This window comes from Mustela erminea, chromosome 8, assembly GCF_009829155.1.
Source record: "Mustela erminea isolate mMusErm1 chromosome 8, mMusErm1.Pri, whole genome shotgun sequence".
Lineage (NCBI taxonomy): Eukaryota > Metazoa > Chordata > Mammalia > Carnivora > Mustelidae > Mustela > Mustela erminea.
The window spans coordinates 13,062,755-13,343,525 of NC_045621.1; the positions used below are offsets into that span (position 1 = coordinate 13,062,755).

A 280,771-nucleotide genomic window follows, 5' to 3' on the forward strand; every position below is an offset into this window, starting at 1 on the left:
CTACTGGGTATTTACCCTAAAGATACAAACGTAGTGATCCAAAGGGGCACGTGCACCCGAATGTTTATAGCAGCAATGTCCACAATAGCCAAACTATGGAAAGAACCTAGATGTCCATCAACAGATGAATGGATCAAGAAGATGTGGTATATATACACAATGGAATACTATGCAGCCATCAAAAGAAATGAAATCTTGCCATTTGCGACAACATGGATGGAACTAGAGCGTATCATGCTTAGCGAAATAAGTCAAGCAGAGAAAGACAACTATCATATGATCTCCCTGATATGAGGAAGTGGTGATGCAACATGGGGGCTTAAGTGGGTAGAAGAAGAATCAATGAAACAAGATGGAATTGGGAGGGAGACAAACCATAAGTGACTCTTAATCTCACAAAACAAACTGAGGGTTGCTGGGGGGAGGGGGTTTGGGAGATGGGGGTGGGATTATGGACATTGGGGAGGGTATATGCTTTGGTGAGTGCTGTGAAGTGTGTAAACCTGGTGATTCACAGACCTGTACCCGTGGGGATAAAAATATATGTTTATAAAAAATAAAAAATTAAAAAAAAAGAAACAGTTGATTTAAATGACACATTGGACCAGATGGATCTAACAGATATATTCAGAACATTTCTTTCTAAAAATTCTTTGCAAATGTACATGGAACATTCTCCAGAATAGATGTTAGGCCATAATGTCAACATTTTTTTTTTTTAAGATTTTATTTATTTACTTGACAGACAGAGATCACAAGTAGGCAGAGAGAGAGGAGGAAGCAGGCTCCCTGCTGAGCAGAGAACCCGATGTGGGGCTCGATCCCAGGACCCTGGGATCATGACCTGAGCCGAAGGCAGAGGCTTTAACCCACTGAGCCACCCAGGGGCCCCAATGTCAACATATTTAAAAGACTGAAATCATATCATACATCTTTCTGACCACAACACTATGAATGTAGAAATCAATCACAGGAAAAAAAACATATATAAGAAATAAGTCAAGCAGAGAAAGACAACTATCATATGATCTCCCTGATATGAGGAAGTGGTGATGCAACATGGGGGCTTAAGTGGGTAGAAGAAGAATCAATGAAACAAGATGGAATTGGGAGGGAGACAAACCATAAGTGACTCTTAAAACATATATATGGGAGTAAAGAAAACATATATATGGAAGTGCCTGGGTGGCTCAGTGGGTTAAAGCCTCTGCCCTTGGCTCAGGTCATGATCCCAGGGTCCTGGGATAGAGCCCCACATCGGGCTCTCTGCTCAGCAGGGAGCCTACTTACCCACCCCCCGCCTACCTCTCTGCCTACTTGTGATCTGTCAAATAAATAAATAAAATCTTAAAAAAAAAAAACCATATACATGGAGATTAATTAACATGCTACTAAACAATGAATGAGTCAACAAAGAAATCAAAGAAGAAATGAAAATATACGTGGAGACAAATGTAAATGAAAACACAATGGTTCAAAAATCTTTGGGATGCACCAAAAGCTATTCTAAGAGGGAATATTATAGAATATAGGCCTACTTGAACAATTAAGAAAAGTTTCAAAGTACCTAACCTTATACCTAGAAAAACAAGAGCAAATGAAACCCAAAACTGCTGGAAGGAAGGAAATCATGAAGACTAGAAGAAAAGCAAATGAAGTCAAAACTTAAAAAAAAATACAACAGAACAATGAAGCCAGGTGCTGGTTCTTTGTAAAATCAACAAAACTGATAACTGTTAGCCAGATTCATCAAAAGGGAAAAAGAGACAACTCAAGATCAAAAATGATAGAGGAGAAATAACAGCCAACCACACAGAAATACAAAGGATTATAAGAAAATATTATGAAAAATTATATGCCAACAAATTAGACAACCTAGAAGAAATAAACAAAGTCCTATAACCATACAAATTTCCAAAACTATATTGGGAAAAATAGAAAATTTGAACACTGCAGTTACCAGCAAAGAAATTGAATCACTAATCAAAAAACTCTCAAGAAACAGAAGACCAGGACCAGATGGCTTTACAGGGGAAGTCTACCAAACATTTAAAGAAGAGTTAATACCTATTCTTCTCTAACTATTTAAAAAAAAAAAAAAAAAGGGCAAGGGAAGCTTCCAAATTTGTTCTATGAGGTCAGAATTACCCTGATTTCAAAACCAGATAAAGACAGTATTAAAAAAAAACACAAAATCCAATTTCTCTGATGAACATAGACCCAAAAATTCTCAATAAAATATTAACAAATGGAATCCAACAATACATTTAAAAAAATCATTCACCACAATCAAGTGGGATTTATTCCTGGGATGCAAGGGTGGTTCAATATTTGCAAACCAACACATCACATTAAAAAGAAAAAGGATAAAAACCATATGATCACTTCAATACATGCAGAAAAAGCATTTGACAAAGTACAATATCCATTCATGATAAAAATTGCCAACAAATTAATCTTAGAGAAACATATTTCAACATAATAAAGGCCATGTATGAAAACCCCACAGCTAATATCACACTCAATTCTAAGTTTTCCCTCTAATGTCATCCTTAAGAAGGATGTCCATCCTCACTACTTTTATTCAACATGTTACTGGAAATCCTAGCCACAGCAATCAGACAACAAAAAGAAATAAAAGGCACCCAAATTGGTAAAGAAGTCAAACTTTCACTATTTTCAGATGACATGGTATTATACATAGAAAACCCCATATGTGCTATGGTAAGTGCTGTGAAGTGTGTAAATCTGGTGATTCCTAGACCTGTACCCCTGGGGCTAATAATGCATTATATGTTTATAAAAATTTTTTTATTTAATTTTATTTATTTATTTATTTAATATATTTTTTAAAGATTTTATTTATTTATTTGACAGACAGAGATCACAAATAGGCAGAGAGGCAGGCAGAGAGAGAGAGAGAAGCAGGCTCCCTGCTGAGCAGAGAGCCCGAAGTGGGGATCGATCCCAGGACCCTGGGATCATGACCTGAGCTGAAGGCAGAGGCTTTAAACCACTGAGCCACCCAGGTGCCCCCTGTTTATAAAAATTCTTAAAAAATTATAAAAAAATAAATAATAGAAAAAAAGAAAACCCTAGAGAATCCACCAAAAAACTACTAGAACTGACAAATGAATTGAGTAAGGTCACAGGATAAAAATTCATATCAGAAATCAGTTGTATTTCCATGCACTAATAAAGAAGTAGCAGAAAGAGAAACTAAGAAAACAATTCCACTTACAATTGTACCAAAAAGAACCAAATACATGTAGAAATATACTTAACCCAGGAGGTGAAAGGTCTCTACTCTGAAAACTGTAAAACATCAATGAAAGAAACTGGAAATGACACAAATAAATGGAAAGATATTCCTTGATCATGGACTGGAAGAACCAATATTGTTAAAATGTTCATACTACCCAATGCAATCTACAAACTTAAGGCAATCCCTATCAAAATACCAACAGCATTTTTCACAAAACTAGAACAAATAATCCAAAAATTTGTATGGAACCACAGAAGACCTTGAATAGCTAACCAGTCTTAAAAAATAAAAACAAACCTGGAAGAACCACAATCCCAGGTTTCAAGGTATACTACAAAACTGTAGTAATCAAAATGGTATGGTGCTGGCACAAAAACAGACACATAAATCAGTGGAGCAGCCAAAACATGGAAGGAGAACAAATGTCTATCAGCTGATGAATAGATAAAGAAGTGGTGTGTGTGTGTGCGCGCACACACACACACATGTGATGGAATATTACTCAGTCATCAAAAAGAATGAAATCTTACCATTTGCAATGATGTGGAAAGAACTAGAGTGTATTATGCTAAGCGAAATGAGTCAGCGAACAAATACCATATGATTTCACTCATAGGTGGAATTTAAGAAACAAAACTGATGAACACAGGGGAAGGGAAGAAAAAATAAGATTAAAAACAGAGAGAGAGACAAACCATAAGAGACTCTTAAATATAGGGGTGGGAGAAAGGGGAAATTGGTTGAAGGGCATTAAGGTAGGCGGTTGGTGTAATGTGCACTGGATGTTATATGCAACTGATGAATCACTAAATTCTATTCCTGAAACAAATACTACACTATATGTGAACCAACTTGAATTTAAATAAAAATTTGAAAGTTAAAAAAAAGGATCAATGGAACAGAATAGAGGGTCCAGAAATAAACCCATACTTTAAAGGTCATTTAATCTACAACAAAGGAGGCAAGAATATCCAATGAGAAAAATAACAGTTTCCTCAATAAATGGGGTTGGGAAAACTGGAAAGCTACATGCAAAAGAGTGAAATTGGACTATTTTCTTACATAGTACAAAAAAACCCAAAATGGATTAATTATCTAACTGTAAGACCTGTAAGAAACCAAATTCCTGGAAGAAAACATAGGCAGTAATTTCTTTGAAATTACTTCTACCAGCTGTAGAAATATTTTTCTAATATGTTTCCTATGGCTAGGGAAATAAACAAAATTAAAATATTGGGACTACACCAAAATAACAAGTTTTTGCATAGCAAAGGAAACTGTCAGCAAAACATAAACCAATTGAATGCGAGAAGGTATTTACAAACGATATATGTAATAAACGATATATGTAATAAAACAATATCCAAAATATATATAAAGAATTTATAAAACTCAGCCCCAAAAGAATTTAAAAATGGACAGAGGAGATGAATAGACATTTCTCCAAAAATAGACACATGAAAAGATGCTCAACATCACCCATCATTAGGGAAGTACAATTCAAAATCACAATGAGAAATCACCTTACACCTGTCAGAATGACTAAAATAAAAAACACAAGAAATAACAAGTGTTAGTGAGGATGTAGAGAAAAAGGAACCTTCGTGCACTGTGGGGAATGCAAACCAGTGCAGCCACTGTGGAAAAGAGTGTGGAGGTTTTTCAAAAATTGAAAATATCATCATGTGATCCAGTAATTCTATTATTGAGTATTTACCCAAAGAATACAAAAACACTAATTTGAAAAGATATATGCATCCTTATGTTTATTGCAGCATCATTTACAATAGTCAAGATGTGCCAGTAACTCAAGTGTGCATCAATAGATGAATGGATAGAGAAGATACACAGATACGCACACAGAGGAATATTATTCAGCCATAAAAAAGAGTGAAATCTTGCCATTTGCAACAACATGAATGGATCTAGAGGGTATAATGCTAAGGGAAAGAAGTCAGTCAGAGAAAGACAAATAACATATGATTTTACTCACGTAGAATTTAAGAAACAAAAGAAATAAACAACAAAAGAGAGACAAAAAAAAAATAACAGACTCATAAATATAGAGAACAAATGTTACCAGAAGGGAGGTGGGTCAGGAGGATGGGTGAAACAGGTGAAGGGGATTAAGAGTACACTCACCTTGATGGGCACTGAGTAACGCATACAATTGTTGAGTCACTATATTATACACCTGAAACTAATATAATACTGTTAATTACACTTGAATTAAAAAAAAAAAGAGTAGAACCAATTAAGTCTCTGATTTTTTTTTTTTTTAAAGAGAGGGATTGTGGGGCGGGCAGGAGCAGCAGCAGGAGACAGATTCTCCCAGCGCAGATCCCAATGCAGGGCTTAATCTCATAATCCTCACCTTAACGATCAGAGCCAAAATCAAGAGTTGGGTCACTTAACCGAATAAGCCACCCAGATGTCCCAGGAGGTCTCTGATTTAAATCCTCTGTTGATTTTGCTAATTTTTATGTAGTTTCTACCATTTTATGTAGTTTCCTATGTTTTGTGCTATTAAAGAGGCCCTTTCATAGTGTTTTGAGTAAGTTCAAAGTGTTCAGTATAGGAGTCATCTCAGGAATTACTATAAAAATCTGATTAGCTTTATTTATAGTGTAAAAGTTGTACTATCAGAAACTGAAATTAAGAGATGTTCTCCAAGCCCAGAAAATGACATACTGTTGGGTCTTATAGTATAATTAGAGCTGAAGTATAAGAGTATATTCATAACAAATGGCTAAACATAAGTAATGGCAAATAATGACTCTGAGAACTGGGTGGACAGGAATCATTTAGAGAATAACAAAGATTTGGGAAATCAGAGAACTATCAACTGGAGTGATACTGCTATATAGTGAAAAGGGGGAAAAGCTGGGAAATAACACTTAATAGATATGAACTGAATATATATTTCTTGCTCTGTTCCCTAAGGTTCATAAACAAAAACACATTTACATCAAAAGTGCTTCTTTTTCATTTTAATTAAAACAAAATGGTTCTAACAAGTTGAAATTTGGTTGTTGACATCTATCACACAGAAGGACAGATCTCCAAACCATTTTGTTCATTGGAGAAATTGACTGTTGGCCTTAGATATTATTCTGAACTTTTAACATTTGTATAATATCACAGATGAGCGAACACTTTTCAATATTCTCTTTTAATTTCTTTTTTTGCCTCATTTTCTGGATTTCATAATCTGGGATTGCATCATTTATGTGAACTAAGCCTGCTGAAATCATTCGAGGACTTGTTAATTTTCCGTTGTAGTTCTCTCGCCGTTTGTGAACCTCTGGAGCGGTATTTGGTCTTGCAAAGTGTTTTAAGTGATTATGGTTATCATCCGGGCTTTTTCCTAAAAGCCTTGCTCTTGATTTTGCTTGCTCAACATGCTTAAATGAGGTCACGGGTATATCCTCAAATCTATCCGAACAATCCTAAATAGTAAAATAAAAGATCAGGTTGGTGAGTTAGTTTTCTTAAAAGTACATTTTAAATTTACAAGAACTCAAGTGTAGAATATCAATAGTTAAAGACAAAGAATGAGAGCATTTGAAGGAGCAGGAGGCTGGCTGAGGACAAAGCAAAGGCTGGCGCCTTGCACCCCCCCTACACCCGCTCCCCTCCATATGTGTAGCATTCCTCAGGCACCCCTGACTGCCATAAAACGATAAATAGTTAACTTGCAGAGATCACAGTCCTGCAAGGTGGGAGTCTCCCTTGGTTTGCAAATGTCCTTGAGATTTACAACAAAGAAGTTACCTTATCAATAGTCCAATTTCCAGGGACACAGAACTCAGTTCCTCAAGCCCTAATGTCACCCTCCCCTCCATGAAAATGGAAGGAGGCGGAGGTAGAAGGAAAAGTAAATAAAGTTCAATTTCTTCTAAACCTAAATCTCATTAACAAGGATGCTTGATAGCAGGAATGTAACATTCCACCAGGAGACTCCCCATTGTCTTTACGTGATAAGTAACCAGGCCTTCAATATCCTGGTAGTGCTTTTTTCGCATGCGTGGGCTAACCGGCCAGTTCTGCTTCTGTAAGATTGCTTTGTCTGCTTTCGCGCGGGGTCCCCTGACCCAATCCACTGACGCCAAGTATGCCTGTTCAAACTATCAATCAATCAGCTCAGCCCCACCCGAAACTTGTTTGTATCTGTCTATAAAAATCCTGCACCAACCCAGCTCTGGACCTCTCGGCGTTATCGGCAACGAGCGCCGCAGAGGTCCAGGTTTGAACCTGCAATAAACGACCCTTGCTGATTGGCTTTGACTCACGTCTCTGGTGGTCTTTTAAGGTGGGGATAGTACTCTATTGGCATTTCACATTAAATATTTTATAGGCAGTCCCCAAATTCAGACCCAACACCTAATGCTCCCTATTAGATACTATCATAGAAACCATGCTTTAAAAAAAAAAAAAAAAAGTCTTGTTGTTTCAATGGATCTGTTATTTTACTAGGGATAGAAGATATGAAGCTGGAAACCAGAAACACTTAGGAGAGGGGTCCTTAAGGGTCAGACGCCTAAAGGCAGTCTGCCTATTCTAGAATTCTCCAAATTATATTTTCTGCAACCCTCAATATAAATCATGATTCATACTTCATATCATCCAAAGTTTCATTCTTTTAAAGTTAATAAACATCTTCTTTAATACACTTTCACACACTCATAGCCTGGCATCTAAGGAGAGAGTTATACTGTTCATATTAAAGTAATAAAAATTGTTATGTACAATCTGAGAGTAAAGAAGTAAAACATTTAGGAAAATAACTGGAAGGATGTACACCAAAAAATTTAAAGAAGAAATTCTTTAAATTTTTAAAGAAGATGGTTGGGTTAGGGTGGTGGGATTATGGGCTTTGTTTTCCTTTTCTTTTTTCAAATTTATATAATATGGTTCTGTTTTATAATAAACCTATAATAACCTACAATTACCCCAACGAGGGTATGGAGTTATTAATCATTCTTAAACTAGTTTAAGCTAGTTTATTCTGCAGTATGAGCATCTTGTCCCTTAACACTTTGCAGAGATGACCACACCAAATGAAAAAACTACTCTGATTTAGAGAGAAGGTGGGAATGAATTAACAGAATTGGAGGGTGGGGGGAGGTTGTACAGGGCTGAGAATTAGGGCAGCAAGAAAGATTTACAAATATGGGGGCGCCTGGGTGGCTCAGTGGGTTAAAGCCTCTGCCTTCAGCTCAGGTCATTATCCCAGGGTCCTGGGATCGAGCCCCGCATTGTGTTCTCTGCACAGAGGGGAGCCTGCCTCTCCCTCTCTCTCTCTACCTACTTGTGATTTCTGTCTGTCAAACAAATAAATAAAATCTTTAAAAAAGAGAAAGATTTACAAAAATGAAGGTATAAAGAATCTAGAGATAAGTCGTACCTACTTTACATCTTTGCCTGGGTTGCAAAAATGCAAGAAAATATTCTCCCTCTCCCCTTTTAGGTACAGGCAACAATTAGGTAAGCCACATTATTAAGGGAATTTCTGCTACTTCGGTGAGTAATACCTAATTCTTGTTTCACAGATGAAATAACTGATTACTAGAGTACCAATAGGAGGGCATGGAGGCGCCTCCCACGACTGGTTACTTTTCTGGATGCTCCTACAGATCAGTTTCTCTGTGTTCTACTTTGATTCCTTTGGGAGATTCCTGGATTTTAGAAAAGAATCAGATGAGCCAGTCTTTCTGAGGATCTGAAAAATGCCCTCCTACCATTCAATTCTCTTTTGTCAACTTCACTGGGGAGAAAAGTTTAGGGACTGTTGGTTTAACAGAGGAAAATAAGGATAACTCTATCTCTCCTACCCACTCTTAGGACAGATAAAGTTTCTGAGATGCTATATGATCTCGTATTATACAATACAAACACAATTTATTGTTTTGTTTGGAAAACAGACATTAAAGATTCAATTTGTCTAAAGGAACTTTAGAAAGTCGGTTCCCAGAACTATGAACCCATCTTCTACCTCTTGTTCCTAGCGGATACACACATTTATGTGTACAAAACACACACACACACACACACACACACACCACTCAATACTAAATTACCAAATTTAAATAGAAAAGAGAAATCCAAAGTTGAGAGCATAAGCTAAAATGATAATATTTTTCCGGCTACTAATTTTACTATTTACTAAAGCTAAATATTTGCTGTACTACAGAAAGCAAATTCAAAGCAACTGTTCTAAATTGGAACTATTTTTCTCACTCAAAGGATTATGCACATCAAATTATCAATGCAATGTCATTTTGGGATTTATGAGTTCTCCCAGGTGTGGGGCATGCCTATTTATATACACAAACAGAGAATAGCAGTAGTCCAGAAAAGTAAAATAAGTCCCTTCCATTCTAGTTTTTAACCTCAGAATGGTTTGTATAATGTCTGGTAGCAGGTTTACCTTCATAATTGTTTTCTGTTAATAAATTTAAATTCCTAAGTTCCTCAGCCCATTATAGAGCAGAGGGGCAATGGGAATAGAAGAGACTTGTGAAGTCAAATTAAAATTTTTTCATTCATGGGGTGCCTGGGTGGCTCAGTGAGTTATAGCCTCTGCCTTTAGCTCAGGTCATGATTCCAGGGTCCTGGCATCGAGCCCTGCGTCAGGCTCTCTGCTTGGCAGGGAGCCTGCTTCCCTTCCTCTCTCTCTGCCTGCCTCTCTGCCTACTTGTGATCTCTGTCAAATAAATAAATAAAATCTTTGAAAAAAATTTTTTTCCATTCATAATCCAATAGATTATAAATTTTGCATATCCATAATACTTATCAGGATGACCGGCAGATAATATCTTTACTGAAACGAAGATAATTTAGCAATCTGAAGAATACTATTCATACTTATATCTGCACGAAAACAAAATCCCAGCTATGTTTCCATGGGACAGAGCCCCTGCCAAGAGCTGTATAGGTTGTGCTAGCCCAGCAGCCCCCGGGGTTAGGGCTGAGTCATAGCTGAGATTCAGCCAGTTCTCCATAGACAGGGCTCAGGGCTTTGGCTCTAGCCTGCGGCCCTCTACCGAGTCTGCCTGGAGGAAAGGGTGGCTTTTTCTGATTCATGCTCCAGAAGCAGTGCCCTTTATCTGTTTCATACAAAGGCAGTCCCTTGCTTCTGTGACTTCATTTCGATCTGGGTGAGGTGAATTTGAATGTCAAAAGAATTCTTGTAAGTTTGACAGTCTGTGTATCTTGGGACAACAAAGGTTACACACATACTTGCATACAGACATACACACCCTAAAGCAGATGATGGACAAACTTTGCCAAATGCAAAAGGAGAAGATTTAGAAAGACAGTATTACATGTATAGTTGTTCTTGCGGTCCAGTGAAGCAATGTCCTTGGAACAGATTTCCTTAGAATTCTCGCAGAGGGCAGTGAGGCTGGTAGTATCTTAACCATCTTGCTGAAGGACTTTTTTTGTTTGTTGCCATGGTCTCTTTCTTTTCGGAACTTGAGCTTTAGATTTTCTCTCTTTAATACTTCTGGGAAGAGGGATGGTTTTGAGTTTTTCTCAGCATCCACACCTTTGTATTTAAACGACTGTGATTCAGGGAACTTGGCATGCTTTTCATTACAAATTCCATTTGTCTGTACAGAAAGAGTATGTAATTTTTTGTATTGTGCCAATGTTACTAGATGTTTTTTATTATTATTATTATTTCCTTTCAACCTCTGAATATACTGGTCTTCTAGCTTTGATTTCTCCCCAACCTCTAAACTGAAATAACTTAAAATGTTATTCTGCCTGGAAGGAAAAGTGTATTTGTATATATGTTCTTCATTTTCACTTGACATTTCGTAATTGGGAATTCTTGGATATGAAGACAGTACTGCTTCCGGTTTTTCCTGTGCCATCAGTTTATAGAGATTATGCTCCCTTTTTTCAAGGGACTTCATTTTTAGTGTCCTTTCAAGGCAAATATTTGACTGAGTTGCTTTTGAGTCTTGAATTTCTGTTTTAAAATAATAGTTTTCTGCTCGAGGAAGCTGCATGAAACCATGTTCTTTCCTTTGTTTCTTAAGCACTTTGTCTGTAAGTCTTTCTGATGACATATTTAATGGAATCACTTGGGTATTTCTGATGAAAGAAGGTTGTACTTTAATTAATCTCAGAGGTTTGGCTCCTTCTTTAGGATAGTATCTTTTCTGTTCCCCAATTATTGATGGATTTTCCTCAATATTCTGTAAGGAAAAATATTCCTTTTCTTTCTTTTTGGTTAGTTCTGTTTCTACAAGTCTCCCCTCAGGAACTTTTTGTAGAGTAGTTTTTTGAATAATTTTTGAATATTTATTTTTCTTTTCTGAATTCTCCTCCATAAATTGATTTTCATTTCTAGAAGATAAATCTGGCTTTATACATTTTAATGGTATGGAACTAGAATTGATCAAATTTATACGCTGGTTGAGCCCCTCTAATTGCCTTTCTGTGATTAGTCCTGATTTTGAAAGTCTTTCTATAAAAAGGCTCTGGAAGTGTTTGCTTAAATCAGCTTTTAGATTTAATAGTTCATTTTCTGATAAACCTATAAGATAGTTTTGCAGAGATTTATTTAAAGGGTATTTCATGTTTAAGTCAAGTCTTTTCCCAAAACTCCCCCTTGAAATATCTTGTCCTAACTCATGAAATGATACAGAAGCACTTTTAGTTCTTAGAGAAGACATGTTTGAGCTGACAGTCTCAGATTCGGTCTCTCTAAATAAACTGCTTTCTGAAAGGTTTTTTAGGAAATAGTTTTGGAGAATTTCATTTAAGAAAGATCTTAGCTTTATTTCCAAATGTTTATCTATGAAATGATGATTAAAATTATTTACAAAAGACATGATTTCTTTTATAGTTTCTGAATATTTTTCCAGAAAAATATTTTGCCCTTTTGGTTCCACTTTCTCATTCATCAAATACAGATTTTGGTATATTTTTGGTAAGTCTTCTTTGGTGATGTGTCCAGTTTCTGAAAGTCTTTCTACAAGGTAATGTTGGATATGTTTACTTAGTTCAGATTTTAAATTTTTAATTTCTGACTCCGAGAGTTCTTCTAGAAATACACACAGCTTTGGACTCAACATAGGTTTTCTGTCTAATTTATCTATTTTATCAAAATTCTCTCTAATTTCTTCCAGGTCTTCTGTGTTATTTGGAAAAGGATGGTGAATTAGTCTTTCTAATTCTTTCCCTGGTTGTCTTCTTTCAGACTGATTATATTTGAAAAAAATTTTAAACATATGTTTTAAAAAGGATTTTAACATTATTACATCTGAGTCATTAAGTTTACCCATTAATGAGTTACTTAAATTTTCTAAAGCAGAATTTAGATCATTTTCTTCTCTATTCAACCTCTGACTATTATTTAGTGTATCTGTTTTTTTATCTGGTGTTGACTGATATTTTGAATCTTGTAGGGATATATTTTGACCTTCATCCGTATATTCATTGCTATTAAAAGAAGTGGTTTCTTTGGGAATGAGGAGTGTATTCTTCTCTGAAAGAGATTCTGCTCCTCTTTGGGTTTCTGAATAATCCTCTGTGGAATACTTTGGCTCTTCTTCAGCAAAGACTGTCTCTGTATCCTGTACAGAACCCTTCTGATATTCTTTATCTAACTCTATCACTTTGATTATCCCAGATTCCAAAAGAGTATCTACAGGAAATGCTTGTATTATCTGGCTTATGACAGATTTGGCCTGTGGCAATTCTATTTCATCATCAATTTCTTCATAATGAAGTAGAATATTTGAAGATAAGTTCTCCCAAGCTGTGGGTAATTGATTCTGCAAATTTACTGGTGTCTCACTCGATTCTTTCTCTCCTATTTCCAACTCTGAGAAGATAGGTGCTGTGAATATTTGCTTTATAACATAATCATTTGCAATGTCACTTACACCTGGTTTGGATCTAGACACTTCAATTTTTGAATGCTTCTTCTGGAGATTATTTTTTGTAAGTGGAAAATTGATCTCATCAGCTTCCAGGTGTTTATCACCTGGAGGTGAAACACGTGCTCTTCCTACCTCTGGAGAATTTCTTGGTCCATCTTCAAGTGATGGTCCACTTTCAAGTAAATCTGCAAGAATATCTTTAGTTACTTGTCTTAAAAGAGACTTTGAATGTACCATGTCTTTTTCTGGAAGACAGATATTTGAATCTTGGACTTTTTCAAATACTTTACTTTCCAAACTACTTTGTGATCCATCATGAATACTCAGAAGTGGAGAACTATGACTTTTCTTTCTTGCTTCAGGGTCCATAGGAATCTCTGGTTCAGAAAATAATTTATCTGCTAGGTCTTGCAGATTTTTACTTAAAATTGACTTGAGCACCATTGATTGCTTTAAATTTTCTAGGTGGGGAGTAAGACTTAATGATTTTGAGAGGAGATATGTATTCACATTTCCAGTCACTGATGATTCTCCTTCAAAATTAGGTAGAGATACATTTGGTAGTCTTTCTTCTAACTTATTCTTAGTATCTGAAGTCTTTATTGTGGTCATGTTAGGATCACAGGCTAAATTATTCTTAGTGTCTAAAGTCTTTACTGTGATGAAATCAGGATCATAGGCTGACTTTAACTTAGTCTTGGTGTCTAAAGTCTTTACTGTGGTGATACCAGGATCACAGGGCCAGGTTTTATTAGTAGGTGTTGCAGTTTTTGAGTATGTTGGGTAAGGAGGATCTTGGTCTTCATGCTCTATAATCTCTGCACTTGAAGTGTTTCTATATTTGGACATATCTTGGTCTTTCCTTTTACTGACTGATGTTTTGTTGCTTATATTCCTTAGAAAAGGATCAAAACCATTCTTAAGGTTGAATTTCTGGAACTGTAATATTAAAAACAAAAGATAAGAAATTCTGTAGTATTTAGTTGAATTTATAATAAATTTTCTAGTTAATTTTCTTTGAGCAATCAGTCAAATTATCTATTCATTCACCCACCTTCTACAAAGAGAAAACTGACTTTATTTTAAAATACTTGAAATTGGAATGATGAAAATTTTAATGTAAAATTTTAGAACTCTTAATTCTGATACTATTTTGTGTCCAAGAGCTTTTCATAACCTAGAATATTTAAAATACTTAAACAGTCTTCCTACATAGTTGTGTGTGTGTGTTTTTAAAGAACTTGATTTCCAGTGTTAGCTACACTTACTTAGACAATGGCTAACTTCAGGATCTAAGTCCTATCTTATAAGTATTTACCATTTTAGTGACAATACAATAAAAAATTAAAATGCAAAGCAAGTAGTAAATATCCCATCAAAAGTATCGCAAATAGTTTCTAAAGACTAACTTAGGAGCATGTATCATTTGCTTTTAAGTCTAGGAATTTCAACAATGACAATAAGTTCCACCCACTACTTAGCATGTCACAGTAGAATCTTACTTTTTGATGAATACCATACATGCCTTACAATGGTTATGAGAGAGCAGTACAAAAACGTTCTGGATTATAGTGAAATTTCAGTGTAATATCCACGGGCAGTTTTGTAGCTCTGGGATCAAGAAAGTCTATAAGTGAAATAGTCTTTGAGGTGAAGTCTGTTATTCAAATGTTTCAAACATATTCTTATATTTGTTCATACAACCTCTACATTAATCAGCTGAAAAGGGGAAAATGTGAAATATCAGCCTAATATTTCAGTTTATTTCAACTTAGCTGATCAAACTTCATTGTAGTAGATACATTTTATTACATCTGTTTTTCAAGTGTTAGTTGATATCCAGATGACAGTATAAGAGTCCCCTGGGTTCTTCTGAGAAATACAGATTCCCAGGCTCCATTTCCGGATCAAGATTCATCAGGTCAGAGGTAGAATCTGAGAACATGTATTTTTTCAAAGACAGCCATATGTTTCTAATGGGTAGTCTGGTTTAGGAACCACTGAATTATATAAAGTATTATAGAAGCCTAGTATTTAAATATAATTGTTATTGGGATAGGATAATTCAGGACTCACCTGATAATTTGGTTTGGATTCTATATATTCTGGTCTGAAATACGGTATAATGTTTTCCTTTGGTGAAAAAATCACCTTATAAAAAAAGAAGTTTTAATTTTAGACTGCTTGTAATACAAGAATATTTCCCAAGGTAACTTTATTCTTTCAATAGTTATTAAAGACATAAAAAACGTAAAACCTAAATATTTTTCTCATAGCTACTATAATTTATTTTGCCAATTATAAGACATCTATACATATATATTTACAAATATAACCTTAGCTTCCTTGATACTCTAATTTTCACACTATTGAATTTATAAAATCAAAAGAGTGCATAGCAACTTCAAGCAGAAACAAAAGTAAAGAAGAATTGGAATTGTCAGAATTAATATAACCTCATTTTAAAAGGTTGTAAAATGCTTTAGATAATAAATGACATTTGAGGGGTCCCTGAGTGGCTCAGTTGGTTAAGCGTCTGACTCTTGATTTTTGGCTCAGTTCATGATCTCAGGGTTGTGAGATCAAGTCCTGCATTGGGTTCATGTGCTGAGTATGAAGCCTGCTTGGGACTCTCTCTTCCTGTCCCTCTGCCCCTCTCCCACCCCTAGGAAAAAAATGGCATTTGATATTGTATTGGGCTAGAAAGCATTTTCAATAATTCCTTAACCTGTAATTGCTAAATGTGTACTTAACACTGCCTAAGGAAACACTTGGTGCTAGATTAAGGTGTATAGGAACAATTATCAGAGAATCAGAGAACCACTGAATTTTGGGAGACGAAAGGTGCTGTATAGAGATAATTCAATCCTACTCCTTGTTTCATACAAGAATCTGAAGTTCAAGTTTGTTGTCCCAAGTTAACCAGATGGTTAGTAGTCTAAATTCGAAGTGTCCTCAATTTTCATCTGATATTCCTTTTGCTACACAATCAAGACTGCAGTGACTGAGAATGATGCTTTGGAAGCATCATAACGTGCATGCACACTGCCCTCTTAACTAGACCAAATTTGATACCATCTCTCTGAGCGTACATAATACTACAAACTACTTTCAAATATACTCTCTTCTGTAGACAGCAGAAGGTTCATTATATATCATATTAATTAAAATGACAGTTCAATGAATGATCTTTCCATAAGTAATACTTTTGGTTTTAAGTGTACATTAATATTAAGCAGTTAATAACATGACTTTTCTTAAATTTTCAGCAGCTTCCCATTTTTGCTGCTATTCATTGCCCTAACACATTGACTAAATAATTTCTATGCGTTTCTCAGTCTTCCCCATTAGAGTTTCTCTCCTTCAGACAAACTGTGTCTAACTTTGAGTTCTTGAAATACATCTCAGACTTTTCCACATCAGTTCTTTTGCTTGTTTTTTCTTTGCTTGAATTTCCCCTAAAAAACAATTTTAACTCTAACATATGAAATGTCATTACTTTAAATAGAGTATAAAAATTAAAAATAAATGAAATATATATGGGAAGTAGAAGAACAGTAAAAACCCAAAACAACAACAAAAAAAACCACATGAACTCTTTTTTGTAAAAAACAAAAGAAAAAAAAAATTCTTCCCTAACATAAGCTTGAAAGAATGTGTGAAAGGACATAAAATGCTAACATCCCTGGAAGAGAGGAAACAGGACACTATTAACTTTTATTGTTTAACTCTGTATTATTATTTAGATGAACATGGAACACTTTATGAATAAAAAACTCTAGTACATTTATACTGAGGAGAAATGCTCTAGGCATTCTTCTCATGAAGCTAGAAAAGAACAATAAAACAAACCAATATAGGAGCTTCAGGATGATGGACTAAATAAACATGGGGCTCTCTTCTTTCCCACTTCCCAAGGTTCTAGTAAAGTAACAGAAAACAATATTTCAAAAAGAAAAGTCCCATGGCAATACTGGTAATCAATCAGGTGAGACACCAGGATTTAGAAAGTTGAGAAAATTCAGAAAATATGAAAGCAGATGAGACTGATTGAAAGGAAACTCGCATCAAGAAAATTAGAGCCTTGAACTACAGAAATCAGGTGGGCCTGAGAAGCAAAAAAATTCAAGGACAGCATATACAAAGAGAATCAGGTGATGGTGCAGTTGTCATAGTTATTAATTAGAGAGCTACATTCAGAACAGCTGGATCTTCTCTTTCTCAGCCCAGAGAGCACATGCTGTTGGCAGCGTTGTCTTTCCCAATCAGACACACAAAAGATTAAAAAAAAGAAAAACAAAAAAAAACCCCAAAGGGATTATGCTAAATGAAGTAAGCCAATTTTATGGTTTCATAAACCATAAAGACAATTTTATGGTTTCACTCATATGTGGAACATAAGCAATAGCACAGAGGACAATCGGCAAAGGGATAGAAATCTGAAGGGGGCAGAAATCAGAGATGGAAATGAACCATGAGAGACTATGGACACTGGGAAACAAACTGAGGGTTTCAGAGGGGAGGGAGTAACAGGGTGATGGGTATTAAGGAGGACACATGTCATGTGTCCTGAGTGTTATATATAACTAATGTAATGTGCTGAGTGTTATATATAACTAATGAATCATTAAACACTACATCAAAAACTAATGATGTACTATACAGTATATCATTTAGAAAGTAAAAAATTGCTTTCCAAAGAAAATGTGCCATCTGTCCAGGTGGAGATCCTGTGAATTTCATGCCTTGATAGGGAAGCAGAATAAAGCTTGCTGTCACTGACATTTCCACATCAGATAACAGCAGGGGTTTAAAAAGAAAATTCCATCAGGAGAGAAACACATAGGTTCTTTGGAAATGTTGTTGGGTCCTCAGCCATCCTGCCTACTCTCTACCATCGCCATATACACTCCTGGGAAGCCTGCCTGTCTCACAGAGCATACCTATACAATCGACATATTTCTTCATTCGCAAATATAAAATGAGCCAACAAAATTTACCAGATATATGAGGAAAATCGATATATGCAAATGAAGAATGAGTAAAAGCAAACAGAAAACTTCAGAGTAAATAGAGAGATTTCTGAGGAATGTGAGGAGAGGGTGACCCTTGGAAAAGATTCTAAATAGAATCTTGAGAAATTCTAAAAGGTATTGATTTCCACTTAGCTATATAATAGTCATTGCAAATTTAACATATCACAAAAAAAAAATTCTGGATTACAAATGCTTCTCCCCTCCCTCCTTCCAAAGCCCCACAAAACCTTGGCCTTTCTCATCTCAATTATTGGTGCTACCATCTACTAGCTAGTAACCCAAGTATCACTCTTTATTTCTCTCCTTCTCATTACCATATCTAATCCAGCATTAAGATTTCTGGTTACTGCCTTCAAAATATATCAATTACATCTCATCCACAACCCCACTACCACTACCCCACTACCACCTAGCACAAGCCACTATCATCTCTTTCCAAACAGTCTCCTAACTAGTCTCTTGTTCTCTGTGACAGAGACTAATAATTGCCTTCCCACAATATAAATTATTTCAAGAACATGTTTTTTTTAGCACTTAGGTGGAAATGTTCCCTGCTTTAAAATTTTTTTTAAAAAGGTACATTTTCCAGCCTCCGTTGAAGAGTTACCCTTGTAACTATAAGAGTAACTATACGACAAGTTTCTGGCCAACTACATATAACTGGAAGTTGTTGGAAGAATTTTCTGAGGGAGTATCTTAAAATAGAGGCAAACTCAGCTGATAGGAACCTAATCATCTGCCTACCTATGATAGAAATCAACTGGTCAGTCTTTCACATATCCACCCAGCAAGGTTAAAACATACATACACAATGATTTGCACATAAGGTCTTCCTTCACTCTATCTAATTCAATGAAGGTAACTGGGAACTGGACTGCCACTGCTCAAGACCAAGAGCACTGCCATCCAGTGAGGGAGTAGAGCAAGAGTAAAAATGCCATGAAATTTCCTACCATTTTGAAGATGACTTTTTCCTCATTGGGTATTTGCTTGGTTGCCAAAAACTTTGTCTTCCAGAGCTCCTATGAAGCTGGTTCAGACAGCTTCTGGATGCTTTTTCAGTATTTTTCAGAGGAACAAGAGCTTGGAGCTGTTTATTCCACCGTGTTGTTGTTGTTGTTGTTGTTGTTGTTTTTGTTGTTTTTTTAATATCACTTTCCTTTAACATTTCTTATGATGGGAGTCTTCTTGCAATGAATTCTCTCAGCTTTTGTTTGCTGAAAGGATATTTTAATTTCTGTTTTGAAAAATGTTATAACTGATTAAAGTATTCTAGGCTGGTGATGCTTTTCCTTCTATTAAAGGTGACATTCCATAGTCTTCTGCCTTACATAGTCTCTAACAAAAAGTCTGTTGTTTTTCTATCTCTTCCTCTATTATAAATGTGCCTTCCTTTCCACTCCCCGTAAGGTCTTCTCTTTACCACTGATTCTCAGCAATGTGATTATGATATGTCTGAGAATTTTTTAAAGGTCTATTCTCTTTGAGTTCATTGAGTTTCTTGGATCTGTGGGTTTACAGTTTTCATAAAATATGAAAAACTTTTGACTGTTATTTCTTCAAATACATTTTTTAGCTTCCCTTCTCTATAAGTCTCCAATTACATGTTCATTTTACCACTTGATATTTTCATACAAGTTACTGATGCTCTACTTTAAAAAAAATCTTTTTTCTCATTGTGTTTTGTGTAATTTCTATGTCTTCAGGTTCATTGATCTTTTGCAACACCTAATGTGCTGTTATATCCTTTTTCATCTCTAAAAATTCTGTTTTGTCTATCTGTACCTTCCATGTCTTCCCTCATTAGGTTTATGTTTATTCTACCATTTTGAATATAAAGAATATATTTGTAATAGCTCTTTTAACCTCTTTTCTGTTTCTTCCATCTTCTCTGTCATTTCTAGGTCTATTCCTATTGACTGATTTTCCCATGTATTATGAGTCATATTTTGCTTTTTTTTTTGAATGTCTGTAATTTCTAATTGGATGCTTAGAAGGATAAATTTTGCATTTTTGGGTTTATTCTTTAATCTAGTATTTGATTTATTTTGGTACATATTGAGATACTTGGAAACAGGCTCCTTCGAAGTTTACTTTTAAGCTTTATTGGCGGTGAGAGGGATATTGTCCAAAAGCCTTTAATGTAGGGCTGACTTAGTCTCTCTACTAAGATGATGGCCTTCTATTTGCTGTCACATGTGTTATGGATCTTTCCTCTCTGGCATACAGGAAAATGGTTTATTTCTAGCTATGTGAATTCCTAGAATGTTCTACCCACTCCTTTTCAGTGAATTCCTAGAATGTTCTACCCACTCCTTTCTTTTTCTTGCCTCCAGTATTTAACTACTTAGATTAATCTCAAAGACTGAAGTGGACCTCCTTCACAGTTATCTGGAGATTTCTTGCTCCACATTTCCTTCCATTCTGGTACTCTACTCCACAAATTCTGCCTCTGCCCACCAAACTCTAATCTCCATCTCTTCAATTCAGTGATAACTCCAAACTCTGTTTTGATTCTCCCTCCTGGTGCTGCTGTGCAGAAAACTGGTGCAACTATAGGGTTTACTTTGTGCTTTTTTCTAAGAAATCACAGTCCCATACTGTCATCTTCCCAATGTTTAAAAAAAACTTTTCCATAATTTTTTCTGGTTTTATTATTGTTTAATGAAGAAAGAGAAATCCTACCTCTGCCAGCTCCATCTTTATTAGAAGCAGAATTTGGACATTTACTTTTCATGGATCTATCACATACATTATTTTTTCCAGCAGAGATTTATATTTAAATTATAATAATATGATATATAATATATATTATAACAGTTATTAATTAACTTTTCTTAGGTTTAAAATAGACTCAATCTATAAACAAAGCATGGGAGATTTAACTAAAGCCATATAACAGAAGATATTAGAAACCTTAACAAAGAAATGATACTACAGGAATAACAACAACAAAAGCAAAATGGAAGAGACAGGAAAATGAAACTTTTAAAAAAACCTTTTCATATTTCATAGTAGGAAGTTAGTAGATAATGCCTCTTGGTTTACATGTCAAGAAATATTTTAAACATATTAATCGGAGCCTTAAAAAGAGCCATTAGAAAAATAAAAACTAATATTAATAAAACTGGGAATAAAAGTTGTAGAAGGAAGGTTTAAAATATTATAAATGCTCTAAATCATCTTTCAGAGTGTGACATCAACATCAACCCAACAACTTCTACCTGAAGTTGAATAGTTGGTAAATCAAATAGAATTTGAACTACATAATTTAAAACTGTAATAAAACGTACTATAAGAACTACAAACAGTTAAAAGTAGTTGTTTTGGGTAAACAAAGCTGATAGTGTAGCTATGGGTGGAGAAGGTTACATTTTTCTTTTCATTTTATACCCTTCTGCACAGACTGATGGGGGGGTACTGTGTAGGTATAATTTTAATTTAAAAAAATGGGGATGGGAAAACATAAAAGCTTGAAATTTACAAAAAACTATGAAGGGCATCGTTTTTTCCCCCCGAAGGACATTCTTAATAGGACATTGATTAAATAATTTTTGTACAGGCTTACAATAAGAGGCAGTAGAATTCAGTTGTTTGCAGCACAGACTTCAGAGCTAGTCTGCCTCAGTTCAAGACTCAGGCTTACCACTTGATTGTCCTCAGACAAATCAGTTAGGTGCTCTATGACTTAATTTCCCACATAAAAAATAAAGTAAAAAATAGCTATTTCACAGGACTGTTATGGAGATTAAATGAGTTAATGTATTAAGATACTATTATAAGAACCTGCAATGAAAGTACTGGGTATTATTACAAAAAGAATGAATTATGGAATATAAAAAACAAAATAAACAAACAAAAAAAGAAAACCAGACTCTTAAATATGGAGAACTCGTGGTTGCCAGAAGAGAGGCAGGTGGGAGGATGGGCAAACTAGATAAGAGGGACTCAGATGTACAAAATTTCCAGTTGCAAAATAAGTAATCATGGAGAGAGGGGGGAACAGCGTGGAAAACAGAGTTAAAGGTATTGCAATGGCATCATGTGGTGATAGATGGTGACCACACACTTAATGAACACTGAATAACATATAGAATTGTTGAATCAATATGTTGTACATATGAAACTAATATAACATTGTATGTTAATTATACTTTAATTAAAAAAAACTACTGGTTATTATTAAAATAAAAACATTATGCCACTTAAAATAATGAAATTGATATATAGGTTGTATAAGCAGTGTGTTATTAAATGAAAAATTAAGGTACAGATGATTAGCTGATTGTAATAAGCAGTCTGGGAAAGTGCCAGGGGTATATAGGGAAGTCTTTGCAAAACTGACTTAAATGGAATGGGAAAACTTCAGTAGACAATGATTTTTTAAAAATTTTTAAATAATTAAAACACATGATTATCCATTTGCCAAAATCAATTGTTCTGTGTTTCACAAAGAATGAACACTAATGAGTGTAAACTAAGACAATAAAAAACAATGTCGGTAGGCCAGAAATAATGTAGACATTGACAAATTAACCCACCTGTATTTATTACAAATGTAAGATCTATAACTACACTGAAGGGTAGAAGAAAAAAGGGAGTGACCTTAGTAACTTTGGAAAGTAATGTTTTGACTGGAAATTATAAGACTAAAGACAAAGTAAACTGTATATAAACAATGTGTGCTAGTAGGTAAGTTTGTACTTCATGAGTGTAGTATAATGTAGTAATTCTGACACTGCTTTGTATTTATACTGGGGTGGAATAAATAAATAAATGAATAATGGAATAATGACAACCAGGTTTCTCACGGCGGGAAAGAGAAGTTTCAACAGATACAAGCAAGAAAAGAGGGTTAGAATAAACTCAGTGATATTGGAACCGATTCAGAGATATCAGTATAAACTTATAATTAACAAAATATAGAGAGAGACAGATATATACAGAAACAAGTATAGATATATGTTTATACATGGGTTTGTATTCACACATATATTATTTAAGTGTCTGCTGAGAAGGCCTAGGCATAATAGCAACAATACACCCAATTCCCAGAGCCTGGTTTAAAAATGTCATTCTCCAGTAAAAACCAGGGCTCCTTGTAGAAATGATTGATTCTAGGACTGGGGCAAGAAAATTACAAGACAAACCTGGAATATCTTACAGACAAAAAGTAGGAAAGTACTCAAAAAACAAAAGGAAGGAAGCATGTCAAAGGGGACACAGGACATACTGAAAGAATTCTTATTGGCCAAAGCTGGAAAATTTTATGCAAAAAATAAATAATATCATTTTGGGTTATAACAAAAAATATAAAATATATTTATTTAGAAATAAAATACTTCATTAAAAAAAGAAATTAATTGGCTAATATAACTAGGAGATCCGATTCCAGGGACTCAATGTGACCAAGTCACGATCTCTCCATATCTTTCTTCCTCTGTGTTGGTTTTCTTATTTATTCTCTCTTAGATCACTGCTGGCTCGTGATGTAAAAGAATAAAGACTTCTCTTAATATTCTTATATCAAATTATGTAGTGATCCCTGTAGCCACAGAGGAAGTGTCAAGTTTGCCAGTTACACCCAGGATTAGAGTTGGGGCAGGGATGATACCCTCAAGAAGGGATAAATAGACAAAAATATGTTAAGTATATGGACAATTAAAATGTACAGGCATGCCTCATTGTGTTTTGCTTTATTGTACTTCCCATATATTGCATTTTTTAACAAATTGAAAGTTTGTGGCAATCTTGTATTAAGCAAGTGTATTAGTGCCATTTTTCTAACAGAATTTGCTCACTTTGTGTTTCTATGTTACATTTTAATAATTCTCACAATATTTCAGACTTCTTATTAGTTTACTTGTGATTTGTGATCATTTATTACAATGCTGAAAGCTCATATGATATTTGGTATTTTTTAGCAATAAAGTTTTTTTTTTTTAAAGATTTGTTTATTTATTTGACAGAGAGAGATCACAAGTAGGCAGAGAGGCAGACAGAGAGAGAGGAGGAAGCAGGCTCCCCGCTGAGCAGAGAGCCCGATGCAGGGCTCGATCCCAGGACCCTGGGATCATGACCCAAGCCGAAAGCAGAGGCCCCAACCCACCGAACCACCCAGGCACCCCCCACAATAAAGTATTTTTTAAATTAAGTTATGTACCTTCTTAAAGATATAACGCTATCGCACACCTAAAGGACTACAGTATAGTGTAAGTGTAACTTTTATATGCACTGGGAAACCAAAAAATGCATTTGACTTGATTTATTGTGATAGTCACATGATGGTCTGGAACCAAAACTGAAATATCTCTGAGGGTGCCGATCGTGTTGAAACAACTGCCTATCTTTTTTTTTTTTTTTTAAGATTTTATTTATTCATTTGACAGACAGAGATCACAAGTAGGCAGAGAGGCAGGCAGAGAGAGAGAGAGAGAAGCAGGCTCCCTGCTGAGCAGAGAGCCCGATGCAGGGCTCGATCCCAGGACTCTGGGATCATGACCTGAGCTGAAGGCAGAGGCTTAACCCACTGAGCCACCCAGGTGCCCCAGCAACTGCCTATTTCAGCAAAAGTATCAGTAAATTCTTACCTCATACCAGAAAAAAAATACAAGTGAATTAAATGTAATGTAAACAGAAAAAAGCATATACTAGGAAAACACCTAAGAGAATACTGACATAATCATGAGGAGGAGAAATACCTTCTAAAAAAGATTTAAACTAACAGCCACAAAGGAAAAGTTGTCAAATTTGACAACATGAATATTTAAAAGTGCTATAAGGGCCCCAAAGAAGTTAAAAAACATAGGTAATAAACAGCCTAGATCACAAAGCATTGTTATTCAAAATATATAAAGCATTCTCACATATAATCAAACCTACAACCCAATTTGTATATATAGGTAGAGATTATGAGAGCAGTTAAGTAACAGAAATACAAATAGATAATAAACACATGAAAATTGTTCCCTCATTAATAATCAGAGAAATGCCAATTAAAATAACAATGGAATATCATTTTTGTGTGAAAAATTAACAAAAACTAAAATGAATAGGGTATGGAATACTGAATTTTTCCTTACATTTTAGGTGAAAATGCAAATTAGTAAATCTGGTTTAAAGGATAATCTGGCAGTACATATATCAAAATTAAATATCCTCATTCATTTTGATCCAACAAGTCTACTTCTCATATTTATCTTATGGTATATTTGTACACGTGAATAAAGATAATACTTACCATTTAGCAAGTGACTATTATGTTCCAAGCCCTTTAAAATTCTTTGAAATAGATGACAGTATAATCATTTTGCAGATGACAAAACTGAAACTCCAATGTAAATTGCCCATAGTTATATGACCATGAAAGTGGAAGAATCTGGATTTGAACCTAGATATTTCTGTCTGTAAAATCCAAGGTCTTTTTACTCTATTAGTCTAATTCTCATACCATTGCCAAACAATGCCTTTAAATGGTAGGTAAGATCAAAATTCCCATTTTCCCCCCACTTTTCTTTCACCCTGACCTTTGGGGAAATGATTTAGCGTCCCATCATGGTCAGGGTTTAAACAGAAACTAATTATATCTTGAAAGTCTTAATTTATGAAGGGGCTCTAAAAATGTGAAGGAACTATTGAAAGACTGTCACCTGAATCAGCTATGAGTTGAAAGAGATGTTTGTTAGTCCTTTCCAATTCAGATTAGCACTCCAGATGTTTGTCTCAAAATACTGCATTTCTTTAACACACTGTCTACCTTGGTTCATAAAAAAACTCTTCTTTTAATTTCAAACAACTTCAAACTTTATTTCCCCACAGAATTCTGAAGATTTTGTGACTTTGTGAAGCAATTACCTTAGACTGTAAGGAATTTGTTCTAGAATTCTGATAGGTCTTCAGTTTACAAGCTTGTTGCCCTAGGTGATAGATTCTTTCAAACTTTTAATCTGTTAAATTGTATATAACCTATGTTTTATGGTTCACCAACTTAATTTATATTGTTCAATTTAATTAAGTTTTATCTATTTTATATAAGGTCTGACTACCACCCTAAAAGAAAATACTTAAGGTAAGATTTCTTTTTCTTTACTTTATAAAAACTAAACTTTTTATTTTGAAATACTGCAGTTTCCCGTGAGTTGTAAGAAATAAGAGAGAACCCACATATCATTTATCCAGTTTCCCTTAATAATAACATTTTATAAAACTAGTAAAATATCACAACAGGATACTGACACTGTATAGTCAATATCCAGAATATTTCCATAAGAATCCCTAATGTCCTTTTATAGTCACATCCACTTTCCTACCTCTACTCCCTATTTAATGCCTAATAACCACTAATCTATTCTTCCGTTTTGTAATTTTATAATTTCAAAAATATTATATAAATGGAGTCATACAGAGTATAACAGTTTGGGATTGATTGTTTTCACCCAGCATAATTCTCCAGAAATTCATCCAGGTTGTATATATCAATACTTTGTTCCTTTCTATTACTATTATTCCACAGTATGGATGTACCACAGTTTGTTTAGCCAATCACCAGCTGAAGGACAAACCAGATTGCTTTTCGTTTTGATTATTATGAATAAGGCTGCTAGAGAGTATTGTGCTAAGCAAATAAGTCATTCAGAGAAAGACAAATACCATATGATTTCAGTCACATGTGGAATTTAAAAGATAAAACAAATGAGCATAGGGAAAAAAACAGAGACAGACTAATAAACAGACTCTTAATTATAGAGAATAAACTGATGATTACCAGAGGGGAGGTGGGGTGGGGTGGGGATGGGTGAAATAGGTGATGGGGATTAGGGTGTGCAGTTGTTGTGATGAGCACTAGGTGTATGGAATTGTTGAATCACTATATTATTTACCTGAAACTAATATTACACTGCATATTAACTAAGTGGACTTCAAATAAAAACTTAAAAGATATAAATTATATTAAGTCAACAGGTCAGTCTGGGGAGAACTGGCATCTTTACTATGTGGAGTCTTTCAACCCACGAACATGGTATGTCCCACCATTTATTTAGTTAGGCTTTTGATTCCTTCTGCAAACATTCTGTAGTTTTTAATCATACAGATCCTGTACATTTTTTAAAGTATTTAATTTATTCTGGAGTTCATATAAATGTTATTGTGCTTTAAATTTTTGTTTCCACATGTTCATTGCTAGTATACAGAAATGTTATTGATTTCTTCATCTTGAATTTGCATCCTCCAACCTTGGAACTCACTTACTAGTTCTTGTATGCATTGTTGTTGTTTGTAGACTCTTTGGTATTTTCTAAATAGACAATCATTCCATCTAAAAATATACTCTTATTTCTTCTTTTCTAATCTGTGACTTTTCTTTTCTTGCCCTATTACAATGGATAAAATTTCTAGTACTATATTGAAAAAGAGTAGTAAGAACATGCATCCTTTCTTGATCTTGGAAGAAGAGCATTCAGGCTTTCATAATTAAGTATAATGTAAACTATAGGTTTTTGCAGATGTGCTTTATCAAATTGAGGAAGTTAACTTTTTTTAATTTATTTTTTATTTTCAGCATAACAGTATTCATTATTTTTGCACCACACCCAGCACTCCATGCAATCCGTACCCTCTATAATACCCACCACCTGGTACCCCGACCTCCCACCCCCCGCCCCTTCAAAACCCTCAGATTGTTTTTCAGAGTCCATAGTCTCTCATGGTTCACCTTCCCTTCCAATTTTCCCCAACTCCCTTCTCCTCTCTAACTCCCCATGTCCTCCATGCTATTTGTTATGCTCCACAAATAAGTGAAACCATATGATAATTGACTCTCTCTGCTTGACCTATTTCACTCAGCATAATCTCTTCCAGTCCCAACCATGTTGCTACAAAAGTTGGGTATTCATCCTTTCTGATGGAGGCATAATACTCCATAGTGTATATGGACCACATCTTCCTTATCCATTCGTCCATTGAAGGGCATCTTGGTTCTTTCCACAGTTTGGCGACCATGGCCATTGCTGCTATAAACATTGGGGTACAGATGGCCCTTCTTTTCACTACATCTGTATCTTTGGGGTAAATACCCAGGAGTGCAATGGCAGGGTCATAAGGAAGTTCTATTTTTAATTTCTTGAGGAATCTCCACACTGTTCTCCAAAGAGGCTGCACCAACTTGCATTCCCACCAACAGGAATGCAAGAGGGCTCCCCTTTCTCCACATCCTCTCCGACACATGTTGTTTCCTGTCTTGCTAATTTTGGCCATTCTAACTGGTGTAAGGTGATATCTCAATGTGGTTTTAATTTGAATCTCCCTGTTGGCTAGTGATGACGAACATTTTTTCATGTGTCTGAGAGCCATTTGTATGTCTTCATTGGAGAAGTGTCTGTCCATATCTTCTGCCCATTTTTTTGATATGATTGTCTGTTTTGTGTGTGTTGAGTTTGAGGAGTTCATTATAGATCCTGGATATCAACCTTTTGTCTGTACTGTCATTTGCAAATATCTTCACCCATTCTGTGGGTTGCCTCTTTGTTTTCTTGACTGTTTCCTTTGCTGTGCAGAAGCTTTTGATTTTGATGAAGTCCCAAAAGTTCATCTTCACTTTTGTTTCCTTTGCCTTTGGAGACATCTCTTGAAAGAAGATGCTGTGGCTGATATCGAAGAGATTACTGCCTATGTTCTCCTCTAGGATTCTGATGGATTCCTGTCTCACGTTGAGGTCTTTTATCCATTTTGAGTTTATCTTTGTGTATGGTGTAAGAGAATGGTTGAGTTTCATTCTTCTACATATAGCTGCCCAGTTTTCCCAGCACCATTTATTGAAGAGACTGTCTTTATTCCAGTGTATATTTTTTCCTGTTTTGTCGAAGATTAATTGACCATAGAGTTGAGGGTCCATATCTGGGCTCTCTACTCTGTTCCACTGGTCTATGTGTCTGTTTTTATGCCAGTACCATGCTGTCTTGGTGATCACAGCTTTGCGCGTCCTTCCCGTTGAGATCAGGAACACGACAAGGATGCCCACTCTCACTACTCTTGTTCAACATAGTATTAGAAGTCCTAGCAACAGCAATCAGACAACAAAGAGAACCCAAATTGGTAATGAAGAAGTCAAATTCTCTCTCTTTGCAGATGACATGATTCTTTATATGGAAAACCCAAAAGACTCCATCCCCAAACTACTAGAAGTCATACAACAATTCAGCAATGTGGCAGGATACAAAGTCAATGTACAGAAATCAGTGGCTTTCTTATACACTAATAATGAAAATACAGAAAGGGAAATTAGAGAATCAATTCCATTTACTATAGCACCAAGAACCATAAGATACCTGGGAATAAACCTAACCAAAGAGGTAAAGGATCTGTACTCGAGGAACTACAGAACACTCATGAAAGAAATTGAAGAAGACACAAAAAGATGGAAGACCATTCCATGCTCTTGGATCGGAAGGATAAACATTGTTAAAATGTCTATACTGCCTAGAGCAATCTATACTTTTAATGCTATTCCGATCAAAATTCCACCAGTATTCTTCAAAGAGCTGGAGCAAATAATCCTAAAATTTGTATGGAATCAGAAGAGACCCCAAATCTCTAAGGAAATGTTGAAAAACAAAAATAAAACGGGGCATCATGTTACCTGATTTCAAGCTTTACTACAAAAGCATATTTTTAACTATTTATAGCCTGCCTGCTTTGTATAGCACATGAAACTGTGCCAACCATATGCTATCCATAGATAAGATAAACCCTGGGGACATAAAGACCTCTGCTGCCTTTGGACTTCTCTGACTCAAAGAGTCCTTGCTGAGCTATTTGCATGAAATCACCTAGACATGCAACATCTTTTCTAAAAACCTTGTCCCCCACAAATTTCCTTGCTGTCCTCCCCTTCTGAGTGGCAGTATCTGTGCTATAGCCTCCAGATGGTCTCGTGCTGTGAGGGACTTCCCTTACATGCAAACCTATTACATTGTTACTCAAATAAGACTTGTGTGTGGTCAGAGAATACAACTTCTTATAGTTTTAATTATTTTTAATTTGCTTAACTTGGTTTTTTGAACTAAGATGTGGTCCATAAAATCTAAATATTCCATGGGCACTTGAAAACAAGTTGGGTAGAGTGTCAGAGCCTGTTGCCTGATTGTGTTGTTCAAGTCTTCTACATTCTTGCTGATTTTCTGTCTTGCACTTCTATAAATGACTGAGAGTGGGCTGTTGACATCCCCAATTAACTGTGGATTTTATTTCCTCTTTAAGCTCTATCAGATTTTGCCTCATGTATTTTGGCTCTTTTACTTTAGGATTATTATGTCTTCCTGGTGGATTGATACTTTTGTTATCATATAGCATCCTTCTGTGTCTCTAGTGATTTTCTTTGTACTGAAATCTATCTAGTTTATCTGATATTAATACAGCCATTATATAATCAATATATATATGATTAATGTAGCTTTTTATGATTAATGTTTGCATGTCATATCTTTTTCCACTCTTTTGTTTTAACTTTCATATTTAAAACAAAATATTTTATTTATATATTTTTTATAGAAACCATATTGTTGGATTATATTTTTTATTTACCCTGCCAACTCTATCTTTTAAATGATGTACTTAGACCCTTTGCTTTAAAATAGTTATCGACATATTAGAGCTTAAGTTTGTCATTTTATCATTTTGTTTTCTGTTTATTCCCTCTACTTCTCATTCCTATGTTTCTTTTTTCTTATTTTTTGTGGGTTAATATTTCTTAGAATTCCCACACTGATTCATGCATACTGTTTTTTAGTATGTTGCTTTTTATAGTTTCCTTAGTGGTTGTGCTATGTATTATATTTACATAACATCACAATCAATGATAATTGATATTTTACCTCTTCAAGTGAGGTACAGAAATCTTACTTCTATTTAAGCTCCTTCCTTTTTTTTTTTTTTTAAAGATTTGTTTATTGTAGAGAAAAAAAGAGAGATTGGCAGACAAGGGCAGGAGGAAAAAATTTGATTCCCAAACAGCCTAGGTGCTGAGTGCAGAGCCTGACATGGGGCTTGATTTCATGACACTGAGATCATGATCTGAGCTAAATCAAAAGTCAGTTGGTCAGCCCACTGCACCACCCAGGCACTCCTGAGGCCCCTTTATCTTTAAAATATAATTGTCTTTTTTTTTAAATTTTTTTTAAAGGTTTTATTTATTTATTTGTCATAGAGAGAGAAGTGAGAGCAAGCACACGCAGACAGAGTGGCAGGCAGAGGCAGAGGGAGAAGCAGGCTCCCCGCCAAGCAAGGAGCCCGATGTGGGACTCGATCCCAGGATGCTGGGATCATGACCTGAGCTGAAGGCAGCCGCTTAACCAACTGAGCCACCCAGGCGTCCCTAAATATAATTGTCTTAAGCATGTTCTCTACTTACAATGTGCATCACAGTAGATGGTGTTATAATCTTTGCTTTAACCATCTCATATTATTTTAAAACTCATGAGACGCAGGATAGTCTGTAATATTTGCCCATTCTCGTGCTCTTTTCTTTCTGAAGTCCCAGGCCTTCATTCTGTTCTTTTTTTTCTTTTCGAGATTTTCCTTTAGCCATTCATTAAGAATCTGTTTGCTACCGGGCGCCTGGGTGGCTCAGTGGTTAAGCCGCTGCCTTCGGTGGCTCAGGTCATGGTCTCAGGGTCCTGGGATCGAGTCCCGCATCAGGCTCTCTGCTCAGCAGGGAGCCTGCTTCCTCCTCTCTCTCTCTCTCTGCCTGCCTCTCTGCCTACTTGTGATTTCTCTCTGTCAAATAAATAAATTAAAAAATCTTAAAAAAAAAATCTGTTTGCTACCAACAAATTCTCTTGGTTTTCCTTTATCTGAGAATGTCTTTATTTTTCCTTCACACCTGAAGGAAATTTTTGTTGGGTATAAATTCACATATGTCAGTTCTCTTTCAGTACTTGAAAAAATATTGTGCCACATCCTTCTGGCCTCTGTGATTTTAGATGAGAAAATCAGTCATCCTTTACCCTATTATCCTACTCATCACTCTATAGGTCATGCATTCTTTCCAGATGCTTTCAATTTTTTTTTTTCAGTTTTCAAATGTGTAATGATGATGTGACCTGGTGATTTTTTTGGATTTATACTCTTTGAACTTGAAATCTTGAAATAGTTTCTTGAATCTATAGATTTATGTCTTCCACCGAATTTGGAAGTTTTCACAATTATTTTTTTAAATATCTTCTCTTACTCTATCATGTATTTTTCTTTTCCTCTCCACCTTCTCCCCTTCCATCTTCCCCTTCTCTTCCTTTTCCTCTCGCTCTTCTCTTTTTCCTTCCTCTCCCTCTTTCCCTGTCTCTCTCCACTCCTTCTGAAGCTCCAGTAATATGAATGTTTACTCTTTTGCTGAAACTCTGTTAATTTTTTTTAGTCTATTTTCTTTTTATTGTTCAGACTGTGTAAATTCTATTGATATTTTCTTAAGTTCACCGCTTCTTCCTCTGTCATCTCCATTCTATTATGAAGCCCAAACGGTGAGATTTTTATTTTGCAGTTCTATAATTTCCATTGGTCTTTTCTACAACTTCTGAGTCTCTGCTGATAATTTTTATTTGTTTCAAGAGAATTTCTGATTGTTTGATGAAGTATTTTTATGGTGGTTGCTTAAAATCCTTGTCTGGTTATTTCAGCAGCTGATTCATTTTGATGTTGGCATCTTTTCTTTATCTTTTCTCATTTATATTGTGATTTCCCTGGTTCTTGGTATGCCAAGTAATTTTCAAACATATCCTGGATACATGGAATCTTATATTATGAGACCCTAGATTCTTTAAAAAAAAAATATATATATATATATATAGATAGATAGATAGATAGATAGGTAGATGTGTGTGTGTGTTTGTATACATATATATAAGAATGATTATATACATATATATGAATTAATGATTATATATATGAATGATTATGAATAAATGATTATATAATCATTCATTCATTCATTCTACCCTGTTGAGAGGTAAAATGGGGCCAGCCTGGTGAATATATTTCAAAATGGTGAACTTTTGTGTGTATGTGTTTGTGCATATTTCTAACAAAGAAATTGCAGGGTTTTAGCCAAGTTGAATATCCCTCTCCCCACATGAACTTTCACTTCCTCCAATCTAGATCCTTGGGAATTGTGGCATGTAGTTCCTCACATCCACAGGTGATCTTTGGCCTTGGCTGCAAGTGATCTAGAGGGGGGTGAAGAGTGTAGTACACCTGGGAGTAAAAAATATAAAGTATGCTTGTGGTCATTTACCTAACACACTACCAACACCTTTGGAGGGATGTCACAGAGCATTTAATAGATAGAAGCTATTAGTGATAACAGCAAAAAACCAAAACCTACATGACAAATAGACAAAATATAACATCTGTTGGTGGCTACTTTTTATTACTGTGCCAGGTGCCAGAAGAAAGAAAGATACGCTAAATACTTTACCCCAGTGTAGTAAAGGCTATGTTTATACCATCAGCTATAAAGGATGGGATATTTCTTTTGGTGGTAATAGGCTAAAATGGCACTTAAAGTAATCAAGCTCAATCTGAAGCTATTTGTCAAATCATCTTTAACTGTCAGTGCTACTTTGCTTATGCCTATTGTACTTTGTAAATTTATCTCACTTAAAACAATTATTTACTGTAATATAATGGTGTATCCCAATAAGTCTTTCCCACTACCTCATTATAAGATCTTTTGAGCCAAGAGCTATATTCTGTTCATTTTTGTATCCATAGTTCCTAGTACATAGTAGGTACTCATTCAGAAAGTATTTGTCAAGTGCCTAGGTTTCAGACACTGTTCCAGATGAAAGGAATATAAGACACAGAATCTCCCAGCTCTCAATATCCTTATATTCAGGTAGAAAAGATGGACAGCTATGGTTAAAGATCTTATCTACCTTGGCATTTAGAAGGTGGTTTGCACATTGCTTTGAGTCTCTGAGTCCCTTGGCACCGGGCGCCTGGGTGGCTCAGTGGGTTAAGAGTCTCTGAGTCCCTTGGAGACCCTTATGGCTATAAATTTCTGATAAAATTTATCTTCATCAAAATACCTTGAGTTAGATAGACATAAAAATCTCTCTTTCTTTAGCTCATTGATTTTATCACAATATGAATTGTTTGAATGGACTTGGTAATACTACTGCTAGGAGGGTTCAGTTCATTTCAACCAATACAATGCAAAAATGCATTTGTATGTGTATGTGTAAAGCACTAGAAAGTATTTTATATATATTATCTCACTGAATCACAACTTTGGTTAAAAAGGCCTTTCACCCATGTCTACCCTCCTTTTCTGCCCCAGGTCTCTGTAAAGTACATTTTTCATGGAATATTCCCAATGCACCCTGTGTGTTAATCTAGTATGCTATATTATAATTCCTTTTTACTTTTATGTCTGATACATTCATTAATATACTTTTGGTTACTCAAAGTCAGGGGAAAAGGAGAAGGTGGTTCATTATATGTGCTCTAGGGCCATATCCCAACTGCCTTACTAACTATGTGACCTGATACAATTTATCTAATCTCACTGAGCTTCAGTTTCCTCATCTGCAAAATATAAACAATAACAATGCCTACTTTATTGTGAGGATTAAATAAAATAATGCATACAAAATGCTTAATAGGTGCCCATTCATATTATCATTAATTATTAATTAGCCATGGTGCTTGTTATCTAGTAGGTATTCAATAAATGTTTTGTAATTAATCCCCTTTTAACCTTCAGCCAATAGTGAAAAGACTGCTGCCAAAATTCAAGTTTTCTGACTCAAAATCTTGTTCTTCTGTAACAGTAGGATGTTTTGTAGATATTATGCCATTTCCTTCCTAAATAAAAGTTTAGGCCAGTAATCAGATGGGATTTTTGTGCTATTTTTAGATGCGTGAATCAGTCCGGAAGAGGTAGTTTGAATTCCAAATCATTAAAATATCCAATATTTCGATGGTTTATTGGAACAACCAGACTGAATATTAGAATCAGTAATGCCCTGGCCAGTTGGGATTGATGCCTTTAAAGTAACTAAACCTTTTTGCATGGAGTTCAAGATATTCATACATCAAATTCTACCATCTACAAAAGAGTATTAGTATGGGGTTCTAATGTGTTGGATTAAGGAGTCAGTCATTCATTAAATTACAAAGAAAAGCACTTAAATTCTCCCCTTAGTGAGAGATGGTTCTTATCTACTGAGTGCAAAATATGAAGTAAGCCAAATTTTTCTTTCTCTTCTCACCTTTGAAGTCAGTATTTCTTTCTTGCTAATCATTCCAAGCCACATAAGCCCTGTCCCATTTCTGAAATATTTATTATTAGCCTGGCATGGCATTTAAACAGCTGAATCTTAAGCAACTGAAAGTTTTCAAGATGTAGAAAAAAAGAATCCAGTATACTTAATTTCAAGTATTAATGGACAAATGAGGTGAGGAGAATGGATTCTTTAAAATTGCTCATATCAAAATAGATGAGCAACAAATGTAGGGATCTGAAGGGGCACATGCACCAGAATGTTTATAGCAGCAATGTCCACAATGGCCAACTATGGAAAGAACTTATCCATCAACAGATGAATGGATTAAAAAAGATGTGGTATACACACACACACACACACACACACACACACACACACACACACACACACACAGGAATACTATGCAGCCATCAAAAGAAATGAAATCTTACCATTTGCAATGACGTGGATGGAGCTAGAGGGTATTATGATTAGTGAAATAAGTCAATCAGATGATCTCTCTGATATGAGAAATTTGAGAGGCAGGGAAGGGGGTGTTGGGGGGTATGAGGGAAACATGAAACAAGATGGGATTGGGAGGGAGACAAACCACAAGAGACTCTCAATTTCATGAAACAAACTGAGGGTGGCTGGGGGGTGGGGAGATAGGGATAGGGTGGCTGGGTTACGGACAGTGGGGAGGGTATATGCTATGGTGAGTGCTGTGAAATATGTAAGCCTGATGATTCACAGGCCTGTGAGCAAATAATGCATTATATGTTAATAAAAAAAGATAGATGGGCAAAGTAGTCTATCCTTCCCTAGTGCTACTGTGAGTTGCACTAAGCAATAGCTATATGGGAGGAGGCAGAACCAAAGAATTCAAAAGTATAGCCTGCTAAAGTTAATGTTATGTTTATATTGCTTTATAATAATTTATAAATTTAAAATAAACTATTATAAAATATCTAACAAATTTCATTTATAATAAATTCATAATAATAAGGTATATGCTTTCTTGATGAAAGAATGTCAGTAAAAATTAATTCAAAACAATAAAAAAAGAATAGTGATTTTTAAGGGATATATCAATCTACTTACTGATTTTCCTTTTTTATTTGTATTTTTTTGTCCACAGGGATAATCTGAAAAAGAATGAAAAAAAATGATTATAAAAATAAGTTGGCACAGGTGGCACTTGACAAACATGTTCCACAGGCATATCTCTAACTAATGATGGTATAGCAAAGCAATTAAGAGGATAGGCTCTAGAGTCAGACTGCTTGGACTCAGATAGTCCCTGCAACTAACGATCTGCCTTTGGACAAGTTATCTTGGCTCTCTGTCTCAGTTTCCTCATCTGTCAACGGATAAAGATCCTATGTCAGAGAAATGTGTGACTTAAAGGGCTAAGGCATGTAACACTGGGTCTGGGACATAATAAGCACCAAATGAATGCAAGCTTTGTGGTTTCTGTTACTATCACTACTACTCCCTGTACTCCGACTCCTGACACATTGTACCCTTGGGTTTATCACCTAATAAGTCCAATTAGATTTTCAATAGTATTGTTAAAGTGCATACATTAAGTGATTAAAATGAAATGTCATCATGGCCTAGATTTTTATGTACATAAAAGACTGTCTTTTAGTCATATGATAGAAAATGTTTGTATGGAGTATTACTTTTGTGATTCTTAATGCTAGTTCAAAAACTAAAAACTAAAAAATCAAAAAACAACTTATTATTGCACTCTAAGTCGTTCTAAGTGTTTTTGTGGCTGTTAAATTTTATGCACATTATTCAAAGTGGTGCTTTACTGAATGCTTAAAAGACTGGTTTTACTCATCCTTCTAGGAGCACCTTTTTAGCCTATCCTCTAGCAGTCATTTGGGTAAACTTCGATCACACATTTCCTAAACATATCTACCTCTATAAAGTTGTATAGACTGACAATTTACATTCTAGAAAGCTTCCATGGATAATTCTGTATTTCCTCAAGAATTCATGACCATAGAAGAGAATCTTATGAAATAAACTAAAAAAATTTATAAAGTGTGTGTAATGGAACAACTATGGTCTTCAATGATTAATGCTGCTAGACTGAAATATATATATATTTATGTTCATGTTCAAGGGTGAACGGTATCTCTAAAAGCAGCTCCAAAGTAATGGGGCTAGGCACATTCCTCTAATTTGTTTGTAGATAATAATAAATCAAGGAATTCAAAAAGAATAAACTCTAAACGTACTGCTTTTCATCTTATATAATGTATGTATAGATATGTATTTATGTGAAAGCAAAACTAATCTGTGCTTTCGTTTTTATTTTTAAAAAATTTTTCAAGTTTTTATTTAAATTCTGATTAGTTAATATACAATATAATATTAGTATCAGGTATAGAATTTAGTGATTCATCACTTACATATAACACCCAGTGCTCATACTAGTACCTTCCTTAACCCATCACCTGCTTAATCCATCCCCCTTAACCGCCCCCCCCCACCATGTCCCCTCCAGTAACTCTGCTTCCTCTAGTTGAGGCTGTTTCCTGGTTTTCCTCCTTTTTTCCCCCTGTGTTATCTGTTTTATTTCTTAAATTCTACATATGAGATACACATTTCACTTTCTGACTTATTTTGCTTAGCATAATACTCTCTAGCTCCATCCATGTCATTGCAAATGGTAAGATCTCATTCTTTTTTAAGACTAATAGTCTGTTGTGTGTATGTGTGTGTGTATGTGTATATATATATAATGTGTATATATATATATATATATATATATATATATATATATATATATATATATTCACCATATCGTTTTTACCCATTCACCAGTTGATGGACATGTGGACTCTTTCCATAATTTGGTATTATTGATAATGTTTCTATAAATATCAGGGTGCATGTATCCCTTGGAATCAGTATTTTTTTATTCTTTGGGTAAATATGTAGTAGTGCAATTACTGGATCATAGGGCAGCTCTACTTTTAAATTCCTGAGGAAACTCCACACCTTTTTCCAGAGTGTCTGCACCAATCTGCATTCCCACCAATAGTGTAAGACGGTTCCCCTTTCACCGCATCTTCACCAACATCTATTGTTTCTCGTGTTGTTCATTTTAGCCTTTTTGACTAGTGTGAGGTGATATCTCATTGTAGTTTTGATTTGTATTTCCCTGCTGATGAGTGATTTTGCACATCTTTTCATGTGTCTGAGCCATCTGCATGTCTACTTTGGAAAAGTGTCTATTCATGTCTTCTGCCCATTTCTTAACTAGATCATTTGGTTTTGGGGTATTGAATTGTATAAGTTCTTTATATATTTTGGACATTATTCAATATGTCATATTGTATTCATATGTCAATGTATTCATAGGTATTCATATGTCAATGTCATATTATTTAATATGTCAGTATGTCATTTGCATGACATAATGTCATACAAATTATTCAATTATTCCATATGTCAATATGTCATTTGCAAACATCTTCTCTCATTCCATAGGTTGCCTATTATTTTCATTGATTGTTTCCTTCACTGTAGAGAAGCTTTTTAATTTGATGAAGTCCCAACAGTTTATTTTTATTTTTGTTTCTCTTGCCTCAGGAGACTTACTTAATTGTCTAAGTTTGCTATGGCTAATGTCAAAGAGGTTACTGGCTGTGTTCTCCTCTAGGATTTTAATGGCTTCATGTCTCACATTTAGGTCTTTCATCCATTTTGAATTTATTTTTGTGTATTGTGTAAGAAAGTGGTCCATTTTCAATCTTTCGCATGTTGCAGTCCAGTTTTCACAACATTATTTGTTGAAGAGACAGTCTTCTTTCCATTGGATTTCTTTCCTGCTTTGTTGAAGGTTAGTTGACCATATAGTTGTCATTTCACTCCTTGGTTTTCTAATCTGTTCCACTAATCTATAGCTCTGTTTTTGTGTGTGTACCATACTGTCTTTGATCACTACAGCTTTATAATGTAACTTGAAGTCTGGAATTGTGATGCCTCCAGCTTCATTTTTCTTTTTTCAAGATTTCTTTGACTATTTGGGGTCCTTTGCAGTTCCATATAAATTTGAGGACTGTTTGTCCCAGCTCTGTGAAAAATGCTGGTTGTATTTTGTTTCCTGTCATTAAATGTATAGATTGCTTTTGCTAGTATAGACATTTAAAAATTTTTTTTTAATTCAATTAACCAGTGTATAGCACATCATTAGTTTTTGATATAAAGTTCAATGATTCGTTAGTTGCGTATAATATCCAGTGCTCATCACATCACATGCCCTCCTTTTGCCCATTACCAAGTTATTCCATCCCTCTACCCAACTCCCTTTCCATAACCCTCGGTTTGTTTCCCAGAGCCAAGGGTCTCATATGGTTTGTCTTCCTCTCTTATTTCTTCCCCTTCAGTTTTCCCTCCCTTCCCCTATTGTCCTCTGCACTATTTCTTCTATTCTGCATATGCATGAAACCATATGATAACTGTCTTTCTCTGATTGACTTATTTCATTTAGCACAATACCCTCCAGTTCCATCCATGTCAATGTAAATGGTAGATATTCATCTTTTCTGATGGCTGAGTAATATTCCATTGAATATATGAACCACATCTTCTTTATCCATTCATCTGTTGAAGGACATCTCAGATCCTTCCACAATTTGGTTGTATAGACATTTTAACAATATTTGTTCTTCCAACCCATGAGCATGGAATGTCTATCCGTTTGTATCGCTGTGAATTTCTTTCATCAGTATTTTATTGTTTTCAGAATACAGATCTTTTACCTGTTTGGTTAGTTTTATTTCTAGGTATCTTATGGTTTTTGGTGTGATTATAAATGGGATTGATTCCTTGATTCTCTTCCTGCTGCTTCAGATGAAATATAACAGATTTCTATATACTGATTTTGTATCCCATGACTTTAATGAATTTGTATATCAGTTGTAGCCATTTTTTGGTGGAGTCTCTCTGGTTTTATATATAGAGTACCATGTCATCTGCATAGAGTGACAGTTTTCTTTTTTTCCCATGCCAATTTGAATGCCTTTTATATCTTTTTGTTGTTTGATTGCTGTGGCTAGGACTTCCAAAAGTGTGATGAATGAACATGATGAGAATGAACATCCCTGTTTTGTTCCTGATGACAGAGGAAAATCTCTGTTTTTCTCCACTGATGATGATATTAGCTATGGGGTTTTTGTATATGGCCTTCATTATGTTGAGGTATGTTTCCTCTAAACCTACTTTGTTGAGGGTTTTTATTGTGAACGGATTTTGTACTTTGTCAAATGCTTTTCCTGCATCTATTGAGAGGACCATATGATTCTTATCTTTTTTTACTGATATGGTATTATCACATTGACTATTTTGTGAATACTGAACCACCCTGGTAGCCCAGGAATAAAACCCACTTGATCATGGTGAATGATTCTTTTAATGTACTGTTGGATTTGATTTACTAGTATTTTGTTGAGAATATTTGCATCTGTGTTATCAGGGATATTAGCCTGTAGTTATCTTTTTTAGTTGGAGTATCTGTCTAGTTTTGGAAGCAGGTAATGCTGGACTCACAGAATGAATTTAGAAGTTTTCCTTCCATTTCTATCTTTTGTAATAGTTTGAGAAGAATAGGTATTAACTCTTCTTTAAACGTTTGCAGAATTTGCCTATGAAGCCATCTGGCCCTGGACTCTTGTTTTTTGGGAGATTTTTGATTACTGATTCAATTTTATTGCTAATTATCAGTCTGTTCAAGTTTTCTTTTTCTTCCTGCTTCAGTTTTGGTAGTTTATATGTTTCTAGGAATTTATCCATTACTTTCAGATTATCCAATTTGTTGGCATGTAATTTTTCACAATATACTTTTATAGTTGTTTGTATTTCTGTGGTGTTGGTTGTTACTTCTCCCCTCTCATTTATTATTTTCTTTGCATTCTTTCTCTTTTCTTTTTGATAAATATGACTGGGGGTTATCTATTTTATTATTTTTTTCAAAGAACCCGTTCTACTGTTTTGTTTTTTTAGCTTCTACATCAATTATTTTTTCTAATATTTATTATTTCTCTCCTTCTTCTAGCTTTAGGCTTTGTTTATTGTTCTTTGTCTAGCTCCTTTAGGTGTAAGGTTAGATTGTTTCTTTGAGATTTTTCTTGCTTCTTGAGGTGGGCCTGTATTGCTATATACTTCCCTCCATGACCATGTTTGCTGTAACCCCAAAGTTTTGGACTATTGTGTTTTCATTTTAACTTGTTTCCATGTATTTTTAAAAATTTCTTCTTTGATTTCCTGGTTGATCCATTAATTATTTAGTAGCATGTTGTTTATTCCAAATTACTCCAAATTTTTTCTTGTGGTTCACTGCAAGTTTCATAGCGTTGTAGTTAGAAAATATGCATGGCATGGTCTCAAACTTATGGCATTTGTTGAGGCCTGATTTGTGACCTAGTATGCGATCTATTCTGGAGAATGTCCCATGTGCACTTGAAAAGAATGTGTACTTTGCAGGATGCCTGGGTGGCTCAGTCAGTTAAGCATGTACCTTCAGCTCAGGTCATGATCCCAGGGTCCTAGGATGGAGTTCCACATGAGGCTCCCTGCTCAGTGGGGAGCTGCTTCTCCCTCTGGCTGTCACTCCCCTGCTTGTGCATGCACTCTCTGACAAATAAAAAAAATACCATCTTTTTTTTTTTTTTTAAAGGGTGTGTATTTTGCTCCTTTAGGATGAAATGTTCTGGATATATCATTTAAATCCATCTGGTCTAGCATGTCATTCAAAGCCACTGTTTTCTTGCTTATATGACCTGTACACTGATGTAAGTGGGGTGTTAAAAGTCCCTTACTAATACTGTATCATTATCAATGAGTTCCTTTATGTTTGTTATTATTTCATATACTTGGTACCTCTATGTTGGGGGCATAAATATTTACAATTATTCTTGTGGATAGTCCCCTTTATTATGATATAGTGTGCTTCATCTCTTGGACAGTCTTTGGTTTAAAATCTAGTTTGTCTGATTTAAACATTACTACTCCAGCTTTCTTTTGATGTCCATTAGCATGATAAATGTTTCTCCATTCCCTCACTTTCAATATGCAGGTGTCTTTCAGCAGTATATAGATGGGAGTTTTGTTTTGTTTTTTATCCATTCTGACACCCTATGTCTTTTCATTGGAACATTTAGTCTATTTACATTCAGAGTAATTATTGATAATTATTGATAATAAATACATGTAGCTCTGTATTTAGTACCATTTTATTGCCTGTTTTGTCATTGTTTCTGGAGATTTTCTCTGTTCCTTTCCAGTCTTTGTCACTTTTGGTTTTTCCTTCCCAGAGTCCCCTTTAGTATTTCTTGCAGGGCTGGTTTAGTGGTCATGAATTCCTTTAGCTTTTGTTTGTCTGGGAAACTCTTTATCTTTCCATCTATTCTGAATGGTAGCCTTGCTGGATAGAGTATTCTTGGCTGCAGGTTTTTCCCATTCAGCATTTTGAATATATCATGCCACTCTCTTAAAGCTTGCCAAGTTTCTGTGGATAGATTTGCTGGTTTTATTGGTCTTTCCTTATAAGTTAGGGAGTTTTTTGCTGCTTTTAGGGTTTATCACTGTATTTTTCAAATTTAACTAAAGTATATGTCTTGGTGTTGGCCTGCTTTTGTTGATTTTGATGGAAGTTCTCTGTGCCGTCTGCATTTGGATGTATGTTTCCTTCCCCAGCTTACGGACGCTTTTAGCTATTATTTCCTCAAATAAACCTTTTTGCCCCCTCCTTTCTTTCCCTTTTTCTGGGACTCATAAAGTACAAATGTTACTACATTTGATGAATCTCTGATTTCCTTAAGTCTACTGTCATGATCCATAATTATTCTTTCTCTCTTTTGTTCAGTTTCATTATTTTCCATTATTCTATCTTCTAGATTATTTATTCTTTCCTCTGCCTTTTTCATCCTTGTGATTATTACAACCAGTTTTTCAAATCTCAGTTACTGCATTTTTCTTTCTTTTTTTTTTTTAATTCTTTTAATTCTGAGGTAAGGGTCTCCCTGATGTCTTCCATGCTTTTCTCAGTCCAGTCCTTATGATTGTTGCTTTAAATTCTCCATCAGACATAAAACTTACATATGCTTCTATTAGATCTCTGGCTTGACATTTTCCTCTTCTTTCTTTTGGGATGAATTCCTCCTTTTGGCATTTTGTCTAGGTCTCTGTCTTCTCCTGTGTTAGAAAAGCCAGGTATGTTTCCTGCTTTTTAGAGTAATGGCTTTATGAAGAAGAGGTCATATTGTGTCCAGGACCTGGCACTTCAGGGAAAGTCTCTTGTGTGTGCTGCGTGCACTCTGCTGCTGTGTTTTGGCTTCTCTATTCCACAGGTTAGTTAGTTCATCTGCAGAGGTTCTCCTTGCCTGTAGCGGGGAGTGTTTAGATGTTGGGCAGAGTTTTGCGAGTTTCAATTAGGGGTGTTCTGATCTGCTTGTTAAATGAGACCTAATGCTACTTCCACTGGAACTGAAGTCTTGAGGAACTCTATGGTTGGTAGATGTGCTGTATGCAGGGGTTTCTACTGATCGTCTGGGGAAGGGGCCTGCTTTGCTCGTTCTTAAGCACACTCATCCAAGAAAAGCAGCACCAGCAGAGTGTAGGAGGTGGGACTTGGTGTAAGCAGGTGAGGCACCAGTGTTGGCATTGTGCTATTTATTGAAGTTTGTTTATGCTGAAAGGGGGAGGGAAATGGCGCCAGCCAGTTGCTTTGTCCCCAGAGTTGGGATTTTGTACTTGCTTCTCTCAGGGAAGCACTTCCAGAAGAGGGAATAATTCCCCCATGTGTGTTCCCGATGTTTTTCAGATTGCTATTTTCATGTTATCTGTCTCTGGGTTGCTTCCTTTCCTGGAGCCACTTTGGGTTCAATACCAGTCGAACCTGCCAACTTTTAAAACTCCAAATTTTAGGGACCTGGTGTGGTGGGGACATGCACTGGTCTTCTGGGGGCAGGTCTCACTGCACTGGAACTGATGTAAGTTTGACCAAGAAGGGAAGTCATGCTAGAGTTCAGAGACATGGGATTTGGAGGAAGCAGGCTAGATAGCCAGTGTCTGAGTTCACTGCCTTCAGCAGGTGTCTCTGCACCTATGTTTGGGGATGAGGCGGGGAAATGGTGCCCACCAGTTCATTTGTCCTCAGATAGGCAACTCTGTGAATGCCACCTCTCACAGATGTGCTCCAAGTAGATTGAAGTCTCTCTCCCTGTGTGCCTTAGGTGATCCTCAGATCATACCATCTGCCCTGGGATTGCTTGCCTGCCTTCTCTCCAGGGTTAGGGCAGCACCTTCAGGTCTCTATTCCAGCCAAGCCAACTAGCATCTAAAACTCTAAACTTTGAGCCTTGTTGTTTGCTAAAACACAAAGACCAGTCCCTTTCATTTTCCCAGCCAGTGGCTTTGGGGGAATTGTGCTCCTCTCTCCCTCTCACCTTTCTCCTTGACCAGGGCTCCCTCCCCACCATAGCACCTGTGATCCATTTCTCCCCCAAATCATGTCTCCACACTTCCTATCTTCCTTAGTGTAGCCTCTTCTCTCCCTCTAGATGTGCACTTTGTTGTGTCAGTCCTTGGGTCGATTTCTTGGGTATTCAGAATGATTTGGTAGTTATCTAGCTGTGTTCAAGGACTGAGGCAAACCTACGATCCTCATACTTAAGCCGCCATCTTAGCTCCTCCCTCATATAAAGTATTTTTAAAAGTACTGGGTTAATTATGTAAGACTGATCTGCATGAGTAAACTGAAAATTATAGTTCAAAGTACAACAAACCATTTTTTCTTGATTTATGTATTTATTTTAAAATTCCAGTATAATTAATATACAGCATTATTTTAGTTTCATGTGTACAATATAGCAATTCAACAATTCTATATGTTATTCTGTGCTCATCACAGTAAGTATACCTACACCTATTTCCCCACCCTCTTCTCCTCTGGTAACCACCAGTTTGTTCTCTATGTTTAAGAGTCTGTCTTCTTTGATTTGTTTCTTTCCTCCTTGCTTTTTGTTGTTGTTGTTGTTGTTGTTTTTAAAGATTTTATTTATTTATTTGACAGAGAGATCACAAGTAGGCAGAGAGGCAGACAGAGAGAGAAGGGGAAGCAGGCTCCCCACTGAACAGAGAGCCCGATGCGGGGCTCGATCCCAGGACCCTGAGACCATGATCTGAGCCGAAGGCAGAGGCTTAACCCACTGAGCCACCCAGGTGCCTCATCCTTGTTTGTTTTGAAAGTATAACAAAACCATTTAAAATGTATTTAGGGGCCCCTGGGTGGCTCAGTCAGTTAAGCTTCTTCCTTTGGCTTAGGTTATGATCCCAAGGTCCTGGGATTGGGTCTCACATTGGGCTCCTTGCTCTGTAGGAAGCCTGCTTCTCCTACTGCATCTACCTCCACTTGTTTTCTCTCTCAAATAAATAAAAATAAATAAAATGTATATTTAGGAATCTTAGTTTTTTTTTAAAGGCTCTATTCAGATATAAATTTAGGAATAGAGACTCAAAGAGTAATAGGAGACCCAATCATCTTAAAACCATTTCTCCCATTTTAACAATGAGGAAAAATTCAGAAAACTTAATGACCTGCCCAAGAGCAAGATAGAAGTCGGCAATAAGGAAATAAGTCCTGTTTTCTAAGAATTTACTTATTTTAAAAAAAAAAAGATATACTGTAGGGTTACCTCAGTGGCTCATTTGGTTGAGTAGTTGACTTTTGGTTTTGGCTTAGGTCATGAGCTCAGGATCCTAGGATAGAGCCCCGCATTAGGCTCCATGCACAGTGGGCAGTCTTCTTGTGGATTCTCCCTCTCCCTCTCCTTCTATTGCTTTACCAGCTTGTTCTCTCTCTCTCTCTCAAATAAATAAATAAATCTAAAAAAAAGATACAGATGTTCTTTCTAATCCTGTATTTGATTTGACGCTGCTTATAAAGGTTATTTACCCTCCAGAGATAACTGGATCACTGACTTGGCTCATATACTTCTTTTACATAATTTTCCAATTACTCAGCCTTTCCATGCCTCAGTTGCCTCATCTGTAAAGCTAGGATAGGTGCTCGCTTCGGCAGCACATATACTAAAATTGTAAAGCTAGGATAGTAGTGTGAACCCTACACAGTTGTGTGAAAATTAAATAAATATATGGAAAGCGTTTTTAAAAGTTATGAAGATTAAATAAGGCAATATCAGGCAATGGCAAGGAAAGTGTTGAAACATTTATTCTAGTATTTAGTTCTGCACTTTTGTTTTGAAAATGAGAAAATTAAGTTTTTTGTAAGACAAATGATTCCCTAAGGTTGCAGAGTTAGTACCAAGGCAGAGGTAAGGTCCAATTTATCCCCTCATTAATACTTTCTATTATTTGATAGAGTATTTCTTTTTTTCAAAGAATAGTTTGAAATAATAGAATAAGGAACCTGTTTGCAATTGTATCAGATTTACCCCAAAGGCTCTTTATGGTTAGAAGAATCCAAAGGGTATTAGAATAAAAGTTTTGTAGGAATCCTAATATGAATACTCAAGCATCCCACTCTCCCAAGTTGTCCTTTTTTAAAAAAAAGATTTTATTTATTTATTTGACAGAGAAAGTTAGTGAGAGAGAGAACACAAGCATGGGGAGTAGGAGAGGGAGAAGCAGGCTTCCCACTGAGCAGGGAGCCTGATGTGGGACTTAATCCCAGGACCCTGGGATTATGTCCTGAGCCAAAAGCAGATGCTTAATTACTGAGCCACCCAGGCACCCCCAAGTTGTCTTATTACTCCTGAATGTTAATCCAAATCATTTTTCTTCTAGAATAAATAATAATTTAGATGTACTTTAAAACTTTGCTGACATTTAAAATATTAGTTCCTGAAACTGACATCCTATGTTTTAAAATAGCTTCCTGCACCCCAACATATATTCTTAGAATTGCTATTGATGTATAGAATAAATGTATAAATACATATACATTAGTGTACATATATATAAACACAAAAACATATATGCCTAAAGTATTAATTTCTAATCATCTTTATTTCATTATATTCAACTATTCAAATAAGCAAAGTTTTCCTTTTGGGGGAAAATCTCTGTTCTAAAAACATAGTTGTCAATCACATTTTCATCAGATAGCCCATAAGATGGAGTGTTGGAGAAATTTTGCTTGTTACAAAGAAATGTGCTTGCTTTCTTATTTTTCCTGTCAAGAGTTCTTGTTATCTTATTTTCTCTTCATTTTAATTAGATTACTGTAATCTCTCTGTAATCTCTCTGGATGGATACTCAATCACTACACAATTATAACTATTCCAATTGTTAAATATTTAAAAATTCTGTGCTAATTTATAAGAAGTTGCTGCCTCACTGTGTTCAAATGCCCACCTTACATTCATTGCTTTGGTTACCTGATTCCCTTAGAAATCTACCATTTCCCTTAATCCCAGTACAGCACAGTAGGGGTCCTTCTAGAACTCTAACCCAAATTTGGTTGTTCCATGCTTATGTATGTAATGGTTGTTAAATATTTTGATTGTATCCTTTGGGTTTACTGATATGTCAAATATGTCTTCATAATGATATCATTGAACATCTTCAATAAGAAAAATATCTTCATTAGGTAGATTTACAGGGTAGATAAAATGTTTGTAAATACACATAAATCGAGTAAATTGTTTAGTAAATTATAATCATGTAAAGTAAGTATTATCCAGGATTTTAAGGTGATCCTTATTTTGCTTTGCTTGATTTCCAATTAATATTGTAATTCCCATAGGTTTTTTTCATGCAAATAACCACAAAGCATCATAGCATAATTTACATTTTGGAGGAAAGTCTTGATAATTATAACTTTATGTGAGTTCATAGTCTCTATTTCACTGAATATTTGAAAGTCTAAATAATATATATACAAATAATAACTTACCTACAGTATAAGGAAGTTTTATATTTTCATTCATTGTGCTAGTAGAACAATGAGGACTCTGAAATAAAAAACAAGGAAAAGTGAATGAAAAGTAACTAAATATCAGTATGATTTTTAAACAGCATTATTGATGGCTATAAGTAATAAAATGAGATCTAATGTTACCATTTGGCCTTACTATATTAAGGAAAAGAATTCATTTACAATTTAACCTCCAGTGCAACTGGAGATGGTGAGATAACTTGCATAGCTGAAACATTGTATTAGTAGGTTGTTGAGGTAGGAAATGGTAAGCATAAAAGAAAGTGCCATTATTTTATTATTAATTGGGCAGAACACACCCTCTACAGTTAATCATAGAGAGGAGTCCACATCAGGAAGGGTAGAAAGGACAGACATGGGGGGGGTCCAAACACCCACAGAGATTAACCACAAAAGGGGGACACCACAAACACAGAGAAGGAAGAAGAACAGATTCCACCCCAGGCACCCTAGGCAAGGAGGACACTTAAAAGACGAATCCCTATAACATTTGGCTTTGAAAACCAGAGGACCTTAACTTCACAAGTTTTTAAGGTCAGCAGGGCTTAACTTTGGAAACTTTAAAAATCAGCAGGCTTTTCTCTAAGAGAGCCAGAGGATGACCGGAAGCTGAGCCCCACCTTAAAGGTCCAGTATAACAAACAACCCCACTTGGATAACAATACTAGAGCAGCAGTTTGGAAAGATCATGGGGTACATGAGTAGGAGGTTTAATTTCTTTTTCTAATACACTACTCCAAAGTGACTCCTACCCTGGGAAGAGGGGAAGATAACCGCATACACTTATTTGACTGAAACCCAAACATATGTACTAGAGTTGGACATTGGATCTAAGTGCCGGACTCACCCAACAATGAAAGACTCTCAGGGGACAATTCAGGAAGAGCACCCTGCCATTTGGTGTGACCACAGTCCTGGCAAATGGGCTGAGGGCACTCATCTGGTTTGACTAAATTACAAGCCCAAGGCAACCCGAGACTAGCCTCTTAACAGCACTGCCCACAATAGAGTAAGTGGCCATTGCAGCTGACTGGACTGGACGCAAACAGGTTCAATCACAAGAGTTGGGCACACGCAACACAAAGAGGAGACACCCCTGAAGCTCTTGGTTCTGGTGAAGAGGGAACATCACTACAGGACACCAAAGTCCCTCTTCTTAAGGTCACTACTTTCAAGATCAAGAGATGTAGCTGACTTGCTTAATACATGGTAACATATACAGAGAGACAAATGAGGAGACAGGAAGATGTACCAAAGGAAGGAACAGAATAAAGTCACAGCAAAAGAGCTAAATGAAATGGCTATAGGCAATATGCCAGAGAACTAACTCAGAGTATTGGCCATAAAGATACTGGACTTGAGAAAAGAGTAGAGGATCTCAGACTTTCAACAAAGAGATAGAAAATATATAAATAGAACCATTCAGAGATTAAGAGCTCAATAACTGAAATTAAAAATACACTAGAGGGAATAAATCATAGATAGAGAAAGCAGAAAAAGGATTAATGAGCTGGAAAAAATAGTAATAGAAAACAACCATTGGAACAGAAAAAAAAGAATAATAAAAAATGAAAATGGATTAAGGGATTTCAACGACATCATCAGGCATAATAGCATTCACATTATAGGGGCCCCAGAAGAGAGAAGAAAGAGGGAAAAATTTATTTGAAGAAATAAAAGCTAAAACACTTGTAGAATCTGGGGAAGTAAACCAACAGCCAGATCCAGGAGGCATGGCAAACCCCAACAAAATCAATCCAAAGTGGTCCACACCAACACACATAATAATGAAAATATCAAAAAGTAGTTATAAAGAGAGAACCATTCTTCACTACTAAGTTGATCTCAAGGGGCTACCCAGGTAACCAAATGGTTTGGGAGCAGGGTGATCTCCTCCATTACTGTGGCACCTGGCAAGGGACTGAGTACAGAGGACCCACCTTTGGTTCCATCTAGCAAGAAGGCTTTGGTGGTTGTGCTGAGTGAGTTGGCCAGGTGCTAATTCCACGATCAAGGCATAATGGGCAGCTGAGCATGGAGGGTCACAGGCTCAGGGCCTGTGAGAATCTCTATTGCCAGTATGTGGCCAGCAACGGCCACCATTAGACCTGCTTTACCAAAAAATGCTGAAAATATTTCTTCAAAATGAAAGGATACTAATTAATAACATAAAAACATATGAAAATATAAAATATACTGGTAATGGTAAGTATACAGTCAAAATTAGGACAGTCTGATACTGTAATATGATGGTGTATTATCACTTAACTCTAGCATAAAATTCAGTTTTCTGCATGTTGATATCTGGTTGTCATAGTACTGCTAACTGAAGAGACTATCTTTTCCTCATTGAGTATTCTTGGTTGCCTGCCAATTGTTAGTTGACTGTATTTGTGTTGGTTCCTATCTGGGGATTCTGTTTTATTCACTTAGTCTATGCATGTGTTTTTATGTCAATGCCACACTATATTGATTACTATAGCTTTGTAATACAGTTTAAATTAGTAAGTGGGGGCCCTTTAGCTGGGTCCTTTCTCAAGTTTGCTTTCGTTATTTATGGTCCTTTGTAGTTCCACATGCATTTTAGGATTTTTCTCTGAAAAATGTTTTTGAAGTTTGATAAGTATTGTCCTGAATCGATGGCTTTGTAATGACATTTTAACAGCATTCATTTATCTGATCAATGAATATAGAATATCTTTCCATTTATTTGCATCTTCTTCAATTTCTTTCATTAGAGTCTTACAGCTTTCAATGCACAGCTCTCTCACCTCCTTGTTAAATTTATTTCTAAGTATTTTATTGTTTTTGATGCTATTATGAATAGGATTATTTTTATTTCTTTTTCATATATTTCATTGTTAATATATAGACACAATTGATGTTGTGTACTGATTTTATATCCTCCAAATTTACTGAATTACAGATTTTTTTTGATGACTCTAGGATTTTCTACATATGAAATGTTACCATCTGTAAATAAAGACAATTTTTCTTCTTCCTTTCTGATTTAGGTACCTTTTATTTCTTTATCTTGATTTCTCTGGATAGGACTTCCAATACAAATTGAGTAAGGGTGGTAAAAATGTCTTATTCCTGATGTTAGAGTAAAGCTTTTAAACTTTCATCAGTGAGAATGATGTTAACTATGGGATTGATATATTTTGATTTCTATTATGTTGAGGTATGTTTCTTCCATACCCAATTTGTTAAGATATTTTATCATGAAAGATCTTCTAGTGAAATTTTTTTTCGTCTATTGAGATGATCATATAATTTTTATCTTTAATTCTGCTAATGTGGTATATCACATTTACTGATTTGCTTATATTGAACCACCTGTGCATCCCAGGATAAATCCCACATGATCATGGTAATATGATCACTTTAATATGCTATTGAACTCAGTTTGCTAAGATTTTGCTGAGAAATTTTTGCATCCACAATCATCAGGGATGTCAGTCTACAGCTTTCTTTTCTTGTAGCATCTTTTTTTTAAATTTTATTTTTTATTTATTTTCAGCCCAACAGTATTCATTATTTTTGCACCACACCCAGTGCTCCATGCAATCCGTGCCCTCTCTAATACCCATCACCTGGTTCCCCCAAGCTCCCACCCCCCCACCACTTCAAACCCCTCAGACTGTTTTTCAGAGTCCATAGTCTCTCATGGTTCACCTCCCCTTATAATTTCCCCCAACTCCCTTCTCCTCTCTATCTCCCCATGCCCTCCATGCTATTTGTTATGCTCCACAAATAAGTGAAGCCATATGATAACTGACTCTCTCTGCTTGACTTATTTCACTCAGCATAATCTCTTCCAGTCCCATCCATGTTGCTACAAAAGTTGGGTATTCATCCTTTCTGATGGAGGCATAATACTCCATAGTGTATATGGACCATATCTTGTAGCATCTTTATCTGATTTTGGTGTCAGGGTAATGCTGACCTTATAAGATGAGTTTGGGAGTTTCTTCTTATTTAATTTTTTGGAGGAGTTTGAGGAGGATTTCTTTTCATTCTTCTTTAAGTGTTTGGTTTAATTCATCAGTAAAACCAACTGGTCCTGGGCTTTTCTTTGTCAGGAGGGTTTGATTATTTTTAATCCCCTTACTCATTATTAGTCTATTCAGATTTTCTATTTATTCATGATTCAGTCTAAGTTGTATGTTTCTAGGAATTAGTTCATTTCTTCTAGGCAATCCAATTTGTTGGCATATAATTGTTCACAAGAGTTTCTTATGAGTCTATGTGTTTCTGTGATATCAGTTGTAACATCTTTCGATTCCAATTTTATTTGAGTCTTCTCTTAGTTTATTTCTTCAAAAACCTGCTCTTAGTTTCATTTATCTTTTCTATTGTTTTTCTGGTTTCTATTTAACTTATTTCTTTTTGATCTTTCTTATTTCCTTTTTCTGCTTTGGCCTTAGTTTGTTCTTTGTTTTTCTAGTTCCTTGAGGTGTAAAGTTAGGTGTTTTACTTGCAATTTCTCTTTTTTCTTAATATAGGCATTTATCACAAGTTTAATTGGATTAAATTGTAGATATCTTTTTCTTTTTCAGTGTATGTTAATTTCCTCTCCTGCATCCACATTTTTTTTCCTTTCCCTTTTTCTTCTTCTCTGTCTTCACCTCTATTTCCTCCTTCTGCTGCTGCTTTTTGGTAAGACTATTTCTCATCTCATTCTATAAAACTAGTCTAAATTGGATATCAAAAGTAAGCTAATGCAGGGGCACTTGGGTGGCTCAGTCCATTAAGTGTCTGACTTCAGCTCAGGTCATGACCTTGGCATCCTGGGAGTGAGCCCTGCATTTGGCTTCCTGATCAGTGGGGAGTCTTCCTTCCCCCACCCCTTCCCCTACTTGTATTCTCTCTCAAGTAAATAAATCTTTTTTTTTTTTTTAAGACAGCAATGCAAGACATCAAAGAACATGAAAAATCACAGAAATGTGACACTACACACCAAAGGAAAACAATAATGTCTCAGTAACTGGCCAAAAAAATGGAGATCTGCAATCTTCCAAATAAAGAATTCAAAATAGTTGCTTTAAGAAAGATCAGCAAACAGCAAGAAAACACAGACAAACAATTCAACAAAATCAGGAAAATAATATAAAAACAAAATGGTAAGTTTCATAGAGAAATAGGTCATAAAAAAGAATCAAATAAATTCGGAAGCTGAAGAATAAGTGAAATGAAAAATGAAGTAGAGAACATGGAATCTGTGAACTCAGATAATTTGTAATTAGCTATGACACAAAAATAGAACATAAATCAACAGAATAGAATAGAAAATCAAGAAATAAAGCCACAATTATACGGTCACTTAATCTTCAACAAAGGAGGCAAGCGTATCCCATGGGAAAATGACAGTCTCTTCAACAAATGGTACTGGGAAAACCAGACAGCTACATGCAAAAGAATGAAATTGGACCACTTTCTTACCCCATACACAAAAATAAACTCAAATGGATTAAGAACTTAAATGTGAGACCCAAAGTCATAAAAATCCTAGAAGATAACACAGGCACTAATCTCTCTGACATCAGCTGTAGCAACATTTTTCTAGATATGTCTCCTGAGGCAAGGGAAACAAATGCAAAAATACACTACTGGGACTACAAGCAAAATAAAAAGCTTCTTGGGGTGCTACACAGCTCAGTCAGTTTAGCATCTGCCTTTGGCTCAGGTCATGATCTCAGGGTCTAGGATTGAGCCCCACATTGGGCTTTCTGCTCAGCAGGGAGTCTGCTTCTCCCTTTCCCTTCGTGCACTCTCTTAACTATATAAATAAAATCTTTAATTAAAAATATAATAGAATAAAAAGCTTGTACAGCAATGGAAACAATCAACAAAACTAAAAGACAACCTACAGAAAGGGAATATATTTGCAAATGGCAAAATCAATACAGGCTTAGTATTCAAAATATATAAACAATTTATAAAACTCAATGTCCAAAAACCAAATAATCCAGTTAAAAAGTGGGCAGCAGACATAAGACATTTCTCCAAAGAAAACACATGGATGGCCAACAGACACATGAAAAGATGCTCAACATCACTCATCATTAGGGACATACAAATCAAAACCACAATGAGAAATCACCTCACACCTGTCAAAACAGCTAAAATTAAAAAAGCACAAGAAACAAATAGTGTTGGCAAGGATGTGATGAAGAGGGTACCCTTGTGCACTGTTGGTGGAAATGCAAACTGGCACAGCCACCATGGAAGACAGTATGAAGTTTCCTCAGAAAGTTAAAAATAAAACTACTCTGTGATCCAGTAATCACACTGCTGGGTATCTGCCCAAAGAACATGACAACACTAATTCAAAAAGATTTAAGCATTCTTATATTTATTGCAACATTATTCACAATAGCCAAATAATGGAAGTAACCCAAGTGTCCATCAATTGATAAATGGATAAAGCTGTAAAGTATATATATTTATATGTATGGAATATTATTCAGCCATAAAAAAGAATGAAATCTTGCCATTTGCCACAACATGGATGGATCTGGGGAGTATAAAACTGTCTATTATCAAAGACAAAGAGGCTATTTTAAAAGCAGGAAAAGAAAAATAATTCCTTACATACAAAGGAATCCCCATAAGGCTATCAGCAGAGACCTTGCCAACCAAAGTGCTGAAAGAACAAAAATTTGCCAACCAAGAATATTTTACTCAGAAAAACTGTCCTTCAGCAATGAAAGAAATAAAGACTTTCCCAGAGAAACAGAAGCTTAAGGAGTTTATCATCATTAGATCTGCCTTACAAAAAATGCTGAAAGTAGTTCTTCAAAATGAAAGGATGCTAATTAATAACATAAAAAACAAATGAAAATATAAAACCACGGTAATGGTAAGTATACAGCCAAAAGTGAAACAGTCTAACATTATAATATGAAGGTATATTATCACTTAACTTTAGTATAAAGGTTAAGGAACAAAGTATTAAAAATAACTATATAATAATCTATGAATGGATTCACAATATTAGAAGAGGTAAATTGTGGCAAAAACCTAAAATGTGGCAAGAATGAAACTGGACCATACACAAAATAAATTTTTTTGTGTGTACACCATACACAAAAATAAATTCAAAATGGACTAAAGACCTAAATGTGAGACCTGAAACCAAAAAAAAGTCCTGTAAGAGAGCACAGGCAGTGATTTCTCTGACATTAGCCATAGCAGCTTCTTTCTAGATAAGTGTCCAGAGGCAAGGAAAACAAATACAAACTACACTATTTGGATTACATCAAAATAAAAAGCTCTTGTGTAGCAAAGGAAACAATCAACAAAACCAAAAGGCAACCTATAGAATGGGAGAAGATATTTGTAAATGACACATCTGATAAAGGGCTGGTATCCAAAATATATAAAGAACTTATAAAACTCAATGTCCTAAAAATAAATAATCCAATTAAAAATGGGCAGACAGGGCGCCTGGGTGGCTCAGTGGGTTAAGCCGCTGCCTTCGGCTCAGGTCATGATCTCAGGGTCCTGGGATAGAGTCCCGCATCGGGCTCTCTGCTCAGCAGGGAGCCTGCTTCCTCCTCTCTCTCTGCCTGCCTCTCTGCCTACTTGTGATCTCTCTCTGTCAAATAAATAAATAAAATCTTAAAAAAAAAAAAATGGGCAGACTACATGAATAGATATTTTTCCAAAGGAGACATACAGATGGCTGACACATGAAAAGATGCTCAACATCACGCAAAATACAAAATCAAAACTACAATGAGATATCATCTCACACCTTTTAGAATGGCTAAAATCAACAACACATGAAACAACACTTGTTGGCAAGGATGCAAAGAAAAAGGAACACTTGTACACTCTTGGTGGGAATGCAAACTGATGCAACATCTATGGAAAACAGTATGGAGTCTCCTCAGGAAGTTAAAAATAGAACTACCCTATGATCTAGCAATTTTACTACAAGATATTTATCCAAAGAATACTAATTCAAAGGGATACATGAAGTTTACAGCAGCACTGTCTACAGTAGCCAAATTATGGAAGTAGCCCAAGTGTCCACTGACTGATGAATGGACAAAAAAGATGTGGTGTACACACACTCATATATGTACCTACATATATATGTATATACACAGACACACAAAATGTGCACACACACACACACACACACACGCAAACAATGGAATATTATTCAGGAAAAAAGAATGAAATCTTGCCACTTACAATGATGTGGATGTAGCTGGAGTCATCTGACTGGACTGAAAGTAATATCATAGCCTGAAAAATTATCAACCAATTACCACCAAAGGTATCCCAAAGTCCAATGCTGAGAGGAGGTGGGATACTTGCAATGTAAGCTCTCCTACCAAAAGACAAATGGGTCAACATTTGGAAGGAATCAAGTTGGGCATTCAGTGGTAGCCTAGTCTACACATCAGAAACTTCACCAAAGTTGACTTCTTTACTTTGTTCCCAGCTATGAAGGTGGATATGTTGCTGTATCCAGTATAACAATAACTCCAGGCAACAAAGGTGGCAACTTGGGGAGTAAAGGTTCAATCAGCAGCTTGACTCCAGTCAGTCTAATCAAGAACATGCCCTTACTGTATACATCTGCATAAGTGACCTGGGTGGTTCTTTTCATAGTAGTAATTTAGTTCTGTAGTTTGCAGTCCCAAGAAAAGTATCTTCAATCTGGCAGTATGTGATTTTCCAAATGATGAACCAGGCAGCTAAGCCATTGGCATAGCCAAGAAGTAAGTAAAAATATAACAAGGTTCTTAAGGGTTGTACTGGCCAGAGTTCTGCCCAACTGAGTCAAGTATCCACATCCATTTTTGCTTCTGCATAGCTGACCCTTAAACAGCCATAGTAGCTAATTGACACCATCAGGTTTCAGATTAGCTGACCCATCAGTGAACTTTGCCTAGGTATATAGGGGTACCTCTGTGAATCCCAGGGCTCCCCTGAGTCATTGGCTTTGCTTCAGATGGTAAATGGAGGGTAAGTTTGGGGTCAAAACCAGTAGCTTCTACTTTTTCATGCAAAACCAGAATGATGCTAGGACCAAGTCAGATGCACCCCTCTAACATACTACTACCACTTGGCCAGTAAAACCAACTGGTTTATAGGCCCCACTCAAAGCATGCTGAATGCTTAATGATGTATATAGAGTGTCTCATACCCATAGTTTAAAAATATGCTGGGCCTCCTTTTGGGTGATAGGTGGTTGGAACAACAGCACTTTTTCTTTGACTGTCAAAAGAATTGAGAACTGTGAATCTGTCCACATAGTCCCCAAAAAAATCTATTTGGCAAGCAGGCCCTTGAATTTTTCAGGGTTTATCAGCCACCCCTGTAGGCAGCCATGGTTGAGAACTGAGCCACTGAGACGGAGACTTTTGACTTGCTAACCAACAGAATATCATTAGAAATCAGAGGGTGGAGGCACTCACATATATCCTGATCCACCATTGTGGCAAATGGCAAGGACTTCTATATCTGTGGCAGTAATCCTGAATGGGATAATGTCTTCTGACAATCTGTGAGTGTCTATGCTATGCATGCAACACATTAATTTCATTATATGGTTAGTGGTGAGCCCTATAACAGTACTTTGGATCAGCAGAGAGAGTCCTACCCATTAGGTCACTTTAACTTTTTCCCCCATTGCAAATTTTGCCCAAACTCAATCAGCTGATTTCAGGTATTTTTTTTTCCCCCTCCTGTAACACAGACTGCAAGTTTCACCCAAACTCAATCAGCTGATTTCAGCCCCCCCCCACCCCCGTAACACAGACTTTCCTTCATGTTAGGGGCTACCAACAGTTAGAATAGCCATCAGAAGATTATTATTTCCAGATTGGGAGCACTGGAAGAAAAAGGGTGTGAGGGAGGCTAGCCTATGGAGGACATCTAGAGCAACTAGAAGGTTTTTTGTTTCTTGTTTTTTTAAGTAGGCTCCATGGAGCCCAAAGTGGGGCTTGAACTCACCACCCAGAGATCAAGGCCTGAGCTGAGATCAAGTGTGGAGAGCCATGCAGCAGGAGCAAGGAGTCATGTACTAAGCAAGGCATGAGAGGCCAAGGCTGTAGATAGTTTGCCTAAGGAATGCGAGCAGATGCAGGGAGTCACGCACTAAGCAAGGCCAGAAGAGTGGGAGGAGTGAGAGATTAACCCAAGGACTGTGAGTGCATTCGCGGGTGACGTTTGATAGATACCAGGAGTCAAGGGAAAGGCGCATGATCTGTAGAACAAAGAAAACCTATGGAGTCACATACGTGCTCACGAGCACGATGCGTGCACATAGATAGTCCTTCTGATTGGTAGGTTTTGTTAGTCGTGGTATACTCTGATTGGATATAGTTCGCACTTGGTGGAGATATACTTGGGGGTCTTAGACTGGGGGGGGCCCCCGGCTGAAGATTGTGAATAAAGAAGTTTGCCACTCACCTCGCCTACGGGTCGTTCTTGCGGGTCGAGAGCGACAATCAAGAGTAAATGTTTATCTGTCTAGGCTACCCAGTTGTTCCTAGAAGGCTTTTGTTCCTATTTTGGCCCTTTATCTTATCTCAACATCAGAACCCCCACCTCCCTCATGCACCATCCTGCTTTCAGAGTGCGTCTGTGCTCAGGAGCTCAGACCCACTCACCGGTAGAAAGTAGCAGGTAAGTAGGTGTCCTGGCTAAGTATGAAAATCACATGCAAACTACCTTGACCCTCAAATGTCAGTGGTATGGCAAAGGTGGTGTTGGCAGTGTACAACACAGCATACCAAGTGCCATCACTCTTGTGTAGTAGATAGTTATAATCACGATATCTGAAACAGCTGGGACACAGATGCAACAAGTGGATTCAGCTGGTGATAATTCTAAGTCTCCAACTTCAATAGCGAATTCACTGGCCATACAGGGATGGGGTATTGAGATAACGCAGCTCTTACTTTCCCTGCTGCCTTTAAATCCTTAACAAAGGTTGTGATTTCCCTATTCCTTCTAGGATTTTAGTCTTTCTGATGGACCATCTGAAAGGGCACAGGGAGAGGAGTTGGGTAGCAATTTACATGTCCCACCAGCACTTCTCTACATGTGGCTCTATAAGATGGAGACAGACAAGTATATAACATAATTCCTACCACAAATTCAGATGTGGAAACAACAGTACATTCAATTGACCTACAGAGACCCATCCAGAAGGCAATATTAATTTCCTTCTCTATGGTGAACACTGCCCCAACCCTGTAAGTTGAATCCAGCTTATTTTTTCTTCCATAGATCTGGATAAGATAGAGACTTGAACATTCATAACCAACAAACCCATAAAACATTGGGTCCCTAACCTCTCTGAAATCCCCCCAGTGCAGTGGCTGCATAGAACCTTCTATCCCCTTTAGGGACAGGAAGATCTTGGCTCCACCTTAAATCATGTTTCTCTTTAATGCATCTGGGATCAGGTTAAGAGGAAAGGAAGGTGTCAAGGTATTCAGAAGTAGAAGACCACTCCATGCCATCTAATAAGACTCCATGTTTACTTTCGGTTTGGAGTGGTGTAATAGCAACTCGCGGTTCAATGAAATGAACTTCTAATGTTGCTGGTCTGTCCAACAGTCTATATCAGGCAACAAGGTCTTCATAGTTGACACCATCTACTTTGCCTTTGGGAATTATTTGATTTGAGAGCTGTAGCCATACTGCTTTCTGGATAGGTCCATGAGGTGTGTATGTCCTCAGGTGACTTAAGCTTGCTTGGCTTGCACAGTAATGATGCACTGTGTGAAGTCCACTTCAATCGAGGGCATCTGCGGTCCCTTTACCATGATGACATCTCAAATTCTTCCCTGGCTTCAACATAAGCGTTGAGGGAGCTGTCCACAGCACCAGAGCTGACTTCAAGAATTTCTATTTCTTTGGGTCTGTTGCTTTGAGTCAGTGGATCATCGTCATCAGTGTTGTGTACACAATTTGAGGTAGTAAGTGCCCAAGCACTAGTCAATGCCTATTATGATTTCCCACCAGGGTTTGTCTGTCTCAAGATAGACAAATCTTTTAGCAGCCAGAACTCAAGACAAAAAACTGAGATCTCTCACTGTTATTTCGGAATGGATACAAGATTATCACCATATACTTCAGGAATACTTACCCTCCTAAGATGGCCCAGCCATTGCTATCCTTCTTTTATAGATATTATATAGCCTACATCCTCATCTCCCAAGAAAACCAGCCAAAGTTTTAATGATTCGCTTGGTTTCTGTCCATAACAGTCATGAATTTCCACTCAATGATCCTGAGTGTAGGAATGCAACTCTGTAACTGTTGTCTAAGAGCAGAATCCTCTGCTCACTCAGGATTGACCTTAGGACTAATTGTTAAAATGGGACAGATACTGAGGTGGATCATCAGACTGGCAAGGAAGTCTCCCTACTTGAGGATAATTAGCAATATCCAGGGAACTGTTCAGGCAGCTGTTTTTAAGCCTAATTTCCAACACTTAACTTGCAACCATCTCTCCAATAGTCTAGAGTTAAGGACTATTTATTGACTGACTGATCATACAACTTGATCATCACTTTCCACCAATTCCTGTGGGCTTCCCCCAAATGCAACTGATCAGACCACAAGGTTCTAGTCCTTCATTCAGTATCCCATATTGTCACCAAAGCTGTCAAGAATGTACCATGCTTGTAAGCTAACTATTTAGCTTGCCACAGTTTCATGGAGGCTGATAGAAGAAATGAGTTTCCTGGATCAGAAACAGAAGTTTATTACTCAGAGCAATCACAGCAGCCAGAGTATAAGCATTTTTACATCAGTTCCCCAAGCCTGATTCCCAAAGTAATGCAAAGTGAGCCAGATAACAAGATCACATGCAACTGATTGTTACAGGAAAAGAATCCTATACCTCTCAGAAGCACCGTGGAGAATGTCTCCCCAAAATATGGAAATATTTATGAAATGATGCCACCAAATATTAAAACTGGTAATTTCTGGATGGTAGAATTATGGCTCTTTCTTACATTTGGGGGGGGGAATTTCTTGAATTTTAATAATAAGCACACATCATTTTCAATTTTGTACTTTAAAAATGCATAATGAACATTCAGATCAAAATGAACGTTTCAATACAAAGCTGCTGTGAAATGAGCAAAAAACCAAAAACACGGGAAACTGTGTATCAACTATACTGCAAATTAAAAAAAAATTCAGAGCTAAAAAAATAGAGGAAAATATGCATGCATACCAGAAAACTGGGAATATTACTAGTTAGAGTTAGGTCAGGAATTAGTATTCCTCTAAAATGGTTCAACAAAAAAAGACCTACTATTAATGAAAGTGTATTTATGGATAAGGAACCAATAATGAATGTTGAGGAAAACACTGAAAAGATGTTACCACTCCAGGCAAAGTCTGGTAATAGCTGTAGTCATGGAGCTGGGGCCACTCAGCTGAAGGTGTAGATATGAAGGAAAATTTATTGTCAGAACCACAGCAGCAAGGCAGGAAAACAGTAGGACAGAAAAACTTAACCTTTCTTTCCCTATCAACCTCCAATGTTCTGCCAGTGTTTGCCATTTCCTGGACCTAACAAGAAATCAGCCAGGATGACAGTCTCATAAGGCATCCCATAGCAGTCGTCTTCTTGGGGCATAAAACAAAGAAGGGCAGACAGCAGACCTAGGTGGGGACAAGACAGAAAATAAGCACGGGTGCTCAACTGTCCAAAAGTGTTTCTATTATGGTCAAGATGAAAACAGATTAAAAGGCTAACGAAACTGTAATTTACCATATTCAAGTGAAGACTGACTTGGAATAAAGTGGACAGAACTTTCTGCTCCTCAGTAGAGACACACATTTCTTCAAGCTCGTAGTACATGCAATTAGTCTAGGGTGCCCAGCTAAGTCAAGGAATGTTGGCTCAATGAATATGAAAACACTGAAAATTCAGTGATGTTCTCTGATATGTATTGCTTCTAATTTTTTATATATATATATATATATATATATATATATATTTCTGTTTCTCATAGGCAAATAAAAGCCTAAGCAATATTAAAGCCATTAAAAATATAAAATGACTCCTTTTTCTTTTTCTGGAAAGGAAGGATTTAAGAAAACTATCTCTGACAAAATCCATCTCAGATACTACTGGACAAACAGATCTTCCAGAGAACAATAAGAGCAGAGAAAAATGATGAGAAATTTTAAAATTACCTGTTTCAAAAGAAGGTCTATTTTGATTAATTGGAAAATTTCTCCTACTCCAAAAATCATGGAAACTATTTTTTATCTCTATTTTTATAGTCTTAATTAGTTTGAAGAATTCACAGATGAATTAGATTAGACAAACTTCTAGGTGAAAAAAATTACTGAGTTAAAAAAGAAAATGGATAAACTAATTGTAAAGGTGCATTTCATATATGCATGAGTTGGGTTGATTCAAAGAGAAGAATTAGCAAAGATAATGAATTTGAGAGATCATGGAATATTTCCCACCAGTTCCATCAATCATCATGCAGGGGTTTACATTTCATGAATGAAATTGATAGCATAAGGAAGGCAGTTAAATTCAACAAATTAATAAAAGGTTAGTGGCATCACATTACCCAATTTCATCTTCCTTAATCCTAGTTTTCCGTAGGCACTAGAACATGATTGCTCAACCTCCCATTCTTTCACCTGCCTTGATTTACATATGATGCCTAGGACTGAAACGAACATCTTGTGATCATAAAGTGACAAGCATGGACATGAAAAAGAGGAAAGGTAAGAGCCTGTTCCTGGTCTTTAAAGACATTGTTAAGCCACTGAACCAATGACAGAAATCCTTGCCTCCTGACTTCACTGATTGGGTTCCAATCAGGAAAATGTGGCTTCAAGGTCAAGATCACAAGGGTGTGACTGTAATTTCTCTTGTTCAGATCTCAGAAAGTTTTTTTTTAGTAAATATTTTTATTTATTTGATAGAGAGAGAGAGAGAGAGAGAGCACAAGTGGGCAGAGGTGCAGGAAGAGGAAGGAGGCTCTCTGCTGAGCAGGGGGCCTGACATGGGTCTTGATCCCAGGACCATAAGGTCACGACCTGAGCTGAAGGCAGCCGCTTAACTGACTGAGCCACCCAGGTGCCCCCAGATCTCAAAATGTTTTAAGATAGTGTTTCACAGACCCACTCAACTAAACAAAATATATTCTAAGTATCTTAGGATAGCCTGTTAGATCCTCTCGGCTGGTTAGCACAGCCTCTGTGATTCTTTTTTTATTTTTTTTTAAAAGATTTTATTTATTTATTTGAGAGGGAGAGAGAGATCACAAGTAGGCAGAGAGGCAGGCAGAGAAGCAGGCTCCCCCCCCCCACCCCAGGCAGGACCTCAATCCCAGGACCCTGAGATCATGACCTGAGCTGAAGGCAGAGGCTTAACCCACTGAGCCACCCAGGCACCCTGAGCCTCTGTGATTCTTAAGGATATTGTACTACAGCACCTTGGCTCTCAACCAAAGGTAAACTGTGGCTTGTCTTAAAGATATTCAGAAGTGTAACAGTTGGCTAAGATCATAACTTGATAATACAGGAAATCACAAATTCTTTAAGAATCATAGCATCTGGGACAGGAACAGAGACAATTTAAATGGAAAGAGGTTTCTGAACCCTGGGCCCTCGGCTTTCTACAGAGAAGACAGAGGCTGAAAAGTTACTCAGTTACCAATATAAGCTCTTTCTCATGGAAAGAGAAGGTAAAGCCAAGCCACGAGGGTAGAGGCAAGAGCTTCAAAATTACCATGACTCACTCACTGACTGCTGTACGCTTCACTTTCCCCTTTTTCCACCTTTGAAATATAAGTGCCCATGTGTTTTCCTGTTCCTTACTCACCGTGTACACAGGACACAGATAACTGGTCTCTTCAATTCAGATTTTAAGACTGAGAGGGGCCATACTCAAGCAGCCTCATCCACCTGGATCTGATTGAGATGCTTAAATTCTGTACTTCAAGGCCAAGCCTGATGCAGCAATAGTATGAGGCAAGGATCTTAGAAGGGGAGTAAATATAGTTTGCATGTGGGAGGCACATGAATGACTTGTGGGTAGAGATAGTTAATTTGTGGCAGTTAAATCCCCAAATGTGAGCCCCAATGAACATCACTTTCTAAGATTCCTGCCCTTCTGCAGTCCCTTCCCATACTGAATCAGGCTTGAGCATGAGACTTGCTTTAACTAACAGAATTCAGTAGAAATGACCCTGTGTTTGTTCCATGCCTAGCTCTTTTTTTTTTTTAATTTGACAGAGTTCACAAGTAGTCAGAGAGGGAGGCAGAGAGAGAGGGGGAAGCAGGCTCCCCGCCGAGCAGAGAACCCGACTCGGGGCCTGATCCCAGGACCCTGAGATCATGACCTGAGGTGATGATCTCTGGGGTGTGGCACTAAGCCCCACATGGGGCTCCAGCCCCATGTTGGGCTCCAGGCCCGCACTGGGCTCCTTGCTCAGCAGGGAACCTGCTTCTCACTCTCCCTCTGCCTGTCACTCGAGTCCCTTGCTTGTACAGACACTCTATCAAACTAATTAATTAAATTTAAAAAAGAACAATTCCCCAACTAGAGATATTTAATGAAATTATCTTAGAATTTGGAAGAGGATTTAGAAATGACCTGATATGATCTACCATTCAACAATGAGGAAATAGGTTTAGAGGTTTAGATGCCCAAGTTTGCTGAAGTATTTGGAGGCAGAACCTTACTTAGAATTCAGATTGTTTACCCATTGACTAGTATACATTTTTACACTGCTTTAGGAGCTACGTATAATAGTGATTCAAATAAGAAGTAAAGATCTAAGTAGAATAACTGTCATTTTGAGAAGTGGTTTAACCCTTTGAATTTATATTCAAAGCATTCTCATTTTAAACTATAAAATTATTTGTAATAAGAATGTTACTTTCTCTAACAGTTTTATTAAAAATTTCCACTGAAATAATTTCCCCAGATTTTGAATTTCCTTTGAATTTACATCTCCCTATTGTTACACTTTCAGCTGAATTTTATACCCACCCATGAGACTAGTTTGTACTACGGGTATCTCACGTCACTCTGCTTTTCCGTCAAGGGTTTTTTTCCCTCCTTACTTGAATCTAAGTAGGGTAGGAATGTTTAGTATACTTAGACATACTTCCACTTGGGGACTTTTGAATGCATTTTCGATTTATTTGTTGTTTTTAAATGAATTATTTTGTTTTCCCTAGTCTTATACTTTTAATACAAGGTCTTCCTCTGGATCTTGGGTTTGAGACCTACCTTTGGATTTTGAATCTGGTGAAACTAAGCTTGTGCTCTTCTTTCTAGCTAAGCTTAAATTGTTGCTTTGCCATCTAAGTTCTGTTGGTGATGACTCTAAGTTCCTCCACTTTATTTTACCTGGATATATATAGCTAGTTTTCAATTTTACCTCTGATGAAGATGAGTCTGTTTTTAAAAGCTTTGGATATCTATCTTTCCATTTTACATCTGGTGTTATGAACATATTTTTCCCCCACTCTGGTGCAGCTTCTGATTGGTATTCTAGAGGTGATGTTTGGTTCTCGTCTGTTATTGTCAGGATAGGAATGACAGGCCATGGAGTTTGCTTTGTTGGTTCATTTTGCTTTGTTGACTCATCTGTTTGTTTTGTTGACTCGTCTGTTTGCTTTGCTGATTCATCTGTTTGCTTTGTTGACTCATCACTTTCAGAAGCAACAGCACTTGAATTATCTTGATTTGACTGGTTCAGAGTTGGTAGAGTCAGGCTTTTCTTATCATCATTATCCAGCAACTAGAAAATATATCAATAAAGCAAGCTACCAATTAATCACTACTGACTAGAAAATATTTAAAACTAAGAAAACTGGACTTAAAAAATCATTTGTACCCTTATCCTTTATCATAAAAAGTGACCCTCAATATCTGTCAGTTATTACATTCCTTATTGAAAGAGTTAAACTCTTCACTTGCACGAAACCGTGGACTATAGAATATTATTCATTAAAATAATCACACAGCTTTTTTTTTTTTAAGATCTTATTTATTTGACAGAGAGAAATCACAAGTAGGCAGAGAAGCAGGCAGAGAGAGAGGAGGAAGCAGGTTTCCTTCTGAGCACAGAGCCTGATCTGGGGCTCGATCCCAGGACCCTGGGATCATGACCTGAGCGGAAGGCAGAGACTTAACCCACTGAGCCATCCAGGTGCCCCGATCACACAGCTTTTTAAAAAAAGATTGTATTCATTTATTTGACAGAGAGAGAGCACAAGTAGGGGGAACAGCAGGCAGAGGGAGAGGGAGAAGCAGACTCCTCACTGAGCAGAGACCCCCCCCCACCCCCGCCAATGCCAGGCTTGATCAGAGGACTGCAGGATCATGACCTGAGCCAAAGGCAGACACTACACCAACAGAGCCAACCAGGTGCCCCAATTACACCACTTTATAATGCAGTGGTTCTCATATATTCAGATTTTATAAATCAGCAACATCTTAAAAAAGATAATTCAGTCCAACATTTTGCTGTTATTATGCTACACCAATATATTACAATAAAAGAAATTTTAGGGTTGCCTGGATGGCTCAGTCCATTGAGTGTCCGACTCTTGATTTCAGCTCAGGTCATGACCACAGGGTCATGGGACTGAGCCCCATGTCAAGCTCTGCATTCAGTTGATTCTCTCTCTCTTTCTCTCTGCCCTCCTCCAGCACTCAAATGTGCACACTCTAAAAGAAATAAATCTTTTTTTAAAAAATAAAAATAAGGGAAATTTTAATAGCAAAATAACACAAAGAAAATATCATTAAATCAAATACTATGTGAACTCTATTTTTGCTTCTATCTTAAATATAGATTATAAATCCATAGAGAAAGTAAAGAATGTGGTTACGTCTGTAGCATCCACTTTCAAGATCACTGTGCAGAATTTCATGCTTTTACTTTTTTTTTTTTTTAAAGATTTTATTTATTTATTTGACAGAGAGAGATCACAAGTAGGCAGAGAGGCAGGCAGAGAGAGAGAGAGGAGGAAGCAGGCTCCCTGCCGAGCAGAGAGCCCGATGCGGGACTCGATCCCAGGACCCCGAGATCACGACTGGAGCCGAAGGCAGCGGCCCAACCCACCGAGCCACCCAGGCGCCCCTCATGCTTTTACTTTTGCTTGTTGCTCACTTTCTCTTTATCAACATCTTTTGTCCCCTATCTTTGTATGTATTTTAAAATATTATCATTTTATGTTGTAATTTCCCTTTTAAGAGTGTAACTTAATTAAATAAATAATGTAACTGTAGAGACAGTGCCACAACAGAAATGACTGTAAAAACCTGAATAACTTTCTGGGTGCTTTTTTTCCCATTTATAAATATTTCTTTCTTTATAAATGTTTCATCCCCTTATAAAATAGTGACTATTAGAAGTTCTCTTCCAAGTTCCCTTACCTCACTTGGAACAGTTTCAGCTTCCTCCATTACAAAAGGGAAATCTGTTAATAAATTAATAGAGTATTTCATTATTACATTATAAAACAAACACATTTAAACATATGTACACTAATAAAATGTTATTTTAATTTTTCTCACAAGAACAAAGAACAATTTAAATCAAAGCAGTTATTCAAACATAAATACTATTTAGTAAAAACAGGCTGATGAATCTCTGGGAAGATAGGGGATTTGTAAATTGAAAAAGTGTGGAGATAAAAATGAATACATGCATTAAGTGGTAAGATTTCAGATCCATCAATGTAAGATATAAAAACATATATACAGTATATTCTGCTATGAGTTAAGAGGAAATAAAATAAATCCCAGATGGTCTGTAATAGGGTTAGGATTGGAAGAAGAGACTGGAATAAAGTTGCATGTAAGCAGAGAAAGTAGGACCATTTGGAAGAGGCTGATTGAAGCTCTTGTAATTTTCCTATGAATATAAAGATTATATATTTAGCAAGTAGAAAAGGAAAACCTTAAAAGGAGACAGAATAAAAATTTGAGATACAAAGGAATGTATTAAGTCTAGGAATGTATTAAGTCTAATAACAAAGGAATGTATTAAGTCTAATAACACAAAATTTATTATGGTCACTGTTAGCTATGTGACTGTAGTCAGCTTGGCCCATTTTTCTGAGCCTTGGTTTTCTCATATGTAAAATAAGATTAATAATGCTTATCTTACAGGTATGATACAAGTACATGTAAGATGTGAGCAGCAATATGGCTAAATGCTTAATCTGTTTGGTCAAATGGACAACGTTCAAATTTAATTCCTATCCAGTTGATGGCTATGTGACTTCTGACTTGTTTCTTAATCTTTCTGATCCTCAGCTTTCTAATCTGTAAAACACGGATAAATAATAATAGCACTCTCCAGATGCCTGGATGGCTCAGTGGGTTAAGCCTCTGCTACTTGTGATCTCTCTCTTTCTCTGTCAAATGAATAAATAAAATCTTAAAAAGAAATAATAGCACCATCAAATGGCTGCTGTGAGGACTGATTTATATAATCTAGGTAAAGGTCTGCAACACAGTGGTCAATAAATGTTAGCTGAAGCTATAAGAAGCTAGAGGAATACCAGAAAAAAGAAGTCACTAGACTTGAAATAAACTCTTCAGATAAAAAAAAAAAAAAAAAGAAAGAAAGAAAAAAAAGAAAATTGGCAACCAACAGTGACTAAGGCATGTTAACTTCAAATCTTCAACAATGATACTGAAGATGGAAATTGTGATTCTCCTACACCTGAAAATTGAACGTTTCAAGGTAAAGAGTAGGCTAAAAACACCATAGCTCTGCTAGGCTGGCTGATTCTCAGAGGTTATGAAATGAAGATATCAAAGGCTGAGGTAGCCAGGAAGTAGAAGTAAGAAAGTAGGAAAGTAAGTCGTGGCACAAGTCTTGCAACAATAAGTTATTATTTAACACCTGCAGAATCCAAGATTTTACAGATATAGTTTATGCAACTATTTTAACTTACTTTCAATGAATTTTTAATGGAGATTTTTTAAAAGGATGCCAAACAATATCTTCCATTATCTTACTGATAATTTGTAAAAAGTTCTCAAATTTAATGCTAATTGAATTTCCCATTTCCCTCTCTCTGTCCTTCCTTACACACATACACACACACACAACCACACCTCTACTTAGAAGAGACCAATAGCCCTATAGCTAATGTTTAAGAAAAATACTTTTTCACAGATTATAGTGAAAGCTTAATATAAGAAAGATTTAACTTTTTTTTAATATAAAAAAGATTTAACTTTTTTCTTGTCTTTAAATGAGGAAAGGAGAATTTTAAAAAATAAAAACAAACACTCTTGGGTGCCTGGGTGGTTTAGTTGGTTAAGCATCCAACTCTTGGTTTTGGCTCAAGTCATGATCTCAGGGTTGTGAGATCAATACCCACATTGGGCTCCAAACTCAATACAAAGTCTGCTTGAGATTCTCTCCCTCTTTCTCTGCCCTCCCCCTGCTCACACACATGCTGTCTGTGTCTCATATAAATAAAATCTTAAAAAAAAAAACAAACCAAACAGCTCCTAATTGGGTCAATGTATTTTCTTTGGAGTGTAACAAAATAAATAGTACATACTAAAACTATGAGAAGCATATTTATTTCAAACAAAAAATGAAATCCACTTAAAGTGAATTACTAATTTTCTTTTTGTGATACAACTATCCTCTTTTTAATTATCTTAATAATAAACAAAATGTGAATAGTTTCTTAACCCGATGCTTCAAAAACTTCAGACTCTGCTTCACGTAGGCTTTTTAGTAACTTCTCAGTATCAATTTCCTAGAAACAAGAAAAAAAAGATATTGGAGAAATGTTTAGAGAGTCAATCTGCCTTTATAGCTTCTTTTATTATGTACTTTAGAATTTACAGAAGAATATGGGTTTATGAGGAAAACCATCCAAACAGCACTATTTTAAAGAGAAGCATATCCTGGAAAGGAGTTAATGTTTCAGGGAGAAGCTAGCTATCCAAGAACTGATAGGGTATTTGAGTGACAAATATATCAGAGAAAAAGATTATGAGATAAATAACATAATATTGTAACTTCAAGAGATAAAAGAGGATACCCCCAGAAAACAGATTACTTTTTTATTGGAAACCATTATGAGTTGCAAACTGATGTGGATCTTTAAAAAAATTCCAAGAGGAATTATAAGGTAGAGTGATCATTGACTCTTACAAAATACTGATCTTTTAATAAGAACCAAAATTGGAGTCAAGATGTCCGAAGAGTAGCAGACTAAGATGACATCTACATTGTTATCAAACCATTCCAAACACCTACAAACCCAAAAGGGGACTGAAGAGAAGAAGAGCAGCAATTCTAGAAACAGAAAATCAACCACTTTCTGAAAGGTAGGACATGTGGAGGATGTGTTACCCTCTCCTTCTTCCCAAACTATCAAGTAAAATCAACACTCTAAGAAGATGAGCCATTATTTATCCTGGGCTACTGACTACATTTTTCCAATTGCTGCTTTCTAAATGCACCTCGGTTTGAGAATCATAAATAAGTACTGGATGGATGGATGGATGTTTGGCTGGCTTTCTGGATGGATGGACAGATGGAGAGATGGATGACTGGAATCAGAAAGGCCTGGCTTAGAATCCTTGCTCTCCATTTTTAGACCTAGGCCACTCTTTTAACTTCGATGCAATAGTTCCTGTGTTAATAAAATGAAAATAATAGTGCCTACCTCATTCTCTTGATAACTAAAATACTTTTTGGAAACAGTGCCTGGGCACATAATAAACATTCAACAAACTGAGTATTAAAAAAAAAAAAAATAAATAAAATCCAAAGCTATGGGAAGACAGACCGTGGTGGGGAGGGGCCAGGTCCCAGCAAGTGGTGGAGCAATGGAGTACAAAATCTGAACTTTTAGAAGTCTGCTCCACTGAGGGACATCACTCCAGAGGCTAAGCAGGGGTGGAGCCCTTGTGGGGACAGGTGATCTCAGCTCCTGCAGGGTCACAGAAGGATCAGGGGTTTCTGATAGTAGCAGAGCTTGCAAGTATCAGAGCAAGGAAGCCGGCTACAGAGGCAGAGCCGAGGAGTGAGCTCTCAGCCTGGGATTACCTTAAACTGTGATCCACAGCACAGTCAGACCACTGCTCTTTGAGCAGGGACCCCACAAGTGGCAGATCCAGGGAGACCCACCTTCATCCACTGGAAAAGCGGAGCAGCAGGAATCTGCTGGGTTAGAGATTCCAAATGGGGCCGTGTGCCAGAGACAGAAATGCTTGGTCACAGGCTGGGAGAGCTCAGAGCACAGCTGGAGACCAGGGAGACAGGAATGATTGAGCATTTCCTCTGAGGGTGCACTGAGGAATGGGGCCATGAGCTCTTGGCTCCTCCGGGCTAGAGATTGGGAGGCTGCCATTTTCATTCCCATCCTTCAGAGCTCTACAGAAAGCGTTCAGGAAACAAAAGCTCCTGAAAGCGAACTCAAGCAGATTACTTACCCTGGCCCCTGACAAGAGCAGTGCAATTCCACCTTGGGCAAGGATATTTGAGAATCACTACAACAGGCCCCTCCCCCAGAAGATCAACAAGAACATCCAGCCAAGACTAATCTTACTGATCAAGCAGAACAATGGAAATCCAGAGACGGGGAAAGCAAAGTATGGAATTCATGGCTTTCTCTCCATGATTCTTTAGTCTAGCAAAGTTAATTAGTTCTTTAAATTTTATTTTTCTCTTATTCTAATTTTTTTCCTCTTTCCTCTTTAATGTTTTTTTAACTACTTTATCTTAACAGTACCTTTCTAAAAAAATCTTTTTGAATCTTCATTATTAAAGTCATATTTTATCCTTCATTGTGTCTAACTTTATTTTTTGTATACATCTAGGGTTTTTTCTTTGAAAAAATTTTGGGATACAATTTCTTCCAATAGATTAAAATATACCCTAACTTTAGCACAGGGCTTTGTTCTAGTCTCCAGCCTGAGCACATTTTCTAACTCCCCCCCCCCCTTTTTCTTCTTCTTCCTTTTTCCAAACAACTTATCAATTCCTCCTTTAGGATTCTTTTAAAAAAATTTTCATCTTTATAGTCATATTCCATCCCTTCATCATGTTTACCCTTATTTTTGTATATATATAGATAAGTTTTTCTTTCTTTAAAATTTTGGGAGGTAGTTTCCTTTTTAAAATTTTTTTTTTTATTTTTTAAATTTATTTTCAGTGTTCCAGAATTCACTGTTTATGCACCACACCCAGTGCTATGGACAGCACATATTGCAGGGAGGTAGTTTCTTCTAAGAGATCAAAATACACCCAAAATCAAGTGAGTGGCTCTGCTCTATTCACCAGTCTATCTATCTATCTAATTATTATTTTATATATATATAAATTTTTTTATAATGTGTGTGCACATACCTTTTAAAATTTTTTTAAAAACTTATTTTTATCCCCTTTTTTCTCCCCACAATTTGGGATCTCTTCTGATTTGGTTAGCGTACATTTTTCTGGGGTTCTGGGCACCCTTTTAGTATTTTATTCTCTTGTTCATATATTCTTATCTGGATAAAACGGCAGAAAAGGCAGAAAAACTCACCACACACAAAAAAAAGAACAGAGATAGTACCGAAGGCTAGGGACCCAATCAATATGGACATTGGTAATATGTCAGATCTAGATTTCAGAATGATGATTCTCAAGGTGCTAGCGGGGCTCGAAAAAGGCATGGAAGATATTAGAGAAAACCTGTCTGGAGAAATAAAATCCCTTTCTGGAGAAATAAAAGAACAAAAATCTAACCAAGCTGGAATCAAAAAAGCTATTAATAAGGTGCAATACAAAAATGGAGGCTCTTACTGCTAGGATAAATAAAGCAGAAGATAGAATTAGTGATTTTAAAAAAATGACAGAGAGTAAAGAAGTTGAGCAAAAGAAAGACTACAACTACTGGACCATGAGAGGAGAATTTGAGAGATAAGTGATACCATAAGATGAAACAATATTAGAGTAATTGGGATTCCAGAAGAAGAAGAAAGGGGGGGGGGCAGAAGGTATATTGGAGCAAATTATTGTAGAGAATTTCTCTAATATGACAAAGGGAACAAGCATCAAAATCCAGGAGGCACAGAGAACTCCCATCAAAATCAATAAAAATAGGTCCACATCCCGTCATCTAATAGTAAAACTTACAACTCTTAATGACAAAGAGAAAATCCTGAAAGAAGCCTGGGACAAGAAGTCTGTAACATACAATGGTAAAAATATTAGACTGGCAGCAGATCTACACAGAGACCTGGCAGGCCAGACAGAACTGGCATGATATATTCAGAGCACTAAATGAGAAAAATATGCAGCCAAGAATACTATATTCAGTTAGGATATCACTGAAAATAGAAGGAGAGATAAAAAGCTTCCAGGACAAACAAAAATGAAAAGAATTTGTAAACACCAAACCAGCCCTACAAGAAATATTGAAAGGGGTCCTCTAAGCAAAGAGAGAGCCTAAAAAGAACACACCAGAAAGAAACAGACACAATATACAGTAACAGTCACCTTACAGACAATATAATGGCACTAAATATCCCTCAATAGTTACCCTGAATGTAAATGGGCTAAATGCCCCAATCAAAAGACACAGGGTATCAGAATGGATAAAAAAGAAAACAACAAAAGAACAAACCATCAATATGCTGTCTATATGAAACTCATTTTAGACCCAAAGACACTCCAGATTTAAAGTGAGGGGGTGGAAAACAATTTACCATGCTAATGGACATCAAAAGAAAGCTGGGGTGGCAATCCTTATATCAGATCAATTAGATTTTCAGCCAAAGACTATAATAAGAGATGAAGAAGGACACTATATCGTATGCAAAGGGTCTGTCCAACAAGAAGATCTAACAATTTTAAATACCTATGCCCCTAACATGGGAGCAGTCCACTATATAAACCAATTAATAACAAAACCAAAGAAACACATTGACAATAATACAATAATAGCAGGGGACTTTAACACCCCCCTCACTGAAATGGACAGATCATCTAAGCAAAAGATCAACAAGGAAAGAAAGGCCTTAAATGACACACTGGACCAGATGCACATCACAGATATATTCAGAACACTCCATCCCAAAGCAACAGAATACACATTCTTCTCTAGTGCACATGGAACATTCTCCAGAATAGATCACATCCTGGGTCACAAATCAGGTCTCAGCCAGTACCAAAAGATTGGGATCATTCCCTGCGTATTTTCAGACCAAAATACTCTGAAGCTAGAACTCAATCACCAGAGAAAATTTGGAAAGAACCCAAATACATGGAGACTAAAGAGCATCCTTCTAAAGAATGAATGGGTCAACCAGAAAATTAAAGAAGAATTGAATAAATTCGTAGAAACGAATGAAAATGAAAACACAACTGTTCAAAATCTATGGGACACAGCAAAGGCAGTCCTGAGAGGAAAATATATAGCAATACAAGCCTTTCTCAAGAAACAAGAAAGATTTCAAATACATAACCTAACCCTACACCTAAAGGAGTTGGAGAAAGGACAGCAAAGAAAGCCTAAACCCAGCAGGAGAAGATAAATAATAAAGATCAGAGCAGAAATTTAAAAAAAAAAAAAGGTAGAACGAATCAACAAAACTAGTAGCTGGTTCTCTGAAATAATTAATAAGATTGATAAACCCCTGGCCAGACTTATCAAAAAGAAAATAGAAAGGACCAAAATAAATAAAATCATGAATGAAAGAGGAGAGAAAACAACTAACACCAAAGAAATACAAACAATTATAAGAACATATTATGGGAAACTTACGCCAGCAAAGTTGACAATCAGGAAGAAATGGATGCATTCCTAGAGATGTATACACTACCAAAACTGAAGCAGGAAGAAGCAGAAAACCTGAACAGACCCATAACCAGTGAGGAGACTGAAGCAGTCATCAAAAATCTCCCAACAAACAAGAGCCCAGAGCCAGACGGCTTCCCAGGGGAATTCTATCAAACATTTAGAGGAGAATTAATACCTATTCTCCTGAAATTGTTTCAAAAAATAGAAATGGAAGGAAAACTTCCAAACTCATTTTACGAGGCCAGCATTACCTCGATCCCAAGACCAAACAAAGACCCCATCAAAAAAAAAAAAAAAAAGAAAGAAAGAAAAAGAAAGGAAAAAAAAAAAAAGAATTACAGACCAATATCCTTGATGAACACAGATGTGAAAATTCTCACCAAAATACTAGCCAATAGGATCCAACAGTACATTAAAAGGATTATTCACCATGACCAAGTGGGATTTATTCCTGGGCTGCAAGGTGGGTTCAACATCCCCAAATTAATCAATGTGATACAATACATTAATAAAAGAAAGAACAAGAACCATATGATACTCTCAATAGATGCTGAAAAGGCATTTGACAAAGTACAGCATCCCTTCCTGATCAAAACTGTTCAAAGGGATAGAGGGCATATACCTCAATATTATCAAAGCCATCTATGAAAAACCCACAACAAATATCATCCTCAATGGAGAAAAACTGAGAGCTTTTCTGCTAAGGTCAGGAACATGGCAGGGATGTCCACTATCACCACTACTATTCAACGTAGTACTAGAAATCCTAGCCTCAGCAATCAGACAACAAAAAGAAATTAAAGGCATCCAAATTGGCAAAGAAGAAGTAAAACTCTTACTCTTTGCAGATGATATGATACTATATGTGGAAAACCCAAAAGACTCCACTCCAAATCTGCTAGAACTTGTACAGGAATTCAGTAAAGTATCAGGATATAAAATCAATGCAGAGAAATCAGTTGAATTTCTATACACCAACAAGACAGAAGAAAGAGAAATTAAGGAGATGATCCCATTTACAATTGCACCAAAAACCATAAAAGATACCTAGGAATAAACCTAACCAAAGAGGCTAAGAATCTGTACTCAAAAAACTATAAAGTACTCATGAAAGAAACTGCGGAAGACACAAAGAAATAGAAAAATGTTCCATGCTCATGGATTGGAAGAACAAATATTGTGAAAATGTCTATGCTACCTAAAGCAATCTACACATTTAATGCAATCTCTATCATAATGCCATCCATTTTTTTTTCAGAGAAATGGAACAAATAATCCTAAAATTTATATGCAACCAGAAAAGACCTCCAATAGGTAGAGGAATGTTGAAAAAGAAAGCCAAAGGTGGTGGCATCACAATTCCAGACTTCACGCTCAATTACAAAGCTGTAATCTTCAAGACAGTAAGGTATTGGCACAAAAATAGATACATAGATCAGTGGGACAGAATAGAGAGCCCAGAAATAGACCCTCAACTCTATGGTCAACTAATCTTTGACAAAGCAGGAAAGAATGTCCAATGGAAAAAAGACAGCCTCTTCAATAAATGGTGTTGGGAAAATTGGACAACCACATGCAGAAAAATGAAACTGGACAATTTCCTTACACCACACATGAAAATAGACTCAAAATGGATGAAGGACCTCAATGTGATACAGGAATCCATCAAAATCTTGAGGGGAACACAGGCAACAACTTCTTTGACTTCAGCCACAACAACTTCTTTCTAGAAACATCACCAAAGGCAAGGGAAGCAAGGGCAAAAATGAACTATTGGGACTTCATCAAAATCAAAAGCTTTTGCACAGCAAAGGAAACAGTGAACAAAACCAAAAGACAACTGACAGAATGAGAGAAGATATTTGCAAATGACATATCAGATAAAGGGCTAGTATCCAAAATCCATAAAGAACATATCAAACTCAACACCCCAAAAACAAATAATCCAATCAAGAAATGGACAGAGGACATGAACACACATTTCTGCAAAGAAGACATCCAGATGGCCAAAAGACACATTAAAAGTGCTCTATATCACTTGGCATCAGGGAAATACAAATTAAAACCACAACAAGATACCACCTCACACCAGTCAGAATGGCTAAAATTAAGTCAGAAAACAACAGATGTTGACAAGGATGCAGAGAAAGGGGACCCTCCCACACTGATGGTGGGAATGCAAGCTTGTGCAGCCATTCTGGAAAACAGCATGGAGGTTCCTCAAAAAGTTGAAAATATAGCTACCCTATGACCCAGCAATCGCACTACAGGATATTTACCCTAAAGATACAAATGTAGTGATCCGAAGGGGCATGTGCACTCGAATGTTTATAGCAGCATTGTCCACAATAGCCAAACTATGGAAAGAACCCAGATGTCCATCAACAGATGAATGGACAAAGAAGATGTGGTGTGTGTATACACACACACACACACACACACACACACACACACACACACACACAATGGAATACTACGCAGCCATCAAAAGAAATGGAATCTTGCCATTTACAATGACGTGGATGGAACTAGAGGGTATTATGCTGAGCAAAATAAGTCAATCAGAGAAAGACGATTATCATATGATCTCCCTGATATGAGGAATTTGAGAGGCAGAGTGGTGGTTTTGGGGGGTAGGAGAGGAAAAAATGAAACAAGATGGGATCAGGAGGGAGACAAACCATAAGAGACTCTTAATCTCACAAAAGAAACTGAGGGTTGCCAGGGGAAGGAGGGTAGGGAGAGGGTGGTTGAGTTATGGACATTGGGGAGGGTATGTGCTATGGTGAGTGCTGTGAAGTGTGTAAGCCTGACGATTCACAGACCTATATCCCTGGGGCTAATAATACATTATATGTTAATTTTAAAAATTAGAAAAAAGAAAAGAACCAGAAGTCTATAGTTCCTTTAATGAACGAAGAGCCCCCTCAAATTTTCCCTAAAATATTAATTCTATATAAGTGCTAATTAACTTATCCTAAGGTAATAACACTATGCCAAACTATAATGAGGCACTGAAAAACATTAATATATCAGTATGCTGTGACTACCATTTCAAGGCTATGATCTTAGTAATATTTTTATTAATTCACTGAAACTCCTATGAATCCCTATTGCCAGGTCAAAATGTAAAGGTCAGACTGTATTTATAAATATTAAACCTTACTTATATATCTGATAAAGGTCTAGTACTCCAAATACAAAGAACTCTTATAACTGAACAATTAAAACAAAACCAATTTAAAATCAACAGAGGATTTCAATAAACATTTATCCAAAGAAGATATACAAAAGGTCAGTAAACACATGAAAAGATGTTCACATTATTGGTTATCAGGCAAATGCAAATCAAAACCACAATGAGATAACATTTCAAACCCACTAAGAGTTCTATAACTGAAACAAACAAAGAAGGAAAATAACAAGTTTTGGAGAAGATATGGAAGCTTCATACATTTTTGCTAGTTAGATATAAAACTGTGCAGCCACTATAGAAAGCAGTTTGGTAGTTCCTGAAAAAGTTAAAGAGGAAACTACTATATTATCCAACAATCCTCATCCTCAGTATAGACCCAAGAGAATTACAAATGTATGCTCACATAAAACCTGCATGGGAATGTTCGCAACAGCATTATTCATGAGAGCTAAAAAGTTGAACAACTCAAATGTCCAGCAACTAATGAGGATAAACAAAATGTGGTACATATCCATATAGTGGAATATTATTTGGCAGTAAAAAGAAACAAAGTGTTGACCCAGGGTACAATGGGGGTGATCCCTGAGAACACTATGCTAAGTGAAAGAAGCAAGTCACAAAAGAACCATATATTGTATCATTTCACTCAAATGAAATGTTTAGAATAAGCAAATCTATAGAAACAAAGTTGACTGATTATTGTCTAGAGAACTGGGTATCTGGGAGGTTTGGTTAAGGGGCGTGGAGTTTCTTTTGTGGGTAATGAGAATATCTGAAAATTGATCATAGCAATCGACATACATCTCTATGAATATAGTAAGGGCCACTGAATTGTATACTTTGGGTTTTTTCTCAAGATTTTATTTACTTATTTGACAGACAGAGATCACAAGTAGGCAGAGAGGCAGGCAGAGAGAGAGGCGGGGAGGCAGGCTCCCTGCCAAACAGAGAGCCCAATGCAGGGTTCGATCCCAGGACCCAGAGATCATGACCCAAGCTGAAGGCAGAGGCTTTAACCCACTGAACCACGCAGGTGCCCCTGAATTGTATACTTTGAATAGGTGAATTACATCTTAACAAAGCTGTTCAAAAATCTTACAAATTATTAGTCAATATTTATCTAATGTCACATTACCAAAATAGTAAAGTTAATGAGCCATGAATAGCATTTTATATGTTAAGAATAAGCAACATCTTATCACTTTTAATTATCACAATCTTTTTAAAATAAAAAGTATTAGAAGTTATATGTAGAGAATGTATTATGTTAATTACCTTAAGTTCTTGATGGGCCATTTTTGGGTTAAGAACTCCTTCTAAATAGTTAGCTTTTTCTATCCATGTGTTCAGATTTCTGTATTCTTTTTTCATTTTTTCCAGCCTAAAGAAATAAATGAATTATACATTTAAAATGTGACAGAAGAACATATATGGTATGATTCACAAGAGGATACATTCAGTATGATCCACTTACAAAATTTTTCTTAGAGAGGCAAACCAGCAATATTTTGTTTAAGGATACAAAAGGAAAAGGAACCGTTACAACAGAAGTCAGGGCTGTAGTTACCTAAGGATGGGTTGGGGAGAAGATGGAATCTCACGAGGGCATACAAAACACATTTTTGCTACTGATGATGTTCTATTTCTTTCTTTTTTTTTTAAAAAAAGATATTTAAATTCCAGTTAAGATACAGTGTAATAAGAGTTTCAGTTTAGTGGTTTAGTACAGTTTAGTGGTTCAGCACTTCCATACAACACCCAGTGCTCATCGCAACAGGTGTGCTCCTTAATTCCCATCACCTATTTAACCCTCCCCCCAGCTCCCTTCTGCTAACCATCAGTTTTTTCTTTATAGTTAAGATGTTTCTTGTTTTGTCTCTCTTTAATCCTCCATGATCATTTCTTAAATTCCACATATGAGTAAGATCATATGGTATTTGTCTTTCTCTGACTGACTTATTTTGCTTACTCTAGCTACATCCATGTTGTTGCAAAAGGCAAGATTTCTTTATCCATTCATCAGTCAGTGGACTTTTGGGCTCTTTCCATAATTTCTATTGTTAGTAATGCTGCTATAAACAGTGAGGTGCATGTATCCCTTTGAATTAGTATTTTTGTAATCTTTGGGTAAATACCTAGTAGTGCAACTGCTGGATCATAGCATAGTTCTACTTTTAACTTTTTGAGGGAACTTCATACAGTTTTCCAAGATGGCTTACCAGTTTGCATTCCCACCAACGGTGTAAGCTGTTAGTAAAGGGGAATAAATTCGCCTTTATTCCACATCCTTGCCAACACCTATTGTTTCTTGTGTTGTTAAATTTAGGCATTCTGACAAATGGAGGTGATATTTCATTGTAGTTTTGGATTTGTATTTCCCTGATGATGAGTGATGTTGAGCATTTTTTCATGTGTCTGTTAGCCATCTGTATGTCTTCTTTAGAAGAGTATCTAATTCATGTCTTCTGCCCATTTCCTAACTGGATTATTTGGTTTTGGGGTGTGGCATTTGATGAGTTCTTTGTAGACTTTTGGATACTAACACTTTATCAGATATATGTCCTTTGTAAATATCTTCTCCCATTCAGTACATGGCCTTGTAGTTTGGCTGACTGTTTCCTCCACTACACAGAAATTTTTTATTTTGATTAAGTCCCAATTGTTTATTTTTGCTTTTGTTTCCCTTGCATCAGGAAATATATCTAGTAAGAAGGTGGTATGACCAATGTAATAGAGGTTATTGCCTCTGTTCTCCTCTAGGATTTTTTTAATGGGTTCATGTCTCACATTTAGGTTTCTAAACCATTTTAAATTTATTTTTGGGTACAGTTTTAAGAAAATGATTCAAGTTCATTCTTTTGCATGTTGCTGTCCAATTTTCCCACACTATATATTGAAGAGACTATCTTTCTTCCATTGGATATTCTTTCCTGCTTTGTTGAAGATTAATTGACCATTTAATTGTAGGTTCATTTTTCCATTTTCCATTAATCTAAGTATCTGTTTTTGTGCTAGTACCATACTGCCTTGATCACTACAACTTTACAAGTCTAGAATTGTGATGCTTCCAGCTTTACTTTTCTTTTTGAAGGTTGTTTTGGCTATTTGGGGTCTTTTGTGGTTCCTTACAAATTTGAGGATTGTTTGTTCTAGCTCTGTGAAAAATGCTTTTAGTATTTTATAGGGATTGCAATAAATGTGTAGATTGCTTTGGGTAGCACAGATATTTTAACAATGTTCATTCTTCTGATCCATGAGCATGGAGTGTTTTTCCATTTCTTTGTTTCATCTTCATATTCTTTCATCAGTGTTTTATAGTTTGAAAACAGGTACAGGTTTTTTACCTCTCTGGTTAGGTTTATTCCTAAGTATCTCATGGTTTCTGGTGCAATTATAAATGGGATTGATTCCTTGATGTCTCTTTCTGCTATTTCATTATTGATATATGGAATGTAACAGATTTCTGTATATTGATTTTTGCCTCCTGCAACTTTACTCAATTCATGTAGCAGTCCTAACAATTTTAGGTGGAATCTTTTGGATTTTCTATATAAAGTATCATGTCATCTGCAACTAGTGATAGTTGAACTTCTTCTTTGCCAATGTGGATGCCTTTTATTTATTTTCATTGTGTGACTGCTATAGCTAGGACTCCAATATAGCAATATTGTATTTCTTTCTTTCTTTTTTTTTTTTAAAGATTTTGCTGTTTATTTGAGGTAGAGAGTGTACAAGAGAGTGAAGGGGCAGAGGGAGAGAGGCAGGGAGAGAGAATCTCAAGCAGACTCCATGCTGAGCATGGAGCCCCTTGCAAAACTCAATCTCACGACTTTAAAATGACGACTTGAGCCAAAACAAGTCAGAAGCTTAACCAATCGAGCCACCCAGGTGTCCCAATGTTGTATTTCTTAACCTGAATCATAAATATCTAGGCATCAGTCTTATTATGTTTATTTAAGCTATATACAGTTTTAAAAGTTATTCAATATATACACTGGTCTCATTATCTAAAGTTTATATATATATATATATATATATATATATATATATATATATATATGTGTGTGTGTGTGTGTGTGTGTGTATACACACAATAAATTTATTGTGTGTGTACACACACAATAAATTATCCAATATATACATGATATTTTCTACAACAGAACAAAAGAAAAAATAGGAATTTAGCTTCTGATCCAAGAAATTTCAAAAGGCTTTGGTCATCTTGGTTCTTTCCAGTTTGGCAACTGTGGCCACTGCTGCTATGAACATTGGGGTACAGATAGCCCTTCTTTTCACTACCTCTGTATCTTTGGGGTAAATATCCAGTAGTGCAATTGCAGGGTCATAGGGAAACTTTTTTTTTCATTTCTTAAGGAATCTCCACACTGTTTTCCAAAGTGGCTGCACCAACTTGCCTTCTCACCAACAGTTTAAGAGGGTTCCCCCTTCTTCACACCCTTTCCAACACACATTGTTTACTGTCTTGTTAATTTTGGCCATTCTAACTGGTGTAAGGTGGTATCTCAATGTGGTTTTGATTTGAATCTCCCTAATGGCTAGTGATGATGAACATTTTTTCATGTGTCTGTTAGCCATTTTTATGTCTTTATTGGAGAAGTGTCTGTTCATTTTTTGACATGATTATCGGTTTTGTGTGTGTTGAGTTTGAGGAGTTCTTTATAGATCCTGGATATCAGCTCTTTGTCTGTCTTGCCATTTGCGAATATCTTCTCCCATTCCATGGGTTGCCTCTTTGTTTTGTTGATTGTTTCCTTTGCTGTGCAGAAGCTTTTGATCTTGATGAAGTCCCAAAAATTCATTTTCGCTTTTGTTTCCTTTGCCTTTGGAGCCATATCTTGAAAGAAGTTGCTGTGGCCGATGTCAAAGAGGTTACTGCCTATGTTCTCCTCTAGGATTCTGTTGGATTCCTACCTCACGTTGAGGTCTTTTATCCATTTTGAGTTTATCTTTGTGTATGGTATAAGAGAATAGTTGAGTTTCATTCTTCTACATAGCTGTCCAATTTCCCCAGCACAATTTATTGAAGAGACGGGTCTTTTTTCCACTGTATATTTTTTCCTGCTTTGTCAAAGATTATTTGACCATAGATTTGAGGTTGCATATCTGGGCTCTCTACTCTGTTCCACTGGTCTGTGTCTTTTTTTGTGCCAGTACCATGCTGTCTTGGTGATCACAGCTTTGTAAAGCTTGTAATCAGGCAACGTGATGCCCCCAGTTTTGTTTTTCTTTTTCAACATTTCCTTTGCAATTTGGGGTCTTTCCTAATTCCATACAAATTTTAGGATTGTTTGCTCCAGCTCTTTGAAAAATGCTGGTGGAATTTTGATTGGAATGGCATTGAAAGTACAGATTGTTAAAATGTATAGACATTTTAACAGTGTTTATTTTTCTGATTCAATGGCATGGAATGGACTTCCATCTTTTTGTGTCTTCTTCAATTTCTTTCATGACTGTTCTGTAGTTCCTCGAGTACAGATCCTTTACCTCTTTGGTTATGTTTATTCACAGGTATCTTATTGTTCTTGGTGCTATAGATTCTCTAATTTCCCTTTCCGTATTTTCATTGTTAGTGTATAAGAAAGCAACTGATTTCTGTACATTGATTTTGTATCCTGCCACATTACTGAATTGATGAATGAGTTCTAGTAGTTTGGGGGTGGAATCTTTTGGGTTTTCCATATAAAGTATCATGTCATCTGCTAAGAGAGAGTTTGACTTCTTCATTGCCAATTTGAATACCTTTTATTTCTCTTTGTTGTCTGATTGCTGTTGCTGGGACTTCTAATACTAAGATGCCCTTCAACCTACGAATGGATAAGGAAGATGTGGTCCATATATACTATGGAGTATTATGCTTCCATCAGAAAGGACGAATACCCAACTTCTGTATCAACATGGACAAGACTGGAAGAGATTATGCTGAGTGAAATAAGTCAAACAGAGAGAGTCAATTATCATATGGTTTTGCTTATTTGTGGAGCATAAGGAATAACACAGAGGACATGGGGAGCTGGAGAGGAGAAGGGAGTTGGGGGAAATTGGAGGGGGAGATGAACGATGAGACTGTGGGCTCTGAAAAACAATCTGAGGGTTTTGGAGGGGTGGGGGTGGGAGCTTTTGATCTTGATGAAGTCCCATCAAGGGTGGTAGTGGGTATTATGGAGGGTATGTATTGCATGGAGTACTGGGTGTGGTGCATAAACAATGAATTCTGGAACACTGAAAAGAAATTTAAAAAATAAAAATTAAAATTAAAAAAAAAAAGACTTTGGTTATCTAAAGATATAACCGACAAGAATTAAATAGAAAAGAGGGCATGTTTTCCAATTCATTTCATGAGGACATTACTACCTTGATGATAAACCCTAATAAGGACATTATAAAAATAATCTCATTCATTAACATAGATACAAATGTTAAAAATATAATTTTAATACAAAAAATCCAGTAATATAGAGAAAAGATAATATATTATGAACAAATTAGATTTATTCCAGGTATATAAGGATATTTTGACATTAAAATTAGAAAACATAAATACAATTTAACTGATTAAAAAAGAAACAGCATTTGGCAAAAATACAACATCTATTTGTGGCTTTAAGAAATTTAGAAAACTGGAACCAAGTGGAATAATTTACTTAACGTGGTATAGCATATCTATATATAAAAAACCTATATAATCAAATGTTCTTAACTATTAAATGCTAGAAGTGTAGCCTTTAAAGATCATGAACAAAAACAAGGATGTTTACCCTTGTCATTTACATGAGACATTGACTGGCATGGTCCCAGAAAATTCTAGAAAGCAACTCATATTTTTAAACACCAAATGAAAACATTAATAGTGGGAGTTCTGTGAGGCTCAAGAGGCTTTCTAAACTATATCTCCTATTAAAAAAATATTAGGAAAATTAATTCCATATAAAACTGAGTAAGATAAAACTATCAGCGCCAAATTCCAGAGTAGTTGTAAGAAGAGAATAAGGAGCAGAAGAACAACCCTTGACTTTGAAAGCATGCAAGAAAAATACATGTAGAGTCAGTAAACACAATGGCAAGATGACTCACTGGGACCCATTTTGCTAAGAAGAAGGGATCAGCTGGTGAAGCTACAGGAGGGAAATGAGAGCAGTAGCTGTCACTGTCGCTATGAGTCAAATAGGCAGAGGTTCTGCAGCTGGAGCCACTCTGTTTAAATGTGGAAGCAGTTATGAGGATCTGGTTGTGTACTATTAGGCAAGACATTAAAGAAATTTTCAGTTTCTAATTCAAGATGGTAAGCAGGCTCCTGAACTCACCTCCTCCCATGTATGCATGGTACCTACAGTTCTACAAAGAGCAATTCTCTCTGAAAGAAATCTAGAAATAGGCTGAGCAACTCCTACACATCATGCAAATGAGAAAATACGCACATCAAAACAGCTGAGAAAGGATGAGGCACATACCAGAAACTCCACCACTGGCACAGTGTCATACAAACAGGACAGAACTCTCAACTCCCAGCATCTCCCTGAGGAGAAAAAGGTTTGGACAACACACATAGCACCCCACCTTTCAGGACTCCCATCTGAGGGACAGGCCCCCAAAACACCTATTTCTGTTAACACAGTTAACACAGCTGTGACTACAAGACCCACAAAGCTACAGAAAAAAATAAAAAGTTTTTCATAGGTCTGCTATGACTTACCATGCTATCTGCTCAGCACTCAGCACAGAATAGGAAATTAGTGCAAAAATAAGTTCATCTCCCAGTTAGTCTCCAAAAAGGCCTACTGTATTCTTTAAAAGCTACTATTTGGAGGTCAGGCTTCTAATTGAGTATGCATCCAGGGATTGATTGCAATCCTTGTTAGAGACCTGTGGAAGCAGGAGACACTATCTCCTCCTCTCTCCGGCCCAACCCAGATCATCAGTAGCTCCCTGGAAGGAGCTTATACAGACATCTGGCACCCCAGACTTTGTGGCCATTGCCGAGGAGATGGGCCCCTAGGTTGTTTGGCTGTCATAACCAATGGGGCTTGGACTGGTGACAGTCCTACGGAACTTCAGCACACAAAGAAGCAGTTCTCAATGGGTGTAGGAATGACTTCCACACTAGTGGCTACACCCCCAGACTGGGCACAAAGGGAGCAGGCAAGAAAGCCCTTCTCCTGGTTTCTCCAAGAAAGGGCTCTAGGTACATACTTTCCCATCAGGTGACTTGAGGTTCAGCTTCCAGTCAGCCTGAATCTAGATGCTGAGATCTTCCTCTTTGGAATACTGAAAAATCACAACACACTCTCAACAACTGGAAGACATTAAGAAAAAAGGAAAGCTACTTGGACAATCACAAAGGTTTGAGAGACAGCCAAAATCTTGGGCTGGGTTCCTTGATAAGGTTCATTTCCCACCATGAGGTGACTTCATTGAGACTAGGAAAGGTGGCAGTTTCATCTAGTGCTCAGAAACCAACACAGAGAGTGAAGGTAAATGAGGAAAGAGAACAATGAGAACAGAACAGCAACACAAAACTCCAGAAACATTAAGTTCCAAACAAACAAATAAAACAGGCCATAATGAAATATAATGAGGGGCACCTGCGTGTCTCAGTAGGTGAAGTGTCTTCCCTCGGCTCAGATCATGATCCTGGGGTCCTGGGATTGAGTCCTGCATGGGGCTCTCTGCCCAATGGGGAGTCTGATTCTCCCTCTCCCTCTGCCCCTACTCACTTATGTTCTCACTTACTCTGTTCTCTCTCTTTCTCTCAAAAAAATAAATAATCTTCAAAAAAACAATTCAAAATCATGGTCATAATGATGCTCATTTTTCAGGAGAAAAATTCATAAATGAAGTGAGAATTGCAACAAAGAGATATAAAATATTAAAAAGTACCAAATAGAAATCACTAGAGCCAAAGAACAATAACTGGACTGAAATATTCAGTAGGGGGGCTCAAGAGCACTAGATGGTGTCAAAGAAAGTACTGGAAAACTCAAAGAGATGGCAAAGGAATTCATCCAATCAGAAGAACAAAAAGAAAAAAAATGAAAAAGCGTAAAGACAGCCTGAAGGACTCATAGGACACAACAAAGTGAACCACCATATGCATTACAGAGTCAATAAACATTGACTTTTCTAAACAAATACCTAAAGCCCATATGCCCCCCAAGCAAAAAAATAATAATGTTCCACTAACACATAAATAAGATGAAGATTGTTTGGGTTGTGTTGGTATATATGTATGTATGCATGTATGTATGCATGTATTTACCTTTCCCGAGGTTGTTGCCGAAGTTTTTCAAGTCGCACTACAGAGGACTGGTTGGGCACTACAGCTGGCGTCCCAACAGTAACATTCAGGTCTGGGGATAGGAATGCTGGATACTCTATCGGTTGTGGTGTAATAACATTTCTGCAAAATGTTTATAATGTTAAATATTGCAATTATACAAAACCACACTTGTAAAATCAGTGGTGGCTATCACTTTTGAATCATTCTCTCTTTTAGACTGTAAGCTCACCTGTCTACCTTGAACCATCAGAGGGTAGAGCTAGGGAAGAAGACAAAGGTCAGAAATCCTGACAGAAGTGCTCCACTGAATACTCTTACTACTGAGATGAGCAGCAGGGATGAAAAAGGCGGTAAGGACCTGGCGTTCTAAAGATAAGTAGCAGTGTTTGAGCCCAGGCCTCTCTCCCAATCTTTAGATACAAGTCTCTATTTTATGGCCCAGTCAAGTTGACATGTGAAAGTAATCTTCACAAGTCCACCTACCCCTTGCCAACCTGGCCCCCATAAGCAACTCTTTAAAACATATTTAATCTCCAAATGAGAACAATAAACAGGTCATAATTCTACCTAACATGATAAAACTATCCTGCATACAACCAAAACCTCACTAGCCTCTTCCCCAGAAAAGACTATCAAGTCTTGGGACACTGAAAAAACAAAATAAAATTTTTTAAAAAGTCTTTGGATGATGTTTACTCTTCTTAATATCCTGAAACTTAAAAAATAGTATGCTTAAGTTTAACAATACTTAAATATTACAATATAAAGTCAACAGACCTTATGTTACATGAGAAGGAGATAATGAGAGGGAAGAAGATACATTTATTATATAAATAAATTTTTTTCAGGTCACTTGGTAAATGGGCCAGAGTAGTACACCCAAATAAGGAATATGTTGTCTCCAAAATCCAAAAAGGCCCAACTGGTGTTGTGCCTCTGTTTTGGTTGTAGAAGGGGCCAGATACAACAACTTATCCTTCACCTTAGCAGAATTATCTTGACAATCCCCATACCACTGAATCCTCAAAATTTCAATGAGGTAGAAGAGTCCTGAATTTTTTTAGAACCCTTTCCACCCTCTGACATGCAAACGTCCTATCAGACAGTCAAGATTAGTTACTACTTCCTGTTCACTAGGTCCCATAAGCGTAATGATCATCACTCTGATGGACCTGTGTAATATCTTGTATAAGGGAAAGGCAAGCAAGACTCCTGTAAACTGTGGGGCACCTGAGTGGCTCAGTCTGGGTTAAGCATCCAGCTCTTGGTTTCAGCTCAGGTCATGATCTCAGGCTCCTGGGATGGAGCCCTGTGTCGGGTTCTACACTCAGTGTGGAGTTTGCTTGGGACTTTTTCTTCCTATCCACTGCTCCTCTCCCTGCTTATGCTCTCTCTTTAAAATGAGTAAAACTAAAAAAAAAAAAGTTTCCTGTGAACTAAATGAACTAAATGAATGACATAAGGCTGGAGAAGTTGATATACCTGAGATAAGACAGTAAAGGTGTATCACTCGGCCTTACCAGCTGAAGGAATCTACTTCTGGTTTTTACATGAGGAAAACAGCACTTGCCAGATCAACAGTTTTATACCATGCACCAGAGGATGTGTTAATTTGCTCAAGCAATGAAACCACATCTGGTACAGTGGCTACAATTGGAATCACTGCCTGGTTAAGCTTACGACAATCTACTATCACTCTCCAAGATCTGTCTTATGCACAGGCCAAAATAAGTAACCCAAATGGAGATAAGATGGGAATCACCACCTCTGCATTTTTCAAGTCCTTGATGATGGCCCTCATCTCTGCAATCCCTCCATGAATGTGGTAGTGCTTTCAGCTTACTATTTTCTTAGGTAGAGGTAGTTCTCTAATGGTTTCCATTTGGCCTTTCCCACCATAATATCCCTTTGTCCGCAGGTCAGGGAAACAATGTAGGGTTTCACCTACTGCTAAGTGTGTGAATTTCAAATATGCAATCTGGAACTGGGGAAATAATCACAGGATGAGTTTAAAATTCCATCAATCACCTGTCCTCCATAAGTCCCTAGTCTGACTGGTGTACAACAGTGACATTTGGATCTTCTGGAACTGGTGTCAGTTTAGAACCAGCATCCAGTAGACTCTGAAAGGTCTGATTAGTTCCTTTTCCCTAATGCATAGTTACCCTGGTAAAAGGCTCTCCTTCCCTTTTGGGAAAGCTTAGAGAAAGATCAACTTATAAACTTTTGTCAGCACACCAGCGTCTCTCGTTAAGGGGACCAAGTCTCCCCTACATTCAAAGGCTTTTGGGTGTGCAAACTGGCTCAACTCTGGGAATTGACTGAGGAGCTATGACTCTGTTTTTATGATCCAGGTCACACTTCTATTCACTTGACCTAGAACTTTTCTGCTTATACAGATTAAGAATTGGGGAGGCTTTGGGGCGCCTGGGTGGCTCAGTGGATTGGGCCGCTGCCTTCGGCTCAGGTCATGATCTCAGTGTCCTGGGATCGGGCCCCGCATCGGGCTCTCTGCTCGGCGGGAGCCTGCTTCTCTCTCTCTCTCTCTGCCTGACTCTCTGCCTACTTGTGATCTCTCTCTCTGTCAAATAAATAAATAAAAAAAATCTTAAAAAAAAAAAAAAAAAAAAAAAAAAGAATTGGGGAGGCTTTCTATATATTTTATTTCTAGGAACATCATGATCAACTAGCCAATGCTATAGGTCTGCATGAGTCCAACTATTCTGATTGCTGCTTTGACTTTACTGTCCACTACAGTAACCACACCCATCTTGCCTTAGGTGGTGGCGCCATCACTGGGCTCTCCACTGCTACACTCCCATCGCATTTGGGTTTCTCAGGTCAGTGACTGCGGCTCCCACTCCAAGGTCTGCCTAACAGAGAAGATCACAGAGCTCTTCAAGGGTGGGGCTCCCCTTCAAATTTAGTTCTCACAGTCATAGTGAAAGGTCTATCTTCTGGAATCTCCCTGGAGGAGTGAGCAGGTCTTAAAAACAAATCCTCACCAACATCACCATCTCTTTAACCCTTTGAATACCTTCCTTCTACATTAAGCCAAGGCAAGTCTGGCATTTCCAATCCACCCAAGTGGGCATCTTTTGGTACATGTTTCTGCAACCAAACAACCAGACTGAGTTTTTTCTAACCCCCTAATCTGTACCATTAAATGCAGAATCTCTGCTTAGTGAGCTCATATCAATAAATTTGCTATGACCCAACTTTATGTTCCTCCCATCATTACCCTGCACCCCATGTGCCAGGGTTCCTTATGCTCACTGGCAGGAAGGTTCTTATCCCATTTGTGTTATAGTTTCTTTTCACTAGTTATCTGTGCACACTAAACCATGAGCTACCAGAGGGCAGGTACCAGGCCTCATTTATTTTAGTATTTGCAATGGCTTGGGGATATAGCAGACATTCAATGAATGTTTACTGAATCCATTGGTGGATAAAGAAATAATGATTGGGGCGCCTGGGTGGCTCAGTGAGTTAAGCTGCTGCCTTCGGCTCATGTCATGATCCCAGGGTCCTGGGATCCAGCCCTGCATGGGGCTCTCTGCTCAGCAGGGAGCCTGCTTCCCTCTCTCTCTCTCTGCCTGCCTCTCTGCCTACTTGTGATCTCTCTCTGTCAAATAAATAAATAAATAAAATCTTTAAAAAAAAGAAATAATGATTGATAAACATAAAACATTCAAATTTTACTATTTCAACAAATGACCAATATCAAGTGGGCAAAATTTACTTTTAATGATAATACCCAGTATTGGTGAAACTATAGGACAATAAGCACTTCAGAATATACATTCCCATCCTATACCTAATTTCCTCAATCCCTTTTTTCCCATTTCTTAATCAGGGAAAGTACTACAGATTACACTCTTTAATCTATTTTTACTGTTGAAATTTGAAGTCTGGTTGACAAATTTTAAGTTACTTTTGGTTTGCTAATGACTTTTTTAATAAAGATTTTTAATTTGACACACAGAGAGAGAGATCACAAGTAGGGAGAGACAGGCTGAGAGGGGGAAGCAGGCTCCCTGATGAGCAGAGAGCCCAATGTGGGGCATGATTCCAGGACCCTAAGATCATGACCTGAGCCGAAGGCAGAGGCTTAACCCACTGAGCCACCCTGGTGCCCCACTAATGACATTTTTTGAACATAAACTTTGTGCTGAAGATTTGGGAAAAAACAATTAGAATGTGTGGAATGGAGGTAACACTACTATATTGTAGAGGAAAACTGACAAATATTAGACAATTTGATCTTAGAAGTCCCTCACCTCCTTCTAGAAAAGGATATCTCACTGGCCAACTTTCCTGGTCAGCCGAACCCCGTCTTCCCTCATTCAGCCAGGAAGCTGGCACTCTCTTCTCTTCTTTATCTTATCTCCAGAACTTCACATGTCCAGAAACCCAAAATTTCTCCCACCTTATTAAGCATAACAATTCACTGCTCTGTTTTCCTTAGAGTCTAGCCCATTCTGGTTATGTCTTAAGACAACCAAAATGGTCCATAAAATGGATTAAGTGTGTTAAATGTCACATAATCCAATTGTGCAAATAAGACTTCAAACACTTACGTCACAGGATCTATTCTTCCTGGAGGTGGTGCAATATTCATAAACATGGATGGCTTGTTAATTTTCTGAAGAGGTTTTAACTGAAGAAAATGGTAAGTGTGTTATAACACTGCTTAGTTACAAGTGTAGTTCACTCTAATACTAACATCCTCCAGGACTACAAAATAGGCCTTAAGATGAAGAAAGAACCAACATTTATTGAGCACTAGATATCTGTCAGGAACCTTTTATCTATAACATTATTTTTAATCCTCTCAATAATCCTATGATGTAGATAACTGTGGCTATTTTACAGAAAATGCTGAGGATCAGTAATTTGTTCAAGGTTACCCAAAAGACATCAGAGCCAGGATTTGAATGCAGCTTTATCTGCTCCCCCCACCAAGGGTAGTACCTTTTTTACATGATCAAGACAGAGGAGTAGGGGACTGTATTACCAAAAAGTTCACAGATATAAAATCAAAATCAAGAACTTTTGTATTTCCCACTCTTTTCCACACAATATCTTGGTTCCTTGTTTTTGGTAGAATCTACCTCCATAAAACAATACTTTCCTAATTTATCTGAAAAGGAAATATCTCCGTAAGAAGGTGATTATTACATGTTTTACTTATATTCAGACACAAAACCTACCTCTGAAGTTGGTGCTTATAAACTATGTCACGAAAGGAATTCAACAGTTACAAGACCCTATAAGGCCCAATTCATAACAAATATAAATAAAATAGGCAGAAGGAAAAGAAAGAAAAATCAAAGCAAAGAAGGAAAAAAGATGAAAAAAATTGTGCCTAGTGGCTTTCTTCTGTGTATTATTTATTTCTGATTTGAAATGCATTAAAAATCATTATGATATACCATAGGCAAAATTTTAGAATAACATTTTACCAGGGGCTGCTCAGTTAACGTAACAGTAGGTTTAATAAAAGTAATGTACCACTCTGAATTCCTAATTAAAAGAACAACCAATACTATAAAAAATAGCAAAAAATGGAAAAGAAAGATCATATCACAGTCCCTGTATAATAGCAGCACTAATGTGCTTGGATATATAAATGCCCCAAAGTGGTGATAATACCTGGGGATATGAAGAGTTCTTTCAAACACCTGGTGAGAATATATGTTGGTACAACATTTCTAGAACAATTCTTTGACAAGGTCATTGTTTTTGGACAATAATTTCCATTCTAGGAATCTAGCCTAGGCACATAATAAAAGGACAGGACACAGGTTACTACACAAAAATTTTCACAGGAACACGGATATATGTGCTAAATTTAAAGGCCGAGGACAAAGCAAGGAAGAGAACTTCAACATATTACTCTCTTGATAAATCAAGGAGGGCTCAAGTAACATCAGACATTGAAATACCATGGAGGTAAGGAGCATATGTGATCAGAATAAAAAATGTCATGCAAATATAATCAATGACTCCATTTTTAATAAGCATTTTTATATATAAAAATCCACACTCCTTATATACTTAAAATAATTTTGTTTTCACACATGAAAACACAGACACACAAAAGCAAGTTTCCTGATAAATGCATTTTGAATTAAAGATTATTTTAAAATGTATATGCAAATAAAAAATAGTAGTTTCATTTTTCCTTAAGTACAATGGAGAAAATAGCATTCTTTAAAAATGTTCTTTTAAAAATATATATTTTAAAAATTTTTATCAAACTGGAAAGCAAAGAGGCTCAGAAGAGATTTGACTGCAGTGCTGTAGAATAAAAAAGAAGAACTAACCTGATGTGAAAATCCATAACCAAAGTTTCCATAGGAGAACATAAATTCCACCGCCACCTTGCAGATAGGCTAAACACACAGCACATTTATTTTATTATTTTATCAGAAAGATATTTTAATGAAAAAGGGGTAGCAAGTAGTATTTCTATTTCACAAATCTATGTTAGAAAAACCAAAGTGTGAATCTCCTGGTTAAAAAAAAAAAAAATTTTCAAAAAAAAAAAATTCACACAAGGAACTACTAGAGAAGAATTATAGAGTTCCTAAAGTGTTAAAAAACTTTATGTTAAAGAATATATGATTATAATATAGAAAATATCAGTTTATAATTAATAGGATTACCCTGAGATACATATACGTGTGTGTGTGTGTGTGTATGTACACACACATGCATATGTTTTTATTTGCTCACACTTCCATTTACTTCCTACCTCCACTTCCATTTTCAGATGAAATTTTTATTTGGACAAATGATTTCAAGTCTCTGAACCCCAGCTTGCTCAAATGTGAAATGAAAGACAGTGTCAGAGATTATGACCCCAAATGTTCATCATTCTCTGTTCTGGCTATTGGCAGCAGAGTTCTCTCTGAAAAGATCAATTAATCAAAATAATAATTTTAAATATTTAAAAAGAAATTCAAGTGAGAACTGTAAACAACTCTTTAAAATTTCCTCAAGGAGAAAATATTTCCTCAATTAAAGCTGCACAAATAAGCAGATAGGGCATTTTGCTCCCTAATGCAATTATTTCAATTCTCCTGTTCATCATTTAGCAGTAAAGTAGCATCACTAAAAAAAAAGAAAGGTGAAGATGAAGATTTTGTGAATATTGTTCTTTCTGTTTAATATATTTCCATTAATTCAAACAGTGATTGGTAGGGTAACGGAGCATAAAAACACTACCAGGAGTTAAAACAGTATCAGAGTCAAGTTGTATGAAATGTTAAGTGTATGCACAAAAAGTTCTTAACATTTTTTAAAAAGATTTTATTTATTTATTTGACAGACAGAGATCACAAGTAGGCAGAGAGGCAGGCAGAGAGAGAGAGGAGGAAGCAGGCTCCCTGCTGAGCAGAGAGCCCAATGCGAAACTCGATCCCATGACCCTGGGATCATGACCTGAGCCGAAGGCAGAGGCTTTAACCCACTGAGCCACCCAGGTGCCCCTCTTACCAGGTTTTTATGCAACATTTCAAATTCTTCATTAAAGCACCCTTTCTGGAAAAAAGAAAAAGGGAAAGAACAATAAAATCCCCAAATACAGAGTCACTCATGTAGCCATCTGTATATAATCTAAAACATTTCACAAATTTTGAAAAATCAGGTAATGATTTTTAATGCACATGTTAACTTAATAGCTCCTGTGTCCTTTGATAAAACTTCATTAGTCTTTGAAGGCCTCCTTGCTTTTGCATCCTAACAAATACTCCTGAAAATCCTTCGGATGGTTTAGATTGGTTCACTAATCAGTTCTCTTCCTTTGAGTCCAGGGCAGTATGGCTGCTGGCAAGTGAGAGGGTAACCCTAGACCGGAGAAAGCAAGAGAGAAGGAACGACAAAATCTGTGTACAAACCTTGCCCCCAACTTTCGCTGACCCCTGAACAGCACAGGCCCAGGGCAGAAGGCAAGCAGCCCAGACAAGGAGAAAAACAACTGAAATCTGGGCAGTCAATTAAGAGACAGAGTTTGTGATTTGAGTCCTGTTTAGAAACACTCCAGAAAACACAACAGAACATGTGTATGTAGTCTCCTAGGTTGTACCATTGCCACACAATCAGTTTTTAAAAATATTAGGCTGTTCAAAGCCAACTCTTTTTTTTTTTTAATATAGCCAGAGCGAGACATAGGAGTTTGAAAGTAGATAATAAACCAAAAGGAGTCCATCAGATACAGATAAATAATAACAATGTGATACCACAGTGAAAGAAACAACCTTGATACTTACCTGAATTACATCATAAAGGTGTACCTTAACACTCCCTAGTAAGAGAGGATATTTTTCTGTACTTCTATATTGCATTAGTTCCAAGTATATATTATTCCGCTCATCATCTTGACGCCTGGGAACCTTGACATAATATGCATATGGAAAGAATTATCCCATTTTCAGTCTGAATTCCAGATATAATTTCTGAATAAGTACCTCCATAACTAGATCTTGTTATATACACATCTCGTGGTTAGTTTTCAGCTTTCAAGCTTCAGCTTTCAAGCTTCTAAATTGATTTGTCTGGTTTCTAAGTAACAGGCTTACATTAAGTGATATTTTAGTTTTAGATCCTATCAATTAACTGCTTATTGTGGAAGAAAAATATTAATTCTCAACACCCGTCCCCACAATTTTAACATTCTCTTCCTTTCGTTCCTCCAATATGTTATATATAGATCATACTTTTTTTATTAGTTCAACACTTAATGTTTGTGTGTATGTAACTATTTTGCAGAGTTTAGCAATATAATTACAACTATGTTTCTTTTTCTCTGTCACTTAATTTCCCTTAGAGTTAATAATGTGTTTTGCTTTTTAATATTTGTTTCCTTGTGCAGTTTTCTATGTACTTATTACTAAATTATTCCCAACTTTCCCTTAGAGTTCCATTAAAATTCTCCTCTTAATAAGCTCAAACTAATAGCTCCTCTTAAAATAGGGGAAAAGATTTTGATTATGCTAATAAAGATAAGCACCCTATTAATTTATACTATTTTCCAGGATTAATTTCAAGTGTTATTTAACTAGACATATACCCACAATATTCTTGAAAACCTGGCAAGCTCAGGAAAACTATTTTCAGAGTAAAACAAATAGTATAGATTGCCTTTAGCAAAACTATGTCGGGTTTTTTTTTTTAACTATGCTTGAAGAACTATATTCTACACTCAAGACTAAAGCAAAATAAAGCTTTGAAGATTAAAACTGAAGGTTAAAAAATGTAGAGCACTGAGGAAATGTTTTAGGATTTCATTAAAATTTAGCCAATATAATAAAACTATTAGGACTTACAACTGGACTAATCAATGTATCCTATAGCTACATGAAATAGTGTTGCTCACTTAAACTCTGAGATACATTTAAGATTCTAAGAAGCTTAGCTATAAAGAGACACAGACTCTTAGCACTGGAAGCTCGAGAGTGAGAGGAAGTTTAATAAAGTATAGTCTGAAGCCGGACTGTGACTCCACAATTCGTACGCTGAAGCCTAAATCCCCAATGTGATGTTATTTGCAGGTGTGGTGTTGGGGAGGTAGTTAGGTCAGAGGGTAGAGCCCTCAAGAGTTGGATTAGTGCCCTTACAAGAAGAGACCCAAGAAAGATGATCTCTTTGCTCTCTGCAAAGAGATGGTCATCAGGAAATCAGAAAGCAGGCTCTCACCAGACACCAGGTCTGCCAGCACCCTGATCCTGAACTTTCTAGCCTCCAGAAAGCTGTTGTTTAAGCCACCCCATATCTACGGTCCTTTGTTAGAGCAGCCCAAGCTCAGACAGGGTGGAGGAGGACAGAGGAGAGCAAGACAGAGAAAAATGCATGTTTCCTGAACACTCAGAACCACAGGCAGTAAGGTCTTAGGGAAGAAGAGCATCAGGATTATGCATCTTCTACTAAGTTGTTTATTTGAAAACAATAATATATCCCATAGTACAGAAATAGAACCCTGTAAAATATCAAAAAAGGCACTGCATTTGTTTCTTTCCTACCCCTAAGAAAAGGATATAGTTAGTGTAGATTATTTGAAACTATAAAAATGCATTCTTATATCCAGAATAGAACTTTAACATTTACCTGTACAGAAAAGTACTTTGTGTCATCAAAATTAACTGTAGTGTACTTTTCACCATTTGGGGATGCCAAGCTACACACTTTTGTACATTTCACAATGTTGTTTATAGAGATGCGAATGAACAAATTTTTGAAATGTTGTAAACTGACTGAAAATACACAGATATTAAGGAAAAAATTTGTTGTCATTGTACAATAACACAGTATAAAATTAATCCATTAAACAATTCAGGCAAAACTTAAGAATCAATCCAATAAAGAAAGAAAGAAATTGTAGAAGGGGAGGAGGGAGAGAATCTTAAGCAGACAGACTTCCTGCCCAGTGTGAGACTCTGAGCCAAAATCAAGAGTCATATGCTTAACAACTGAGCCACCCAGGAGCCCCGCTATATATTATTTTTAAGGTGACTAAACATTTGCAATATATAGTTAAAAACTTTTCTAAGCATAATTATACAGAAATGCAAAAATTCAAAAGTCACTTATTTTTAACATTAAGACAAAATTTAAAGCAGTTTTCTTTTGTGTGTGTGTGTAGCACGGAAATTTCTCTCTCTTTTTTTAAATTGTGTTAGTCACCATACAATAACATCCTTAGTTTTTCATGCAGTGTTCCAAGATTCATTGTTTACGTATAATACCCAGTGCTCCATGCAGTCTGTGCCCTCTTAAATACCCACCAGCACTCATCCCTCCAACCCCTCCCCTCTAAAACCCTCAGTTTGTCTCTCAGAGTCCGTAGTGGCACCTAGCGAATACACACAGTGATTGATAATAAAATGGTGCAGGGTTTAAGCCACTAAGTCTTGCAGTGTTCTGTAAGGCAGCAATATGTAACTGAAACAGACGTATATGATCATGGTACGACTCTTAAATCAAAAGAAAGGATACTCTTAGGCGTGAAATGTCTGCAGTTCTTTATATGAATAGCAATGCAGCCAACCTAAAATAATCAAAGTAAAAACACAGCCAATGAGTTTTTAAAAGTTAACTTTCCTTGCATTTTATTCTATACCAAACTATATATTTTTAAAAGCTCCAGTTTGCTAATTCTTTTCTTAAAAATAGTGTTTCCCATTAGAAATATCTCCTTGAGGGAAAACACCAGAAAACAGAAATACAGAAGAAAAATAGGCAGGATTTATTCAAAGTAAAACTAAAATGAATAAGAATACAAAGCAAAAAAAAAAAAAAAAAAAGCATTATTAACTTAAATCCAACCATCACTCTTTGAATCACTGTTATTTTATAGTAGGTGAGCATTGACAAAGTGTAGCATCCTGCATATAATAATAAAAAATATGCCTTCATTCAAATGGTCTTTTTTATCCAGTATCCTAAAACCACTCTATTCATTTAACAATCGTTCATCCAATACAATGTCCCAAGGACTGTGAAATATTCATTCTCTCTTGTACAAAGTATTTCCAAATGATAAAGAAAATTATATCTCCTGTTTAAGCATAAAATCAAATAAAAAATGAATACAGGAATATTTGAATACTGATTTGCATTATCACCCAAATATATTTAGCCATGTTTGGTCTTAAAAACCAAGTAAAAACAACAGCAATATTATATTAAACACTGTGAAGCAAAATAAATGGCCCAATAGTATTTTTAAATGTAAGTAAATAATTTTAAAGATTTGGTTTTAAAATAATACAGAAAAAGAAATTAGCATCCAGAGGTCCTGGGTGGCTCAGTCATTAAGCGTCTGCCTTCAGCTCAGGTCATGGTCTCAGGGTCCTGGGATCCAGCCCCTCATTGGGCTCCCTGCTTGGCAGGAGGCCTGCTTCTCCCTCTCCCACTCCCCCTGCTTGTGTTCCCTCTCTCTCTGTGTTTCTCTCTGTCAAATAAATAGAATCTTAAGAAAGAAAGAAAGAAAGAAAGAAAGAAAGAAAGAAAGAAAGAAAGAAAGAAATTAGCATCCAGTATTTAATTAAAAGACTATGGCATGTGAATGATGAAATCCTAAGAAGAAAGTACTGTGGTCTACTTCTTACAGAAACTTTGATATGAAATGTTATGTTAAAGGGAAGTTTCCAAGTTTTCAAATGCAAATGCGTATAATGCATATTACATGATCTAGGCAGGATTTTAAATGGTCCTGTCATAGGTGATACCATGAATCATTATTTCTTAAACCTGGAATTATATGTGAGGAGGGCAAAACACGGAAGTATAACTACAAGGTTATATTGCATAATGTTACACATTAACATTCTGTGCCTTGGGCAACTACCCCAACTTTCCTTATATTTCAGCAGCTCTTTATATTTTAATATCATAGATCCATATAAAATAAAAAAGAAAAATTTCTATTCAAATATATTCTAATTTAAACTCAATTAGCCAACATATAGTGAGCACATCATTAGTTTCAGAGGTAGAGTTCAGTGACTCAACAGTGGCATTTAACACCCAGTGCTCATCCCATCACGTACCCTCCTTAACGCCCATCACCCAGTTACCCCATCTCCCCCCACCACCTCCCCTCTAGCAACCCTTAGTTTGTTTCCTAGAGTTAAGAGTCTCTCAAGGTTTTTCAAATACAGAAAAATATTTAACACTTAAAAAGAAAATGATGACCATTCCGCTATGGGGGACAAATGTTGCCACAGACTCTGAGCCCCATCTGTGGCCCAAAGCTATAACCGTGTCACCAACCCCCAACATGCACGTACAATAGGAAAACAACTAGAAAGGTGTTTGCAAAAGCACTTTCGGCAGCCAATTTGAAGACAGGATTTTTCACACGTTTTCTGAAAAAGGGCTCTGACTAGCAGAAAGAGGAACAGTGGGTTGTGATGTAGCTGTCATCGCAGACACACTACAAGCCTTGCCAAATACCTCAGAACGAATCACAGAACTTTCAGAGAGAAAGTCGTGTGACAAATCGTACACTGAGTGGAGCTATCCCATGCCAAACGCCTGTCAAAAACTTCCAGCTGACTTTTAAAAGAAGGTTGTTAATGTCTAGCGATATGTAATTCAACTAAGGAAAATATAAACTACGAAGTCGGGAAGTGTGAATGAAATCAAAGTATCAGCTCTGAAGGAAGGAAGGTGCCTCACTCAAGAGCATTGGTGACGGAGATCAGTCTGTCAACACAGCGGCATGCATAATAGCTTACAGCCAAAAGTGATTTCAAGTTATTTCTTTTTCTTTTTTTTAAAGATTTTATTTATTTATTTATTTATTTATTTATTTATTTATTTATTTATCAGAGAGAGAGAGAAGGAGCACACACAAGCAGGCAGAGTGGCAGGCAGAGGCAGAGAGAGAAGCAGGCTCCCCGCTGAACAGAGAGCCTGATGTGGGACTCGATTCCAGGACCCTGGGATCATGACCTGAGCCGAAGGCAGTGGCTTAACCGACTGAGCCACCCAGGTGTCCTGAAATCTTTTTCTAATTTTAGATTCAAACAGTGACTTTGACCGTGATGTTTCATACATCACTATATAATTACATGGATAAATGCGCACTGTGCTTGTTTTGTAAAAACAAAACATATGCATGAATACAGTTTTACTTTTCCCCCCAAAAATCATGGTGTGAAATTCATCATATATTTTTTAATCAAGAAAATGTATAGTATATGATAGGATCTAGAGCAGAAGGCCACAGGAAACTCTCTCCCTTCAGACCCATTAACTATTCTAATGATGCTCAGGAAGAAAGATAACTGTAAAAGAATACCACAACATTTAATAGTTCTCAATGTACACAGAGCCTCATGTCCCACACTCCGTAGCACCCAAAAGAAAAACAGAGATTTTTCTGGTTCTCAGCCTAGTTCTCAGTTGGTCCTACCTGTGTGTTTGGGTGTATGTGTCTGATTCATGAGTATGTCTGCTTTTGTACCTGGAACTTGAAGGAAAGATGTGAGGTCAATTTTTAAATCATAGCTCAAAGCCTCCAAAATCTGACAATAAATATAGTCACCGGACCAGCACAATAAAAATACTGAATCTTGGGCCCCATGCCCAGATTCCAAGTTAGCAGATCTTAGGTGGGAACTGAGAATCAGTGATTTTAAAATGTATCCCAGATGATTCTGATGTAGTGAGACTTTGGGAACCCCTATATAGAAACAATTTTTTTCCCTGTGAATCAAAATGTCTTCCTTAATTTCAGTGATTACAGAATGATTTTCTAACTTGATGAAAAAATGAACAATTCACAAATGTTATCAGAGAGAACCATGTTCTATATATACTTTTTGATTATCAAATAATAAATAATAACTAGTCTTCACATAAAATAAGAAATAACTTGTACAAGTTTGTGGAGGCAAGTTTCACATACCACGTCCCCAAATGGTACCAAAGTCGGAACTTCAGGTGTTATTTCCGGTTCTTTAATTTCAGACCCTTTAAGAGTTATTCTCAGCATCTATGATGTAAATAAATTAACATTAGACTTTAGAAGGCAAAGAAGAAATAGATAAAAGTTCATTTCAACAAATACGAGTATCCACTAAGTAACAGGTATTATTCTAGGCAGTAGGATATTAGTATGAGTAGAAATATCATCCCTACCCTCAATTAGTTTATCAATAAGTTAACAGAGAAACAAAATGTAAACAATTAAATATAAAATGATTCAGGGAATCATGAGAGAGGAGAGAAGGCATAGTACCATGAATAATGAGCTCTGCTTGCTAACTAAAAATGACCGCCATTACCACATTTTAATCTTAACCTGGCGTGGACTAAAAACTATATCACACAGATGGCAGTGATCCTGCTCGCAAGTTATTCCAATATTCGTTCAGTTGATTAGCCTTGGAAGGGACTGCAATTTAATACTTTGGAACAGTAGGTAAAAGGGAATGGAGCAATGGACAAATGGCTTTTGGTTTTGAGTTGTGTCCTTTCTCCCGGAGTCACTTCACTAACAGATATTTGTGAGTTGGTCTTTAACTTTGTTTTTAAAGGCTCTGGTCACCACATACGATGACTAGCTTTTAAAAATTACAAGACACTTCAGTATAGACTGTAAAGGGAAGGAGAAGGAGAAGGGAGGTAATGGAGGGGAGGGGAGGGAATATGGAAAACACCGATGGCAAATCTAGCTTGAAAAGAAGAATTTATTTAGCCCCAACCTTTGCTAACTTGGATCAACATGGCCTGACTTATAAACATTAACTTCCCAGGAATCTGTTGTTTTGTGTCTTTGCAAGAATCAACTGTTCCTATTGTTGACATATATAATAAATCCTCAATTATGTTAAAAATTTTTGCTTCCAAGTATATAACAAACACTGTAGTTTACTGAAAAAAATTGTTGTATATATGTTGGGTCATTTTGCTAGTGCTGCTGCATCTTATTGGCTTAATGGGTCTTATACATATTTTTATATATTTGTATAATTCGTAGTTTAAGGTAACTGAGTGACAATTACTGTATTGTCACAAAAACACCAAACTGTGGTATATTATATGTGTATTCAGTGTGGACCCTCCTGCTTTCTAATGTTATGATAACCTTATTATGAAGTCTACTTTGAATGTGCATTTTAACAAATACAAAATAATTGGGGGAAAATCTTTTGGAACACACGTGCTTGATTTCTCTTTAGCTGGGTGGCAAAATACCAGCCCCAGCCTCAGGTCACTACCTTTTTACTTTCCTTTCCTTACCTGGGCAGAGTTCTCTTCAGCGGCAACATGAGCAAAACAACTCTTTGCCAAAATTCTGTTAGAATCTTGAACAAAAGTTCTAAAGAACGATCTCATAAGGCCTACTTAGACCACCTAGAATTTCTCCTGAACCCGCAGAGAATTTTTACTTCACTTAATTCCACTAAGCCTTTCATCTCTAAGCCTTTTCGTCACTTTTGGTCCCACTCCAAATAAAAGTACCTCATGGCACGTCTTTTAATTAAAAGTCTATATATTCACTTACATTGTTCTGCACTTCTTACTCTAATGACCTTTTGTACCTACTCTCCTCCATTCCAGTTTTATTTGGAAACCCACTAGCCTACACGCTTAGCTTTTCCAGTATATTCCTACTTCCTTAGTCCTAAAAGAAACCTCACTGACTTTAATGAACATTTACTATGTGCCGGCACAGCTGTATGCTGGGCACTGTAATGGCTCCACCCTGAAGTGTTCTTGCCCTTGAGAAATTCAGTCTGGTGTTGAAAACAGAGAGGTAAAAAAAAAAAAATTATCGTTTCTCTATCAGATAAACGATGACTGAAAAAGAGACTTTTATCTTTACTTTTTTTTTTTATCCAACCCAGATTTCCTACATGAGAAAAAGAATAATGTATTTGATTGTTCAGATATCCCCATTCATTCTGCAAACTAAAAGTACCGGGAATAATTAACTCTAAATGATATTTTTAAAATCTTCTTTTCCCCACCTAACTCAGGAGCAATGACTCTTTTTCATCCTCTGTGGTTCTGTCTGCCTGAAACAAGGACACTCACAACAGGGCCCAGGGATTATCCCCTAGATAGTGGAAGTAAATGTTAGAATTTAACAATTTTCTCTAACAAATAGGAAAGTGAGCACATACAACTATCTATAAGCGGTAGACAAATTCTGAGAAAAGGTGTGAGTTTTACACTCAAAGAGGTCGCATCACACCATCATGAGTTCAGGGTAGTGCATTTGCTAGTTAGGTGGGTAACTACCTTAAGCAGATATTCAGTGTGCTTTACAAATAGATGAGGACTGAGCATAAAAAATTTCCTGGCAAAATATTTTTAAAAGTTGGCAAACAAAGATATACTGTGTACTTTGTTCTTATAAAAAGACAAGTGTTCTAAATTTGCTAACATTTTCTGGGATAACAAATAACTATCAGCAGTATGTAAACTAACAAATATTTAAAAATGACTATTTCTTTTATTTTTGGCTACTATGAAACTATCTTTTTTTTTTTTTAAATTTATTTGACAGACAGAGATCACAAGTAGGCAGAGACAGGCAGAGAGAGAGAAGGAAGCAGGCTCCCCACAGCAGAGAGCCCGACGTGGGGCTCGATCCCAGGACCCTGAGACCATGACCCGAGCCGAAGGCAGAGGCTTAACCCACTGAGCCACCCAGGCACCCCTGAAACTATCTTTTTATTATGTTCAGTTGGCCACTGTATAGCACGCCATTAGTTTCTGATGTAGTGTTGGGTGATTCATAAGTTAGGTATAACACCCCGTGCTTATCATAACACGTGCCCTCCTTAGTACCCATCACCCTGTTATCCCTGCCCCCACCCCCTCCCCTCTGAAACCCTCAGTTTGTTTTCCAGAGTCCAGAGTCTCTTACAGTTCAATTCCCTCTCTGAGTTCTCCCCCTTCAGTTTTCCCTCCTTTTCCCTATGGTCCTCCGTGCTATTGCTTACCGTGCTATTGCTTATGTTATACATATGACTGAAACCATAAGATCACTGTCTTTCTCTGCTTGACTTACTTCACTTAGTATAATCCCCTCCAGCTAAAATAGATATTTCTTAATCTGTCTTTTCAGAGTAAAGTAATGACATTTTAATGAGTGTGAAAATAACTTTTTTGAAATGAACTCATGTTAAGATAAGAATATTTTGAAAACTACTAGAAATATTTTCATCCAATGTTATTTTCTGTGTGTGCAAATGTGCTATGATCACCTACAAGCTTGGAGTATCACACTTTAACAATTTAGAAACCATTTCCTCATCTGTTTAAAAATCTCACAAAGGAAAGGGTTCAGCAGATTAGGAGACCATTTTTCCTTTTAAATATAAAAATATGCAACACCTTCCAATTAGTTTGCCAGAACTAATTACTTAGAAAAGATGAAATCTTACGGATAAGATCTGACTAAAAACTTTGCAAAGTAGAGTAGAAATGAAAAATGAGAAATGTGGTTTTACTAATAAGCACAACCAGGGTGCACCTCTTCCATTTGAAATTTCAAATACTGAAAGTATCTTTTTCAAATACAATGGCATTAAAAACCATATGCCGAAATAATAAATTTGCCTTAGAATGAGACCTTCAAATTACTACATCACAAATATTAAATCGCACTTTTCAAAAATAGTAGTGCTTATTGAACTCTGTACCACTAAGAACAACATGGAAATCATTTTTTTGAAATAATGCTTATCATTTTTAATTTTTTGTATATTGTAGAATTTATATAGCAAATTACAGTACATTTAAGTAATGTATAAATAAATATACAAACATTGGTGATAGATGTTCATATGTTTTTTACTGATAAGACAGTGCAATCAAAGCAATTTGTGGAGACTACTTCTAGGGAGTCACAGCTAAAGGCCTATCATATGTCTCACTTTCCTCAATCTGCCTTTCTGGAGGCTGTAAGCTGCCAGTTCCCAGGCATATCCCACCTAGGCCCAGTCTGCTTAGAATGAAGCAGGTTGCCTTCCCCATTTCATAACATGCTGCCTTCATTCTGAGATGGAGGTAGGACTTCCACAATAGTTTCCAGTTTAGACTCGTTACCAGAAATCCTGAGATAAAACTGGTATTAATTTCTCATTTGTTAGTCCATTTTTTAGCAAATACTAATGGCCACAACCCTGGAGCAAAAGAGGAGCAGGAGGTAAGATTCCAGTACCAAGTCCCACCCAGGATGCCTACAAAGTATCTTATAAACCTGTGGCAGATAAGGGGAGTGAGGAGAAAGTGTTAGGGAAGGAGGTGATGATAACTCAAGTGAGCTTGAAGAGGAAAGAATTAAGAACTAGAGGGAGAGAAGCCTAGACAGAATAAGTAAGTGTAAAAGGATAAAGAAGAGAGCCACAGTTTAATTACATTATTATATTTATATAATACACATATAATATATATGTGTATTATACTATAATACACATATAACATATATATGTGAATTATACTGAGATACACATACTTAGGTATAGTAAGTATATATACTTACATGGAAATATATAAATACTATTATATACATGTTTATATTGTACTTTTATAGTTATATATGTAAATATTATTGCTTCATTATATACACATACACACATACAGACAGCTATCAAATAACATGAATTTGAACTGTGTGGGTTCACTTATATGTGACTTTTTTCCAATAAATATATGTATAGTAATATAAATGTATTTTCATTTCCTTATGATTTTCTTAACATTTTCTTTACTTTAGTGTAAGAATATAGTATATAATACATACAGCATACAAAATATGTGTTAATCAACTATGACATCAGTAAAGCTTCCAGTGAACAGTAAACATTAGTTCCAAATTTTGGAGGGAATCAAAAGTTATGCATGGATTTTCAACTGCATGGAGGTTAGTGTCCCTGACCCTCATGTTGTTCAAGAGTCAACTTTAAATAATTCAGCTCTTCAAATTGCACTATAAATTCAATGCAACCAAAATGAAAGTCCCCAAAAGTTTTCTTACTGGAATTGATGAGATTTTCCAAAAATTAATATGGAAATGGAAAAACCAAGAATAGCTTAGATCATCTTGAAGAAGAAAAACAAAAGTATTTAAAAATTGAAGAAATAAGAACATTTTTTCTTAACATTTTTGCTGTCTGAAGACATTAGCAAAAGCATAGATAAATACACCAAAGAAACTGATTAGAGTCTAGAAATAGACCCCAACACAGGCACTGCACTTGTGACAAAGTTGGTAATGCAGAATAGTAGAGAAAAAACACTCTAAGGTAGGTCAAGTGAAAATTACCATGCCAATAAAAAAAAAAAGAAGAAGAAGAAGAGGAAAAAGGTGAGAGAGAGAAAAAAGAAAAGAAAACATGACTTATAAACTCACACCATATACACAAAAATCAGTTACAGGTGAATTGTTGATCTCAGTGTCAAAGGAAAAAAAAATAACAAGATAATACATGATGAAATATTTCCATGAGGTTGGAGTAGATTTCCAAAACAGAACACAAAGATCAATAAGCAATAACCATAAGGAAAAAGTTTGATACAGTAAACTCCCTTAAATTTAATAACTTCTGTTTATCAAAAGATGTCATACATATTTGGAAGAAAATATTTACAACATATGTATGGTACAAGTGACAAAGAGCCCATAACTAGAATGAATATATATATATATATATATATATATATATATATATAATTATACAAATTAATAAGAAAAAGGTCAAGAGTCCAAGAGAAAAATGAGAAAGAAACTTCAATAGGTACCTCACAAAAGAGAATATGTAATGGCTAGTAAACATTTGGAAAGGAACTCACCCTTATTAGTCATCCAGGGGAAAAAAGTTAACACCACAAAAAGATAGAACCATTCTCTTACACTGTACATAAAGATAAACTCAAAATGGATAAAAGACCTCAACGTGAGACAGGAATCCATCAGAATCCTAGAGGAGAACATAGGCAGTAATCTCTTCGATATCAGCCACAACAACTTCTTTCAAGATATGTCTCCAAAGGCAAAGGAAACAAAAGCGAAAATAAACTTTTGGGACTTCATCAAAATCAAAAGCTTCTGCACAGCAAAGGAAACAGTCAAGAAAACAAAGAGGCAACCCACGGAATGGGAGAAGATATTTGCAAATGACAGTACAGACAAAAGGTTGATATCCAGGATCTATAATGAACTCCTCAAACTCAACACACACAAAACAGACAATCATATCAAAAAATGGGCAGAAGATATGAACAGACACTTCTCCAATGAAGACATACAAATGGCTATCAGACACATGAAAAAATGTTCATCATCACTAGCCATCAGGGAGATTCAAATTAAAACCACATTGAGATATCCCCTTACACCAGTTAGAATGGCCAAAATTAGCAAGACAGGAAACAACATGTGTTGGAGGGGATGTGGAGAAAGGGGAATACACTGTTGGTGGGAATGCAAGTTGGTGCAGCCTCTTTGGAGAACAGTGTGGAGATTCCTCAAGAAATTAAAAATAGAACTTCCCTATGACCCAGCCATTGCACTCCTGGGTATTTACCCCAAAGACACAGATGTAGTGAAAAGAAGGGCCATCTGTACCCCAAAGTTTATAGCAGCAATGGCCACGGTTGCCAAACTGTGGAAAGAACCAAGATGTCCTTCAACGGACGAATGGATAAGGAAGATGTGGTCCATATACACTATGGAGTATTATGCCTCCATCAGGAAGGACGAATACCCAACTTTTGTAGCAACATGGATGGGACTGGAAGAGATTATGCTGAGTGAAATAAGTCAAGCAGAGAGAGTCAATTATCATATGGTTTCACTTATTTGTGGAGCATAGCAAATAGCATGGAGGACATGGGGAGTTAGAGAGGAGAAGGGAGTTGGGGGAAATTGGAAGGGGAGGTGAATCATGAGAGACTATGGACTCTGAAAAACAATCTGAGGGGTTTGAAGTGGCGGGGGGGGTGGGAGGTTGGGGTACCAGGTGGTGGGTATTATAGAGGGCACAGATTGCATGGAGCACTGGGTGTGGTGAAAAAATAATGAATACTGTTTTTCTGAAAATAAATAAATTAATTTTAAAAAAATACATGGACACAAATGAAAATGAAAACATTACAGTTAAAAACTTCTGAAATGGAGCAAAGGTGGTCCAGAGTGAAGTATATAGCAATACAGACCTTCCTCAAGAAGCAAGAAAAGTCTCAAAAATACAATGTAACCTTATACCTAAAGGAACTGAAAAAAAAAAAAAAAAAGAAAGAGTAGTAAATAAAACCTAAATCCAGCAGGAGAAGGGAACTAATAAAGATCATAGCAGAAATCAATGACAGATATAAAAGAAACCAGAGCATATCAATGAAACTAGGAGTTGTTTCTTTTGAACAAGTCACAAGATTGATAAACCCCCTAGCCAGATTTCTCAAAAAGAAAATAAAAAGGACCCAAATTAATAAGATCATGAATGAAAGAGGAGAGATCACAACCAACATCACGGAAATACAATTATAAGAACATACTAGGAACAATTATATATCAAAAAGAGGGCAATCTGGAAGAAACAGCTAAATTCCTAGAATCTTAAAAACTACCAAAACAGAAAGAGGAAGAAATAGAAAACCAGAACAGACCCATAACCAGCAAGGATACTGAAGTAGTAATCAAAAATCTCCCAACACTATGGAAAGAGCCCAGGTGTGTATCAACAGATGAATGGATAAAGAAGATGTGAGATATATATATATATATATAGATAGATATATCTATATCTATCTATATATATATATATACTACTCACTACAATAGACTACTACAACTTCAAAAAGAACAAAATCTTGTTATTTGCAATAATATGGATGGAACTAGGGGGTATCATGCTAAGTGAAATAAGTCAGAGAAAGAAAAACACCATATGATTTCACTCATATGTGTAATTCAAGAAACAAAACTGATGAACATAGGGGAAGAGAAGGAAAAATAAAATAATATGGAAATAGGGAAGGAGGCAACTATATAGTTGAGACTCAACTATAGGAAACTGAGGGTTGCTGGAGAGGATGTGGTGGTGGGAAGGATAACTGGTGATGGGCATTAAGGAGGGCACTTAATGGAATGAGTACTGGGAGTTATATGTAACTGATGAATCTCTAAATTGTCTCTAAAGCTAGCAATAGACTATATGTTAACTAAACTGAATTTAAATAAAAAATAAAAAAAGAAGATATTCAGCATGCCAGCATTAAAAACAAAAAACAAAAAAACAAAAAACTCCCAACAAACAAGAGTCCAAGGCCAGAGGGCTTCCCAGAGGAATTCTACCAAATATTTTAAGAATATCTATACTTCTGAAACTATTCCAAAAAAAACAGAAATGGAGGGAAAACTTCTAAAGTTGTTCTATGAGGCCAGCGTTACCCTGATCCCAAAACTAGAAAAAGACTCCACTAAAAAAGAGAACTACGGCTAATATCCCTGATGAACATGGATGCAAAAAAATCTCACCAGGAGACTAGCTAATAGGATCCAACAGTATATTAAAAGGATTATTCACCATTACCAAGTGGGCTTTATGCCTGGGCTGCAAGGTGGTTCAAGATTTGCAAATCAATCAACATGATACACCACATTAATAAAAAGAAAGGATAAGAAATATATGATCCTCTCAACTGATGCAGAAAAGGAATTTGACAAAATACAGCATCCTTTCTTGATTAAAAACCCTCCACAATGTAGGAATAGAGGGAACGTATCTCAACATCAGAAAAGCTATATATGAAAGACCTACAGTGAATATCACCCTCAACAAGGAAAAACTGAGAGCATTCCCCCTAAGGTCAGGAACATGGCAGGGATGTCCACTCTTACCACTGATGTTCAACATAGTACTAGAAGACATAGCCTCAGTAATCAGACAACAAAAAGAAATAAAAGTCATCCAAATCAGCAAAGAAGTAGTCAAACTTTCACTCTTCACAAATGACATGATACTTTATGTAGAAAACTCTATGCAGAAAATTGATAGAATTGATATAGGAATTCAAGAATTACTATTGCAATTATGTTAGCATGACATAAAATCAATGCACAGAAGTCTGTTGCCCTTCTATATATTAAAAATGAGACAGCAAAAAGAGAAATCAAGGAATCAATCTTGTTTACAATTGCACCAAAAACCATAAGATACCTGAGAATAAACCTAACCCAATACGTAAAAGATCTGTACTCTGAAAACTATAAAACATTTACGAAAGAAATTGTGGAAGACACAAAAAATGGAAAAATATTGGACGAAAAAATATTGTTAAAATGTCTATGCTACCCAAAGCAATCTACACATTCAATGCAATCCCTATAAAAATAGAGCCAGCATCTTTCACAAAGCTGGAACAATTCCAAAATTTGTATGGAACCAGAAAAGACCACAAATAATGTTGATAAAGAAAACCAAATGAATAATGTTGACCACAAATATATCAAATATAAATAATAAAATAATGTAGATCACAAATAATTTTGATAAAGAAAACCAAAGCTGGAAGCATCACAATTCCAGACTTCGAAGCTGTAATCAAGACCTTATGGTACTGTCAACAAAACAGACACACAGATCAATGGAACAGAATAGAAAACCCAGAAATGGACCCTTAACTCTATGGCCAGCTAATCTTTAACAAAGCAGGAAAGAATATCCAGTAGTAAAAAGACTGTCTCTTCAACAAATAGTGTAAGAAAATTGGACAGCCACATGTAAAAGAATGAAACTGGACCATTTTCTCATACCACACACAAAAATACACTCAAAATGGATGAAAGACCTAAATGTGAAACAGGAATCCATCAGAACCCTAGAGAAGAACACAGGCAGCAACGTCTTTGACCGAGGCTGCAGCACTTCTTGCTAGTTAAGTCTCTAGAGGCAAGGGAAACAAAAGTAAAAATGAACTATTTGGACTTCATCAAGATAAAAAGCTTTTACGCAGAAAAGGAAACAGTCAACAAAACTAAAAGGCAACCTACGGAATGAGAGAAGATATTTGCAAATGATGTTATGGATAAAGGGTTAGTATCCAAGATCTATATAGAACTTGTCAATCAAAGACAAATAAGAACTCAACAATCAAAGACAAATAATCCAATCAAGAAATGGGCAAAAGACAAGAACAGACATTTCTCCAAAGAAGACATAAAAATGACCAACAGACACATGAAAAATTGATCAATATCACTCGGTATCAGGAAAATACAAATCAAAACCATAATGAGATACCACCTCCTACTGGTCAGAATGGCCAAAATAAACAGCTCAGGAAATAACAGATAATGGTGAGGGATGGGGAACCCTCTTATACTGTTGGTGGAAATGCAAAATAATGCAACCACTCTGGAAAACAATATGGAGGTCCCTCAAAATGTTAAAAATAAAACTACCCTATCACCCAGAAATTGCACTTCTAGGTATTTATCCAAAGGATACAAAAACAGTTACTGAAGAGGCATATACACCCCAATGTTTATAGCATCAATGTCTACAATAGCTGACCTATGGAGAGCCTAGATGTCCACCCACAGATGAATGGATAAACAAGACGTATTTTTATAGACTTTTGTTGTCACTCGTCTTACATAAACACATAGAAGTGGGATTCCTGGCTTATATGTTAAGCATATGTTTACTTTTATAAGAAATTATCAAACTTTTCCAAAGTTGCTATTTGGAAACTGTCAAGCTTTTCCAATATGAGCATTGGCACTCCCATTGACAACATACAATGGAATATTACTCAGCCATCAAAAAGAATGAAATCATGGCAATCTCAGTGACATGGATGGAACTACAGGGTATTCTGCTAAGTGAAATAAGTCAGTCAGAGAAAGACAAATACCATATGTGAAATTTAAGAAACCAAACAGAGGAACATAGGGAAAGGGAAGGAAAAATAAAGTAAGATAAAAGCAGAGAGGAAGGCAAACCATAAGAGATTCTTAACTATAAGAAACTAATGGTGGGAGGTGGGAGGTCAGGGTACCAGATGTTGGGTATTATAGAGGGCACGGATTGCATGGAGCACTGGGTGTGGTGCAAAAATAATGAATACTGTTATGCTGAAAATAAATAAAAAATAAATTAAAAAATAAAGAAACTAACGGAGGGTTGCTGGAGGAGAGGTAGGTGGGGAAGGGGGTAGTTGGGAGACAGGCATTAAGGAAGGCACTTGGTATAATGAGCACTGTGTGTTACATGCAACTGATGAATCACTAAATTCTACCCTTGAAACTAAATATCTTCTATATTAAATTGAATTTAAGTAAAAAATAAAAAGAAAAACACATACATAGATCAATAGAACAGAACTGAAAGTCCAGAAATAAACCATGATTATATGGTCAATTAATCTTTGGCAAAGAAGGCAAGAATATGTAATGAGAAAATGATAGTCGCTACAACAAATGGTTGGGAAACTGGACAGCTACATGCAAAAGAATGAAACTGGACCACTTTCTTGTACCATACATAAAAGTAAACTCAAAATGGGTTAAGGACTAAATGGGAGACTTGAAACCATAAAAATTCTAGAAGAGAGCACAGGCAGTGATTTCTGTGACATCAGCTGCAACAATATTTTTGTAAATGTGTCTCCTAAGACAAAGGAAACAAAACCAAAAATAAACTATTGAGACTACATCAAAATCAAAAGCTTCTGGGGTGCCTGGGGGGCTCAGTGGGTTAAAACCTCTGCCTTCGGCTCAGCTCATGATCCCAGGGTCCTGGGATCAAGCCCCGCATCGGGCTTTCTGCTCAGCAGGGAGCCTGCTTCCTCCTCTCTCTCTGCCTGCCTCTCTGCCTACCTATGATCTCTGTCTGTCAAATAAATAAATAAAATCTTTTAAAAATAAATAAATAATTAAAAATAAAAAGCTTCTGCACAACAAAGGAAACCATCAACAAAACTAAAAGACAACCTATGAAATGGGAGAAGATATTTGCAAATAATCTATCTGATAAAGAGTTAGTATCCAAAATGAAGAACTCATACAACTCAACAAGGAAACAAGGAAAGCAAGCAATCCAATTAAAAAAATGGACAGAGGACCTGATTAGTCATTTCTCCAAAGAATACATACAGATGGGCAAGAAACGCATGAAAAGATGCTCAACATCATCATCACCAGGGAAATGCAAAAGCAAAAGCACAGTGGGATATCGCCTTACATCTGTAAGATGGGCTAAAATAAAAAACATAAGAAACAAGTGTTGGTGAAGATGTGGAGAAAAAGGAGCCCTCATGTACTATTGGTGGGAATGAAAACCGGTGCAGCCAATGGGGAAAAGAGTGTGGACGCTCCTCAAAAATTAAAAATAGAATGACCTTATGATCAAGCAATCACATTACTGGGTATCTACCCAAAGGAAAAAAAAGACACTAACTGAAAAGATATACACACCCCTATGTTTATTTCTGCATTATTTACGATAGTCAAGATATCAAAATAATCCAAGTATCCATCCACAGATGAATGTATAAAGAAGATGTGGTATATACATACAATGGAATATTACACTGCTATAAAAAAGATGAAATTGTGTCATTTGCAACAACATGGATGGACCTAATGGTATAATGCTAAGCTAAATAACTCAGAGAAAGACAAATACCATATGATTCCACTCATAGGTGAAATCTAATAAATAAAATGAATACACAAATAAAAAGCAGAATAAGATCTATAAATATGGAGAACAAACTGATGGTTGCCAGAGAGGAGGAGGGGAAAATTGGAGAAAATGCGTTGACAGAGAGGGAGATACAAGCTTCCAGTTATGGAATGAATAAATAATGGGAATAAAAGTCACAACCTAAGGAATACATAATCGATGATATTGTAGTAACAATGTACCAGGATAGATGGCAACTACACTTGTGGTTAACATAGCACAATGTGTAAACTTGCCACATCACTAAGCTGTACAACTGAAACTAATGCAACACTGTGTGTCAGCTATACTTAAAGAAAACCATCTTTAACAGAATCATAATTGAACTAAAAAAAAAAAAAAAACCCTCACACAAGATATAACAAGGTGGAAATACCCAGTGAAACACATTCAATAAACCTTCTTTTAATCTCCCCGAGCCTCCAGCCACTCATCCCTCCTTTTTCTTTCACCCGCTTCATGAAACTCTTCTGACTCCGTATGCTTCCTTCTCCCGCCTACACCCTCAGTCCACACCCCCCACATCCATGCCTATCTTTTCCCACTATCTGTGGTAATCTTCAAACATGAACCTAAGAACCGTGGGAGTAGTTTAAGATTTGAGCACATTTCTGGGGCCCCAAACCTCTTGACTCAGTAGGTCTAAAGGAGAGGCCCAAGAATCTAGATTTTAATAAGCACCCCTGAAGGCCTGGATACTGGAGATCCAAGGATAAAATAAACACTGGTCTGGAGGAAGAGATGCCCTTCTTCTTATCCAAGAAGGATACTGCTTCTTGTGCTTTCAAGCCCATGCTTTCCCATCGCTCAGAGATTTTGCTGTCCTCACTGCCTACTGTTTCTTCATCTCTCCTTAAACCCTCACAGTCAAACATTTTTTTCAACACAGCCCATCTGATTCATGTCTTCCCCCTGCTTAAAATCCACCAGCTTTTCCTATCTCCTATAGCCATGGTTCTCAACTCTGGACATCCGTGAAGTCAAATGTATTCTAAGCATTATCTGCAAACTACTGCTTTCCAAAATGTATTCTGATACAATGTGAAATATAACTCAGCGATGTATTTGCTTCCAAGTTTTAAAAAACTTTATTTTGAATAGAAAATTCTAACCCATTTATACAGCTATTATTACTCTACGATAATCTGCTTTCAAGAAATCATGTGCCATAGGGCGCCTGGGTGGCTCAGTGGGTAAAAGCCTCTGCCTTCGGCTCAGGTCATGGTCACAGGGTCCTGGGATGGAGCCCCGCAGCGGGCTCTCTGCTCAGCAGGGAGCCTGTTTCCCTTCCTCTCTCTCTCTGCCTGCCTCTCTGCATACTTGTGATCTCTGTCTGTCAAATAAATAAAATCTTAAAAAGAAAGAAATCGTGTGCCATAAAGTGCCAAGAAATCATAGAAAGACTACATGTTGCCTAAATATACAATGTTCCATCTGTATACCAATGCACAGGCAGATTTATTAAAGAGGGCCATCCATTCTGTGCTCAATGGTCTACACTGTGTATCTTATAGCTATTATAATAATTTTAATAACATATTCTCATATTACTCTAAATTTGTTGTATAATGAACATCTATAGCACATGAACTCATTCCTCTGCATTTGGGTTTGAAAGGAATTCGTCCATAAGAGCATTACAACTAAATTCAAGTGCACATTTCATTTCCTAAGCTCTTTTTGTTGTTCTGTCAAAATATTAAAATATTCTATGGTCAAATATTTGGGAAACCAAACTTGGGTAAACACTGGATCCTGCATATAGGTGCACAACTCTGTTTTGACTGTATGTAGCTGGTGTTGTACTTATCAGCAAATTAAAAACAATGCTGCACGGTAGCTTTTCATCATTAAAGATTTTCCCAGTCAGTAGGCAGTAAAGAGCCAGTTATTCTTCTGTGAGGAACTTTCCCCCCCTTTTTTTATTTTTGCAATAAAAAGGAATCCTATTACTCAAAAAAGCAGTGGAAATCACCATTTTACAAAATAAAGTACATATTCCTTAAGACGACGTACAATAAACACCTTCTATGGCGTAAACTTCCAAGCACACCCCTCTTACACAACCTTTACAAAATTTTCCTACTATTCTAGCTAAATCCTAATATGCTCTCAATTTATCTTAACAATGCCCCAAGAGTATTCTAAGTTTCTGGAATTAGGAGGGTACTTTAGAGATCAAATTATTCAACTCCTTGATTTTACAGAAGACATCATCTTTTTGTGTACTCTTTGTTCCTGATACTTTTAACTGTACTATTCTTTTAATAACTTAAGACCAAGAGAGACTGTAAAATTTCCTAATCATCTTCTAACGCTATGAAAAGGTGAGTTTCATTGTGATTCTCCTTTTCCATTTCCTCCATCCTCTGCCTGTACCACTATATGGTAAACTCAAGCGTCTCACACATTTCAAATATAAATTAATCTTCCTAATTATTAACAGAAGACCAACAATTCACTTTCAGACATGACACAGATTTGCTCCTACAAGTTCATCTATAAGAACCTCAGGAATTGAAGACAAAGTAACTGAAGTTCCTGGAGTTTAGCCCTTTAACCATATCAATGAATTATAACCATATAAATGAATTCCTAATGATGGTCATGACAACAGCTGACAATGCTTTACTCTGCGCTTTGCATTGTTAAGCACTTTACATCATTATCTCCCTCAGATCTTCGGACGACCCTATAAGTAAGGCAGACTGTCATAATTATTATCGAAATTATTGTCTTATTTTAAGTTAATAAAACAAGGCTTTGACAAGTTAAATAATCTTCAAGCTCCCACAACTAAGCGCTTCCTCAGCTATGAACACCTTCCAACTTAGGGCAGGTCTCCTTCTCTCCCACTGCACTGACCCCTGGATCCTTGCCCAGCCCTCGAGGTGGCCAGGGAGGGGACAGACGCCACCGGCCGGGCCCCACTCACATTGAGCAGCCGGTACCCAGCGCCCTCCTTGTTCTGGTCCTTGGGCATGTTTTGGTCCAGACCATTCACGGTCTTGTTTTGGTCCTGGGTGTAACGAACCGCAGAAAATCCCGACGTTCTGCTGTGCATATTTTCCAGGTTGGCAGGAGGACTCCTCTGAAGTATAGGGGCTGTGTACAGGGAATGGACCCGCCCGCCACGGTTATCAGCTGCGTTGGAACCTCTGCGCAACTCTTGGGGCGACTCCATCCCTCCATCCTCTGCGGGACCGGTCTGCGCTTAACTGCCGGCCTGCGAGTGCGCAGGCGCAGTCCTCCAGCCGCCTAGCCAGGACTTTTCCGGCGCATGCGTGCACGCAACGTGCGACTCACCCCTTCACCTGCCGGAGCTGACTGTAGGAGAGTGAACTTAATGAACCTGGAGGGTCAGCTGCAAGCACTTGCCTAACTAAGCCATTTCAGTCTCCCTTAGAGGGGAGTGGTAGCATGCTGGAGAACAGCAAGCTTCTTCACCACTGTGATGGAACACCTTAGTTCATTTACTTGTCTGCCCTTTAAACCATCATAAGCCTCTTTTCCCTAAACCAGTTCCTTCTGGGGGGATTTACAATATCAGTAATCACCTCCTTATGCTGTCACCTGAGCTCCAGATATTATGTTTCCAACAGTCTCCTTGGATGGACATCTTTACTGTCCTGTACACTCATAACACACATTAATATTCATCTTCCCTCCCAGAGCTCTAGTATGTTGCAAACTCATTTAATAAGGCAATATCATAGCCACAAAGGCTGAAAACTTCAGACATGCTTTTTAATTCTAACCTTAAGTATTTGAACCCTACTCTTTCTTTTTACGGCACCTAGCTTTGGACACTTCACATACACAACTGTAATGATTTACTCCTGGATCTCCCAGCCTGCTGCCATCCACCCTTTCCACTGCCCCAATATTAATACAGTTTACCTTTAAAAACAAACAAAACAAAGCAATAAAAATGGATCAAAACCAGAAACTTTCAGAGCTTCTTCATTAGCCATAAATTTGAATTCCTTTGAAACCAAGGAGATCCAAAAATGCACTCTATCTCAGCATATTCTACTTGGGATCTATTTTTCTTTTATTCAAGAGCCAGCTCAAACTTCAGCTTTCAGTTAAATCTTATAACCCCATATACATACCCTCAAAGCAGAATTGACTGTTTTCTCTAAGCTACGACTTGGCGTATCACTATTAGTGGGCTCATGCTATGAGAATTAGTTAATTTTAAAAGCTAGTTCTTTGGGGGTGATAGGGCCCCCAATAATGGGTCCATGATCAAAGGAGTGAGACTGATACAAAGTGAAGGTCAAGCAAGGCTTTATTTCGCGCCAAGCATCAAGAATCAAACCGACCATGGGGCGCCTGGGTGGCTCAGTGGGTTAGGCCGCTGCCTTCGGCTCGGGTCATGATCTCAGGGTCCTGGGATCGAGTCCCGCATCGGGCTCTCTGCTCAGCGGGGGGCCTGCTTCCTTCTCTCTCTCTCTCTCTGCCTGCCTCTCAGTGTACTTGTGATTTCTCTCTGTCAAATAAATAAATAAAATATTTAAAAAAAAAAAAAAAAAAAAAAAAAAGAATCAAACCGACCAGTAGGGGCCTTCTCTTACAAAGAGGCAACCCCTCCTAGCCTCACAGACTAACTTTTATAGAGCAAAGGCCATGTGGTTGAGCCTGGCCCCACACAGGTGGCCAATGAGATTGCAACACAGAAAACTGCATAGTCATTGTAGGTCACACATGGGTGGCCAATTGAATTTCAATTTACCCCATAGTAGCTATTTGAACTAGCCTATCACCTTGGTCAGAATTGGCACCCAAAAGGCGGGGCCCACTCTCCTTGGTAGCTAGGGAGACAGTATGCGCCCCCCCCCCCCATTGGATGTATCCACCTGGCCTGACCCGCCCTTGTATCTGGACTTTGCTACCTGGGACTGGGTTCCCGGACTTGCTTTTAAGTAAAGGGGCAGGGTCAATCGATGTTTACTGCATAAACAACAAAATGGCTCCCTCTGGCTAAGTAGGCCCTTACAGGAGTAGAACTTGATCCTCACCTTGTACCCTTCAGGGTTCATGGCATAAGAGCCCAAGGCCCCCAGTACCTGTTTGCTGTTATCAAGTCTATGGTGTTTGGTGTTTAACTACTGTGCCCACCAGCTCACGATAACTTCCTAAGGGCTCATGTGACACAACATAAAAAATATCTAACCTGAATCTAGTCAAACTCCTAGACTTAACCTCCAGTCTACAGGAAATTCCGGAGATAGAGAACAAACTGAGTGATGTTACTAGGGGAAAAAAAATCAACAAAATTCAAAATGTAGATGGGACATTTGAAAACAAAATGGTTTGGATTCTTTAAAAAAAAGAAACATTAAGAGGAAGTATAGACAGTCATAGCCACTTGGAAAACAGTTTGGCAATTTCTTGAAAAACTAAAACTGTGACTCCCATACAATCTAGCAGTTGCACTCTTGGGCAGTATCCCAGAGAAATAAAAACATACATTCACACAAAACCTGCACACAAATTTTATAGCAGTTTTATTCATTAACAGCCAAAAATCGAATCAACTCAGATGTTCTCCAACAGGGAAATATTTCAACAAACTGCAGGTTTGTAGGTACAAAGTGTGTACCTACCTTGGAGTACAACTGAGCAATGAAAAGAGATGGTCACTCAGCTTGGATGACTCTCCTGGGCAGAAAAAAAAGCTAATCCCAAAAGATTACATTCTTGAAATGACAAAATTTTGGAAATTTGTATAGATACACAAACCTACCTAACTGGTAAACTGTAGAGAAATTAACACACACACATACCAGCTGAAGTAATATGAGGGAAATTTGAAAAAGATCAGTGTGTTTTATCAATGTCAATATTCCAGATATAATATTATACGACAGCTTTGTAAAATGTTATTCAGAGACACTGGCAAGGTGTGCAAAGGATTTCCCTGTATTATTTCTCAAGTATGAATCTACATTTATCTCAGGAAATTTTTCAGTTAAAAATGTCATAGGGAGGAGAAAAAAAGGTGAGAAGGCCATTTAAAATTAAGAGATAAAACAACCAAATGAAATGCATAAACCTTGACCACATCTTGAGAGACAACTGGGGAAATTTGAGGATAGACTATTAATGATACTGTGCTATGTAAACAAATATTCTTATTTTGGGGGAATGCATGCTTACATATTCCACTGCAGTGACATGATGGTACCAACTTACTTTAAAAAGATTTACCAAGAACAGGGCGCCTGGGTGTCTCAGTCATTGAGTGTGTGGCTCTTGATTTCAGCTAAGGTCATGATCTTGGGGTTGTGGGGTTGAATCCCATGTTGGGCTCCGTGCTGGGCAAAGGAGCCTGCTCGGGACTCTCTCTCTCCCTCTACTCTCCCTACCCCTGCTCTCTCTCACTCTTAAAAAAAAAAGATTTAGCAAGAACAAAAGGGGCGGGGGGTACACCAGGAAAAATAAATGAGCAAATGTGGCAAAATTTTAACAATTATTAAATCTAGGTTACTTTACATTACAGTTGTTGTAACACTAGTCTTTCAACATTTTTACATTTGATAGTTTCCAAATGAAAAGCCCGCAGAGCTCTCACATGCATATGGCCCCTTTCTTGTGTCCATCTCCACCAGTAGAAATCCCATCCATCCCATAAAGGACATGCCCATACTCAATCTTACCCACAGAACTTTTCTAGATTCTGTTTCTCCTATGCCTATCATGTCTTCTGACTATAAGTCTCTGGAAGACAGGTAGTCTGTTTTATTCATTTTCTCATCTTTTTGTCCTCTCACAAAACTAGCAATTTGATTGAAATCAAATCTGTATCATAATTTAAGCTTTACATTTCATAATTGATTATAAATGGTGATGTAGGCCAGAGGTCCCAAGTGCTAGTTAGTCTACTAGCTATTATCACAATCCTGGGACAGCTTCTAAAAAGTGGATTTCCGGGCATCACCTCAGACCTACTAAATCTGAATTTCTGGGGACAGGCCAAGGAGTCCCAATGTGTTGTTCTGCTTAAGGGGAGTGGGGAGAGGTAGGTATTAATTTCTGAATAACCTGCACCCCCCAAAAAACAAAAGCCTCACTGGGGATCTTGCTTGCTGACACCTCAGAAACTCCACTAAGCCACTCTACTGACATTGGATGCAGAGAGAAGGTGAGGAAAAAAGATGACTTTGAGCCACTTATGTAGACATGTAATTGGCAATGAACTTCCTTAAAGTTTCCCAGTCATCACGGCCAAAGCTGCACTTGATCCACTTGTACAGGTCCACCAGAGTATGTACTTGCTGGGGTGATTGGGAGATCTGAAGTCCAGGCCATACTTCCCAGGCCTGAAGAATTTAAAGGCACTATGCCCATGTCAGGTACACCATCATCAACATAGCCCATGTTCCCCATCGCATTCCATAGGATCAAAACTTCCTTCAACCCTGTATTAACTTTCTATTGCTGCCCTAATAAAGTCTGACATATTTAGGGCGCCTGGGTGGCTCAGTGGGTTAAGCCGCTGCCTTCGGCTCAGGTCATGATCTCAGGGTCCTGGGATCGAGTCCCGCATCGGGCTCTCTGCTCAGCAGGGAGCCTGCTTCCTCCTCTCTCTCTGCCTGCCTCTCCATCTACTTGTGATTTCTCTCTGTCAAATAAATAAATAAAATCTTAAAAAAAAAAATAAATAAAAATAAATAAATTCGGACATATTTAGCAGGTTGAACAACACACACTGGCTATCTTAGCATTCGGTCCATCAGAAGTCTGACATGGGTCACAGTAAATAAAATCAAGGTGTCAGCAGGGCTGAATTTCTTTATGGAGGTTCTAGGGGATGTTTCTTTGCTCATGTGGGATGTTGGCAAAATTCAGTTCCTTAAAGATATAGGACTGAGCCCACATCCATTTTCTTGCTGTCAGCCAAGGACTATTCTCAGCTTCTACAGATCCCCCACGTCCCTTGACTTGTGGCCCCCTCCTCCACCAAACGTTTTTACGACCTTGTTGACTGTATTCCCTATGCTGCACGCTCTATCCCTGTGACTTACTCTGTAACTGGAAGTTTGTAGCTCTTAATCCCCTTCATCGATTTCATCCATCCTCCCACCCATCTTCCCCTCGGGAAACCACCAGTTTGTTCTCTGTATTTATGAGTCAGGTTTGTTGTTGTTGTTTGGTCTTTGTTGTTTCTTAAATTCCACATGAGTGAAATCATAGAGTAATCATCTTTCTTTGACTCTTTTAATTTAGCATAATACCCTGTAGGTCCATCCCTGTTGTTGCAAATGTTAAGATTTCATTCTTTTTTAAATGGCTGAGTGCTGTTCCGTTGTATGTATTTGGCACATCTTCTTTATCCGTTCACCTATGGTTGGATACTTGGACTCTTTCCATACCTTGGCTATTGTAAGCAATGCTGCGATATACATAGGGGTGCATGTATCTTTTCAAATTAGTGCTTCTGTTTTCTTTGGGCAAACACCCAACAGTGGAATTACTGGATCATAGGGTAGCTCCATTTTTAATTTTTTTAGGAACTTCCACACTGTATTCCAGTGGCTGCACTAGTTTGCATTCCCACCAACAGTACACAAGGGTTGCTTTTTCTCCACATCCTCTCCAACACTTGTTATCCATTCTGATAGGTGTAAGATGATTTCTCATTATGGTTTTAATTTCCATGTCCCTGATGATTAGTGATGCTGAGCAGCTTTTCACATGTCTGTTGGCCATGTATATGCCTTCTTTGGCAAAATATCTACTCAGGTCTTCTACCCATTTTTAAATTGGATTAATTGTTTATTAGTGTTGAGTTGTATAAGTTCTTTATATATTTTGGATATTAACCCCTCATCAAATATATCAAATACTTGCAAATATCTTTTCCCATTCAGTAAATTGCCCTTCCTTCTGTTGACAGTTTCCTTTGCTGTGCAAAGGCTTTTTATTTTGGTGTAGTCCCAATATGAAACTTCTCAAACAGAAAAGGTACACTTTCTTTTTATTAGTTATGAAGTAAACCATCTTTCAAGCTGAATTACATTATGCTTATTACATGATACATAACCACAACCACCAAGCCAATCTGAAAAAAGATAAATTTCATATTTAATTTATTCAGTAAGGAGACATTAAAAATAAAGGTCTCTTGCCCTCTTCTATCCTAGTCCTTACATTTTATTTTTAAACCTGATGTATATTTTGTAACACTAAAGTAATGGCTGTTTCTGTAGTAGAGCTTTATAAGATAATGATTATATATGCAACTAATTTGAGAAAACAGGAAATAAACACCTCACCTGCTGGTTTCTAGCTCATTACCTCCTTTCTCATTAAGATAATAATGCTAGAGAGATTAATGTTTGGTTATGAGTTGAAGACTCAAGTTTTAACATTTTCCATAATATTGAGAAAATTTTCAGTACTATATAATCAAAAGATCAATTCCAAATATACCTGTACATATCTTATAAAAATACACTTAAAAACAAGAATAGGAAAAATTCTAAATACTGGGCCATTACTACACTGCAGGTGAGCTGCGTTACGAAGAGGCTTTGAGTCCTTTATCATTTTCAGGATATTCTTCCACATCAGAAGAGAACATCAACTCTGGGAGAGAAAATGAACAGATCATACTCAGAATGGTTTCCCAGTAACTCAAAAAGAATTTTACAGCTTAGTTTTAAACAGTCTCTCAAAATATTGACATATTTAATATATATAATAGAAAGCCCTCAAGTACAAATAAGAATTCACAATAATGAAATCTGATTTAAAAGGTAGTGAATGAGAAATGTGTAAGTTTGCATTTAAAAATGCTCAAGTTTTAAATGTAAACCACTGAAAAATAAAACATATATATAATGGAGACAAGATAATAACTCTTACCAGAAAATTTAAGTCACTTAGACAAGCCAGGTCACAAAACAGCGGAAAGGTCTAACTCTGTAGTGCCCACGACAATATACAAAGGAGGGTCGGACGCAGACCAAGCATGTGGAACTAACAGGAGGCGTGTGCCAGGATGTCTTAAATGTGTTACCCTACTTAATCACCACAACAACCCAATAAGCAAAGTGTTATCGTCCTCAATTTATATTTACTCTTTTTATCTCCATGGAAATAAAATGTTATATGACTCATATAGACAGCAGGATTCTGGAAATATTTAGTAAGTAACATGCGCTTTGTGATTTAGGCTCAATACCGCACAAGCCCAGCTGGATCCAGCTTCAATCCCAAACACAGCATAGAATGGTTTATTAGCTGACATTTCTACATTTAAACTATTACTTAGCATACATGTGTAATTTACCAAAATACTAAGAAATAGAGAAAAAGAAGACCTAAGGAATTTAATAAAAGAAAGTCCTTTGACATAAATATTAGATGAAAAATTCTACGAATGACTAAAAACGATGCTACTAAGTGAAAACAAAAAACAGCAAATATGTAAAGCCTAAGAGACCTTTAAAAAAATACTTTAAATAAACCTAAGGGAATAAAGCAACAGAATATTCACTGGAGGAACATGAGAATTCTGACGCAAAAAGGTACATTATGAATAAAAAGCACCAGATTATGTCTTTTGTCTTCATTTTTACAAATGGAAATACTGGGATGACTCTCAATTCTAAGACTTCTGAGATTGTAATTAGTTGATCAAACTGCAGTGAAAGGCTCAATATATTTAACCAATCAAGAATAAAATCATAACCAAAGTCCACAAAATACCAGAGACTCAAGGGTGAAACCGTGGAACATCTGCCAAGAAAACAAACGGACACCCGAAACACGAAGAGTTCTAAAGCAGCGCGCTCAAGGACTGTCGGTTCGCTCAGACGACTCCTCTCCTCCTGGTGTTCCAAAAGGAGGCCAGGGACTAGGGATTAGTAAATCCCCCCTTCCACTGGGCACACTAAAGCTGGGATTACTAAATGCTTCATTAGACAATGAAGGATGAAGAATTTGTGCCAAGTAGACGAGGAGGTAAGAATGAATATGGGTCTGACAAAGGCTACATAGTTGAAGCATGATTTATTGCAAACTAAGAGATACTTTGATCAGGAGGAAACGAGGAGAAATGAAGAGCAAAGACTCTACAAAATACCCGAAGGGTTCCAAGAAAAGAAACACCTCTGAAATATAAATACGCACATGGGTGACGCACTTTCTGTAAGTACTTTGAGGCTCCGGCCCTCCTAGACACTCTGTTTCTCTTGGCATTGTTTCCCTACTTTAGTGTCACTTCTCTTAGTTATTTTATTTTAAATAATCTTTGTTATCAGACTATCATAATCTATATCCATTAAAAGAACATTTAAAAAATCAACAGATTTCATGATATTCTCTATTATTTATTTTTATTTATTTATTTTTAGAAAGATTTAGTTGAGAGAGAGAGGGTGCAAGTGCCCACGAGAGTGGGGGGGAGTACAGAGGGAGAGAAACTGACTCCCCACTGAGCAATAACCCCAAGATCGTGACCTGACCACTGAGATCACGACCCAAGCTGAAATCAAGAGTCAGACATGTTCAATCAACTGAGCCACCCAGGCGCCCCACTATTTTTTCGTTAATACCTTCGCTAAGATCCATGCCTGGTCTATAAGACAAAAAAAGCCAAGAGAGTCCAACCAGAAGGGCCACCACCAGATTCACCACAATCCACGGCTGGAGAACCTGTTCCTCAACACCTGCTGCCCTAAAGGTATAGAAAATATTCATTAGAAATATCTACATTTGGGTTCATATATTTAAATATAACTATTTAATGAACTTTAAAAAATAGCAGCCCTCGCCTAGAGAAAAAACAAGTAAAGCATGAAATAAATATATCCTATATAATTTCCCTATAAAATAACTACATACAAACATACACACATACACACACACAACCATGGGAACAAAGGTTCAAATTACTGAACTCTAAACAAATCTGCTTTATACATTGACAAAAGTGAAAATTTAGTATTGCCAAACAATTTTTCTAAGTTTCCCTTCCAACTACTGTGATGCTACTCATGCCCCTAGCCACTCCGTCAAAAAACACTGCCCCTCTGAGTTTTGTGAATTGGACTCTCAACGTGCCCGTGAGCTTCATGACTGGCCACTGATCTGCAGGGGACGCCTCTCCCTAGACTGCTCTCTTTCCAGCATTGCTTGGTTTTCAGACTCCGTTCCAGCCACCTACTCCCACTACTAGGGGTATTAGACTCCCTGACTGGGAGTGGGGGTAGAAGGCTTCTCCAGTTCATTATGTATGACTAACCTTACAACCATAACTTAATAAATCTCAAATAGATTTTTATAAAAAGAATACATTTCGTTAAAAATGCAGGTGTAAGTAAAAATAGTTATCCATTAACCAGTGTAATGGGTATTTTCTTGCCGTAATTTTGGAAACAAAAACAGGGCCTTCGATGTTATTTATAAATGAGAAATGTAAAAAAGAGTGAAGGATAAGAACAGTACCATTACTCCCATTGTTGCTGTTATTATTACCATCAACAATTGCTAATGCTACTGTGGATCTTACCAGAGGCTACCATTGACAGAAGAAGGTGTGTAAAGATGGATTCTGTCACTTGTCATTTGCTGACTCAGAGATAATATAAGAGCAGTAAAGTACACTGAGAAAAAGACAAATGAAATTACTAATAATGTATTTTTAACAAACTAGTTTATTTTGAATTTATAGATCACTGTAAGGTCAAAAATAATCTATACTTTGGAGGATGATGACAAAAGAAATTCATCTGATCAATTTCAGTAAGTTAGCTAGCCTTCTCTTATCCTTAAAGAATATGGGTACAGAAGGGTATTTTGAGATGCTCACTATTTCATCATCAGACATTACAAGAACCTAGAAGATATTTTAAGAAATTAAATGACTTACTCAAGGTCTTAAAACTAATTTTATTCCTATTCTCATAACTTAGAACAAAATGTATCCCAAATTATCAAAAAGATACAAAACAGAATTTGTTACTGAAATGCCATGTCAGTTGAATCTGTCTGATATCAAGCAGAAAATATAAAACCAAAATATTAAGAAATATAGAACAAATTCAACTTTTTTTTAATTCAACTTTTAACAGTTATCTAGATCAACCTCTATAGAAAAATGATTCTATCAAAATTATGTCTATCATGTTTTTTTAACTGGAAATTCCACTGAACATCTGTAAGTAATGTTTATAAGTAGTAATAATATAAAATCATTCTAAAAGTAAAATTAAACTTTCCCTGGTTCAAAATTACAGTGTAATTCAAGTATTACACAATTATCAAATGAAAGTATTTACTCACAGAAAGATGCTAAAGCTGTTGGATCCAGGGCAAGGAAATTTCGGATCGCTACTGATGTTTTAGCAAAGTCGATCCTAGAAAATACAAATGCCTCTTGTTACATTGCACTGGTAAACTTCTCACAAAACTGTACTCCCTGGGGACGCCTGGGTGGCTCAGTTGTTGGTTAAGCGGCTGCCTTCGGCTCAGGTCATGATCCCAGCATCCTGGGATCGAGTCCCGAGTCCCGCCTCTGGCTCCTTGCTCAGTGGGGAGCCTGCTTCTCTCTCTGTCTCTGCCTGCCACTCTGTCTGCGTGTGCTTGCTCTCTCTTTCTCTCTGACAAATAAATAAATTAAAAAAACAAAACAAAACTGTACTCCCTGAATTATGTTTTTTCCTTCTCTATTTTTTTTTAAAGATTTTATTTATGGATTTGACAGAGAGAGAGATCACAAGTAGGCAGAGAGCAGGGGAAGCAGGCTCCCTGCGGAGCAGAGCCTGATGCAGAGCTCGATCTCAGCACCCTGAGATCATGACCTAAGCCAAAGGCAGAGGCCACATACATTGTCTATTATTAAGCTTTAAGTAACTACAGTTTATACTAAATACACATGAAAGAGCATCTTATTTACAAAAGCCACATAAAACATTTAACTACATTAAGCCAACATTGTTTTGGAGTAAGACACTCTAAAGAAACAAATTAAACTTGATCTGCAAAATTTCTTCAGATTCTACCTCTATTACCCGTATCATCAAGCTACAATTTTAGTATATGTGCTGCCGAAGCGAGCACTCATCAAGCTACAAGTTGCTATTTTTCTTAATGGGTTGAATTGTGTTTGCAAAGACATGCTGAACTTCTAACCCCTTACTTGGAAATAGGGTCTCTGCAGATGTACTGAGTTAAGATGAGGTCATTTGAAGGCCCTAATTCAATACAACTGGTGTCCTTAGAATAAGACACACATAGGGAAGACCACCGTATGACAACAAAGAGGCTGGAGTGATGCACCCACAAGCCAAGGAAATCCAAGGATCACCAGCAACCTGGAGTTCAGCAAAGGCCTGGAACAGACTCTCACACCAGCCCTCCAGAAAGGAACTAACCTGGCCAACACCTTAATTTCAGACTTCTAGCCTCCAGACTGAGAATAAATTCCTGTTGCTTTCAGCCACCCAGTTTGGAGTCAGTTGGCCCTTAAACCACACAGGTTTGAACTGCATAGGTCTACTTGTATGCAGATTTTTTTTAATAAATATAGCACAGTACTGTAAAGGTATTTCTCTTCCTTATGATTTTCTTAATAATTTTTGTTTTTTTCAGGCTTACTTTTTAATTTTTTTAAAGATTTATTTATTTGAGAGAGAGCAAGCGTGCAGGCACTGTGTGCACACCAGTGTGACAAGGGGCAGAGGGGGAAAGAGAATCCTTGAGCCCAATGTGGGGCTCGATCCCAGAATCCTGAGATCATAACCTGAGCTGAAATCAAGAGCCAGCCGCTTCAACAACTGAGCCACCCAGGCACCCCCTGGCTTATCTTTTTAGAAGAATAGAGTATATAACACATATAGTACAAAAAATACGTGGTAATTGACTATTTATGCTATTAGTAAGGCTACTGGACAACAGTAGGCTATTAAGTTCTGAGGGAGTCAAAAGTTATATATGAATTTTTGACTTGCAGGAGGTTGGCACACCTAACCCATGTGATGTTCAAGGGCCAACTGTACTTCATTACAGAAGCCCTAGAAAATTCATTCAAGGGGCACCTGGGTGGCTTAGTGGGTTGGGCCTCTGCCTTCGGCTCAGGTCATGATCCCGCGGTCCTGGGATCGAGCCCCGCATTGGGCTCTGCTTGGCGAGGAGCCTGCTTCCTCCTCTCTCTCTCTCTGCCTGCTTGTGATCTGTCAAGTAAATAAATAAAATCTTTAAAAACAACAACTCATTCAATACCGACAGTCTCACCCATACCTGATTCAGATGATTTAGAAGATATTTGGGGCTATTTTCATTGATTAAATTTGGATGAAATTTTAGACTTAGAGTTGATGCTGGAATGGGTTTAGATTTTAAGGATGTTTTCTGAGTATTTCAACCCCCTTTGCCCTCAACAATCAGAAACAGACTGGTTTTAAAATAAAGTCAAAATAATATTAACATACTATAATTCTATTCTGAAGACTGTCATAGTCGGGACATATTTTGCTCAACATTTCCACCTGAAGAAAAGTTAGAGGGATGTACAGTCACAATAGTCTTACCTGTCAAAAGTTGAAACTGTACTTAGAGCTAAAAGCAAGTAGAGAAGACTCTGGAATGGATATGCTAAGGACTTGTAGTGTTGCAGAAGGTTGGAGAGGTTAGAAAGCTGATCTCCTGCTAGAACATATATGAAAACAATGTTCCACACAGCACAGCCAGCCAAGAAGCCGTGAGAGAAGAGACCAATCATCCTAAGTGGAAAAGGGTTTAATTATTAAAAATGTATTACTAAAGTAAAAAGCTAAAATATGTTTTAAATCTCTTCAAATATAAGAATAAAACTCAACATTTCAACAAGCCTTTTCTTAGTATGACACTGACAGGCAGAAGATTTAACTACAATTAAATGTGTTTAAAAATATATATATTGACTATTTTAAGTTGTCCGTTTTTTTAAAACAATATTGGGCAATCAACACCTTAAAAGAAAAAGGAGAGCACATGAAGCAGCCACCTGAAGGCGCGGTGGACCGAGAGTGCGACATCTCTGGTTGTCCAGGAAAGCTTCATGTCCATCGACACCTCTATATTTTCTGTGGTCTTTATCAACTCTGAACGATCAGCAGCCTGGAATCGCCCTAAGTACACATTACACAATTATTAACAACTAGCAAGAGACAACCCTGGCCCTGTTTTTATCTTATTTCACACCGTTAGAACCCTGGGACTGAGATTTTGCTGTTTTCTATCTAAAAATTCTCCCTGATCCCGTACCAATTTGAGAAGGCTCTTTTCTTATGCTATCTTTTTATCTTTAGGGAAAATAAAGTCCACATACTTTCCTCTCATCCCAAAACAGATGTTAAAGTAACAGTTTAAGAAATCAATTATATTTAATGAAATACAGTAAGGAACTTCCCACTCAGAACAAAGTCTGGAAATCTTTAACATGACATAATCTACAGAAGTCTGATTTTGAGACTTCGGAAGTTTATTAAAGTTTAAATGTCAACATGACAAAGATAAGTCGATGTCTGAAAACCTTTAAATTTCTTAGGAAAAGATGCCAGTGTGTGAGGCATGGCATTCTGTGATGACAGAGAAGAAAAAGGTTGTTTCACAAACTTGAGAAGACTGTTGTGACAAGTATCAGTCCAAGTGCCAGCACAGCTGCCCCATGTGCACAGAGCTTTCCCCTCGTACTGGTCACCAGGCTCCTTCTTGCAGATCTACCAATGGACCTCAGGAAGGAGGGAAGGTTCCATTTCAATTATCTTTGCCAAATCTGGCTGCCAAGTATTTGGGAGGATGAAAGAGGTGTAACACCTAATTTTCCCTAAGAAAACACAACTTCTGGGCAGACAACAGGTGTCTTTTATGTGGTCAGTTATCCCAGTAGGGAAGTTGCTGAGCTGAGGCAAACAGGAGTAAAAATGAGGAATGAATGATGCTGCTTAGTAATCAGACTATTAAAAAATAGATATTGCTTAAAAATGAGGATTGAGTGATATGGCTTAAAAACAGAAGTAAATTAAATAGCAACACCATATACTAGTCAAAGCACGTGACCAGAAGCCATGAAACCTCCACTCAAGTCCCAGTTCCGCAGTAACGAATTGTGAGACCCTGGCGAAGGCAGCCTCCCGGGATCAGAAGTTTCTCATCGGCTAAGAACTTGAAGATCCCTTAGATGACATCTTACAGAACAGAAATTCTAAAATGGTATAGATGAAATCGAAATTGTAAATTTTTAGAACTAATATTTATGGCTCATTGAGTTCTTTAGGCAGCATACTCATAGTATATCCATGGGATACATATAGTTGTAATCATGCTTTATGTATGTTTTTCTTAAACACTGAAAATGCAGTCTTATAATCCATGCACACTATATAATGTCAGAACTACCTTCCAAAATAATCTGGAGCTATAAGGTTGTAATTCTTATTTAATAATATGTATCTTCTCTCATTTATTTTTAGTTATAAAATTTGTATCATTGCCTGGCCCCACCACCACCACCACCACTAATTGTGAAAAACTGATAAAGTACAAGAATAAGGGAATGGATTAAGTGGGGGTTGGGGGCGGATTTTCTAAATCACCCACAATCCTATAACCCAGAAATAACCAGCATTAATTTTTTGGCACATTTCCTTCTAGTCTTTGGTCCTACACGTTTTTCTGTAGTTGAGATCAAACTACATATGTGTGTGTTTTTCATTAAATCTTCCTACGAAATGAAAAATTCTCCCTAAACATTATTTTAATGGTGCGGATTTTATTCTATAAATATACCATATCTGACTGAAATCATACGCCTTCTATTTTATATTTATGTTGTTTCCAGTTTTCACTCTCAAGAATATGATGATCAGCTTTGTGTATAAATTTTTGTCCATATTTTTATTTTATCCCTAATTCAGATCTCCAGAAATATAATTCCTAAATCAAAGGATACCCTTGTGTAAATCCCAGAAAGCTCATGCTCCAAAACTGGAATGACTTACGGCTTTTTTCCACAAACACTTTGCCTACAGGCTGGCTAACTCCAGTGGGTGCAGTGAATACGGACTGTTGTTCTGGGCCACTTCGCTCGTCAGTAATTATGTCTTCATCTTCAACACCTAGCTCATTGGCATACTGTAATTCTGCTGGCTGGGTTTTCCTGTCATCAGGAAGAATATAAGAAAAACGGATTACTGTTGAATTTTTACAGACCCACATACCTATAAAAGAGCCCTGGATTGAGAGTTGAGAAATTTGGTTTTTACTTAAATGGATCTGTTCTTAACTGTTATGTGCAGTAAGTCACATACATTTATGTGGGCCTCAGTTTTCTCATCTGGAAAATGAAGTGACTGAATTAGACTTGTAAGGTTCTTTCTAAACTTAAAATGGTAGGATTCTATATAAATATTGATCACAATATACAGGGTTATTTCTAAAGACAAACCATAGTGTTATATAATTCCCAGTGTACTTTTTTAAACTATGCCATTCTATTTTATCCACAACTTAATTTTCTGTACTAAAATACACACTTTTATTTATTGCTGAAATAATCATAACCTGAATTCTATTAATATCAGAAACTATATCACAATAGCCTACTTTATTAATATTACCTTCAAATTTCAGTATCTTGCGCATTTAATTTTTGCTACTTATGTAATATTTTCTCTTGATGTTCCTCTTTTTTAGAGAGAGCTCCTAAGGTCCTTAATTAAATACAGTATCTTCCTTCTTTGGTTGCTTACTCTCCTCAAATTTATCATTAGTTGGTTTAACTGATATTTTTGTAATCCCACTTATCTTAAAGTGTTTAATAAGACTTAATCAAAAGGTACCTCTGAATTAAGTAGCACAGTATCCCTGAAGAATATTTAGAAGAACAACTAAATTCTTACTTTGTCTTCCTTCGAGGTTTTTGAATAACTGTCTCTTCAGCCGGCTCCACATCAATACCATTTTCATTTCTTAATAAAGACGAAGTCTTCTTTTGGGTTAAGGAAGTCTCCAATTCTGAAAATAAAGTAGATTAAATTTTCAAATGTCTATCATGCAAAAAGAAAAGTAATATATAAAACTTTTATGACAAGGTAACTTTAAAAATTTTAATGAGGCCCCAATTATTTCACCACTTTACTAATTTTTATAATTTTATACCTCTAAACACCAAAAAAATTGAAATTGTGATGCCAAAAAATATAGAAAAAATTAAATAATCCAATACACAGAGCACTAGGAGAGACCCCAGATTACCTGCAGTTCACCCAAAGGACTCATGGGATTCAGAATTCATTATACTCACAAGTCCTTACAGTCAGTTACCGTTATTAGAGGGAAATGACATAAAGCAAAATCAGCAAAAGGAAAAGGCATATAGAGCCAAGTCCAGAAGGAACCAGGTATAAGCTTCCAAGAGTCCGTTAATGGAGTCACACAGGATGCACTAATTCCTCCAGCAACAAGCTGACATGTGTGACTTTCTCTACCAGGGAAGCTCATTACGAACTCGGCACCCAAGGCTTTTAGTGGCACCTAAACACAGAGGCACCCCCTGCCTCACACATACCAAAATTCCAGACTCCCAGAAGCAAAGCAGGTGTTCAGCATAAATCATATTGTGTACACAAATGCACAGTAAATCGCCCTTATAATTTAGGGAAGTTTTATATCAGTGTAGGAACTATTTACCAGCCAAGTTCCAGAAGCCAGTAAAGAGGTAGCATTGCAGGTAGGCCTTTCTAATGAGAGCAGTTTCAGGCCTGCTATGTTAACTCCTTCCTGAGCACAGGGTATCAAGTTTAAGTAAGTCAATGGAAACTCCTCAGATGCTAGCTAATTCATCCCATCTGAAAATACTGGCAATGGCTTCCTAGAATGTCCTCAAAGCCCCAAAATTCTATTTTAATAAAACACTTACAGCTAAAATTGGAAATACAATAGAAGCTGAGCCTACCATAGTCATCCCAGAACAAAACAAAGTAAAATCAAAAACACAGAAACCTGTAAATCTCTACCTGCAAAGGTGGGTGCATTCTGGAATGACCATGACAGGTGCTCTTTGGCCCAGAACTTTGTTGGGTTCTGAATTTTCTAAAAATGGTCAACTCTTTTCTGTAAATACATTTTTCATAAATTGTGAAACTAGGTACTGGTAGCCATCTTGATTTTCACATTTGTACCCTCACTGAATTAACTAAGATGGTAGTTTTAATTCAACTATTTACTGCCAGTAATGAAATAAACCAAAACTATTTGAGCATCGTTTCTCTCTTCTTCCTCTCTTCTGCCCAGGCACTGGAGGATCCCACTTCATCTTGCCTCTAAAAACTGAGCTCCATCCTATGGACTTTCCAGTTTCCGCCCTCTCTTCCTGTAATTCTTTCATCCAATCAGGACTCACTATTTTCTAAGAGACTAAGTAACTGGTCAAGGAAATTATTTTGTAACCAATCATTCATCAGGGACTGATGTTAGTAAGAGCTATTCTCCCAATCTTTATTCCGTCCCTTTATTTTACTCAAATGAAACCCACTGTCTTTCTTCTAATTACTATAAAAGTCATAATGCTCAGTGTATGAAAAATTAATAAACTATAAATGAAGAAAGGAAGACAATAAAAATCATCCTTAGGGGTACCTGAGTGGCTCAGTCAGTTAAGTGTCTGCCTTCGGCTCACATGATTCCAGGGTCCTGGGACAGAGCCCCGCAACAAGCTCCCTGCTTAGCGGGGAGACTGCATCTCCCCCTCTCACTGTTGCTGCCCCTACTTGTGCTCCCTGTCAAATAGTAAATCTTTAAAAAAAAATCATCCCTAATTCTTCCTTCCAAAAAATCTAATGCTGTCAACACTTTGCTATATCCTTCCATTGTTTTTACTATATATATGGATGCATATACACGTGTTGTGGGTAGAATTGTGTCCCCCACGACAGGTATGTTCAAGTCCTAACCCGCAGTCCCTGCGAATGAGACTTCATTCGGAAATAAGGTCTCTGAAGCTATAATTAATTTAGGGTGAGATCATGGTGGATAAGTATGGGCCTGAAATCCAATGACTCGTATCCTTACAAGAAGAGCAAAATATGGGGGCACCCAGGTGGCACAGTTGGTTAAGCAGCTGACTCTTGGTTTTGGCTCAGGTGGGATCTCACATCACAAGATCGAGCCCCGCATCAGGCTCCACGCTCAACACGAAGTCCGCTTAAGACTCTCTTTCCTTCTCTCTCTGCCCCTTCCCCTGCATGTGCACATGCACTCTCTCCCTCAAATAAATCTTAAAAAAAAAAAAAAAGAGCAAGATATGGACACAGAAGCACATGGAAAGATGTGAAGACAGAGGTATAAAATGGGGTTAAACTGCCACAAGCCAAAGAACAGCAAGGACTGCCAACAAGCACCAAAAGCTAGAAGAGGCGAAGACGGATTCTTTCCTAGAGGCTTCAGAGGGAGAGTGGCCCTGCAGACACCCTGATGTCAGACTTCTTTCCTGTCAGACAATAAATTTCTGTTGTTTTAAGTTACTCTGTTAATGATAATTTCTTATGGCACCTGGGAAATTAGTATAACATATTTTATAAAAATAGGATCCTTAAAAAAAAAATCCATTGATATATACTAGTATATGTGGATGATGACTCAACAGTACATTACTTCACTATTCTACATCACTATTTCACCTTAATCCTTTTAACAGGGGATGCCTGGGTGGCTCTGTTGGTTAAGCGTCTGCCTTTGGTTCAGGTCATGATCCCGGGGGCCTGGGATCAAGTCTTACATCGGGCTCCCTGCTCGGTAGGGAACATGCTTATCTCTCTCCCTCTGTGTGTGTTCTCTCTAGCTCTCACTCTCTCTCAAATAAATTTATATATTTAAAACAAAAACGAAACAAAAAACAATCCTTTTAACAGATGCTTGGTTTCTATTTAATAGATCTGACTTACTTAGCCAGTATCACTTTGTTAGCTATTATTGGTAATTACCAGTTTCTACTCTTATAAATAAAGTTGCAGTCAACATCCTTTAATTATGGTAGCTATTGTCATTACTTCTATTCCTAAAAGTTCAGACCAATTTATGCTCCTATCAGCAGTATACGAATGCACTTCTTTCGCATCAACACTTACCTATCACTTTTGAATTTTATATGCTGAAAAAACCATTGCCAATTGATGGTATTTTGTTTCCCTTGTGAGTAGTGCCTGGGACAATGTAAGACTCAATAAATGATGACTCTTCTTTCATTGTATTATTGTTAATACCAAATCTATCCTTACCCTGCTAATCTGAAATGTCCATTTTTATCATATACTAAATTTTTATACATACCAAGTTCTGAACTTTCTCTTTTAATCCTGAATTTGTATCCCTTCCCTGAAAATATATGGACATATGACCGAAAGAGACCGCCTACAGTGTTCTTGTCTTAAGCTACTGGAATTACTCTAATAGTAAAAATTTTAATAAAGAAAAAAAAAAGGGGGGATGTAGGTGGGGAAAAATGGGAACATAGACGTTTTTAATCCTACCCCCAAAATCACAGCTACTATTACAACCTAACCTTGGTTTCTTCACATACCAAGAGGTAGCCTTGTCCTCTTCTGTCTCCTCTGAACAGGAGCTTCTTCTGGATGCTCTGTGGATTCTTTAGTCGGCGGCTCACCGCCCTCAGATGGCCTGTGAACAGCAGTCTGAACAAGGCCTTCCAAAGAAGCACTACCTACAGAAAAGCAGAGTGGGAAAACACAGGACAATTTGAGCAGAGATCACTGAGTCTCAAAAAGATGAAAAGAAGGGAACTGGAATGCTTCCTAAGTGATGACAACTTTGTTAACTCTTTGCCTATAAGAACTGGTCTTAACCCACACTTGTATCACAAGTTATAATAAATTCAGTACTTGCTACATCAAATCAATCATCAAAGTTTCTTTTTACTATATCACTACATACAAATCCTGATATTTTCACATCTTAAGACTTGTGAGAGGCAGCAGGTAGAGTGAAAAGACCAGTTAGAACTGAGGCTTCAAGCCTGAGTGACCAGGAGAGTGGGGAATTCCATTAACAGAAATCTATGAGAGGTAAAAACTGATATACTGCTGAAGGTAATGATTTAGAACATGCTAAGTTTAAGTCACCGATAAAACATCCAGGATTACTAGTGGATTAACAAAGACAAAAAGAAGTTCACAGAACCTACTCAATACAGAACCTCCAACACCTGGATGATATGGCCCTGCCTTCAGACTCTTGCTCTAATGAAGAAATGCTCTGACTAAAACGAGGGATCCAAGGACTGTGTGTGCAGTATCCCATTCAAAGGTCTGGAACCAATCATAGCCTAAGACAATTTATGTTATCTAGGGATTAAAGACCAAAGAGTCCACGAATGGTATAGAAGTAAGAGTTTAAGTGGCACAATCCTTTATTCCATGAATGCTTCTAGACACTCTTCAGGCTGTCCACAACCTTAGTCCTCAACAGCACTAGGAATCCCATTACTTTAAACTGACCTTGATTCTGTCCTCAACAGAGCAATTACTTGGGACTGCTGGGGACTTGCTTCTCCCTGATCTGTGATATCTGTCATTCCTGAAGTCCTGGAAAGACTTGTGATCCCACACAAAAAAGAGCAACATCTTACCTGGTGTGTTCTTTGTTTTGGGCTTCTTTTTCTTAGGACGACTAAGTGGAATATCACCTATAAAACAGAAAAAAACAACAACAACAGAAAAGTCTGCCTAAAATTCGATGCAGAAAACAGTCAAAAGGAACTTTTAGTAGGGAAGACCCTTCCCTCTCTTCCCGAGGTCCAGCCAACTTTAGGTCTTCAAGTCTCTCTTCCCTAGGTCCAGCCTACACATTAGGGAAAGAAGATAAGAAAATGACAAATTCAGGGGGTGCCTGGCTGGCCTATGGTAGAGCAAGTGACTCTTGATCTCAGAGTCCAGGGTTCAAGCCCCATGTTGGGTGTGGAGCCTACTCAAAAAAAAAAAAAAGAAGAAGAAGAAGAAGAAGAAGAAGAAATTGACAAAGTCAAAGAAAGCCTAAAGTAAGGTGCCAGTAGCTCAATGTTGGCCAATAATATTAGAAACTGTGACATTTCTAATATCAGAAAAGTGGGCTCACAAAATACTTATCTGATCCCCTACACTTCCCAGCCCTCTTGCACTTAGATGTGGAGGCCTGTGACTGGTTTGGGCCATATACTGTGAGCAGAAACAATCTGCCAAAACATTGAAAGAGCCAGATTTTTCTTCCTTTGCTGAAGCATGATAAGATGGCAGAAGCACAGAATGAAAGCAGCCTGAATCACTACAGCATTAGTGAAGAGTGGTGAAAGACAGTTGCCCTGGATCGCTGCCACAGCGAACTCTGCGTTAACCAGAAATAACCTTGTATGATATTAAGTTGGAGATTTTGAGGCTAATATAGCATAACCCAGTCCATCTTGATTAAATGAGACAAAAGAAAATGTTGTCTCTATTATAGAACTATAAGTTAGTCAGTGGTTATGTTCTAGGTGACTCCATTCAAGAATGAGTCAAGTATCAATCATACAACTAGTGTTATATATCAACCCTCATTTAAAAAAAGGGAGTCATAAGAGATTATTTTGATAAAAGAATACTGCAATATTATAAATTATGCCATTCAGATTCGACTTTAAGAAAAACATTAAGGATAAAAATTAATTTTTGAACTCCAAATTTTAAAAGTTTTACATTAAGAGTGAACTAACTCACCTTGATTAGCACTTTATATGCCACCGACCCAATTTAATTAGGAAAAGACAAAAAAAAGAAACTATTAATTAGAAATCTATTTTACTGTCAGACTGATAATTGATGTCATTATAAATTTAAAATAAAATAAGGTTTCACACAGCTAGTTTATAAACTAGCTTATTCTTTATAAGTAAAAAGCTCATAAAGCTACTAACAAAATAATCCTAATATTTTCTAAACTTACATATACATATTTCCTACTGTCTATTCATAAAGTGGATTAAGCAGATTAAGAATTCTTATTTTGTCACTGATTAAAATCAGCTTAAGCTCTGAGGAAACTATTCTAGCAAACAAAAGAGGATCAAAAGTCTGATAAACAAGACATTAAAACATTCAAAATGGATCCATTATCTTACTATGTTGACATTCAGGCTTTGAAACAAAACATTTAATTACAACCATTATCCTAATATTCAAGGATTTTTTTTTTTTTTACCTTTGAACTTTTTTTTTTTTTACCTTTAAACCTTTGGGAAGACTTTTCAAGAAGTCTTTTCTGAATTATTATAATTTTGCAATGATACTAGTCAATTTTTTCACTTTATTCATTGTGCATTTTTAAAACTCAATAATAAAATGACTGTAACTTATTTTTACCTTGGCACAGGTGGAAGGGCTCGTGGAGGACGCTATGGGGAGAAGAAAATTATAAGTAAAAGTCTCAAAACATCTTTACTTCATTACATCAAATCTTTTGCTAACCCTGTTCATCAAATGAAACCTAGGAAGTACTTAGGAGAATCAGATGGGCAATTCTAAACTTGTCCTAGCATTTCTAAATTTCATATAAAATTCCTTCCTTCCTACACTCCTTTCTATCCAGAGGCCAGGCTGGTTCAAAGGACTACAGATCCATTAATGAACAAAATAAAGAAATCCCTGCTTTTATGGTACTTCCGCTGTACTGATTTAAGTATTAGAGGAGACACACACACACACACACACACACACACACACACACACACAAATGAGGGTGTGGAGTGCTTCTTCAGTTTAGGGAGTCTCTCAGAGATATTTGACCCGAGGCCTGAATAAGAAAGAAGAAAGGAGACAACGGGGAGCAAATACAAAGTCTTTCGGGAGAGATAAAAGGTTTCCGATGATAAAAGGCCAGCAAGGCTGTGGTACAGTTACCAAGGGTAGGCAGGAGCCAGATAAATTAGGCTCCTGAAGACAAAAGGGGAAGATTCCAGATTTTGTTTTAATGCAATAAGAAGCCAATGGAGGTTTTAAACCACACAGTAACATATTAAAAAAAAAAAAAAAAAAAAAAAAAAAAAAAAAAAAAAAAAACACCTCACTGTGAATACAGCAGGAGGAATGCGTTTTAGGGCAGAGAATTTTAAAAAACACATACACCCTACAAATGATACTTTACATGAAAATTTGTGTTTGCAGTTCAGAGAGATTACAGTTGAGAAGCATTCTGAAATCTTTCAAAATAAAATACTAGCAGAAATGCTTTGAAATCCGTCTAATGTTCCAAGTGTCTCACGCTGCTTGCAGAGGACACGGACTCCAAAGGGTTCCACTGCAGACACTCTTAGTTCGGTCCACGACCGACCCATTTAGCAATCCGTTCGTTCAGTGGATGAATACCAGTGCTACGAGGTCAGGACAAAGCAGGCTGTCTTAACACTATCCGGTCGTTAAAATTACAACTGGAAAAGAACAACAGTCCTAAAAAGAACTACGGCAGAGATGCCCCGATCGCGTTCTCTCCAAGGATTCAGTCCACGCGACACTAACCATTTCAAAAGTCCCGCAAAAACGACGTGTCACCCAGCCACAAGGACAACCTTTGAGCCCTCAAAAGTCGGACGGCTCACCTGAACCCCAAATCCTAATAATTCAGCTCTAACTAAGGCTCGCTTACCACCTGCTTCTTCCCCATTCTGTCTAAAGCCGGGCTTCCCCGCAGCCGCCGGCAGCCACGCGCCGGGAGCGCACAGCCCGCCCCCCGCGGGCTCCCGCCGGGCCGGCCGCGCGCAGGCGCCGTGCGACATCGGACTGCGCGGCGCAGGGGGCGGCGACGCTCCGCCCCTTCCCTGCAGGAGGCGGGTGAGCGCCGGCTGCGGGAGCCGGTCGCGCCTTTGCGGTCTAGCTCTGCGGGCAAGGGGACGTCGGAGTCGGGGCTGACATGCCCGGGAAGAGAGATTCCACGGGGCGTCGGGGAGCAGCCACGGTTCTACCCATGGTTTCCCCAGTGGCCGCAGTGATGGGTTCGAGGGAGGCGGGAAAAGACCATGATGAAAAGCCTCCACTCGGAAACTGCGGTCCGTCCTGGGTGGCTAAACGCCCACGGCAGGAGTCCGCAGGGCAGGCCTCGCTGGCTGTCCCGAGACACCCCGGGGCGGGGAAGGCGACCAGGAGAGGCGTCGTCATAGCAACACGGACCTCAGGCCCCCGGCAACTTCACGCCCGCGTCCTGGCCTCGGAACGAACTGGAAGCGCCCGCTCGGGTGCAAGCCTGTGAGCACCGAGGGGGCGGACGCGCAGACCTCACGAGCGGGGCTCTCCCTCTGCGACCCCCAGCCCTGCGCACCGGGCCCGCCCCGGGGGCAACTGAGGCGTCAGAGCAGCACCCTCCGCCTCCGCCACTTCCCGTGGCCGCAGCGCCCCTCACCGCTCACCGGGAGGGCCTCCAGCCGAAGCCCCGAGTCCGCCCTCATGGCGCTCTCCCCGCCGGCCTCTGTCAGCGCAACCGCCGGCGCCCCGAGCCTGGCTCCCCGCGCCCCCGCCTCCGGGAGCTGCGAGCGGCGGGGACGTGCCCGCGTCTGGTTAGGCCGCAGCTCCGGGACCAGCGCTCCGCCGGCCTCCGCCGGGCCAAGCCCCGCCCTCCGAGGCGTCAGCGTTAGTGAGGCGCCGGGTGAGCCCGGCGGAAGCTTCGTGGAATCGCTGTTTTCCAGCGGTGACGTAATGAATCGGAGGCCGCCGAGGGCGGGGAGAGACTAGGTACCGCTAAAATCCAAGCTTGCCGCTGGTACCAAGAACGGATGGTCAGCAAGGCCAGGAATGCCTGGAAGAACCGAACCAGGAGCTGATAATCACTAGAACCAGAAGGTCTGGAAGGCTAAAGATCAATTAAACTCCTTTAAAAGTGGAGCAAACTGTCAGATTCTCCAGACGCTGACTGTTCTATGCCCGACAGCATTCTGCCGTCTAATCTCAACAAAAGACCCTTCCACTGCGTGAACATAATAAGCAGTAAGCACCCAGCTGACGCCTGCCAGACTGAGTTTTCCTCCAACTAGGCACTCACTGATTGACTTGGCGTTTGGTTCTCTAACTTCTTACCCTGTATCTCGTTTATTGTGTGACTTTGTATTTCTTATGTGGCGTATGTGAAGCCAAGTTAAACGGGTAGTGAAATGTCATTCAATATGGAATCCTACACCTGTTAAAATTCTGTAAACCTGCTTTATGAATGAATAAAGCTGACATTGTGGAAAGACACAACTCACGCACAGCCTTTGTAGGGTGCTAGAGACGCCCGCCACCACCCCCCCCCCCCCCGCCAAGCCCAATATTTCAGGATGGGTATATATGGACACAGACAAATAACAGATTTCTTCCAGTGTGTGTGTCTGCCTGTCTGTGTGTTGATACGGGCAATTCTCAAAATTTCGCCAATTGCTTATCCTCCATCTCTGTAATCAAGCTTGGAAAACTTTTTCTCAAAACAACATAGTTGTTGTATTAAAACAAGTTCATGTATTATTAAAAGTGACTTAATTTTCTTTGATTGGGTTTGGGGGGTTGGGTTTAATTTTTTTAAGATAATCACTTTAAGCAAAAAATAAAAAATATTTTGAAGTATGCACTTAGTTTGTTTTATAGTTAAGAAAGAGATTGGAGGGGTAGAGGGATGCTGTGGGTATGGAGAACATTAGAGAATGATGCAGAAGACAGATACAGGGGCAGTGAGATTGACTGGAAGTCTCAAGACCTAGGAAAGAAAAAAAAAGACTTCCTGGAATAGCATTCTCATCTTGTGCTTTTCTCAGATACGAGTCTCTAGGACTAAAGTCAATTGCCCTTCCTAATTTAGGCATGATGTGGATATTGGCTTTTAGGCAAATTAATGATTGTTACAACTCTGATCAGAAGAATAAATTTTTCCTTGTAGAACTGATGTATAAATGATGACGGCAGTGCCATGTCTATAAATTTTCATGTTAGATGTGAAATGTGTACATTAACTCTTTTTTCTTACCGAGTCAGTCAAGTAGGCACTTTTTGGAAAAGCCATTTTCATAAAACAGAAATTTCATGAGGTTAAATACAGTTTCTGGAATTAAGTACTACTTATTTTATTTAGGGAAGCTCTCTTACCTGAATTGTACAAAGACCATACAAAATCTATAAAAGGTTTTCATACTCAGTGGCTTAACATTGTTTGTATTCTTATCATTGCTACATATGAGGAAAAGGAAAACATTTTTTTCCTGAAAGCCAAGAAGGTAACTCTATATGTATACAATGCAATTTTTTTTCAAATAAGATTAATTAATAAATTGCACCACGTTTACATCTGCATATGCTATAATGGGGCAAATACTACTGTTTCAGATTGCCGCTGTTACTCCAGAGCTCTGTAGTAGAGGACTATTGTTAAAACTCCAGCATTAAGCAGGAGGCCTTCCTTAAGACTCAGTATCCGAGGAAATCCATGTTGCCGGTACCCACTGAGGCTCCTCCTGAGCCTTCTGAATGGCAGACACCAACTGGGCACATGCATCTTGCAAGTTGTCATTCACAATCACGTGATCAAAAAATTGGCCAAACTGTGCTTCCATTTTTTGGGCTAAATCCTCCATCTCTTGTAGATCTTCATCCTTTATGACAGGTAGAAAAATATGGATAGCACAGACTTAATGAGATAAATAGAAATGATACACAATTTGTTTTGCTGTGACGTTCAGTTGTGAAGCTATTGATAAAAATACTTAGGTCCAAAAAATGTCCTATATTCTAAACCTCAAAATTTATGTTTTCTATTTTTGCCCTTACTTAATGTTTCCCTGCTCAAGGTTTTGCAAAACAAAGAAATGGTAGCCAGAACAAGCCCTTCAACTTCCCATTTGGACTTAAATTATCTTATTCTATTATCTAAACACTCGAAGCTTTCAAACTGTATAAAACAAAACAAAACAAAAAAAAGAAAGGAAAGAAAGAGAAAGAAAAAGGAAAAGGAAAAAAAATTATCAGTTGAATTTATAACTTATACATAAATTTCAAAGATGGACTTTTATAAGGTAAAATAACAGCTCCTGAAATTAAATACTGGTAAGAATGACATTATTTTGCCACTTTTAGCACGAGTATGGTATGATCTGGTTCTATTGAATTAGATATACCCTAATTGTCCTTTGCTTCATAATGACATGACCTAATTCACCTTTAATATTGTCTATTTCCACTATTATGAAATGCTCATTTAATGAAGGTCAGCTGACCTTCATTTGGCACTATGCATTAAACTCATTGCTGTTATTTTCTTATTTGTCCACAACAATTAAAATAGTACAACTTGTTGCCTGTACAATCATAAACACATATACAAATGCAAGCACTGAAATGTTGTGACAGTACTCCTTTATCAGATGACCATACTTGTGACCCAGAAACAATTTTGTTAATTTGTTTAGATCACCATAAAAATGAGAACACAATTGTAAATGCCCATAAAATTCAGAGAATATATCCATGGACTCCACTGTCTGAAATGCAAACTAAAGAATCAGACTTTCATAGAATAATCACAAGAAGTATGAAGACAGAATTAATAACAAGGGATTATATAAATATACCTCTTGCTCACTTCAGCAGCACATGTATTAAATTGGAAACAATGCAGATTAACATGGTCCCTATGCAAGGAAGACAGGCAAATTTGTGATGCATTCCATATGTTTAATTTCAGTTTTATAAGATGAGAAAGTTCTAGAGATCTGTTTCACAATGTAAACATACTTAACACTACTGAACTGTACAGTTAAAAATGGTTAGGATGGGGGGAGCGTAGGTGGCTCAGGTGATAAGTGTCTGCCTTTGGCTCCAGTCATGATCCCAGGGTCCTGGGATCAAGCCCCACATCAGGATCCCTGCTCAGTGGGAAGCCTGCTTCTCCCACTCCCCCTGCTTGTGTTCTCTCTCTTTCTCTCTGTCAAATAAATAAATAAAATCTTTTTAATAAAGAATGGTTAGGATGGGTAAGTTTTGTGTTTTATGTGTTTTTTAACATACACACACACACACATACACACACACACAAAATAAGTGAATGTAGTATCTTGATCTAAGTGATGGTTATCTGACTGCAGGCACACGTAAAAATTCATTGAGCTGCTACATGTAAGATTTATACATCTTGATGAATGTTTATGATGATTTAAAATAGTTAAGGTGGATTTAATTTTTAAAAAACTGGAAAAAATTACCTATTCTAAGAAGAATTCACTGATTAATCCCACCTGTCTTAGGCCCTATATAATTTCCATCATTAATACATGTTTGCATTTAGAAATACATTTTATATAGATCCCTCATATTACAGATAAGATATATTCACTACAGAATTTTTAAAAAGATTTTATTTATTTATTTGTTTGTTTATTTATTTCTTTATTTGAGAGAGAGTATGCACAAGCAGGGAGAGGGGCAACGGAGAGGAGCAGAGGGAGAGGGAGAAGCAGATTCCCTGCCCAGCAGGGAATGGGGTGGGGGCTCCATCCCAGGACCCGGATCATGACCTGAGTTGAACACAGACACTTAACCGACTGAGCCACCCAGGCTCCCCCTTCATTCTTTAAAGTAAATTCTCAAACTTTTTCATACACTGAATAATGAAACATTAATGTCAATCTTATGCACACCCAATTTCCATGTGGTTTTGCAAACTGTGGTGGGAGTTCTTTTTTTTTTTTTTAAGCTAAACAAGAAAAAAGAAAAAAATAAGAGCAGCGTCATAGCATTTATTATACTTTATTTAATATCTACAAATCATGTCCAGTAAAAAGGGTAAATCATAAGGGCATTTTTAATTAGAAACAAAAATCACATACCTTAATATAGGGATGTTGTAGAAACAATATGGTGAGTTACTAGGAAAAAAAAAATATATTCATCTATTTCTTCTGTATCTTACCTTGAACTTCATGTCCACAAAGTAGTCTGTAATGATCTTGGCATTTTTTCGAGATTGCTTCATACGGCTCATACTAGATGGCTTTATAAATATGACATAGGGCTTCAGTTCTTGGGTTCGAGCTAACTGAATACCCTACACAGAAAAATTAAGTGCACATTTAAAAATAGAAGTCTTAAGTTCTTAGAGTCAACACAAATGTTCTCAAAATTTCTAAGAACAGAAATCAGCAATTATTTTTAGCTAATTTATTTTTATTTATTCTCCTTTGCCCCCAAGTCCTCAACTCTAAAAATAAACATTTTAATAATTAAGAGAGCCGGTTCTAGAATCAAAATTAAGTTCAAACTGGCTCTTCCTCTTACTAGTCATGACACCCTAATGAAATCTGAGAATAGGATTCTATACATAATTTCATGGCACAAAGACAAAGACAAACTCTAAAGGTGGATCAGTTCTGTTTCACTCTCACTTCCCTTTCCTCTTGCTATTATGTTATATTGGATACTACCGATACCTTCACACTGACCACCAGCCTTGACCCAAGGAAGAACAACTGTCTGGTCCCCTGATTCTCTTTAGCGCATGTGGTATATTTTTAAATGAGTACAAAAAACCCAAAATACAAGGATCAAGAAAATGGAGCCTACACATTATGTACTCTTTTTTTTTTTTTAAGAGTTTATTTATTTATTTGACAGACAGAGATCACAAGTAGGCAGAGAGGCAGGCAGGCGGAGAGAGAGAAAGTAAAGCAGGCTCCCCACTGAGCAGAAAGCCCGATGCCAGGCTCCATCCCAGGACTCTGAGATCATGACCTGAGCCAAAGGCAGAGGCTATAACCCACTGAGCCACCCAGGCGCCCCCATTGTGTACTCTTTGTCTTAACATGCTCGCATCTGCCCCATCCCACATATGGTCTCACAGAGGTAGCTGTAGGCGCAACCACACAGGAACCTCTCCTTCTGGTGTCAGGCAACATCTTTTTCCCCCTACCAATGTCCTTGATGCCTTTGTGATCAAGGTCAAAGCAGGATTCCAACTTTTTTATAGCCACCAGCTCAGTTTTCTTTTGGTATGTGAGACGCAAGACTTCTAACTAAAGACAAGATATTGGCAAAATGTTCCCTCACGTATGATGCTAGCCCTTAGATATGGTAAGTGGTCTTAACCCTAAAAGACTAACAGAATAAAATGTCTCAACCTCAATCTACAGTATGTGCACAAAACGCATGACATTCGTTCACTACCTTGGGCAGATGGGAAACGCTCCACCACAGACCTACCTGGGGCTCTAAGTCCATGACACAGATCTTTCCCTCATCAAGGACTGTTTGAACAGCGTCCACACTGGTGCCATACAGGTGGCCTTTGTACTCACCATGCTCGAGCATCCTGCAAGAGTGCCACAAGGAAAATAAGAACTCTTTCTACCAGTAAAATATTACTAGTAGTAACATAGGATATAAATATGTGGACTTTGCTAGCACAAGAAGAATGAGTGGAAAATCAACAGGAGAAAAAAAATATTAGGAGATCTAGGACTTAACTCTTTCTCCAAGTCTCTAAAATTTGCAATTCAATTCTGCTCCCACTCCAAACCCATGAGTTAGTGTACAAGTGTATCAGTTTACATTTCCTTGTTTAACTCTTCAGAAAAAAAAGGAATTATCCTGGGAGCTTTGGACAATGCATAAAAATAGTGGATCTCTTTTGAGGGTAAAATAACCAAAGGGGAGAACCAGATTCTGAACATCTAGTTTACCTGTGACTATACACGAGGCTTTCAAATACTTCTTTTGACACATAGTGATACTCACGTCCATCCACTTCGTAACTCTTTTTGGAGCGAGTGGTATCTATCAAAATATGGAATTTTTAAAAAAGCTTTAGAATCTATAAAATGTTTTGATTTAATACCAACATGCATTTGGATAAAGATGTCCAACCAATATAAATAAAGGAATACATAAACAGATGAATAAAATGCTAGAACCAAAATGAGGGATCCTGAGTTAGTGATAAGAAAGAAGTTCTCACACCAAAATCAGTTCATCCAGAAACCTTTTCTAAGGGCTCATAGTGTGGACATGAATGTGTCAGGTGTCAAGCCAGGTGGGAAGGCCCTAAGGGGTACCGGCTCTTACTTCAAAGCAGGGGTGAGTGAATGATGTGTGAGGCTTAAAGGCCCCAGCACATAAGATATCTTCTGTGTAGCAAGTCCATGTCCCAAAATTCCGTTTCATTTGTCACACATGTAGCCAGATAAAACGTTATTATCCAAAGTTTACTAATAAATAACTGAAGATTTTAGAGAGCCACTAACTTGCTTGTACATGCAGACTAATGAAAAGCAAAGTTGCAAACAAGAGCCTAGCTGCTCCTCCTAGACTAGTATTTTCTGCTACACCAGATTGTCTCTGATTTGAAACGGAGAGATCCCATGACAGTCTGCAGTCTTGCCCCAAGTATTGATGGCTAAGTGAGATGGTGATTAATTTGGGGGGATCCCCAGAAGGGAAGGATTGGTGGAGACTGAATTCAGTCCTATTCTTTTATTATATATTCTCCAACTCAAATAGTACTTGGTACAGAACACAGGAGCTCACTGAGTAACTAAAAGTGATGCATTGGGGCGCTTGGGTGGCTCAGTGGGTTAAAGCCTCTGCCTTCAGCTCAGGTCATGATCCCAGGGTCCTGGGATCGAGCCCCGCATCGGGCTCTCTGCTCTGCAGGGAGCCTGCTTCCTCCTCTCTCTCTCTCTCTCTGCCTCTCTGCCTACTTGTGATCTGTCAAATAAATAAATAAAATCTTTTAAAAAAAAATAAAAATAAAAGTGATGCATTATCTGCTCACCCATTTATTCAATGAATGTGCACCAACTCCTTCTGTTCCAGATATGTTCAGTTCTTCGAACACAAAGATGAGCAAAACACAGTTCCAACCCAGTGTCCTATGTATATTGCAAAGCCGGTAGTCCCTTCATCTGCATTACCACAATTTCTCCATGTTCATTGAAACAATGGTGTCTTTGCATTTGCCAAAGTTTAAGAATGAAATATATGAACACGTGATAACACCAGCACATGGGAATGACCAAGTAGGAGCTTGAAATAGGCCCTAAATGATGAAAGGCGTTATGAACATTCAAGAAGCTCAAAAGGCAAATGTCATCTGAGCATCATTTTTGGTTTTTTCTTTTTTTTTAAGGAGTTTGTTCATTCATTTTAGAGAGAGAATGTACATGTGCACAGGCAACTTGTGGGGGGCAGCAGTGGGGAGGCAGAGGGAGAGGAAAAGAATCTCAAACAAACACCACATTGGGTGCAGAGCCAAGGCAGGACTTGATCTCATGACCCCAAGATCACAACCTGAGCCAAAACCAAGGGAGACGCTCAAGCAACTGAGCCACCAGACGCCCTGGCTTTGTTCTTTATGCAAAGCCTCTCGGCAGATCCTTACAGTTCCTAGTTATGCCACTTCTCCTACAGCTTCGTACGGAAAAAAAATTCCAGTAAAACACTATAGCTCTCAGGTTATAATAAACTATGTAAATATAAACCCAAGATGACTCCTCTGTGGTTCTATCTATATTTTATACGGTGGGTTAAAAATCTGTGAACGGGTGCATACCTAGAGGTATTCATCATAAACTTAAAACTATACACTCAGTTTAAAAAGCAAAATATGCGCAACATTTTCTCACCTTGAAGGATGGCTAGCCATACTTCTTACAATTCTTCTATGTTCTGTGGGAATTTTATTTTATCTACGTTCTTGACAAATGGCACTTTCTTTTGTAGTTTTCGTGCTGAGGATCAATGCCCATTCTTACATGTGTGAACAGTGTTTGCAAAGCACAAGCTAAGGTATGTGACCATAAGGCAACATTTTCTGTCACCTACTGACCTTCTTCTGGCTCTGGATGAAAATCTAGCAGTTACCATGACTCTTTTGATTACTTTTAGTTAAAAAAAAAAAAAGGCCACCATCATTTGTGCCACAAAACACAGTCTCAAAGTAATAATAAATTTATTATATCTATATATTTAATATAACTTATACTAAATATATTTATATATTATAAATAACAAATAAAAATGGAATGAAATTCCATTCCCATGTAATAATCAAAATTGTGAATTTCATTCCTATTTTGGGCTTCTCCTCCTCCCCACATCTGCTCTGACTTGCTGCAGCCACAAAAGTTGCAGCCAGAAAAGCGAGAAGTCAGGAAAGGAAGTAGGATTCATTTCTTCCCTTCCCTTTCATTGCCTTTCTACTGTTCCTCCCCAGCTTTATGTCTGTCCAAGGCTGGAGTGCAGAGAGGAGAGGAAAAAGCAGGAAAATGATGCTGACGCTGATGCCGGATACTACAGGTGTCTTTTAGACTTGGCAGACATTTAAATGTGGCTCTGCTCTCCTGGAGGACGCATGGGTTATTCTGCAAACCCTACCACCACCGCCACCACCACCGAGTATCTCGAATCCATCTTTATTCCTGCTCGTCGTTGGTGAGTTCTAAAAGGGCAGCACCTCCCCAAACTACAGCCCCTGGCCACTCTAAATTCTTCAGATTTTTCAAGTATAATTCTGACACCAGTCTTCTGTGTGCCCTAAACTGCAGGGAACAACACTAAGCTTTCTGTTCGTTTCTCTAAGTTCCTCTCTGGAACTGAAGTGAAGGGAAAGCACCCACGTGTACTTGCTCTTACCTGGTATGATCACACTTACAGTTTACATAAAATTACCTTTGCTATATATTAAAATTTTTAAGATAAGATAGGGCATTTAAAGAGCCAGGCACAGTGCCCGGAAGATAGTAAGTACTATTATGACTTAGCTATTATTACTAAATATTGTTAGTTTTCCCAAAGGGTCATCTATATGATTGTTAAGAAATGGAAAAGAGACAGTCACCTTTTAAAAGCCTTGCCAACAACACGGCCATGAATCAACTCCCTCTATTTAAATACAGTTCAAAATATTGTATAAGGACTACCCCTTGTGTCTTTTATTTTTACAACAAAGATGGTATGGCATAGTTAAAATGAGATCAGTGCATCTGTAGAGGCAAAGACAGTTTGACCAACACACAACCGCTAGGAAAGAAAAGGCACACGTACGCGGCACAGCACTCTGGAAATGCTCAGGATTAAGTTCAATAAGTTGTCTTCTCAGTTCATTGACTCCAACCCCAGAAGGTCCTAAACATAAAAAGCCACATACAGAAATCATTAGACGTGGATAAATATAATTGTGTGGTGACATCATCATTTCAGTTCTTCTGCTAAAGACATCTGAGAGCAAATGTTTTTCAGGAAACTACATATCTTTTCCCAAACGGAAACAATTCCGGAAAGCTCTTGGGAATTTTTCTGGGGGTCCAGGGAGTAACCCACACTTCTTCCACATCCCAGGAATCAGCCGGGGAGTTACAGGAACCGGTCACCCCAGCGAAGTAATCTGATGTTGGGAGAATTGTCTGGCCTCGTTTCAGATAATCTGAGACAATCTAACTTTCCTGACAAACGAAGTGTTTATCACATCACAACCCAGAAATCAGCCCCTCGAATTACCGGTTCTGTGAGTCAGCACCCCATGTCTAACTCGAGACAGGGCTGAATTCAAGCAGTTACATAGGGTCCGTGCTTAGGCTTAATGCTCTTGCTTTGCCATATTTAAATGTTAAGCTTTTTTGTTTTTTTAAGATGTATTTATTTATTTCAGAGAGAGAGATGGAGAGAGCACGAGGGGAAGAGGCAGTGGGAGAGAGAATCTTAAGCAGACTCCATGCCCAGCGGGAAACCTGACGCCGGGCTCCATCTCACAACCTTGAGATCAGGACCTGAGCTGAAACCAGAGTGGAGGTCTTACCCTACTGTGCCACCCAGGCGCCCCGGAATGTTCATCATAAGCTCTAGCATTTTCCGTTTGCACGGAGCCCTGCTGATTCTGCAGCTGGGCCTGGCTGCAAGGCGCGCTATCTTGCTCCACAGCATCCTCTCTCGGGTCACAGTTGGAGCATGCGCAGACACGCGCAAGACTGGCCTTGCTACTGCGGCAGGCCCTGGTCGGCAGAGCTCGCGCGCGAAAGCAGGTGCCCCAGCACTGTACTTGCCCTGCTCCGCGGGGCCAGAGCCACAGGCCAGAAGACTCCAAACACTGTTCTACGGAAGGTGATTACAAATGTCATAGGGAAATAGATCTTAAAGATTCTTATTTCTGATACAGACTGATAATACAGTCTAGAGGATTACTCACCTACGCTTATAAAGTGAACCCTAAACAGGTTTTAAAGGGGCGCCCAGGTGGCTCAGTGGGTTAAAGCCTTTACCTTCAGCTCAGGTCATGATCTCAGGGTCCTGGGATCGAGCCCCCCATTGGGGGTCCCTGCTCAGCGGGGAGCCTGCTTCCCCGTCTGCCTTCCTGCCTACTTGTGATCTCTGTCAAATAAATAAATAAAACCTTAAAAAAAAAAAAAAAAGACAAGCTTCATTATAATACAGCCTGTTACTACCCCAGTACACATAGACCGAGCATATGCCGTTCCTCTGTTGTCGCATGGGACCACGGTTTTATTTATAAGCGCTTACACAGAAAACAGGTGTTTTTTGGTTTTTTTAGGTGTTTATATGGGAGTCACTAAAGAATGCTGCTGTTGCCACCACTCCCAAGGCCACATGGCCACACTGCCGGGTGGAGAAGGAGCCGCGCAGAGGGAGGCAGAGAGCCGCGGCGGGCGGGGACGTACCGACCAGCACGACGAGGCGGTGCTGCTCCGACGGGCGGCGCTGGTACCGGACCACCTCCTCGTAGGGCGCGCGGGGCGCGGGGAGGCCGCCGCCCCCACCGCCCAGGCCGGCGCGCAGCTGGCCCAGGTGCGACTTGCGGCGACAGAGGCGCATGCTGCGGCGGAAGCCAGCTGCGGGGGTGGGAAGGCGCGGGACGTCACGAGCAGCCGGGGGACAGCCCGATCCCGCCACGCCTGCCGGAGCCTTCGGGGACCGCGCGGCCGAGTGCGACCGAGCTTCCTCGCGGCCGTCTGCAGGCGGGAAGTCAGACGCGGCGCGAGCGAAGAAGAGCGGGTCGCGCCCCCTCCTCCCGCCCGTGTTGCCTCCGCGGCACCCAGTGCCCACCGCATGCGCCGGGGGCTGGGCCCCCCGGGGGCCGATCACCTCAAACCCGTTTCCTCCTGGTTTACGTTTCATGGAGGAGGAGAGAGGAAAGTAAACACATCGATAAAAATAAGTGCTTAGAAGGGTCCGGGCATCGAGAGCGACCGCGGTGGGGTGTGAAACTCGGCGGGAGAGTGAAGCCCAGGAGCCAGGTGAGGAGGCGTCTGGGGGAAAAGCAACCCAGGCTAGGGGAACAGCAAGTGCTAAGGTGCGGAGAAAGGAGGGCCCCGGGAATGAGGGGGAAGCACAAGGAGGCCCGAGCGGGGCAGGCTGGACAGGAAGCAGGGGAGGTGGCCGCGGGCTCCAGCCCGGTGTTGGATTGTGGTTCACGGGGACTGAGAAGTCACTGGGTGGTGGAGAAATGGGTGTGACATGGTTTATGTTTCTGAAGAAGTCCTCTGTTGCTGTTCCCAGGTCCTTCCCTGAGGTACAGCTCGGGACTCTGTGTATATAAACACACACACACACACACACACACACACACACGTGCACTATATCTATCTATGAATGTCGAACACCATGAGTTCGCACCAATACCAACAATGCCAAGTCAACACCACAGGATCCATTCCAGCCACCTGTCCCCACCCTCACCGCATGTGTAACTCCTTTCTCTAACACTGAGAAACCTAATCGTCCTCAGTACATTTACTTACTGTATTGGTCACGAGCACCTGTGCAGGACGAGGGACGAGTGACATTGGCAACCTAGCAGAAAGTGTCAGAGCCCACACGAGGTGAGGACGCCATCTTTGTAGAGGCTGCAAGGTGTCAGAACCCAAGTGATGGCCACAGTCCTCCTCACCTGGCTCTGGCCCTGACAACCTGCACCAGTCAACAACGTTCCCCACACAAATGCTCTCCTCACATGGTTCAGTGATGCCCCTCCCCAGGCTGCTGCTTCTCCACCTTTGTGTACGCCTGCTCCTGTGGCCTACCTAATGGCATTCGGGCTGAGTTATTCCAAAGGGATCAGAAAAGTGGCCCCATGGGTTTTTTTGTTTTGTTTTGTTTTGTTTTTAAAGCTCTCTCAATGATTCCAATGTATATTTAGGCCTGAGGAACCAACATTTCACTTTACAGACCCTGCTGTCTTTTGGAGGAGGCTCAGCATGGGTTTGCGTGAGCCTTTAAATGGGTCCTTCAGAAAGCTCTGCCCAGTTGACAGAAATGTGGCCATCAAAACCAAGTTTAGTAGTCAGAGAATGGGTCTCTTTTGAGTAACATAAGTATGTCATGGAACAGTCTGGAAGAGAACCAAAGATTTGTAATGAATAATTAAGATATATCCAGTGGAAAACGGATGAATTGTAATGAACAATCAACACAGCAGAATATTGATCCAAAAAAGGAGTTGGAGGATAGAGGGAACGCAGAACAAAGAACAAGTCTGGAAATGTTCATCCGCAAAAGAAGCTTTCAGGAGAGTCAAGATGGTATGAATAAAACTTGACAAGTGACAATGACCGGCCTCTTATTAATCATTACCTACCGATAAAGAACTTCTGACCAGAGCCAACAAATTCCTCCTTGTCTGGAACACAGAGAATGGCCGGAACAGAATATGTGAAGGAGAAGGAGAAGTTTACTTAGAACAGAGGCATGAAATTATCTTCAGATCTGCAAGTGACACATTTCAGTAGACGTCAGTACAGCTGAATTCATCTTGAATGGCTTCTTGCCATTTTCCAGTCTCTCACATGCACCAAACTATGTGAAAACTCTTCAGAATTTTACCAAAACACTAAATATATTCTGTCAAGTACAATTGAAACAAAAAGCTATTTTACACCAGTTTAAAGTGACAAGAAAGATACTGAGTCACAGAAAAACAAATAAAAATTAGGTATACATTGTTAAACAGGCCCAAAGAACACTGTCTTAAAGAAGAGAACAGGTAAACTGGCTTTGGCTTCAACTGTAGAAATGGTGTTCTGCAGGACCTATAATTAGTCCTTTTGTTAAAGATGGGTTTTTATTTTCTCCCTGATAAAATGGTTTATTCTGTACAAAATTAGTATTTGCTTTATGGTTGCTAATTGTTTCTGACTGTCCAGGAATCTGAGGGACAAGGCTGAAGAACACTGATCCCAGGGGGACTGAAGCACCTAGAACTTATTTAAATTCCACCTCTGCTTCTACTGGGGTCTCATAAAAATTCTTAAAACTCCAGGGGGAAAAAAAGCTGTTATAAAAATGTCATTTTCAAATTACTTTTTACAGATACATGTTCCTTTTCACTTAGGCAACTCTGTTCTGATCACTGAAATATATAAAGAGCCATTGTCTGTAGAATGAATTAACATATACAACCTTTTCTTCTTAACTTTTTAAAAAACATATATTTTAAAATACAAAGAAAACACACCAATATCAATCCCATCGTCTGATAAGTAAGCACATTTTTCTAACTGAAATATGTCAGTAAGGTTTTTTTTTTAGATTTTTTTTTCTTTTTCAAATTTTTATTTAAATTCTACTTAGCTAACATATCATGTAACATTGGTTTCAGGAGTAGAATTTAGTGATGCATCACTTACATATACACCCGGTTCTCAGCACAAGTACACTCCTTGATACCCATCCCCCATTTCACCCATCCCCCACCCATCTCCCCTCCAGCAACCCTCAGTCTGTTCTCTGTAGTTAAGAGTCTCTTATGGAAGCGCTCTGAATATATCCTTAATATATTAAGGATATATTCAGAGCTTAACTACTTTTTTTTTTTTTTTTAATTTTTTTTTTAAAGATTTTATTTATTAATTTGACAGAGAGAAATCACAAGTAGACGGAGAGGCAGCCAGAGAGAGAGAGGGAAGCAGGCTCTCTGCTGAGCAGAGAGCCCGATGTGGGACTCGATCTCAGGACTCTGAGATCATGACCTGAGCCGAAGGCAGCGGCTTAACCCACTGAGCCACCCAGGCGCCCAGAGCTTAACTACTTTTCATTGTTCATTTTTAAATATTCTTCTATGAAATTGAATATCTCACCACTGATTTCACCCTTAAAATACATCATCTTAAAAGGTATCCTGTCACGCACGCACATCGAAGCACTGCAAGATCTTAACTATAGTTCAAGGTGGCTTGTCCAGGACATGAAAACAAACAATTACCTTCTGAAAGCTCCTCTGGATATTTGCATGAGTGAAGAAACAGGAAAAAGTTAAGCCTTTGAGACGATCAAATTGACCAACCAATAAAGACCAACACAAAAGCGAGGCATTCAGGTCACCCCTAGAGCGGGCTGTAACTCGGGGGTCGGCCTGGGACGGCGAATGAGTGACATACATATGGCTGCGGCATACATATGGCTGGGGGCTGGGGACTCATTGGACCGACTCTGCTGCTCGGTGAACAATAACTTTTTCTGCAGCTTACCTACATTCTCTCTGAGGGCTTTCTGTCTGGGGAGACTTCTCTTTACTGGTTGGCACACAATAGGGCTTGAGAGGGAGAGAAATTATAGGAAGGCAACTGCTGTGAGCCTCCTCTCTCCTCTCCCAGAGGCCATACGCAGTCCTGTGAAGTGGCCCTCGGGCAGGGACCACGGCAGCCTCTGGCCTGAGCATTCTCCTTCACCTCTCACTGGGTCCAGTGACACATGGACTTCTCCAGCTGCTCCACTGGAGACGGGGGAACTGAACACAAAGCATTTTCTAGATGTCTTAAAACACCCATTGCTTTGTTTTTAATGGCATTCCTAATTAGACTATATCAACACCCCCTGAAAAATGCGAGGAGGTCACATTCAGAGAAGACTTGAGCCCCAAACCAAAGAGACGGAAGGACCCACTTAGAGCTCTAAGTAACAGAATTAAGCATCATGAATAAATATCAAGAGATACTTACTTAGGAAACCTGCCAGCTGGGGGCTCATTGTTCCTTAAATGACCTCCTCAGTGGGTTGGGTTCAGAAGGTACAGGGACATTCTCAATCTTTTGACTAAGAGGGGTCCAGAAGGGGCACCGCCCAGTCACTAAGGGGGGCTGCACGCGTTCCTCTGCAGTGATTAGAGACGTGGCTGCAGAATGCCCGTCCAGAGCGAGAGGCCCAACAATGCTAGCTGTGCTCGTGTACCGCTTACATCCTAAGCACTTTACTTGTATAAGTTATTTTTCTTGCTTTAGATGTGAGGCAGAGGGGTGACATGAAGGAAGACCCACAGGTAATGAGTCACGGAGAGGGATTCTACTGGGACAGCCTGGCTCCAGTCCCTGGCTTTACCCACTCCCCCGGACTGCCTCTCTGTCTACAGATGCCACAAATACCTCTGGGCCTCAGCCACGGTGTTCATGTGTTAGACTGTCTTCCAGAAAAATGAGGAGTTGAACATAGAGCAAAGGAGGACTATGATCCAGAGGCAATAAAAATTAAGCCAGTCCCGAACACGGAGCCACGTGTCCAGTGGAATCTGCTTCTCCCTCTCCTGCTGCTGCTTCCCCGGCTTGTGCTCCCTCCCTCTCTCTCTCTCTCTCTGACAAATAAACAGACCAACTATCTAACTAAAAACGGGAAATTTAGAATCAATGTAAGTGGGAAGTTATCCGGTTATGTGCATACTTCCCAGCTCTATCTGCCCATCCCACAGAGCCCCAAAATGTCCCTCATAAGAAGCACCAATGAGGGCAAAGAATATAATATCTCACAACCATACTGTTGAGATATTTAAACAATCATCGTATGATGTCCCTAAATATGGGTTAAAATATACCAAAATGTAGAACAGACTCTTAAAAATCAACACCAAAGACTCATTTTTTACTTACCGGATTCAAATGTTTCTTCATCTATAGTTTCCCACGGAGAAAAAAAACACCAAACGTGTGATTATAGTACAATCTGTACTGAGTCTATATTTTAATAGTCTAATTCCCCAACCCTATGTTTCTGCGGACACACCAACTTCTTGAAATTCTTTCCTAAATCAAGGCCAAGTCCGTGGGGTCTCTCTGGCATATTAGAACCTTAAATGAGATACATGGTGTTAAGCAGTGGGGCCACAACAGCAAGCACGGGTGCTGCAGGAGCTTAAAATAAATAAAATAGAAGAGAATAAAGAGAATGTAAAAGAGGCTCAGGGGAGAGAAAGGTAGAATGTCACAGGAAGTGCCAATGGACCTCAGACAGCGCACAGGGTTGCAGTGAGAAGGCTTGCAGGGGGAGAGGATCTCCCCACCTGAAGATTTTGGAGGGGGTAGGGCATAAGCAACAGGAGTGGGGTGAGAGAAAGAGTATATAAATGGTTTGACTGGATAGGCTTGTCTAGGTGTCAAGGAAAGATTCTATATATATCAACTTCCTCATCAGTTAAACAGTTCTCATTAGTGGGGCGCCTGGGTGGCTCAGTCGTTAAACGTCTGCCTTGGACTCAAGTCATGGTCCCAGGGTCCTGGGATCAAGCCCCACATCAGGATCTCTGCTCAGTGGGAAGCTTGCTTCTCCCTCTCCCACTCCCCCTGCTGTGTTCTATCTCTCACTCTGTCTCTCTCTGCCTAAATAAATAAAATCTTAAAAAAAAAAACAACACACAGTTCTTATTAGTAGTTTAAAGAGATATTAAGGACTAAGAAACAAGAATGTATGTGGAGAGCAGTTTGAAGTACGTAACGACATTACCAAAGCGTGTGTCCTTGGATCAGACCAGAGTGCACTGAGAACATATTCAGCCAGGTGTTAGACAATGTGTTTGCAATGCTGTTCATCGTAGCACTGCTTGTAATAGAAAAGACTGGCCATAACTCAAGTGTCTATGGATAAGTGTTGCATAAATGCACAATAATTAACCTCACCAATAAGCTATTAAAAACAAATGAGGAGGCTCTTTAAGTGCTATAGGATGAAATCATAGATAACACTAAGGAAAAAAAGCCAGGAACAGAACAGCGTGTAGTGTGTACCATCAAAAAAGTCTTTATTTTTAAAGGTGCTTTTTTTAAAAAAAAAAATGGTGAGGATGATGGTGCGGAGAGGAGAAAAAAATATACAGCATTGTTTTTATATGCACAGAATATGTCTGGAGGGATCAGCAAGAAATTGAGAGCATTTATTGCCTCAAGAAATAAAACTGAGTAAGGGAGCAGGGAAAGGGAACTCTCTACTTTTGTAGTTTCTACTTTTGTAGTTTTTGAATTTTAAAGCATGTGACTATATTACCTAATAAAAGATTGAAATTAGAGAAAGAAATGAATATTGGTGGAAGTTTAAAAAAAAAAACCAGAATGTATACTTGATAGGATGAACATGGTGTCAGCATTATTTTGTAGTTGTTCTGGGAAGTATATATGAATCTTTGAAATATCCACTATTTATTTATTTTTTTTTGTAGAAATATCTACTATTTAAAGATTTCATATTGCTCTTTAATTTCTAAAAACTAGATGAGCCCAGAAAGCCAAGACAAATTGACCTCTTAGACTAAAGCCTTTCCAATAGTCTTCTAGCGTTACCCTCCTGATTCTTTAGCCAATCTTAGTTCTGCCACTAAACTAGGGACATCTTTTCCCAACTTCCAAAAAAAATTAAGTGTAGAAACATAAAAAGTTTTCATACATTTCTCAAAAATTTGGAACCCACTACTAATTATCTATACTAGAATCTATCAGATGTTACCAAACAATAACAAAAAATATATGTTGCTTTTTAAAAATTGGCATTTCAATATTTTATAGTATTTTATAAAGAGCATGGCGGTTTCCAGACATTCCGCCTGAATGTTACTGAATGTAACACCTGAGTATTACTAAGTGTTCCTGTGATCATTTCCAAGACACTCCTTTCTAGAACACTTTCTAGAAGGTTGGTTTGGAGCCTGGAGACCTTTTCATAGCTGTGCCTCCCTTCCAAGTGCCAGGACCATGGGACAGGAGGAGTTCATTTTACACATTACTTCCAGAGGAAAGGCCTGGGGCTCCATTTGGCTAACTCTGCTTCAGAAAATCTACAGCTAAGACGCTTCATATTCCTTCTGGTGGTAAATCTGTCAAGAGGAAATGTTACCTGCTTCCACACACTTCTCATCAATTTTCATGTCATCTAAAAGAGGATGGAAAGGGAAAAACAAACTTAAAATGTATCCGTATCACAAACAAAATTCCCAATGTATAGACTTATGTCAGTGAAAGGCCATTTTATGATAACGATACTCTGACAACTATCCCTCATGCTCGCTCACTCAGAGAGAGAAAAAAGGACTCCACTGTAATAAATGAAAATGAAAATCTATGGTATAGAAGGCTACATAACAAAAAATGGTAAAAATTTTAAAAGCATCAACTTTTTGGGACATCTGGGTAACTCAGTCAGTTAAGCGACTGCCTTTGGCTCAGGTCATGATCCCAGGGTCCTGAGATCGAGTCCCACATCAGGCTCTCTGCTCAGCAGGGAGTCTGCTTCTCCCTCTCCTGCTGTTGCTCCTCTTGATTGTGCTCTCTCTCTCTCTCTCTCTCTCTCTCTGACAAATAAATAAAATCTAAAAAAAAAAAATCGTCTTTTTGAGTGAGCAAATTAGTTTATCTAAAGCTTCAGTTTTCTATCTATAAATGGACATGGTAGAAATACCTACCATATAAGAGAGGATTCATTGAGATAATATATGAAAAGCTCAGACAGATGCTAAGTGCTCAATAAATGTTAACTATTTGTACCTTTAGCTGAGATATCTATAACAGGATAAGAGAATATAATTTTTAAAACCACCCATCCTATCCTAATATCCAAAACCCTCTACAACATGACCCAAGCCCAAATTTGAAGGCTGTCATCTACTTCTTTCCTTTGCATGTCTCGTGCCCGCATTAGAGTAGCCATCATCAGGTCTCCTCTGGGCCTTTGCTTATGCGTACCATAGCTACCATTCAATTCCTTCCATTTATTGAGAGATTATTTTTCAGGTCAGTATTTTATAATAACAGCTGATCCATTAGTTCCTAAGACATCACTAGAGGATTTGTGTGTTATTGGTTTTGTTTTCTAAGCAAAGGAAAACTACAATTAGTATTCCTGTTTTACAGAGGACAGGAGTGAATTTCTAAAAATGGCACAAGGAACCCTGATTTTTCTAACTTGCAACTCGGGGATCTAAGACACTGATTTTACTCTCTCAAAATCAACAATTCCATACCGTTGGCACAGGTAGGTGTTATGGACTGATTTGTATCCCTCCTGAATTTGTATGTTGAAGTTCTAGCCCCCAGTACAGCCATATTTGGAGACAGGGTCTTTAAGGTTGAAGGAGGTCATACTATTGGGGCCGTAGCCCAAAAGGACAGGAAGTCATCTGCAACCCAGAAAGAAGCCTCACCAGAAAGCAGACCCACTGAATCTTGATCTTGGACTTCAGGCTTTCATAACTGTGAACAAATAAGTGTCTGTTGTTCAAGACACCCAGTCTGTGGTGTCTTGTGATGGCGGCCTGAGCGGACTAAGACAGTGGGTTAGTTACCCACCAAGGCCACAGAGACCCAGGCTCTCCAAAGCCTGCCCATGTTCCCTGTACCCTTTCTAATTTCAGAACTGAAATAGGGGAGTAGCTAGGGGACTGCTCCTCTTTCTTCTCTCCCCCTCCACAAGCAGATGGCACCTTTCTTGCTTTTCTTGCTTTTGTGAGTGTGTGTGTGTGTTTGGCATCATAATGAGTCCCCCATGTGTCTGGGCTTGGAGAAGGAGAAATAACAACTGGAAGTTCCATTGTCCCTTCAGGCAGCGCCCTCCAGACGGAAGCTTCAATCCCGACTACACTGCCTGCTACACCTCCCAAAATTCTTACTTTCTCTCCACCTCAATCTTTTCATCCATAAAATGGGAATGATCGCAATTCCTTACAGGGTTATTTTTAAGACCATGTATCTAAAACATTTGACACAAAACAGTGAACCAGTGTCACAGCTTCTACTGAATTTTTACCATGAGCTGCATCTAAATGTTCTCTCTCTTTTCTCCTATTCCTCAGTCCTAGGACAATTATACCATGTGTGCTCTCTGTTTACTGACATCTCTTTTGCAAATTAGCACACTACTAGGTATACAGGAAGAGCTTAATAAATAGCTAACCTGCACTGAAGTGAATTAAGAAAACTATACAGAATTTCTGTAAGACATTGGAGGTGAGGTTTTTTTTTTTTCAAATACCATTTCTTACCATCTTCCATAGAAATTGCTGGGTACAGACAAATAATGAAAACAGAAAAAAAGAGCACATTGGTTAATGCTATAGTTTTTCAGGTTAACTTATAATAAGAAAAGTGAAGTGCCAAAATTATAACAATTGATATTCTGGGCTTAATCTATAGAAATTTGGTAGAGATTTGGTAATGGAATGATAAATGAATATCCTACAGAAACTTATTCATTTATGGATCTTGTTGGAAATGGAGAACTTGCTTCCACTCCCTTCCCACCCTAAAGTTCTGTATTCTACTCATCTCTGAGTTAATGCACTTGCGTTGTATTTTAGGAATTCAAATTTTGACTGGAATAAAAGGAAGGAGGGAGGAAGAAAGGAAGGGAGGAAGGAAGGAAGGAATGGAGGAAAGGAGGGAGGGAGGGAGAAAACAGAGGCAACGGGTCAAGTGTATGTGCGTCTTCAGTAAATATATTTTTAATAGTGATCTGCACATTTTCCCTTAAAGTGAAATAAAATTGCCTATACCTTTGAACTCAATAACCTCCCCCTGAGATTATTTTCTCCCTATGGTAACATGAAACTGAAAGATACAAAATAATACTCTGGCAGCACCATCTACAACAGTTAAAAAGAAAAGAAACGAGGTAATAGTTTAGAAACTGATCACACTCTGTCAGAAACAACCCTGTGAGCCTTCAAGTCAGCAGCTCCATCCTTGGGGCTCTTGGACTCAGAGATATCAGAGTATAATAATAGGGGCTGCAAATTCTTTTTCAGGATGGACTTTTCCAAACGTCTAACGTAAATCGCACTGAGGCTACACAAGCAAATTAAACATCACCCGGGGGGTCATGCTAGATCAGTTGCTTCAGCAGCTTTTCCAGGTGCCTTTGAGAAATGAAGTAGGAAACCGAATTAAAGAAGCACTTCAATCTGGTTTGGTAAAAAAACGAAAACCAAAAACCAAAAGACTTTTCCAAAACACAGGAGAAATAACTAACATATCACTATGATGATCATATCATGAAAAATGTTTCTCATAAAATGTTAGGTTAAGGGCCCCTGGGTGGCTCAGTGGGTTAAAGCCTCTGCCTTCGGCTCAGGTCTGTTCCCAGGATCCTGGGATCGAGCCCTGCATCGAGCTCTCTGCTCAGCGGGGAGCCTGCTTCCCTCTCTCTCTGCCTGCCTCTGCCTACTTGTGATCTCTCTCTGTCAAATAAATAAATAAAATCTTAAAAAAAAATTAAGTTAAAAAAAGATAGGAAGCGGCACTCCTGCTGTCCACGAAGGCTGTAAGTAAGATATGTATCCATTAGGCCATATGAAAACACTACCAGGTTGAAGGACTCATGAGAGGGTTTTCTTCTTTCAAAACTCTTCTCTGTAGTTGTCATCACAAGGTTTCAAAAGAAAAAGAAAAGAAAACCCAATGCGGGGCCGAGACAAGTGAGTAATAAAGTGACCGAGGACTAGCCGAGGGCTGCTCTGTGACACGGACCCTAGTGTCTGCATTCTCTCCGCACAGCCTCCTGCCAGGCGCCTCTCCCTCCGCCTGGTGCATCTCCTTTATTCCCCCTTTCCAGGGGCCGGGGGTGAGGGCCATTTCTGAAGGGCCTCACCCAGCCGGTCCCCGCTGAGCTCTGCCGCGGGGCAGCCCCCACCTATTAAGGCAGGAAGGAGTTTACAAGCATTTGTCACCATGGATGCCTTACTAACCACCACCCCTCCCCCGCTGCCATTTGAATAATACTGTCTAGCCAGCAAGCTGCCTGGATTAAGTAATAATTCAGTCTCACATTTATTCATCAAAGACACACATCGCTGCTCAGCAGAGCTTCTGAAGAGCATGAAATTGACACACACACCCCCCATGCCTCCCTCCCCAGCACGGCTATAAGGTGCATGTTAGCTGCAGAATTGTGGGGGACTCCAAGCTGGGGAGCCATCCCGGAAGGTGTCACCGACATTGGAACATTTATTTGCATTGTCTTCTAAAGCCAAAGGAAAGGAGGTACAGAGTAGGACTTCAGATGGCCACAGGAGGTTATCTGGGCAGTGTGTGTGTGTGTGTGGGGGGAGCATTTAGGGATCCTCTCCCGGGCAGGAAGGCAGCCCTGGTAGAGAAGGAGCAGGCTTCCCGTGATGCGCACACTGGGTTCAAGCTATCAGCACACTCACATATGGTGGGTTTGAGACAGCTGGGGGGCTGGTACGGCTGAGACCACCAGAACTCGCGTTGCTTCCTGTGCACAAAGAAATACACCGTGAGGGGGGAAAAGTCAACCCAGGTGAATCAGATTCAGTGTTTCCTAGAATTCTGCTGCCTCCACCCATGGGAAGATGGAAGTTTCTTCTCCAAACACATCCCCAAATAGTCTCCAAATACACAGGCTTTCTCAGTACTCTTTTCCTGCCTCACAGGATCCTTCCAGAGCAACTCTGACTTCTGCTGAAAATCCTGCGGTGATGGAGAGCTCACAAGTCCCAGGGCTTCCGTCCCTGGCCCAGAGGCCCCTGCTTCTCCCACTTCTTCACCTGCCTCGCCCTTGCCTCTGAGTCTTCACAGCCTGTCCTGGCCCACCCCCACACCCCCGCCCAACCGCCCTGTCCTGGGCTGGGGGTGCTCTCCAGTTCCCTTAGAGCCATGTGGATTTTGCTCCTTGTGCACTAAGCCAGTAAAGTTGTCATTTCTGTGGGCGCCTTGCAAGGCCCCCAACCGGGCCGTAAGGACTAATCTCATGAGGTCTTTATCCTTGTTTGTGGCAGCTCCTACGGGTCATCCCTTATCCTCTGCACGTTAATTCCTGTCAGGCTCCGCCCACCCCCACCCCAAGCTCTTCCCCACACCGGGTAGATCTCGGGGTCAGTCCTTCCCCGAGTCTCCCTGACTTCAGCCTCTACCGCGAGTGAGTGAGCCCTTTGCCTTGCTCTAACCCAAGCCCGGGTCTCCTAAGGGGGCTGCTCCCCTGTACCTTTCAAGAGGTGGCTAGTTTCCTCTCCCACCGCCAGTGGGCTGCTGGTCAACCAGCTCTGCGGGACGGCCTGGAGCAGATGAGCTGCTCTGCTGATGTCTCTCAAGTTAGTACTCTCCTGGTGGCTGATTTCCAGCTGCCACCTGACCTCGCTGACTGAGGACACCAGGACAGAGCTGCCTCCAGCCCACCACTCAGTGCACTTGGCCTTGGCTCCGCGGGCCGGAGGTGGGGTCTTGGCCTTCTCCAGATCATGCCTACTCACTCTCACGCTCTCAACATGATTCTGGCATGATTTTCCTTCCAGGTCTTACTCAGGGTTCATTCAGCCTCAGCCAGTGCCTCCCAGTGTCCCAGCCCAGACCTTTTCAGTATCAGTAGCTCAATCTCACCTTCCAGCATCCCTTTCTTCTCCCAACACCCCCTGCCTTCCCAGCCCCAACAGTCTGCTAACCTCCTGTGCACCTATAACCCATTATCTTACTTCCTTTCCACGGACCCTTACTCCCTCATTTCTCTCCTTACTAGCTTGAGCATCAGGGTCCATCATTACAACACTCCCATGCCCTTTTCTAGATTTACTGTTAAATCCAATTCTGCCTCATCCGGACCTGCCCACCAGGAAGCGAACAGGAATCATTTCAAATGCATGACATTTAACCTTGTGTGGGCCAATCATGCTGACTGTACTATATTTACCTAATGCATCTGCTGGCAGGTTCTCATAGAAAATGTTGAACTTTCTACTCTCTTCTTCCCAGCACCTCCTTACCCATCCTTATTCTCAGCTTATGACATCACTTCTTATTTCACTGAGGAAATCACAGTGGTTAACAGAACTTCCACAAGCTCTCACAATATCCGTGTCCACACACTCAGGATTCTCTGCTGTTACTGTTACTGTTTATGAGCCCGTATAAGGTCAACCCCTCTGCTTGCACCTCGTTGACCTTTAAACAGGCCCACTTATACATGGATTTTTTTTTCAATAAATATAGTACAGTATTGCAAATGTATTTTCTCTTCCTTATGATTTTCTTGTGGATATTTCCTTTTCTCTAGATTAGTTCATTCTAAGAATACAATATATAATACATTTCACACACAAAATATGTGTGAATCCACTGTTTACATTACTGATCAATTGTAGGCTCTCAGTAGTTAGGTTTGGGGGGGGTCAGAAGTCATATACAGATTTCTGACTACATAAGGGGTCAGCACCTCTAATCCCTCCGTTGCTCAAATGTCACCTGTACTAGATTATCTCTCCTTCTGTCTGCTCAAAGACATTGACAATTCTTTTCTCTTTTTTCTCTATCATAAAAGTTTCCCTGTCACCGGACTGTTCCCACCAGCATTATGAACCTCATCTAAAACAATTCTCCCCTACCATTCCACTTTCCCAGCTGTATCTCCACTGCTCTGCTCTGCTTTGTAATAAAAGGTCTCATGCCATCAATTTCTTCAAATCCCACATTGCTAGGACTTTGGTCCCAACCCTCCATTGAAATTGCTTTTATTGAGATCCCCTGTGACTGTCATATTACCAGATCCAATGGTGACTTCTCCGTCCTCTCTACGGCAGCTGACGTGGTTGATTTTCATCCTGCCTCATTGGTCTCTCCTTCTTAATCTCTATTGTTGGCTCCCTTCCTTCTTTGATTTCTTAACATTCGCTGAGCCTTGGACCTTTTCCTATCTTCTACCCTTACTCATTCCCTTGGACCTCAAGAACACAAAAATGAGGGTCATGGGTTCAGATTCAATAGCCGAGGAGTCAGCTCAGCCTTGAATGACTAATAGAGAGAGTTAGAATTATCTTCTTACATTTGAGTTTCACAAGTGCTTTTCTCTCTTTTCTAGCCGATCTCCTTGGTATTTAAGATGCTTAAGGTATGTGGATAAGTTGACTTTTGGATTAAGAGGCCAGTGTATGTGTTTATCCATCCACTTCTCTCCCTTCACCCCATATTAACTGCAGTAACAGAAGCCTGAGAAAACATTTTATTTCCTGAAGGCTCAGTCCTGAGTCGAGGAGTGAGAATTTTCTTACCTCTTCAGAAGGTGGTTAGAAGGTATCAGGCCAGCACAGGTACCAAGGTCTGAGATTTTCCGGGCCTGCCACCAGAGGGCATCATTCTGGTCCACAATCTGAAGGATGTCCCCCTTCTGGAAAGGCAACCCTGCATCCATGCAGGGGATGGCGGGATCCTCCTGGGGCCAGTACTCCGTCATGGCGCGAACATACACCTGACAGCAGGTGCAAAATGTCCCCATCAAAAGAACGCTTGGCCATGGGTTGTCAAGACTTGAAACCATTTCCCCACTTCTCTACCTGCTGTTGCTGTCTTGTCTCCCCATACTCTCCAAAAGGGAGAACTTGCCTCTTTAACTGAGTCCTAAGATCCATGGAAAAAAGTGACTTTGGCAACAGAATCTTTTAGTGCCGAGAAGTTTTTGTTCCAGTGTTTCCCATTCTTGATGTTAATTTTTTTTTTTTAAATTCTTGTACCCCATCTCCTTTTAGCACATTCGTTTACTTATTTGCCTCTCATGTCATCAGTATTGAAAAATGGACAACACATTATAAAGAAGGGCACTATGAAACAAAATATTAAGTCACTGTCACTGGTAATTTACTGTGTGTGATTATGAAGGCACAGTACATTCTTACCGTCTTCTGGCTATTAACAGGAGGGGCAGAAACCGGAACCACCTTGAACATTATTGTGCCGCGAGACATGGCCTAGAAAAATGTCAAAAGGGAGGGGATAACAAGTCACAGGGTCCACTGGGTTACTGGGGTTCCCCACAGGGAGTTACAACACAGTGTGGCCAGCTTTAAGGATGACATCCCCCCACAGAGATTTTACAAGGGTTCAACAGCTAAATATCACCATGCAGAAGTGGAAATCAGGAAGAAATACAGCTCAGCTTCTGCCTGGCTGTGGGGCTCTGGAGTCTCTGGCCTGCTGAGCCCTACCCTGAGGCCCGGCCTCTCCCAGGAACACTCTATCTTACAACGTTATTCAACAAGGTCTTCTTCCTGCAGATGCTGGGGGAGGAGATGAGGTCTCAGTCGGACTTCCCTTCCTCAAAACTCCGTCAGTACTTACTTCCTGAGCCCCTGTTCCCGCACCAGGCAGCCCACTCTGATGGGGAGAGGGGGCTTCCCCAGTCTTCTGAGGGGACTGACAGCTCCAAGTTAACGATGGGAATGGGGAGCCCTCACACATTCTGAGGAGACAGGGAACCTCTCAGCCTGACGGAAAAAGTAAGATGCTCCTGCCACAGGCACTGTGAGTCCAGAGAGGAACCAAACCTTGTCCTTACTCAAGAGATTTCACAGCTCTGCCATCTTGGCTGTGCAGCTGCCACCAAAATGGCACGAGTGGAGCCACATGTGTCTGTGATGGAGAGCTTGTCGAGCTCCATTCGTGGTGGCTTCGTGCCATCCAACACCTTGCAGCAATGGTTATTTGTGAAATATTTCGGTGCTTGGTATACTCCTTATACCAACATGTCTCATCTCAGTCCCTGAGGCACATCTATGAAAATGTAGAATTCCCCCAAAACCCAGTTGGGAACCATAGTCTATATGATAGATAGTCATCTACCTCAGCCCCAGGCTCAGAGTATGCATGGGGTTGATGGCGGGGACATACCACTAGGACTGTGATTCAGACAAAGGTTTGAAAAGTTTCTTCCAGAAGAAACCATCATCCGGTCATAAATCCCCAGTCTCAACCACCAAGGACAGTGGCAGGGCGAGCAAGGAAATCCCCCTCCCCACAGGCCAGACTCCCAAGACATCTCTCCCATTCCAAAGCTACATCAAGGGAGATGTTAAATAGATTCCAGCTGTATAACGTTGGTGGAGTAAGGGTAGTTTGCTCAGGTTCAGACTCCCCTCCAGAGTCTCAGTCTGCCCACCCCAGGCTCAGTTTCCCAAGAAACAACCCAAACAACAAGGGACATGGGCTAGGGGAACTGGCAGCCTTCCCAAGGCCGGAAGAGCAGGTTGGCAAGAGAAGTCTCCCAGCAGAAACCAGATTGGGGTGTGGGTTTGAAGGTTGAGCTGCACAGAAGCAGGAAAGTCTGGGGGTCTGGAGGAAGGAAACTGCCCTGAGGGACCAAAGCCCCCTCACAGTACAATGTCTGCACCATGGGCCAGACAGGCTCAGGATAACCACAGCTTTGCACTGAGTCGCTGAGAAGGCAAACAGGAGACTGTTACCAGAATATGGATCACTTGCTCAGGGTCCAGACCCTCAACGGGAACTCCATTCACTTCCACCAGTTTGTCTCCAGCATATAACAACCCTAGGCAAACAGGAACACAAAACAAAGAAGGGTACAGGAAATTGGTTAAAAAAAAAAAAAAAAAAAGGGAGGTAGCTACACCAAAGACTTTTAGCACACTCACTAACCCAAGCATACTCTAACATTTAAAAATTTACTCTGAACTAATCCTAATCCTAATCAACAGACTGGTTATTCTAGTGGACACTTCCACAAAAGCACAGAGAACTGTGCTTTTAACACCTCTTCACTGGGTACTAAGTGATGGTGATATTTTCATTGTTGCTAAACTGATGTTGCAAAACAAGGATAACACTAAAAGTGAAGATGTCAGCGTCATGAGTAAATGATCACTGATGAAGAGAGGGGGTGCAGCATTCTCCTAAGAAGAAATGTGGAGAGACACGGGGGTGCGATCAAGCTTTGAGAAACAGGAAGGAAGCAGGACGGTTGTCAGAGGGAAGAGATGAGATGCAGGACGCCATCATGGAACAGAAACCCATGACCGTGAAAACGTCAAGCAGTTATGGTCAATGTCAAATGTGCTAGAGATGTAAAAATAAAACTGAGGCCAAAGGAAGGGCTGGGGGACTTAGCAACTAGGAACCCCTGGGGTCACTGCTCTAAGAATGGTGGGGTATGAAGCCCGTGCCAGGTCTGCAGGGCCTTGGGCAGTGGACAAGCAGGACAGCAGGCTCAGAAATGTAGCAATGAAAGGAAGAAATTCGGTTGACTGGTAGAAAGGCAGGCAACGGGCACTGCAAGGTGGGGCAGAGCTACGCCTGCTGAGAGCAGAAGGACCAGGGGAAGAGCGGGAGGTGGGAATATGGAGCAGGCACACCTGGACTTGCCTCCTGACTTGGATTGTGTAACCTCGAGCATGTTACTTACTTCGTCTTTTGGAGCCTCAGTTTCCTTTTCTACAGAATGGCATGCTAATATTAGCTTGTTGGGTCACCACGAGAATGTAAACCGAGTGGACACGAAAATGTGGCCTCAGTGAAGAAGAGGAACAGGATTCTCTGGAATATTTATTCCCTCCTTCTTAGTAACCGAGCAATGCCATGCGGAGAAGCCTTGCCCATGGTTAGGAGAGACGGGTTGCCCTGGAACGACCAAACAACTGAGGGTTTCCTATTTCTCTGGTCATGCGTGTGCCCTGCTTCTCCAGCTTACCGCTCCTCTCAGCCAGCCCGCCGTGGATGACTCTGGCCACCAGGATGTCCCCTGTCATCTCGTGGCGCTTGATGGTAGCTCCCTGGGGAGAGAGTGCAGTGGAATCCCTCTTTTACTTAACATGATCACTCTTCAGGTGGCTTCCTTCAGTATAGCTCTGGTTTGGTCACAAGAGGGTACATATACCAGCCAGAGCCATTCACTCAGCCTTGGCCGAACAAAGCCTCTATCCCACCACATAGATACAAAAGAATATTTAGATCCTTCCACGCACAAAGAAAGCTCTTACCATTACAACCTAATCAAAGAGACTATTCTTAGAAATCAAATTAATGCCTCACTTAGCTTCCAATTAATAAAGGGAAAAAAAGTTAGGTAAATACACCGGAATTTAGTGAAATTTATGTACATCAGAGGGCTAAATAATAAAATATAGGGCACCTGGGTGGCTTGGACAGTTAAGCGTCTGACTCTTGATTTCAGCGCAGGTCATGATCTCAATGTTGTGAGATCGAGCCCCACATTGGGCTCTGCAAGGGGCTCCGTGCTGAGTGTGGAACCTGCTTGGGATTCTCTCTCTCTCTCTCCTGTCGACCCTCCCCTGGCTCATGCTCTCACTCTCTCTCTCTCTCTTTCTCTCCCAAAAAATAAATAAAATAAAATAAGTCTTATTTCTCACAGATTTTTCAACAAAGAAAAACACAAAGCAGAAGTCTTTCCTTGTGAAAACATTGTAACATATAATGTGTTTGAAACCACAGGCAAAAATCATTAGGACGTCATGCTCTAGCCATTATCACGGATCCCCACGTTATCTGAATGCCTCAAACTATACCTGTGACTACAAACAAGAATATTTAACATTATATTAAATAACTACAGGAGATAATGTAGTTCACAATTAACCCTTAGCTCATAATTAACCCCTGGTTCACCCTGAGCCCCGATATCATTCTGAGAAGACGAAGTGATTTCCTTACCAGGGGCTGCTGGTTTTTCACTATGCAAACAATCCTCATGGCCTCCTCGCTCTCAGGGATATTGTCTGGCAATGGGGGGAGAAGGGGTTCAAAATCTTTCTGAGCCACGGTGTCATGGGCACTGAGCAAGGCCTAGGAACAGAGAAGGTAAGGGGAACAAAGGTCACACAGAGGACACACCCTTCTAGAAGAACGTGAGCCAACACTCTGTAAGACACACCACCACCATCACCACAACAACCAACACACGCATGCTGGGCATAGCCTTTTACGTGGATCAACTCAATCTTCACGATCATGCTGTGAGGCAGGTTTATTTATTGTCCTTCTTCATAAAGAGATGAGGCACAGACAGGTTAAGTGATACACAAGATATTCTTGCATTTCTCCTAAAATGTACTTTGTCACTTTCTCTTTTCCGGCAAACCCAAGTAATCCATGATGCTCCCATAAGCTTGAACTACAGAATAACTTTTGTAAGGTTTTCCCTAATTAAGGCAGAATGGGAGACAGCAATCAAAACATCTTGCTGGTTTCATTTGTCAGTGACTCCCAAGGAACTATGAGGAACGGAGTAAGAAAAAGTAGTTTCCTGATTTAGGGTGTGATCAAAGAGTTCCTTCTGATGGTCCATTATGTTAAATGTTTAGTTCTTTGGGTGGGGAAGTAGTCATTCTATAGCCCAACATGAGACTGATGGACAGAACTTCACTGGAACTCAGAGAAAACTGTCTAGGGTTAACTTGTGAACTGAAAATTTGACTTATAAATTCCATTGTTCCAAATGCAGAGAGTCTCTTAAAGTTCTCACTTGTTGATAAACTGAACTCAAACTCTATGAGTACTATGAGACAGGCTTCTGTTCTACAATCAAATGTTCTTTAATCAAATGTCCTTCATATACTCCCTCATTGAGTTGATCACCCTTACACTATATTTTCAGAACACTTTCACACTCTTTGTCCAAAACTTAAAATATTTCCAAGTTGGAAAGGAAGTATACTACCCTGATTGTCCCCCAGAATTTTGGAGGGACAATGGCTTTTCAGGGTGGAAACAAGACATCATGGAAAGTTCTGGACGTTTCATAAATATGGCAGGCTTGGCTCCATGGCTAACAACACAGAATCAGTCACATCTGAGTCCCACATCTTTAAGAACAATCTGTTGGTCACCCACGTACAGTAATAGAGCATCTATTCAGAAAGTACATTTCCTATCACCCTTATTTCTTCTTGCCAACTTTGCCCACATGCCAGATGGGCATATCTTGTGTATTTTAGCAAGCACTTGCCTTAAAGTGTGGGTCCTGGAGGATTTGTTTCAGCTCTTGGATCTCAGGTGATTTAGGAGTTTCACGTAATAGTCCCACTACCTGATTGGTGTAAAAGCATACACTGTAAAATTTTTAAAAATCTTCATCACCTAGTTAAGGCCACCCAAGCTGGATGACAGATACATTGACCAGCATATTATTGACCTAAGAAAAGCTTTTATTGAAATCTTCCTTTTTATCTTTAAAGTCAGGGTCTAGGATCTTCTCTCATTCATTCAACTTTGCTACAGCAGGTAGAATCCAAGATTTGGGGACGGTCTAAACCCCAATGCCTCCATCCTGGCATGCCGGAGTCTTGGAGGAAAAACAAATACAATTTTGTAATATGTATCAAGGCAATTCCCCTCCAGTGACGCTAAGACAACAGTTTGTGAATGTGAATCTTTACGGTCAGGTTAAGTTGTCTGAGTTCTCCAGGCACAGGCTCAAATACCTGAAGAACTCAGGGAGCTTAATTCCATGGGATGTTCCATTTGTCAAGTAGAAAATGGGAATAATAATTTGTTTTTTAGGACTTCCTATTTGATTACCAATTCTAATATTTGTTGCAGTGAAAAAGTGTTAAACATTCTAATTCTGATCTCTTTCCTGTTTGGGGTGTAGACCTGCTTTCGGGGAGGACATAAAACCTTTCAAGACTTTACTGAACCCCAGGAAACCCCAGCAGTTGAGCCTTATTATATACAGTCAAATGAAAACAGTAGTTTACTAAGCTTTATCCCCATTCCCTAGGATTACATGCAAATAAAATATCATTTGTATATTTTGCTGGGGACAACTGAGAAGATTTTGAATCGTTGATTACTGAAACTGAGGGTACAGGGTTTGCTTCTTTTTTTTTTCTATTTCTTTTAATATAGTTTGCGTAAAAAGTAATAATAAAAGGGATTACACTTATTCATCGATCAACAAATATCTATTGAGTATCTACAATGTGCTAGGCACTGTTTTCAATAATACAAATACTGTGGCAGACAAAAATCCCCATTCTAAAAAAAAAAAAACCTCCATTTTTACTTGATGAGAATTAAGAAGATAAATAAAACAGGAAAGTGGACAGAGAGTGCTCTGAGGGGTTGCAATTTTAGATCGGTGACCAGAGAAAGCCATAGTGAGAAGGTGACATTTGGGTGGAGACCAGGAAATAAGGAAGCAAGTCATGTGGCTATATGGGCAAGAACATTATTGACATGGAATAGCAAGTCCAAAGGGCCTGTGGCAGAAGTGTGTCTGGTTCACACAACCACAAGGGGTTAATCTTTTTTTTTTTTAAAGATTTTATGTATTTATTTTGACAGAGAGAAATCACAAGTAGATGAAGAGGCAGGCAGAGAGAGAGAGAGAGAGGGAAACAGGCTCCCTGCTGAGCAGAGAGCCCGATGCGGGACTTGATCCCAGGACCCCGAGATCATGACCTGAGCCGAAGGCAGTGGCTTAACCCACTGAGCCACCCAGGCGCCCACAAGGGGTCAATCTGACTAGAGCAGAATGAACAAGGGCTAGAGCACTGAGTGTTAAGTCAAAGAGGGAACTATGTTATGTTTGGCTATCTATGAACTATGATGTGTACCCTGAAATGGGAAGTCATTGGGAGGGTTTGAGCAGAGAAGTGACATGATTTGACACACCCTACAAGAAGATCAGTTCAATAGCTATGCTGGAATAGACTACAGAAGGGCAAGTGTAGAAGCAGACCAGGTAGGAGGCTGTATTGCAATTGTCAGTATATGAGATGATGAAGGTCTATTGGTGGCAGTGTGGAAGTGGTAAGATTCTGGATATATTTTGAACAAAGACGTCATTACTGAGATGGAAAAGGTTGGCAGGGGAGTGGCCTTGGGTGTGGGGAAGATTAGGAACTCATGGGCTACGTTGAGTTTCCAGGGTCCATCAAGCATGCATCTACGTATGTTGGAGAGGAGACCGTTGGATATGAGAGTCTGGAGTTCAAAAGAGCCCACCGAGAGATCTACATTGTAGAGAGATCTACATGTACCCTAACAATATTTACCCTTGGATTACATAGTTAGATAAACAGAGCTCAAGGTTTAGAGGAAAAAAAAGAGAAATGGGTACATGCTAGAAATGTTAGTTTTTGTGTTTAAATTTGAAGGACTGACCAATTTTCTTCCTTCTATTGAAGCGCAATTAGAAACACCTGTGAGATGCATCATCCTCAATCCAACTTTGCCATTAGATGCTTTAATCAATTAAAGCCCTGCTATTCTGTGAGTTAAAAACCACCTTACCTCGCAGGATAATGTCTGTGCATGAGTTGTGGCAGGAACAAGTTTCTTTTCTTTAAATTCCAGGAGACAATCATAAACCTGCAGAGAGGCAGTGCCAGGAGAATGACATGTTGATAACGGGACCATTAACGTCGGGGTCAAAAGATCTGCAAGCGGAGAGCCAGGCCAGCCAAGGCACCAGCAGTCGAGAGGCTGGTGTGCTGGCCTTTCCTAAGGTGTCTGTCACTGTCCATCAGAAACGGGCCAAGTCAGGGGGCTCCCACCCTCCAGGGGCTTGGTTATTGGCGGCCACTGGAATCTGACCTTCCCCAGCCAGAGTCATTGATGAAAAGAAATGCAGACATTTACTCTTGTTAAATTAACAAGTGGGGTCTCCAGGGTGGAGGCCAATAGGGATTTGGAGCCAGAGACCTGTAGGAACCTCTGTGCTGGGCAAAGGCCACGGCATGCGCTGTGTGGCTCGGGGTTCCGCGGAGGATCCGAACAAGAGGACAGGCACGCTGCAAGCGCTGATTGCACTCGGCTCGTATCTATTTGTTTCCTTTTCCTGCCTTAATCATCCAGAAAGTTTCAGTCACAAAAATTTCAGCTTCAGGGCATCTGGATGGCTCAGTCAGTTAAGCGGCTGCCTTTGGCTCAGATCATGACCTCAGGGTCCTGGGATAGAGCCCCGCATCGGGCTCTCTGCTCAGTGGGGAGTCTGCTTCTCCCTCTCCCGCTGCCCGCCAGTCCTCCTGCTTGGGCTCCCCACCTCTCTCTCTGTCAAATCAATAAGTAAAATCTTAAAAAAAATTTTTCTTTCAATTTCATCTCTGCTGACCTGAGGGATTTTTTCCCATACTGAGATCTGGAGTTGGCTTGAGGACACACAGCCATGCCTCGCTCTGTGGTCCCAACCTTCTTCTGGTAGGAATCTCCTTTCTCTCACAGATGGAGAGATGAGGCCCAGGAGGCAGCTAGGCTCAGCCTTCCTCCATCCGGATCTGGGCTGACGGTGCTTCCTTGGGCTGCCTCCAAACCCCTGCTCAGATCAGCCTGGAAGTGAGGAGGCTGGTGCCCTGACTCAGGGCCTGCAGGGGACACACAGCCTGCACGCATGAGCACGGGAATCCCTGTAGTGACAGAACTCCTGTGTGAGCTACTCCCAGGAGGAAAAAACATGCCTGAGAGGAATCAGGAGGGGCTTTTTCTCCCAGCTTTCTTGAGATGTCATTGATAGATAACACCGTGTGAGTTTAAGGTGCACCATATGTTGGGTTGATATCTGTATGTTCACAAAACGAGTACCCCAGCAAGTTAACATCTCTGTCACCTCTCATAATGACAACTGTGTGTGTGAGACAGACCGTTGGAGATCTACCCTCTTCACCACTTTCAAGTACATAATACAGTGTTACTAACTATAGTCATCATGGCCTACATTACATCCCTGAAGTTATTATTCTCATAACTGGTACTTGGACCCTTTGACCAACATCTCCCCATTTCCCCAACCCCAGCCCCTAGTCTCAGTCCCTACGAGCTCTACTTTTTTTAAACTTCACACACAAGTGAAAATATACGATACTTGTTTTTCTTTGTCTGACTTACTTCACTCAGCGAGATACCCATCCATATTGTCACAGAAGGGAAGATTTCTTTCTTTTTTATGGCTGAATACCATCCCATTGTGTATTTCACTTCCGGGTGTGTATTCAAAGGAAACGAAATTACGAACTCAAAGAGATGTCTGCACCCCCATGTTCACCACGGCTCTGTTCACAACAGTCATGACACGGAACCAGCCTAAGGTGCCCATCAGGAGAGGAACAGATGAAGAAATCAAGAGCTTTAAAACAAGCGCCGTGAGAGCACCTCTTAGTTCAAGCTAAAGATGTTGCCACTTTCTCTTATTTTGAAGAATGTATTAACATGTGTCAAAAGACTGACCACATTTCACACTTAGCTGAAGGAAACACCCATATCCCCCCAAAATAACTTTAAAATAATCTTTCTTAAAAATAGCATTTGAACAAAATTATAATCACATAGCTGATGCTATTGTAGAGTGCATAAAATTTTAGCCACAAATTTTTTAAAAAAGAAATTTTCAGGATTAAAAAAAAATTAAGATAAGTAAACAGGACTGTAGATCTCTCTTTTCCTGATTTCAAGAAACAAAAAGGAATACTTTTTTAAGAGTTAATTATTTATTGGGGGGAGGGGCAGAGAGTGAGAATCTCCAAGTAGACTCCCCGCTGAACAGGGAGCCCAAGGCCGGGCTCCATCTCACCACCCATGAGATCATGATCTGAGCTGACACCAAGGGTCAGATGCTCAACCGACTGGGCCACCCAGGCACCCCAAAGAGGAACAGTTTCTTAAAAGCATTTTTATTTGTCCTGAGTTTTAGCCTCAAGGAGAAAGGGTTGTAGACCGATGCTAAGGGTCCTGCCAATGGCCATTTGTGGCGACCACTTTGTGATCCCAGGGTCCTCTAGAAGCAAAGGAACTGGGGGAGGAAAGAGGAACTGCCCACCTAAATTAACCCTTCGTAAGCTTTGTGTAGTTCTTCTCTGAGGATTGCTGTAATATTGTGATTTATAATAAGAATTATGTATTTGGTCCTGACGCTGGCTTAGAGTTCTTAAAACCTTTGGAATTCCCGAAGTGAGGAAATTGACAAAGATGCCTTTTTTTATGTTAATGGGGTGACTTCTGGAATGCACCTAAGGTTAAGGGCAGGTTGCCAGGAGAACCAACCATGTAATTAGACTTCAGATTTTCAGTCCCTTCCCCTACCCCCACCTACACCTCCACCTCTGGGGAACCAGAGGGGCTGAAGGTTGAATCCATCCCCAGTGACTAATGACTTAATCAAGACCCCTATGTAATGAAGCCTCCAGAAAAGCCCCGAAAGACTGGGTTTGTTAGAACTTCTGGTTTGGTGACCTTGTGGAAATCTAGGGGAGAGTGGAGGCAGGCATGGAAGTTCCGCACCCCTTCCCACATGCCTTATCCTATCTATTTCTTCCATCTGGCTGTTCCTGAGTTATATCCTTCTATAATAAACTAGTAATGTAGCAAGTAAAATATTTCTTTGAGTTCTATGGACTATAGCAAATTAATCACATCCAAGAAGAAGGTCATGGGAATCTCTGATTTATAGACCGTTGGTCAGAAGTACAGGTTAACAGCCTGCACTTGTGACTGGCGACTGACATGGGCGGGGGGGCAGCAGTCCAGGAGACGTAACCCTTTCCCTATGGGATCTGATGCCATCTCCCGATAGAGAGGGGCAGAACTGAGATCAATTACAGACATCCACCGGCACCCCGACAACTGTTGCTGGGGGTGCCCCACACCCATGTTGGAAGTTCTCAGAACACACAAAAGAACTGCCTTCTGAGAAATGTACCAAGCTGAAATTCCCTGCCCGTTGACCAGAGAGTGGCCCCGATGGGTGAGCAGTTTCCAGCTCCCGCAGCAGCCAAGGCCTCCGGGAATGGGGCACTCACCTTCAGCAGAGCCTGCAGCCACGGGGAGTGGAGAAGATCGTACAGGAGACACACGCCATTCACGTCTCGGCTGTAGAACAGATTCAGCTCCCGCAGCACAAGCCTCAGGATCTGGGAGACACCTGGGAGAGGGAGAGGGCAGAGGTGGGCGGCGGGCGGCGGTGAAGAAGGGCAGGTGTAAGCGTGAAGAACTCCGACAGCGGGGACGAATGAGAGGACAGGACACTGGGTTTAAGGCCAAGAGCTCTGGTTCTATCACTGTGGGCACTTCAGAAAGTCATCCGTCGACCGGAAGCCCAGCGTCCTTGGGGCAAAATAATCTGCTAGCTTTCCCATAGGGTTGTTGCTAACATTAGATGAAATAATAGATCATTTACAGATGGAAGATTTTATGGGAGCAATATTCTTTCCTTTCCCCCACCTTATCAGCCTTTGGTTTATTCCAAAATCATCGAGTTGTTTTCTGGATCCTCTTTCTCTAATTCAAACAGTCATTTGTTTTCGCCTTTTCTGAAAGTTCTTACTGAAAGTGTTGTTGAAAAACTCTGACTGTTGGCGCGTCTGGGTGGCTCAGTGGGTTAAATGTTAGACTCTTGGTTTGGGCTCAGGTCATGATCTCAGGGTCCAGTCTCGCTCTGCCCTCAGCAGGGAATCTGCTTGAGATGCTCTCTCCTTCTCCCTCTGCCCCTCCCCCTGCTTATGCCCTCTCTTTCTCAAATAAATAATAAATAAATCTTAAAAAAAAAAAAAAGTACTCTAACTGCCAATAAGTGTTTAACACAAATCTCAGGATTCTACTGATTAAAGGAACTGAACAGATTTCAGCAAATGCTGGGTTTTGTTTTTTTTTTTTTACATGTTTTCATAGGCATTCTATTTTTGTAGTGATATTTTTAATGTGAAGTTCCAAGTTTAAATAAAACATTGGGGAAAAGAGAAAAAAGAGAAAAAAGGAGGTTCTGAATCCACTGTGCCGATCTCCTACCTTCGTGCCTTGGAAATTGCTTACACTCATCACTAAGACAGGTAGTGTCCCACAAGTTCCTCATAAGAATCACAATAAATATTTCTAGAAGCCCTGCCCCTAAATTCGATCTCACATCTAGAGTGACATTAGAAGACCTTTCTGGTCCAGGAAGGAGTCTGGGCACCACATACCATTCTCCGGATTGGTTGCCGTGGATGGTTTCATGTTCTTCTTGTCCAGTGGATGTGCTCCTCTGTCTGACTGTGTCCTTCCTGCCCAAGCTTTCCAGCGGAATTCAGCACTGGGAGCCGACCCGTAAACAGGACACTGCTCACTCGGTCACGCTGGCCCTGCAGCTCTCACGCGCTGGAATATATTTTCAACAACATTTATTGAGCAAGTGGAGCCCTATGCTACATCTGGGGACCCGTGTCCAACAAAACACTGGCCCTTGGTGCTTACTCTCTAAATTAACCAACCCTAGGAGAGAGCATTACTATTTCATGGAATACACCTCCTCCTTTTTTTTTTTAACAAGTAACAAATATTTGTTTATTTCTCACCTAGTTAATTTTACCATCCGTCAGAGCTCAGAAGAGCCTTCCCTGGCCGGACTCCACTCAAGGACCCTGTTCCCTCTCACTGCACCTACAGCTCTTCTTGCCACTGATCACAATGGCAAGAGGCGTGGTTATATCCAAGGCATACTCTCAGAGGTTATTTTCTCTGTAGCTTTAGGAAGGATTGGTTTCAAGAAACAGAAACCCAAAATAGTAGTGGCTAAACAGGGTAGAAGTTTATATCCTGCTTATATGAAAGTGTAGAGGCAGAGACAGTTCAGGGCGGGTAGGGCAACCTTGCTCCATGAAGTGCTCAGAGAACAGGCTCCTTCCAGCTCCCTGCTCTACCTTCCTGGGGTGTGCCGTGGTTCCCATCTTCCTGTTCCAAAATGGAGGCTGGAGCTCCAGCCATCACCTCTACTTTTCCGCCAGCAAAAGGAGGATTAAGAAAATGAGGGCAAAGGGAATATGCTCACTGTTCTTTGTGGAAATTTCACAGAAGTTGCCTTATATAATGAAACTTATGCCCTGGTATAACTTTAAAACACCTCACTGGACTTTCACGTTGCTTAAAAAAAAAACAAAAACAAAAACAAAAAAAAAACACACATACTTAAAATTAATTATCAGAGCCTAGAACCCAGCTTTTCTTTACCTAAAAATACAAAGTATTTTTGCATACTTTTAACATACATTGAATTTTCTGAAATGCTACTACCATAATTTAGAAATGAATTCACCTTGTTTTGCTTGGACTTTATCAAGTTGTTCACACTTTCCGAAAATCATGTCAATAATGGTGAGGCTATTTTGCTTGATACACCTTTCATTGGCTTTCCCCACCCTGCCTTGTCTTAATAAATATCCCACTCTGTTACTGGTGTTTCCTGGGATCACTTTCCCAACAAATTATCACATTAGAATCCTAAAAACTTAGCATTTAGGGCATCACTATAAATACCACTATCTGGCTATTATCTGTGTCTGCATTCAAGGCGGCAGCTGTGTCCCTGGTGGATTTTTTTAATAGGTGCAAACATGTTGTTTCATTATATCTTTTGGTGTAGTGGTTGTTCGTTTACCTGTTGAAATTTACAATGACTTATTGACAACATTTATTTAACATCTTTTTATTACTAGGGCACCATACAGATTTTTTCTTTTTGAAGTTGTGTGTAAGCAAGCATCTTATTTTTGGTTTCCCCAGAATTAGACACAGAGCAAGGATACTAGTGGGATGATTTGTTTGGAAAGTGATCCCAAGAAACACCAGTAGCAGAGTGGGATATTAAGACAAGGCCAGGAAAAAAAGCTAGTGAAAAGTGCATCAAGCAAGTGACTACTCTGGGCACTGTGGAGCTTAATCCCTTGGGGGCCTAAGGGACAAAAATGAAGGGTATTTTTACATCAATGTTGCCAGTCATTGGGTGAGGGCTTTTGTCAGCGAACGTCACTTCTAGTTCTTCCAGCCTCCTACATTCATCTTCTCAGATAGTGAGGTCAGGTGCTGGCCCTAGGAAGTTGGCCTGGAGGGCACCAAAGCCGTAAGGACCAAGGGTCTATGGGTAGGGCAACGACAGCATTTGTATCCAAGTAGGATAATAAAGGAGAAATTGGGATTAAAAAAAAAAAAAAAAGGAGTATTGCAAATTAATTTTTAGAGCCTGGGATATTGCATCTGATATGGGTGAGAACCGCGGTCTAGAATTTAGACAGTGGAGTTGAAGCAGGAGGGCGTCTAGAAGAAGACAGATCATTATTATGTTGTCCCTAAATTCCCAGACAGTGAGAAGGAAAGCAGTCATAGAATTTTAAACAACTGTCCCATACACACTGTCTCCCAGTCACACTGAAGAATTCTACCTTGCTAGATTCTACCAAAACCTGACATCACATGCTTTTGCCATGCCCAACACCACCCACCTTGCCCAGCCCCAACCAAGTTAGGTTAAACCCTGCCATTTTCCTGTGTTCTAGTGTCGAATCATTTAACGCAACATTTGCATGTATGACTTACCTCCCCTCCCTAAGAGGGGAGCACATGGAGGGTAGGTCATTGAAAAGGGAGGTGGAAGGCGCCTGGGTGGCTCAGTGGGCTCAGCTGCTGCCTTCGGCTCAGGTCATGATCCCAGGGTCCTGGGATTGAGTCCCCCATCGGGCTCTCTGCTCAGCGGGGAGCCTGCTTCCCTCTCTCTCTCTCTCTCTCTCTGCCTGCCTCTCTGTCTACTTGTGATCTCTATCAAATAAATAAATATAATCTTAAAAAAAAATAAGAAAAGAAAAGGGAGGTGGAGTATCTGCCAGACAGACAGACATCAGAGCAGACAGATGGGTCCGACACCAAGCCATCATATTCAGGCAAATGCTGGAAATGCTACCCAAAGCGCGGTTCAGAGGTCACATACTTGGAGAGGAAGTACAGATTAAACAAGCCTACCGCTATCTCTGCAACGCAAAGCCCATGTGCCGAACCAGGCTGTCCGTGCAGCAGCCGGGGGCACCCGACTGTGCATTCCAGACTTGACCTGATTTGTGAGGGACGTTTACAGATAGACTGTGATTTCTATAGTGAGTTTTAGTTATTAACATAGCTTCCAGTAAATCTATGCTGACTCCAGGGTTGCAGAAAGTGAATTCATATATACTAAAAAGCTTATGTTGAGTAAAACCTCCTTTCCCATGAAGTCATAAAGAGCGATTTTCACCTCCGTGACTTTTAGGGGGAATTCTAAAAACAGAGTCACTGTCAGGTTCCTGTGACAAATTGCTGGGGACTGAATGGTGTTCCCCCAAATTCAGATGTTGGAGCCCTAACCCCACTGTGCCGGTATTTGGAGATGGAACCTTTGGGAGAGAGGCGGCTGAGACGAGGCCACGACGGTGGGGTCCCCATGATGGAGTTAACGCCCTTGTAAGCAGAGACATCAGAGAGCTTGTCTCCATCAATGTCTCTGCCAGAAGAAGACAGATAGAGTCGTCTCTTTGAGCTAAGAAGAAGGACAGCACCAGAACCACCCATGCTCGTACCCTAATCGTACCAGCCTCCGGAACTGTGGGGGGAAAGAAAACCTCTGTTGTTTAAGCCACTGAGCCCCTGGTATTAGCCCAAGGCAAGACAAGAAGTTTAGAAGGAAACTAGGAAAGTGGTTTTCCCGCTCTCCGGATGTCTCTGAAAACTACTGCAATGCTTCGGTTCACAATCTGCTTCACAATTCTCTTCTGCATTAACCTGTTCGGGGCCTGCCTTCTGTGTGGGTCATGTCTGCAGAAGTTCTGGAAGGCGGACCCCATGGTCTCCAGGTCACGGTGAAGCCTCAGCATGTGCAGCAGGGGCTGGGCTGTATGTCCAGTCGTTGAGAAGGGGTGGAAAAACGGGAGACCGAAATATGGAAGTCAGAGGCTGATACTTGCCCTTGGAGTTCAAAAGCAGCTGGGACGTCAGTCCTCAGGTGGAAGCTGGGGATACCAGAGGCCTGTGCGCTTCCTCTCTACCTCAGCTTGCTTATATTGACTTCAACCTCCTTCCCTACAAACTTGGAAAAACTTTCATTTTTCAGACGTGGAAATGGACATTCAAAGAGGAATTCGGTACACTTAACAAGTAGCAAAATCAAAAGTTCTCCTCTTGTTTCTGGGACTAGCCGTGACAAATGCCTGGCAAAGGACTATAATCGCTCTTCCTTGCCTTTTCTCGACTTTTGGACCAAGTTTGTCAGTTAGAACTTACCTATTTCTGCTGTCAGAGGAGAAGTCACGATAGAGGCTGCAGGTAGACATAAAACTACATGCGATTCTGGACTAATTAAGTAAGAGGTGAAGGGTCACCGGTTCTTACTCACTGAGAAGCTGCATTAGTGTTATGGACTCATGAGGAATTTGTCCTAAATATTACTTTAAAAATCAGTATTTCCATGAACTTATTAAAATGCAGTGATTACTATTAAATGTCATTCCCCTTACCCCTATTAAGTTCATTTTTCAAAACAATGCTTCCTACTAAACAAAGCCTGAAAAAGCACTTGAAAACTTAATGCCCGTACAAAAATGGCCCAGCTTCCTCTGGGTAAAAATGCCATTGACTGGGCTAGAACAAATGCTCAGTTTTACTCAGGCTGCGTGACAATGCATTATTCCATCCTTAAGAAACAGTTTCCCAAAGCAAAACCTGCTCTTTCAAAATCACAGAATTCTCCATACGATTTGGGTTACAATGAAACTAAACCATTCAAATTAAATTACCCAGAATTTTATCTGTAGCTATTAAAAATTCACAGAAGCACAGACATTTATAGATCTCTTCTGGTAACTGAGGATCCTTTGGTAGAGTCTCTTACCCGCAAGACTGCAAACACACAATGTTACTCCGATCCAGAGAAAAGCTTTGGTAGAAAATACGAGTGGGCTATTAGCTGCCAAAGTCACCTCACTGTTCTAGATAAAATCTCTGCACATCCTCTTTGATTTAATCCACAGAAGCCTAACCCAGCCTAACCACTCATAAGCTTCCCCTGCCACAAATCTTAAGTATTCCTCACACTGAGAAGTACAATTTACATCATTTTCAGTCATCGCTGTGGTATTTTCTCTCAAAATGTCACCACGTGGTTAACCACGACAAACATTATTTTTGTTGACCACTCCACGGTAACACACACCCAACAGATGATAGCATTTTTAATGAAGGAAAACCCGGAGACACCAGAGAGTAAGCAGACCTCTTAACTTTATTGTCTCATGTAATGAGAATATGATGGAAGACCCTTGGGCCAATAATAATGAGGCCTGGAAAAAACAGTTCCTTCTGGAAGGTTCCCTACCAAGTGACTGTCAATACCGATTCTCTCAGATTAGAGTTACTCATTTGAAAATCTTCTATTGCAGCGACACACAGGAAGTGCGAGTTGGTGGGAAGCACACTGGCAAGTAGATAACCTACAAGAAAACTAAAGGTTCTGCTCACAGCAGGGCAGAGCAGAATAAAGACAAAATGGCCAGTCAGAAGTTTATCTGTCCATTTACTTGAAATTAAACAGATGGGTTTTCTTTGCTTTCCACTGTTGATGAAAATGGATGCTGGGACTATGATAGATCAGTGACCATTCTGAGCACACCATATCTCACCATAAACACCTAATGTTATGAAAAGTTCTCATTTCCGGGTGCCTGGGTGGCTCAATCATTAAGTGTCTGACTTCTACTCAGGTTATGATCCCAGGGTCCTGGGATCAAGCCCTGCATCAGGCTCCCTGCTTCTTGGGAAGCCTGCTTCTCCCTCTCCCACTCCCCCTGCTTGTGTTCCTTCTCTTGCTGTGTCTCTGTCAAATAAATAAAATCTTAAAAAAAAAAAAAAAAAAAAGGTTTTATTTTCAACTCATTTTTTACTTTACAATCTTTAAAAAAAAAAAAAAGGATTTGAGAAAGAGGGCATTCATGAGTGTGTGTGAGCAGGGGTAGGAGTGGAGGGCGAGAGACAGGGTGTCTCAGGAGACTCCCTGCTGAGATGTAGGGCTGGATCTCACAACCCTGAGCAGAAATCAAGAGTCGTCTGCCCAAACGACTGAGCTGCCCAGGTGCCCCTACTCTATGCTCTAACACATAACCCAGCTTCGAAGTGGCATCTCTGGCAACAGTGGTGGGAAAGAGCCCTGGAATTAGAGATACTCTCTCAGAGTCCCAGCTCAAACAGTGAGCAAATCCCAGTCACCGTCCGTGTCTACATCAGTGGGGTTAATACCCGCCCCTCAGGGCTACTCTCAGCATTCACCACACATAGGAAAGATCTGTAACCCGTTGCATGAGAGCTAGGTATTTCTATTTAAAGACAGTGGCCTGGAGATTTAGATTTAGAACTTGAAAATTTATGGTTTTGCTATGCTATCTGAAAGGTATAAATAACAGGATCAAGGGCCTAAAGTAACTGGAAAGTTCCATCCAAACCTCCAAAAAAGGGATGAGTTAAAATATGATTTTCTTAGGACTGAAACAGTCTACCATCATTTGAGAATTTCTCCGTGGGTCTCAAGTCTTTCTTCGTTCATTTTCTAGAACTGTCTCTGTCTCTCTCTCTCAAGGGATCCAAGACACTGGGTAAATTTGCCTTTAAAACCAAAATGTGGAATCTGTGTTTATCCTAAAATCAAAAGAATCTCAAATGGAAATGCAAGGTGTTTAACATAAACTAATCGAGTGTTGGTTCCTTTCCTATAATGGGGAGCCACCTTCCGGTAGAGAGCAGTGGTGACATGGAAAGCCTTCTTGAGAAGACATAGCTGGGAAATAGCTAACTCATGTAATGTAGTAGGTCCAATGATAATTTTAAACCCTCACTCTTCCCTTCCCTGAATCTGTTCAGGAGAAAACAAAACAAAACAAAACAAAAAAACAGTGACTATGAAAATATGCCTTTTATTCAAAGAAATAATAGATTTAAGACCCCTGTCCTTGGGGTATTAGGATCAGAAAGTCAATTTGCCAGTGAAGGGGCTCTAATTATGAATTTATGTTTGTTTTAAAGACAGAGATCTCTAAAATGCCAGAGGGACCTCTGAGGCCAATACGAAGAGGCACTGATTACACTTCAGGCAAAAAATAAATAAGTAAAAAAAAAAAACAACAAAAACAACAAACAAACCACTAAGTCTGGATTTAAATTTCTAAGCTGCCCCTGAGTCGTTTCTTACATAGTCATAAAACAACCTCATCGAGATGAATGTTTTTTATTATGAAAATTGCTGTTACATTACAGCCAACATTCCGAAACAGTATTTTAATAAACATGTCTTGATTATAAAGTAGAGCAGAAATCATGATCCTTTTTTTAAAATTGATTAACACCTGCTGATGTTAACATAAATCGGAGGACACTCCACGTGCTCCCCACGGTGTGCAGGAGATGAGATGAGGAAGAGCACCTGTGTTATTCAAAACAGCTCCTAGTGTTACTTGTACAGTGTAAACCAACCATTCACAATAGGACATTAAAAAAAAAATGTGAAAGGCAAAACACTAAAATGTTGAGGTGTTACAATACTTTTGAGCTGGGAAAAGCCAAAGCTTGTTTCCTTCTTCCCTTCTGTGAGTTCAGTGCGAGGTACAGGGAAGAAGCAGAACGCCAGGCCAGGGATGGATGCAGTCCCCTGCGTCGGAATTTCCCGGAATTTCGTCCTGCTCCAAAACACAGCCCACATGCACAAGCTCCTCGGGCTCTCATTCACGGGCCCCGAGATACAGCACTTGCACCCGGACGAGGGAGGGGCCCCAGCAGCTCGGGGTCAGTGTGTGAATTCCAGTGTGTTCACTCTGCAGCACTGAAAGGAATCCAAGAATATTCTAGTCGGGAGGCAGAAGACTCCTGTTTAGATGTTCCATGGTGGGGGTCGGGCTGCGGTCGTCACGGCATAGAACCTCTCCCGTCATGAATACCCTGGTGGAAAAGCTTAGAAAAAGTTAAAACTGCAGTTCGAGAAGGTCCTCTTTCCCCTCCCTCAGCCAAGAAGCACGATGCACTCGTGACTGCAAGGGACTCAGGAAGGCATAGTGTGGCGACTAGTTTCAAGTACAATCTGCTCCTTGCAAAGGGGTCTGGGGTAACCGCAGGCAAACCCGGAACTCAAAACAATTTATTAACTTCTTTAATGTAAGAAGCTATACTGGGAACTCTTCTGACAACTTCAGGTAGCTGGCATTCTCTTTACCGCAGGAAGGGGTGTCCTGGTTTCCCGAACAGCAAATGTGTGATATCTGGGGGATTTAACATAGGCCAGGGACTGGTTTAATTGAATTTGATCTGTGTTCCAACCCTCTCTTTGAGTCATACAGTCTTTTTGTTTTTTTTTCTGGGAGCAGGGCTATCATCATTAGTAAGGCTCAGAAATAGCCACCAAAATAACACAACGTCCTAATTTCAACACCATTCGTTTTCGCCACTTCGGGAAGACGCCAGATGGTGCAAAAACATCCTACAGATAATCCAGTTGGCAAGCTGTCGTGTATCCTAGTTAAGCTTCTCACGCTGGATCTGGTAGTAACATGCCTGGAAAAAAAAGTTCAAAACCATTTAAAATTTACTTGTAAAGAAACCACATAAACACAGCAATGCACAGGAGACAAAAGAAAGGGAAAGTCTGATTAATACCGAAAGCTCCAACAAAATCAGTTAGGTGCTTTATTTTTCCCTGCTTACTTCCAGTTCACCTGTCCACGGTCTCTTCGGCCTACTTGTAAATTCGTAGAGAGAAGATTTTGCACACTTTCTTCGACTTCTAAAATAAACAAGCTTTTTACAAGCTGTTTAATATTCTTCACTAAATAGAAATACCTTAATTGCTAAGCCACTACTGAGCGGACATTTAGAATATGCTGAACATTATAAGGTATACAAACAACTGTAACTGGAATCATCTAATATGTTTAGGAAACTACAAATCAAGAGTAAGCATCAGTGAGTCAGAATTCATTTCCAGGAATGAATTTGGTTTTTTTTAAGATTTTATTTATTTGACAGAGGGAAAGAAAGAGAGAGAGAGAGAGAATGAATGAGATGGGGGAGGGTCAGAGGGGGAAGCGGATTCCCCACTGAGCAGGTGCCCAATGCGGGACTCGATCCTGGAACTCCAGGATCATGACCTGAGCCGAAGGCAGTCACCCAACCAGCGGAGCCACCCAAATGTCCCAGGAATGAATGTTTAAGAAGCATTCCGAGGTGATCCTGAAAGTATCCAAGTTTGGAAGTTACTCACGCTACAAAGAATACCTCAGTCAAACCATGTATGTTTTCCATTCCTCAATTTCTCGGGATAGATCTCCAGGAGCTGGATTACTCAAGCCCCAAGAACATTTTTGATATTGATGATATCGATATTAACAACAGTTTTCTAAAAGAGTGACTGCTATTTAACCCAATATGCCCAGCAATATGAGCACATTCCTAAATTCACTATACCCCTATACCAACATTGGCTATAATTGGCTATAATTTTAAAAGATCCTTGCTATTTTAGTAGGCACAAAATGCCATCTTGCTTAAATCTGCAGTACTCTAATTTTCAGTAAGGTTGAGCATTTTCCTACATATAAACGTATCAGTTGTTTCTCCCTTGCAGATATGTTGAGAGAAACTCTTCTTATAACATAAATACTAAAAATTTAAGTTCTAGGCGGGCAATATTTTCCCTAGTTTCTGTACCTTTTTTAGTCTATTTAATGGAAAATGTTAGTGATATTTCATGGGAAAAGTTCAAACAACTAACCCAAGCCCTAAATCTGCCATTAAATTCTAGGATTTTTTCTCATCTTAATTTGCCTGTCTCTCCTCTCTTCTTTTCTCTACACTTAAATTCTCCAAAGCATCTGCCACTAACAATGGGGGTGATGTTACCCTGATTCCACCCTCCCTCCAAAACATCTAATAAGCATCCCAATACATTAACCATTTATTAAATAATTCCTCTTTTCCATTTTTGTGTTTGATGTTTCCAATTTCACATGGGAAATTCTTACTGTAACACTGCTCTTGTGAGGGCCGTCCCTTCTGTTAGGGTCACGTCCATTCTTGTGACAGTAACGTACTGTCTTAATTATTGTAATTTTCTATTTTACTAATTGGCAGAGTCGGTTTATTCTCCCTTTCTTTCAGGAGTGTTTATGCCATTTTGTATTTGTTGTTGTTCCAATATACTGCAGAATTATTCTAAAATTCCAAGAAAAGTCAAGGCGAGGAAATACAATGACTTGCAACAATCCCTAGAGAGTACTCAGACTACAGAAGCTCATCCGTAACACACTGGTTACAGTAAGTTCACGGAGAAAAAAGAAGATGCAATTCACATTCACTATATATATATACTGCCTTCTCTGTGTTACCTCATTTCTGTTAAATAGCTCTAGTGCTGGACACTTTTTTGGACACTACGAGTCCTTTCTGCTTTTTTTCTAGAGTTAACATTTACATAGATGGTCTCTCGTTATAAGCATTTCTAATGATTTGCTTTATCAGTTTATAGGGAGGATTGGGTAATTTGCTTTAGTATTTTGAAAAATAACTAACTGATTCTACTTTTATTATATTTTAAAATAATTCACAATATGTGCTCTAAAGGTATTTAATGTTTGCATTAAACCTCTGTATAAAGATGACAGTGGTTAATCACAGATTTATAATATGGTAAATTAAGGACAGACTTTAAGATTAAAAAATATATATTAAATACTACCTATACTTACCTTCAGGGTGGTGAACATTATTCCCTGTTCCCCATGCTGAAGATAAGGGTCCATTAGATCCTCAATGAGGTGTACTTCAGAGCCTAAATTCCTAATCCTGCCCCAATGAGAAAAAGACATTGAATTATTTCTGTTTATATGTACATCCTCCTTCTGAATATACATAAGGGAAAATAAAGAACAGCTCACCACAGTGGAATGGGTAAAGAGAAATGGCTCATCAATTCAGAAAAACACTTATTAAAATAACGAGTCTCTAATAATCAAGTCAGAAAAGGTTGGTCACCTGGCCCGTAGCACCACATACAAGAAAACAGGAAACAAGTCATCCATGGACCACAAGAAGTCTTCCTGAAGTGATGCCAGCACACTCTGAGAGATCTCTTCAAAAGTTTGCTGGATGACCTTAAGTTTGTCTGACGGGGTAAATGTTGTGCTGTTGTTTAAAAAAAAAAAAATAAATAAAAAAAAGTTCTGTAATTTTTCTTAATAGAAGTGTTTAATATTAAATATTAATTGCTTGACAATAAGCCCTTCTAGGGCTTGGGTGTCTTAAGTTGCACACATCAGGCATAATGAGTTGCTGGAAGGGATGACCACGGTAATCCCTTGGTTCCTTGAGAAAGAATGCCTCCAACTCTCTATGGTTCACATGGAAGAATTCACTAAATCGTAAGATTACCCCCTTTAACCATGTAGAACACTATTCTCCTAACACTTCTCTGAGTAATAAAGTTTGGTTAATTTCCATCTGGCTAAAGATGTGATTACGTAGATACATTTCTGGGTAGGCTCTCTACCTCTTTTGAAAACACAATGGCCTTGTAGAGTAAAAGGTAAGCCAAATGTCTCAAGAGAGCCTTTTCTGATCTCCAGGCTGAGTGTGACACCTTCTAGGAGTGAAGGGGAGGCACTTAGAGCTTAGGTAAAGATAAGATCTCAATAGTATCTTAATAGACTATTACTTCGATTTGTGTGATTTTTCAACAAATCAGCAATTACCTTATCTGCTGTAGACATTCTACAGCTGAGGCAAAACAAGCATCTTTTGTAGTTGGCAAAACCTGCAAAAAAGAGAATTTATGAAGGTCAGCGAGGAAAGCTATCTTCCACAGTAACAACAAAAATTAAATGACAGTGGTAGCAAGGTGTGGCTCTTCAGTGAATAACTCATGCTTAGCTACTATTCTATCAGAGTAAAATGGAAATGTTTTGTTATTTTCAATATCCCACGTCGAAGAAAAATATATTTACTGAGGAAATTAAAATTTACCATAATTTACTATACCTTTTTACTTTCTCCAAGGATTGACAAGGTTGCAGGCCAGAATTTCCTACAATGGAATCCAGACACTGTTAGCGCAAGTTGTTACTTATGATAGTTTAATACCCATTAAAAAAAGCTGATGGCTATACTGCCTTCCCTGTCCCCATTTAAAATAATTGTTCCACAGATACAGTTTTAATAAACATTCCAGAAATAACTTAAGAGTTCCTATCACGTTCTAAGGGATCTGTCAATGTACCCCCATACATTATGGATATTACCAAGTTGGCCAAAGTCTTTCCCTCACTCAGTTTTATTGTATTTTTACTGTCAAATTATCCTACTGAAAAAAATTCACTTTCTGGTTAAGGCTTGGTCACTTTTGATTGCACATATGCATAGTTACTGGGTTCGGGGGGACCAGCCTCATCACAGCACTAAGAAAAAAGCATAATGTGTTCCCTTGGAATAACAAGAAACAATGCTCCACAACAAAGAGCATTTCTAAAACTTTTAATTAGAAACTGGAGAGGGGGAGGAAAGAAAGAGAAGGAAAGGAAGACTGTCGAAGACAAAATATAATGAATTTTTTCTGAAACTGTAAACGTATGTATTCTGTTTTAAGGACTGCAAATAGGATAGGTAAAATTTATATATACACACACACATTTTATACACACGCACACATTCAAATACAACACAATTCAGAAGGATAACAAAGTTTTACACTCCACTCCAAAAATTCTCAAAAGTAAAGGTTAAATATCACTATTTTGCTGAATAACAGATAAGCAAATAAGGGAAGAAACTGCAAATAATATATTCCATTGGGTAGTAAAGTACCAAATTCTTGATAATGCTGTTTGCATTTTAAATTAAAACCATTTGATTGTACTCCTAACTACTGTACTTACCTCTGTACCCCAAGGAAGCCCAGAAGAGCAATATCTGGCTGCTTATTCAGCCGCAGAACACATTCCCAGTAAATGTCTTCCTCGCGATCGTTATCCAGGGCATAGAGCATGAACAGTGGTGGGTAGAGCCGAGGCAGCAGTACAGGAAGCAATAACCCAGAACTTGTTACCACATAACTACAAAATATTGGAGAAGCATTCATATTAAAATGGAATACAGAATCAACGAGCTTCAGTTTCTAGAGCTGAAAGTAAAGATGGGACATTTCGAGGAAAGGCACAGTTATAAGAAGGGCACCTGGGCGGCTTAGTCAGTTAAGGGTCGACTCGATTTTGGCTCAGGTCAGGATGTCAGGGTGGTGAAATTCAGCCTCCAGTCAGGCTCTGTGCTCAGCAGCGAGTCAGCTTAAGATTCTCTCTCCCCCCAGTCCCCCTACTTTCTCTCTTTAAAAAAGAAAAAAAAAGAAAGAAAGATATGGACATTGGGGAGGGTATATGCTATGGTGAGTGCTGTGAAGTATGTAAACCTGGCGATTCACAGACTTGTACCCCTGGGGATAAAAATACCTCCTATGTTTATAAAAAAAAATTTAAAAATTAAAAAAAAAGAAAGAAAAGAAATAGTTATAACTTTATTCTATTTTCATATTTGGAGCTAACAGGAGGGCCTTACCTATATGGGCCCAGAGTTTAATCTTGGACCGACTGTGAATACTTTTCATTAACTCAAAATCTAACTGAAAATCTAGTTGGTTCCATTGTGAAAAGAATTCCCTGTGGTTATTCTAGATCAGCATGATGTCACTTTGCTCAGCAGTCTTTGCACCCAGTCATCTGGGACTGTGCTTCCGTGGGGTTTGGCTAATACAATGTAATACTGCCTAAAAGGGATCTAGCTCAAACACATTATTTGAAAAATAAGGAAACTGAGATCAAGAGAAAACTTTTCCATGGGATTCTTTGTGTTTGTTTGCATGGTTGGTTTTTAAATATTTGATTTATTTGACAGAGAGAGACACAGGGAGAGAGGGAACATAAGCTGGGAGTGGGAGGGGCCGGGGGAGAAGCAGGCTTCCTGCCGAGCAGGGAGTCCAATGCGGGGCTGGATCCTAGGACCCTGGGAGCATGACCTGAGCCAAAGGCAGATGCTTAAAGACTGAGACATCCAGGCGCCCCTCCTTGGGATTCTTTGGCTAGGACCGCCCACCCTCTTCACTGTCTCTACCCAACTCCATTTACCCTGGCTCTGGCGACTCGGATCTGGAGTCTGACTTGCCAGTGCAAAAGGATTTCCTCTCCGTTGGCAAAGGGGCAGAGAGAGGAATTGTGCTGCCCTCTTCAGGAAGCTCAGGAAACAAGAATCTAAGGAATAACAGAAAATACAATTATAAAATGTTGTACCTCGAGAATGGTTAAAAAGAGTAAAATGCATTTTTATGCATTTCTATTATTTCATCTATTTAAAGGATCTATGCAATCAAATTTTAAATCAACTAATTTTTTTAGTTCCCTAAGATTCTTGACTGATTCCTTGTAATTACAGGATAAAATTAAGAGTGTAGCTAATGAATAATAATACCACTAAAAAATCATGTGCTTTTTTTTTCTCTGTCTGGTTATTAAAGAGTGAGAAATTCTTATCTCTGTGTTTTTCTTACTGGCAAATTTCATCTGAGGTCAATCTGTATTGACTCTTCAAGCAGAGACCATTATTCTCACAGCACAATTAGTTGGAAACTACTTAAATATTCAACACTAAGAAAAACTGAAAATCTAATCAATGTAAAATTAAAAAAAATTTTTTTTTGTTTTCATTCAAGCTGCTGCAGCGTCTGGGTGGCTCAGTGGGTTAAATGGCTGACTCTCCGTTTAGGCTCCAGTCATGGTCTCGGGGTCACGAGACGCAGCCCGCTCGGCTCTGAGGCAGAGTCGGCTTATCCCTCTCCTGCCACTCTCCCTGCTCTCTTGCTCTCTCTCAGTAAAATCTTTAAAACAAAAATTCAAGTTGCTAAAAAATATTTTTCCAAATTATCAGGATGATAGATAGGTTACTGAGAATTTTTTCCCCTAAGTTTTCAATTTGCCCTAGATTTTATCTCTGACCTCTTCTATGCAATGGTGGGCTCTACTATAAACAAGTTCATGGTCCTCTTTTAGACACACAGCTTGACTCTTTAAAGGGAGCTTGCAATCTTTTCTATTTTTGTAGACTTATATCTCACCCCTGTCTCTGCCCCTAATTTTATAGTTGGAAAAACTAAACCAAAAGTCAGAAAACTTATCTTCATTATACTCATCTAAGTAACGTCAGAGTTGAAACACTCCCAGCCAGCGGTCTTTTAGTGGATTACACTGTCCCCTCAAAACTGAAGACAGTTCCAAATGCATCTATCAATTCTGAAGTTAATAACAGAAAGAGGTTTTCCTGGAAATTTCATAAATTTTTGTATAATGACCTCATTATAGTATTTACATGTTGGCTTAACCCCAGTAAAAGATCTTAAATTTCACAAGTTCCAAATTTCCTACCTAAACTTTCTTTCCAAAGATATTCTACTTGCTTGCTTTCTCACCTCTTTTCAAGTCTCTGCTCAGATAGTACATTAGGCAGGTCTCCTGGACCTTCTATTTAAAATAGTAGCCTCTTACCTCCAGCCCCATCTTTTGCTACATTTACCATCCCATGACACACTACGTATTTTATTTAGTCTGTCCTGCTAGAATGGAAGCCTATGAGAACACACACAGTTCCCTGATGATTAGTGATGTTAGGCATTCTTTCAGGTACCTGGTGATCGTATCTCTCCTTTGGGAAATTGTCTATTCTGGTCCTGTGTCCATTTTAAATCAGATTATTAGTGGGGTTTTTTTGGTCTGTTTGTTTGTTTGTTTGTTTTTTAGTGTTGAGTAAGTTCTTTATATATTTTGGGTATTAACCAAATCATTATCAGATATATCATTTGCCAATACCTTCTCCCACTCAGTAGGTTGCCTTTTTGTTTTGTTAATGGTTTCCTTTCCTGTGTTTATTGCATAAAGTAAAAAAACATGTTTTTTGTTGTTTAATCTATTTAAGAATCTGTGGCACAAAAACCATTTTCTTGATGAATAATTCCTTCAAGGAGGAGAAACCGTAATGATTCTTCACAAAGCTGTAAATCTCTAGACTCAGGACGAAGACACCTAAGCGTTAGTACTTGCAGACTTCAGCGAGAAGGATCTCTTACCTCACCAGCTGGAAAATTCGCTTAAGGTAAGACTTGATCTCCTTCACAGCCTCCTGCAATAACCGGCGATTGGCTCCCACACCCACGTATGTCATTCTGTAAACTGCAACCAGGGTCTCCACAAGCCTGCCCAGGGGGTGCAGGGGCGTGTCACAGGCCTGAACAGGAAGAGGATCACTGAAACCAGTCAAGGACTAACAGCAGAAACAATCAACCAACAAATAATAAAACAATTTCATAAATGATAAGCAATTTTCAAAACGGCAGGAGTCAACTTTTGGATCGGGAAAATTCAAATACTTAACTTTTCTGAAAGTGTTGAGTCTACCCAAATTATATGGAATAGGAGTTTCTAATCTTAATCAAAGAATCCTTTTGGCATCTTGGAAAATAGCTCTGGATATACTGATAAATATAATTAAGCTATAAACTTCACCAAAAAAATTGCTCAAAAGTAACCTCTCCTATTTTTTTTGGTGAAGTTTATAGCTTAATTATATTTATATAATATATATTATATATTGATATAATTACAACTACGTGGCAGTTGATTATGCTCCAATATTGTCACTCTCTAGTTCCCTTGATTTCTCTTGATTCGGCTTCCTGCAACCCCATATCAATGCACATCATGCTTTAAAGTGTAGCTAATCGTATGGGGTTTGAGAAAGACGCAAAGAGCATAACCACGGGGTAAGGGCAACATGATTTATTCAACCTCTAGTCTGCTCATGTTACTAACAAAAAGCCATTTTAAACTTTGACCCTTGTTCTCAAGAACTCCCTTGAGCAGGTCACAAAACTTTAAAAAGTTCTATCATCACAACAGGACAATATTCAGTGGAAATGTGCTTTTAGTAGTCAGACAATTAACAAAGGGAATACCTGGACAGCAAAGATAGGAACAGAGTACCAATAAGCTTGAGCGCAATGGAATGATACAGGGTAGTAGCTGCATCATTCATTCACAAGACCACAGTAATTTTGACTCTACCTTTATTAAATATTTCTTGATGTCATCATATTTCTCCACAGAGAAGGCTCCAACATGCTGAGGAATGAATTCCAAACTCTCCAGTGTCTGAGTCTGCGAACGACTTAATGTCTCTGGACTGTAAAAAAGCAAAAGAAAGCCCATTATGTATTTCATATCAGAAAAACAAGGCAACTGTAATGTGCACATGAAACACTGTCATCAAATAAGGAGGAAACGGACTACCCAGCAGTGTTTGGCCCAAATGAGCTCATGACTGGTAACTGACCTGCTAGGAGATTTTTCTAACAGCCATTCTTGTGTCATTTAAATGTTACTTCATACCAACTACAATTAATTAATGAGGATTTTGCTTCAGTATCAATGATGGTGTCAGGAGGTACTATAATGTTAGCCTGAACAGAAAACTGGTGTCAGACTTGTTAGTGACAAGAGAAAAATGGAATAAGAGAGAGAAAGTAGTGAGGAAAAACAAAAACATATGAAAAGGCGGGGCGCCCGGGTGGGTTAAAGCCTCTGCCTTCAGCTCAGGTCAATGATCCCAGGGTCCTGGGATCGAGCCCTGCATCGGGCTCTCTGCTCAGCAGGGAGCCTGCTTCCCCCTCTTTCTCTCTGCCTGCCTGTTTGCCTACTTGTGATCTCTGTCTGTCAAATAAATAAATAAAATCTTAAAAAAAAAACAAACAAAACCAAAACACATGAAAGGGCAGAGGAAGAAGGGAACTGAGCTCAAACAAGGAGATAATGAGGACGGTGTAAGGGCAGTGAGGTAAGCACAAAATGGGTAAAGGGAAGCTTTGGATGAAGAGGCCACGGTAAAACACATACTCAGTAATCAAGAGACATTTTTGGTAATGGTATCCCATTATTAGATTACAGCCAATTAGAAATGGCATGCAATCATTATTACTATCCTATTTTAGATAAACAAGCCCTCTGTGGTTGCAACATGTTTTATTATATAAAAGTTCATTCAGGGGCATCCGGGTGGCTCAGTGATTAAGCATCTGCATTTGCCTCAGATCATGATCACGGGGTCCTGGGACCGAGCCCCGCAACGGGCTCCCTGCTCAGAGGGAAGCCTGCTTCTCCCTCCCCCACTACCCCTGCTTGTGTTACCTCCCTCGCTGTGTCTCTATCAAATAAATAAATAAAATCTTAAAAAAAATAACAAAACAGTCCATTCACTCTCATCTTCGGAAACACCCAACAACAGCTAACCAAGGTCAACCAGAGGACCAGAGTCTCAGCATTTAGACAGACAGGCTCTAACAGTGAAGGCGCACCATCAGCATCACACACAGGGCAGAGTCCACAGCTTTCATGATCCTAAGAGTCTCCATGTCTTCTACTAATAGAAAGAATATAAGGCAAAAATCATGAACTTCATGAATGAAACACTATTATCCGCTCCTGTTTATCCCCAGTATAGGAGGGACCAAAAAACCCCAGACTTCTTTCTATACAGCAGGAATCATCAAGTTCTTTGGGTCCAAATGCCAAGCAATGCTGTGGGAGTTTCCGGCCAAGTTAAAGAATAAGGAAATATGCAGAAGAGCAGACGGAGGGAAAACAAAAAAGGAGAACAAGAGAGAAAATAAGGAAAAGGAAGGAAGGAAGGAAGAGGTGCAGCTGTAACTTGCTTTCAGTGCTGCAGAACTGCGGGGCCACCTGCTCCGGATCTCCAGAGGATGCTGATGACAAACACGCAGGCTCGTAAATGGCAGTTGCCCTCCAGGTAGTGCCTCTTTTTTCCCTAGTTGCTCTCCCGATTTTGTGTCTTTCAATTTGATTCTGAGGTGTCTGTTCACGGGTATCTTCCTTTGTGGATGCAGTGTGCTCAGCCTCTTGAATCAGCACATTTGCCTTTCACCAAATTTGAGAAGTTTTCTACTATTATCTCTTCAAGTATTTTTTTCATCCCCATAATTTTTCTCCTCTCCTTCTGGGATTCCAAGGACACAAACATTAGACTGTCAGGTCCTTAAAGCTCTGTTCCTTCTCCCCCCGCCCCATGTATTTTCTCTCTGTTGTTCAGTTTGGTTAATTTCTATTCATCTATTCTCAAGTTCACTGACTCTTCTGCTGTCATCTCTATTCTGCTACTGAGCTCACCCACTGATTTTGATTATGAGATTTCCTCATAATTCTAAATTCTGAAAATTTAGAATTAGAATCCTCAATTCTAAAAATTTGATTTGGTTCTTCTTTACAACTTATTTTTCCTTGCTGATATTTCCAATTTTAATAGTTGTTTCAAGTGTGTTTGTGATTGCTCATTTGGGCATTTATATATTAGCTCCTTTAAAAAGTTCTTGTCATTCTGTCAAAATTTATGTTGGGAAGTCATGGTATCTATTGACTGTCCTTCCCAAAATGAGGTGGTGGTTCTTTGATTGCCAAGTAGTTTTGGTTTATATTCTGGACATTTTTGAGTATCATGTTATAACACTTTAGGACTTATTTTTATCCTATGAAGAATATTGACAGGCTAGGGGAAGGGAGGGAAAAATAAGATGAAATCAGAGAGGAGACAAACCATAAAAGACACTTAACTATAGGGAACAAACAGGGTTGCTGAAGGGGAGGTGCACGGGGGATGGGCTAACTGCGTGACCAGCAATAAGGAGGGCACGTGATGTAACGAGCACTGGGTGTTACATGCAACTGCTGAATCTCTGAACTCTATCTCTGAAACTACCAATATACTATATGTTAATTAAATTTAAGTAAAATTTTAAAAAAGAATGTTGATAGGCGTAATAAACATAGTAGAGTTGAAACTATTATCTTTAGAAAGATTTGCTTCCTGAATGTACCCTAAAAAAACATGCAATATTCCCTAACTAGTCAGGATATTTTGCTGTACACAAGGCGGCTAACAATGTGATTTATGGTGAATATCGGCTTTCCTTTGGGGACTGTGGAATCCTGACAGTTGCTAAGCACAGAGAGTTTATGTGACCAGCCCCCAATAAAAACCGTAGGCACTGAGTCCCTAACGGGCTTCCTTGGGCAGAAAGACTGTACATGTGTGGCTGAATTTTACTGCTGAGGACAGAGAGTGGGCTCTGTGGGACCCTTCAGATAGCAGTTCCCCTCCAGAAAAGTGCCTCTTTTTTTCCCTAGCTGCTTTCCCGATTTTGTCTTTCAGTTTGATTATGAGGTGTCTGTTCATAGATGTCTTTTTTTTAGGATGCAGTTTGCTCAGCTTCTTGAATCAGCTTCTTGAATCAGCACTTTCATCAAATTTGAGAAGTTTTCAGCCATTATTTCTTCAAGCATTTTTTTCACCCCTAGAAGGAAGAGAGCATGGGAAGCTCGCCCATGGATTCCTCCACACTCTGCCTGGGTCTCCTCTTACGATCCGGCTGTAGCTCCTCGCTGAGTTGCTGTAGGAACTCTTACATGGACGACTGAGTCTTGTGAGTCCCTCTAGTGGATCACTGAACATGTAGTTGATTTTGGAAACCTCTGAAACAGCTGACATTTTTGTTTCAGCCTTCTGGGGGCCGTGGTTTCCATGTCAGTTCACTTCTCAAAGCCTCTGCAGTCCTGTTTAGGTCTGTCGGTGAGCATGCCCCTCGGCGGGCAGTAGTGTGGGGCCTGGGTGGAAATCTACCTATTAGCTCAGTTCTCAAAGTGTTTGTGTGCTAATTAGGACCAAATCCACACAAAGCAGGTGTAGGGTGAGTCTAGGAGTTCAACAACCTTACAGAGTTGCTTTCTCAAGCTCTTTGCTCTCTGTTACTTCCCCTGCATTTTCTGGGCCCCTATTAGATCCTCAGGCTGGAAAATGCCCACTTCTGAGAGTGTACCACATTGAGGGCGAAGCAGTGGGAGGACAGAGCGCAAGTCCAAAAAAACTTTGGGATTTGGCCATGACCACTGGACCTGAGGATCCACTAACAGAGGAAGAAGTTTCTTCTCCCCCAAGAGTTCTTCCTGTTCCTGGCTGCTCTAGCAAACGCCAGTGCCATCCCTGCCACGCCCGCCAGTGCCATCCCTGCCACAAACGCCAGTGCCATCCCTGCCACGCCCGCCAGTGCCATCACTGCCACAAACGCCAGTGCCATCCCTTCTTCCTGTTCCTGGTTGGTCTAGCAAACGCCAGTGCCATCCCTGCGGGAGCCTGAGAACTGAAGGAAAAAGAGAGAAAGAACAAAGTGTGTCTCCTCCATTTCATCTGAGCTTTAAGAGTCTCTTTTTTGCATCCTGAGCCAGGAGCAGAAGGTTATTTCTGGAGCTATGTGTATACACCACAGTGCTTATGCCAAGATTTCGGGTTACACTGAATTCAGGCTGAGGGATACTGAAGTTAAAAAATTCATAACTAAAACAAAAACAAAAACAACTAGTAACTGGTTCGATGGTACTTGGAATTCAGGTGTTTTTCCTCAATATACCGGCTGATATTTTCTTTGCAGAACAGCTGTCCACGTAATTCTGCCTGGTTTTATAGTTCAGTTCAGTAGAAGACAAAGGGAGGTGTATTGTATCTATATTACCAGAAACAGAAAAACATCACTGACTTTAAAATTGTATTTTGAAGTTAAATATGGCAAGGCTTGCCTACTTTTTAAGTTTCAACTTCCTCTAACACGCTGCCGGGTAGGCCTTCACTCACCTGTCTCTGTGTTGGCGCCGACTGGTGGTCAGGGCCACGGCAATATTGTCCCAGGCTTTCCAGACTTCCCCTTGGCCTGGGTTCTCACAGCCCAGTTGATGCCAACATTCATCAAATACCGCTTTCCACTTTTCATCAGCGGATACTGCCAGGTTTCCCAGCTTCCTGCTAATAAAGTCACATCAAGCTTTTATTAATCACTTCTTTTGTGCAAAAATTCTGAAGAACAGAAACTTTCTCATATACAACTGGGAACGCTTCTCCAACAAATCTGCCGAAACTGGCAGTGGTTCTATTTTATAAACACTGAATGGAAATTTTAAAGGAACGATATTTAGCTACTTAATGTTTATTAGGTACTAAAGTGTATAAATGGTTAAGTACGAAGCGCATCAGAACGGACTCCTTTACTGTCTACATTTCCACATAACTGATTTTGTAAAATTGATTTCTGTTAAAACAAGGACTTCTATGCTTTGCCCATCTCATAATGAGAACTGTAAAATGCATTATACAATACTGGGTTCTAAAAATATATCAAGCACCATCAGAACAAAGAATAGGAGAAGCTATCAAAATACAAAAACAAAGCTAATGCTGGAATCAATAAAGGAGAATAGATATGTGCCAAAAACATGGAGGCAGAACATAATAACCCTTAGAGATATAGATCTTATTTTCTTCCCCACATGTGCAGAGTATATATAGGCTATATATAGGTTTGGCCTTTACTTTTCAAAATCAAGCTGTGTAAGGATTCCATTTACGAACACTCTCTTTCAATCAGTTTGGGTATCTGCACCATTAGCAGTAAAATTAATCCCACACACAGAACTTTTATTTTAAACATCTATGCTCTGAGGCTATAATCTTAACCAAGACTATAGAGCCTGTTATAATAGCAGCAGTTGGCAATACAAAGTTACACTTTGTTAAAAAATGACTTCAAAAATTCTTCTGCCTTAAAAAAAAAGTTGTTCTGTAATTAAAATATTAACCAGCTTTGATAAAAGCAAGACAACTCAAAACACTTAATGATCAATCCACAATTAACACCAGTTACTCACAAAACTTTGGGTCTGTCTTTATCACTCTCATACAGACTAGGCTTGAAGTAGGTTCCAGTGATTTTTATCCCAGATCCCCATTCTCCACTAAAATAACCTTCAATATAATCTCCATTTGGCATAGTCAGTGTTCCCTAGGTAAAGTTAAAGAAAATGTCAAATTTAGAAGAATTTCCAATTTAAAAATCAAAAGAAAAAAAAACACCAATTAGTTAACGTTTTCCCTTAATTCTACAGTCCCCAGTACTCTAAAAAAAAAAAAAAAAAGTATGTGTATATACATGTGTAAAGACTGTATGAAAATAATCCATGGGTAAAAGAAAAAAAAATCACTGAAAAAACAGATAAAATATTTTGAGCTGAATGAAATGAACACAAAACTTCCCAAATTTATCCAATCTGGTGCCCAAAGACAAATTTAAAAGTATAAATGTCTATTTAGAAAATAAGAAAGCCTTCAAATCAGTAATCTAAAATTCCACCTTGGGTTCCTGGGTGGCTCAGTTGGTTAAGAATCTGCTTTCAGCTCAGGTCATGATCCCAGGATCCTGGGATTGAGCCCTTCATTGGGCTCCTTGCTCAGCAGGAAGTCTGCTTCTCTTTCTCCCTCTGCCTCTACCTCTCTCTCTCCACAACCCCAGCCTGTGCTCTCTCCTCCTCTCACTCACTTTTTAATAAATAAATAAAACCTCTTAAAAAAAATTCCACCTTACAGAATTAGAAAAAGAGGAGCAAAGAAATCCAAAACAAGAAGGAAGAAGATAATAAACAACAGAGCAGAAATCAATGAGATTTTCAAAAAGAAAAATCAATGAAACTGAAATTTGCTTCTTTGAAAAGATACACAAAATTGCCATTAACTAGATTAAAAAAAAAAAAGACATGAAATTCCAAAATCAAGAATGAAACAGGGGGTACTACAGTAGTCTTACAGAAATTAAAAAGGTCAAGGGAATACTAAGAGAATAACTTTATGCCAACAAATCTGATAATTTTGATACAACAGAAAAATTTCTAGAAAGAACCAAATTACCGACTGACTTGAGAAGATGTGGAAAATATGAATAGGAGGAAACTGTATTAAAAACTAAAAATAGTCTCACAAAATAATGCTCAAGACCAGATGATTTCATTTGGTCTCAAAAACATTCAAAGAAGAAATAATACCAAGACTTCACGAACTCTTTTAGAAAACAAAGTAGGAAGGAACCTTTCCCGATGCATTCTATGGTGCCAGTTTTGCCAAAGACAAAGACATCATGAGAAAAGAAAACTATAGACCATTATCTCTCATAAATATAGATATAAAAATCTTCAACAAAATATTAGCATTAAACCCAGCAAAATATACAATTATACATCATGACCAATTATGATTTATCCCAGAAAAGCAATAAATATAATACACCATATTAATAAAGGACAAACATCACATGATCGATCTCAACAGACACAGAAAAAGCTTTCTGAGAAAATCTGAGATGTATTCAGGACAAAAGCTCTCAACAAACTAGGAACAGAACTATCTCAATCTGATTAATCTATGAAAAATCTTTAGCTAACATCATACTTAATCGTGAAAGATTTAATGCTTTTTTTCTAAAATAGGAAACAAGGCAAGGATATCCACTTTTACCACTTCTCTTCAACATTTTACTGAAAAACCTAGCCAGTGTAATCAGACAAAACAAAACAAATCCTCCATATTGCAAAGGAAAAAGTAAAACGGTCTTTAAGTTGACATGATCCTGTATAAAAAAATTCCTAAGAAATACACACACACACTTCACACCAAACTCCTAGTAGAATAAATGAGTTCAGCAAGGTTTCAGGACACAAGAACAAAATACATAAATCAATTTTATTTTTATATAATAGCAATGAATAATCCAAAAATAAAATTAAAAACCAACTCTCTTTACAATAGCATTAAAAAGAATACTTAGCGAGGTGCCTACGTGACTCAGTGGGTTAAAGCCTCTGCCTTCGGCTCAAGTCATGTTCCTAGGGTCCTGGGATTAAGCCCCACATTGGGCTCTCTGCTTGTCGGAGAGCCTGCTTCCCTTCCTCTTTCTCTCTGCCTGCCTCTCTGCCTACTTGTGATCTCCGTCTGTCAAATAAACAAATAAAATCTTAAAAAAAAATAGAACACTTAGGAAAAAAAAATAAGATACACATGCAAGAGATACACACTGAAAACTACAAAATATTGCTGACAAAAAATTAAAGATCTAAATAAAAGATATCCCATGTTCATGGATTGGAAGATTCCATATTATTAAAAAGAGCAATTCTCCTGAAATTGATCCACAGATTCAACACAATCCCTCTCAAACTCTCAGTAGGCTTTATTGCAAATATTAAGAAACCAGTCCTAAAATTAATATGGAAAGGCTAAAAGATCCAGAATAGCCAAAACATTTTTAAAAATAACAAAGTTGGAAGACTTACATTTCCTGATTTCATAACTTACAAGAAAACTATAGTAATCAAGGTACTGTATTGTACTGGCACAATAAGAGATAAGTAGATCACTGGAATATAATTCAAGAGTCCAAAAAAAACAAAAAACAAAAAACACCCCACACATTTTATGGTGCTTAATTTCAGAAAAGGCATCAAGAAAATTCAATGGGAAAAGTTGCTGAGGCAACTGGATACCCACATGCAAAAAGAACAATTCTGGTATTTAACCCACACCATACACAAAAGTAATTCAAGATGAATTATAAACCTAAATACTGAATGTTGAAGAAAATCTTTTTTTTTTTTTTTCTGCATGCAAGCAGTGGAGGAATAGAAGGAGACGGAGAGGGAGAGAGAATCTCGAGCAGACTCCACACTGAGCATGCGGAGCCCAACACAGGGCTCGATCCCATGACCCTGGTATCATGACCTGAGCCAAAACCAAGAGTTGGACACTTACCCAGTTGAGCCACTCAGGCGCCCCGAGAAGAAAATCTTAATAATCTTGAGTTAGGCAAAGATTTTTTAGATATGACATCCAAAGCCTGATTCATAAAAATTTCCTGATATACTGGCCTCATTAAAAAGTTTTGTGCTTCAAAAGGCACTAATAAGAAAATAAAAGGAAAGCCATAGACTGTAAGAATTTGTGAATCCTATAGCTGATATAGGACTTATATCCAGAATATATAAAAAAGCCTTATAATTCAATAAGACTACAAAAAGACTATATAAGCAAATTCTTAAAATGTCAAAATATTTGAAGTGTTCCACCAAAGATGATACAGGAATCACAAATAAGAACATGACAGTAGGGGCACCTGGCTGGCTCAGTCATTAAGCATCTGCCTTTGGCTTGGGTCATGATCCCAGGGTCTGGGGATTGAGCCCCACATCCGGCTCCCTGCTCAGCAGGAAACCTGCTTCTCCCTGTCCCACTACACCTGCTTGTATTCCCCTCTCTTACTGTGTCTCTCTCTATCAAATAAATTAAAAAAAAAAAAAGAACATGACAGTATGCTCTACATCATTAGTCATTAAGAAAACGTAAATCCAAACCATGAAATAGCATTTCACACCTACTAGAACTGTAGAATGGAAAAATAAAATAAAATAAAAAATACTGTCAAAGATGTGGGGAAATTAGATTCCTCATAAATTGATGATGAGAATGTAAAATGATGTAGCCACATTCTGGAAAATAGTTGGCAGCTTCTTGATATGTTAAATATCAATTTACCATAAAACCCAGCAACTGCATTCCTAAATATTTTCCCAAGAGAAATGAAAACATATGTTCAAACAAGAAGTTGTATTCAAATGTTTATAGCAGTGTTATTCCTAATAGTCTGAGAAATACAAAGAAATACAGAAAAATATAGAGCTATAGAGAAGTAAAGAAATAATCCCATGCCCATCAGCTGGTGAAGGGATAAACAAAATGTGACTTTAGAATACTGCTCAGCAATAAAAAGGAATGAACTGCTATATAGGCTACAATACGGAAAAATCTCAAAAACATTATTCCAAGTGTAGGAAGACACAAAGAAGAGCCCACATATTGCCTGATTCCACTAAAGGACAGACGTGAAAAGACAAATCTACAGAGTTACAAAGTCCACTAGAGGTTGTCTGAAACTGCTGGTAGATACAGACAGTGACTGAGAATGAGCAGGAGATGGTGACAGAAATCTTTTTGGCTAATGTGAAAAGATCTAAAATTGGATTGTGGTGATAGCTGTACAACTCTATATTTACTAAAAGTCACTGAAATGTACTCTTAAAACAGGTGAATTTTATGGTAAGGTAGACTTTTTAAGTCAAAGAAAAATTAGTAGAAGATTATATTAGAGGAAGAAGAAAGTTAGTTTCCAACCTTTCCACTAAGAGTCCAGTCATCTGAAAATTCTCCCTCATATATAGTATCATCTTCGGAAAGTAAAACCCCATTTCCCTATGGGAAGAAACAAAACAAAAATCACAACAGACAAAATGCAAAGTAACTTAGAGTTCTTAAAAGTAAGAACTCTAAAAGTAACTTAGAGTTCTAAGTTACCTAGAACTCTAAACTTAGAACTCTAAAAGTAACTTAGAGTTCTAACTCAAAGAACTTAAGAGTTCATACAGCCATATCCCCCAAAGCCTTAAATAATCTTAAGACAAGAAAAATACTACCAACAACGTAGAACATTAATAAAATGATTATTTAAAAGTTAAGGGCATGGAAGTTTTAAAAAGTCAATAACTATAAGTGAAGTATTCTACTACTCACCATCATTTTATTAAGGTGAAAGTTGCCTTCATAGTATAATCCAAACTGGGTAACTACCACACCATTCCCTTGACATACGTCATCTTGCCACATTCCCATATACTTTTCCCCCCTATATAGAAATAGAAAAGAAATGAAATGAAAAACTGATGATAAGGATGAGATTTAAAAAAAAAAAAAAATTATAACATGGAAGATTCCAAGCATCACTCCTTCGTTAGTATCTGTTCCATTTTTCTGATTAAAGTGTTTAACTCTGTGTCTCCTCAAACATGGAACAATGTAGTACAAAGATGTCTTACTCAGAGTAACATTCTCTCAGGAATTTAATTAATATAGTCTACCTGACATAGGTTTGCATATATTCCATGTATGTCCTTGATAATTGAAAATAGGAATGCCAAGAATTCAACTCAAAATAATTCAAAATGTAATACACAGGCTCAAATACATGCATACTTTTTTAACTCCAAAACTTCCTAACCTTAAAAAAATAAATGAGGTTTATCATATAAGAAGTCTCATTCTTCACAAACTCAAACTCAGGGAAATCTTACTAATCTCCACTAAAAAAACAAAGTAGGTATGAAGTGCTTGTTAAATAATCATGGAATTTAGTAATAACATCTAAATTTTAAAACCCCACATTATAAAAATAACATGAAGGGGAAAAAAGTATATATTAAGTCCCAAAGCAAATCAGGCTAAATCAAATATGGAGGCAAAAGAAATACACTCCTCCCCAAGGTTTAGTTAATTGAATTTAAGCTTGTCTGCTGGGTTGCTAGCATGGTAACAAGTCCCTGACCTAAAGAAAGACCTAAGCAGAAAGGTGTTTGGATGCCATCCTATGACCCCAAAAGGGAATTTCCATTGGTTGCCTCTGACCTTTTACTCCTCTTATCTACAGATTGTTTTAAAGGTTGTTTTTTTTAATAATATTTAAAGATTTGGTAACCTCCATAACACTAAAAGCTTTGTACATGTGGAGCTTTAAGAAAATGGCTCCAAGGTTAATTTTGAAAGATCTTGATCTTGTAAAGAAGTAACCAATTATCTAGTTTATAAGCAAATGGATAAAATGATGCCTGACAACTGTGTCGTCTTACTGAAAAATGTCTCAATACTGTCTAATTAAGATCTTAGCTGAGCCTTCATAAAAGCATCGCTGTTACTGGAGAAGCACAGGAATTTTATCCTCTATCACTCAATGCTGAGATTAGAAGCAGAATACTGTACCTAGTGATATCATCAAAGACACCATATCCTGCTTTCTTATCCATTACCCATTGGCCAATGAACATGCTGGGAGAAGAGGAAGTCAATTTTCCACTTCGCAGGAGACCATGACCATGACGCATGTTATCTTGAAAACAGCCTTCAAACACTTCACCAGAGGCATAACTGTGGTTACAAAGAATGGATAAAGATCACAAAAACACTGAATTCTGATGCTAATTTTTACAAAGTTTAGGAAATTCAAAATTATACTCATGCCCCACTGGTAGCTATAATTATTTATTTATATGATTATTTTTCACCAATCAAAATTTTTCATATTTGAATGAATGAGGCTTAGAAATTAGACATCATGGATGGTATTCCATGTTAACACAGGGGAAAACGTGTATTTTTTTTAAAGATTTTATTTATTTATGAGAGAGAGAGTGAGAGAGAGCATGAGCGAGGAGAAGGTCAAAGGGAGAAGCAGACTCCTTGTGGAGCTGGAAGCCCGAAGCGGGACTCGATCCCGGGACTCTGGGATTATGACCTGAGCCGAACGCAGTCGCTTAACCAACTGGGCCAAAGAGGTACCCAGAAAATTGCATTAATCCCTCAGGGGAAAATTAAATAATGAGTAATCTCTGAAAGAATGATAGGCTTTGTACACGTTAGAGTTATTTAATAAATATAAGATAAATTTATAAGGAAGACATTTAGCAGATTTTATGATAAAGTAAGATTTCTAAGGTTTGTACAGTTTTGTTGAAAAATAAAAAATAACCTAATATTTTCATCTTGTGATAGATAAGAAGTTACCTTTATAAGATTTTTTAAATAGTTTCAGTCCTAAAAAGAATAAATAAAATTTACTTACTCCTTGGAAATTATGGCTACACAAACATTTAAGTCTAAATGAGTCTTTGAAAAAGCAATACCAGCCCAACAACCTTTCCAATGTTATTACCTATAGACTCCTTGACCACACATTTTTCCTTCTTTCCAATGGCCCACATAATGGTCTTCTTTGTTCAATGTTTTGTTTGGGATTCTGTATTCTCCATATCTATCACAGAGGGAAAAAAAAGGATCAAACGATACATTTGGACATATTCACCTTTTCTACAGATGCACCTGTAAACATTTTAACAAGGAGAACAGGAAAAAGAACTACCTATGGTGGAAAGGGGTAAATGGGGTTTTGGTTTAAAATGTATCTATTGTGATCCCAAGCTACCAGCAAGTTTAAAGGAGTGAGCACTCAACCCCACTACACAGAGACATGTTTCAGCCTAACTCCAGTGAAAAACAGAAAACCTATGTCCTAAGCCTTTCTGCTACTAAGGAGCCACATCACCTTGGATAAGCGCAGATACCCACCTCCCTCACCCATGCATTGTGTGCGGGGGCGGGGGCGGGGGGTGGGGGGGAGTTGGGGGGGTGTGTAGATGAGATTATCTGAAGTCTCCTTTCATTGTAAAATTCCATTAAAAGGAGATTAAAGACATTACAAAAATTTACATCATCACACACACAAAAATCTATCCAATTTGTATAGTAATCTTTTCCATATAGTAAAGTAAATTACTTTTCTTACATAATATAAAATACTTCACTGCCGTAAGTTTATTGTGCAAATATTTTGTGTTAGAAAACATGACAAGCTTATACAAAAATAATGTCACTTAAGTACCATTAGGATAATATATCATGTAGAAGATCTCTCCTTTAGCATATCCCAGAAATTAAAGATGACTTAAAATTACTGAAAGGAAAAAAAAAGTATAACTACTGAAAGGAAAATCTGTCTATGCCTTTGTGTAAAGGGCACTACTATCTCAACAGTTCCCCATCAATATTACCCCAGGTTCTCAGTCTTCACCATTGAGAAATGGACAGATGACAGTCCCACTTTAACATACAGAAGGGCTGTGTCACTTGACGTCACAAGGCTATCAAGGTAAATGATTCACTCCAGGTAAACCAAGGCTGCTTCCTACATTCCCAGCCCTCTTATGATCACACACCCACATTGTAAGCCCTAGTACGCTGCATGCATTTCTAAAAGAGAAAACAAAACTATTTGCTTTGAAAATAACTCCTAATACATTAACAGTATCATCAATGAGCTAAAGCTGAATTCACTCTTATGTTTTATACAATCTTCTTACCCATCTTCCAAGCCATTCCTGAACATGCCAGAATACATCTTCCCATCTGGCCACTTCAAAACCCCTCTGGAAAGCATAAGCAAAAAATAATACACATCAATGAATGTTTCAGAGAACCGATCCTTTTTCAGTATCGAATCAGGCTATCATCCCTTCACCCCACGCATAAATCTTAAAGGTTTTCACCTGCCATGAGGCTTCCCTGAAAGCCAGCGTCCATCATAGGTCGCATCCTTCAGGCGAGGATCCTTGTAGAAAGTGTATTTGGCACTGCGTGAGATGGGTGGCTCCTGCCTCTGAATACCGCTGCCACTTCCATAGGGCGGAAGATCAGATGTTCCCCTCAAAGCCTGATCCACAGCTTGGCTTATAGCCCGCAGCCACTTAGTCTAGGAACAAAAAAGTAAGTGTCAATAAGCCTAAGGCAATACCTCATTCAAGCACTGCTTTAAATCCTGATAGCTCTCCTTGCTTGGGAATAATTTGTCCATCTCCGAATGCTTTTCTTATTGAGTAATCCTGACTGGTTCTTGGATTTCACTGCTGGATGTTCCAAATTAAGTCACGTTAAAAAACAAAGAAAACAAACTTACAGTCTTGGTTTAACGAAGATTTACCAGATAATTATGGATCATTAGCCAAGGAAGAACAATTTTTATCTTTTCTTTCCTAGCATAAGAGACAGAAGTAGCCAGGCCAAAAGATCAAAAGAAAATGTCCTCATGGACTAACCTTTTCCTGGGGTGTTGATGAAACGAGAGAGAACTGCTCCTCAGGTGTAGTTATCTTTAAGCCGTTCCTAAAATGTTCACAAGGATAAATACAGATAGGTATGACAACCCGTCATAGTATCACTCCTCAAATCTGAAAAGCAACTTGTCTGTTTCAAGAGGAGCAGAAATCAATTAAATGTAAATGCAGACATGCCCTGGGTTTGGTTCTCACAGTAGGAGACAGAAAGGCCACGGAGTCAGTTTGCTCTGTGTGGCACAACGGGGTTGTGAGCAGTGGAGAAGCCCTTCCCTCACTTATGATAGCCACGATCTTCCCAACAGGCCATTTTACTATCTATAGGCTGAGAAAATGAGCCTCATTATGCAGAATGGGGAGGACTCCTGAGCTTTTCTGCATGTCTAAGGAAACCACCTAGGTAGCAGAGGGAGAGAATGAGGGGAGGGCCTGGGAAAGGGGACACACTTACACACCACCAGCTTCTTCAGAAAGTGGCTCTGCCCATAGCGTAGCCAAAGGGAAAACATGATGTGTGGAAAACTGAAAGAAAGAACACGGAGACATATCTGAGAAAGCTCATGTGGGCGCTGGAGTCTCTGCTATATAACCCCTTTCAAATGGTTGAGTCCACATCGGTGCCACATCTCGGACAAAGTCCCCATAACATAGCTAATCCCAGTGGGTCTTGTCATCTCTGCTACAAGGACCCCTTCACATGACTGATATTCATTTCAAGCTGGAAACTAAAAGAGCTCCCTGAAATGTGGCTCATACCACAAATGCAAGCTGAACATTTTTTTTTTAATTTTATTTATTTATTTGACAGAGAGAGATCACAAGTTGGCAGAGCAACAGGCAGAGAGGGAAGCAGGCTCTCTGCTGAGCAGAGAGCCCGATGCGGGGCTCAATCCCAGGACCCTGAGATCATGACCTGAGCTGAAGGCAGAAGCTTAGCCCACTGAGCCACCCAGGTGCCCCTGAACATTCTCTTTTATTCAACAGCTTCAGCGAAATCACAATATTTTTATTACAGACTGATGGCTTAATTAAGTAAAAGTTACAAATCTGGCATACCTGGGCATGGACTAGGGCATCGTTAAAAAGAATGAACCAGTTCACAGAAAACCTCCCGGCATGCTGCAGAGACAGGGCTCGGTTACTGCTCTCGCAGAGCAGCCGACGCTCTGGCTTCCTCAATGAATCCTGGAATTGAACACAGACACATAAGTGAACCATCAGAATTATGTTAGCACACAAAGAGAAAATGAAAAAGACACAAATCACACTTAGGAGAATGTGTGCCTCAGCTTAGTTTGGTGTTAAACCTGAAGTTAGACAGGATCTGAACATTTAAAAAAGGCACTCGAAGGAAATGAAGAAAAACACAGGAACAAACAAAAAGTGTTATGTGTTCAGAGAGGACTCCTAGAAATGAGGGTAGGTGCTGAGGTCTAGAGCTCCTATTGCTGTGCTCCTTTGACCACCCTTAGAAGAGGGCTCATTAAAACATTATCATAAACAAGTGAGGAAAGGAGAAAATTTGACATTTGTTAGGGATACGCCTGCTGTTTGCTGGGGTAATGACAATTGGCATGGTTTACCGTCATCTTCCCGGGAAAGGTCTTCCAGAAGCCCAGTGTGTACTCAGCTTCCTTCCTTCTCCTGCCGAGATGGAGAGCAAGAGACTCGTAACAAGAACTGGAATCCTGTAGTTTCTGGTAGTCCGGAGATGTCTGAAAGCCAATAAAGGGGGAAGGGGGAGAAAAAGAATATAAAACAATTGTCCAGAATCTCAGTGTGGTGTTGATACAGTATTAAATTTAGGGAAGAAATCCAAATGAAGAACAGACGCGGTGCACTAAAGGGGGCTGAGCAGAAAGAAGATTGGTTCCAGAACATTCTACTATACACATGTATATATGAAACAGAGGCATAATTCCAGGGGAGAGAAACAAACAAACTCCTTAGATAGTTATCAGTGAGGAAAGCAGCAGAGAATTCAGAATATGGGAGGAATTCTCCAATGTTTTGGTCTCGGGAAGGCCCTCTATTTTGCTTATCTGGGCTATATGTACTGACATTAACCATATTAGAAAATAAAGTTGAAAAATAAAAATAACCTTTAATCTTTATTAACTCACTTCAAATACAGTAACAGTTTAAATGAAAAATATATTTTCCAAAACAACAACAAAATGCTTAGTGAGAAAAGCAGCATTATTCTACATTTTTTCAAATCTACTTATTATCTGGCTGACAAGATAATAGATTTCCATTTGTTATTGACTTAATCTGTTAGTTGAAACAGATGCAGAAAATCTTACTTTATAAGGATATATAGTTGGAAGGCTAGGATTATTTTTACAGCCATTTCAAATAATAGTGGACGTCTTTGAAACTAAACCAAAAGTTGTTAAGTGGTAAGTTCTTAAAGAGTAATGGAAATGTAGGGACGCCTGGGTGGTTCAGTTGGTTAAACAGCTGCCTTCGGCTCAGGTCATGATCCCAGCGTCCTGGGATCAAGTCCCACATCGGGCTCCTTGTTCAGCAGGGAGCCTGCTTCTCCCTCTGCCTCTGCCTGCCATTCTGTCTGCCTGTGCTCGCTCTCTCCCCTCTTTCTCTGATAAATAAATAAAATCTTAAAAAAAAAAAAAAAGAGTAATGGAAATGTGGAATGTGAAACTATATTAATCAAACTTTTTCTACAGTTAAATTAAATCCACTGATCAATCTTACACTTTGGATAGATCTTTTACTTACACATGACTTTATAACATGTGGATTAGACTTTTGGAAAAATACTGGTTCACTGAGTTATGCAGACCTTCCAAATGCTGATACATTTTATTATAAAACATCAAAAATTCTATGTTAATATTATCATCAATCTCATCAGAAAAAGTTGTCAAGTACTGGGAAACTGCCAATCTCAACAGTGATACATACACGCTTCCCACATTTTACTTTTTGCTTCAGAGTTCAGATTTTATCATTCGCCACAAATAGTTGTTCTCCTTGAAGTGACAGGTTCATTTACTCATTTTTGAGAAAATATCTGCCTAATACCCAAATCTGAATAAACACAGTTATCTGTCAACTGTTCTTTCAAGTTAGAAAACAAAGACAAAGACAAAAACAAAAACCAGCTCTCAACTCAAACAATAGTGATCTTGAGCTTTTTTCTTGAAAAACCTCTCTACTCCGATATGCAGCAGAGCTGCTCTGGTACTCCCAGCCCATCACACAGAATCTTAAAAGATAAGTACTTCTGTGTGTGGTGATGGATGTTAATGAGATTTATTGTGGATGATCATTTCACAATACATCTCTCTAGCGAACTATTACATGGGATACCTGAAAACCGAACGTAACAAGTCAATTATATCTAGAAAAAAAAGAAAGAAAAAAGTCACTGGTTGAGGTTAAATAAAATTAATAATTTTTGCTGTGTCACCAAGAGTATTTTTAAGTGAAACTGGCATATTTTTACTGCTTTTGTTTTTTTAACTGCAAGCACACGGCAGCATAAGAACACAATGATGAGTCTGGTGCCACTGCCCTGATTCATGCTAAGGAGCCAGTAGTTTTGTCCATCCTTACTTCTGCACCATTGGTGCAAATGACACCAATGGAAAAGCAAATGTCTTTCTACTGTCCTGAAAACAGTCTGATCTTGTGACCCCTCTGAAAGGGTCTTTGGAACCCCCAGGGCTTTGTGGGCCAAGCTTGGGGAACCAAATACAGGGCAGGGTATAACTGCTATGCTAGGTAGAAAGCCAGCAGAAGGTAAAACAAAAGGATGACCCCGTCACGTCCATGAGTAATTATTTACATTCCACAATTCTTACAGTGATTCATATTCATTTTCCATTCATTTAAAAGACATTTAATGGCCTGTACTACATACAGAATATTCTGCTCAGTGTCAGGGATAAAAAAAAATAAGGTACAATCGTTGTCTTCTGGGAGCTTAAAACAAGGCAGAAAAGAGAAAAATATACAACATAGCAGAATAATGCAATGGTTTTGTTAACAGGTTATCTATCAGAAGAGACGATATAGTAAAGTGGTTAAAAGACAAGACTCTGGAGCCTTTGGATATAAATTCTAGCTTGACCAATTGTCAGCTGTGCCTCAGTTCTTTCATCTGATGAAAGGGGATAATATTAATAATATCTATTTCACAGGGTTGACATGGGGATTAAATGAATACACATAACATGCTTAGTACCTGGCACATGGAATGCATTTAATAAATATCAGGTGTTCTTACCTAGAGAAATTTATAGGTATATATCATGTCTAAGCTGTACCTGAGATTTACTAAATAATAACGTGCAGTGTTGGGATATGGCCAAGTATTTTGAAAAAAATTTCCCCAGATGATTTTGATCCCCAGTCCTATAGATCATAATAAAAGAATAATGTTGAGAGAGAGTACTAACAAAGCACAGAGAAAGGAGTAACTAATCCAAAGACTGGAAGAGGGGGGAATGTGGTATAGTCAGAGAGGGCTTCATTTTCATGAGAAAATGACTTTTGACCCAGGCCTTGAAATTTTCCCATAATGAGGATAGGGGTAGAGTGTCTCATGAAGGAAATATAAAACATGTATGATGTTCAGGGATCTAAACAAACCAGATAAGACTAGAAACAAAAGATGGTATCAGATTATCAAGAGCCTTGAATGCCACACTAAAAGAGTCTATTTTTTCACACAGATTTAGGACCCTTCAGACTGGAAACTGTCTTACCAGACCCCCTGAATAGTTCTTAGCTGGTCTAGAGGGGGAAGATCTTCGATTAACTGAAGATACATTGAGATGACATCAGCAGCTCAGGGGGTTACCGGTGTAGCTCAACCCTTCATTGTTAAAACTACATCAGTTTGAGTTAACATTGAAATCAGACTAAAGAAAGGATCTATGAGACCACAGGAGAATCAAATGTAAAAAGCCCACAGCACTTTGAGGGTCACTCTAGAGACGCAATTTGTCCAGATCAGGAGGTAATTTCCGGGACTTAGAAGATTCTAAGGTACAGGAGACCCAAGAATCATCCTGGTTTCTCTGGAGCACTTCAGAGTGGGAATAAAATGAAACTACACATTTTAGTACAGTTTCAAAGGTCAATGTCTCAGGACCAGCTTTAACATACACCATATCCTGCAGTGGTACTAATTTTCTAGGACTCTACTCAACTCATTTCATACAGAAAGTGGACCACTTAACCTCTGAGAAAGTCCTGTAACACTGTGATTTCTCAGAGCATATGCTAAGGTGACCAAAATCCCTGGCGTGAGTCTATCTTGAGTCCTGGCCAGGATAACTCCACTGCCTTACAGGGATCTCATTACACAGAAGGCCAGGGTTTTAAAGAGCTCTGTGCAACCTGGATTAGTATGCACTCAATACACTTCGACAACTATTGAGCAAGTAGCATAGCTGGGTCTCGACTTTGGACACAGTTTCAAAAAATGAATATAAAATTAATCTTGGGAAGATTCCGAAAAGAAACCCAATCAACAGCAAAGAGAACTTGATTTACCTACAAACTTTCTTCTTTCATGTTCTTAAAGACAAATAAATTTAATTAGACACATACAAATAGTAAATCAGTGGAGTCTGAGGTCTTGGGGTAGCACAATCCAAACAAACAACCATGATCCTCGGCTTTCCCAAGAGTTCAAATGAGATATTTACGGGAGCTTACCACTTCAAAACAAGTAGCAAGCTTTAGCAACACTTTTGCATAATTATGAAGTCGTCTGATTGGCAAGAAAAACAGAGTATTCAGTATTTCCATCAATTGGGTGTTCTCATCATTTACTTCTGATAAATCTTGTAACAGCTCTTGGTTTTTATTTAGGAAATCACTGGAGATAGAGGAAAAAAGGAAATTTAGTTAATCTTTTTGGTATTGAAATATGCACGATATTGAATAGATATATTTCACAACTTTTTTCAGAATGCACATTTTTAGGTGCTATGACAGTAGACTATAAATACAATGAAATAAGTAGGTAAAATTAACAGAATTTCCCCTGCCTATAAAATAGATTTTTGCATATGAAAAGCAGCATATGGTAGCAATAGTAACTCTATAATAGAGATGGTTAATCATAAACTACGCCTTGAGTTCTAGGAAATGAATCATGCATCCCGCAGTTTCAGGGAATAATTGGAGGCCAGCTGACACCATTACCTGTTAATTTCCAAGCCAAAAGTCACAGCAATAAATGGCAAGACTAATTGCTCTAATCAGTGGTTCTAAACAGAAATAATGGAGAAAAACAAAGCTCTTTGCTCCAACACAACTGACATGTAATATTAAAATACTTCTATTTAGTGCTTGCTTTGGCAGCACAAATACTAAAATACTTCAAATTTCTTCTTTTTTTTTCCTACACCTAATACAAATTTATTACAAGAGAGTAATGAAAAGCTGTAGGTACCAGTACTACAATTAACAGGAAACAGGAGAGCTAGTACTATGTGAAGACTGCAATGATGAAATCTTCAAAATCCTTTTAAACTGAAGTCAACATTTAGTTTTTATATTTAGTTTCATTTAAGTTCATTACTAAAATTTTTTGCAAATTTTAATATTGATCAATAACCCACTGAGACAATGATCAGACCAAAATACATAAAAGATGTGAAAGAAGAAAAAAGAAGTGAAAGAAATAAGAGTTAGTGGGACAGAATAGTAGTTATTATCTGCCCCTTAAAAAGCAATAATTATGTGCCAGGTACTACCCCGAGTGCTTTATAAGCATTATATTACAATTCTTACCCACAAGGCTTCATATTAGACAATGTCACACAAGACTATAAGCAAGAATGAATCATTTTACAATCTCTTAGAGAACTAAAAAATAAATGTTTAGCTCTGAAATTATGAAATATTATCTTGGAATGGAAAACACGTAATAATTTCCAGGAGCCCAGAAGTTCAACAGCACAAAGTGGACTGTCTTATAACGCAATTAAGAGATCTGAGGGTGCCTTGGGGAACATGACCCAGATTATTATTTGTATTTGGCTTGTATGGATGTTCCTTCCTCCTACATGTTCTTCCTCCTACATATTCTGTTGCTGAGATCAGCTAAGGACACTCACTCAAACCCACAGAACAGCTCTGCTTTAACCTGCTCCCGAGAGCCTGAAATAGCCCATGTTGAACACATACCTACTATGACCATGTTTCTTCTGGATGCCCAGTATGACACCAGAAATGTTCCCACTCTTTTAAGTCCTATTACTTTTCAGCATTCACTCAGGTCCTTGGCCTATGGACTTTCCCCAAAAGGGCCTTGTGTGTTCTCAAGAAACCTGAACCAGGGACTGTTCAGCTTATCTTCTCTTGGGAGTTTTAATCCAATAGTGGCAATACTGCTTTCCCCTTACATGGCTGGGTTTGTATGTGTTACTCAAAAATTAACACATTAGGGGCACCTGGGTGGCTCAGTTCATTAAGTGTCTGCCTCCAGCTCAGGTCACGATCTCAGGGCCGTGGGATGGAGCCGTGTAAGGCTCCGCACTCAGCAGGGAGTCTGCTTATCCCTCTGCCCTCCACCCACTTGAGCTTGCTCTCTCTCTCAGATAAATAAAATTTTTTAAAAAGGGAGAAATTAATGGAATAGAAAACAAAGAAAGAAGTAACTAAAGCTTAATCTTTGAAAAGAAAATTAAAGAGGGTAAACTGCTGACAAAACTAAGATAAAAAGAAAAAAGACTCAAATAAGAAGAATGAAAAATAGGGGATAAAATTGCAGTTATTATGGAGGTAAAAACATCTTAAGAAAATGGTAGCAATATTATACCAATAAATTTGAAAGCTTGGATGCAATAATTTTCCAGAAAAATATAAATAATTAAAGCCACAAGAAAAAATAAAGTCCTGAACAGATCTATTCATCCAAGAAATTAAGTCAGTAGTTTAAAAACTCCCTTTAGAAATGCCCCCAAGGCGCCTGGGTGGCTCAGTGGGTTAAGCCGCTGCCTTCGGCTCAGGTCATGATCTCAGGGTCCTGGGATCGAGTCCCACATCGGGCTCTCTGCTCAGCAGGGAGCCTGCTTCCTCCTCTCTCTCTGCCTGCCTCTCTGCCTACTTGTGATCTCTCTGTCAAATAAATAAATAAATAAATCTTAAAAAAAAAAAAAAAGAAAGAAATGCCCCCAAGAAGCCATATGTTTTTACAGATGAATTCTACAAAATCTCAAAGTACAGATATTCTCTATCTCATACAAACTATTCCAGAAAAACAAAGTTCCCACACCCACTTTATAACGGCTAGTGCAATCTTCTTACCAAAACTTCAAGTTCAGAAAAGGAAAACCTCAAAAAAAAATAAAAAAATAAAAAAAAGAAAAGGAAAACCTCACATTCATATAGATGCAAAATCTTAAGTATCAGCAAATTGAATCCAGCAATGTACTGAAAAACTAATACAGGCAGATCACTGAATTTATCTTGGGAACTCAAGGATGTTTACATTAAAAAAAATCTATTGCTCTTCAACTTTCAGGAATGGAAAGGAATGCTCCCCCCTTCCTTTAAGAAAGGAGACCTGTAACACTAGAAATGATATTTACCAAAAACCTAAGGCAATCATCTTTTTTTTTTTTTTTTAAAGGTTTTATTTATCTATTTGACAGACATAGATCACAAGCAGGCAGAGAGGCAGGCAGAGAGAGAGGTGGAAGCAGGCTCCCCGCTAAGCAAAGAGCCCAATGTGGGGCTCGATCCCAGGACCCCGAGATCATGACCCGAGCCGAAGGCAGAGGCTCAACCCACTGAGCCACCCAGGTGCCCCATGAGGCAATCATCTTTAATGAGGAAATACTAAAATTATTTTCCTTGAAGATCAGAAGTAAGACAGGGTGTTATTACTATGTTAGGATATAAGATTAAAGGCAAACATGGCAAGATATTAACATCTATTAAATCTGGGTTGTGAGTACATATTTGATATACTGACTTCTAAAATATAACTGAATTTTTTAAACTTGCTTTTGTCTCTAGGTTAATTTTAATTCTAGTTAAGAATCTACATTGTTCAGAATGATTAGCCTCATGTAAGGGGCCTTTTAGATTTATTACCCAGAAGCTAAATGCAAAATCTTTATATTTGTGTAACACTTTGTGTTTTTCTCTATACCATCACATACATTATTTGTTACTCACAAGCAGGGGAAAAAACATTTCCATTTTTCAGATGAAAAAAATTAGGCTCAATTTGGTTAAGAGAGTTGTCCACCGTCTCAGGGATAATAAAGAAGGACCCAGATTCTGTTTTGTCAATACCATATGACTTCCAGTGATAATCAGGGGCTAATAATACCTGTCTTTTGTAAGAGTTAGTGAAAGTCTACACTTCGATTCATTTGATAAAATGATTATGCCAAAACTTTTCCTGGGCACTCAAAAACACAGAACACTATAAAATACGATCTTTGTTTGTTAGAATGGTAATTGGAAGGTAATGTATTTGCTTACATGGCAGGCTTAGCAAGAAGCTGGAATCCTCCCATAACCAGGAAATTTGTAATAGATGTGCAATACCTTGAGCAAAAAAAGAAAACACACATACATTAGCGTTAAATGAAAATTCTGAAGGACAAATTTACATAACAAGCATCTGGAGCAGGTACTTCTTGGTCTCACCAATAACTTTCAGAACTTTTGTGATGTCAACATTACAGTCATGAACGGACTTGACTGAAAAGAAGGGCAGATTATGTGATAATCACAATAATGAGGAGGGGAAAAAAACATTTTAGTAAAGATGTTAATATAATTGTGAATTTAAAATACAACTAAAATTATGCAGAAGACGCTAGGATTTGCTTCATAGATTTTTTAAATTTATTTGACAGAGAGAGAGAGAAAGTAAGCAAGCGTACCCAGCAGAGGGAGCAGCAAAGCAGGTGGAGAGGGAGAAGCAGGCTCCCCGTGAAGCAGGGAGCCTGATGCAGGGCTCGATCCAGGACCCTGGGATCATAACCTGAGTGGAAAGCAGATGCTTTAACAACTGAGCCACCAAGCACTCCTTTACTTTGCTAACTTAACAAACTTGAGAAAATATAATTAAAAGAGTTGATTTTTAATGAAAATTAAGTCTTCAGAAATAAATGAGAGAAGAGAAGAAAATATGTTAAAAGAGCTCAAGTGAAACTATTAGAAAATGTCAGTTAAGTTTTGATCTACTGTTACAGAATGTCTTGATACACTGTTTGATGCATGTACATTTCTACCATACTCTCAGAATGGCAAAATGGAATCAATGGATTTCAAGAGAAGGCAAATTCCTATTCAAAATAACCCAAGGTACCTTACACTTAAAAATGATCTTGATGTGGGGAGCCTCTGTGGCTCATCAGGTTAAGTGTCTGCCTTCAGCTCAGGTGATGATCTCCGGGTTCTGGGACCCAGCCCCGCATCAGGCTCCCGGGGAGTCTGCTTCTCCCTCTTCCTCTGCCCACCCCCACTCATGTTCTCTCTCTCTCTCTCTCAAATAAATGAAAAATCTTTAAAAAAAAAAAAAGTGGGGGGTCCTGATGATAAATTAAATGTTATGTGTGTTTTACCACAATTAAAAGTAACTTCTAAAATTCGTAAGTGGCACCGGGGTGGCTCAGGTCGTGATCCCGGCCAGGGTCCTAGGATCGAGCCCTATACTGGGCTCCCTGCTCAGCAGGAAGCCTGCTTCTCCCTCTCCCACTTCCCCTGCTTGTGTTCCTGCTCTCACTGTCTGTCAAATAAATAAATAAAATATTTAAATAAATTTTTTAAAAACTCATAAACAAATCAAGATTTTTTTACTTGCCTCATCTATATGAATAAATTACATTAAAAGATAGTTCAATGTATCAAAATAAAAGCATCTCTAAGTCCTGAAGTATCAGAGAACAAGAAATTTTTTAAAAAATTGAGATAAATAAGACAAAAAAGAACTACAATAGCAAAAGCTGAAACCCTCATGCAAACAAAATCTATTTTAAAAAAGTAAATTGGGGGTGCCTGAGAGGCTCAGCCAGTTAAGCATCTGACTCTTGGTTTTGGCTCAGGTCATGATCTCAGGGTCAGGAGACTGAGCCCTGCACTGGAGTCTGCTTAAGATTCTCTCTCTCCCTCTTCCCACCCGCCAAAATAAAAAGTACACTGGTATCAATTTATGTTATTTTTCATGCCTGAAAGAATACAAGAGACTGCAACTAGGCTACTTCCTCTCAGACAATATCTTCAAATATATTCAATATTGCTTACAATTAAAATCACAAGCAGCTCTCCACATATATATGCATAAATCTGAAAGGAAGTACACTAAAATTAACAATGGTTATTTCTGGTGGTAGAATTGCAGGCAACTTTAAGTATCTTTTTGACTATTCTTATTTGTATAATTTTTGGTAATAGACATCATCACTAATATTAAAAATAACCTAAACAAAACACCAACAGAACATGAACTCCTTTTCACTGGCTCCTGGCTGTGGCTGTGTGATCTTAGAGAGCAACAAAGTGCCTGGCACTTAGTGGGTGCTCGGTCCATACTTGCTAAATGGATGAGGTACTAATAAAGAATAAAACTGTCACTTCAGATCAACAGCACTGATGTCATTTTAATATGCATTAAAATAACAAATTAGGCCTCACATCAAAATGGCAAAGAATAAATGAAGAAAAAGTGATAATTTTTAAATCTTCAAATACACTTAGGATATTTTATTTGAAAAAATTAAAAGAATCTTGGATAACTTATGCTAGATTTTATTAAGGAAATATCCTTATTTTGAAGATAGTATGGTCTCTTTAAACCCTCCATTTACACAACAATAAAAGAGACACTGGAACAACTCCATATTTACCATTAGCAGTTGGTCTTAGAATAGTTTAGTTACTTATTTCTTCTAATTTTATCATAATTTACTAAAGTAAGCGAAATTGCTCTCTAAAGAACCATATTTATTATAGTATAGAACCATATTTATTATAGTATATTTTATGTAAATTAAGAATATTTCATTCTAGGGGCGCCTGGGTGGCTCAGCGGTTTAAGCCTCTGCCTTCAGCTCAGGTCATGATCTCGGGGTCCTGGGATCGAGCCCCGCATCGGGCTCTCTGCTCAGCAGGGGGCCTGCTTCCCCCTCTCTCTCTGCCTGCCTCTCTGCCTACTTGTGCTCTCTGTCTATCAAATAAATAAATAAATAAATCTTTAAAAAAAAAAAAAAAAAAAAAAGAATATTTCATTCTATGAGACTGATGCGCTAGGAATATTTCATTCTAAATTAAACACTATCAATCATTCTGCTAGACTACAAAAAGAAATGTAATTCATTATTTTTCAACCTTTTTTCCATTTAAAGAAAACTGAAACTTTAGCAATGCAGAACTATAGTTGGCTTAAGATTAAAATACTGCTTTGCAATTTCTATTACCTTATATCCCTGTCCCTAATCTAGTCTCTTCTGATTAAGGAGCTGTTCTCCTTGGCAGAATAACCCTGCAGAGATTGAACATGACACGGGACTGGATACTTGCTCTGTATAACTATCCAAGAAGAGACTTGCATGCTTCAGAATGACCAAACTCCGGGCTTCCTTTATCCCATGGAGGAAGTTGCTCAGTGAGGCTCCGTGCTGACCGATCAGGTAACACAGCTTGCTGAAACGGCTTGCCACCTCCTGCAACAGCTGGACTGTGCTTGCGGTGCCCAAATTTTCTGTAACACAGTGATGATGATGATGACACAACCTGAAGACTCATGACTGTGAACACCTTCTCAAGATCAAGATGACGAATCGCCCTTTTCTAAAAATACTTAACAAGCTGAGATGTACTCTCAGCTGTGGAAATCAAATCATCACAATGCTGAAGGAGCTTCAGAGACCAGAGAATCCAGTCACTTGAGAAACTTGTTACGAACACAGGCACAGGGTTCCCATAGCTTCTGACTCAGTAGGCCGAACATGAGAACCGCTGGGCAAATCTCACTCTCCTCCCATTTTGAAGATAAGTAATCTGAAGCTGGGGAGAAGGAAGTGAGCTATCTGATTTCACACAACTGGTAAGTGACAGCCAGGAACTCAGTGCCCTTTTTTAGTTACATTTTCAACTTTTTGTACTGACTTCTGCTCTACTGACCCTTGGACAAGCCCAACACTTGAGTGAAGAGAGGGCAATCCCCAAATCAGACTGACCAGGTTGCTCTGAACTTTATAGAGGGTGCCAGGGGATTATGTGCTTTTTCCCAGTCCAAAGTTCCTAATTTCCAGGACTTCTCTCTAAGCAGTGAGGCTGATGAGCAGATGAGGCAAGAAGAACATAAAAATCACGAATCAGGACAGGGAAAAGGACAGTCTCACTTTTCTTTCAGAGCAATCCAGAAGCTTCCAGCTGGGACAGCTGCTTTTCCCCTGCCAATCTCCTGTGCTGTTATGCCCACCCACTGGAAGAGAATTTATAGAAGAGGCACTCTACATTTAAAAAAGGCAAAACAGAATAAAAACTGAAACTACCTAGGATGCCTGACAGGCTCAGTCAGAGCATGCAAACCTTGATCTCCAAGTCATGAGTTTGAGCCCCACGTTGGGTGTAGAGATTACTTTAAAAAAAAAAAAAAAAAAAAGCTATAAAAAAATAAATAAGATAAAATAAAATAAAGAAATTTTAAAATGCAGACAGACCCTAACTTACAAAGGTCACATTCTGAAAGACTATAAATTACTTATTTGAAAAAATAAGTGTTTTCCCATTGTAAAAATGGGCTGACCCACACAAGCCAGTGCAAACTTAACGTGGAAAAACTGATATACTAAACAAGGCAGAATTTAAGCACTACAGTATTGATTTGAATTCCAGGTCCTCACAGGGCCCTCACAGGGGCCACAGAGTGCAGGAAAGAGAGAAAAACTTCCTCTCCGTTTTCTACGCGCAAGGCCAAACCTACAAAAATTCTTGAAAAAAGTGAACTCTGATCTTCAAAAGTCATTTCTCCCACTTCCATCTGTATGCCTTTCTAACCTCCTGGAGACCCAGGGAGCTAGTGTACCCTGACAGCAGACCCCTCTAGAACTACTGCAATTCCCCTGTATTATCGCTTCATCTTCAATCCCTCCTCTCTGTTGACTGCAGCTAATGAAAGGAATCGGATTTAACCAGTTCACGGTAATGTTGGGTAAGACCCTGACCACTCTCGTCCACAGTTTAAGAGACTACTTGTAAATCCAGATGAATCTCCACTTGATGTAATTCTAAGAACTACAACCAAGAAAATGAAAAAGTCAGGTAGTACAACATAAGATCTCTTAGAACTAGTGGGGCCAGAAGTGCTGTTTTGAAGTCTAGCTCCTAGATCAACTTTCCCAAAGCTGTTTCTGCTTCTCTACCATGAATATTCTGGAAAGCTCCACTTCCTATTTCCACAGGGGAAAAAGAGCTCTGGGAGTGGTAGAACACTCAGGGGCAGCTGGGCTCCTGGCAAAGTGGAAACAGTTTGTATGTGGTTGACAGCCTGTGTACAAAATTAAGAGAATGGAAAGAAAGAAACCCTAACTCAAGTTTTTTTTTTTTAATTTGTGCTACAGGAAGAACAGATAAAGAGTCCTGATAACTGAGGGGGTGGGGGGAGGTTCTACTTACCTAAACTGAGAAGAGGCCTGAGAATCTGAGATTTGATGTCACTTAGTTTTGAATAGAATCGTCTTTCCGTAGTAGCCAACTCATGGAGACTGGCAATATATCCCATAACATTTTTGTCCACCAAAGCTAGATAGCGATCTTTCCCTGCTGTCACTCTGCTTATATATCCGAGCTGAAACAGAGGAGGAGAAAAAGATTAAAGATAGAATATAATGTACTAGCAGTAATCTGGGTGCTAAAACTGGCTCATATCAGCTGGCAGAAACCAAATGGAATATTTACATTCAAGAATTTCGCAAGTTAGTTATTAAATCACCCGTAGCTTGAAACTGGCAATAGTAAAATTACCCCCCCAAAATGGCAAACACTACAGATCGGGACTTATTTGTTTTGTTTTGTCTTTTTTTAGAGCTGGTTTACCAGTACAACATTATTATATATGTGTATCTGGACCTATGTATTACCACATATATCTATACTTTTATTGCCACAGTATCTTTTATTTCATATTACATGTATTTAGAACCACAGACACCCTAAATATACAAAGATCCAAACGAGAGAGATACATGTCTCAGGATCCTTTTTTGTGAAATAGGTTAAATGACAGCAGAGAGGATCTCTATACTGTGTACTGGAACATCAAGGGTCTAGAAATTATCTTGTCCCTTAAAAGTGCACCATAAAGGAATTTTCTTTAAAAGGGACTTTTTGTCATTTATCCACTATACCACTTGACAAAAATAATCAGTGTATACACAGATCACTATAAACCCAGGAAACCAAGCTGCAGACCACGCAGACTAATATCCATGGTAACTGATGATACATACTAAAGCCTCACTCCTCTCACCAGCGTATTTCTTCATTTATCTGGACTGTGGGATCTTTCATGGGGAATGTGGAGCAAGGGCCAACAGCTACGAAGAGTAGAGTACATCGGAAACAACAGCCTGAGTATAGGTCAGCAGCCAAATCTTGGCCAGTGTTGCCTTTACCAAGAAATACTTTGTCCCTATACATTCATAGCTTATGCATTTACCCAGAAAAACAAATATGAAAGATTAAAAAAAAATCCATAGACTGTATTATCCAGTAAGAATAAGAAATCCAGAATGTACTAGCTTTGAAGGTAAATCATGGCACTTTGGGGATATGAGTTACTTTAATGAGAAAAAAAGAAAACCAGGAACAGGCCAGTCATTTTAGGTTCATGAAAAAGAGATAGGAAGTAGGAAAGCAAAGAAATACAAATCAACAAATGAAAAAGAAGAGAGTAAATAGCAGTAAATAAAACAAGTTAACAGAGGAGAGAAGCACAGCTGGTGGCCTGTCAGGTCTGCCATGAGCCCACCTCGGGTCTATGTCATTTTTACTTCCCATTTACAATTAAAACCTCATCCACTCCAGGGATGCCTGGGTGGCTCAGTCAGTAAAACATCTGTCTTCAGCTCAGGTCATGATCTCAGGGTCTGGAATCGAGCCCTCTGTGGGGCTCCCTGCTCAGCGAGGAGTCTGCTTCTCCCTTTCCCTCTGCCTCTCCCCGCCAAACCCACTACACACACTCTCTCTCTCAAATAAATAAAATCTTTGGCAAATAAAACAAAATTAAAAAACCTCATCTACTGCATTTCTATTCTAATTCACCTCTGAGGGCTCCATGAACATAGTTAGGAAACTTCATTGTGAAATGTACTTTTTAATATTCCTACATGAGGGTGTTAGTTCAATGAGTATTTGTAAAGTACTTGCTATAAGGATACAGCAGTGAATGGGAGCACCTAAAATCTCTACTCTTCAGAATCTTATAGTTGAGGGCAGAAAAATAGACCAAAAAAAGTAAATTATATAGTGTACTTGATGGTGACACGCACTGTGGAGAGAAGTCAGTCAGGAAGAGGAGGTAAGGTGAAAAGGGGGGTGGGCAGGGTTTGCCATTTTAAATCCAGTAGACAAAGACAAGTCATAACAGGCATATATACAAATAATAACCAAACAAAAAGACTGCTCATGTGTTACGGAAGGCCTTAGGATCCAATGCCCGTTCACCTTACTACAGGAGAGAAGTACTGGAGTCTTAGTACCACTGTGATTCTCTGGAAGGCTGTCACCTTCTGCAGGGTCCTGTCGGCCACTGTAATATAACCCAGGCTGGAAATCTTCTGTATCCACTAAAAACAGGGAATAATCCTGGCCTGCAGCTACGCTCCAAACTCCATTTTCACTGTTCACCTGTAATGACAGCAAGATACCATCTGTCCAAGATGAAAGAATAAATTAAACAGAAATTCAGATCCACCAGAACGGAAACGCTGGGTTAAACAGATGTGGTTGCACAGTCACTAACATCTCTACTGGCAAAACTCATCCACGAATGTGCCCTATCAACCCCAGCACCCACGCATAGATAAGAAGGAATCCTGTGTTCAGCTTTTAAATTCAGAACTGGATTGTTTTTATAAAAATCTGAAAAACTAGGATTTAAAAAGGAGAAACTGTAGATCTAATTTTTAACAGTTATTTTTGGAAGTCTCTATAAGACTTAAGACTTAGGCTATACTACAATTAGGAGCCGCAGAAACTTCTAGAGCCCTATTCTGACAGCTAGGACACACCTTTGTCCATTCATATCCAACTGTGTGTACAAAAATCAAAAAGAAATAAATTCTAACAAGGCACAACTGCATTCTAGCCAACTAGACTCTTGCGCGCTAAAATTTAGTTGTCCCACTTGGAATTCACTACCTCTCTGATGTGACTTCACTGTACCAACTCCCAGGCTGTTGAAACAGGCAAGGCCCCCTCGAAGCCCATCTACAGGGATCCCCAAATCAGAGGTTCTCAACAAGCAGTCTTTGTAGCAGCAAACACCTACAACATGTCAGAAATGCGAACTCTCAAGCCACAGAGCTACTTGGGGTAAAGCCATCTGGTTTGACACTGATGTGTGCAAAAGTTTAAGAGCCACTGCCTTAAACCAATGGTTTTCAATCCTCTCAGGATTCCACGTGGTGATTCAGGAGGCCCCATGGAAAGGCAGGTGTCAGGGCTCTGCCCCATCCCCCTCCATCCTTCAACTAAAGTAGTTCTAGCTTTATCCATTTTGTGTATGGGATTACACAGAAGATTTCACTTGAAGAAAGTATTCTGCTATGAAAACTCCTGCCCCAACCACCAGCCCCAGCTTTAGCTGTGACTTCAATACTGATAAGCAAAAACCCTCTTATCTGTCTGATTCTTTGTGTCTAGACAGGCTCCAAATCCTAGGTGATTGGATGACTGTGTGAGTGTGTGCACATGTCTCCACTACTTCATAGCTTCTGGCATGACATTATCTTCTCAAATTCAGGCTCTCCAAATAACTGGCTTCCTGTTAATTCTGTAAGGAATGGATTACAATTTTTGCAGGAGACAAAAGTCTTCTTACTAGTCTCTAATCAAAACTAATTCAGATCTCCTTCTACTTTGACTTTTATTTCACAGATTAATTAAAATGACATCAGAATGTTTCTCTCATCCTTCCCACAAATAAAAAAAAAAAATCCTGATGCTGTAATTTTTATCTGTACAGTTAATGAGTAATGAAACTAAAATCTTATTCTCTCTAGTCTGACTGTACAGAGTCACATAAAAACTTGATTTCCAGGGCCTCCATCCTATTACAGAACTTTCCTTGGTAAGAATAAATGTACAATCTATTTCATTGAAGTGAAAAACAAGGAACAATGATCTACCACATTTTTTTGTTATATAATATCAGTAGTTGAATAGCTTACCACTGAAATGCTCTATAGTGAAAATAAATATTTAAGATTGGAACTAGAAAGTAATAACTGTTGCCTAATGTTTTATCTAAGTCTTTTCCTCTCGGGGAAATGAAGTTCCCTGGAAGGAAAGGCAGCACATTTAAGTCTTATGAAGCAATGGATCACAGTGTACCCTGAAAACATGTATAACTGTAATATATATTATCTGAAGTTTATATGTCAATTGTGCTCCTGAACTTGACATAACCACCCTTTTTGTCTCTGCTGCTCTCAGTAGAGGGAGCATGTCTTGGGCTGGGCTGATAGCAGAATCAAACTACAAAAGGATGAGCTCCATATCTCATTCTGTTAGGCTGCTGCCATGTATAACTCCCCGCCCTCTACCCTCCAAAAAAACAAATCCCATATAAGGAGTCAACACCATTGATGAAAATTTAGTATTTCCACATGGTTTTGGAGAAGAAAAAAAGATTGATAAACAGTCCTCTAGAATTGCATCAAAGGGACCAGAAGTTACCAACCTCTGAATAGCACTGCGTAAACCAAAAGCAATTTATACAACAGTGAAGAAATCATCTATACTTTTAGCTTCACTATAGAAAATGAAAAGATTTACAAAAAAGTTTTACTACTAGGACTACATATGTAAAAAAAAAAAACAACAAAAGCCCCCGCCCCCACAAAATACCACCAACAAATAATGTTATATAAAAAGGAATATGAATATTCAATGAACAATAGAAGCTAAGAACAAAAGAAATATAAACATGTTATTAAAAAAAATTTAACTTGAAAATAAGGGGCTTCATGGCTTTTTTTATAAAAAAAAAAATTTTAAGTATACCAAAATGAATTTAGGTCACAAATACAGGATGCTACTAATTTTTCAAGCACAAAATGGAGATATATAAAGTGCTATAACTTAGAATTCTGAAATAAGTTGCTATAAAAATCACCAAGTTCCCAAAAGTACCTTTGCAAGACGAGGAACTGTTGTTGGAAAATCATAATGCCCAAGCTGACCAAAGGTATTGCTTCCCCAGGAGTAAACCTATTACAAAATCATAGAAATGTGGTAAGAGTTGTGAATCTGACTACATGTCATTTCTGAATGTCTATAACAACATATCCATATATACGTGTATATATGTGTGTATGTATAAACACACACACACACACACACACACACTCCTAATAGTTATACACATATCACTTACATTCTTTAAAATACTTAAAAAATTCATCTTTAAACAAGGCCAGAGATAATGAGCAAACAGTACATAGATAGAGTCCAAGGGTTAACAAAAACTATCATTTCTCAGGTGTTTACTACCAGCCCAGCATTGTTGTTGACACTTTGTTTGTATTAATTAATGTTTAATTCTCAAGACAATCCTTTCTTTACAGATAAGGAAACTGGCTCAGAGGAGTCACAAATTTATAAGCGGCCAAGCTTATAATCATCCCAGGAATTATCCTACACTGCCTCTTACAAAGAAGGTGATAAAAAAGGTAAATGCTATAAAGAAAAATTAATCATGATTCTTTTTCTGTAGACAGGAGTACAGTGAAATCACTAGAACACCTTTTCATACTCAAAGAGTTATCGAAGAGTTATGTATAAGGTACACAAGTACCTATGCTCCATTACAGACAAAAGAAACTAGATGACAGTGACCATGTTTATGCAAATGGTTTGGTTTCTCTATTCATTGTCACTGTACAAGACTGTCACAGAACAAAGAAACAAAAAGAAGTCGGAAACAGTTGATGAACTGACCACTTAGAGACAACTGCTATTTTGTTTTGGGAACACACTCACATACATACTTCTAGAAATTTTAATGTTTATGGTATATAACGTAGACACAAAACACAATGCTGTTTTGCAACCTGATGTTTTTCCTTAATGCTCTTCCTTGACATTTTTCAGTAAGTATCGAGCTACAACTTTCTTTCTTTCTTTCTTTTTCTTTATTTATGAAAGACAGAGCATAGGAGCAGGGGGAGGTGCAGAAGAAGAGAGAAAGAGAATCTCAAGCAGACTCAGCACCAAGTGCAGAGCCAGAGGCAGGGTCCAATCTCACAACCCTGACATCATGACCTGAGCTGAAATGGAGTCAGACGATTAACCAACTGAACCACCCAGGCGCCCCAACCTACAACATCATTTAGAATAACTATGCAGAACCCTGCAGGTGTAGTTTAATAAAATACCTAATAAAGTAACCATATTTGTTTATAATTTCTAATTCTTTAATAAAAATATTAAAAATCCTTGAATATACATATTTGCATATCTTAGAATAAATTCCTAGGCAAAGAACTCTGGGTCCATGAACCTGTACATTCTGATTTTTGATACATACCGACAAACTGTTTTCTAGCAAGCTCCAATGTACATTCCTGCCAGCACTCTGGGTTTCCTTCCACCCTCACCAGCACCCACTATTAAATGGGATCTTTGCTCATCTGGTAAGTGAGAAAATATTTTACTGTTGTTTTCATTTATATTTGTCTGCTAAGTGGCTGACCATCTTTTCATTCATTACTGGTCATTTCTAGCTCTTTTATGAATTGAATAGAAGCACCCTTTGACAATTTTTCTTTTGTATCTTTAGCAGTAACACTTTATCACATATATCACAAAAGTTTTTTCCCAGTTTGTTATGTATTTTAATTTTGTGTGTAGCAGTTTTGCTATTTAGGAGCGTTGAATTATTAGGTAGACAAACATATCTTTACTTTCTAACTTCTGGTTTTGGTATCATGTCCTTTTCTACTCCTAAGGTTATTGGGGGAAAAAAAGAAAGAAAGAAAAAGAAACACCCAAACTTGTTCTTACACATGTAAGGTTTTATTTTTTAACATTATATCCTTAATCCATCCAGAAGTAGAATATGTGGTTCTCTTAATTTTCTTCTGCAAATAAGAAGCCAATGGTTCCAACAGTATTTATTGAATATGCAGTCTTATTTCCCCAACTGATACAAAATGTCCACTTTTATCATATACTAAATTCTCATATATACTTGGGTCTATTTCTAGTCCACAGGTATATTTCTATCTCACTCATTTGTTTGTAGTCTGGTAGTATATATTTTTTTAAAGATTTTATTTATTTATTGGACAGACAAGAGATCACAAGTATGCATAGAGGCAGGCAGAGAAAAAGAGGAGGAAGCAGGCTTCCTGCTGAGCAGAGAACCCGATGTGGGGCTGGATCCCAGGACCATGACCTGAGCTGAAGGTAGAGATTTTAACCCACTTTTAACTACTGAGCCACCCAGGTGCCCCTGATAGTATATTTTATAAGGCAAATTCTCACCCTTCCTTTCTGTTCTTTTTCAGAATTTTTTTTTTTAAGATTTTATTTATTTATTTGACAGAGAGAAATCACAAGTAGATGGAGAGGCAGGCAGAGAGAGAGAGAGAGAGGGAAGCAGGCTCCCTGCCGAGCAGAGAGCCCGATGCGGGACTCGATCCCAGGACCCTGAGATCATGACCTGAGCTGAAGGCAGCAGCTTAACCCACTGAGCCACCCAGGCGCCCCTCTTTTTCAGAATTTATATGATTTACCTTCTGTATTTATTCTCCTGGAACAGTTTTGGGATCATTTTATCAAGCTGTAAATCTTACACTGAAATATTTAATGACCTAGGGGGAAATGGCATTTTTGCAACATTGATTCTTTCCACCTAAAAATAACATTTCAGGGGGTGCCTGGGTGGTTCAGTCAATTGAGCAGTCAATTCTTGATTTCAGCTCAGGTCATGATCACAAGTTGTGAGATCAAGGCCTGTGTCAGGCTTACACTGAGTTTGTCCCTCTCCCCCTGCTCCTCCCCCTGCTCATGGGCTCTCTCTAAAATAAGTAAAATCTTGGGCGCCTGGGTGGCTCAGTTGGTTGGATGATTGCCTTCAGCTCAGGTCATGATCCTGGAGTCCCGGGATAGAGTCCCACATCGGGCTCCCAGCTCCATGGGGAGTCTGCTTCTCCCTCTGAACTCCTCGCTCATGTTCTCTCTCACTGTCTCTCTCTCAAATAAATAAATAAAATCTTTAAAAAAAAAAAAAAAAGAAGTAAAATCTTTTAAAATAAATAAAATCAGGTCGCCTAGGTCGCTCAGTGGGTTAAGCCGCTGCCTTCAGCTCAGGTCATGATCTCAGGGTCCTGGGATCGAGTCCCGCATCGGGCTCTCTGCTCAGCAGGGAGCCTGCTTCCCTCTCTCTCTCTCTCTCTGCCTGCCTCTCCGTCTACTTGTGATTTCTCTCTGTCAAATAAATAAATAAAATCTTTAAAAAAAAAAAAAATTCTTATTTTCCTAATACTTTTGTTGCCACTGTGAACAGCTTCTTTTTCCCTATGTCTTCTGTTTTACGTTATGTGTATAAAAAGCTAGCAACTTTCATGTTTGTTTTGTAACTGACCGTCTTCCTAACCTCTTACTTTAAAGTCTTTTGAATGATTCATCGTGTTAATAACAATAAATTATACTTTTCTTTCCTAATATTTTCATTTATTTATTTGAGCTATGTTAGCATTTTGGCTAGCCTAGTATGTGAAATTTAAAATATTTAAGGATTTAGATTTCTTTATTGACTTTTTTAATAAGATGAAGGGACTGATGAAGAATCATTAGGACTACATTTAAGAACAACTTAGGAGCACCTGGCTGGCTCAGTCCACATAGTGTGCAACTCCTGAGCTAGGGGTTATGATTTCAAGCCCCACACTGATTGTAGAGATTATATAAAAATCCTTAAAAAGGGGCGCCTGGGTGGCTCTGTGGGTTAAGCCGCTGCCTTCGGCTCAGGTCATGATCTCAGGGTCCTGGGATCGAGTCCCGCATCGGGCTCTCTGCTCAGCAGGGAGCCTGCTTCCTCCTCTCTCTCTCTGCCTGCCTCTCTACCTACTTGGGATCTCTCTCTGTCAAATAAATACATAAAATCTTAAAAAAAAAAAAAAGAAAAGAAACCAACTTAAAACAACTACTTTATGTATTTGGATGTATGATATAAATAAAATTTATCATGGTGTGGTTTTAAATGATTCTGGAGGTCACTTTCAAGTCCCACAATTTTAAGAAAAATACCTTTGTTTTCTTTTCTTAGTGTCTTATCATAGATTTTCTTCATCAAAAAACATAAAAATTCATCAATACAAAAAAAAATCATCAATATCCCGGAAAATCTTGAATTCTATTTTTTGATAAGAACACATTATAGAAACCTTCGTTAGGTAGACCAGTGTTCAATCAATCCTCCTATCATATGTGTAACTTTACACAAGTTACCTAATTTCTCTAAACCTCACTTTCTTCCTCTGTAAAACAGAGGTAATGCAAAATGATGTCAAATATTAGGAAGATCAAATGAGATATGGCATTATTGCCTAACACACAGCAGAGACTCAATAAATGAAGGTCTAATTTGATCATGTTAAGCTTCCACAAAATTAAGATCAGCTTTCGACATTTTTTCCTACCTGGGATTTCGCAGTAAGTGCAAGAGAATGGTAACCACCTGCCTCCAGATAGATTACTTCTTTACCATCCAGACATTTTACACACAGTGGTTGAAGCCTTAAAGAAAAACATACACACACAAACTCAAAGTAAGGAGGCTCAGAAAGAATCATGACCTTTTTCAAATTATAGAGCAAGGGCTTTCAAGTAAAAATAAACATTTCAAAAGAAAGCATTAAAATATTAAATATATGTTCAATTTACTCCTAAATATTGTAAATGATTTTGGATGGTTTTAATTTAATCTCTGTCCATCAGTCACTAATTAACATAGTTCAGAATTTGTTAAGAATCAAAAACAACTAACTGATTTGTTACAGCAGAATATACTTAGGACACAATGAACTATAAAGTCACATAGAGGTCTTTTTGTTGTTTGTCTAAAGCTACAGTTGCCTTCCGCTTTGCTACAAGGAGACATTCACATTAACTGGCTATTTTAGATAATCATCCCATTTACACACTTTCACAAATATCTAATTTGTTAACATTATGAGTTCTTAAATAAAACAACAGTTTTTCCTTGATGTACATTAATGGTTTAATATTGCTATTACAGTTATTTTGGAAGCCACAAAGGACATGTTTCAGGTAAAAAAAAAAAATTGTTGGCTCTTTAAGTTAAAAATTTGAGTTATTTAAGTATCCTGATGAAATACAATCTTATCCCAAACATCACTTTCTGTTCCAAGATGAATATACATCAAAGAGATGGAAAAGTACACCAAAGATATCGAAGTCCTTTATTATTAGGTACAAATTCAAGGCTAACATGACACTGCCTTCACAGGAGAGAGATTTATTGGTTAACGCCAACTTCTACCCGTGAACAAAGCCAGCACTCACCGAGGCAGAACATCACCATGGCCCAGCTGTCCTTCCTTCCCTTTCCCCCAGGTCCACACCTCTGTCCTCAGAGAAGGCAGAAGTGCATCTGCTTCTCCACTGTATGTAGGAGTCAGAACCACTGTCCGTGTTTTCACCCGGGCAGCTTTTCTTAAGAGCCTGGGGGAAACTGAAAACAAACCAGAGATGGAGTGAGGAAGTAGATGGGTGGGAAAAAAGATATCATTTTGACCAGATGTTGATTTTTCAAAGAAATACACTAACGTGGTATTTGTGAAGCATATTCTATAGGTTCTCTGCAAAAATGAGGATTTAATAGTGAGATGAGTTTGGTATGAATGCTGCCTACTACATTCTATCCTCCACACTATCTTGCCCTATAGATTCATACACACATTATTAGCAAGCTAAAGGCCCTGACAAGTCCTGCAATTAAAAGGCCTGTTTAGATTTATTTAACTTAGCCCCACTTCCAAGCATTTGGTCACAGAATCCCTTTCTGTATAATATTTTTATTACACAGAATGTCTTTGTGACATCCTATGGAATTTGTATTCTACAGAACATGCTTAACAAAATACTTCGCTAAGGCTGACAAATATTTTTCCCATTTCAAAGCAGAGTTAAAAGTTAAGACTTTCCAAGTTAAGGTCTAAGTTCAAACATATTTTAAATATTTTTTATTTAATCTATTTATTTATTTTAGATTTCATTTCTTTATTTGACAGACAGAGATCACAAGTAGGCAGAGAGGCAGGCAGAGAGGGGAGGGGAAAGCAGGCTCCCGACCAAGCAGAGAGCCCGATGTGGGGCTTGATCCTGGGATTATGACCCGAGCCGAAGGCAGAGGCCTTAACCTACTGAGCCACCCAGGTGCTCCCAAACATATTTTAAATATGGTAATAAAGGACTTACTTTAGATATAAAATTTTCAAGTTTCTATGGTGGGAAAAAGATTATGAATATAAGTACTAAATAACTTTTGAATTTTGCCTATTTCAAATTATTTTATAGAGGACTTAATGTTTTAAAATATCTTTATAATCATTTATAGTATTTAAAATTATAATAACGACATGTAACACTATGTAAATGTTGTTACTGATTTGGTGGCAGGATATGTTTTAAAGAAAATCATCAAATGTCGCTTAAGTGCAGACTTGGTCATTAACTTGAGGGCACAAAAAAGTGATCATCACTGGCTAAAATCAACATCTTTTCTGATAAATGTGCCATCCATTTATACACACAGACACTCAAATAAACCTACTTGAAGTTCCCTCAAAGATGTATTTCAGGTAACTTTAAAATAGAGAAAAAGAGTGCATGTAGGGGCACCTGGGTGGCTCAGTTGGTTAAGCAACTGCCTTCAGCTCAGGTCATGATCAAGTCCCGGGATCAAGTCCCGCATCAGGTTCCCAGCTCCTCCGGGAGTCTGCTTCTTCCTCTAATGTTCTCCCCTCTCATGTTCTGTCTCACTGTCTCTTTCTCAAATAAATACATAAAATCTTTTTTTTTTTAAAAGTGCATGTAAAATTTTTATAAAGATACTTTGGGTCACTAAGTAAAATTTAACCAAAAGGAAAAAAAATCTATTAGCAGTATTGCATATTTCAATGACCTAATGACGTGACAAAAATCAATATTCCACATTTGTGGTTCCAGGAGATCTCAAATATATTTATGCTACAAATATGAAAGGACATTTCACAACAAGACAATTTTGGCACAAAGTCCTCCTTCAGACTTGACAGAATCCATGGGCTTTCTTTTTATAGACAAGCAGTCAATCAAGACTAAGGGCTTTATTTGCAAGCTAAAAATCTAGTGGCAATAAGAAATAGAAGACAGGGTAACAGAAGTACTCTGTGGCACAACAGAGCCCTAAGTAAGGAGATAAGAAAGGTAGGATTCCCCATTTTAGAGCTTTGTACAAAAATGGTGTAAAGACTGAGGGCTGGAAACCATAGACCACAGGTCAAATAGAGCCCACTGAACTGGAACATACGGCCTTACTCATTTGTTTTTACTTACGGCTACTTTTAAGCAACGATGGCAAAATTGAGTATTTATATAAGAGAGACCACATGGCCCGCAAATCATAAAATATTTCTCTTTCATTGTTTACAGAAAAAGTTTACCAACTCCTGGTCTAAATCCAATGCTGCTCCAACTTTACTGTGCACACCAGCCACCCGGGAATCTTGGTATAATGCACATTCCAATACAGTAAGTTTGGCGGGAAGCCTGAGACCCTGCATGTCTAACAGATTCCCAGATGCTGCTGCTCTTGTTTTGGGTCCGTAGGTCACAGTTTGAGAAGCAAAAGTGTAGAAACCAACCGAGAAATGCTGAAGAACCAACTGGGTAACGGTCTTAATATTCTAAGAAGTTTGTTGCTATTTGTATCAGAAAATGAACTTTCCTCTTCTTGAAGTTTAAATTATCTCCACTTTGAGGTCAAATACAGTAGACCCTCCCACTTAACCACAGTCACATCTGCAACTTCATCTCTCTGGGTTACATGCCCCAAACTAGGATATACAGAGGCTGTCACTGCATTCCAGAATAAAATAAGATTCATAGTAAGGTTCAGAAGCAAAAGCAGACATCACAAAAAAATTACGTTCTATGGTTATTTTTAAAGCAGAGGAATACGTAACTTTCTTTTTAAACCACCCAAGTCACCAAAATTAAATAACTGTTGACATTTGAATATGTCAGTTAGCAATTAGGAGAGCTACGGATTTATAATAATATAACATGTGATGTCGGAGCATCTTGGATTTTCACCTGGTTATCTCCTTACCTTGAGACAACAAGCCAGGGAGGGAGAGTCTCCGGCTGCCTCCCTCTGATTCCTCTTCTCGGATATCCACAAGACTTGAACTCTTCTTTCCTTGCATGGATTCCTGTTTAACCTGTTCTTCTCTGCTATCTTTCAGACCTTCTGGGCCTATGGAACTACTGCCTGCCTGAGTTCCAGGTTCACAAGGGGCCGTACTATAAAAGTTCATAACTTTCTTAAGAGACAAGGCCCCAGCTTCGTATGTAGCAGCCACTCTCACACCAACAGCAGATGCACAAGAGACTACTAGGCTGTTTAGGGCTGAGGTGCTTGTGGTTGGTGGGCTGTGAAGATTAGGAACTGCTTCTTCTACAAGAGGCTAAAATACACACACATAAAAAAGTATATAAAAATATAATCCCTTATACAACAAGCAATCAATAAAAACAAAGTTTAACAAAAACCACCACTACTTGCAAATTTAAGAATCTGAAACAAGGGCTTCTAACTTTAACTTAAAGGTATTATCTGCTCTCCTTACTGGATTTAACATATCATATGGAAATGAGGACTCAAACTACAGCTCCTTATCAAAAGTACTTCCTTTTGTTTGAGTGTTGTGTTTTTCCAAGTTATTCAAACAGAAGCCCCAGCTGCTTTAATAAAATTAAGCACAGAAGGGGAGAGGGAAAGAAAGGTCTGGAAAACACAGCGTTTCATATGAGGTACAATGTATAACAGCCCTGGATATAAGCTTGAAAAGGTTAACAGTACATAAAAAAAAATAATTAAATGTAATATTATTGATCGCTTCTAAGAAAATTTACAGGTTGCTACTAAGAAATACCAGAAAAAAAGTATGTCTAAAAAAGGCTTTTCCTGAAATATTTAAGAAAAAGTACTTTAGCTGTTATATATATATATACAGGCAGAAAAGGAAATTATACCTCTGACCTATAGTTATATACATACTGCATAGGCAGTATGTAACTGTCCCCAAGTTAAGCTCTCAAGTTCAAGCCCTTCCACTGCCTCATGAATGTGTTATTTTCCATGATCCATGGGCTATGTCAGCTGAAGGATTACTTTTGCTCTCATTATGATAAAGTAAATGTGGTAGGTTAATAATTAAACATTTGGGACCAGTGTTTTCTGTGTTATTCATAGCTCTATTTGAAAGTCAAACTAAAGTTGTCTAGTATCTTAGTAAAAGATCAGTTGAAACTTACTCTGAGCAGTCAAGCACCACTGTTTAAAGGAAAATCATTAAATGTAACTACTAAAAACACACAAAAAAAGCTTTTAGCTTATCAGCATAAGTCACTACAAAAAATTTACTTCCTAGGCTGTACAAAGGTCTCAAATGGTATATATACATTCCTTAATTTGTCCTGAACTGGAAGCTAAATGAAAACAAATTTTTTAACATTGACTTCTGATTCTTTTAAAGGAAATAATCCCCGTTTCCTGCACAGTACCTGATTGCAGTAGGTACTCAATACATTTTGTTGAATTAAATACTAAATTCAGAGGAGCAAAGGAGTCTTTAATTAAAATATTCAACAAAACAAACAAATATGCCATATCAAGCAAAAGATAAATACAAAGCCTATTAATTCCTTGGTGCCAAAGTTCCCTAAAAACTTGCTGAGAAGTAACATCACTCTTTTCACCCTTTGTGTATGAAGTCTCATAACAGAAACAGTGATAGGTATTTATGGGTCAATATTTTAGGGCCTTCTTACCTAACAGGAAAGTCATAAAATTCTATCTTCAATAAACTTTAAATTATTGTTCTTACTGGCTGCTCTATTTAATTATGTTTAACAATACATAAATTAATAAAACAAAAATATAGAGCCAGCAACTTTGATGAAACACATAATTTTAGGAGTCCTGGTCAACCAATAATAAAATTCAATTATGAAGTATATGCTTCATGGCCCAGTATTATGGTTTATTTCACAAAAATGAGATACTTTCTCAGTTATTTCTGGTCAGAGGAGAAAAAACTTGTCCTAGACTATATAAATTCCTAGTGAATTAGCTGTCTGAGACACTATTTGCAAAAACTGAATTAAATTTAGTATAAACAGACATTGCCAAATTTAGCATAGGCAACAAAAATGTACATGTTTAACAAAATAAATCCAAATGAAAATGCAATTTCAATGATAATTATTTAATAATCAAAATAGTGTATACAATAAATTTTTACCTTCAAATTTAATAAATTAGCAGAATGACTTCTAAAAAGTCAAAGTCCAAATTTTTATAAGCATGTTCAAGTCTAAGAATGTTCTATGTACATTCCTATTAAATCATTACTTTTGTGTTTAGGTTTTAATAGTATCTTTCTCCAAACAGCTTATTCTTAATTTTTAAAAAAATCAGATAGCCACAAGGCTCGATGAGTAAACTGTGAAATAAAAACTGTTTCTAAAAATACCTCTAAGCCATGTTCTCATCCTGACGGAGTGAAGAAAAAAAACAAAGAATCAAGAGGTACGTGGTTTCAAAGGCCTGAAAAAACACCATGGTATAGTTCTTACATGACTAGAGGTTTTTGTTTTGTTTCATTTTCTTAGAGTTTTGGTAAGAACAAAATTGAAAGGCTTACATGAAGAGTAAAAAACAAATTATCCTTTTAAAACAATTTGTTTAATCAGGGAGACTCAAACTTTACTGTATGCTACTGGTCAACAGCTTTTCTCCATTTACACGTTTTTAAAATGAGAGTAGTTCAAATAAAATGAAGAAAACATTAATCCCCTGTCCCACAACAAAGCCCAGTAAGGACTACAGGTATATGCTGAAAAAAATTCAAACAACATATAACACCAGGAGTTTGTTTGTTTTTTAAATCTGCCTACAATTGAGGGATTGACCACATGGCAACTTTCCCTGATAAAAAAGGAAAGGAGTACTCTCTACAGAATCTGGAGTCATACAAATACAGGTGAGATGAATCTCTATGAATGTATAGTTATATTAAAAGTATTCGGGGGGGGCAGTATTCAGGAGCCTAGCAAAATTTAGTATAGTCAGCCACGGGAGAAAAAGTACTAGAAAAAAATAAATGAGATTTTGCTACTTAAAAAAGAAGCCCAGCATGACATCTTTCGACATCTTTCAGCCTCTTAAAGGGTAGAATTTGAACATAAAGAGTAATTTTGGAGTAATCCGGGTTTTCCCTTCTCTAGGATTGCATGATAAAAGAGATTTAAAGTCAAGCTCAAGACAAGCATTTTAAAGTTGCTAAAGAAAACCTCCTAACTCCAGAAACACCTTTATATTATAAAATTTAGCAGGTACCTGAGATGGCACTGGCTTTTCGCCGTTCTCTGAGTTCTCTCTTACTGAGCGATCTGAGAGTTTTGCCATGTACTCATTCACTGCCTGAGTATCAGGGTATGACGGTACATTTCTGGCCGAAGAAATTTCAGTTGTTCCCACGACATCTTGTTGGGAGGAAATGGCATCACCACCCGTGGTCTGAACATTTCCAACGTGCGTGTCAGTAGCAACAGGCGGCTCCTTTCCTCCCAGCGTGTTCTCGAACACTTCTCCCTGACTGTCCAGGGTTTCAGTGCAGGGGCTGATGGCAGTGCTGACCTGGTTTTCTGCCTGGGATTCTGACAGTGTCACCCCTAAGGGGCAGCAGTGACTGTCTGATATAATCACATGGTCTTCTTTGTCAGTCATAGTAATCAGGAGTTGGCTGCACTGGTTGCATCTTTCTGGGACTGGCTTCAGCTCCTGGGAAGGGAGGCACTGCACAAGGGCCAAGCTGTGGAAGGCGCCACAGGCAACTTGTAGCACGACGCGGCCGGCAAGATGTTCCACCTTTTGTGGCTTTGTCACCGGGAAGGTGGTGGTAATGAGACCCAACTGACAACCAGTACCCCATGCCCAAATCTCTCTGCTTATTGACAACGCCAGTGTGTGCTCCTCACCACACGCCAACTGCAAAATCCTGACCGCAACCAAAGAACTGGTCTCAGAGTCAGAAATGCTGACAGGATTCGGTTCTGGAACATACTGCTGATTAGCTACTGCACACTGGCCTGCAGAGTTCTCCCCCCACATGTACACTACGCCACTTTCCGTCACTGCTCCACTGTGGAAACTCCCTGATGCCACGGTAACAACATATTGCCCAACCAGGGCATTTTCTAGAATGGGGCTATTCGGACAAATCTCTGCTGGTTCACTTCTCCAGGGAAGCGTCCCAAAGCTGTAGACCTCACCATCTAAATGTTTAAAAAAAAAAAAAAAAAAAAAAAAAGGAGTTAGTGAGTTAGCTAGAAATCTTACCAGCAAATTTTTGGCTCCTCTAGGTTAACAAAATAGGGCTGTTTTTTGTTTAAGCGCAGTTGTAGAGATTTTAGTTCAAGCATGTAATATCCCACATTTACTCATCTTTTAACAAGTATCATTTTTAATATTCTGAAAAATAGTGAGAATTTCTACCAACTACAGGGGGCTACTTCCAAATGAAGCAATCTTGCTCCTCATCCTACAAAGTCCTATACAGATCCACTACTAATGGCTGTCAATGCGCGCTACTACAGGAATGTGTTCAAAGACAAACTAATGACTATAAGATAAAATGAGCAGAGGACAAAACAGATACATTCGTTAACATCTACAACATTCACGGCTACTTGAGCAGCAGAAAATTATGCTGTAGCATAAAAATATCAGAGATTCATTTTGGCCAAAACTAAGAAACCAGCTTTATACTTCTAGGTTGAACAAAAGCACCAGCGTTAATAAGACATGGCTGTCTTTGTGATGTGTACAGTATCATGTATAATTTTAAACGTTATATATCATATATATTGCGCACTATACAGCATTTCTAAGGTGTCATTTGTTTAAAAAGTAAATCACAGAACGAAGCAAAAAAACAAACCATGATAAAAACTATGACAGCTCGCTTTAGAATGAAGGGCAACTTGGCTGGCCAAGGGCAACTTAGCCATGGGTGTTGAAAATACTAAAGCAAGCCCACTATTTCTTCTTTTCCATATGACCAGGGACTCATCCATTTTTTTTTAAGTTAATAAAGAAATAATGAAGTAGATTTATAGTAGTATTTTTTCCCTACAAAGCAGCAACTGAGCTGATAATGAAAAAAAAAAAAACGCATTCTTTAGCTTTGGCCTATTATTTATATAAAATATATTTATATACTCAAATTAACTAAACAGAACATCTCCCTAAGAAAGAACACAACAGTGGCTAGAAGGAAGACATGAGCTTTTATTAAGGAATTTCCAGTTTGGATAGAGTACTGATAAAATCAGCTCATAGGTTAAGATATTTAAATTTTTCTTCCCGACTGATACAGCGATATACATTTGCAACAGCTCACTAGTTCTTTCAATGATTATCACTCCACTAGAGAGAGAAATCGAGCAAAGAAATGGATATTCAGACAACTCTTCCCTTTTTTCAACCTGGAATACCTCAAAAATAGTGATTCAATGAAATGTCCTCACTGAATTATGAGCTGAGAGTCAAACTGAATAGAAAAAAAGAACTTGAAAATTTCCAACATTCCATCAGTAACATTTTCTCATCTGGAAAAGATAGCACTGGAGATCTTTTTGCTATTTCAAACACACACTTATGTAAGATTTCTTTTTTGTAGCTTTTTTTTTTTAAGACTTTATTTATTTATTTGAGAGAGAGAATGAGAGAGAGAGAGAGAGCATGAGAAGGGAAGGGTCAGAGGGAGCAGCAGACTCCCCGCTGAACAGAGAGCCTGATGCGGTACTTGATCCCAGGACTCCAGGATCATGACCTGAGCCGAAGGCAGTCACTTAACCAACTGAGCCACCCAGACATCCTGTAGCTTTGACGCTTAAAACCAGGACACTGCTTAAACATGAACAATGATAGGCTATTCATATATTTTTAAAATGTTTTCCCTCAGTTATCCCACTTAAGGTATGATTCTAGAGATTTAAAGATCATGTTCATGAAGGGTTCCTAAATATCTTACTGAAGGGTAAATAAAACAACAGAATTCTACTTATAGGTGCTTGAGAATGATAGATTTTGAAGCCTCCAGGGCAGATGGTGATTGAATATAGTGCACATTTTTACAATAAAGCTTTTTCCAAATTCTGGCCTAATAATAAGAGTATTCTATATTATTATAATAAAAGTGATATAGTAATAAGCAGGCTAGAAAGAAATTCATGTTTACCCCACAAAATTACCAAGGTCAGAGTTAAATTTGCCTTGTAGAATTTGGCTTCCCTTAGTTCTTACGAAGAAAATAGCAAAGCATTACTGAATACTTAATAAATGCTTGTGGAATTGAAATTTAGAAATTAGTTGATGGCAGTCCTGGCTCAAGCCAAATTTGCCATGACTGAGTTGTTAAACTGCTGTCAAAATTAAAGGCAACTCTCTCTATAAATTGTAGCTTCTGTTCCTATCTGTTATAGATTTATAGATTTCATTATATGTTCTTATAAGCTGCTATTTATGCCTGAGAAAAACCATACTGACATAGTACAGCCAAGCCGCATAAAAAGCAGGCTTTGAAATCAGACTCTGAATCCCAATTCAGACTCTGACACTCCAAGAGCTGTGGGGGCTTGGGGAAAATCATTTCATCTCCTGACCTTCAGCTTCCTCATCTGTGAAGAGGGGACACCAACAGTGGCCTGCCTCGCAACATGGTTCTGACGACTCGGCGAGGTGGTACAAAGCGCCTGGTGCCGTGCCTGGCATGCAAGATTGTGTAATAAACACTAGCTAGTATGAGCATGATTCTTCTGATACACTTAATGAACAAAGGCACAGCAAAAGAGTTTCTTAATAGGTAATATTTCCATAGTTAATTCTTCATTACTAATTACTATAAAACTTACAAACTGTACTTCTCCCTTTTATGCTAGATATGATGAAACTTAAATTTAAGAACTAATCTGATTTTTGACGAAGGGAGTAAGAACATATTTTGAAAACACAAAGAGTATAGGCTCCAACAATCTTCATTAAGCATTTCTGATATCCAGTAACTCCCTTACCTGACCTCACACACACAGGTACTATTAGCACTTCAGTGAGTATTTGTTAAACGAAAGAACCTTTAAGTGAAAAGGTTCTTTTCACTACCTTCAGTCAGAAGAACTCCATGCTTCACTCCAAGGGCTGCTTGAAGAACAGCCTTTCCTCCCCAGCCTGGCAGTCTCTCTGGTGCTACAGAATTGGATCCTGCCTGCCACACGTGGACCAGGCCTCTTTCTTTGGATCCTTCTGCTTCTGTTGAGCTACAAACATTAAGAAAAATAGCTTAATTGGTCCTGCAATTAAATCTGTATTTGGGGATTTCTTAGTAATTTCATTAGATCTGTATCTTTTACCAGCACATGGGTGACTGGGTCAGATCGCTTAGCACCTACCTTTGGTTGGGACACAGCAGCAGAGATAGAGCAACTATTTACAGACAAGGCTTGAGGATAATCTAAACCCACAAATTACTTATCTCTATCTAAGAAACAAACAAAACCTGGACTATTTTTTGACATTTTAGAGTTAATAGCATAAAATTTTAAGATTCTACCTTCTCCATTTATTAAATCATTGTTTAGATGATAAAGTTGGAACATGTCCCAAGTTGGGGTCTTATTTCAAAATTTTCGTTTTGAACATGCTAAAAAAAGTGTTTGGTAAGGAATAGAGATCCATATTTTACTTTATACTGGGTAAGCTCTGTAATTGTTAGTTTTTTGAGAATCAAATTTGTATCAGGAACAATAGAATCCTTCATGCTTTACTCATGTTCAAGAATTCTATCCATGTGATGATTCCGGTTCAAAGGACACAAGACACAAAGCTTCATGATAATGACCATACCATAACTGCCTACCCTTTGAAGAAAAAGGTCTATTAAGATACGCTGGGTTTCCTTTATAGCAAATTTCCCTCTGTTGCCAGTGATGATACATTCTTTTTTCTAGAACACTGACGCTAATTTTAATAAGGCACAGAAAGTTTTTTGGTTTTATTTATTTTATAATACCTATAAATTTCTCTGCTTTTGCTAAGTAATATCCCTCTCAGTCATGATTAGGCATAACCATGGTTATATGACAGGAGAGCCACAAACTCAATCCTGTTTTCTAAGGGTAGAAGAGGATTAAAACTAATAAAGCTACGCCTGAAGACCTGAAATTATTTGTGAGAAAAAATGGCTTCAAAGGCTTTAAAATGATGAAGACACTTTCTGCCTTTTTACAAGCATAAGAAAGAAACCAGCAACAAAGCTTATCACCAATCAGTTTTATTATAGTATCTTTCTCTCTTTACCAATCAACATAAACATCACTATTCCTACTTAATAACCACAAACGAGAAAATTAAACCAAAGAGAAGCTACGTGTATGTGGAATAGCTTGTTGTGTTTTCCTAGAAGAATAAGGTAAAAGAAGAAATGCTTTTACCTTCTCTTCTTTGAGTCCATCGGTCAGGGGAAGCACTCCATCACCAAATCACTTCTTCTTTGTGAAAAGTATATAAAGACCTAGATGGCAAACACAGGTAAGCACAAAAAGCAATGAAAGCATACGGTGCTACTTCATTCCTCAGATTTAAAAAAAAGGGGGGAGGGGCAGCTCTCTAACAAGTGCACATTCACTAGGCAATAAATATGCAGTGAAACTATTTCAACTATTTCATATCCCGCCTGCCAAAGTCGAATATCTAGACTGAGCCTGCCCACTGAGCTTATAAAAATGCCTGCTGACCATCTAATGTAACGTCAAAGGAAGACCAGACTACGTATAATTAAGCTGTACTTTGTCAGGCACTGGATTTTATTTTTTTATTATAAATAAGGAAGTTCAATCTGAAAATTCTTTTTCTTACCCATTTCACACACTTTAAGGGTTACTTTTAAAATGCTTCTGGAACACATAAACATATAAACACCAATTAAATAAGAAAGAATTTCTAAAATCTCTTCAGTAATGTATCCGATTCAAGTAGTTTTAATTTACAGTTTTCAGCAATGCACACAAAAAACTACATTATTAAAGTTAGAAAGATTTCTATTTATCAGAACTAGGAGTATTTTCCTCAAATCAACCTCAACTCGAAACCATAGTACAAAAGGCTGGAGAAAATGGGGTTTTAAAATATCTGTTTCTGGGGCGCCTGGGTGGCTCAGTGGTTTGGAATGCTGCCTTCGGCTCGGGTCATGATCTCAGGGTCCTGGGATCGAGCCCCGCATCGGGCTCTCTGCTCCGCAGGAAGCCTGCTTCTCTCTCTCTCTCTCTCTCTGCCTGCCTCTCTGCCTACTTGTGATCTCTGTCTGTCAAATAAATAAATAAAATCTTTAAAAAAAAATAAAATAAAAATAAAATAAAATAAAATATCTGTTTCTGTTTCAAAATCCACCATTTAATAATAAAGAGTTATATGAAATTACGGTACAAATATCATGACCAATCAGTTTAGAAACTCAGTGTTTAATAAAGAGACAGAAATATAAATAAGCAGACAGAAATACTCAGTGCATTTCAACCAAAAATTCATATTTTTAAGGGCACCAAAACTCATGAAAATACATAATGGCAATGAAGTTTTGTTTGTGTCAACCATAAAAAGACCAAAGCCAAATTTATGATTTTCCTGCAAAGGATATGGCATGGTCACTGTACTCTGAAAAGAGCCCATACCAGCAGGAGTGATGTAAGACCCATCTGTTTACTCCAGGTTGCCTGTGAATTCTTACCGTTTGCCATCTGTGTATCTGGAGGAAATTACTCTCTACCTAATGCTTATTTTAGAAAGATTTTGAATCATTCAAAGTTGGACGAAGGGTAGCATGTAAATAAAACATATACCTGAATAGATTTAATAAGTGCTATTAATTTAATAAGTGATTATTTTTAAATAACTATGATTATTAAGTGGTACTACGCCTTGTGTATGATAATAATTAACCATTAGGAAAATGTATAGTTCATGGTATACAGAGACATTCTTGAAGCCAGATCTAACCTGTGTTTATCCATCAGAGATCAAGGAATAACTGCTCCCTTGATTAAAGTTAAACACTACCCAGCACAAACCAGAGAACACCTCTGGGAGGGTGTGGAAGTACATACACGAGCACACTCTGCTTCCATCACTGACTGACTGAATGTAAATTGAATTTTATCCTACTGCCTGACAATCAAAAATGTTGAGACCCTTTTGGTGAAGTGAACAAAACAGTCAGCCTTTTTCCTCTTTTAGTGTTAATTTTTTTAATACAGAGTTTTCTTAAAGTAGATTTCATCTTTTGCCATATTTTCACCACCGCGCATTTTTCCAAATCCAAATGGAATTAAAGCCAGAAAAACTGTTTTGTAACTTCCTTTTGTTACTTACTATATATGCTAGGCAGAATAATGGTCCCCAAAGATGCCCACAACCTAATGCCAAGAACCTATGAATAGCTTAGGTTAATGGCAAAGGGGAACTCAAGTTGCTAATCAGCTGACCTGAAGACAGGGAGATTACTGGGTTATCCTTGTGTTTATCACAAGCCTCCTTAGAAGTGCCGAGAGGGAGGCAGAAGGAGAGTCCGAGAAAGAGATGTGCTGACACGGTCAGAGAGACTGCCGGCTTTGAAGATGGGAAGGCGGGGAGCATAAACCAAAGAATGTGGGTGGCCTCTAGATGCTGGAAAAGGCAAGGAAACAGATTCTCTCCTTTTCGCCTCCGGAAAAGAATGTAGCCCTGCTGACACCTTGATTTTAGCCCAGTGAGACTCGTGTCATACTTTTAATCCAAAGAACCGCAAAAACAATAAATTTGTGTTATTTTAAACCACTAAATTTGTAGCAATTTGTTAAATAGCAACAGAAAGCTAGCTAATGTACTATTTCATAGACATCTTTCTATATCAGTATTTATAAATCTGTCTCATTTTGCTTTAATATGTTTGACTTCTTCCAAGAAGATACATCTGAGACTCAGAGCAATGAGAAAGAAATGACCGCTAAGAAAACTGTAACTGGAAAAGAATACTACAGCTAAATGTGGAAAGCTTGTGTTACAAAGTTTTATCTCACATACTTAAATGTAACTCTATTCAACCTAACATTCTTTCTTGGGCATGAAGCCTACATTAAAAACAAAACAAAATAAAACAAACCTAACATTCTTCTCAATTAATGTATCTGTAAGAAAAAATAAACCTGAAATTTTTGTTTTTCTAATATTTTTATGATCCTCTATAAGGAAATCTTTAAGATTTGCCTCAAGCATTCAAATAGCACCTAAACTTCCTTTAAGCTCTCTCATTGCTTCACATGTTTGTTATAAAACTGCCTAATCATGGGGTTTCTTCTGGGGATAGTTCTCTCCAGATAAACTTTAAGGTTCTCATTCTACATTCCTTTGGGAGACAGAATCCCTAAACTCTGCTTCTTTTCTACTATTATAGCAACTTTCCTTCAGATGCCTTTATTATATTAATTAGCTCTGATAAAGAAACCATGTGATGTTGTACAGTCAAAATATGGAGTCCTCAGGCGCCTGGGTGGCTCAGTGGGTTGAGCCTGTCTTCGGCTGGGATCAAGTCCCGCATCGGGCTCTCGGCTCAGCGGGGGGCCTACTTCCTCCTTTCTCTCTGCCTGCCTCTCTGCCTACTTGTGATCTCTGTCTGTCAAACAAATAAATAAAATCTTAAAAAAAAAAAATATGGGGTCCTCTTTTGCCTTGCATGGTCTTTCAGAGATCAAGGACATCTGTAAAATGAGCAAAACAGACTCAAGCATCCCCTCCAGCTCTTAAATTCTATGAGTCCCAGAACAAAGCTAGATTCATGTTAAGGAATGCCATCTATACTTTAAATTATCTCCCTTACAGTGAAAGGTAAAGCAGTTAAACTCTCAGATGGCCCTTTAAAACAAAAACCAAACCCTGGTTCTTAACAATCTGACTCCATCTTTAGATCCCATTGGAAACAACCTCCTGCTACATTTAAGAGAGAAATAAGCTACCTTGTACGAGCAGAGGGTATGCTTTTAACACCATGATCTGAGAGTGCCCCCCCAAAAATGTGATCTAGGCATCCGAATTATTGTTAGATAAAGCTACAAATGATCTACAGATCCACAAAACCCTAACCAGAAATCCAAAGTATTCCCCCGTCAAATGAATAAAATCTTTAAAAAAGAAAAAAAAGGAAGAAAGAAAAATCCAAGCCCAAAAAACTCTGAAAACTAAGTTTTTTCATAATTCAAACTCTGGCAAAATCTAATCTGTTTTAAACTTATCTGATAGCAAACCTGACCTGAACTAATATGAGGTTGGTTTTTGCCCCTTTAGTGTGAATAGTCATATATTTTGCTGTAGAAATATTAATATGAAAGGGGTGACTGGTTGGCTCAGTCAGTAGAATGTGTGACTCTTGGTCTTGGGGTTTTATGTTCAAGCCCCACATTGGATGTACAGATTACTTAAATAATAATTTTAAAATCTTTTTCAAAAAAACATTAATATGGTTATGGGGTGGTACCAAAGATCCCACAGAAAGTGTTACATAATACACGGTTTATGCACAGCACTTTAAATATCAAAAAATTCTGAATTCTAAAACATACATTGCCTCAGGGGACCCAAGAAAGGCACTTGGAACTTGTATTTTTTTTTTTTAAGATTTATTTATTTGCGAGAGAGAGAGAGAGAGAGAGAGAGCGAGCGCAAGCTTGAGCAGGGAGAGAGACAGAGATAGAAGGAAACAATCCTCAAGACTCCCTGCTGAGCACAGAGCCTGACAAGGGGCTTGATCCCAGGACTCCAATATCATGACCTGAGCCAAAATCAGGAGTTGGAAGCTTAACCCACTGAGCCACCCAGGCACCACAGGAACCTGTATTCTAAAACAAACAACTATCATTTTTGGTAGGGGTCCCCAACTTTTAACTATTTTATATTTCCTTTAGTTACTTTTATGTACTTTTAACATAAACTTCATCTTGACCAGTATATTAGAAAGTTGCATTGCTTACAAAACATTCTATAGGTGCTTTAACAATGTATTCCAGTGGTGATGATTTACATTCGTCTCAGAAGTTTTAAGTCTATTTTATGGTAAACATATTCACATACAGTGCCCAAATTAATTTTCCAAGGAATATCCTTGCAAATACTGACCTGGCTCATCTTCTCGGTAGAAGAAGGAAGCCTAGGTTCTTTAATTTCATACAAAGTTACCAATTTGGTAGAAGAGAAAGAGGTAAACAAATGGGAGAGGTATATTGTCCTAGAACAACTAGGACCTGGTGATATATTAGATATAACTGGAATATAAAGAAGGAGGTATCAAAAATGATTTCTAGGTTCTCCCTTGAACTGTGTATCGGTGGTACTATTTACCATGATGGAGAAGAGTAAAAGACAGGATTCTGGGGGCGCCTGGGTCGCTCAGTGAGTTAAAGCCTCTGCCTTCGGCCCAGCTCATGATCCTAGGGTCCTGGGATGGAGCCCTGCATCGGGCTCTCTGCTCGGCAGGGAGCCTGCTCCCCAACCCCCACCCCCCCTTGTGATCTCTGTCAAATAAATACATTAAAAAAAAAATAGGATTCTGAAGTACAAGATTCTGGTTAAGATAAGGGTTTTTTTAATGTTTATTTCAAGATGCCAGTGAGAAATCCTAGGGTACCTAGCAAAAGCAGCTAAATACATGAGTACGAAGTTCAGGAAAAAAGTCTCAGCTATTGATACAAACTTGGGAGGCATATGGATAATATGTGAAATGAAGACAATGCAGAGTATCACTGGGTGTGTCCTAAGAGAAAGGGAGGAACAAAACCAAGCGGTAAGGAGGTCCTGCACCTAGAGGTTGGTCAGGACGAGGAACAAGCGAGAACAACTGGCTGAGAAGTGACCTGAGAGGTGGGAGAAGCATGAGGCTATGTGCGCCCATAAAAGCAAAGGAGAGTGTTTCCAGGAGAAAGGCCTGGTCAATTAGGTCAATGCTGCTGGGGTCTCATAGGATGAGAGCTGAAAAGCGTCCAGTGCATGTGCCAACACAGAAATCAAAGCTGAGCATGGCCACAGTTTCAGTGGTGATAGGGGACTGAAAACCAGATTGTAGTAGGTTGGCTTTAAATGCGAGGTAAAAAATAAATAAAAATAAAAGGGAGGTAAAGCACAAGAAAATTAAGTTCATGTAAAGAACTCTTTTGGAAAACACTGTCAAAATGACAGAAATGGAGCAATACCTAGAGAAGAATGTGAAGATGAGGGTGTGTTTTTTGTATGTGCAGGGCTGGGGAGAGGAGAGCATAGAAGCATGTTTGCATTGACAATGACACCAATCCTAGATGCCAGGGACAGAGGAAGAAACAAGGTCCTGGACAAAGTGAAAGAGGACAGCGTCTGGAACACGTGTTTCAGAACTGATCTTTCACAGGAGGAAGGGTCTATGTTTTAATGAAAAAGGAAATAGATCTAGAGTACAGATACACAGACACAGTTACAGATATAGACAGGGGTACAGATTTCGTGGTGAGAGAGTCTCATATGATGCCATCTGTTAAGTGACTAGGACTTCATAGTCCATGTGTGCTATGTATTCCAATCTCACTCCTGGCTCCAGTCATTCTGTTTCTTTATTCCATCTTGCCATATTATACATTTTTGCAAACTGCCTTAAATCCCTTTATGACAGCAGAATATAAATTTTTTAAAAATTTAATGTGCAACAGAAATTTGCAGTGAACTACTATCTCACTTGCAAAGAGAAAATTAAATCATGCAGGATTCTCTTTGTTCATCTCTAGTAAACTTTACTCTCTCGATAAAGTCCTTTTCCCTTAACGATTTAGTGAAAGATAAATTTGTAAGTCATAAATACATCAACTTTCAAATGCTGAAATTTCCACAACTAACACCACACATGTTTGGTTTTGGTTTTTTTTTTTTTTTTGTCTGTGTTGTTCTGGGTATGCCAGTCTAAAATTTCTGTGAAAGCCAAAAATGTCTTATTCTCTATTACAGCCCAGCTGCTTAACATAGTCCTGATCTATAACAAGTACTCAATAAATATCTGTGGCGAGATTAGGCCCACATAAAGGAGCTCCTGTCCTTAAGGAGTTTACATGCTATCATGTTCTGTCTTTCTGGCTAGAATCACGGCTCTCTATAGACACCACCCTCAAAGAAAAAGCCAGTAAAACAGCACTTCCAGGCTTACTCTCTTGTCTCACTTACTGTTTTAAAATAGCTTTATTGATTAGACAACTGCAATAATTGTAGCTACAAGAGTAATGATAATTAGAGATTAGAATGACAAGACATTAAGACAGGACAATAAACAATAGAGTAGTAAATTGTATTTTGTGTCCACTGCAAAATTTTAAAATTGCAGGCGCTTACACTTTCTTTCCAAAGTTTGAATTGGCTTCATTTTATTAAAATGTAGTAAACCAGGGGCACCTGGGTGGCACCTGAACGACTGGCTCAGTTGGTTGAGTGGCCGACGCCTGGTTTCAGCTCATGTCATGACCTCAAGGTCCTCGGATGTAGCCCCCATGTCATGCTCTACACACAGTGCGGAGTCTGCTTGTGGATTCTCTCTCCCCCTCTGCCCCTAGCCCAGCATGGGCACACTCTCATTCTCTCTCTCTCAAATAAATAATCTTTTTAAAAAATTTTAAATGTTGTAAACCAGACCTTATATCATGAATGTAATAAACAATAATTTAAGACACTATACTATTTCACACATGGCAAATGCTCAATGAATATTTTTTTAGAGACTCAGTCAATATATTTATACATGGATCAAAGCAAATTATGACCTGACTTACTATACTATCTATACACCAATAACTGCTGCTTCCTGGGTATCCCACCATCGAAGCCTTTCCCAACACTGATGAAGGTTGGGGAACACTCACCTTGCACTGCAGCCTTGACAAACCAACCATCACCAGGGGCGGAGGCCACTTCAAATCCCGGTCCTCTTAGCCTTAATTACAACCCAGAAGGCAGTCTGTGATACAACTATGGGAGCTGACTGGCCCGTTAAATACTGACCCAGAGCTCAAGGATTCAGTAAATTAACACACTGAATAAAGCTAGCCTAGAAAGTACTTATTATTTATTATGTTGTTACTAATGGGATAATGCACTCACTAAGTCATTGATTCAAAATATATTATAAACTTCTGGAGGTCAGAAACTATGATTTATTCATTGGTGCATTCTTGTAACCATAGTAACCACTAGGTACAAGTGGGCTACGTTTAAGTGAGGACTCAGTGAGAGACGCCACTTCCAAATGATGTAGATTTCCACCACCTATAATTAAAGTCAATATAGGACACAAAAGCAAAGTGTCTACTTTTGATAAAAACTCTCAGTTTGCTGATGGTATTTCCTAACAATGAAGATGCTTTTATTTCATGTCAGTTCACAAATATTATACAACCCAGGAAATAAGTCTCTGTCTTAGTACATGGAGACCGTTTTCAGTGCCATCAGGGACACGACACTTCACGGTCTCTCTCTCTCATGGGCTGCTATTTTCCCCTTGAAAATTACTAAAACTACACTCTTCTGATTGTGAAAATCCTCTAAAATGGATATTACCCACGGGCGGAGGGGGAAGGAGGGGGGTAAATACAGTAAAACAAACGCCCAGCAATGCCCATTTAGCTCCTTTTTGTATCCACTGCAAAATTTTTAAAATACATTTTCCCAAATTAAAATCACCATGAAACATCTTGATGGATATTATACTAGGAACTGAATTTCAAATTCTCAGGTACTGTAACAATTTGTGTCTGTTATTACATGATAGAGTATAATTTCTGATACAAATTGTTTATTCCTTTAATATTTTGCTACTATTCTCTCATTTAAATGGCCACAATTTTTTTTTAAATAAGACAATACTACACAAATACATTTCAAAGTATGTTGGCTTATTTTACCAATCAAAAACATCTGGGACTTAAGGTCATCATGGGGCCATATAACTGAACAGGGGGTATACATGCCAAAAAATAGTGTTCTGGAGACATAAATCCTACTTATTTTGAAAATGCTAGTAACAGGTATTCTTTTTTTTTTTTTAAGATTTTATTTATTTATTTGAGAGAGAGAGGAAAGAGAGAGAAAGCAGGGGGAGTGTAGGCAGAGAGAGAAGCAGGGCCCTGGGATCATGACCTGAGCTGAAGGCAGATGCTTAACCGACTGAGCCACCCAGGCGCCCCACGTAACAGGTATTCTTCATTAGGAATCAAAGTTTATTTAACTCAAGTTTAAATACTGAGGTTAAATAAGGGATCAGCTATTAAATTTACTATTCACTACTTGAACCATTTAACACATGCTCATCATGTTTACTTATTAATACTTATTTAAGAGAGAATTAGATTTTCTTTGAGCAGTAACTAGGACACCTGCAATCACAGTATAAATTCAGTTTCACCACACTATAATAAAATGTAACCAACCCAACTTTAAAAATAAGTGTTAATGTCCACATGATATCTGTGGTCATGTCATATCTGAGTCACTCTATCCAAATTCCTTTTAGGACTTTATGATATATTCTGCTCCCCGATCCTTTGAGAGATCATGATCAATGTAAGCTTGCATTCCCCAAGAGTCTCTAGAATGTAAATTCCTCTGTAACCTTTTAAGGAAGTATTCCTCATCTTAAGAAAAGCATTTTCACAGGAGCACAAGTCAAACAGCAAAATAAAATTGACTAAATAATTGGTCTGTCTCCTCTCCTTAGAAAAAGCTTTACACGGTGGAGCTGCAGTGGCACATCCTTTTCCTATTACAAAGAAAAGAATTATTTTTCCATAGGCAACTACCATGAGACTAGAAAGTAAAATAAAGAAAGCATACCAGAAGAGAGCCCTAATTATAAATAAAAAATTTATTTTTAAATTTTTTCTCTAATTACATAGAATTTAAATGAGAATAGAATTAAAGTTAAAATTTAAGTGCTAGTTTCACAATCTTATACATAAACCTGTAAAAATAATGATTAACTCCCTGTTGATCTCCCATCATTCAGTTTTAAATGTTAACATATTTTTATATTTGCTTCAACTATTTTTAAAATAGAAAGAAACATTACACAATTTTCTGAAAGAGCTCCACCCAAACTTACCTCCGAGTTAGCCACTATTCTTAATGTGTTTTATTTTCCATATGTTCTTGTACTTTAATGTATTTCATTAGATACACATGTAAGCTATATTTTTTTTAAACTGCATAAATGCATCCTATTGTAGACATCCTTTGGCAACCTGCTTCTTCACCCATTATTATGCACTTGAGATGTATCCACATTGATAAGTATGGATCTTGTTCATTCATTTTTACTTGGGGATAGGATTTCATTGCATGAATAAACCATAGTTTATCCATTAACCTACTGAAGTACAGCTGGATTGTTCTACTTCATTGCTATTTTAAGAACTGCTATAATCTTTGCTGCATGCTTGCCTGGGCAGTTGCCCTAAGCTTAGTTAAGAATTCAACTCAACAAAAATTTGGTTGCGGAAGAACCCCAAAACGAAAGTTACCCATCCAGATGCCATCATTGGGTTTAACCACCATGTTCCTAACAGAGAGATCATGTGAAATGAAGAACTGTATGAGGATGCTAAAGAACAACATTTATTTAATAATTTTTATTTAATAAATAAATAATTTTTATTATTTACATTATATGTAAAAGAGAACCATGAGTTGATTAGTGAAATTAACGATACTAAAGTTTATCTCTATGAGCATAATTCTCTGGTAGCCAACTGAAACTCTATGGAACAGCCCCAGTCTGTACATTTTCTCCAAAAAAGAAGTCTCTATTAGGGGTGCCTGGGTGGCTCAGTCGATTAAGTGCCTGCCTTGGGCTCAGGTCATGATCCCAGAGTCCCAGTGCTGAGCCCCACATTGGGATCCCTGCTCTGTGGGGAGTCTGCTTCTCCCTCTGCCCCTCACCCCACTCTCGTGTGAGTGCTCTCTCTCAAATAAATAAAATCTTAAAAAAAAAAAGAAAGAAAAAGAAAAAGAAGTCTATATGAAAGAGAAATCCTGCAAGAGTCCAAACAAGTACTCATTATCTCACTGATTTAAATATTTTTGCTCTACCCTTGTGGATCACTTACTTCAGCTACTGTACCAATTTCTCAGCTAATCTACCAACTGTGTGATGCAATGAACATCCAGACATAATGTAAAGACAGCACCTGAACATATATAGTATAAGAGATGGGTATAGGAAAATAAGCGCAACATTCAAAAGAACCATGTCACAGTTTGTTACTATTTTATTTGTGGTTACTGTGCATTTTCTTTTTTTTTTTTTTTAAAGATTTTATTTATTTATTTGACAGAGAGAAATCACAAGTAGATGGAGAGGCAGGCAGAGAGAGAGAGAGGGAAGCAGGCTCCCTGCTGAGCAGAGAGCCCGATGCGGGACTCGATCCCAGGACCCTGAGATCATGACCTGAGCAGAAGGCAGCGGCTTAACCCACTGAGCCACCCAGGCGTCCCTACTGTGCATTTTCTTAAGGACTGATAACCTACAAAGTCGACTACTCTCTTATTACTGATGACTGAATTATCTGGTTTTCAACAGAGAAGAGTAACAAGAAAGAAAAACAGCTTTTACAAAAAACTCTACAAGTAAAATCTCTAATATAGTTGGACTATGTGCTAGGTTTAATCCCACTAAGTTATAAAAAGGGCTAAATGATCTAGAAAGTCATTAAAATCCTCACAGCACTCCTCGGAGTGTCTGAGAAAGGGGCTCAACCTCTTACTACCTAAAAGCACACCTTCTTTTACACCATCTCAAAAATCACCAATTTTTACCTTTCTTTGTAGTTTTTTAACCCATACCTTACCTAGTGTCCTATTCATAAAAGATTATAAAAGGTTTTTAGAAGTCAGTCATATTCTTCAGAAATACCCTTAAAATGGACTCAGCAGTACGCATTAAACCCATATTTTTGTAGAAAGATAATTAATAGAACTCTCTCCACCTAATCACATAAGAGTGAAATCACGTGTCAGTGAAGTTCTTAATACACTCTTGTGTCTTTAACAGTCAAAATGCCCAAAATTAAGTGTCTCAGAAGAACATAAATTCTGAAAGGCTGAAATCTGAACAGAAGAATTCCCATTGGTACTGCTCCAATCTACTTAAAAAAAAAAAAATAAGAGGATTACCTGATACAACTCAGAATCCCCCACCCCAACACCAGATGACCTTTTGGTACTTTATTTTCTGGATCATTATCTTTTCAAATGTTAATATTGTGAAACAGATTTGAATTTCTCTTGCTATAACTATGAACCCTGAATATGCCAATACTGTTCATAGTTTGCAAACTAAGTAATAAGTGTAAACTAAGTATAGATTCCAAAAGCATCTTTCACACTAAAAAACCCTTACTGAATACCAAAGTTACTACAGACCAACCAGACGACCTAGTTCCTGTAACTATCAGATATCTGTATCAGTAAATTATCTGGAAACTATCCCTTGAATTTAAAAAGCGAATTATATTTTTCTAAATATATTCAGTTCTCTTTCCCACTTAGAAAACAGTGAGTCAGTGTGGGTCATGAGATAGTGGAAGAAGAAATAATTATAAAAATAGGAAATATATATGTACTGAATATTTACCACAGCCAGCACTGTCATAATACACGAACCATTAAAAGTAAAGTTACTGGGGCGCCTGGGTGGCTCAGAGGTTTAAGCCTCTGCCTTCGGCTCAGGTCATGATCCCAGGGTCCTGGGATCGAGTCCCACATCGGGCTCTCTGCTCAGCAGGGAGCCTGCTTCCTCCTCTCTCTCTCTCTGCCTGCCTCTCTGCCTACTTGTGATCTCTGTCTGTCAAGTAAATAAATAAAATCTTAAAAAAAAAAAAAGTAAAAGTACTTTTATGAGAAAGGTACTTTAATCCTCAATTTAGAAGAAAAATAATGTAGAAAAGTTAAGTAACTTTCCCCAAATCAAAGAATAAGTGAATGTGATGTCAGGTATGTCCATATCCAAAGCCCATGCTTGCTTACATTACTAAGATTAAAATACTGCAATTTACTGCAAAAGCAAATTTTTCACTGCCTTAAATACTCATTAACCCAAGAGTCAAGTGGTCACTCGAAATCATTCACATTCATGATAAACCAGGGGGGAGAAATGGACCAATATCTTGCTGAATTTTGATACCTGTTCCGAATAAACACACATCGCACAATTTTATTCTATAAGGCCTTTTAAAGAACATATACAGCCACCAACAAATTTAAAAGGCAAGAGACAAAGATCTGTGTTTGCGTTTAACAGTTATTTCTTTTTCCGTCCTAGAGAGAATACTGTATTTGAATATGCCGCTTTAGCCGGTGTGTTTTTCCTCTTCCCTCATCATCAAAGCCCTAAGTAAGCCAGAGTACAACACTCCTGCCAACCTACAGTCGCTTGTCTCCAAAGTAGTCCTACTACCCATAGGACCAACACCAGCGTCGGGACCATTTCCTAATGACAGACCTATGCTACTTTTCCGTCTTCGGCTCTTAAAAGAACTGCTCACCCTCTGATGCTCACTCGACACGCCAAAGGACTCGGTTAAACGACTCATTCTTATTATCAAAGTCATTGTCTTTTTCAGCAACCGCCCTTTCAAGCCCACGAAGCACCAGGTCCACCCTCCACTGTGATCTGCATCCTTGGGGCAAACCCGCCTGGGACACTCACCAAGGTTCGCGGCCAGGGACCCCGGTTTCGGTGCCGAGCGCCTAGAGCGGGCATTCAATAAATCCTCATGAATGGGTGAAGGAAAGGACCTGTGGGTGGAGGCGGGAAAGGGGTCGTGAAAGAACTTCCCGCCGCTCCGACGTCTGGGGAGGGAAGTAAGGGGGCGAGTGGGAGAACCTGGGGCCGGGACAGGGGGCCGCGTCGGGTGCTCCTTGGCGGGCAGGAGCCGACGGTCGGACGCAAGCTTTTTGGAAGACGCGGGCGCCGTCTCTGTGGGTCACCAAGCGCGCTCCCGGGCCTCGGTCTGAGCCTCCGCCTCTCTCTCCTACCCCGGTCTCCCGCACACAGGACAGCCGGGCCGGGGCCCTGCGAAGCCAAGGGCCGACCGGAGACTCAGCCTCGCTCACCTGACGCTCCACCGGCAGCACCGCAGTCTCCATCCGGCGCGAGCTTCCCAGCCCAGCGGGTCCCTGAGATCAGCTGATTCACGGGGGGGCGGGGCCTCTGGGGGGGCGGGGCTGCGCGGCGGCCGGCTAGTGTGAAGGCGGGCCAGGATTGCCCCCTGAAATAGGTGGAGGTAGACGCCGACGGCGTCTGATAGGGATCAAAATTATCCAAGAGGCCTTAGGCACTGTGGGTAATGTCCTCGGGAGTATTGCCCCTCCCTCAGGATAGGGCGGAGCCACCAGGCCTAAAAAAAAAAAAAAAAACGCGCTTGGACGGTGACGTAACATGGAGTCGCCGGGGCCTAACTACCCAGGAGCTTCCATGGTAACAGGTGGTGAGGAAAGTGACCCGGAGCTGCAGGCATTTTGCTGCCACCTCAAACTGCAGAAGTCAGAAGGATGAGTTCGCTACTCTTTACAGGGAAAAGGCTAGATATCTTCTGCTTCTACGGGCTATACCCTAACGTAGTCCCGTCCGCCCCGCAAATGACGTCATTGGCAGGCGGCACCAGTTGGTCCTAGTGTCCACGCTGTTTTTACTTGGTTGCAACCCCGAAAGTTGCAATGGGGTAGGAGGAAATAAATTGGTATCTTTTATGATTCCCCACAGCGTTCCCCAATGTACGATCTGAGTAAAACTAGTCTGAAGGCTCAGCACACAGTTTCGCAACAATCTGCTCGTCGCAGCCGCAGCCCCACCCCGACTCAGCTCGCGGCTGGTAAGTCCTCTCTGGAAGATTTTCCCGAGCCGCCACCTTTGGCACACAGTGCGTGCGAACTTTCTGCTGCCAGGCAGTGTGCCATCTCTGAGCCTGCAAACCTGCATTCAGTCCATCAGTGACAGAGATACAAAGTCTGAAGTTCCTTTGCATAAACGTTCTGTCAGTTCACCTTCAGCCCAGTGCATCCTTGATCCTCCGCCCACCTGCAAAATCGTTAAGGTCTGCACCAATTCGGCCAACCTTGTCCGCTCTTGCACCAGTGCTAAAAACAACATAACCTTGAGAATTGGCAGCGCTGCAAACGAAGGGTGTCCAGCTTCAGTCGGGACTTATATGTGGGCAGGCAATCTTGCGAAGCCTAGAACAGTCCTTAACACTTGGCTACTAGGAATTTCTCTTTTATTCCCAACCCGCACACGTTGCTAACTGAACTTTACCTACCCTTCGGTAAACAGTTTTAAAAATGAAAATTTAATGTGCTATGGTGAGTGCTGTGAAGTGTGTAAACCTGGCGATTCACAGACCTGTACCCCTGGGACTGAAAATACATTATATGTTTATTTAAAATGTTTAAAATTTGTAAAAAATGAAAATTTTAAAATTGTCTCCTACCTTTCTGAGGAAAATGGGACCACTTCGGATGGATTGCCCTAACTCCCACTAACCACTATTACAAAACCTACCTGCAGCCCTAGTCTTTCGGTCTTTCTTTTCCTGATTTCTCTTTGGCTTCTGGGACACACTCCTTCCAGTTTTTCCCCCTATTTCTTCAGACCTAACCCTGACCCTAACCTATCCCTTAAGTTCTTGGACTGAATAAATATTTATTGCATACTTTATTATGTGCCAGGCACTATTCTAGGCACTAGAGAGACATGATAATGAACAAAACAGACAAGGGTCATCGCTCTAGTGGAACTTCCACTCTGGTAGTGTAGAAAAGTCACTCCAAAGATGGCAACTGTCAAGTCTTTCCTCCATGTATATAAATGCCACACTTGATGTCAAGAGATGGATTCTATTTCCTCTTCACCTGAGTATGGGCTAGGATGTTTTTCTTTTTTTACCTGATAAAATGAGGCAGAAATGAAGTTCTTGGACTACTGAGTCAAGGCGTTAAAAAGAATTTGGCAGCTTCCACATACGTCCCCCTCTGAAAAGCCGGTTGCCATGCTTTAATAGATGTCGAGTGTACTAGAGGTTGATAAGAGACGATGTGAAGAGATAGGCCACATGGAAGAGCATTAAACTGCCAAAACATAAGCAGAGACTTCTGAGACCTTCCAGGCCAACCCAGTTACCAGCTGAATGCAGCCGAGTGAAACCAGCCAGTGCCAAGAGGAGCAGAACACCCTAGTCAAGTCCTGTCTGAACTCCTGACCCAGTTTCCCAAGAAATGATAAATTGTTGTTTTTAACCACTAAGTTTTGGGATGGTTGGTTATGCAGCAATGCCTGAAACAAGTGGGAAGAGTGACAGCTACTAAACTAATATGGTGATCACTGGGCTATACAGAGGCAAAAAAGGGAAACAGTCAAGGCAACCAACAGAATGGGAGAGGACATTTACAAATGTCTTATCATATAAAGGGCTAGTATCCAAAATCTATAAATAACTTATCAGAGGCACCTGAATGGCTCATTGGGTTAAGCCTCTATATTTGGCTTGGATTATGATCTTAGGGTCCTTGGATTGAGCCCCACATCAGTCTCCTTGCTCAGCAGGGAGCCTGCTTCTCCTTCTCTCTCTGCCTGCCTTTCTGCCTACTTTTGATCTCTCTCCCTCTCTCTCTCTCTCTCTCTCTGTCAAATAAATAAATAAATAAATCTTTGAAGAAAAAAAAAGAGAACTTATCAAACTCAACAACCAAAAAACAAAAAAAATCCAGTCAAGAAATGGACAGAAGACATGAAAAGACATTTCTTCAAAGACATGCAAATGGCCAACAGACACATGAAAAAATGCTCAACATCACTCATCATCAGGGAAATACAAGTCAAAACCACAATGAAATTCCACCTCACTACCAGTCAGAATGGCTAACATTAACGGAAACACCAGATGTTGGCAAGGATGCAGAGAACAGAACCCTCTCACACTATTGGTGGGAATGCAAGCTGGTGTGGCCACTCTGGAAAACAGTGTGGAGGTTCTTCAAAACGTTAAAAAACAGAGCTATCCTACAACCCAGCAATTGCACTACTAGGTATTTATCCAAAGGACACAAACATAGTGATTCAAAGGTGCACATGTACCCCAATGTTCATAGCACCAATGTCTACAATAACCAAATAATGAGAAGAGCCCAGATGTCCATCAACAGATGAATGGGTAAAGATATATGTATATATACATACATATACAGCCCACATCTATATTCCATTATATTATATATGATATATATTTATATATATTGGAATTACATATATCCATTACACTATAATATAATACATAATGGAATATTACTCAGCCATCAAAAAGAATGAAATCTTGCCATTTGCAACAATGTGGATGGAACCAGAGGGTACTGTGCCAAGTGAAATAAGTCAGTCAGAGAAAGACAAAAATATATGATTTCTGTCATATGTGGAATTTAAGAAACAACAGATGAACATGGGGAAGGGAAGGAAAAAGAATAAGATGAAAATGGAGAGGGAGGCAAACTCCAAGAGACACTGAACTCTAGGAAACAAGCATGGTTTCTGGAGGGGAGGGGGTGTGGGGAAGGGATAATAGGGTGATAGGTATTAAGGAGGGCACTTAATCTATATGCTACTGATGAGTCTCTAAATTCTACCAGTGAAACTAATAATACAGTCTATGTTAACTAAATTGAATTTAAATAAAGAACTTTTTAAAAGAGGCAAAATAATGTAGTAACTAAAAGCACATACTCCTAGCCAGACAGCCTGGGTTCAAATCTAAGACCCCGAACTTGCTAATTTTGTGACCTTGGCACACGCTATTTAACCTGCATACCTCTGTTTCTTCATCTACAAAACAGGGATAGTAAAGTTTTCTACTTTATAGGATGATGTGAGGTTTAAAGTACAATAGTAGCTGGCACATGAGTTCATATTAATGTTGTGGTTGTTGCTGGTTTTTGTTTTTTGTTTCTTTTCTTTTTAGATAAGGTAAGCAGGGAAAATCTCTCTTCTAACGGGACAAATTCAGACAGGTTGTAAGAAATGAGGACTCATGGATATTTGACACTCCAGGCAAAAGGAAACAAGGCACTTGCTGAGGCTGGGAGCACCGGAGCTGAATGAGAAGAGTCTGAAAAAAGCTGAATGAGGCTGGAACTGAATGAAAAAAGGTCGAAAGGTAATAGATAAGATAAGATCAGGTAGATGATTATTTGGTGTGGGAGGGAGGACAGATCCTTGGATCATTGGCCTTGGAAGGGACTTTGGGCTTATCTGAGCGATATGCACAAGAACTGCAGGGGCACCATCCGGGGTAGTTGTAATCTGGCTTCAGTTTTTGTTTTTAAAGATTTATTTATTTGACAAAGAGTCAAATAAATAAGCAAGTGTGTAAACAGGGAGGGCAGCAGGCACCAGGGAGTGGGAGAAGCAGACACCCTGCTGCTCAGGGAGCCCCCTGTGCGGCTGGATTGGAGTAGAGCCTCAGGCAGATGCTTTAACCAACTGAGCCACCCAAACGCCCCTAACTTCTGCTGTTCTGCTCTGTGCAGAGTGATCAGTGTGTAAGAGTTTGAGTCAAAACAGAGAGATCAGAAAGAGACTGTTGCAACAGCTGAGGCCAACGGAAATAAGACTTGACCTGGAGTGGCAGTGAAGAAGAAGGTAAAAAAGGAGTTAGATTCCTTTTGTGAAAGTGGAGCCTAAATCTTTACACATGGATTAGGCATGAGCATTGAGAGAAAGAGCAATTCAAGCCTGAGATACTGGTAGAAACGTGCTATCATTTACTGAGATGGGCAAGACTGAGAAAAGAGGCACGGGGAAATGCGGAGGAGGTACCAATTATTCAAATAGAGAGTATTTCATTAAGTCAGAGGAGAGAGGCCTTGGACTAGGGTGATTGTAGTACAAATTGAGAATTAGATTTGAGATACCCTCTGGAAGCAGAATTGACATAATTGAATGATGGATTAAACATGATATTCAGTTCAACTGCTGTCCGGGTTTTTTCTTGAACAACTGATTCATGGGAATTCCATTTTCTGAACTAGACAAGACTAAGAGGAAGCAACTCGGCATGGTTTGGGGTCTTTGGGATAAGACTTTGGGATACCTTTTTGGTATACAAAAGGAAATACCAAATTGGCAGTTGGTGTCTAAGGAGAAACCAGGGCTGGAGATAGAGATTTGAGGGTCATTTGCACAAAGGTGCCATTCTAAGCCAAAGGGATTAGATGAAATAATCTGGAGGAAAGCAGAGATAAGGAAGTGGAGATAAGGACTGAGCCTCGGGTTGCCCAGACTTGGAAGTTCAGTGGAGGGTGAGGCAGGAAAGACAACTGCAGAGAAGTCCCCACAGAGGCAGGGAAAAAACCTAGAAAAGTGCCCACTTCACAGAAATCAAAGAGTTTTTCAAGAAGAGTGACATGTTAAATGGTGTTGAATGTTGCTAAACAGTGGAGATTAGGTCTAATAAGCCTCTGGATTTGATAAGATGGAATCTCCAGTGACTTGGCCAGAGCCCGATCGGAGGAGCAGTAGACACAAGAGGCATTATCCGGGGTGAGTTAGAGAAAGAAGGAAGGAAGCAGAGACATCCACTTCAAGAAGTTTTCCTGTGAAGTGAAATAAAGACTTGGGGCAGTAGCTGAAGGGAGTGTAGAGTCAAGGTATAGAATAGATACCCAAAACCCAAGCATTTAAAAACCCCAATAGTTGATACGAAGGCAAACCTAGATTTCCTACTGCAGAAAATGTGACCTTGCAAAGAAAAGAAGGTATTTAGAAATGTCTTTCTATAGATCGTCATAGACTCAATACTGTCAGCACCCAATCTGAGTAGAATCTATTTATAAACTCTTTTAACACGGCATATATTCTACTAACTTGCGAAACTGTATGCCTCTCTTGTTAGATTTGAAGCTCCCAGTCAGTGTTTTCCTCAATTTTTAAATTCCCTAGAGAATAGCACAGCACCTTATACTTAAGTCATTGTTTGATAAAATTATTTATTGAAATCTAGCAATTTAACAATTTGTTGGGGCACCTGGGTGTCTCAATAGGTTAGAGAGTCTGACTCTTGATTTCGGCTCCGGTCATGATGATCTCAGGGTCATGAGATCGGGCTCCACACAGGTCATGGAGCCTGCTTAAGGAAGGCAACGATGTTCCTGGGCTCAAAAGGAAAAAGATTGAAGGCAATAGTTTACCTGCCCTGGGGCAATCAGTGGGTGCCTGTATGAGTGTGTGTGTGTGTGTACGTGTGTGTGTGTGTGTGTGTGTAGTGGGGGTGACGTAGCCTCTGGAAAGTAATATTTGGGCTAATTTTAATGATATTGCAATACAATATATTTTATAATACACTATTTGGAAAATGCTTCATGGGTATTTTATCCTCAAAACAACCCCATGACTGGTGTATTTCCTAAAATACAGATGAAGAAACCGGGGCCCACTAACTTTTCCAAGTTAATCCAACTACTCTAAATGAGAGAAGGCCTCAAACCCAGATCTCCACATCTAGATCTTCAAACTCCAAATCCTGTCTTCCCCCTACTTCAACTCTGACTGGATTAAGGTGTAGAAGAGGGAGCTTAGGGCCCAGATAGACAGTGGAGTTCAAAAAAGAGATAATAGAGATGGACAGAAAAGAAGTAACAGGATTGGTAGAAGCCAGTGCTAGAAACTGAGAGTAAGACTCATGGGAGGGCAGTATACAGAGACAGGCCTCAGAGTGGGGTCAGAGCGAACAAAGAAACAATGGTTCTAGGCTCCCACCCTGTACACGTGTGTGTTTATGTGTGGGGTGAGGCTATACCCACACGTGTACGTAAATGCTATTATTTAACAGCCAATCTGGATGGAGTATAAGATCTAGTTCATGCCCTCAGAGGATGTAGTTACCAACTTGTTAGGAAAACAGTCAAAGTAATGATCAGAACGCACATTTCAGACAGTGATCCAAAAGTTCAACCTTGAGAGAGATGAGGGGGGCTGGGAGGGGGGAGAAGGATGAAGAAAGCAACCAAAGGTTCAGAGCTGAGCTGTACCAGTCAGGCAGGTCCCTCGGTGGGAGGAACGCGTCAGATGAGAAACACTGGAAAGTCCAGTCACAATAGCAAGGAAGGGTTGCAGGGCAGTGAGGCTACTGGTGTGAACATAACAAAGAGGAGGTAGAGACTGGGGGACCGGAGGTAGATGGGGCAGGTTAGAGTCTGGCCGTTAGAAGCCAGGCTGGGAAATTTAGCCTTGATTCCATAGGTATGCAGGGGACCGTTGTGGATCAAAAGTGACCAAAGAGGAATTTTAAAAATATAACAGAAAGTTTTGGTCTGTGTATCTTATTCTACTTGACCATTAAAATAGAGGCTATATGTATATTACACTTTTATTCTTTTTTTACACTTTTTATTCTTAATGAGATTATGTTTCTCTCCAGATAAAAAGGTTAGTTAAAAATAATTTAGACTTTGTTTCAAAATGGCTGCTGAGATTCTAAATGGCTGAATTTTAGATAAGGGGCACCCAACTCTCGTTGACATCTGGGAACACTTTTCTATGTGGCTGAACTTCATGAAAGAAGAGAATGACTCAAATGAGAAGCAAAGACTTGCTGATGACATATTGTAATTTAGGGAAATGATTTAAATAGAAATACTTCTACTCTTCTCATACCAAGAATAATTAGTGGATTGAATGACTAATCACCAGATGTAGGTAAGCAGATGCTAATGTGCTATTTTTAGAATGGAAGCCCATGGCTATGTGAGTGTTGCTGAGACACATATTCATAAATTCTATATTATGACATGTAAATAACCATTAAAGCATAATTTGATAAAATGTAAATATCTATAGTTAAATACTCATCTGTATCTGAGTTACTTTTGTATAATACGTGCCTAACAATGTTACACTTCTGCCTCTTATTGTTTCCTTGTTTCTCTTTTATTGACAAAAATTGTTCTACTGACATATCTTAGCATTCTGATCTCAAGCTGGGCATTGTCACTTTATTTTTTCCTCCCAAAAAATCAAGAGCAGTAGTTTGGGCCCAAAGCCCTTTTTTGTATGTATTGCAATGTATACATGTAAATTGTTAAAAAACACTTAAAGAAAACAGGCAGGTCCCAACCTACACAAAATTGCTGTCTGAAAATATTTAATCGCAAGTGAGCTGTTTGAACCTTAGAACCTGTTTTCCCGCAGAAACGGCGAGGTAAGTCATAGTTTAGTCCCTGACTAATCCGTAGATGTTCATTTGATTTATGATGTGCATTTGCAACGAAAAAATACAGCTGAAAGCAAGAATTGTGCAAGACTTCATAATTTTAAACACAAGAAGGAAAACCCCTTTGTATGGAGCGGGTTATTTTTCCTGAATGCTGGTCCTTAAAAGCAGGTTTTAAGGGCCGAGGTTGGAGAGTCGGTTGGAAGCTGCGGAGCTCCGGAGCGCAGAGGGGAACGGGAGGGTGAGCGGGAAGCGGGGCCCGCCCAGCCGAACTGGAGCTGGCGCGACGGCGAGAACGTGCCTCCTTCTGCCGACACGGATCAAAATATCCTCCCCTATTTGGAATCAGTCCGGATAAGTTAATAAAAGCCCTACGACTTGGAAAAACATCTATATATAAAACCCTGCTTTGTCAATGCGTTCGCACGCCCCGGTCAGCCTTCACAGCGCGCCCTGCCGGGGCAGGGGGACCAACAGCCACGCGAGTGGGCGTCGCGGGCTGATTGGAAACCACTGTTCTTGCGCACAGCGATGCGGGCTTGGAAAACACACAGGCAGCTTGTCTTTATTAGAAGGTTGATACTGTGCTTTGTTAGGATCGTGGTCTTTTAAAAAAATTTTTTATATTAAATTTTATTAATTTTTTATTTAATTTATTAAATTAATTTATTTGATTTTAATTTTTAATTAATTTTATTTAATTTTTTAAAAATACAGCATTAAGGTTATTTGTTATTTTGATTTGTCTTGATTACTGGTTTTTGGGGTGGGGGGTTGATGCTCCGTGAACCCTCCTCTAAATCCAGGTACTTACTGGTGGAGACCAGTAAGGAAGGAAGTCCCACAGGCAGCACCCCCACGATATACTTTTCTACCATCCTTTCTCCCTCTCGCCCTCTTTCCTCCCTCCCTCCCTTTTCTTTTTTATTTTTAAAATCTGCTTTTCTTATTTTGGGTCTCCAGCTTCAGCAACTTCTGGCTGTTACTGAAGGCTCTGACATGGCTAGGAGCCAACTGACTGTTGGACCCTGGGAGCAGGGGAGGACACAGTGTTTCTGAGGGGAAGAGGCCTAATCTATTTCGACAGACTTTAAAATACCTTTTTTTTTTTTTTTTAAATGTGGTTAAACCCTCTAAATTTCGGAGCCTCGGGGGCCAAGTCTAGTTTACCCATACCTAGTAACTGTTAGTCTTGTGTATATGCTAAAGGCAGTGGGAGGGGGAAACAAATGAACACACAAACAACAACAACAAAACCTTAGGAAGTAATTGGACAGGAAGAAAAAAGGTATTTTAAAAAGGACTGTGTAAACGTGAGGAAGAGATTGCCTGGGGTGGAACCACGTTGGCCGTGAGTGGCAAAATCCAAAGAAAGTTGGGGTGAGTGTGTGGTGAGAGAGGTTTGGGGTTTGGGAGTGTCATTCTTTTGAGGAAAAAGAAGTTGAGAGGGAAAAAGAAGTTGAGGAAAAAGAAGTTGGCCAGTTCTGCGTCCTGGCCACCGAGCGGTGCTGTGGGTACAAGACCCGCTGCTTTCAGAACGGAGGGACCAAGGACTGCAGGCTTCTTGGGAACGAGATAGGGAGATGTCTCAGAGGGTTGGCCACGGAGTTCTTGGGGATCAGAAATTTTTTGTAAGCTGTGCTTATTCGTATTTAAGTACCCCCAATATATGCATTTTTTAAAAGTCACAGTAACTTGCAGGAGACATCTAAACCCTGCTGCTTTCAGTAGTGCAGAGTGTACAAAAGTTCAGCATGAAAAAGGATGGGTTTCCAGGCAAGACCCCTTTACTCTGACAGAGCAAGAAAGTTTAGGGCAATGTTAACGAAGGTTATGGGAGCATTTTAATGCATTCCACAGAAATTAACAATGTCAAGTTGTACAAGGTACCATTATTCTTTTTTTTTTTTTCTTATTTAATTCTGTCTCTATTTATAAAATCGTACTTTGTTTTTAGTTTCACCTACAACGCCCACGGGTTCCCTTCTTTAGTCACTAGCTTGAGCACTTCTGTAAAGGACTGATTGTTCTGACTATACACGGACTGTGAGGGGCGGCTGGAAAGAAATGCACGGAGCTGAAGACCGCAGATGGAGGACGTTCATTTCCCACTACTTTCAGAAATGTATGCTTCCTATCAGAGAAGAAACTCTTTCGTGTGGCTTAGGATATCATTGTGACTATGAAAAAGCAAAATTTCTTTCCTCATGCAGGGGAGTAGTATGCTAAGTTGATGGACCCACTGTGTGTCAGGGGAAAGAGCGTTCATGGTGCTTAGGTGCTCATCGGGTGCCGACATGGTTAAGAGAATTGACCCTAGGGTCCATATCAGTGGGTTTAACTTCTGATTCTAACTTTTATACTCTGAGAAACTTTGGACCATCCCCAGTTTTCTCAACTAAAGTTTGGAAAAATAATTATCTACACCACAGAATTCAATGAGATAATATATCATAAGTGCTTGGTGAGAAAGGATAAAAAAAAAATGGTGCTAGGGAAAGAAAGGAAGACCAGCAGAGGCATGGAGATTTTTTGGTAAGACTGATTAGCTCCCTATTTTTAAATTGTGTCAAGAAGGAAATGGTCAAGTAGGTTAAAAGTATGGATTTGGAGCTGCTCTGCCTTGGTTCAAATTCTGGTTCTACCATGTCTTTTACTTATGTGGCCATAAGCAAATTATTCAATACTTCTGACCACAGAGTTGATATGAATAAATACAAATAAACCACCCATGTGTTTGCCTTATTATTATTGTCATCTTTTTTCTACCTATAGCCAGAGGACTTGGACTAAGCATATGACAAGTTGCCATGCTACGGGAACTGACTATACTATATTTCAAACCTATTTTTGTAAAAAGAACATTAAATTGCTCTTTTTAAATATAATACATTTAGGGATGCCTGGGTGGCTCAGCTGGCTAAGTGACTGCCATGTTGCTCAGGTCATGATCTTGGAGTCCTGGGATAGAGTCCCACATTGGGTTCCCTGTTCAGTGGAGAATCTGTTTCTCCTCTGACCCTCCCCCTTCTCGTGCTCTGTCTCTCTCATTCTCTCTCTCTCTTGCAAATAAATAAATCTTTAAAAATAAATAAATAACATACATTTAATGCCCATTTCAGTGGGCACTAAATCATCAATATAAGTCATTTATGGAATTTGTTTTAATGCATTCAAACTCAAGAAATTAAAACAAATGAGCAATCATACAAATGCAAAGAACAACAGAGAGAAAACGTCTGATCTGTAGAAGCACCTAGGGATTTCCCAAGGATTCCTACAATTTTAGACCATCAGTCCTTCTTAGGTATAGCATTCAGTGTCATTGCATAGTTTCACAAGCTAAGTCATCCTGTCACAAAAACCCTTGCAATTAGATTTCTGTACCTTTCATGAAATGTCTTTTTTAACCTATCATTGCTTTCCAGTAGTTTTAGAATGTGGATCTTCACATACGGAATCACTCAGCATTCTCGAGCATTCCATCTGTAGTTATAGTTTTGATCCGCAACAGGTCAACTGCTCTTTCAGAAGCAAAGGCCAGGATGTGGGGAGAGCCCGAATGAGAGGAAGGAATCTAATATCAGAGCCAACAGCACAGAACTTAAGCTAGGAAACTGGTAACTGGGACATTTGGCATTTCTGAACAGAAATTCTCAGGGCTCTAGAAATTGTTTTCTAAAACAGTAAGAATCTGTGCTCCGTGGTCATTGTGCTCCGTGTACTTTCTCAGTAACTCATCAGTATTTTTTTTTTTAAAGATTTTATTTGTTTATTTGACAGAGAGAGATCACAAGTAGACAGAGAGGCAGGCCCAGGTGGGGAGCGGGGCGGGGTGGGGGGCAGAGAGCCTGGTGCGGGGCTGGATCCCAGGACCCTGAGATCATGACCTGAGCTGAAGGCAGAGGCTTAACCCACTGCCTTCCCACTGAGCCACCCAGGCGCCCCAACTCATCAGTTTTGAACCTTATTCTTTCTTGAAGGCACTGGAAATAGAAGGTAACACTAGAATGTATGCCATCACCATCATTGCGGAAACTAAGTGCACGTAAACAAATAGCACACTGATATGCGATAGTAATATGATGTGAATAAAGAGCACAGCTCCATGTAAAGGAACAAAGGAGACCCAGATTCTGTATGCTTGCAGTTCTGTTTATTGTCAGAAGACAGCACTCTCAGCATGTAAAAGTTTCAAGTCAAGCTACTCCAGCAAGAAGGAAGACATTTGATTTAAGAAACTCACTCTATAGCTTTTTCTCTTTTTAGAAAAAAATCTGGAGAGAGCACGTGCGAAAGGGGGATGGGGGTGGGGCATGGAGGGCCAAAGGGTGGGAGAGAGAGAATCCCAAGCAGGCTCCATGCCCTGAGTGGAGCGTGACATGGGGCTCAATCTCATGACCCTGAGATCATGACCTGAGCCAAAATCAGAAGTCCAGCACTTAACTGACTGAGCCATCCAGGTGCCCCTCTACTGCTTTCATTTGAAGCAAAGATGATGTCTTTCTCCTCCTGCTTCATGAACTAGAGTCACTTAGCTATTACTCGTTCATCCTGAATATAACAACTAATTTAAATTTGGGCCTAATAATTAACGAGGAATGCAAGGAAACTGAGATTTTGTGCTCTTCGTGCAAATACCATTATCGGTGTGTTCTTTCAATAAATCTTGGTAAATTTGGTCGTCTGGGGAGCTTTATAAGATTTTCTATTTGCTAGTTTAGTAACCTTGAGAAAGTTATTTAAACTCTCCAAGACTCAGTTATTGCGTGATCAAGTGGGGATAATAATGGTACCTACTCACTGTTGTGGAATTGGAGGATCATCATGGGGTCTGGCACAGATGTGGTCGCCATTGCTATTATTATTATTATTTATGGTTATTATTTCTGTACTTTTATGTAAAGCCTCCCCTGCTTTGTAGGAAGTAGGCAGGAATGTAAACATATAAATAATCCAAATGTGTAGCTTTCAAGTGAATGTGGTTTTAAAAATATTGTTCTTTGGGCGCCTGGGTGGCTCAGTGGGTTAAGCCGCTGCCTTCGGCTCAGGTCATGATCTCAGGGTCCTGGGATCGAGTCCCGCATCGGGCTCCCTGCTCAGCAGAGAGCCTGCTTCCCTCTCTCTCTCTCTGCCTGCCTCTCTGCCTACTTGTGATCTCTCTCTGTCAAATAAATAAATAAAATCTTTAAAAAAAAAAATATTGTTCTTTTTCTACTTTCTAGAAAATTCTTAAACATACAAAAATGAACCTCCAGATAGCCATCATCCATCTTAAACAACCATCAGCATTTCACCAATTGTGGGTTTTTTTTTTTATCCCCAACACTATTTTTCTGGAATATTTAGAACAAGGAAATTATGTCATTCTACCCATAAATACTTCAGCAGGCAACTGTAACCGTAGGATTGTTTTAAAAACATATTCACCACACAAAACTAAAAATAAATTCTTCTTAAGATTATCTAATACCATATTTAAATTTCCATATTTGTTTCAGAAGTGTCGTTTCACAGTGGTTATCAGGGGCCAGGGGCAAAGGCAATGGGGAAATGTTTATCCAAGGCTGCAAAGTTTCAGATACCCAGGATAGGTAGGTTCTGGAAATCTCTTGTATGGCAGGATGGCTACAGTTAATAAGGCTGTACTGTGTACTTGAGATTTACTAAGAGAGTAGATCGTTTTTAAATTTTTTCCCTCCAGGAGAGATCTTAATTGTTCTTGCTAAAAAAAAGAAAAAAGTTAACTATGGATGGCGAGAAAAAGATGTTAATTAGCTTGATTTGGTGAACATTTCACAATGTATATACATCTGTACAAGGTGTTGCCTGGTACACTTTCTATATATGCAATTTCTATTTGTCGATTATACCTCAATCAAGCTGGCAAAGAAAGAAATGTCATTTTCTAGCTGATTTGTTCAAGTCGGGATCCAAACAAGGTCTGCACATTGCCTGTTTGTTGTGTCTCTTAAGACTTCATAATTCACTTTTCTGTATGCCTTTGATTTGTTAGAGAAATCAAGGTCTTTGTCCTTTCTTATTTGGCTGTTTGCTTTGTTGAGGTTTATTTAACTTCCCTGTCCCCTGTACTTCTTATAATTTGGTTTTAGATCTTAGACACTCGATGAGATTCAGGTTAAATTTTTTTCTTTAGCCAAAACCACATCACAGATGATGCTGTATGCTTCCTGGTACTAATGTCTGAATACCCAAAGTTTAGTAGAGCTAAGACTGGTCATCGGCCTCGGATGGTGTCAACCTGACCTTTCATTACGAAGTTCCTTATCAGTCTTTCACTAATGATCTTAGTCTCCATTAATGATTGCTGCTTAGCTCTACTATTGAATAAGACTGAATTTCCTACTTTTATCATTTCTTCTTCATTTATTAGCTGGAATTCTTCTATAAGAAAGAATTTCCCCCTCACTAATTATCTGATAACCCTGGAAAAACAATATGTATATAAAAGACAAAATATACTTGATTTTTCCCATTTATTCATCAATATTCAGAGTCATGAACTGGTACACTAAGAAACCTCCAAGTGGCAACTTGGTTTAGATAAATTCATGGATTTTATGTAGTTCACGTGTTTTAATCCCTTGAAGTTATTATTCTTTTTGATACTCACATTGTTCCATCTTAAACCAAATGGGAGTCCCTTCGAGTTGGCTCCTATATCCTTTTGACATGAACCCCTTTGGCATTCGATGAACTTGGGACAGCTTTCTCTCTCTTTTTTTAAGTTTTTATTTAAGTTCCAGTTAGTTAACATACAGCGTGATATTAGTTTCAGGTGTACAATACAATGATTCAACACTTCCATACATCACTCAGGGCTCGTCACAAGGGCACTCCTTAATCCCCATCATGCATCTGCCCACCTCTCTTCTGGTGACCATCAGGTTGAGAACATCTTTCTTGATTAACTTCTTAGATTTCATGTTCAAGATATCTAGCCACAATTTCTCCATGGATGCTAGCTTCTTTTTAATGGAAACTGGTATTTAGGGATCACAAATTGATCACTACTCATTACTGTTGGGCCATCGTTGTTTCTAGGTCTTTTGGCTGACAGAGCTTTTTTTTAGGAAAAAATCAGAAGTCTGTATCGGTATTTTCAAATCAAACTGAAGATAACATGATTTGGGGCTGCCTGCCTAGCTTGGTCAGTAGAGCATGTGACTCTGAATCTTGAGGTTGTGAGTTCAAGCTCCACATTGGATAGAGATTACTTAAAAAGAAAAAAAATCACATGACTTCTACCTGATTTGTTTAATATGATACTTATGCCTATTTTTGCTTATGCTGAAAATAGCTCTGATGACATTATCATAATTATTTATTTAATCCTAAAATATGCCAATAAGTTTCAAAGTAATAGCAATAATATTAGTAAAATTACTGACTACAATTTATTTCTCCTCATTCCTTTGTCTCAAAAACACACAAAAGCACTTTGCTTTCTCCACTTCACAATATATTTGATGATCACTGCCTGTCATTATGTAGAGCTCTCTCTTTTTTAGAGCTGCATATTACTCCATTGTGTAGATGTTTATTTTTAATATTTCTGACAAACATCACATTATTCCTCATGTTATTGTTTGTTGAATGCTTGTGATACTCTACATATTCCAGAACAGATATAATTAAACCATAATTTCTAATAATCTGGCTAAATTTAGATAGAATGCAAATATTGGAAAAAGGGTAAATTCTCAACTAAATATAGTACTTCGAATTCCCAGCCAGTGAGAGAGCAAAAAGGACTCCAAAAATGTAGGGCAGAAGAATCGAGTCTGAAATTGTCTACAACCTGTAATTTTACTGCTGGTTAAAAAATGGCTATGATTTGTCTTAACACAGATTCCCCGGAAACGGAGCCTGAAGCAAAAGCTTACACGCTAACACTGGGATGTGCAATCGCAGGGAATTAGAAGCGAGGGGCAAGGGTAGCAAAGCAGTGAAGGAGGGAGATGCAAGTGCATGGCGCTGTTTCTGATCTGGCCTCACCTCCCAGTAATCAACTGTTGGCATCATAATGGCGGAAGGCACTCCATGGGACTTCCTCCTTTCTTAATTGTGTTACCTGGCCCTGGCAGGCGGGTGGCTAGGCATGAAGGTCTCTCCTTGTCAGTCACTCTGTGAGTGAGGGCTCTTTGGTGATGGGGGAGGTAGCAGTAACAGTGGTCACACTTCAAGAGAGCATATGGGATGCCTGCGTAGCTCAGCCCGTTAAGCATCTGCCTTCGGCTCAGGTCATGATCCCAGAGTTCTGAGATCCAGACCCATGTGCCTCTCCCTCTCTCTCTGCCTCCTCCTCCTGCTTGTGCTCTTTCTCTCTCTCTTAAAAAGGAAAAAAAAAAAAAAAAGACAACAGTGTAGTGGGCTTCTCCAGCTGTGAAGCTGACCCGGCTGCTGAGATAGGTTGCCCCAACCTGGAGGGATACAGAAACTGGGCCTGATTCACAATTCAAAATGAAACCCACTTGTGATGAGCACTGCATGTTGTAAGTGATGGATCACTAAATCTACATCAGAAACCAATATTACACTACATGTTAACTCACTGGGATGTAAATAAAAATTTGGAGGAAAAATATAAAATCATCTAAATCTTCTGTCCTTACTCAGAAATATTTGATAACAAAATTTGTTTTGGGCAGAGAACTAGAAAACATCTCAAGAAGGCATCTAATATTTTTTCCTTGACTTTAAACAAGACCATAAATTATTTTATTTTTGAAAATTCTAAAGGGGGGACACCTGGGTGGCTCAGTCCATTTAGCATCTGCCTTCAGCTCAGGTCAGGATCCCAGTGTCCTGGGATCGAACCCCACATCTGGCTCCCCGCTTGGTGCGGAGTCTGCTTCTCCCTCTCCTTCTGCCTCTCCCCCAGATTGTGCTCTCTCTATCTCTCTCTCAAAGAAATAAAACAAAATTTTTAAAAAAAAATCTTTAAAAAAGAAAAGAAAAGAAAATTCTGTAGCGTATTTCACAACTTCCTTGAGTAGCCCATCCAGTATCTAAAAATAGCATTTTAAGCCTAAACATAATATTTTAAGCCTTAAGCATTAGACTATTCTCTTTAAGCAATTTGAGTCTTAGGTGAAGAACCTCCTAGCAAATAAAAATGCTAGCCATTTAAAAAATCTGAAACCTATGATAATTGAGACTAATAAAGAAAAACTGTCTCAAGCTTGGCCTGGGTATGATACAATTCACAATCTCCTTTTAAGCAAAAATCAGCATTTCTCATAAAATGTATTATAATCAAATCATGATAAATTCTAATGGAAATAAGTATTCTGAGAAATTAACTTATTTCACTCTCTGTCAATTGTTGGTCAAAGATTTAAGAGCCTTTAAACAAATAGTTTCTTTTTGTATAGTTTAACTCATCACTTTTTAAAAAAAATTAAATGTCTCTGGGCGCTGGGTGGCTCAGTTGGTTGAGCGACTGCCTTGGGCTCAGGTCACGATCCCGGACTTCCACAATCGAGTCCCGCATCGGGCTCCCAGCTCCTTGGGGAGTCTGCTTCTCCCTCTGAACTTCTCCTCTCTCATGCTTTCTCTCATTCATTCTCTCTCAAATAAATAAATAAAATCTTAAAAAAATTTTTAAATGTCTCTAATTTGGGGCATCTGGGTGGCTCAGTCAGTTAAGCATCTGCCTTTGGCTCAGGTCATGATCTCAGGTTGTGGGATCGAGCCCCCGTATCAGGTGCCCTGCTCAGTGGGGAGTCTTGCTTCTCCCTCTCCTTCTGCCGCTCCCTCTGTTTGTGCTCTCTCTCTCTCTCTCTCTCTCTCTCTCTGTCAAATAAGTAAATAAAATCTTAAAAAGAAAAATCTATAATTTAAGTGACTCTTTAAGTTGGCCTGTTTTACCATCTCTTCTCTTGTGGCAATTTTGAAATAAATCTTCAATCATACTCATCATTAAATTCTCTGAAAGGGCTTTTTTTTTTTTTAACTATTGAGGTTCAGATATCAAACATACATAAATATTGTTGTAGTACTAGACATGATTAAACTTTTTCCCTCAATGATCCTGATTATGTGTGTGTGTGTATTCTACATTCTGTCTCACTCTGGTTAGTACATTATAGTGATGATAATATTAGGAGTGTATGAGGAAAAAAAATTTCTGCTCAAAGACTACAAAGTAAATCAAGCTAGTTCCTTGACATGTCATGCTATTTAATACGATAACCATTAATTACATTTATGTGGCAGGAAGGGCCAGGGGAGTGGGAAGAAGAGAGGGAGAGAAGAAGATATTTCATGCAAACTCCACTCTCCCCACCACTGGGTAACAGCATTGTCTGTAGAGTAAAAACAACACAGGTGCTCACCAGATCATTTTCAAATCAATGAATGAATGACTACCCCTGTGGGACTCTTAGATATTGTACACTATTGCTGGAAGCAAAGAGATGAAGATATCTTCCTATTCTGTGATTCT

At 38.6% G+C, this 280,771-nt stretch overlaps 4 protein-coding genes and 1 non-coding gene across 14 annotated transcripts; 1 reads left to right on the top strand and 4 right to left on the bottom strand.

The window, feature by feature from the left end:
* Positions 1-6,245: 6,245 nt before the first annotated feature.
* On the bottom strand, positions 6,246-118,188 carry C2CD6 (C2 calcium dependent domain containing 6). The gene is made up of 16 exons (XM_032354439.1): positions 117,899-118,188; positions 102,162-102,248; positions 98,741-98,792; positions 97,853-97,998; positions 96,019-96,141; positions 95,246-95,290; positions 94,072-94,140; positions 92,323-92,402; positions 87,722-87,862; positions 79,723-79,828; positions 70,145-70,211; positions 67,858-67,901; positions 65,852-66,214; positions 15,244-15,318; positions 10,594-14,106; positions 6,246-6,714 (listed from the first exon to the last, which is right to left on the bottom strand). Exons 1-16 carry the CDS (start codon positions 118,145-118,147, stop codon positions 6,367-6,369), a joined length of 5,508 nt encoding a protein of 1,835 aa, XP_032210330.1. The 5' UTR covers positions 118,148-118,188; the 3' UTR covers positions 6,246-6,366.
* Positions 118,189-123,926: 5,738 nt separating this feature from the next.
* TMEM237 (transmembrane protein 237) lies at positions 123,927-142,679 on the bottom strand. Of its 3 annotated transcripts, none has more exons than XM_032354442.1 (13): positions 142,382-142,679; positions 140,346-140,377; positions 139,704-139,714; positions 138,602-138,658; positions 137,537-137,677; positions 133,860-133,974; positions 132,960-133,117; positions 130,964-131,087; positions 130,509-130,700; positions 128,263-128,336; positions 127,490-127,583; positions 126,534-126,655; positions 123,927-124,560 (listed from the first exon to the last, which is right to left on the bottom strand). In XM_032354442.1, the coding sequence occupies exons 1-13, from the start codon at positions 142,418-142,420 to the stop codon at positions 124,493-124,495; spliced, it is 1,227 nt and encodes a 408-aa protein (XP_032210333.1). In that variant the 5' UTR covers positions 142,421-142,679; the 3' UTR covers positions 123,927-124,492. The 3 variants fall into 3 exon arrangements, 2 of the variants coding, with proteins under 2 accessions (XP_032210333.1, XP_032210331.1); XM_032354440.1 differs by lacking the exon at positions 142,382-142,679 and adding an exon at positions 141,625-141,733; XR_004288465.1 differs by lacking the exon at positions 127,490-127,583 and having other exon boundaries at positions 142,382-142,616.
* Positions 142,680-144,028: 1,349 nt separating this feature from the next.
* MPP4 (membrane palmitoylated protein 4) lies at positions 144,029-180,964 on the bottom strand. The gene is made up of 17 exons (XM_032354773.1): positions 180,871-180,964; positions 179,713-179,834; positions 176,216-176,293; positions 173,925-174,005; positions 172,631-172,762; positions 171,651-171,732; positions 170,410-170,495; positions 168,847-168,918; positions 168,226-168,422; positions 165,379-165,443; positions 155,569-155,610; positions 153,653-153,823; positions 152,025-152,105; positions 148,664-148,757; positions 148,185-148,293; positions 146,899-147,033; positions 144,029-144,586 (listed from the first exon to the last, which is right to left on the bottom strand). Exons 1-17 carry the CDS (start codon positions 180,902-180,904, stop codon positions 144,395-144,397), a joined length of 1,773 nt encoding a protein of 590 aa, XP_032210664.1. The 5' UTR covers positions 180,905-180,964; the 3' UTR covers positions 144,029-144,394.
* On the top strand, positions 145,565-145,666 carry LOC116597994. Its single transcript, XR_004288905.1, has one exon. It is a non-coding gene; the product is annotated as a U6 spliceosomal RNA (small nuclear RNA).
* An 8,066-nt stretch (positions 180,965-189,030) lies between the features above and the next one.
* ALS2 (alsin Rho guanine nucleotide exchange factor ALS2) lies at positions 189,031-262,348 on the bottom strand. 8 transcript variants are annotated; one of them, XM_032354444.1, is made up of 35 exons: positions 262,163-262,306; positions 261,756-261,844; positions 248,461-248,540; positions 247,133-247,287; positions 243,308-244,245; positions 240,014-240,371; positions 237,205-237,373; positions 236,319-236,415; positions 231,805-231,882; positions 229,114-229,296; positions 227,065-227,236; positions 224,965-225,145; positions 221,920-221,985; positions 218,131-218,293; positions 214,020-214,151; positions 213,493-213,621; positions 212,888-212,958; positions 212,419-212,485; positions 211,873-212,075; positions 211,687-211,752; positions 210,483-210,581; positions 209,534-209,698; positions 208,295-208,406; positions 207,899-207,976; positions 203,557-203,690; positions 202,490-202,654; positions 197,863-197,980; positions 196,869-197,026; positions 194,881-195,003; positions 193,642-193,818; positions 192,749-192,794; positions 192,463-192,524; positions 191,747-191,896; positions 191,461-191,557; positions 189,031-189,271 (listed from the first exon to the last, which is right to left on the bottom strand). In XM_032354444.1, the coding sequence occupies exons 3-35, from the start codon at positions 248,478-248,480 to the stop codon at positions 189,233-189,235; spliced, it is 4,971 nt and encodes a 1,656-aa protein (XP_032210335.1). In that variant the 5' UTR covers positions 248,481-248,540; positions 261,756-261,844; positions 262,163-262,306; the 3' UTR covers positions 189,031-189,232. The 8 variants fall into 8 exon arrangements, 7 of the variants coding, with proteins under 7 accessions (XP_032210335.1, XP_032210334.1, XP_032210338.1 ...); XM_032354443.1 differs by having other exon boundaries at positions 202,490-202,657; positions 262,163-262,304; XM_032354447.1 differs by lacking the exon at positions 194,881-195,003 and having other exon boundaries at positions 202,490-202,657; positions 262,163-262,309.
* Positions 262,349-280,771: the final 18,423 nt, after the last annotated feature.

What these genes read in the sequence shown, in the direction of transcription:
- ALS2 (XM_032354443.1), bottom strand. Translation starts at nt 248,480, where the DNA reads ATGGACTCAAAGAAGAGAAG. An exon ending in TCCGAGTCGCCAGAGCCAGG is followed by an intron (nt 193,819 to 194,880) that starts GTAAATGGAGTT and finishes AATATTTTGTAG; the next exon opens with TTATGTGGTAACAAGTTCTG. An exon ending in TCCTTGGAGAAAGTAAAAAG is followed by an intron (nt 192,525 to 192,748) that starts GTATAGTAAATT and finishes TCTTTTTTGCAG; the next exon opens with GTTTTGCCAACTACAAAAGA.
- TMEM237 (XM_032354442.1), bottom strand. Translation starts at nt 142,420, where the DNA reads ATGAGGGCGGACTCGGGGCTTCGGCTGGAGGCCCTCCCG. An exon ending in GAGGACAAGGCTACCTCTTG is followed by an intron (nt 133,975 to 137,536) that starts GTATGTGAAGAA and finishes CTTTATTTTCAG; the next exon opens with AATTGGAGACTTCCTTAACC. An exon ending in ACAGTTTCAACTTTTGACAG is followed by an intron (nt 128,337 to 130,508) that starts GTAAGACTATTG and finishes TGTATTTTCTAG; the next exon opens with GATCGACTTTGCTAAAACAT.
- C2CD6 (XM_032354439.1), bottom strand. Translation starts at nt 118,147, where the DNA reads ATGGAGTCGCCCCAAGAGTTGCGCAGAGGTTCCAACGCAGCTGATAAC. An exon ending in CGGCAACAACCTCGGGAAAG is followed by an intron (nt 79,829 to 87,721) that starts GTAAATACATGC and finishes TTATTTCTTTAG; the next exon opens with GCTGGAAAAAATGAAAAAAG. An exon ending in TGGCCCATCAAGAACTTAAG is followed by an intron (nt 70,212 to 79,722) that starts GTAATTAACATA and finishes TCTTGTTTCTAG; the next exon opens with GAAATTGATACTGAGAAGTT.
- MPP4 (XM_032354773.1), bottom strand. Translation starts at nt 180,904, where the DNA reads ATGAAACCATCCACGGCAACCAATCCGGAGAATG. An exon ending in GGCTGCAGGCTCTGCTGAAG is followed by an intron (nt 176,294 to 179,712) that starts GTGAGTGCCCCA and finishes GCCTCTCTGCAG; the next exon opens with GTTTATGATTGTCTCCTGGA. An exon ending in AGCAAGTGATCCATATTCTG is followed by an intron (nt 168,919 to 170,409) that starts GTAACAGTCTCC and finishes ACATTTTTCTAG; the next exon opens with GCCATGTCTCGCGGCACAAT.